The sequence below is a fragment of the Electrophorus electricus genome, chromosome 25 (assembly GCF_041902795.1).
Source record: "Electrophorus electricus isolate QZ-2024a chromosome 25, ASM4190279v1, whole genome shotgun sequence".
Taxonomy (NCBI): domain Eukaryota; kingdom Metazoa; phylum Chordata; class Actinopteri; order Gymnotiformes; family Gymnotidae; genus Electrophorus; species Electrophorus electricus.
Genome location: NC_137521.1, coordinates 5,837,676 through 6,123,080, shown reverse-complemented (window position 1 = coordinate 6,123,080; position 285,405 = coordinate 5,837,676). Strand labels below are relative to the sequence as shown.

At 41.3% G+C, this 285,405-nt stretch overlaps 16 protein-coding genes and 2 long non-coding RNA genes across 41 annotated transcripts in view; 9 read left to right on the top strand and 9 right to left on the bottom strand.

Annotated features, from left to right (window-relative positions):
- The window catches only part of znf608 (zinc finger protein 608), an 8,323-nt gene extending 3,347 nt beyond the window's left edge, over window positions 1-4,976 (top strand). Inside the window, exons 4-10 of the mRNA XM_026999708.3 lie at window positions 131-218; window positions 394-2,671; window positions 2,958-3,345; window positions 3,458-3,597; window positions 3,684-3,831; window positions 3,945-4,007; window positions 4,094-4,976. Of these exons, the coding sequence (XP_026855509.3) occupies window positions 131-218; window positions 394-2,671; window positions 2,958-3,345; window positions 3,458-3,597; window positions 3,684-3,831; window positions 3,945-4,007; window positions 4,094-4,113 (3,125 nt within the window). The 3' untranslated portion in view covers window positions 4,114-4,976. The remainder of the gene's footprint in view (window positions 1-130; window positions 219-393; window positions 2,672-2,957; window positions 3,346-3,457; window positions 3,598-3,683; window positions 3,832-3,944; window positions 4,008-4,093) is intronic.
- Window positions 4,977-5,805: 829 nt separating this feature from the next.
- On the top strand, window positions 5,806-19,295 carry cep120 (centrosomal protein 120). Of its 4 annotated transcripts, none has more exons than XR_014119943.1 (20): window positions 5,806-5,969; window positions 7,006-7,162; window positions 7,273-7,387; window positions 7,566-7,701; window positions 7,937-8,085; window positions 8,194-8,391; window positions 8,528-8,752; window positions 8,957-9,182; window positions 9,286-9,475; window positions 9,567-9,716; window positions 9,935-10,117; window positions 10,398-10,494; window positions 10,678-10,833; window positions 11,018-11,107; window positions 11,199-11,291; window positions 11,511-11,672; window positions 14,066-14,188; window positions 15,777-15,875; window positions 17,063-17,280; window positions 18,165-18,304. XR_014119943.1 is itself a non-coding variant. In XM_026999798.3 (20 exons), the coding sequence occupies exons 1-20, from the start codon at window positions 5,921-5,923 to the stop codon at window positions 18,801-18,803; spliced, it is 2,946 nt and encodes a 981-aa protein (XP_026855599.2). In that variant the 5' UTR covers window positions 5,808-5,920; the 3' UTR covers window positions 18,804-19,295. The 4 variants fall into 4 exon arrangements, 1 of the variants encoding a protein (XP_026855599.2); XR_014119944.1 differs by having other exon boundaries at window positions 17,063-17,275; window positions 18,165-18,300; XR_003409955.3 differs by having other exon boundaries at window positions 17,063-17,294; window positions 18,165-18,294.
- A 3,403-nt stretch (window positions 19,296-22,698) lies between these two features.
- On the bottom strand, window positions 22,699-45,803 carry prdm6 (PR domain containing 6). Of its 2 annotated transcripts, none has more exons than XM_081708008.1 (8): window positions 45,656-45,803; window positions 44,826-45,321; window positions 42,352-42,659; window positions 33,396-33,523; window positions 31,808-31,932; window positions 29,530-29,872; window positions 27,600-27,786; window positions 22,699-25,129 (listed from the first exon to the last, which is right to left on the bottom strand). In XM_081708008.1, the coding sequence occupies exons 2-7, from the start codon at window positions 45,307-45,309 to the stop codon at window positions 27,606-27,608; spliced, it is 1,569 nt and encodes a 522-aa protein (XP_081564134.1). In that variant the 5' UTR covers window positions 45,310-45,321; window positions 45,656-45,803; the 3' UTR covers window positions 22,699-25,129; window positions 27,600-27,605. The 2 variants fall into 2 exon arrangements, with proteins under 2 accessions (XP_081564134.1, XP_026855602.1); XM_026999801.3 differs by having other exon boundaries at window positions 27,610-27,786.
- Window positions 45,804-49,845: 4,042 nt separating this feature from the next.
- On the top strand, window positions 49,846-53,345 carry ppic (peptidylprolyl isomerase C). 2 transcript variants are annotated; one of them, XM_026999822.3, is made up of 5 exons: window positions 49,846-50,052; window positions 50,797-50,910; window positions 51,194-51,287; window positions 51,436-51,620; window positions 51,836-53,345. In XM_026999822.3, exons 1-5 carry the CDS (start codon window positions 49,948-49,950, stop codon window positions 51,962-51,964), a joined length of 627 nt encoding a protein of 208 aa, XP_026855623.1. In that variant the 5' UTR covers window positions 49,846-49,947; the 3' UTR covers window positions 51,965-53,345. The 2 variants fall into 2 exon arrangements, with proteins under 2 accessions (XP_026855623.1, XP_081563992.1); XM_081707866.1 differs by having other exon boundaries at window positions 49,997-50,122.
- An 18,873-nt stretch (window positions 53,346-72,218) lies between these two features.
- snx2 (sorting nexin 2) lies at window positions 72,219-82,670 on the bottom strand. Of its 3 annotated transcripts, XM_026999796.3 has the most exons (15): window positions 82,489-82,670; window positions 80,246-80,360; window positions 79,738-79,883; window positions 78,964-79,033; window positions 78,393-78,436; window positions 78,171-78,312; window positions 77,936-78,014; window positions 76,766-76,841; window positions 76,181-76,294; window positions 75,719-75,812; window positions 75,263-75,468; window positions 74,955-75,098; window positions 73,372-73,452; window positions 73,132-73,203; window positions 72,219-73,040 (listed from the first exon to the last, which is right to left on the bottom strand). In XM_026999796.3, the coding sequence occupies exons 1-15, from the start codon at window positions 82,663-82,665 to the stop codon at window positions 72,990-72,992; spliced, it is 1,611 nt and encodes a 536-aa protein (XP_026855597.3). In that variant the 5' UTR covers window positions 82,666-82,670; the 3' UTR covers window positions 72,219-72,989. The 3 variants fall into 3 exon arrangements, 2 of the variants coding, with proteins under 2 accessions (XP_026855597.3, XP_081563874.1); XM_081707748.1 differs by lacking the exon at window positions 74,955-75,098; XR_014119938.1 differs by lacking the exons at window positions 72,219-73,040; window positions 73,132-73,203 and having other exon boundaries at window positions 74,892-75,098.
- A 7,623-nt stretch (window positions 82,671-90,293) lies between these two features.
- sncaip (synuclein, alpha interacting protein) lies at window positions 90,294-97,590 on the bottom strand. Its single transcript, XM_026999821.3, has 10 exons — window positions 97,452-97,590; window positions 95,627-95,712; window positions 94,775-94,838; window positions 93,830-94,656; window positions 93,558-93,737; window positions 93,246-93,359; window positions 93,036-93,161; window positions 92,390-92,559; window positions 92,176-92,262; window positions 90,294-92,030 (listed from the first exon to the last, which is right to left on the bottom strand). The coding sequence occupies exons 2-10, from the start codon at window positions 95,681-95,683 to the stop codon at window positions 91,049-91,051; spliced, it is 2,607 nt and encodes an 868-aa protein (XP_026855622.2). The 5' UTR covers window positions 95,684-95,712; window positions 97,452-97,590; the 3' UTR covers window positions 90,294-91,048.
- Window positions 97,591-101,076: 3,486 nt separating this feature from the next.
- lox (lysyl oxidase) lies at window positions 101,077-103,445 on the bottom strand. Its single transcript, XM_026999713.3, has 6 exons — window positions 103,301-103,445; window positions 102,994-103,102; window positions 102,541-102,672; window positions 101,597-101,753; window positions 101,285-101,380; window positions 101,077-101,196 (listed from the first exon to the last, which is right to left on the bottom strand). The coding sequence occupies exons 1-6, from the start codon at window positions 103,443-103,445 to the stop codon at window positions 101,077-101,079; spliced, it is 759 nt and encodes a 252-aa protein (XP_026855514.3).
- Window positions 103,446-109,551: 6,106 nt separating this feature from the next.
- Window positions 109,552-119,220, bottom strand: prr16 (proline rich 16). Of its 2 annotated transcripts, XR_014119920.1 has the most exons (3): window positions 118,435-119,220; window positions 116,158-117,091; window positions 109,552-111,068 (listed from the first exon to the last, which is right to left on the bottom strand). XR_014119920.1 is itself a non-coding variant. In XM_081707708.1 (2 exons), exons 1-2 carry the CDS (start codon window positions 118,606-118,608, stop codon window positions 116,342-116,344), a joined length of 924 nt encoding a protein of 307 aa, XP_081563834.1. In that variant the 5' UTR covers window positions 118,609-119,220; the 3' UTR covers window positions 115,948-116,341. The 2 variants fall into 2 exon arrangements, 1 of the variants encoding a protein (XP_081563834.1); XM_081707708.1 differs by lacking the exon at window positions 109,552-111,068 and having other exon boundaries at window positions 115,948-117,091.
- A 905-nt stretch (window positions 119,221-120,125) lies between these two features.
- hsd17b4 (hydroxysteroid (17-beta) dehydrogenase 4) lies at window positions 120,126-128,412 on the top strand. 3 transcript variants are annotated; one of them, XM_026999807.3, is made up of 24 exons: window positions 120,126-120,260; window positions 120,882-120,935; window positions 121,029-121,136; window positions 121,292-121,351; window positions 121,880-121,901; window positions 122,072-122,118; window positions 122,213-122,297; window positions 122,442-122,629; window positions 123,146-123,237; window positions 123,314-123,338; window positions 123,435-123,563; window positions 123,982-124,088; window positions 124,273-124,509; window positions 125,155-125,206; window positions 125,286-125,357; window positions 125,472-125,575; window positions 125,659-125,724; window positions 126,191-126,260; window positions 126,365-126,471; window positions 126,584-126,670; window positions 126,770-126,853; window positions 126,973-127,111; window positions 127,413-127,540; window positions 127,691-128,412. In XM_026999807.3, exons 1-24 carry the CDS (start codon window positions 120,203-120,205, stop codon window positions 127,778-127,780), a joined length of 2,211 nt encoding a protein of 736 aa, XP_026855608.2. In that variant the 5' UTR covers window positions 120,126-120,202; the 3' UTR covers window positions 127,781-128,412. The 3 variants fall into 3 exon arrangements, with proteins under 3 accessions (XP_026855608.2, XP_081563426.1, XP_081563427.1); XM_081707300.1 differs by having other exon boundaries at window positions 127,659-128,412; XM_081707301.1 differs by lacking the exons at window positions 120,126-120,260; window positions 120,882-120,935; window positions 121,880-121,901 and having other exon boundaries at window positions 120,967-121,136.
- Window positions 128,413-128,483: 71 nt separating this feature from the next.
- On the bottom strand, window positions 128,484-154,733 carry dmxl1 (Dmx like 1). 5 transcript variants are annotated; one of them, XM_026999739.3, is made up of 45 exons: window positions 154,582-154,733; window positions 153,167-153,366; window positions 152,575-152,700; window positions 151,556-151,630; window positions 151,389-151,467; window positions 151,181-151,304; window positions 150,994-151,060; window positions 150,719-150,897; window positions 150,433-150,634; window positions 149,678-149,846; window positions 147,965-148,153; window positions 147,586-147,830; window positions 146,733-147,405; window positions 146,525-146,646; window positions 146,352-146,441; window positions 145,756-145,858; window positions 145,550-145,669; window positions 145,147-145,368; window positions 143,256-144,893; window positions 143,054-143,164; window positions 142,644-142,813; window positions 141,648-141,745; window positions 141,389-141,554; window positions 140,841-141,084; window positions 139,666-140,735; window positions 138,527-138,709; window positions 138,113-138,189; window positions 137,501-137,622; window positions 137,087-137,329; window positions 136,594-136,781; window positions 136,340-136,506; window positions 136,095-136,180; window positions 135,712-135,913; window positions 135,457-135,574; window positions 135,025-135,087; window positions 133,702-133,788; window positions 133,476-133,597; window positions 132,726-132,867; window positions 132,395-132,455; window positions 132,030-132,157; window positions 131,793-131,870; window positions 131,609-131,700; window positions 131,245-131,297; window positions 130,933-131,150; window positions 128,484-130,692 (listed from the first exon to the last, which is right to left on the bottom strand). In XM_026999739.3, exons 2-45 carry the CDS (start codon window positions 153,251-153,253, stop codon window positions 130,468-130,470), a joined length of 9,024 nt encoding a protein of 3,007 aa, XP_026855540.2. In that variant the 5' UTR covers window positions 153,254-153,366; window positions 154,582-154,733; the 3' UTR covers window positions 128,484-130,467. The 5 variants fall into 5 exon arrangements, with proteins under 5 accessions (XP_026855540.2, XP_081563423.1, XP_026855541.2 ...); XM_081707297.1 differs by lacking the exon at window positions 154,582-154,733 and adding an exon at window positions 153,669-154,014; XM_026999740.3 differs by lacking the exon at window positions 135,025-135,087.
- Window positions 154,734-161,735: 7,002 nt separating this feature from the next.
- On the top strand, window positions 161,736-217,871 carry sema6a (sema domain, transmembrane domain (TM), and cytoplasmic domain, (semaphorin) 6A). 4 transcript variants are annotated; one of them, XM_026999762.3, is made up of 19 exons: window positions 161,736-162,300; window positions 185,299-185,441; window positions 186,059-186,176; window positions 190,368-190,431; window positions 190,966-191,028; window positions 191,478-191,579; window positions 194,098-194,188; window positions 195,108-195,227; window positions 195,517-195,605; window positions 196,387-196,604; window positions 197,316-197,447; window positions 198,522-198,677; window positions 199,861-200,034; window positions 200,999-201,139; window positions 201,386-201,463; window positions 203,512-203,570; window positions 204,119-204,139; window positions 206,527-206,682; window positions 214,094-217,871. In XM_026999762.3, the coding sequence occupies exons 2-19, from the start codon at window positions 185,342-185,344 to the stop codon at window positions 215,185-215,187; spliced, it is 2,976 nt and encodes a 991-aa protein (XP_026855563.2). In that variant the 5' UTR covers window positions 161,736-162,300; window positions 185,299-185,341; the 3' UTR covers window positions 215,188-217,871. The 4 variants fall into 4 exon arrangements, with proteins under 4 accessions (XP_026855563.2, XP_081563822.1, XP_081563823.1 ...); XM_081707696.1 differs by lacking the exon at window positions 185,299-185,441 and having other exon boundaries at window positions 161,737-162,300; XM_026999763.3 differs by lacking the exon at window positions 206,527-206,682 and having other exon boundaries at window positions 161,738-162,300.
- A 9,202-nt stretch (window positions 217,872-227,073) lies between these two features.
- Window positions 227,074-252,235, bottom strand: commd10 (COMM domain containing 10). Of its 5 annotated transcripts, XR_003409949.3 has the most exons (8): window positions 250,165-252,231; window positions 249,776-249,866; window positions 249,463-249,573; window positions 249,056-249,211; window positions 244,491-244,604; window positions 228,118-228,177; window positions 227,889-228,018; window positions 227,074-227,772 (listed from the first exon to the last, which is right to left on the bottom strand). XR_003409949.3 is itself a non-coding variant. In XM_081707699.1 (7 exons), the coding sequence occupies exons 1-7, from the start codon at window positions 250,191-250,193 to the stop codon at window positions 227,980-227,982; spliced, it is 591 nt and encodes a 196-aa protein (XP_081563825.1). In that variant the 5' UTR covers window positions 250,194-252,235; the 3' UTR covers window positions 227,074-227,979. The 5 variants fall into 5 exon arrangements, 4 of the variants coding, with proteins under 4 accessions (XP_081563825.1, XP_026855552.1, XP_026855553.1 ...); XM_081707699.1 differs by having other exon boundaries at window positions 227,074-228,018; window positions 228,118-228,168; window positions 250,165-252,235; XM_026999751.3 differs by having other exon boundaries at window positions 227,074-228,018.
- Window positions 252,236-252,316: 81 nt separating this feature from the next.
- ap3s1 (adaptor related protein complex 3 subunit sigma 1) lies at window positions 252,317-261,614 on the bottom strand. 2 transcript variants are annotated; one of them, XM_081707698.1, is made up of 7 exons: window positions 261,475-261,614; window positions 258,163-258,320; window positions 257,964-258,055; window positions 257,745-257,856; window positions 257,535-257,606; window positions 257,238-257,345; window positions 252,317-252,945 (listed from the first exon to the last, which is right to left on the bottom strand). In XM_081707698.1, exons 2-7 carry the CDS (start codon window positions 258,163-258,165, stop codon window positions 252,781-252,783), a joined length of 552 nt encoding a protein of 183 aa, XP_081563824.1. In that variant the 5' UTR covers window positions 258,166-258,320; window positions 261,475-261,614; the 3' UTR covers window positions 252,317-252,780. The 2 variants fall into 2 exon arrangements, with proteins under 2 accessions (XP_081563824.1, XP_026855579.3); XM_026999778.3 differs by lacking the exon at window positions 258,163-258,320.
- Window positions 261,606-264,426, top strand: LOC113571028 (uncharacterized). 2 transcript variants are annotated; one of them, XR_003409953.3, is made up of 3 exons: window positions 261,606-261,736; window positions 262,522-262,604; window positions 262,795-264,426. It is a non-coding gene; the product is annotated as an uncharacterized LOC113571028 (long non-coding RNA). The 2 variants fall into 2 exon arrangements; XR_003409952.3 differs by having other exon boundaries at window positions 261,666-261,922.
- Window positions 264,427-270,142: 5,716 nt separating this feature from the next.
- cdo1 (cysteine dioxygenase, type I) lies at window positions 270,143-276,029 on the top strand. Its single transcript, XM_026999730.3, has 5 exons — window positions 270,143-270,363; window positions 271,405-271,482; window positions 271,970-272,127; window positions 272,923-273,092; window positions 275,196-276,029. The coding sequence occupies exons 1-5, from the start codon at window positions 270,194-270,196 to the stop codon at window positions 275,223-275,225; spliced, it is 606 nt and encodes a 201-aa protein (XP_026855531.3). The 5' UTR covers window positions 270,143-270,193; the 3' UTR covers window positions 275,226-276,029.
- A 1,812-nt stretch (window positions 276,030-277,841) lies between these two features.
- Window positions 277,842-280,993, bottom strand: LOC145653757 (uncharacterized). Its single transcript, XR_014119950.1, has 5 exons — window positions 280,420-280,993; window positions 279,853-280,226; window positions 279,702-279,765; window positions 279,442-279,544; window positions 277,842-279,296 (listed from the first exon to the last, which is right to left on the bottom strand). It is a non-coding gene; the product is annotated as an uncharacterized LOC145653757 (long non-coding RNA).
- A 1,556-nt stretch (window positions 280,994-282,549) lies between these two features.
- tmed7 (transmembrane p24 trafficking protein 7) lies at window positions 282,550-284,447 on the top strand. The gene is made up of 4 exons (XM_026999729.3): window positions 282,550-282,617; window positions 282,965-283,166; window positions 283,561-283,806; window positions 283,969-284,447. Exons 1-4 carry the CDS (start codon window positions 282,565-282,567, stop codon window positions 284,203-284,205), a joined length of 738 nt encoding a protein of 245 aa, XP_026855530.2. The 5' UTR covers window positions 282,550-282,564; the 3' UTR covers window positions 284,206-284,447.
- A 346-nt stretch (window positions 284,448-284,793) lies between these two features.
- The window catches only part of fem1c (fem-1 homolog c), a 5,959-nt gene continuing 5,347 nt past the window's right edge, over window positions 284,794-285,405 (top strand). The window contains exon 1 of the mRNA XM_026999813.3: window positions 284,794-285,405. This exon is cut by the window's right edge and continues 1,594 nt beyond it. The gene's annotated coding sequence lies outside the window, so the exon portion shown is untranslated.

The window sequence follows — 285,405 nt, the reverse complement described above, 5'->3', positions numbered from 1 at the left end:
AAAGTTGTATTAATGCATACTGCAGTGACAGCATTTCTGATTATTTATAACACAGAACTGTCTATTTTGGGGTTATTTTTGTTTTTATGACATAGCAAGTAATTATTTCTGTCTGACTGTGTGACTTCAGGAGTCCTTGTGGTGAATGTTACATGGAGAAAAAGGACTTATGTGGGAACCCTCTTAGACTGTACCAAGCATGATTGGGCCCCACCTCGGTAATGTTTCACATCTTTTTCATGTGCTTAACATTTCATGTAATCTCTAACATGATAACTACACAACTATCTGATTCTTTAGACTTAAAATAAGATTAAACATATTTTTAAATATGGTTTTACTGTTTAATGGTGTATGCCAATATACTCATGTATCATTGTTATCATTCACTAGGTTTTGTGAGTCCCCAATGAGTGATTCTGAAATGCCATGTGGGCGTGGACGTGGTAAACGGATGCGATTGGCAGTGTCAGATCAGCCTATCGTAGAACCTGGTCTCTCCAAGATAAGAGGGCTAACACATAAAAGGCGTGGTGTGGGCATAGGTAACAAAGGCAGACGAGGAAGTTTAAATCTTAGTACCTGCAGGACTCCTGCATACTATTCAGTGGAGGACATTAAGTCGAATCCACTCATATGTGGCAAAAGGAAAAGCAAAGGCCCGGCTGATCTAGATTTAAGTTTAGTTTCAGAGGATGTTAGAAATGGAAATGGGAAAAGAATACGCGCCAAGTCCAGGAGTGCTCCTTCAACTCCACAGGGGAAATCTGATCCTGCATTTCTGGACCAAGTATGCGCCTCTCCAATGCTAATTGACTGCCCACACCCTAATTGTAATAAGAAATACAAGCATATCAATGGACTCCGCTATCACCAATCACATGCACACTTGGACAGTGACAGCAAACAGGAGTTTGAGGCTGAGAGTGAGGACAGACTGTCTGATTATGAGGAATCACTCAACAATGTGGCCTTTGACTCCAGTGAGAATCTTGATATTATTTGCAAGAAGCCAAGGACCATTTATAAGCTTAATTCAGGTGGATCTCCAAAGAACAGAAAGCTATTGCTCAACATTGAGCACAGTCCCACAGTAAACTCTAAGCCACGGAGGAATGTGGTAGGCAAAGACGGGCCTATTGATGACCTTAGCAACCTGCCACTTATTTCAAACATGTCTGTGGTCCTTGAGAACTGCCTCATCACTGATCGTAACTCATCTGTAGAGATGCCTAAGCTTGAAGCCGAGGGTGTCATTGAAAAGAGAGAAGTTAAAAAAGAAAATGGAATTACTGAAAGGTGTTCAGCCAAAGCACGGACCAACAGAGTTATTGCTACTACTCCTACACCCCCAAAGCTTATTGCAATTCCCACAACATTTCCTGCCAAAGTCACAGATGTTAATTCATATCAACCTTCACCAACTGTTGCTCTCACAAAGGCTAAGAACCTTACGCTGAAACCTATCAAGCCAAAGTTGGACATTGCTGCTCAAGTAAATATGACAAATGCTACCATAGTTTTAAATAAAGAAAGTAAGAGAAAGGATAAGCACAGATTAAAGGATAGAAACTGTAAAGATCCAAGAAGTCCAAAAACTGACCCTGTATTCACTAAGGCAGATGACACAAAAAGTATAGGAAAAGACTTTCCTGTTAGTCTGTTGAAAGAACATTTGAGCAAACAAGATGTTGGCAATGGTCCAAGTGAAACTCAAGAAAGTCGAATGGCAAGTATCAGAGCTGAAGCTGACAAGGTGTACACATTCACTGACAATGCACCTAGTCCCTCCATTGGGAGCTCTGCAAGAATGGACTCTGGCACACTTTCAAATGGAGACAGTAATACTACTAAAACAAACAGTCCAGCGTACTCAGACATATCAGATGCAGCTGAGGATGGTGGATTAAATTCAAGATCCAGGAGAAACTCAGCTCCTGATTCCAGTCTAAATGGTAATATAAACCCCAAAATTCCCTGCACAGTAACTCCTGTCACTCCAGCCCTGGTTAAAGAAACTCAGTCATCAACTCACAACCATGGATATGAAACGTATGGTCTTCCAGGCTATATGCATTCTGGGCAAAGCAACCCTGCTGCTTACCTTAAGGTAGCTCCATCTTATAGTAGAACTAAGGAGGATCTAAGAGAGGTAAATGAGGACCTGAAAAACTCAGAGTCAAGTGCTGATTCCAGTTCCCAGTCACAGCTTCAGTTAGCTATGACCCAATCACAGACTGCTTTAGCTCAGTCATTGTATTATGGACAGTACACTCGAAATGTCAGCATAGACCAGAAGGTTCTGATAGTTCCAAACACCCACAGGCAGCAGAATGAAACATGCTGTGATGATTTGCAATACAGCAAACAGAACAGAAGTCAAGCTAGACGTGGACCTGAGCAGAAAGAGCGAATAAAAGAGGAATCAAAACAGATGATAACTTCATCAATGGCCATTCATAAGGGGGCAAACTCAGTAAAAATCAGCTGTGCAAAACCCGGTTTCATCTATGTAGAACTGGACAAGCAGTTATCACTTCAGCAGCCACAAGTGAAGTCTTCTCTCATATCAATGACAAAAGACCAGGGGCATAACCAGGAGTCTGAAGACTTCAACCCAGAAAGTCAAAATACAAAAACAAATGTGGACACAAATGTAACATATCTGAATGTAAGTCTTTGACATTCCTATGCATTTTCTGAAAATATGTATGTAAAAACACTATGTTTTAGACATGGCTGAGTTAGGGATAACAATCCAAAGACTTTTTACAATTTGTATGATTTATACAGTTCTGAGTAATATTGTATTCTTCTTTTTTTGATTATGTAACTAATGTTGATTTGAAGTTGTCAACCATTACTGTTGTATGACAATGGACCTCCCATGCAGATATATAATTATGTTGGTTGCAAGACCCTAAACTGTTTGACGTTAGATGTTCCTCTGGGTTTAGGCTTCAGAATCACAGTCCTGGAGCCACTCATTTCAGTCCAAATATGTGAAGCAGCAAAATCAAGAGGTAAACAAGGTCTCTCAGGAAATTTGCCCAGACAAGGTGAAAGACTGGCACATTCCTCCTGAGCCAGAGCCCAGACTGGAGGCTGAGATTCAAAATATTAAGTGTGATACACCTTCTGAGGACATGGAGGAGAGTACTAGAGCAGAAGTTGAGGAGATGCCCACTGAAATATCTGAAGACTCACAGAGTGCAAGAGTGGCAATATCATCTTCTCAACAATCATACATTCAGTACCAGCACACTTACCCATATCTACACCTGTGTGAGACAAACAATGCTTCCTTTAGAGTGATGTCGCCAGCACTGGTGCACAACTACCCAGGTAATACTCTTAAACAGCACAGCTAGGGGCAGTTTCCCAAAATATTCTATTTGCTTGTGGTTCTTTTATACTCTTCACAGCTAGATTATTCAGTCAGTTTCATGCTCTTCAGGTTTCCATTACCCTCTGTATGGGAAGACAGCTGGGAGAGAGGACCCAGATGGGAACCAGAACAGCAAACCAGTTACTGACACCACAGCCCTGGAGCTTCTGCCCCATCACAACCATTCATGCCATGGCAAATCTCCTGTGGTAAGGGTCTTCTGGCAGCTCCTAATCACACAACTTTATGCCTCAGGGAAATGAGGCTTCACCCAGAGTTTTTTTTTTCCTTTCAGCCTGGAGAGCGGGGATCTCCAGATGAGGACAGGGAGACAGAGAGAGAGAGAGAAGCTGTTCCATTCGCACACCACCTTCACACGCATCATCACACTCATCTGGGCATGAGTTACACTCTTGTGTCAGGGCAGTATGACCCATTTCAAGGTAAAAAGAAAAACTAAATGAACTTCACTGCCAGAAGAATAATAACTGGTTGCCACATATATAAAAAATAAGTCCTTCAACCTAATTCTTGGTTTCCCATATATTCTTTAAAGGTCTGAGTACAGCCGCACTGGTTGCCAGTCAGCAAGTGGCAACCACACAGACCACTTCCTGTGGTATGTATGGCCTTTATGCATGGAAATAGCCTCAAGCTGTTCAATAAAAGATTTGTGAATACTGATTATTTATTTTACAATTGCAGAGAATGATGGGAAGATGTGAGTCAAAACAAAATGTTCCTGGCTCACACACAGATTCATAGACATCAATTCCATGGTGTTATTCATTGCCTCCATGGGAGGCAGAAACTACTTTCATTTTTTTTTTAAATTAATGAATGTAATATTAAAGGAAACATGCAGCGCTAATAATATTATAGAACGATGTATAGGTATGTAATGGTAATGAGATGGTGAGAAAAGGCTTTGCAAAATAGGATATTTGCTTTTTGGGTGCCTGTAATAAAAGACATGTAAACCTTTCTGTAATAGGATTTCGCCTGTAAATGGCTGCATCTAGATAGTTGTATGCACATGTATTGTTGTGTACCATAATATTGAATGTATTTGATATTTCATGACCTCTATGTGGTAAAGGAAGATTTGCAGTAGATTACAAGTGACTGTATGGTGGATCTGTCTGCATTAACCTATTAACATGAATATACTGTTATTAGCCAGAGCCATTAATCAACTGTATCATATTAAGTAAAATGAATTAATCAACACACGTCAATTTCATATAGTATTATTGTGATGTACATTTTGTACATAGTTTAAAACATCTTAACAGCAGTTATTACTAGCTTATGTACAGTCATTTTCAGTGCAATGTATGGTTGTCTGTCTCACCTCACATACATGACAAAAGTAGTCTTTTTGGTTACTTGAGTAGTGCTGCATTAACTAAGTATGTTTACAAGTACATCTTTGAAAATACGAGTCAGTGCTGTAGTTTGGTTTGTCCTTACTGTCATAGTTTTTCTTGATGTCAACTATACAGTATCATGAAATTACAGTTGCTTTTTATACTGTTCTTGCCTTAACACATTTGTCAATCCAAATAAAAAGTAAAGGTTGTTTGTATATTTCTTTATTATTCATGTTGCCTTTACATGGAATTTAGACTCAGACAGGGATTTTATACATATTAGGTTATACCATTCATATACAAATATACAGCTAATTTGGGCATTACACAGATACAGTACAACATACAGAGAACAGTACAACATGAATACTACACAAGATACCATACTGAACTACACAGTTCCATCCAGCACCCACATTGGTAACTGCATGCTTTTGGACCATGAGAAATCCGAATGCATCAAATATGCGGTAAAACCCTAGGATGGCAGATTTAAAGGGAGGGAACCACACCCGCAAAAAAAGAGGACTTAAGGAGGACGGGATATTTTGTGACAAAATTAAAACCATAACCTAGCTGCCTGACTAACAGAGCCGACCAATTGTATCTAGAAATGTTTTTACTCACCAAACTGGCACCTACTTGCAGTAAGTCTGGCATAGTGTACAGAAGGCATGAAATTGATCGTTCCTACTCTTCGAAAGGAAAGGATTTTCTGAGAACTGAGAACATAAGTCGGTTTTCTTTGTGGTGTTTTCACACTGTTGCAGATATTCTAACTGAATATCATTTCGTGCGCGTACTTTCTGTCCTTAGCCGGTAGGTAAAGTAAATTGCACTGTCCACCCTTAAACTCTACTCTTCCCTGTACACATTACACCGTGTGAAGACCTAAAACACTGAAGCGCTCAGTACATGGGGAAGATCCGAATTACACCCCCACTTAAAGATGAGTTTTATTTTAGAATATTAAGACGACAAAGTTGTGACCCTGAGACGTAATCGCCTTTACCTGCAGGGGGCGCTTTTTCCGAACTACCACCTCACTTCAGAGTGAACTGAACTTCACTTTAAACAAAGCAGCAACGCTGTAGGCGTCGCAAGTGTAGTTATCAAATTATGAATCTAGCTAGCATTTATTGGCGCGTATAGGCATGCCATGGCTTCAAAGTCCGACCAGCTTCTTATTGTCGTTTCTATTCTGGAAGGTACGTTAGTTTAGTTCGCTAAGCTATCTAACTATCTTATCTGCAAATTGCCTGAAAGTTAGCATTGCTAGCTAGCGTTAGCTCATTTCGCAAACGCTAATTTATATTGCTAGTAACGGAATATGTTTAAGGGTTTGCAGAGAAATTGTGCCATGTGAGTGACCTACATTTCGCAGTTGTGTTCTTTTAAATTTCACAGTGCCATTATAATATGCACTAGAAAGAAGTGTTCGTTTAGCTGCCTAGCTAGCTAGCTAACGCTTGGTTACTCCTCAACGGACAAGTGACAGTTTGAACGGCAGCTGTTGTATCCAAGCAACCTTAAATTTAGTTATTAATATGTGATTTTGTGTGCTTTGAGAACGTCAGATGTAAAGACAAATGACAATGGAAATGTTTGTTTTTACTTTGTTTGGCGTCTAATTCTGATAAAGCTTATTACATGTAACGTTGTGGCGAATAATTGGCTAGCTAGCTATGCTAGCGTTCCCCCTGAGATCTACATGCTGGATTGCATTTTCTTCTTAGTGCACACATAGATAGCAAAGCGTTCATCACGAGAATAGTTATAAACGTAGACAGCAGACTATGCCTTGACATTTAAAGGGACATTTTCGAAAAGTTGGGTTCATTTGCTGACCTGAGTGCTCAATAATGATGATGACAATAATATAATAAACAGATTTTGTGCAGATCATTAGTAGTCTACAGGTTTAATGTTTCTATGACCAAAAAAAAAAAAATCATACATCATTACTCATTACAGGAAAATAAATATAGGCTAATGGCTTTATTCTGTATGGGGTGTGTATGTGTAAATGTGCTTTGGTTGTGCAGTGTATGTAGTTGCATCCATGTTTCTACTGTGATATGTTTATTAAGTGTGGGTTGTTTCTTTGTGAAGATTGCAAAAATGAATTTCCTTCCTGAGAATGATAAAGAAACCTGAGAACCAGATAATAATAGTAGCAGTGGTATTTTGTGATGGCTTTTTCATATTATTCCTTTATTACTGTTCCTTATGTTCTTCATTTAGGTCGTCAGTTCCCCAAGAGCCAGCAACACACTTTGGTTGTACAAGCTAAGTTTGATGGGGAGCAGCTAGAAACAGACCCTGTAGCACATAAGGAACAGCCGCAATTTTGTACAGAGTTGGCATGGGAGCTTGATCGCAGAACTCTTCACCAGCACAGGTTGGCACTTTTTAACTGTTTGTGTTTGACATTGTCTAGCTATGTTTGTTTTTTGTTTTTTTGCTTAAAATGATAAGTAATTGTTTAATTTCTGATTTAATGCTATGCAGACTCCAGCGGACACCCATCAAGTTGCAGTGCTTTGCAATAGATTCAAATACCTCTGCAAGGGAATGTGTTGGATATATTGTCTTGGATCTCAGATTGGTGCAGGAGGTTAAGCAAGTAAGCCCTGTGTAGAAGTATTTTGGATGAACTTGCCTAATTGTTGTATTTTCTGTATAGAAGGTTTGTAAAGGTATAGGAGCTACTTTTAATTCCTCAGTATGCACTTGATCAGAAAGTAAACATTTTGTTTTCCATGTTTACAAATTTCTGCATCTAACTGAATGCTGTTTTATAGCTTCCCAAATGGTATCCTTTGCTGAGCAGTAAGTACACCAAGCGAAAGCCAGCTCTGTTATTGAGCATGGTTTTGGAGAATGACAACAAAGAGCCACGTGACCAATTTAAGGCGAAGAAAGCTCCACCAAGAGCAGGTATTTCAGTACTTTGACTGTCAGTTTAGCCATGAGGCCATGATTTTGTCCATGTGATGTTTCATCCTTTGGTCTTAACATACATGTTACTTTTTTTCTGATTTATCAAGTCAGTTCATTAAAACTTGGTGATGGATATCCTATAAATATAAATAACTTTCTTACAGCATTTTTTTTTACAGTGTACATGTTTTGTAATACCACACCATCATTACTTTCCCACAATGTGCTGTAGGATCTCCTACATTGGCAAATCTGGAGTCAATTAAAGTAGAGGCCATTCTAAATGAAGATGAAGGATACCATCAGATTGGACCAGCAGATCTTGGCAAAGACATGTATGTTTTGTCGGTCACTGTTGCCTTTGCTACCAAACTGGAGCAGGTAAAGCTCAGTCATTTATATTTGGTCATGAGTTTTATTTTTCTTTGCTGCAGTGTTAAATGAAAAAATAAACTTTTTTTTTTTTTTTTTTTTTTATATATACTTTAGCTTATTTCTAGTTCAACAAAACTGGCCAGTGAAGGCTCAGAGTTCTTCTTCTTCTACTCTCTCCTGGGAAATGATGTCACCAGTGAACCCTTCCAGAACCTAATCAGCCCAAACTTTGAGCCAGAACGAGCCTCAGTCCGTATCCGCAGTAATGACAAGCTAGTACGGGTGTTTCTCAGCCAGCAGCAGAACCTTCTGGTAATACACCAGAGCCTTTACCATTGTTAGGATTTCCCATGTCACTGTTATAAAATGACTTACTCCTGTTTATGCGAGTAATATGTCTGTCTACTGTTGCTCCCATTTAAATTCCTGTATTTGCTTTATTGTTTAGCTCCATCTTTGCTGTGGATCCCAGTCCCTAGGCAGCACTGAGATTTCTCTCGCTGCACTGGCAAAGAACATCACAGACCTTGCCAAGCAGGCAGCCACCATAGAGGGAGCCTTTGTCCTGAGGCCCCCAAATCGTACCAAGCAGAGCCTTCAGTCCATCTCTGTGGATTTGCAGCCAACAGTCGGGGTGGCAGTAACTCTGAAAAGAGAGGGAGTTACTGATGAGGTATACAGAGGGCATAGGCCATAGATGTTTTCCAGGAGGTCATGGGTTAGCTAGTGAAGTGGGTCAGATTTGTCAGATTAAAGACTTGTTTTGTTTTGGGGTTTTTTTTGTTTGTTTGTTTGTTTGTTTTTGTTTTAAAATAATCTTGAAATTATAGTGCTTTTGGTAACTTCACCCCAGTATATGTCATCTCTTTCTCATAAGATTCCAGACCCTTCTCCTTCAAGGCTTAAGACTCCAGTAAAGAAAGGCCCTACCATGAATGCCCATCCTGAGCCTGCTTTGACTAAACCCAGTAGCCCAACCCTTCCACACAGACCACCTGGTCAGCCGCAGTGTTCCCGCTCCACCACACCTGACCACCAACACTCGGAGAGTGAGGCTGAGAGCTTGCCTGATGATGCAAGACCTGCCCAGCCAGAACAGCCAAGTAAGATGCTTACGGAACCTGATTTGACGAGACATTGTCCAATGAGACGTTTGAGCTTCTTATACCTTGGTTACAGTTTTAATATCTGTAGCTAATTTTGTAGTTGCAGAACTGCCTGTGGCTGCCTCTGCAAATGGGCCACTGGAGAGTGAAGCAGAAGTACCAGCATCCTCTCTCACCGTGTCTGCCCCAAAAGTGGCGATTCCAGCATCAGCACACCATTATTGCTTCTCCATGGAGCTGCGCAGCATCAGAGATCTAAACATGGGCTTTCCTGTGAACTGTATACTGAGGTGCAATCTGGCTTGAGCAGTATGGCAACTTATGTATGGGGTTGCTCCAATTATCAATGGTTAGTATTGTTTTTATATCTTCCAAAAATAGATATGCCTACCAGTTCTTTGGGAGTGCAGCCCCAATCATGACAAATCCTGCCGTGGAGGTAAAGAAAAACACTGAGGTGTTCCTGCCTCAGTCATACTGTGCCTTTGATTTTGCTGCACTGCCTAATCAACTCCAGGACACATTTCTGAGGTGAATTCCTACCTGCATATATTTCTAATTGTACACTATATTGTACAGAGTACCTAAAATTGCATTATAGACTTTAAAACTTCACAAATCAGTGTGCATTAATGGATGGGATAACCATCATGCCAGATCACTTGCTTTTTGCTTTGGTATGGCCTCAATAACTAATCTCTTAGGTTTTTTTCTTTCATCATTTCCTGTGTGTGTTGTGGTCCCACCAGAGTTCCTTTGGTAGTGGAGCTGTGGCATAGAGACCCCAGTTCCAAAGACTTCCTAATTGGCACAGCCAGCATTCAGCTTTCCAACCTGCTCACTTCCGAGAAGACCCGTTTCCTTGGCTCATCTGGCCAGCAGCACTGGAGACAGACTTGGTCAGGGAGGTTACCTGTTGTCAAAGCACAGGGGTTTGTACTATTTTAGCTTTATCCTTTTATTTATTTATTTATTTATTGTAAGAGCACATTATTCTCCAGGGTGTCTCAGATGCAGTGCCAAAAATATACCTCTAGATGGCAGGCAAACAGCACTATTGATTCATATTGAGCACTGGCATGCCTGGATTGTTTTTAGTTCCAGTATTCCTTGTGGAAATCATTCTTTAAAAGTTAAGAATAACTGGTGCACATATTACAGTCAGTTTTCAGGCACTGATAGCAACTTTCCTTTCATTTTATGTTTATGTAGATCAAATGAGAAGGTGGCTGAACTTAGCTATGTGACAGTTCTCGAAGATATGGGTCTAGTAAAATCACAAGATATCCTCCTTTCTGAATATTCTCAGGTAAAACTTGCCTAATGTTTGTGAATAAAACCCAATATTTAATGTGGATTTCCCTATGTGGAAGTCCTACACCTGATTGATTTGCAGTGGATACTGTACACAGACTAAGCAATCTTCTCCAAGACTTAAAGTAAAATAAGATAACCTAAGATAATAAGATGTTCTGATACGTGGTTGTGACAGAGTGGTGATCAGGTGCAGCAGAAGAAGTCAGCAGTTCATCCTCAAGCTCACACTGAGGTCAAGGTAACGACCAAGCCTCGGGAGACTCTGGAGTACAGGGCAGCACTGGAGCTTGAGATGTGGAAGGAGATGCAGGAGGATCTGTTTGATAACCAGGTCAGCACTTTTTTAAAAAAAAAATTTATTTTATTTTTTTTTGTCTCCTGCAGTTCAAAGCAACCTTTTTTATATTGAAGCCTCAGTCAAACTTAGTCCAGTCCTTTGGGGAATAAAAGTAAGCATGATGATAACGCTACATGTTTAAATGAGTAGGAGATTGAAGTGAGTTTGGTCTCTGTAGTTGAAACAGAAGGAACTGAACCACATGCAGGCTCTGGCAGAGGAGTGGAAGAAGAGGGACAGAGAACGTGAAGCACTTGTTAAGAAGAAGGTATTTCGGCATAGCTTGAAAAATAGCTACCAATTTTATATTTGCACGAACCTTTTGTATATTTGTACAAGTCTGGAATTTTTACCCCCAGGAGATGGAGTATAATCTTTTGGAAGAACAGCTCCAGAAGACTCTAGCTGATCTAGAAAAGAGAGAGAAGACTCTTGCTCATGCAGAAATGGAGGTTAGTTGCAGAGCATTGCCATTTTGACACTGAAGATAAAAATATTAATGTGAACAAGTGAGTTATGTGTATCCCCATGCTCTTCGACTTTTTGGACTTGTCATGACCCATCACCAAGTGTTGTATTAAAACCCAAGGCTTAATTTAATATAGATAGGCATATACTGTATATGCCTTAATAGCTTTTGTGTGTGTGTGTGTGTATGTGTGTGTGTGTAGACCCAGAGGTTGCAGAGGGAGATGCGCATGGAGCATGAGTTCAGCATGCGCGAGCTGCAGGATAGCGGCCGCCGCTTGAGGGAAGACTGTGCTCACCAGGTGGAGCTGGAGAGGTCCAAGGTCAGGCAGCTCGAGGAGGACCTTACTAGGCACCAACAGCAGGTAGGCGCGATGGAGGTTGTGCAGCAAGGTCAGTTTCTGCCTTAATAGAAAGAGCAGCATGGTTAGAGAATGCTGACCTTCAGGTCAATGGGGCATAAGATCACCCCTCCCCCTCTCCCTTCTGGCTGTTTTAAATGAAAGAAAAGTCAGAGCACTGCTGCGTTTCAGCCCGGCTTCTTAAAGGCTGCAGGATACAGTCCTACTGATAAGCATCAATAGTTGCTCTCTCATCCATACGTTAAGTAAAGAAGGGAATGAATTTACCGTAAGACTGATCGTTATCTCAGTTTGTTTCCCTTTTGTTTCTTTCTCTGGGATCTAAGGTGTTTGGTTGCTTTGGATTCTTTATCTTATAGAATTTGCATTGATAGATTATCTGCATGTAGTATTTGTTTAGAAAAATCCTAGCATGTGTTCTTTTTTTGAAAATAGAATATTTCCATTCACAACATATTTGATAGTGATTTACTGTCAAGCATACCACTGACAGCATTAGGTAAATTTTGACTCTCTGTGTTGGTATAGAATCTGTTAACTTGCACACACATCACTGACCTAATTAATTCCTAGGCCAATTATTTATTTCTTTATGCTTGACTGACTTACAAAACTTAGCATGTCAGACTTGTTGGATTTATTTCCCCTTATGACTATATTTCTCAGGGCTTTTTAATAGAAAGAAATGCCTCGGGTCTTGGCCAGTCTCTCCCATCATCCTTTGCGCAGACAGCCCACCTACTGAAATAGTTCAGTCTGCTGGCTCTTTTTTTTCCTAGAGAACATCTGGACCGGCCCTGGCTCTAACAAATCAAGCAAAGTAGGTTTCTGACATGCGAAAAAGAGAAGGGGCTTTTGCGATGAGAGATCCTCGGCTGAAGCTGCCACATGGCTTTATATCTTGTCTCCCCTCCCGTGTCAGGAACGTGTAAACATACATTTGTCCTGTGTCGGCACACTCTAACCAGTTTATCAGGCCACAGTGCTCCCCCGCCTTTTCTGCTGGACACTCCTTGCCTTGTCTCAGAATGCCAAGCTTTGTGTCTGTTGGGTTTCTTTTGGTGTCTGGTCTGTGTCAGAAAGGGAAGACGTAGGGTTTTAGTTACATTGGAAGCTGCCTTACACCCTTGAAGCCTTTCAGCTCTTGAGTGTTTGCTGGAACAGTACCTCGTTAGCGAAGAGGGGGGCGATTGCCTTGCAATGAGAAGTACTACCAGTCAGTGTGAGCAGTGACTCTGCTGCACATGTGTAGAAATAAGAATTTATACTGTATAATACCACGGTATTATGAGATGACTTATCATATTATGAGATGATTTTAAATCTGCCTGTGCACAAAATTCTCCATACTACTTTGCTGTTTGCAGGGATAGTAATTATCTATAATCATCTATTGGTTCGATGTGGTCAAGGATTTGACCAGTATTTAGTGCCAGTGTGATGGTGCATTGATTAGCCCAAATTCCACATGAGCTGGAGGCTCTGTTTAGAGACCTTTCTTTTACACTTCCACAAAATGTGTGGCAATTTGTAGATTCTTTTTTATTAGAATATATTTGATCTATTGTCATCCGTTTTATATTGACTTATAATTAGTGCAAATTATTGGTAGTCGAAGCATCATCAGTAGATTTTCCCATGAAAAAATGGATTATCATCATTTGGCTCTGGATTTGCATTCCTAGTTTAATTAGTTTAAGGTATGACTCTGTTCTGAGTTCTGGAATCTTTTAAATTGTTGTTAGTAAAGTCTAGGCACTGTGCGACCTAACGCTTTCATTTCTAAGTGTTATCTTATCACACTCTGCTGTAGTCTCGGACTTGCCACAGGGGACATGAGGGTTATCAGAGGCAGAAACTAGACTTGTTCTCAAAGCATTTCAGTTAAAACAGTCAGCAAACTCAGAAGTAAGATTCATAAGCATTGCTACTGTGAGAAAAGATGCAGTTTTTCAAACTCGGACATCAGTGTGCTTGTCTGAAATTGGCACTGTTCCAAAATTAATGCAGGGGAATTTTTGGCTCAAAATTGTTTTTATGTTTTCTAAAGCTTTTACATCCTTTGAAATGGCATGGAGAGGTTAAGTAAATGTATTCTTCCCACCGCCTTGGCCAATGCAAGAAAGTCATGAAGCATATTTGTCATGCATCAGAAAATTGGAATTTCACTTGGTCATATTAAATATTAACAAGAGGCTGATGTTAATGTCTCATCTTATTTTTATCATGATCCAAGCACAAGAAAATCATGTGTGATCCTGTAACTTTTTTTTATTGTTTATCCTTACTTACAGTATAACGTAAAGGATGTTGTATATAATGATATAATGTTTTAAATTGAAGCCAGTTATGTATAAAAATCTAAGTATTGCATGTTTGTCTGTTCCATTCAAAAGAAAACAGAGGCCGAAAAGAAATACAAGCAACTGGAAAAAGAATTTGAACAATATCGAGACCAGCAGAACACCCGGCCTGAAATCCGTTTACAATCTGAGATTAACCTGCTTCGACTCGAGAAGGTTAGCAAACAGGAATGAAACAAAACATTCGTCATTACTTTGTTTTAGACTTTTGTCAAATACATTTTTCTTCAATGTAAAGTAGAGATGGCACTGATCCAACACCACATACCCAAATCGGATCGATATCAGCAAAAAAGCTGTATTAGATTTCGAGAAAAAAATTTTATGGAGACCCATCTGATACCATCACCAATCCAGCCTGAAAATAGCACAGCAGTGTTTTGCAGCAGCGCAGGTCGTGTGATAACAGCCAGGTTCAAGCACAGCTGTAGAGTTTTTTTCACATTAACAGTTAACTTGCGTTCAGGTGCACATTCATGCACTCACATGCATGTGATGACTTGCACTGCTATCATGTAGTTTTGATAACCCATCAGTTTATCTGCCTTCTAGTGAGAGCATCTAAATGAGACAGAATATCACCTTAGTAATTCACCACCAAGGATCCGTGACCAACAGTGCTTTTATTTATTAATACATTCTGTCGGGAAAAAAGTTTGGCTGTGAAGTAAAGAAACTTCAGGGTCAGGGAGAAGAGAAAGACGGCAAAAACCTGAAGAAACGAGGAGAGAGAATAATGGGACTAGTATAGCATGCTCCTTCTCTGAATTCATGGAGTTAGTTACACTGTGGTTTTAGTATTCAAAAGGCATGAAAAACTGGAAAACTGCTGATTTTACCATTAGCATGCATTTTTTGAGATGGACTGGAAAATTTGAACAAGAAGGTAGAGAATAAGATTGAGGTAACTCCATATATAGAAAGAATACCCAGAGTATTTAAATGAATTAGTGCAAGTACTCGTCGCACAAGTAGCCCCTCTCTGCTGACTTAGTGCCTAGTGTGTATGGGGTGTATAACAGGTAGAAAAGCGACTTACAGCTAAAATTAACTAGAAGATGAATTACAAAGTTAATGGGAAGTTGAGGTTACAGTAATGAGGAAAAAATCGCCTAACTATAGTCTAAAGTTGTTGGAGTCAGAGTGAGGCAGGTAGCCGTACTAAGCAGAGTGAGTGCGTGAGTATGTTTGAAACCAAGCAAGTGATGACCAAGGCAATAAATGTCACCTCCCCAAGAGAGACATTGTATGGCATTGGAAGGAGAAAACTTAAATGCTTTAGTCTTGTAAACAAAGGTGTTTTTTTGGGGGGGGGGGGGGTTGTTTGTCTTTTTGTAATTTTATTTATTTATTTTAATCTGTCATTTTTCATGTATGATTTCTGTAGAAATATAGCATATATAATAAATCTCACACACAGAAAAAAATCCCCTGCAATCTGTTACACCCAGACAACTTGCCCACAGCTCAGATCGCTTTTGATATTAGGCAACATTCAAATGCGAGATGAAATTGGATGAAATTGAAATTGGATTTGTACAGAAAACATGGTATCATGCCATCTCTAGTAAACCCAATAAACACAATACCATGCTCCTTAATTTGTTAATACTTTTGTTTGGGATTTTAATAAAAAAAAATTGTAACATACAGTTTGAAATGTAAATTTTAGGGTGCAAATGCAAACTTAAACACTGTGAGAAGTGGTATAAAAACTGCTTGTTGGCACTTTATTAATTCCGAGGTGGAACTGGAACGGAAGCTGGAATCAACAACAAAATCTAAACTTCATTACAAACAGCAGTGGGGACGCGCTCTGAAGGAACTGGCAAAATTTAAACAGGTAAGGCATTGTAAATACTCATTCTAATACTTCAGTCTTCAGTTTCAAAGTAAGTTCAAATACTGATCGAATGGTTAATCTAAGTCACTAGGATTTTAAAGCATTAAGCAGTGAAAGCATAACTAGATATGGTTGAAGTTCCAGAAGATAGGTTGCAGTTGTATGTTGATATGCTTGGGCTTAGTTAGGCTGGTTTTTTATTTCAAGAAGCACCAGTTGTTTATACAGTCTAGTATTTTTATTTTTCCTCCTTATACATGAAATGTTTTGATGGTACACTGATTATGACATGCACACAATCCGGGAGAGCTACAATGTAAGAGACACTATACTGTCCCTCAACATAGCCATGGATCAAAAACAAAGGAAACTGGCGTATTTTGTATCCTGCATGAGTAGTCATGCATGATGGGCAAAACCAGCACAAGAAAAAATGTGACAGTTCTTATTGTGTGTAAACCAGATGTAAATCGTACTTTTCAAGAAGAAAACTTCCACCACGCACTCTGAATAACACTGAGCTTGTCACTAGTGTGTGGTATTTGCTTTGAAACACTGGACTCCTTCTGAAGTGAACCTTGTAAAGGACTAATACCAGTGTAAACAGAGCGGATGCAAAGAGCTTATCAAGCCTTGCTAATAACTGTTAAAGACAAAGTCCAGCTGGAAAGTCTGAGTGCTCTTTTTTTCCCCTTCTTTTTTCCGTTCTCTTTAAGTGCCAGATATATGTTAAGAAAACATTAGTTGATTTATGGTCCACAAAGGGGTCTATAACTTAATATGAAAAAGAGCTATAAATCAGGTTTCTATTATTGTAAGCATTAGCCTGCGCATTACCATTTGAACATCGTTCAGTTGTTGAAAGCTCGGTATATGAAAGTGTGAGGCTGATATTTTCTCTTAGGTTGAAATAATCTCTTTATTCGCATGCCAGTTTAGCAAGATCCATGTGTGAAATCATATTATTTTGAGTTAATGCTATACCATGGCTTACATTACTTCTGTTTGCTCATAACAGAAGATAGAAAATGTGAATCAAAGATACTTAGGACTTGGGGAAAAGAGCTATGGTAACCCAGCGCACAGTCCCGTCTCAGTCAGACCTTATCTTCTTAGTGGATAATGCACGAGACTTTTGCCTTTTCACTCCCTGCTTGTTTTGAACTACTTTGGCATTTCTTTTTCAGTTTGAAGACCTAGGAAAATTTAAACCATGAAATCCCCCAGGTGCTTGTCCTGTTCTTGTCAGATCAGTGCTCAGTAAAAAACTGAAGTTGAGCTGCAGTCTGGCAGCCTTCTCCTTTCCAACGGGTCCTCTGTCTGACCCTCTCTGGAGGAGAGCCACGGGTCATTCACTGGTCACTCAACTGCCTTCTACTCCTCAACCCCACCAAGTCAAGGCAAAGTGTGTGTGTTTGTGTATGTGTATGTGTCTGTGCGCACACAATTTGTTAAAGTCTTATAACCATTAGTTAAGGCCTGGTTAGTCCAGCATGGTGCTGCAAACCTCCTTTTTTGTACTGCCAGTTTAGGCCTCTGGAAATATTTAGTTCAGCCATCAACCACAGGTAGCAAAGGAAACACTTTAGCTCTAGGGACCTTAAGAAAATCTCCGAGATAATTGTTTCAGCGTTTTTCTTCGGCGTATGCTTGGCTATAAGGACTGTGGCAACATCTTCGTGGGTTTGTTTTTCTTGCAGTTTAGGTTACTGAAAATGTATTATTGGCCTCTAATGCTCCATAAAAACACAAAATTAAATTAGATTATATGTAAACATATCACTTCAGTGATAACATTAAGCCAAGTTGAGCTATTATGCAAGACCAGTGCTTAGGCTAAATTTTCACACAGGCCTTGTTCTGTCAGCACATGGTCTAGAATATTGATGTGTGGTTTCTTAATGGCACTGCAGAGCCATAACAGCAATTTCAGCGTCAGATTTCAGGAGTTTCGCATTTTATTGCCAGTTATAAAGGTCAAATTCAATTAAACTGCTATCTGTGGTCTATTTTTCCAAAGCATTTAGCAGAGACATAACATAGCTGTTATCATTAAAGAACTTGATATTATTGAATGCTGAATTTTTTAATTGAAAAGAAAACATTTAAAGTTGTATCGTCATTGCAGCACTATAGTGTTCATAAAGCAATTATAATAAAGTGCAGTTAAATCAGAACATCTGTTATCCTGACCCGTAGAATGTTGATGTTGAATATATCTCTCCTTCATTCTCTTTTTCTGTCCTTCTCTCTCTCCCCTCCCTTCCCCCGGCTTTGTTTGGTTTTCAGAGGGAGCAGGAGAGTGCAATGGCACGGCTGAAACAGCAGCAACAGGAGCTGGAGCACATGAGGCTGCGCTACCTGGCAGCCGAAGAGAAGGAAGCCGTCAAGGAGGAGAAACGGGAACTCCAGGACATCCGCAATGAGCTCAACCGGTACGGGCCACTGCCGGGAGTTGAGCAGAACCTGTTCATTGTCGTTGTTTGGGTTGGTGGTGTGTTTTTTTTTGTTTTTTTTTGGGGGGGGGGGTTATGGTGTGTGTGTGTGTGTGTGTGTGTGTATGTGTGTGTGTGTGTGTGTGTTTTGTTGTTTTTTGGTTTTTTTTAAACTAAGAGTAATATGCTTGAGATGATTCAGTCACTGGGGAGCTCTGTTTTGAAATCAGTTGAAATAATGGAGTTCATGTAAGCTTTGTAAGTCAATTTCATGTCACTCCTCCTGTCCAGGCTAAAACAACAGGAGGAAAAGAGGACATGGAAAGAACCAGCCTGCGTCTCTCTGAGCGAGAGCGCAGATGACCATCTAAGTCGCCTTCTGGAGGAGAGAGATACACTGCTGCGCACGGGTGTGTACACACACGAGGACCGCATCATCGCTGAACTCAACAGACAGATCCAGGAGATCATGGTCAACCGAGCACCTAACTAATGCATCTGCCAATGCATTTTACCTGCATCATCCTGATCAGATGCACCTCGTATCAAACCACAGTGATTTTGACTGTGAAAGATCAAGTGCATTCCAAATGACATAATACACATGTTGCACCAAATGTCATGTTAAATTTCTGTTTTCAGTTGTTTTTAATAACTTGTGAATTAATGATGTGGCATTGACAATAATTGAGATGTGTGAGTCTATTAGAGAGTGTGTGTGGGGGGCGGGGTACCCGTGTGCATGTATGTGTTCACCAAACCATTGCACAGATTTTCCACAGGGTTTCATGTGGTTTCAATGAGATTGTAATTTCACCAGGTTTGTCACTCTTTCAAAAATAGTGCATGAATAATGCACACTATTTTGTATTTCATTGAGGGTATGTCTTTCTTTTTATTTGTTGTATATTTTGACTAAAATCTGTGCTGTTACTTTTTATATTTACATGTGTGTGTCTAATAAATTATTTTTGTCATGATTGAACTTTTTTGTTTTATTCACAATGGCTGCTTAATATTGTTTTCACATTATCCTATCTACCTATGTTAAAGGCTTTTAGATTGCAGTACTCTTAAATGTAATGCAAGGTGTGTGGATAAGTTTCAGAATCTAAATGTATCAGTATTTATGTGACTATCAAATATGTTTTCAATTATTTTTGCAATGGTTAGAAGACAAACTAGTTATCTAAATTAGTTAAGTCTTAGTCAAATTTGCTGGAACACTTGACTGATGTAGCAAAAGTGGCAATGAGTACTGTTGCACTACAATAGTTAAATGTTAAAACTGGATTGTTAGGAAGCTCTTGAGGATGCTGAATGAGGCTAGTATGTATGTTTCAAGCTGAATAAGAGATATTTACCTTTGTTTTTAGCCCAAGAGAGAAGCAGATGATGTGTTACAATAGGTGCATTCTTCTGCAGCTACCTCATTCTTTGTAGAATGATACTGTCTTTGAAGATTAATTGAAGTTGTGACAGTTAGATAAAGACTGAGAAATGGCTAAGAAAATCTAACAAAACAATATTCTGCTAGTACAGAGGGTACTGGTGTACAAATGTGATCTTATGTCAACTTTGCGTTGACATCCGCTAGAATCATGTAGTCACATAGCAAGTGGTGAATAAATTGCACCTCCTACCTCAGTTTAAGATTCTAATGGTGTGTTATGCATGTAAGACTTTGCTCATTCTTCTCCTGCACAGCAGTATTTGTCCTTAACTTTATCAGGCTATGAAGAGCAACACTCAGGCATGCATCATGCAATCATGCATGCGGGTTTTAGCGGATAGCAAAATAGCATGTTCAAGGCACTCACAGTGGAGCCCCCCCCAACACCACTTACCACCACTACCACGGCACTTATGAGGACAGTCTGTCAGCAACAGCTTACGCAGCTGATAGAAAGGCAGCCATATCTACACATGTTTTGAGCCCTGCAGTCCAGACCATAGAAATAATACCTGTCTGTTCCATGAAGACCACAGTCAGCTCAGAGAGCCATGCTGCTGAGCTTTGATCTCAGCCTTTCCATTTTGCACATGCTGCTTGTTCATCCCGAATATGTCTTGGTGGTGTCCTGTAGGCTTGGCTCATCCGGTTCTATATTGCTCTGACAGAAAGTTGAAACAGGTTATAAATTTGTACCCCGAACAGCAGGGAAGCTAACACTTGGTGTGGCTATTCATCTAGTTTCATGGATGGTCTGACTCTACTGCCATGTCTTAAAGTATTTTGGCACCAAAGGAGTTAAAACAGTCGTTTGCTTGCATGTTCCCCCATCTGTGTGCCTGGCTGTTCAAATAAATGGTGTTCAAGTTTTTGTTTTTCATCACATTATTAAAACATTATCATTAATGCTTCACATTTGTACAAACTAATGTTATCGTAACTTTTTTCCTGATGAATTTCAGGGTTCATTTTTACTGAAAAACATAAAATGACATCTGAATGCTGACAGTATAAGTGCAATCAGCTGCCATATCTAGACTCAAAAATGTAAATACACAGACATTGTCAGCATTATTATCTTGTACTGTGGTTAGACTGTTGACTTTTGACTTGAATGATTTAATAGCTTTCATGCAGAACTTGCGACCTTGCATGATATATGTAGTACGGCAGCAAACCAGCAAAAACAATAGGAAGATTTGAAGGTGATTATGAATTTGGTTTCGCTCTTTGAATTCAGCACTGTACATGGTCTACTGAACATTCATACAGCTAGTTCTACAATATTTGGAACTGAAGTATGTTTCTGATAAAAAGTCATTCCTTACTTGCACAGCGTAAATGTAAAACATAGTGAATTGGCCTCTGGATACAGTTTTCATGTGAATAAGCTGGATGCAATCAAATAGTCAGAAGAGAACTAACATTTCTCAGACTTAGACATTGCATTGGATGGTTCCAATTAGATGTTTTTTGGGGTTTTTTTGCATTTAAGTTAGAAAAACTAGAGTTATATCACTAATTGCTTCTGAAAGTGTGACCTTTGTCTGTTCCTTTAAACATTAGGGAATTCCAAGGCAAGTGAACCATTGTAGTTGAAAGCCCAAGGGTCATGTTCACGTGTTTTCAAAATAATAATTTTCATCGAATCATTTGTTGAGCCCTTGGGAAATGTTGTTTTTCACAAGTCAGAGTTCCCATGGCAAAGAGCTGCTTCAAATGTTCACTATTTGTTTTAAAAATTCATGACATTCCTTGGAAGCAATTTTCCTACATCCTAAAATTGTGGCAAATATTAAGCAAGTAAAGCAGCCAGACTAAGTACTAAGTACAACTAGAATGAGTACATCTAGACTAAGACTATGTACTGTATATGTGTGTAAAAGTCTGGCCTGCCCAGCTTGAAATTTATGCAGTTTAATGGAACGTTTTCCAAGAACATTACTTCAGTCATTATATATATTCAGAATACCAATGACAATGGCATTCCCACTTATCTAATGTCGTGCCATTTCCTTGTAGCTGATTTTAAATGATAACTAAGATGTGACTGTTTTACGCTTTCTGCTGTCTTGTGTAGTTCTATACTCATTTTCCTGCAACTGATGAAATGATTTAAGAACAATTCCACCAATCCAGAAACCAATAAAAGGGCTGCACAAGTCCAACCTTTCGCACACACAAAAAAAAGGTCGCATTTGAATGTTGTTTTTTTTTCTTTTGTGTGATCTGGGCACGGCGTTTGGAGGGGAGGGAGAAGCCTCGCTTGAAAGGTGTGCATGGCGAGGCCTAATAAATCAGCGCGCAAGCGAGCAAGTGAGCAAGTGAGCAGCGCTGAGTTCATGTTCCGCAGGTCAGATCCATAACCCCTCGACAGCTGCCCGAGCGGCAGAAACAGAGCCGCTCTGGGACATGACCTTCCGCACACACACCGCAGGGGCCAGAGATGGAGCGCTAACCTCCGCTGCCACACTGATACATCATTGGTTCCTAAAGATGGATTTCATGCTTTGCGCAAGAAAAATAAAGGGTGAGGAAAAACCCTCACTGTTGAATTACATTACATTGTGCATCGCTGTGCATTGTTTCTAAGGAGTATCAAACGGGTAGGCCAGAGTAAGCAATGGAGAAGAAGACAGTACTCTCTATTGCTATAAGTATTCACGCAATTCCATCGCAGGTTGTGCTTCTAGAGAGCGCATCCTGGTTACGAGTAGTACGGAGCTGTATTGGATGGTCACAGTTCGGGCAGGACTTTGTGACGTAGATGCAGGTTTAACATTCGTCTGTCCTACTCAGTTGCACAGAGAACCAGATGTCTTAAAATGTCATCATGTACCAAATAAATAAATGGTTTACGTTTTTATCTGTTTTTGCTCGTGTAGCATTGAATGATTATCACAATATTCACAAGAATTACTTTTTAGTGGTAGCCTGTTGTTTATTTAAAAAGGCAAATGTTGAAATCATGCAAACAAGAGTCAAATGTGGATAAGTCTGAGCTCATCGCACTTTCCAGAACAAAGTATTCTGAGACACAGCACAGGTAATTATTATCATACACATGATATTGTTTTAAATACAACTTTTTGTTCATTCAACTTAAACGCTGAGTCCATGAAAAGCAAACAAAATGTCTGTAGAGATATAGAAAAGGTAGTACATCTCGACTGAGTTACTTTTTCAGAGGTAAATCAGTGTGATCTTTTTTAATCTTCTTGACACTTGGTCAAAACACTTTGTTAAATAATCTGAGACTGAGTCACTCAGCCTGTTGTGTTTTCGATTAGCAAAATGTACGTCAAAATAAGACTATGTACATTCTGAATTTGAAAAGATAAACCTTCTCAATGCAAACATAGAGACTGCAATGTTTGCCTTGTAATAAGAATGTTAAAGTTTTTTTTTTCTAACAAAATGTAACAATTAGTGGCTTGTACTCCAAATAAAAGGAGCACACCTGTAAAAGTGAGTTCTGTGATTGACACAACAGCTTCAATTCTGCAAATCTATATATCACTTTTATGTACTTTTCCTCTTCATTTCATATTTAGTAACTTCTTAGGTTTAATTTATTTCAATATGATTTTTTAAATTTTATTTCACATATATTTTAAAATAGTCTCCATTATTACATTATGGAGAATTATCCAACAGAAATATTAAATAATAACTGCTGTTAAAAGTGCCAAAAAGCATGATATGAGCGAAATATAATATAATTCAGAATTTACATTTTATACAAAGGATGTTCTTTTTTATTCTTTGTGTGTGTGTGTGTGTGTGTGTGTGTGTGTGTGTGTGTGTGTGAGAAAAGAAATGCTTCCGTCAAAAATCCTGGTTAACATTTCTGCAAATCTACAATTCATGATGAGCGTCACTAAAGGTTCATAATGCCTTGTGATAACTGGCAAGCCTCCATAACTAAATATTTATAATTGCATACATCATTTGTTAAAATGCTAGGTGTTAGAAAAGTTAGGTGTTCATAGCACAAAGCAACATAATACTATTACAATACAACCATTATCTATTCATAATTCTATTCATGCAACCGGTGTAGCTTTAGCTTTATACCATGTGTTGGTTCATAAAATATTCTATAAAGACATACTTTGTCGTAAGTATGGCTTTATACTACTCTTTGATGCTGTTTGCAGTCCTTTAAATGGATATGGTTTATTCTTTGTAAACAGTACATGGGATAAAGAGAATTATTTCCCAATAGCATATTTAGCTGATAGCCCTTTAAATATGAAAGTATATTTTACAAAGTAAAAGCACCAGTGTTCAAAGGACAGACTAGTGAATAATGAGATTATTTCTGTATGAAATTATTTTGTCAATCTCACCTTCATTAAGGTTTGTCCTTTAAACAAGAGAAAACAATTTACAGTGCTTTGCAAGGTTTGATATTAATGTTGTTATACATTTTGGTTTAAATACTTAAAGAAAATATCACTTAAAGTCTGTAAAGACAACCTGCAGCTCTTTTGATCAATTTAGATTAGTGATTAATTTAGAGGCTCATTTGTAAACTCTTTATATAATTTTGCGATTAATATTTGTCCTAAAGTTTTATGACACTGGTGCCATCAGTAGCAAATATTCTAGACAGTTGAAAATGTATTACAATGAATTGTTATTTTGAGCTATAAAGACTTATCCTGCAGCATTATAATGTATTATGTATGTAATTATGAACATTTGTATACAGTTATGAAGGTGTACATCAAGCATTATAAGGCATTATGAATACAATTTAACCTAATAATAATGTGTGGATACTTGATTGATAAAAAGTATAACCAAATCCTGCTATCTGAATGATGTGTTCATACAGATACTCTGTTTTTTATTTTGGGCCGTGTCCATCCCTGCACCCTTCTAGTCTTCTCCCTTTAGCTTCATTGTACAGAGTAGGAAATGAAGCAAAACGTTCTGGCTTATATGCTTTTTTTCTTCTTGCTTTGGTTTAAACATAACCATGATTCTCCCAGTCATGAATAAATGTTCTATCCTTCTAATACCCCCCTGCAATTTTCTGCTTGCCCCTCTCCTACCCCAAAACATCCAGCCCCCTATCTGTGTCAGGATCAATATCTCTTAACATCTTACTTATTTTATTACTGCTTTTGGTTTTCTAGGGCTGATTGAGAGTTTCTCAGAGGAAATCTTTGGTTTTGCTTAAGTGTCCGTGACATTTAATCATGATTTTCCCTTGCCGTTTAATTCCGGCCTGGTCAATCAGCTAATCCACCTCGATTGATTCACTGCTCTCGCTGATGGGCTTGCACTCGTTGGGCATCCGCTGGTGTCTGCTGAGTTGTGTTGCCTGCGTGAAGCTCCTTTCACACCGCTCACACCTGAACACACACACACACACACACGCACAGACGACACGTTCAGTGAAGACCATCAGACACCGCGTCTCATCCTAAGTTGACTTAATGACAAGTGACACTTGAAAGTGGCTGGAAATCTTACTGGGCCAGAAAGGTGTAATTGCCACCCACACCTAAGGGCCTTGATGCCGATGATGGGCGAAGACTGAGATGCCTCACAACACAGAGGCCCTGTCAATAATCTGAGAGGAAGGGGTGCCCCCAGAGAGGCCTGTCTAGATAAGACCCCGCATCATTGTCACTTACAATAGATAAAGAACAAAAAGATATTTTCAGGAGGCTGGCAATCAAAGGGGTCCATCTGCTGATGGCTTGTGCACGGCAGCCAGAAAGCCATGATAGCTTGTGCAGCATGTGAAGGACACAGTGCTTGTTTAACCAGTCTAGTCTATTCAGTACATTTTCACAATGGGACTGTGCAATATGGTCTAAATGCATGAAAAATGAATAAAATAATTAAGAATATATCTGTAAAAATGTGGAACTACTTACAACTCACTTTGGAGTCTGGGGTACTTAACCTATGCTATTTCAAAGACCCTTATGGCTAAAATATCAAGAACCTATGTTTAGCTAAAAATGAAAAATATTAACCTTAACAACCATGTCCTTGCAACCAGACTACAGCCTATCTAGAAACACCCTCCCCACTCAAATTTATATACTATGCAAAGCCATCAAAAACTGAACTAATCCGATAATAGTCATTGGCTCTAAAAAGCTCTTAAAAATGTAATATTCCAAACTTCAGGCGGAGAACAGCTGAGCTGGAACCCCCAATGTGCAGTTGATGTCTTGCAGTGCGCGAGCAGTTCTGCACTCCCCACAAAGAGAAGAGAAAACGGCAGGCTTATTCTATCAAGCACATCAGCTCAATGAGAATAACTCAGGCGTATTGATTGACTAAAGATTTCTGTGGTGTATTCATTAAAGTCTTTGTGCGCCCCTTCCTCTCTGGAGCTCCTGAAGTGCTGATGACACATTTGTGTATCACTGATTGCTTATTAGATAGCTGATTTGTTACAGGATTGCTCTGCTTTAAGCAGCCCACACCTCCTCACACCAGAAATACTGTGTAGTAAGATGACGCACAGAGGCTCCATATGATATCGTACAAATTCATGACCTATGTCATGTACAGGTCTGACCTATCACTTGACCTTTCTCAAGTGACCAGCAACGGCTTGCAAAAATAATTTCGTTCTTTATCCAAATGTCTTTCTAATGCTTAAGGTGTAGCTGTCATATGTAAAGAGTGGCAAAAGGCTTTGATTCACTACGTAAGTGATGTCACTACCAGACAAAGGCAACAAGTATCACACTGATATATTTCAAAAAAGTGGTTTAAAAATTTTAATAACAACTAAATATTGGCACACTAGCACAAAGAATAGTCAGAAGCCATTTCTTCTTGCGAGATATTTGTCATCTAAATATTTGACAAGGTTTTATTCAACATTGTGATGCTTGATTATATCAAAAAATCACATTGAGAGACAATGCATGATATATACTTAGCTTCAAAAAAAGGACTGGATTTAGTAAATACTGGCTTAAGTATATTTTTATTATTTAAATAATTTCTTGATAAATCTCTTGCTTCAGACAACCCTCTATTCCACCTCACACTCCAATGAATCCCAGCTCCTTGTTTCCTCTTGACACCAAAACAATCCCTAAACCTATTTAAGCATTTCAGCTCAAAATCCTGTGAAATGCCAGGCAATCTACGTGTGAGCGTTGCAATTTTCATTTAGGCCGCCCTATGTTATTTGGGTGGAGCTTTCAAGCCTACATTACAATATGTTTTGGAAATTATTTTAAAAGCTTTCAGTAGTAGTTATTAGCATTAGTATCGCCTGGTAGCTTTATTGAAAGCAAGACCTGAATACAGCAAGTAAGGGGAAAATAATTTGTATTCTGAAAGGTCATATGTAAGTAACATCCAATTGACTTAGAAGAAATCCATTACCCACTCTAGATGTTCAAATTGCTCTTTTTTTTTTCTTTTTGCAAGAAATCTATGTAGCTCACAAATCAGAATGCTTTAGCTAAAATGCTAACTCCAGACCTAGACAATAATATTTTCTTACCATAAGTTGTGGCCAAAGGAATGTCAGTGCTGAGAGCACCAGTAAGAGCCAACTGTAGCCGAACTGTTACCTAACCTTATGGTGGTTTAAATGCATGCAAAGTTTGTAGTAAGGACATTACTTGCCCAAACAAATGTTCAAACCTGGTCACTATCTATAGCTCCATAACACTGATCAATTCTGACATGGTGTTAAATATCCCAGAAACCTTCTTATGAAGTATTCCAGAACTTAATATTTACTGCTGCTGATATTGCCCTCCTGCCATTGTGATGTTTGGGTGTATTTCACATCAACAGAGTCACATTAAACATCAGCTAGGAAGCGGTGGTACTCACTGTTACTTACTTGAATGGCTTCTCCCCAGTGTGCGTGCGGATGTGGTTGTTGAGCGTGGTGGCCCCGGCAAAGGCTCGGCCACAGTAGCCACACTTGAAGGGCCTGTCACTGGAATGTGTGACCACGTGGTTACGCAGTTCTGAGGGCTGAGCGAAGGACTGGGAGCAGTGTCCGCACTGATACGGCCTAGGAAGAGCACACACGGGAGCAAATCAGTGACGTCCCACTGCCGTTACCATGGCAGCACGACCTCTCATCAACGCTGGGGCAAGGAACACAGTTTGGGCCATATATCAATATTTCGGTGGCTTGCGGGGCCGCTCGCAGGGTTACGGATTCCTCCTTTTTCAGTTTGGGAGCGCGAAGCCACAGCTGTAATGATTGGTGTTAATTATTAGCCCAGTTCTAGTTAATCATGGAAAGCTGATAACAAATCACAAATGTATTGACAATTAGGGACGACAAAGGAAAGCACTTACAGGCGTAATTAGATTAATTGACAATTCAACTGTGCCATCAATCACATTATTTATTTGTTTAGAAGAGAGGGGCAAAATTGTTCACCTGAATGTCGTGGGAAAAAAATTGATTACATAATTGGAGTAACAGGGCAAAATGTTGTACCTATTAGCACAAAGCTAGAATTACACAATTATTATTACTATTTTTATGTGTAGAATGTCTAAAAGTATGCATATGGCACACTTTTTACCAGCCTTTGTGACTGAAGTTTTTCTGTTGGGAGATGCATTGATTGTGAATATTTTATCATGATAAATGTTTGGGGAGTATTTACTACAGCAGCATTTGTGATTAATGTCAACATATTGTTTATTGCTGCACTGGGCCCTGGAGCAGCACAATATTAGAGATAAATAGCTCACTGAACTTGCATGACTGCATCTGTACCTAAACATGCTCAAACCTGAAATAAAGCTCCACACACTCTGTGTAATGTAAAAGCGTGAGCTATTTGTGTGGGTTTAGGGATGGGTGTCTACTTCTAGAATGCTGCAGAGAGTCTGAATTCATTTTGATAGTTGGATTTGGTAGCTTGCTGCTTATGGTGCATGGTAGTACTGTAAATTTTCACAGTACTCATTGATAGAAAGCAACAAAATCACAACACTGGTGATGACTAGTGTGAACAAACGAACAATATTAAAACCTTGCTTAGAGGTCAGCAAAATGAATAAGCAAAACCCTTTTTTTGTGATGATATACCAGAATAATTGATCTATTCTGAAGTGTACGTATAAAACAAACATCAATAAGTATGTACAGGCCAAAGGCCATAAAGTCTAGCTGAGAGCATTTTAAACAGATTCACAGGGTCATTTATGGCACTGGCTTCGACTCCAAATACCAACAGATCCAGATTCCCTTGTTCAGCTAAATTTTATCTGCACCCCATGGTCATAAAGTTTAATATTGACAACCCCTCACATTGACTTCAACTCCTAGGGTATCCCAGCAACATTTTTCTTCTGTATGAATATTAGTTTATTGAATAAGTGGCATCTGTTTTCCTCTGCATAACCATTGGAGTGGGTATTTCTACGTGACAGTAGCAACTGATTTATAGGTTTATATGCACCCAAGAAAAATAGTAAGCAAAAAATTTCCAATACATTCTTGGCCATATTTAATTAGGTTTAGAGATGTTACACACTGTATTTGCATTCAATGTTCTAAAGAGAAATACCATCACAGAGATGGTCTTGGCCATGCTGCCAATACTGTTTGGCTTTCAGTTGAATCTCCAGCAGTAGCAATAGCAAACCACAGGCACTCCTAAGACATCTGACTAAGCAATTGTGCAAAAGATCCAATAGATTCCATTGCAGGGGGTTCAAATGAACTATTCTTGCTATTCAACAGGCTTAGTTTATAGTCTGTCTGTTAATTGCCAGTTAAAGCCCAGGTTACCTGTCGGGGTTTTGTGTGCACACATGCATTTGGAGAAGGATGCGCTGAGTGAAGGTCTTGAAGCACTGGCCGCACTTCCACAGGTGCCAGTCGCTGAACTCGCTGTTGAGCTGGCTGGTGGAGGTGGGACTGGCCAGCACCCGCTGGTTCTTGGAGCTCAGCTGGTTGAAGCCTGACTCCACGCTGCCTGCCTTGTCCAACAGGGAGAAGCTCCGGGAGCAGGGCGAGTGCGGGAAAACCATGGAGCGCTGCAGGACGCCCGACGAGGATTTGGACGTCTTGCTGAAGGGTTGCAGGCTCTCCTGCCGGGACATGGCCTCGATTACAGTAGATGGCACATTCACTGTTCAGGGAAACGCAAGTGCAGGATAAGAATGTGTTGCCTACAAAACAGGCAATGTGGAAGACAGAAAAACAAGTAACTGCTTATCAGAAGGATCTAATTATTGTTCAGCATTCAACATTCAGCTATTGTCTTGTCTCACTCTACTTAACTTATTTTCTCCTTATTCTTTTCAGTCTAAAATAGACTAAATACATTCTTACAGTCTGGACAACTAACAGACCTGGCTTGACTTCACCTATTTAACATTTTTATTGGAGAACCACTTCTGTTACTGTGAATAGTAATACATGATTTTTTGGACAGTAGTTTCATATTAAACTTTACATTCGAGAAGGCAGAGCCAGTTTATCTCATCCTTAGGCAAACCACATTCCACATTCTTTGTAGTGCAGCATGCTGTGCACAAAAACATAACATTATCAAACTGTAAGATGAGACTTGTGGGAGAAGAGCTTGGCCTTTCTTATTTAATAAAGTCAACACATCCAGTACAATAAAACATGAATTATCATTGGGTCAAGATCTAATGTAAGATGCTGAACTCTGTTGAAGATCAAGCTAAAGAATTATGATTAGAGTTAGCACTGAAGCATAGACATTACCCAGAGGTCATTTAAAGAGTATCTGTAGCAGGGTACTGGAGGGTTTATTTCAAAATGCAGAAATCATTCAAGTTTCAGGCTATTTGATGGTTTCAGTAGCTTGTTTGGATTGGTTCTTCAGATTTAGGCCTTCCTGTACCTTCCTCTCTATTAGAAAGTAGTCAAGGGTGCAAGATTGGTTGTACATAAATAAAAATGCACACACCAAAAATAACTCCAACATAAGGAATTTCAGAAGTGACATAAGTGCATTCAGATTAAGCTGTCAAAAGCCCTGTTATAACACAATCCCAAAATAGGTCATATTTTTCTTTTCTTTTCTTTTTTAAATTTTTTTTTACACATTTTGTTTCCTCAGATAAATGCATTCAGGTACATGCAGTTATAGTTTATCTCATACCCTGTGTGCTATTTTCTAAGGTTATAGTCCAAACGTTTTCAAGAGCATACTGGTCTGGTCTTGTGGGGCTTTTTCTCTTGAATATAGTATTGTATCTATTAATTTGGCGAATGGTTCAGAGGGAAAGGGAGTTGTCTAAACAGAACAGAACCAGACTAAAGTCATAAAATGTCTCCTATGTAAACACTAAACTGTCAGACGCTGTCAGATGTCTAGGCGTTCCACTGGCCAATGGGCTCAACAAACATAAGCCCTAACTTGGGTAAATGCTCATTTATGCTGAGAAAATAATATATTAAAATAAAGTCCGTCCAAATATATTTCAGAGTATATCATGGATTCCCTGGAGACTAAAATACAGTTGAGCTAAATTGCCCTAGCATGACTCTAAATTTAATCTAAATCTAAATCTGCATCTTAATTTGAAGTACAAGATAAGATTTAGGTAGCAGGTCAAAAAACAGAGAATCTCAACTGTGGAACTGTAAACTGGACTACTGCAAAGTCTTATTTGGAAAAGAATGTGTGGAACTAGCACTACAGTTCTGTTTGGGTGAATTAAGTCTACAGTTATCATAAGAATGGCAAAATGAATGTTGAAAACAATGTGTGGATCAACTATTACTATAGGCCTTTGTGGGTGAATTAAGACTGTATTTATACTAAGAATAGCAAACATTAAAAAAAAAACTCTTGAATGTCACTGAAGTCACTTTGTGGGTCTAAGGAATTATGCAGAAAACATTTCCTAAAAAAACATCCCTTGTTATTGTAAGAGTAAGCGTTTTTGGCAATATCTTTGTTTCTCGACTGTTAAGATATAAAAATGTGTAAAATATTTGCTGTAACCACAAAATATACATTCAGTATTCCGACACTGGTAATTAAGTGAATGAGACACTGTCTGCTTGGGAGAGGGGCTAAACTTACAGTTTTCATCTTGTGCTATGCACTGCAGGGGAATACCGAAGAAGGAGGTGTAGCTGTCGTTGTACCAGACCAGAAGCTCAGTTCCTCGTGGAATGTCCAGACAAGTCCGGTAGAAAATACAAGATCTAAAAATATGATCACAGTGTTTGTGTCAAATTTAACTTTTTAATTATATTTTTACATCTTACATCTTTACACCACCAACACATGTCAAAAGATTTTTGTTGATGGTTACTCACTAATTAATAAAGATATTTAAAAAATTATGTTCAACATTTAAAAACAAACATTTATTAAATCTGTATTTCACACAAATTATTGTCATAATTTTAAACTTATAGATATTTGTAATTTGCACAGGATCTGTGTTCATGTTTTCTAAGTACACCAGAAGAGCCTTTGAGTTGCCTCTGTGTAAATATAGGGCATTGCAAATATTTGACAGTAAGCTTCTTTGGTCTCTGCTGAGGTCTGTGCATTTTATTAATTCTTTCCACCATGACACCAAAATAAAACAAGGGCTTTCCCATAAATTAAAAACATCTCATAACCCATGACAGAAAAAAAAAAGTATACCATGTACTTTATACTCTTGTAACAGTTCGTCTCTCAGTTTGGCTTCACTTAACATAAACACCGGAGTGCACAAATAAATGTACTTGGACTAAATGACTCAGTTGGCTGCTGAAAGAGGGCTGTTTTCGGAGCGATGGGTGGTCTTGCACACTTTCAGAGGGCAGCGAATGAGCGTAAACGAACGCCATCTCTTACAACGCTGCCGTCACTCCCAAAATGTGCACAGAACTCCACACTGGCCAAGCACATCAAAAGCCATTTTTTCCCCTCCGGCTTGGATAACATTTCCCGCGCTGACATGTATTTAGTATTGTGGTTGGATGAGTCATAAAGACAACGGCGGGGCGTCCCCCAGTGCAAGCGAAGTGAAGCACATGCCAATGGACATTATTGTCAGGGCAAAACAAAACAGCCAGCTCAGGCCCAATCAATCACCAGATGCTTTGAAGAATTCCATTTAGATACTGCAAATCATAACATGCGGAACTCAATCCAGCTGACGGAGGGTACATCCCACTGTACACCGTGCATAGGTTGGAAAAATTCCTCCTAGCTTGTTCCTAATGTATAATGCTTACACAGTACTGGATGAAAGAGCGGAAAGGCTGCTCTCTTAGGTGCCTGAACGCTACAATCCCTCTTGACTTCATACCAACTTAGAGTGCTAAGATGTTGCAGTGTCTTAACAATGAAACACCAGACACCAGACAAAGTACTATTGAAGCAGGCACTTGAAACACTTTAAGACACAAAGTGACACTGCATAAATCTTAATCCCTTTGATTTCTGTGATAACTAATATCAGACATCAGATCTTTAGGCACACTGCCATAGAAACAAAGAGTAGCAATCATGCATTGCCTGCTTGTGTTAATCTAAGTTACACCCATGTCTAATGGAGCATGGTGTCGATAGCACCCTGTAATAGAGCACCTATACAAGAAAAATGGAACTAATTGGTTGGATCGACATGACCAAAGATGAAGTCAGCTACTAAAAAAAATCACCTTACCTGTACTGAACCACTGTCATGTTCTGTTCCCCACAGTGTCTGGCACAACGGATATACCTCATCCAACTCGACTTGCTTGGTTCATTACCATCGATAAAATGTTGCAATGTGCCCTCTTGGTCATAGATCTAAGAGAAACAGAGTATAATAAATATGACCAACATTACAGCACACAAACACAAAAACACTTTGAATGCCTCATATGTTAATCACATCCCCCATTAATGTATGAAAAAGTACGGGACAAATGATTACTGACAGGTGTTTAGGGTTTGTTTTGACAGTTTGCCACTGCTGTTCCGCAAAAATACGGTGGGAGGTGGCGGTGGTGAGATTCGCTGATTATGCACCTGCATAAACTTCTGCCATGATGTTCATATTTCACCGCCAACGATTTAGCCAGAACTTTTGCCATGTCCTGGATAGCAATGAAGTAATGCATGGCATAGCATATGGTCTTAGTTTTTCTACATCAAAACAGTTCTAACCCACGAATATGCTAACATAATTCTCCTGAATGAATGTTGCATGTAAAAGCGCAATTTTGTCCCGCTGCTTAGACTTTTGAAGCAGCACGATGTCACATTGCCAGAGCATAAAAAATAATGTATTTCATCCCAATAAAAGGTGGCAGGTTTCATGTACATCAGATGAGATGGACCTTGCTTTCATCCTCCTAGATTAGCGGAACTTTTCGTTAAATCAACATAAAATCACATCTATAAACAAGTGTTTTCAGCCAATAGCCTGCCTCAGCATTTGCACCTAAACGGCTAGCCATCCATCTCTCAGTGCAGAAGTAAGTGATCCCTGGCCTTGTCACAGGAGCATGGCTGAATGAATGGGATTTGGAGACCCCTTTGACCCCACTGTGTCCCTGAAATCCAGTTTGTCTGCAGTCATTCTCCTGTCTTACCCACATGGCTTTTTAGTGAACCTCCACCACATTTGACAGCATGATCGAATGCTCAGACGATGCTTACAGCAAGGCAGTTTGTTACACAAAGCCGGACCTAACCTTCCAGCTGCTATATCAAAACAGTCAAAGAAGTACTTTATTTCTGGGTTGTTTAGCTCTTTTTAGATAAATATCAAAATAAAAATAAAAAGAGCAAACCTTTAGGGTGGTGCACACGTGCTGTTGTGGTGACAGGACTTTTACTTTTTTACTTTGCATATTAAATGTCCAGTATTTATGAAGTTTCTGTGGCAAACGAAGCTCTGTAATTTTGTTGATTTATGAATGAAACACACAGATTAAAGTTCTGTTTGTGGAGTCTGTATTAGAACAGGAGGTTCTGTGCTCACTAATTGAAAGCACACTACAGTCAAGCATGCTTTTCTCACTAAGACTTCTCAGGCCTTACGGCCTTGTGCAGTTTTTCTGCTTAACTCCTGTAGTCATTGTTTCACATTTGGAAGCTATTTGCAGCACATGTAGTTATATGTGGTCACAATGGCTACTGAAAAGTATGAAAATACTACAGGAAAAGCCAGATGACCCCACAGACATCTCAGCTTCCACAGAGTGTGAAAGAATGACTATGGCATTTCTGTGATCAGACAACGGCACTGAACCGTACATTGTCTCTCTTTGGCTCTCTCTCTCTCTCTCTTTGTCTGTGTCTCTCTCTCACACACACACACTCACACACAAACACACATACACACAGACGTGCACATGTGAGTATACATAACTTCTCACACGTTAAAAATGGGTCCACTTAAAAAACTCCTGACAGTCCATTCATTTCTCTGTGGAGGCTTTTGATGCTGGAGTTACTCCAAAAAAATCCCACTGAAGAGCTCTTCTCCTCATATTAAGAGATGATATAGGAGCCAGATAGAGTAATGAAAACATCAGATATATGTGTATCAGTAACATGGAGTTGGGTTTCCCTTTGTCTGCAGAGCAGATTCATTCCATATTTGAGTCCTGTTCTACACATTCTGGATAATTTCTAGTGGGGAATTAGACCATTCTTCGAGAGGTGCTATAATGTGCTACTCATGAGTGAGCAAATGGGGAAAACACTTCTTTTAGTCTTCAAATTAAACATTCAAAGACAGTGTTATACTTCTCAACTAGCGGTTTTCAGCTGGACCGCTCATAAATATGAGTTCTATAAAACTAATGATGTACAGTTTTTATTAGGTCATATTTTTGTATGTCTTGCTGCGTCATTCTTGTATTTTAGAGTTTTTCTTTGTTTTTATTAATGGTTTTGATTTTCTCTTTCTGTGTCTGGCATAATTTTCAATCCTTGTTATTCCTAAAAATCTTAAAATTGTAATTTCACTGTCGGTAGCCTCTAAAACACAGCATACATGTACATATTACATTTTAGCTAATGCCTTTTTAAAGTGATGTATCCATTATTTTTGCTTGACCCCTGTATATTCATTTCTCCTCCTGCCTGTCTCTGCACAGAAGCTGCATGATTTCCTGGGCCTATCTTTCCTCATGTAGTATTCAGCTGGACAGTGTAACCTGAACACACACATTGTTTCAATCCACAAAAAAACAAACAAACAAAAAAAAAACAGTTTGTAGAGTGGAATGTTTATGCTGTGTTCTTACTTCATTGCATTAAAAGATTATTTGCGAGAGGCATTGGATTTCACAATCAAATGTGATAGGTTCATCTGGGTTCCATCAGAATGTCAAAAAAGAGCCTGGCGTTTTTTAGAAGCCTGCTATTGCATCGTAAATATATGTGTATGTGACGGATGTCTTTTAATAAACTGCTTATAATCTCTAGATGTCAGGAAGGGAAGAGGTTTCCAAAGGTTCACACACTAGGCACAGCATCCGATCCAAAATACAGATCAGCGGCTTGCTCTTTGCATATTGACTCAAAGGAGGCATAATATATGGCAAACCGGGCTGGAAAACCCACTTTGATTGATAGGCGTCATTGTGCCCTAATGCACTGAGCGAGGCAGGTTTGTTACAGCCCTAAGTAAGAATTACAGTAAATGCCCTATAAAAGCGATTTATGTCATCTTAGCCCTGCCCCCACCTCTGACATTGCTCCAGCAGGGCCATACTCTAATTCCACATCAGAACATCTAGACCTTCACTTACAATCCAACAAACACAAATTGGTGATACCCATCTAAAAACAACAGAGTTTAACATTTTCACAGCATTTATAGTACTGTATAAAATGATGGTAAACAGAGGAAAAATTCAGTGAATTCAATTTTCTCAAAGCTCGGCCTGCAACAGTGCTCTTTAAACGATCCCCTCTTGTGCTGCCCTAGATGTCAATAGAAGGTGTCCGATACATTATTAATTTCTAAACATATCTGACCCTGGGATGGTTCTACATGCCAAACAACCTCTGGTGTACTGACATCTCACTTTATGGAGGAGGGTCGGTTTATTACAGAGGTGAACCATGTCAATAGCTTTGCTGGAATCTGTCTATAGCTCAGCAGAGCAATCAATTTTGTAAATAATTGCAATAATCAAGGAAATTGCCTAATTTATAAATCTCCTTATATGGGATTTTAGTGTCACTGAACAGTTAATGCTGATCTTTGGGAAGTTTAAATGAAATGTACTTTTAAGTGTAACATGGCTTATGATCAGTGGCTTACAGCGAGTTTTACACAAAGCATGCATTGGTGGGTTTTAATCAAAGCCCATATGGGTATTGCCCTGGGGACGGAGTAAGTAGCAGAAAAAGAATAATGACATACAGCTTGCTTCCGTCGCAACGAAGCAAGGAAAATTCGGGCAAGACTAAAGACAAGACAAAGCAGCCTAAAAATGAAACCCTTTGTACATTCTGTTGCATGCATCGTATCACGGACCAATGAGACATCTCCCCTTTTCCTCTAGGTCTTTGTGTTTACGTTTACTCCATGTGGTAAAATTGAGGACATTACAGGCATCGGGTGCCTCCTCCTCTAGCCATTGATCGCGGGTGGTGTCCTGTCACTGCCTTACTTACTACTCAATCTCTTCAGACCGACATTTACGGCACACTGATTGGACACTGTCACTGACCAAGCGCTTTAAATCGTACTTGAACAGCTGCTCGTCGATGACTGGACCACGGAGAGAAGGAAAGAGAGAGAGAGAGAGAGCGAGAGAGAGAGCGTCTGAGACTAAACCAGACCTAGCCGACAGTCGCTTGACCTCCTGCCCTTATTATGGCGAGTAAATCAGCGCCCTCCAGCCATTAGGCTTTGAGCTTAGAGAACCTGAATCCCAGTGGCACATGGAACACTGGAGAGGTCAGCATGAGTCACGAGCATGGAACACTTTGGCTAATGGAACCAGGACGGCCTTATCTAAGGAAACTCTTAGGGGCTTTCGTCTGATCGGGCCGGGGCATGTAAATGGTAAGGCTGCACGGGGGACGTGGTGCGATAGCTCTGCAGAAGGTGATAGCATGGCACTGTTATCTCCACATTAAAACACCTTCTGGTTGATGTTTTCTTTTCACCTAGTCCCAATGGCCCGGCTAGCCTAATAATGGCAAAAGCCAAAAAAAACCAAAAAACCCCAAAGCGCAGTGATGCTCGTGTCATTTGTGGCTTCAGCGTATGTGAGCCTACTCTAAATAGTGAACAAACGGTAAACATCAGCGCTTTACTTAAAAGCGTTGGAGTCTACTTTTCCCAAGTGAAAATCAGGGATGTCCCATAGAGATATAGTGATGCTGTATATCTTACTGCAGCCTGATACGTTTCTTCAGACATACTCATATTAACTCAAAAATGACAGACTATGTCCATTATGCAACTCATGGAGTTTAAGAAAAGTCTTATCAGTGTACTGCCAGAGCCGCCCTTGTTATGTTGCCAAAAATATCGATGAGTTCACTCTGCCCAGAAAAGCAGGTGTAAGGTTAATATAACATGGTGTAGCAAAATGGCAATAGAAAGCTTTTTTTTCTTGTGTGAAAGGCTGGGATCGCGTTCCTGATTTACGTTAAAAAGGACATACTTTTGATTTGTCCTTACTGAAGGCCCAAGAAGCATTGCACATTTCCTGTCTGTGTAACTGTATATAGTACAAATGACATCACTGCAAGTTTGCTGTCCATTGCAAATATGTTGATGTAATGACATTTTTCTAAATTACGTGTAAAAAGATATACTGAGACAACATTTTTTGGTTGGTCATGCTTCAAACTGTAATTGTTATGGCTGAACCATAGATAAAACCAGTTAAGGAACAGACTACACAAACATTAAATTAAAAACAACCGCCTAAGAAACAGCATTCAGATCCAAACACTGTAGGCAGTGCTGGTGATGCATAATCTCATCCCTGCGTTAGTCGGATTAAAGATAAAAGTGCAAAAAAATTGTGAGGGAAATTATAAACTTAATTAGGATAGGAATATGCTGCTATGTATACATACCAATGCATTTGACTTTGAAATTAAACTGTTTTCAGCACCTATTTTGCCACTATTGAATCTAATAGCAAGAAACAACATCCCTCTAAAAGCCCAGTGTTTACATTGTGGAGTCTGATACATTTCAAATAAAATTGTTCCTCCATCAAGATGCTTTCTCACACAACACAGCCTTGGATCAAGAGGGAAATGGAGCATAAAATAACTTAAATGACAAATTATGGAGCTTTCTGTGTCAGTGAACCAACGTTAAACAAGTCACCTCCATTCTGGCATGCAGAAAATAAAAATAATTATCCTGGCCTGTGGCCTAGTCACGTTATTATTACTCCAGAACACCCACCGATGCCTGCCTGAGGGATGATATCATTGTGGTCTGCCATGTTCACATGATGATAGCTCATATAAGGAAAATTCAAGTGACTTTCTGGCCACCGCGGACAAATATTATTCCTATTGGTTTGCCCCTCAGCACCTTACCTTATCAAGGTAATCTACACCAAATTTTCAGGATTTGTTAAATGTTCGTTTTAATTTGTTAAATTCGTTTTAATATGTTTGTGTGACTCCTTGTCGGTTGCATGGGCTTATATGAAGATTACAAGCATACCCAAAATGTGCTCAATGCTTTTCATTCATGTCTTATTCATGTTTATTTTAAACTTAATCAATTACTGACCATAAGTTTACAAGCCCTGTGTAAATATATGTGCTTGAATATGTTTCTTTCAAATTTAGTGGCAGGTTTGGTAATACTACTGTGTAATACTGGCTAATAACAGATAACGAATATAACTATTTCAAAAGATTAAGTGGTTTAGCAGGGAATCAGTAAAGTACAGGGAAATTTAGTAGAGTGCTTTCATTTTATGATAAACCTTTCTTTTGCACATAAATACAGTTGTCAACGTCTTATTGTTAACATCTTATTAAATATATGTCTTATTAAAAACAAAGCACTGGATTATAATTTTTCTAGACAGAATGAAACAGTTTACATCACTAGAAACGTGACACTTAAGAGCAAAAAAAGCAAAACTTCATGAGTGATGTTATAGTTCAAATGTGTCACACTGTGTATGAGGCATAATACTGCTTTCTCTGGGTAATAAAAACACAGGTATAGTATTTAGCTTTTAAATGAGAATGAATTGTTGCATCACTCTTCCAAAGCACCTTGCCATAACCCATCACACCATTGCAAATATGCTTGACAACATTGCTAACAGCCTTGTGTATTTAATGGATCAACCCTACTAGTACAACTAGTGTAAGTCAACACAAAGATATTTATATTGGAGACTCTGACCATAAAACAAGATGAAATAACAGTAGTAATGGTCTTAACAGATTATAAAGATTGCTGATTATGTGCAGTATCAGTGACAAGTTCCAAAAATACTGTGTATAATATTCTTTAGCCATAAGTATTTGTACCTTGAGGTGAAAATTCCAGAGACAAGTCTATGAGACGTGTCTACTAGGAGGCCTGGCAGACAACTAAGACTTGTGGGAAATATAATAGGCCTTACTGTTACCAAGTCTCAGAAGGCAGACATGCTACAAATAAAAACAATACAGCATGGTAAGAAACGGACATCAACCTGAAGTCTTATCATTCATGTACTGAAGTACAATGAAATCATTCACATCACAAAGTTAGTATGAACAACACTGTAAATTCAACTATGGATAGTGATGGTATAGCGCTAACACAAAGATACAGTTTAATTTATGTGCTCAAATCCCAGTAGCAAGTCATGTTAATGTTAGAAAAAGAATAAATAAGCATATGTTTTCAGTGCTTTTCATTTGTGTTTCAATCATGTTTATTTTAAACTTAATTAATTTCTGACCATAGGTTTACAAGTCCTGTGCAAATATATATGCTTGAAGAAGTTTATTACAAATCGTTTGAAAATTCCTTTTAAAGTGTTTTTTCAGAACATTCGGGTACTTTGATAAACCCTTGATGCCTTTAGAATATCAAAACGTTTTGACATAATTATATAATCTGAAACAAGATAATAACACTTTAAAATCGGCAAATAGTCATTACCCAATTACATATAACAGAGATATTGATTCTGGAATGCCCCCCACCTCCCCAGGCAAAGAGCACTTTTGCTACCAAGAAATAATAATAATAATAACAACAATAATAATAATAAATAATGGGGAAAAAATTTAATTACTCCAAAGAATTCTAACCTTTTAAACAATGAGTAATGTATAGTAAAAAGTAAATCATTGTTCCAACGGTTTATTGTGTATGGTTTCACCGATGAGAAAACCATAGCCGCTAGCCGAACATTACCATGGAAGCAAGCTTCAAAAAAGAAAGAAAGAAAACATTCCTCCCTCTTGGTGAAACATGAAATTTATGTCGTTTCACAGTGCAATGTTTTGATCTCATATTCAATAAATAGGTGACCTAACCCAAGAAATATTAGTGTAATGTGCTACTGAGAATAGGAACATCGCTGAGCATGACAGCGTCTTTCTTGATCATTTGCCAAGATTAGCTTGTGAATAATGTTTTTCACTAAAAGTGATCACTGAAACATTTCAGAAAATATTTTCGCAGTTACTCGCTGTACCCGCCAGAGCAGAAAACACACAGACAACGGACCTTCAGAACTCTCCTTAACAGGGAGTGATACTGGCCTAAATGATTGTAGTTTACACTTTATCAACACTGATAAGATTTAACACTTCAAATCCTCCCACAGCAGAAAGGTCTCCTTGTTTTGCATATCATGGAATATTGAGTCCACTTCTGTCCCTCACCCACCTCAGTTCTGTTTAAGCCTCCTGGAATTTTTACAGTCCTCTCTGGCTGAGCAAGTGTTTAAAGTGGCGTCATACAGAACATATATAACAAGTATTAGTGTTCTTTTCTGTCTGTGAGGGCCTCTACAACAGCAACCTGTATTTCTGGTGGATAAGGCCATAGCACACCAATAACAAACTTCTTTTTCTAAGCCAACAGTGCTCTGAGCAACTCAAAGTCAGACTATTTAGATCATGTCTTCAGTCTGCGAAGATTTATAGCCTTAGAAATCAGTTCATGTAAAATGACTGCTTGCCATCCAAATTTGTATTTGACAATGTCTATAATTAGGGAACCCAGAAAGGGGTAACATGTAAACATGTCTGAGTGAATATAATTTATGTCTTAGCTGGACCATATTTCTGGACTCTCAGCTGAATGGTAATAAACTCTGTCACGAGAGAGTATCTCTCTCTCTCTCTCTTGTCAGCTCAATGCATACTGTTGGTCATCTCTGAGAGCTATGACCTTTATAAATGTATGTTTGCATGGGATTTTCTCATCCATCATTTCCTCTCCTTACAATGGATACATATCATGCATTCAAATACAACTTAAGCATTCTACTAAGGTCCATGCAGTATGCCCTCATTGTTATTTTCCTACTCAAAAGCGACAGCAGTTGACCCCGTCTGATATTTAGCAAAAATCACCAATAATCACTCGTGTATCACTCAGATTTACCCAAAGCATCACAACATTGCGCAATTTAGGGGTCAAAGAAGGAAAACTGCACACTCACCTCCCATAGGTGTCTGGTGTTCCGCACTGCTCCAGACTGTAACTTATCCAGGAGCAGAGGGACACCCTGAAAGGGCCCGATCCAAGTACCCTGGGGGATGCGCTGGGCAGCGCAGATGCCGTAACCCAGACCAGGGACAGTGCTTGTGCAGAGGCAGACCTCACGGGGTAGGTCCCGCAGCCACTCCGGCACCTCCAGAGGGGGCACGGCGGTAGAGGCGCTGCTTGTCCCCACCAGCCGCCGCAGTGAGTGCAGGGGCCCATGCATGGGGCACTCCCCGTTCCGGTTGTCTGCACACATGTCACAGCCTGGAGGACAGCACAGCAAGAGAGGTTGTTATTTACCTCGCCAGCCAGATGGGACCCCTGTGTTCTACTGAGCACTGGTACTAACTCCTCCAAGTGAATCCGATAGGTTGTTCATTCTCTTTTTAAAGTACTTTAATAGACATCTTTAATAGACATACTAAATTTATGTGATGCTTGATGCTGTAAATGATGCACATTTATGACAAGTATCATGGAATAATAGTCATTTTCTGTACATCTTAGGTTACTCAGAACACATTTTTATAAGACTGAAAAAATGTGAAATGTAATTATATGTGTGTGTGTGTGTGTGTGTGTGTGTGTGTGTGTGTGTGTGTGTGTGTGTGTATATATATATATATATATATATATATATATATATATATATATATATGTATGTGTGTGTGTGTGTGTGTAAAATAAATTAATTCAATAAAATAAATTATAATTAGATTTTTGGTATTTTTGGTGTACCTTCTTCCGTGTTTACAAACATTTTGCCCATTGAAAGTTCAGAACATTAGACCAGCGTGGCAAAAAGCAGCTTTGAGTCAAGCACGCTCTCGTCCTTCCATTGCTAATTTGAAACCTGAATCTGTCGACAAAGTTTAATTCAGTTTCGAGCAATTGTACTCTTTTCCACTCTTTTTTTATCACAAACAATTAATGCGCCAATTCCATATAAAAGCTAATGTTTTCAAAAGCGGGAATGTTGAAACTAATGTATTATTCAATAATTTCGAATAAGCCCGTATTAATATTACAATCGCAGTTTGCCGCAATTAGACAGGTGCCTAGAATTCCAAAACCCCTCTCACATTAAGCATTGTTCCATATCAGAAATCTTGTATAATTTGGTCTACTACTTTGAACTTCCCAAGAAATCTCGTTCTAAAATGTACTGGCACAGATAAAAGCATGGTTTCAAATGTAACTTTCCTTTGTAATTTGCATTTATAAGACACTATATAAATGACCGCTACTGATGTGAAATATTGGAGAGAGAACAGCAAATGTGGATAAAGCAGTCTTACTGTCCCCGGGAGACTTCCATATACCATGTTCGGATGATGAATAGCGGCCGATGGAAAAGATCGATCTCTGATCCACACTCACTCCACTCTCTTCTACAAAACTATACAGCAATTAATTGTGGCTTGTCCCCTCATTCCTCATCTCCTTGTGGCATATATTGATGGAGATTACTGCTGATGGGCCGTTTTATCACCTTAAATAAACAGTCACCACCTTTTCAAACCAAGCTTTGATATAATATTTCACTTCATGCATTTTAAGATTTTATTCTGTTGATTACATAAATTAGACATTTATAATCAACGGTATAAAGACATCAAATTTAAATGAACAGATTATCCCGATGCTCTTGGTGCCATCGAATTCCTATTTAATTTTTTAAACAATCTAAATTTAGAGAAATTCGTTGCTCTATAAACAGGTTGCAGCTATAATCTGTGGCAATGATTGTCATTTTAATTACCAGGAACTGTTAGTTCCAGTCATTGCCTTTCATTTTTTATACTATTTAATTTAATCTGATTGAATATGAAGCTGAATATTTATATAGATAATTACATAGCCTAATGAAATCCAGTTATTTCATGTTGTTTAGTATATTGATTGATTGATTATTTGGTATACTATTACATTTTAAAGTAATTTTTAAAAACTAAATATAACTTGAATTAGTATGTTATTAGTAACTGAAACTTACATGCAGAGTGCCCATTTTAACAACTTTTATGATATACATAGTAAAATCATCAATATATCCGACATGGCGTGCGGGACCCATAGATACGCGTGCACCTGCCGATTATTAAAATTGATATCAAAAGTTTGGTTTTAACATTTGGCACGTCATCTGGCTTATGAAATGTACGATATCACAACATTTGTCGTCGAATTTTGCTGTTTCTTGTCATACGTTTTGTGTATTGAAATAATTTACTAAATGTATTTGTTACTATCTTAATTCTAGTTTACCTACTGGATTGCATATTGCAGATTGTTAAATGTTTCATTACAATACCATGACTATTTATGAAGAAATTGTCACGCTGGTTTCTTTACGTGTACAGTTTCAGTCATCATCAAAAGGCCTGTGAACCCCCGGAATATACTCCACGAAAATGAAGTCATACATACGGTTATTGAGGTCGCCGGTATGATTGTTTAAGGGGATAATCTCCATTCTCTGTTGTCCATACAAGTAGTAGTCTAACTCCTCAGAGGTCAGTTTCAACCTGGAGTCCTTGTCATTTTTAAAGTTTGATGGCAGGCAAAGTTCTTTCGCTTGGGATGTGCTGTTGTCTGCTGCTGTAATGTCGGAGCAAATAGTCTGGCCAAACAGCGCGATTTGCGGACCAGAGAGCTGAGTTAAACCCACTAAAGACGACACCGACGAGGACATTGAGGACGGTGTTAAAGCAACTGATGTAGACGCTGACGAGATTAAGTGAGGTCGCTGGCGAAGACTTTCCACCGGTATAGCCACTCTGTCGGCGGGCTGGAGCTGTGCGAGTGCCGCATTCTTGAGCTGGCTTTGTGGGAAGAGCTGCTGCCAGTGCTGGATGTAAGTTGGGTCCACTTTTAGAAAAGCAGATCCGCTGGGATCTCCGGGTTTCAGCATTTCCTACTACGACTATGGAGCAGAAAAGCAAAGACGAGCTATCAGTGATGTGTTTTGTTTGTCTGTTTTATTCACTTACGTGCCTGCTATAGGCCAGTGAGCAAAAAAACCTTTGAAGTTTCCACGAGAAGGAGGAGGATAATAAAGCTATAGCAAATCTATACACAGTGGTTTTCATACAAAAACATACAGTTTACGGGGTAGAAAACGAACACGAACCAGGTGTACTGGAGCTATTTGGAACCTAAGGGATTCTTATTTTCGACACTTCTCGTATCCTCTCAAAGTCATATTAAATCTTTCATTTCCTTCAAACAATGTTCCGAGCGCATAGTAGAAAACTTACCCTGTTAGCCCAAGCGAGTTTGTCAGGGCCGATGAGTCCAAACTGTAATTCCCAGACGCTCACACCATAACAGTATTGACCGTAGGACACTCTGTGCTCCGCTCCGCGGATTCTGTGGACTGGGAAAATAAGAAACGTTCTCTCCTTCTTCCTCGCCTGCCCTCTTCCTAGCGCTCCAGAGACCCTGGAGGAACACGTGGGTTGTGCGCCAGTAAGGGTAAGAGGGAAAGAGTGGGTAGGATGGAGCGCAACATTTGCTAATTAGTACAAGTTGGTATTGAGCTCATTAAGGCATGAACTCATTTAATCCAGTTTTAGCACATTTTGTGAAGGGGAATTTTATGTTGCTGCAATTAGCAAAACAAAAAAAAAACCAAAACAAAACAAAACTAACAAGCACCTGGTTTTAGGTTTGAGATATAGATTTTCATCACTTACAGCCCTCCGTTCCACACAGATCCTGAATAAATGTCATATGTTCTCAAATGCACCTTTGGAGAGTACTTTGGACATTTCAGTTTAGTATTTTATTAATGAATGCCCAGTAATTGGGCTATAACCTATGTAGCCTGTGAAATAAATGCACTTCAAGATAACGGACCTCATGGTATTGTACTGCAACTTGTTATCCAGCCGAAACGTTTCCCACCCTCTCTCAGACGCTTGAGAAAGTTAAAGCTGTTTGGATAGGGTCTGTATATCTAAACGTAGGGTATTTTACACAATTCCGTCCAGAGGGGTGGTAAAATGTTTTGACTGGCGTAATTTTGACAGGGCCATTCGTCTTCCAGAAGTCTCTGTAGATTGATAACGAACCAAAACACAAACATAATCGTCTAAAAATGAATTCTTGTCTACAAATGCAATTCACTGTAAAAGAATGCGGCTAATAACAAAACACATCAAACCTTTCTGTTTAAATTTATATTTAATGTGGTTTTTCTAAAAAGAATAACCGCCTATATTGTTAAAGACACAAAGTTTAAATATTTCATGACATGAAAAGTGTAGTATCATAATGAGTCGTGTTTGTAAATGACCTATCGACCCTACATTATTATTATTATTATTATTATTATTATTATTATTATTATTATTATTGCTCCTCGTTACTTCTGTTGTATTTTATACATTCTTGATGTAGACATAGCCTATTATGATAACATTTCGGGTGTTACAACATTCTACAGTAATCATGGTTTCTTTACATATGACAACGTATTGGGGGTTTTTTTATTCATTGATAAATGACTATTGAAATTAAGTGCACTCGTGAGAGTAGAGGATCAATACATTAACTGCTGAAATGTATCGTTTTCTTTTGCCAAATAACCATTTATCAAGACTAAGTGAAGCATATGGTTTATTTGTATATTTACATAAACTTTGATGCGAAAGCACCTAAACAAGTGTTGCGTTCATTTACATACCAGGGACCTCTGCTTGACATTCAATTAGAACGTTTGCATTTCCTGTTAATTAATTCGCCTGACGCCCGAAAGACAAATGAACGGCTCTCTTTGACAGGAGTCCGATAAAGAATTCAGCAACCTCTCCCCATGCCCCGAATGTCTCCTATTATGGTTTTAAGGTCACGGGTTGCTGAGTATATAATTCATTAATATAGACGTTTATTCAGAAGGGAGTTGGTGGTCATCCTGTTGTTTCAACTGATATTTGAACACCAGCGTATTGGGGAAAGAGCAATAAATTGCCCATTAAAAGCCTATTCAAAAGAAAACACGATTGTCACGAGTGCATTTTTACAGTCCAATCAACTTCTAACGACAATGCAAATATTACAGAATGTTCTTTTTTCTTTTTGGCTCTGCAGTTCATCATTGATCAGTAACTGTTATGATCTCTGTTAAGTGTGGGAGAAAAAGGCTGGGCGAATCTCTTGCTTTAGAGGGCTTTATTTGAATTTCTTTGAGTTAAGCAATATAACATGAACAAAATCGTTTGCTTTGTTTTGATGATGCAGTAGTTAAATGTACTTTATTATAATGTAATTTATTATCCTTTTAACCGTTTTGTGTGCAAACGTCTTGCATACCATAACGACATGTAGCTGATATAACTTATAATAAAGAAAAAATAGCTAGATAGCTAGCTAGATAACTAGATAACAAGACAGATAGATGTTAGCAAGATAGACAGATAAGCCAGGCCTGTGCTGGAATGGTGTGCTGCCCCAGGGATATTCCTTCCTTAGGCTGTTTGGTGCAGGGATAAGCTTGGATGCTCCGCAATCATGACCAGGACCGAGCAGTTATCACAGAATAAATAATGAATGCATGAGTGAATGCATATATATATATGAATGAATGAATGAATAGTAAATGTATTATGTGTATACATGTAGTGAATTATTTTTACTGCATAAGTAAAGTATGTATGTATGTTTTGGAATGCTTTCTTTGGCTGCCATGCTGTGAATGAAAGCACCAGAGACTGTGCCAGTACCAGAACTGTGCAGGATTTTGCACCTTTTTCATGGGTTCAGACCATGAACAATATCCTTTACTGTTACATCAAGACACCTTCAAAGTCATAAAGAAACAACTAAGGGCCTCTTTATGAAGTAGCATAGACTTGTCAACATTTTAATTGGCTCGTGTGACCTCTGTCTGGCTCTATGTGGGAAAAAAAAAGGCAACATCACAGGATGGAAGTCTCTTTTCTAACTTTTGTTTATGCACGGAATATACAGAAACATTTCATTTATATGTCTGTCTAATAAATGTCTTAGTCTATGTGACTCTCACGCTTATACAAACAGTGGATATTGCAAAAGAAATATGGAAAGGGTACTTGAATAATCACATTGAATTTATTTTCGATTCCAAGTAAAGTATATGGTGGGATCATAAAACCTAACTAGCATTTTACATACCACATTTATCAGTGTTTCTCTGCATGTAGCATTATCACAAGTTGAAAGAGACATGAATTGTCTGGCAGTGCATTGTTTTAAAATGTTTAACTCTAGAGTTACTATGTCTCCATGCAACAAAGTCAGCAGTCATAAGCAATAAATGAACCCTGCAGTGCTAGACTGGTCTCTGTTGCAGACTGTGCAGTTACACTGTTCATGTGCACTGTTGGCTACCTGTTGATCCTACACTAAGAAAGCATTTTTGTCACTGATGGAAGCCGATAAATAATGTCATCATTAAGTTCTTATAATGTTTTGAGGGCAAAGCTGCATGCTAGGTATCTAAAGCAAACCCCAGAATATAATGCAGGATTATGCTCTATCTTCAGTAGCCTTTAGGGGCAGTATTTTGGTTGGTGACAAACCAGCAATGAAATTAATGTGGTACAAAGCCCTAACATCTCTAATTACAGCCCTAATTTTAGACAGGGGCTGGATGGCAGCCAAGCACCAGGACATAGATTAAAGGTGTTCCTGGCTTTCTGCAACTTGCCATGCATGACAGAGATTTTTCAATATATATGCAAAATCATGAAACACACGTGGATGACAGTGGATGGGAGAATGGCCAAAAGTGAAGCACAAAAAAATAAATAAACTTTGGGGGGAAATGCAGCGGAGAAAGACTTCAAATGATAGTCTAAAAGGTAGCTTGCACCTCAGAATATAGTTTCATAACAATGACCTGATGTAACTCATTTTAAAAAAGAAAAAAGAGATTAAAGGGGGTATCACTTTTGAACACTTTCTTAGTAAGGCAATTCCCAAGGGAAAGGTGATTTTGGGATACTGAAACTCTTTCAGTTTATTCCCTCCTCCACAAATATCTACGATAGGCTTCAGACTTCAGGGTTATTTCTTTGCTTTTTTGTCTCCTGTGATCTGATTAAATCAATGGGCTTTTAATGCAAATCTGTGATGCTGAGACCTGGTTGAGACCTGGCAGGGTCAGCTGGTTCCGTGTTACATCCCGTAGGCAAATCAGTGGTGACAAATACATCAAGAGCCCTCTGTAAAGTGTTAACACGGCAATATAGGCCTATTAAGAAATGAACACACAATGAAAAGTATGTTTGGGTTTTCCAAAAAAAAAAAAAGAGAGTTTGGCATTTGATGTCATTCATCCATTCATCTTAATTTATATCCCATTATCCCATTAATCAAGTTAAATGAAATCGTCATATGTTTTTAAAGAACACAGTCCTTCGCAGAGATCTTTCCCCAGTATCCCAGTTATGACGTTTTTGTCCAGGAGGAGGAGCGTGGGTCAGGAAGGAAATGTGAAATCTCAGATTTACTCCGCAATAGCTTGCTAGCCACTTAGCTACGTCGTCGCTGCGATTAATATTCAGCCATGTACTGGTGTAATATTTGGGAAAAAATCCTTATTTTTTATTTGCCATTTTTAGGAAATGCAGTTTATTCCAAAGCAAAGGTCGGGCCGAAAGTAACGGATAAGGTGAGGAGCTCCCGTACTCGAGCTGACAGTGTGGCCGATGCTGAGGACACTAAAGGATAAAAAAATATTGGCAAGCAATCTTCTTCTTTGAAACATTTTGCGGAAATAGTATCTAATACATTTTGAGCTTGTCGCAGTTAAGACTTAAGTTGTCGTCTGACCATAATGGCTGAAAGCGTATGTCTTGCTGACTTTTATCTTGAAATGTTTCTAAGCATGCTTGTATGAAATGTGTATGAATCGCCTGCGATTTTCAAAAGGTAAAACAGCTGAGGTCGTCTACGTGTACAAATGTTCACATTAGACAGCTGCATTAGACAGCCTGCGCACGCTTGATTTGTTTTACCGAAGACCTAATAAACATGACACATAGCTGCACATTTGCTCTTCAAAGTTGCACAGAAATGCACTCTTTATGCGGTATAAACCTACTTACGATGGAGCGTAAATGCATCACGCAAGCTATTATTATTCATGGAAAAATAGCGCACTCTCGTCTTGGCAAAATTAGAATATTTTCAATAATACATTTCATACCTGGAATAAGAAAGACGCTGCTAAAAGTAGTAGCTAGTGCCTTTTAATTCAATGTAGGACCAATACATACAGTATTATCAACAAAGAGAGCAAACTAATCAATTTATGTAGAATTAAACTGGCGTGACGACCTTCCCTTTCATTTCACTTTGGTAAGTATTACAGACTTTCTCATATTTCTGTTGTCTTCCTTGCTGCTTGTTGCAGGTGTTTTTTGACATCACAGTGGGAGGACATGAGGTTGGCAGGATTGTGATTGGGCTGTTTGGAGAGGTTGTCCCTTTAACGGTGAAGAACTTTGTTGCGCTTGCCACTGGGGAGGTACGCTGTTGCTGCGTATTTTCAAATACACCAGTGAAAAACCTCAATATATTTCATTTAGTTATCTTCTAGTGTCATCAAGCATCACTCTTAAAAATGGTTTGCATAATTTTAAAGTACCACTTTATTGAGATGTCTGAGTCTTGATATTGGTATTGTATTGGTACCTTAGTGTGAAATCGTAACAGCACCGTAGTTTGAAATCATAGCAACATGCTTACATTCGTGTTTGCATCTCTCACTTTTAACTACTTGCAACTCACAAATAATTTTCTCATTCTAGAAAGGATATGGTTACAAGGACAGCAAGTTCCATCGTGTCATTAAAGATTTCATGATTCAAGGAGGTGACTTCACAGCCGGAGACGGAACAGGAGGTGACAGTTGGAGTTTCACTGGATTACATGATTACATGAATCCCAAATGACACTCCTAGTGACTGGAGGTCAAACCTTCCAAAAAAAAAAAGAGTAAAAGGTTTGTGCAAGCTGTAGTGATTCTCTTATTGTTTGTTTGTCTCTTCAGGCAAGAGCATCTATGGTAAGACGTTTGCAGATGAGAACTTTAAGCTGAAGCACCAGGGCACAGGCTGGGTCAGCATGGCTAATGCAGGTGCCGATACCAACAGCTCACAATTCTTCATCACTTTAGCGAGAGCTCCCTGGCTGGATGGCAAGCATGTTGTCTTCGGCAGGGTCTTGGAAGGCATGGTGAGTCTACGCAGTTTTCAGACAATAAGAACATGGAATGTGTCATGTGATGACTTGTTAATTACTTCTAATACTGGGGAAATAAAATTAAACAGTAATCAATTCTGACAAAAATAATTTTGCAAATGATACGTGCACATTATCATTTTTACAAAATCATCAACTGTTCTTTTTAGCTCATGAAATCTTTCTGTTGTCTTTCTTTTTCCCTGTAGGCTGTAGTTCACACCATTGAGCTCCAGGACACAAATGACAGGAATGTGCCCTACACAGAATGTGTGATAGTGAACAGTGGAAAGATTGAGGTCAAGGAGCCCTTTGTTGTAGAAGTGGAGGGTTGGTAGTCTGGCACACCAGGCCATCCGGGCTCTTCCTTTTATATGTCTCTTCTTTATACATCATAAAAAAAAGGTTGGATATGACCTCAGTAGGACAGGGAGCAGTGAGTGGTTTGTATATGATCGTGTCCAACACTAAACTGTTAGGATGAACTAGTGAGTTAGCATTATCCAAGCTCTTAAAGATAACACATGGTAAATTAGTAAGAGCATCATCATCCTAATACTGCAAAGTGCAACTTCATCATTGTGTTTATTTAATGTCAACAACTTGTTTGTCCCCAGACTTTATGTTCAGTATATCACATAATAGTCATTTAATTATAACGATAAGTAAGGATCATGTAATAGTCATATAATTTGATGTATTATCCAAATTACAAGTTGACAGAACTTACACTGATGCACTGATGCCTCTAAATTACTAAATTAGAGTTTTTGCTGAATAGATAGATGGTGGAAAGAAAAGGCTAAGTCATCACCCTAAAATCACTCTGGTCATTGCCTTTTTATGTACAAATTCAGTATTGTTTTAATGTGGATATATATCTCATTTTGGTTGGAATTTATAAATGTGTGCATATTTTCATCAGAATGAATATCCATGGTTGTAAAAATTTTTAAAATGATATCAAATAGTTCAAAGGTGAATGCTGGCTCACAACCTTTTAAGATACAGATGAAATATGTACTACATTTTACTCTAGTGCGTTTGTTGTTTACCCTATTGTTAAGGTTTATAACAAAGCACAGTGGTTGGTTGGGTTGCAACACTATATATTTATATGATGTTTGTTAATACATATAATTTGATCATTATCCTAGGAGACATATCACATACTATACAAAGGTGCCAAATATTTCTGCTGTAAAGTGAGTATGTTCTAAGTAGACGTCATTATGCAGGACATGGAATTAGCAGAGCAACTTTGAAAGGAATTTGTTCATTACAAGATGTTGTTAGATGTTAACTAGAACTTGTTAACTACGGTTTCTTGGAAGTGCCATAAACAGTTATACTTGAATGTCTTGAAAGTGATGTCAAATAGTTTAATACATAACAGTATTTTTAATACATTTGCAAGTTTATTGAACATGGCTAATGAAATACAAAATGCTATACTAAAAATGATTTGATTGTACAAAACATGGGCTCACAATTTGTTTTTCCATAACATCTTTTTTTCTTTTTCCTTTGATGATTAACATCGTGACTATTATTGACAGTGGAATTGCTTTATTTGTTACATTATTTTCTATAGATCTCATTTTAAAAATATTTTACAACCAAATTAAATTGTTTAAGATGACCTTTATTATTGCATGCTTTTTTTTTTACATGTTGAGTTGTATCAAGTTATTCAATTATTAAAAAACTTCTTCCATATGTGCTGTTTCCTTGACTATTTTTATATGAGGCACTTGATAAAATACTACACATCCAGTATATTTCACAAATAAACTTGTATGATGAAAATTAACACTGAAAAAATAATAATGTCTTTTTCCAACGTGTAAGACGGATGATGCTAAGCAGGTGGAATAATAAATAATTGAAATTATGCACTTTGATTAGAAGGGGAAAATAGACTCAAGAGGAAACATATGGTTGTAGTTGTAATTTTGTTGGAAAATACTATAGGGCCTGTTTCTCACTAATGGATTAAGCCTATTAAGCCTAGTCTTCAGTACTACACTAAACTGCAGATCCAGCAGGAAGGCAATGTTTCAAATCCTTTTTATTCCTGGCTAAGGCATAATCTACACCTGGGAAACTGGCCTAAACAGTACAACACATATTTCTAGTAATTATGCTGTTGTAAACTATTTAAAATGCACATTACTTAACTGTTCATTATACAAAACTGATACACCATTATTATAACTGATACAACATTATTCAAAACTAATACACCATTATTATAACTAATACAACATTATTCAAAACTGATACACCATTATTATAACTAATACAACATTATTCAAACCTAATACACCATTGCTCACATTAATTAATATGGATAGAGAAATCACAGAAACTGGTAAACGTGAATTAAGCCCCATAACAAGTTCTTTGAAGGGGAGGTTAAAAATCGACATATTTTGAGATTTCAGCTCTAAAGTCACATCAAATAACATGCACTTGTCTGTCAAAGAACCTCTCCACAGCAGGGGCTTTAATAAGTTAACATCTAAAGGGGTCCAGAAATGGCCGAGAGGTTGCTGGGGAGATATAGAGGCAGATCGGAGTACAGTGCTGAATCAATGGAGGGACTGTGCGGAGCTGGAGCTGTATCCTGGAGCAGGGGGACGTGAGGGGTACGACAGGCTTCATTACCAGCAGAGCTTGGCAGCATGGATGAGGTCCCTCGGGAGTCCCGCTGCTGGATGATGGGACAGTTTGTTGGAAAGGTCAAGAGCAGACAAATCAGCCTCACAGAAACCATCTTAAACTGCTGCTGATATAGCCGGGCCTGGAGCTTTCGTTGTCTACATGCCTGCCCATTATTTATGAGGAGAAATATATAGGTGCTTTAGTATCAATTTATACATTGTCTTTACATACATATACATTTCATTAGACATGCAGTAGAGGTTCTGAGGCCCTAATGGATATTATTGTAGAGTTCAAACATTTACTGAGATTTCAGTTTCCACTAATTAAGATGAATGAATGTAATCATGGATCTTGGTTGATGCAGTGTTGCTATCTGCAGTGTCTTAAGCGTTTCTATACTATCGGCTCACTGTTGATAGGCAATTGTAACAGTAACATTCTTCCACTGTAATATTCTCACCACTGACAAGGGAATCATTTGCGAAGCTCCTTTCAGTTTCTGCCATATTGACTACCCTGTAATGACAGTGTCTAACCCTGTTATACTCTGACAATTATCACTAAGTGCTCCCCAGTCCTTCACAATTAGACCCTGGATTATCATATTGACATGTCTGATGCTCTTTTGGCAGCCTTGTGAACATATGGTAAGAACAGTTACTGTTCAAGGCATGCAGCTCTGAAAAACTATAGTTTTTCTGCAATACTTTTTGGAAGTAAAAGTAATTATAAAGAAAATCTTTTGCTGGATGGATGAATACAGAGATTTGTTTTGTAAGGTACCAATAGATATGTAACTGGGGAGGTTTCTAAGCTCCACCTACACTCTGTATGTGGTTGGTGTAGTGTAGTGGGTAGCAACTCTGCTGCTCCCATGAACGACAGGGGGTTCAATCCCCTGTCTGCAGAAAACGCATCATGCGGAGGCAAGACTATCTTACATCAGTCTGACTAAAGTAAATGTCCATATGCTGAATTAACTAATGAAAGACTGTGATACTTGAGATGTTTTTTAAACATAAAAACAAGGCCATGATAAGGTTTTTTATATATATATATATATATATATATATATATATATATATATATATATATATATATATATATATATATATATATATAATTTTTTTTATTTATTTTTTTTCATTTATTCAATTATTCATTCATTTATTTATTTATTTATAATACTGTTTTCAGTAGCTGTAATGTGAACCTTTGATGTTTAAACCTGGGGAAAAGAAGTCATACTCCAGATTGTTTAGTACTAAGGTGGAGTTACACAATGCACAGTGCCAAAGGCTGAAACATTTCCACTCACACTCAAAATGTGTCTGAACAGGCTCCAGGAATCATTAGAGCTCCATCTCTTTACGCTGAGAAGAAGACACCAGGTGGACAGCATTGATCGTCCCTTCAATCTCTCTCGGTGGCTCCCTGCTACACGTCGCCAATTGTCGGGCTTTTTCTCTTTCTGCTGTTAAAATATGGTCACAAATTTACAAAAGGGACTTGTTCTCCCCTGACCCTGGCAAGGTACCATCACTCAGTGGAAAACATTGTGAAAATATCAAAGGGAAGCAGCCGTCGACAGGGGAGAAGTATAAACAGCATAATGATTTCCCCAGAGTTTCTGCCAAGAGCCGGTGTCACCCGAAAGCAGCATAAATGGTGACACATCCTCACTTAGGATTGCAGGGAAATCGAACGCTGACATTCTTTTTAGGGCCCGAGCCTCCTCATAAGCCAATTACTGTGGTAACAGGAGAGCGCACTTCTCCAAGCTCGGGCAGGAATGCCACGGACCTTCTGAGATTCGGACTGGGTACATTGCCAAAACAGCCTGAACTGCACAGACCTCAGTGCGCTCGTGCCCAAAGGAGCTATTTATAAACAAAGTGAAGCTTCTCCACGGCCGAGCTCCCGAACCACACTTCCTTTAAATAGTACTTTTTTGCAGACTGCCACCCAAAATAAATACCCCCACCCTCTCTTTTTTGATGGAAAGGTATACACTTACAAACAAGCAAAAAAAAAAAAAAAAGTTTGAAAAATGCTCTCGGTTAACAAAAACTTAAATACTGTGAAATGGTTTTGACAGGGTTTAGTCAGAGAGGATGGATGAAAGCAGTTAGGCTCGCAATTGTGGTAACATTTAATCATTAAGATATAGAGTTTACACTGGAGCCATTGTGTTAAATTTATGCATCGTAACCATTCATCATGGGCCATATACAGGGTCTCAGAAGCCAGAAAATAATGTGTTGCTTAATAAATCAGGTGATACCATGCAGGACGAGCTTTTCACCTAAGACAGTTCAGGGTACAGCCACTGCCAGCAGCTGTTCTCTGGTGTCTGTTTCATCTCCTGCACATCCCCGCTGACACAAATCATCCTAGAAGAAGAAAATATCCAAATCATAGGCCGCTATCAAATTTAGGTAGAGCAAGCACAAGTGGAATACTGCGTCCATCCATTAAGTCCAAGAGAGAGAGACATCTCAGACAAGGAATGGGATCTGACTCTCTGGCAGCCAGCATGGAAAAGTTTCACCTGGAGCAGATTAAAACGGATTGCCCATGTCTGAACACATTTTCCAAGAGGAGGATCTGATGCCACTCGATGTTGTACATACCCCATGAAATGCATCTCGACGACAACCGAGCTCAAGCAGTTTTACAGTGGGGGCTCAGCCTTGCCTGTATTCGTCTTACTAATGCGTCTCCTCCACACTCGGATGTTGTGCGTGAAGGGCTTGGTTTGGAGCCCCTTTTCCATTCCCTCCGAAACTAATTAGTGCAGAAGGCTGGAGCTGGGGGAGATGAGCAACGGTGAGACGTGGAACGGTTGGGTGGGCGACCGGGGTGGGATGGGGGGCGCGGGTTGGGGGCAGACTTGCTCTTTCTATTATATCCGCAAAGACCGCTCAGCCTTGAAGCAATGGCTCTCGAACTGCAGCTTCTGAGATCCCGGCGTCAAGGCCCGATTATCACAATAAAACCGCGTGATGATTTCCATGCAGCCACTTTTACCTCTGACTGGCTTTGGGTAATGAAGCCCTAAAATGTCTGTGTGACTCTGTGGATTCCACAGCTCAGTAAAAGTTCCTCAGTTCACCGTGACATAAACCGCCTGCCCCCGGATAATGAACTATTTTGCAGTTGACACATATTTGCCCAATATTCAAATGGAATTGAGCACACCCTCTCGTTGTGTCTCTCTTTGTTTTGAGGGATGGCTGGGGAGGTGGTTAGGATGGACAGGTTTGCTCTCTGTGCCCCGGCCAGGCCTACCCCCAGCTCGCCCGCAGGGGCCCGATCAATAGCAGCTGAATGCCATCTGCTTGGGGCAGCAGAACGCCACCAGAAGTGTGCGCCATGCATCTTCCTCTATTGAAAGGTTATTTTTATGCGAGTAAACAATTCATCCTCTAGCCTCTGCGCCTTTTGCTCGTTTACCCCCACCAGATCGATATGATATGCAAAACGGGACAGAAAAAAAAATTGAATCCTAAGAGTGAACCTGATGCCCAGGTGACAGCTAATCGATTGGCCTCCCCGCTAAACTCTGACGCGAGGCTGGAGTGTTTTATAGCCGCACATGCAAATCTCCCTGTGCTTTCCCCCCTAACAAAATTCAAATCTTTACTCTCTCCTAACACCGACTTAAACTCTTTAAGCACCTTGAAAAGAAGGTAAGAAGCTCAGCGCAAGGAGAATGTACTTTTTAGGCCCAATTACAGACATCCTCCTTCATCCCCTGAACACTGTGTTTGTTGCCATATTGTTTAATTCCACAAACTGTACATCTTTTGCACCTTGCCGCTCATGCTAGATCCCTGCCCAGATTGCATCAGCATCTGCCTTAAGGAGAGGAAGAAGGGATCCTGAGATGATGTGCGCATTTCAGGGGATCATCATTTGCCTGACCCCTCAGCAGTGGTGTCCAGGGAGACCCAGATATTTCCACCGCATGCTCTGCTGGCCATACCAAACCTGTTACAGCTCCAGGGGGATTGCTTCGCTCTTATTAGATTTTCTGCAGCTCGGCTATTAGTGATAAATGTACTGCTGCATTCACTGTCAAGTTAATCAATGCTGCCAAAGTTTTGTTGACCTAACAGCAATCTATAAAGCAAGGCCGTTTGCCCCCCTTCCACACACACACACACACACACACACACACACACACACAGAGCACCACCCACGCCCCAGCCCCTTCCATGACAACTCTGTCCACCACGGGGGCCCCTTGGAAATCTGATTCTCCTTCAAAGGGGGCTAGCGTGTGCTTGAGGGGTGTCCACAAATTGAAATACTGTCTTTAAAAGCAGGGCAATTGCTGTGACGCCTGGCCTGTCAAAGAAATTGTTTAAAAACCAGAGTCACTCAAATAGATCCAGTTTGATGGTTAAAACACTGGCAAATCGATAACTTCACAGATGATAGAACGTTGTCAAGTTTTTTTTTTTTTAAAGTGCAATTTTCTTGACAACAGACCCCTTATTTTCAACAGCTGTAGCTGTAAAAAGATGAAGGAAGTGAGAGCAAAAGATAGGAGGGACGAGGCCACGAAAAAGAAATAAGACCTCGCTCTCAAATGTATGGCAGTGTCATCAAGCAACTGCTGTGCAGTCCTCTAAAATAAATGACTACCACACACTTTCAAACGCAATTATGGGCTTATGAAATATGAATTTCCATTGATTTCTTTGCTTCTCTTTCGCATGATCATTCAGCTCCCTGTTTGAAACGCGTGCCTTATAAATTACAAGAGCGCTGGCATTTCTCTTTCTTCCCTTGTTTAGTCCCCATTCCTTCCCTTGTTATTTTCTAACTTTATATATATATATATATATATATATATATATATATATATATATATAAGTATAAGTGAGAATTAATATAATCTCTACACAATCGCCGATAGTACATTGTGGCTGTTTGGTAGCAAGGACCCATGTACTCTGTCCAAGGCGGTGAGGGGCTAGTTGATGAGGGTGCACTGAGGCACAATTACTGGCAAGAAGCAAGACACAAGCAATGTAACCTGGATGGAGAATACTGATTAACCTTTTTCACGCCGTTGACAAATGAATTGCATCAAGCGCATACGACAGCATTTATCAACGCCTGTCCACACTTATGGTCCCCGTTCAGCTAAAGAAAAATAACAAGTTTCTGCTAATAAAGCAAAACCACACGCTGCAGCACATTGTATTATCACACACAATATGGCATTAATCTTCTTCGTGTACTAAAAAGAGTAATCCTTGTTTGTTACTGTAATATAACATATTTATTTAGTGGGCGTTAGGCTTTCCTACAAAAAACCTATAAAAACGCTAAAAATAAATTGTTGTTATATGGCACTTCTCTGCTTATCCACTATGTGCCACATTTCCAATCACATCTAATATTTTATCTTAAGGTTATGCTCATAGAACTCCAAAATAAATAAGAGCCAAAATAAAATGAAATGACACGCGGTATAATCATATAGCTGAAGGGGACATATCTTCCAAGCTGTCACCGATCCATGAGAGTGCAATTATGGTGACACCATTCTATTAATTCACTGAAGTTACTCAATTTTTCAGTTTCAAAGGATAAATCCCTAAACATACTGAGCCATTTTTTAGTCATTACACTATGTTTATACTGCCTGGTTGGGAACATTTGGATAGGGGCATGGCTACCAGTGACCTGTCCAAAGGCTGTCCTTCTTTGTCCACAAAAGGTCACTTATCTGACATGTTACAGTGTCATTTGCATTTAAGTGTGCATTTTATTGACCCTTACTTTCAAGATCCTGACTGCTTGCCATTAATGTGTTTCTTGGCTTGATGTGTTCACTCAGCACATGTGGCAATGGTCAATTAACAGAGCTCTCTAATTGTGCCACCATTCGACGAGCTCTCACTAATATGCTTGCTTTACAATTAAAAAAACAATGGCCAGGCAGTTTAATATTGCCTTTTAATGAGGATCCGGAGAAGAACGAAACCACAACTGATGATGCAACTTGTAACCTAACTGGTGACAGCCTCATGAATTCTCTTTTATTTATTATTTGGTTTCTCATGTATTTCTCCAATTCCGAAGGTAATGGGCAAATCTGCTAACAAGAACAATGCTTCGTCCTCCACTTGTCCAACAGCATTTTGGGAAAATAAAGCAAATCAAGAGAAAGAAAGAATTATTTTTCTTTATTAAGTGACCCATGTCCCAGGGGAGACAAAACAAAGCAAACAATTAATCTTTTCCTATTGGTTCTGTAGAGGAAAGGGGCTCAGTCCGAGATGAAGGTGGGCTCTACCTGTAGCAGAGCAGAGCAGAATAATTAGGCCCATGCTGGGGAATAGACGGACTCCTGTGAGAGCCGCAGCTCTGCTGAGCTTTCTCCATCTGACAGTCCCGTTAACCTCCCCCCAAACACACACACACACACACAAATAACAACTCCTATGGAACCATTACTTAAAAGAGAGAGAAAGAAGGAGGGTGGGAGGGAGGGAAACCGAGAAACAGAAAGAATGAGAGAGAGAGAGAGAGAGAGAGAGAGAGAGAGAGAGAGAGAGAGAGAGAGAGAGAGCATAATTAACAAGATTCAGTATATTAATTGCGGGTAGCCATTAAAAAGTGGCGAGAGAAAGTACATTAGTTGCTATTCCTAACAAAGTGTTTAATCCAATTAAGCCAGGCTGCACTGTTCACAGTTGGCTAAGCAAGAAAAGCCTTCCCTAGCTTTCCCGATATCAATAACTGTGGGCTTGTCTATAGGCAAATTGTTACATTAGAGTTTCTTTTGTACAGTTTGAACAATTTAACAGTAAACTACAAGGTACTGAAATAAGTTTTTTGGTTGAACTCAGAGACTCATAAAGGATTAAGATCTCGGAGTTACGCAGCGAAAAAGGTGTTTTTAGATGAATCATGTATTTATGCGAGGTTTCCATGAAGGAAATCTAAGCAGGAAAAACATCAACATGCTAGCAGTTTACTTCGAAAAGGTTTTTAGCTTTATCAAACAAACACAAATGTAAGTAACATTAAGCAATGGTAGGAGCATTTTGTATTCTTTGTGGTTGTATCATTCAATGGAATGAACCTTTTATTTAAAAAAGAATCCACATCGTACTTTCAACTAACGTCAGACCAGCAGAGGACTGTGGTATCGGGTTTCGTAGTCCGCTGACAAATATCAGTGCAGTCGGTACTGTCCTACATTCCTCGGGAAGCTTCCCCAAAAACCTGTGGACTCGAGAGAGAGCCGAGCGGAGCAGGCGCCTGATAGAAACAGTGATGGATTCCAGTTATTAGCAGATCAAAAAGATGGATGGTGCTCTGCTCCACCCAATCAACATCATCATCTAGATCTATTTAAAGATAGTGCTTGTGCTAATCAACTTATTTAAGCTGCTGATAATATCAGAGGCCTAGAATTATCTGCTGTACAGGGCCTCATCACCTCCTTGCTGATCGATAAAATCGCTTGAGCCAGTGCAAACGGAGGTAAGTAATGACCATCCCGGTCATTAATATTATTTAACACTCTTCACACCGGACTTAATGAAGGGTGTGTTTTGTAAACCCCACCTCACCCCCACCTACCAGAATCGGGCTACTCTGAAACTTACTGCAATTCAAAATCTACGGGTTGGTATCGCAATAGTGGACCCAGAAAATTGGAAATACTGGATGGCCTGAACTGAGGCTCAGATGGCAGGCGATAATACACAATTATCAAGGTCTGTTTAGGTTTATTTGCACGGAGCTGTGACTTACATGCATGCTTAGGCTCTAAATCTTAACTCATGCAGAATTAAACAATAGTATTCGGGATAGCATGCAATACACCTCTAGTAAACATTATGGCCTATTTAGTTTGAACCTGGACATTCGAACATCTACAAACCTATTATGCGTATTTAAAGAAATACTGATTTAAAGGTAAGTTTTAAAGTTATAAGGTTTAAACGTAAGTGAAACTGGGCACTAAACGCATTTCTGATCGATAAAATCGTAAGACAATGGCAACAGAGGAAGTACATGCTACTGTCACAACAAAACCTTAGAAACGCACTCAGTACTTTCTAGCCAAGATGTTAATTATCCTCCCCATTTAGTCGTCCTGTACTACCATTACAAAAATGGTATAAGTAATAAATGGATTAGCTCTGGCTGCGTTCTGACTGTATTGATGAATTGTGAAGCAATTTTTAAATTTATAAACACGGTTGCCAAACTGTTACTGAATTATGGATCAGAGGCAAGTTATTTCAAGACAAATGGCTCAGGAGGCCATAAATTCAATATTTCAGACGAACATTTTACAAATCGTAAAACTGCTTTTCTTTTCTCTTTATTTTTTACCTCAGGCCCATCCCAAGATCTGGACGGCTCGGACAGGCAGCCAGGCTCAGTGGCTCAGTCATTAACAATGGCTCAGCCTGAATGAAGACAAACTGGAGACGAGACCAGTTTCCAGTAGAGCTAAGCTGCTTGCAAGATAAATACTCGAAGGGTGACCCTTCAGCCCATGATGAACAACCCCTCATGCTCCCAGCAGCCTCTGACTACCACCTCACCGCCACACTCTGTCTGAGAAGGGGGTAGGCGTCCCTAGCAGCCTGGAGCAATACAGTGGTCATAGTGCTGGAGACTGCAGGTTTCCTGATAAGGCTTATAAGATGTAAAATAATAATAATAATAATAATAATAATAATAATAATAATAATAATCAACTATCAGTAAAGAACACCATAAAGTTATATGAAAGGTATAAGACAAATGCATGGCATGTAAAAAAATTATGTTTGCTTTTATCCTGAGATATTTTTCCAAGTTTTTAACATACATTTGTAATAACAAAGTGTTAATGTAGTATAGACTAATGTTCTTCATGTCGCAACCAAGTCAAATCGAGATTAGATGGATGACTCCTGAATTCCTGGTACTGAAATGTGATCCTGTCTCAATGCTAATGTACTCTTCCATCATGTGGGGCTTCCTCTGTTACATATAATTTCTGAAACCAGACACAAATGAGGATTTTGTCTATATTTATTTACAAAATTATCATATGATACAGGCCTTCAGGTACTGTGGAATATGAAAAAAAAGATCAGTGTATGGACTTGGGGAAGACAGTATTTACCAACAAACATAAAGAATGCAATCCACTGACTGTTTTTTTTCTCCTTCTACACAAAAGGCCCATGACACTGTATGTAGGCTGTCCCAACAGTGGGACCAAGGTCAACATAGGGTCCATTGGCCATCCTAATTACAACCAAAAAACATGCAGCTCAAGCACCCTGGGGGTCAAGAGGCCAGAGGTCAAGCAAGGGGGGATGGGGAGGAGGAGATGCTAAAAAAACCCAGATTTTTGTGCCAACTTGGATCTAAGGGGATCACGGTGATGGATGTACATTCTAAAAGTTCACTTAGGTTGTGCCTTGATTCCTAGTGTTTTTAAAAAGTAATGAATACCTTACATATGCAAAAAAGACCTTGTGGTGCTAATGTGCTTATATATCACCAAAATGTTCACAATGCTATATGGTATATTACAATATGTTATATTACAAAGATTACAAAGATTTCTATATTACAAAGATTTTTAAAGACCTTCTCTGTCTATGGTTAAGTAAATATCTCTTGAATAATAACGTTAATGATAATATTAAGATAAATGTTAATGTTATATCTTGATTAATGTTTATCCTCTTTTGGAAATACCTATCTGTTGGCATTATTGTTGAAGGCATATTGTGTCCACTAAACAAAATACAGCATGACGCTCAAGTACTTACCAACACTGTCAAACATGTTGTGTTTCCTTCAGCTTCAAGACAGCAGACAGATGCAGCTTATAGAAATGGCAGTGGCCACTTCACCAGAATACATTTTATCATTTTTTTAAAAGAATCCTATCAGACACTCGTTAGGTAAGACTCTTGAAAAATCAACTTGTCTTCCCTTCCATTACATTTCGAGCATGAAATAAAAGAAAACAGTTTTTTAGTGTACTTCTGCACTACATCTAAAAATAAGTAGATGGTAAAGGTGTCTGCAGCTTGTAGCCTCCTAGCCCTTAACCTTTCCCAAAGTTGTAGATGAAATGTCAGTGCCAGACCCTCAGGTATAAGTTAGCGGCCTAACTGGACAGCACCATGGTATGAATCACTGTCATTCTAAATGTAGAATCAGCAATTCCAGAGCCATCCTATCTGGAAATGTAAAGGGGGAGAAATAGCTGCTCCAGGAGCTTTGCTATTGATTTTTTCCTCCAAACAAAGAGACTTTCTCGAATACATGATACATCATAATCATGCAATTTGTACCTTTGCGTCAACAGACGAGCAGTTCGGATTCAACAAAGAAACCGAACTGTAAAAGTAAGGGCAGCTTTTACTAGCGAATAAATAAATAAACAAGTGAAAAAACAGTTTCTTCTTGGTCTACAATGCTTTCAATATGTAGATAGTAAAATAAAAGGGAAGCTGAAACTTAATTTCTTCCATTATGCAGATATATGGCTATTACTGAATTCGAGTATTCAAATTACCATAATGCAAATTGTTGTATCTGTGACTGATGTAACTATCAAACAAAAACTAATGGTCAACACTTTCTAAACTGACATTATGCTGCAACACTTTAATGAAAGCTCTGCCAATGGCCGATGATGTATCCCTGTCACAGTACAGTACTTAAAGAGAGACAGAGAGAAAGAGCATTTCAATCTGCAGTGATAATGCTGGCTGTTATAAAGTCTGTCTGTAAGGAAAGAGACAGACAGACAGACAGACAGAGAGAGAGAGCGAGAACAAGACAGAGATCCACTCGGATGCTTCTACCTCTGTCTGGTTCTCTCTCTCTCTCTCTCTCTCCTCACCCAGTAGACCCAGTGGTGGGTGCCACACTGCATCACACCCAGTTTGCTTCCCTTTTCCTGGACAGTCTGAAACACTTTTCCTGGTCTCTTTCATCTTGATGTATTGTCAATATATGGATCGTCGTCCTCTCTAATTCAGTGAAAAAATCTAGTTTTCCATTAGTCTCTGCCTTTCTAATTTTCGCCACCGCTTTGCCACGTGTAATTATTAAAGGCAGATTCAAGAAAGCAATTACTGAACTACCGTTTGTATCTTTGAAATCTTAATAAGCAGCAAGAACTTGTGCTGGGAGACCTCAATACAATTCAAAAAGTCTCTCCATTTTCTCAAAAAGAGAGTAGGGAGAGTTTGTGTTTTTGTGTATGTGTGTGTGTGTGTGGATGCGTGTGTGTGTAGATGCGTGTGTTTGCAGGAGTGTGAGTCCTTATATTTAAAACTAGTTTAAGGAGCTCAAATAAATTTTAGATGTTAGAGAAATCTAAACAGTTGTACAAATTGTGAACAGCCAGCCTTACAAATGTAAAGTGACCTTAATATGTATCAATTATGTATATTGATTAGAAAACATGAAAAGATTTCATATTTCATATTTTAATAATTGTTTATAAAGTTGTTGTATATAGTTGTACATGCATGTAAAAGTATTGTTTTCAGTGTATACTTTAAAACATCAGAAATCAAGTTATAAGTGTTATGCATTTAAAAAGACAAATTGCTACTTACTTTTCATAATATTATCAGCCACATGAAAATTTGTGACAAATCATACGCTATAAAATAATAAACCTCACAAGTTCAGACCTTCTCACACTGCTAATACCATGCAGGTGTTGTGGTTTTGACAAAACCTGCATACCTTTGTCACTGTAAAAGTGTTATTGGGTACCTTTTTAAATGAAAGGATAAAATTATAAGAATGTCTGCAAGAACTGAACACACTCACGTAGCTTGCATAATTCATTAATACAACAAATACAGTTTATGAAATCTTTTAGTATATCACAATGTAAAGAAGTACTCCAAATCGCATTGCATTCTCTTACCTGTAATATTATTCAGGAGAAATGTCTTGAAGTGGCCATTATCTGCTTTACTGCCTATGGGCTTTTTCCCATATTCTAACGTTGCAAAGGGAAAACTGTCAGGCTAGTTTCTGACATGCATTTGCATTCTTCAATGACAAGTGACACCAGTGAAAGGCCACAGAAAACTGTTTATTGATCACTGCAAAACTATTCATTGGACCAGATAAGGTTACATCTAAAGGGGCCTGGTAACAAAGAGGCTGTGTGCGTCAGAGGTCTTCTTAAAGAACGCCATTTCATTATATCATGCCACGATCATGCCACTTGTAGTTATACTGCACTGAAGACCTCCTTGATCGGTTTGTGTGGGTGTTGATGGGAGCAGGGCTAGTGTTCATCAGGCCCATTAAGTGCTCAGTGCGGCCATTCTCAATCTCTTGCATGCTAAATGCCGGGGGTGTCACAGAGCATTTACAGGGTGAGGAGCTGGAAAATGGCTGCCTAATGAAATGGGAAGCACTTGCAGGCTATTTGACACTGCCAGCTGTCCCTACCCCTGCTCGCAATTACATCAATTCCCATTGCAATTCTGACCTTTCCCTTCGGAGAACAGAAGAAATAGGCAAGGATCTCTCCATTTAGGGTCTTGAGTGGGGGAAGTTAGAGGCTGGTGACTTTTTCCTTGACTTTTTGTCCCCACAGCAGGGGTTTAAATATGAGTGAGACTCGATGGGAATTTTGTGCACTTAAAAATCAATCTCTATGAGATCCTAGTGAGCAAATTCTCAAAATATGTGTCGCACATATGATAATTTGTCAATATTTAAATTGTCATTGGGATTGCTTTGCCTCATGGTTAATTTTGTGAAGAAAAATTCGCCCACTGAAAGATCACTTTTCAGTGAAGACCTGAGCCTACGTTTAGGATTTGGGTTCAAACTTCAGCTGTAATTCATGACATATGTGCATAAAAGTCTTGAATAAAATATCACCTTCTTTTTAAATTGGGTATTTGCATGACTACATGGTAGCTGCTTGCTTGCCTTAAATATTCAATGTACACGTTAGTTATTTTTACAGCTATCATGCAGTGTCTCATGTACATGGCTATTATCCAACTAATAGAAATGCCCTGGTTCTACCTACCTTGCAGGTTTCTTACTAAAATCCTGACTTCATTTGACAGGACATGCTGTCCACAACAAATCCCACAGTAAATTCAAATGGTGGCAGAGGAATTGAACAGAGGCATTTGCATACATAAATCTATTGGCAATGTGACATTAATCAATGATTCTCCGTTCCTGCACACCGGGCTGCTGACTCGTGATCAGTGCATTATCGGTTCTGATGGGCTTTTTATGAACTGTGACAGTTCTCTGTCACCTGTTTATGGCATTAAACGGCAGATAATCATTTGGCTTACTTCTTGCAAGTTCTGTCCTTGACTGTAATGTTCATTTGGAAATTTTAAAATGTGAGGGCTGGGTGCATGGTTAATTTATTTCACAGTGTTGTAAAAAAAAAAAAGTGGCAGATATGCCTTGCTATGTTAAGTAAATATAATTATTGGCCAGCCGTTCCTTTGGCAAAAAGTGTTTAAAAATATATCACAAATATAAAGAAAAAGGTTATGAAACATTTCAATTTGAGAAGGGAGGGCTATTTGCTTTAAACATTAAGATAAAATGTAAATTAAAATAAAAATATTTTTCAAATATCCACTAAGTTGCATTGAGACAAATGTACACATGGCAGAAGTGGGAATTTAAAGCCAGACCTGAAACTTTTTTGTGAAAAATTCTGCAGGATGTCTTGGAAAAGCCTGCTCTTCCAGATCTGCAACCAGAAAACGAAACCAAGGTTCCACTGTTCCCGTATTTTCTTCTTGCGCAGCGATGCGTGCAGACAGAGTGTTCTTTTGATCTTTGGGTAGATGTACATTAACAAGGCACATAAGAAGCCATGACCTTCTCATTTTCAAATGCACCATGAAAAGAGCGCAATAGTTACCCACAGGGATGGTATCAGACAGCCTGTGTTTAACCAGAAGCAGCGCGTTTTACCCTTATGAACACGGTGCCACTTATCACATCTGTTTCCTCCCGTCTTTACGATGCCCTTGACGTGAAAGGGCCACCACGAGAAGACCTGTGGTAGTGAACAGCATGGTCCAATAGAGTGCTGCGATGGCCACAGGATTTATTTCTCTTTAGGTGCACGAGATGAGCAGACATGGGATCATCTAGGAGCTCAGCAACTCCACCATCAACAGATAAGAGAAATGAATTAACACCATTCTGCAGTCTTCTTCTTCCTTATCTCCCAGGCCTCCAACATGGCTCTGAACTTCAAATTTGCTAAATCAGGAAATCGACCAATAATACTTTTCTGTGAAAACAAAGTTTGTATTTATGCAACACATTTCTGCAGCACATCCCTGTAGTACTGGGGAAAACTGTACAGGTCAGCCAACTGAAGAGAACAGAACCACTAACCAGAAGACAATAATGCGCAAGAATTAAACACACACACACACACACACACACACACACACACACACACACACACACAAACACACATATATATATATATATATATATATATATATATATATATATATATATATATATATATATAAAAACCCAATGTTATTATTAAGATTTATTATTAAAGCATTTTATAGTTGTATAAGCATTTGAATAGATTTATCCAGAAGCAGCACATTTTATTACAATGCTCTGAAACAACCATAAAAAAAGCTCATATTTGAAAAATTTCTTGTTTGATTACACATTCTTTCAGTACCAAAAAATTCCTGAAGCTTGGTAATTGCTCAATGGTGGTACTGGCACAGAAAGGAGAAATGCCCCTACAAATCCTCCCCACAGATCAGCAGGCTCACAACAAACAGAAGATCCACATTTGCAAACAAATTATATTTTTTTCCAGGGTGCTGGCAGTGGCGTGCATGACAAACTGATGCAATTTCAGCAATGTCGCGAAAGCAAAGCGAAATTTGTCTCATGTTGGCAAGCACTAGTTTCCAGTTGCACTCAGACTTCCCAGATTTGAATCACCAGGGGTCCAGAGGCCCTCGGGTTGACAGGGCACAAATAATTACAGCACACTCCCTTCATTGTAATCCATTATATTGCTCTTCTTATCTGTGAGGCCTGGGTTGCACTTGATCAAGTAAGGTCACTGTGTTTTGACCATAACACAACATAACACTGTTATTTGGAGATATGGTAAATAAACGCTGGCAGGGTTGGCAAGCCTGTATTTTATCAGGGTTTTTTTTTTTTCTTCCTTTTTCTTGTTTTCCAAGGAAGTCTACACAATCCAAAATGTAGCCCCGCCAAAAAGACTTAAAATTCACATGCAAAAGTGATTTGTGTAAAAGCAGGTTTCTATATTCCACTGAAGCAACTCACTGACACTAAATGTATCCAAATGTGGTTCAGCACACTGGAGATAAACTGATCAGCGCATGCAGAGTTTATCCTGTAGGGGGCATTTTGGTACATGATATGGAAGCATGCAAACATAATTAATCAGTAAAAAAAAATGCCTCCAAAATGCCTGCAAAAGTTATCATCAAATCTCATATTCAGAAGAATGAAATATCTATTGGCCTACTCCTCTTTGCTGTGGTCTCATTTTCAAAAGCATCAGTGTTAAGAATATTCAAATTGAAGTTAAAATTGATACTATCCCTCCCGTTTTGGGATAGCAATTCTGGAAAAATAAATCATTTATATGACCAGTTAATCTGCTTTGTATTAGACATATTAAATGACAAAACCAGTATGCTGCAACTGCACATAAATTGTACAACACTCACACACTAACCAAAGACGTTGCTACCTGTTTGTGGCCAAACATCAAAGACTGCACCATTTCATAGTACTGTATTGAACACAACACTTCTATTGAAAACACCTGCATTTAAAAACAGAATCTTGTCATCACAAATTTTCAGTTATGTCATTAGAGACATTTCCACCCAAGTCCTATTGGGAAGAGGGGGAAGACAGCACTCATGATATCCTGCACTGAGCGACTCACACAAAGATACTCTACGCTTATGCACCATCCAACTTTGACAGCTTGTCAATATGACAAAGACAATACAAAGGAACGTGGACTTGAGTTTTTGACAGCACTTTAGAGATGTATATGCAAAGCACTTGACAGGACTTGCTGGCCAGTTTCACTGCTCAGTTCACAAAATTAAGCTGTGATGTAATACCCTTCAAGATTTAAAGTGCAAATGAGCAAGAGATTCAATATTACAAAATTCACATATTCATTTAGTATTCATTTTGAGATAGAAGTATATTGCAGACATCTGTTGCATATATTACATACAGTTGTGTTCAAAATAATAGCAGTCCAACATGACTAACCAGATCAATCACTGTTTTTGGTAGAAATTATATTACTACATGGCAAATAACTTACCAGTAGGTGTAGTAGAGTCATAGAAAACCATCAGACCCAACATTCATGATATGCATGCGCCTGAGTTTATGTAATTGAATACATGCATTTCTCTCTGAAAACCTGAGGAAAATGGGTCATTCCAGAGATTATTCAGAAGAATGGTGTACTTTGATTAAAATGTTGATTGGAGAGGGGAAAACGTATAAAGAAGTGCAGAAATTGATAGGCTGCTCGGCTAAAATGATCTCCAGTGCTTTAAAATGGAAAGCAAAACCAGAGAAATGTGGAAGAAAACGGAAGACTACTATTCGAATGGATTGAAGAATAGCCAGAATGGCAGTGACTCAGCTAATGATCAGCTCCAGAATGATCAAAGACAGTCTGACGTTACCTGTGAGTACTGTGACAATTAAAGACGCCTGTGTGAAGCTAATCTATTGGCAAGAAACCTCCGCAAAGTCCCACTGTTAAAAAAAAGACGTGCTGAAGAGGTTACAATTTGCCAAAGAACACATGGACTGGCCTAAAGAGAAATGGAGAAACACTTTTGTGGACTGATTAAAGTAAGATTGTTCTTTTTGGATCCAAGGGCCACAGACAGTTTGTCAGACGACCCCCACTGAATTCAAGCCACAGTACACTCTGAAGACAGTGAAGCATGGTGGTGCAGGCATCATGATATGGGGATGTTGCTCTTACTATGGTGTCGGGCCTATTTATTGCATACCAGGGATCATGGATCAGCTTGTATATATCAAAATACTTGAAGAGGTCATGTTGCCTTATGCTGAAGAGGGAATGCCCTTGAAATGGGTGTTTCAGAAAGACAATGACCCAAAACACACCAGTAAGCGAGCAGCATCTTGGTTCCAGACCAACAAAAGTTATGGAGTGGGCAGCCCAATCCCTGGACCTTAATCCGATAGAAAACTTGTGGGGGAATATCAAAAATGCTGTTTCTGAGGCAAAACCAAGAAATGCAGAGGAATTGTGGAAAATTGTCAAATCATCTTTGGCTGGAATATCGGTTCACAGGTGCCAGAAGTTGGTCGACTCCATGCAACACAGATGTGAAGCAGTTCTCAGAGACAGTGGTTATACAACTAAATATTAGTTTAGTGATTCACAGCAATGTTAAATCCTAAAGATCTTTTAGTTTATACAGTAAATATTTGAGTTTGTGAAGATAAATGCAGACACTGCTATTTCGAACAACCCAATATTCATTTTTCTTCATTTTTTGTAAAGTAATTAAAAAAATTGATACATTTTTCATGTTTTGATTTAGAATATGCAGTGTTCCCAATGCATGGAAATAAAGACTATTATAAGGATTCTGAACTTTACTCACATTTTTAAACACACTGCTACTATTTTGAACCCAACTGTATATAGCAGTCTTTTCTTTTTGTAGAACAATCCAAGGTAATCTCATGTCTTAGCTATATTAAAAGCTTACCAGACCTAGTAAAACATTTCTTGGTGTCATTGTTTTGGATTTATATGAAAATGTAAAGACAGGAACAATAAAAGACTCTATACATATATAATACTGAAGTACATTCCTTTATTAGAATTTCAGCATTGTGGCATAGGAATGTAAAGTAAAAAATTCATGAATTAAAAAAATCTGTTATAACTTCGCTTTAAAACAAAAGAATCAACTAAGATTTTCCATATTCAAAAATTTCAGGCTAAGAGGCAAAATAAAAATATATATGTATGTGTATATAGCTGCAAGCATCGAGGCTGGGGACCAAGCAGTGTGTAGCAAACAAGAAACAATCAATGTGTTGAACAAAACATGCTCAGTCTGTTTAGCCGACAGAAATATCATATTAAAACTGTCAAAAGAAAAAAAAAAAAGAGAAAAAAAAAAGAAAAAAAAGAAAAAAAACCCAAAGGCTATCCCCTTTCGGATCATTGCCTGTGGATAGAAGAATGACAAATTTGCTTTCAAGTGCTGGCAAAAATTAAAACAATGAACAGAAGGCATTATAGACACAGTGGTGCTTGGACCCCTTATAAAGACAGAGCAGTAGTGCATCAATAAGCTGCAAGTGCAATACCTCTTACTACTGCCCAAATTTCTTTCATGAGAACAAACAAAAGACAGAAGTGCTCTTCTTAAGATACCAAAAAAGGTCAAAAGTAGGGACGGAACAATTAAAAGATTGATAGTGTTTTTATTCGAGTGGCAGGAGTTCTCATCAAGTCCGTGCATCTTGTTTTTTTGTTTTTTTTTTGCATGATTACGTTGTACATGACACAAAAATTGTGAACATCAGTCCCAGTCATTTCCACAGGAGTCTCTCAGCTTACGCTATAGCTTTGGCCTCAGGCAGGAATGCTTCCCAGTATTTTATCAGCTAGAAAACAAGGGAGGACAATTATTTTAAACTATCATATTGGAAAAGATTTCAAATTTCCATACATGCATAGTATACAAAGGATGCATACCTGCTGCTGTGTATGTACTAGTGACTCTAGATATTTAATGATGACAACTTTGAAGTCCTTCACTCTTTGTTTCTATAAGGTGAAACAAAGTCAGGCAAATTAAAATGGTGTCACATTAAAGCAAAGCACAGTTTCCTCAAAGTATGATTTAATTTTTTATTTTTTGAAGCAAAGCTGAAACCATTCCTAAGTAGACCGTCATGCTTTCACAAAAGCAGAAATTCCGACATGCCAACTCGCCTCGAATCTCCCCACTTCCTGACGAATGTTTTTAGATATCTGCTCGAAATCTCTCTCTCCTTGCTGTACTTTAGTCTCCCACTGAAACAAGAGTCAGACAGACAAGAGAACCATCACGCTGTCAGATATACTGGAGTGTGTATCTTAAGTGCACGTCTTTTAGTAGTGGATTCCTCTGTTTTCTTGGCAGGAGAACACGGGGAAAAAAATGACATGACATCACCCTTTTTGTACTGTGAAATAAAAGATTTAAACATGTACATTAAACACAATTTTCTATCAAAGCGTGACAAAATATTAAGAAAATAAAATATTTTAGTATTCACATATGAAATTTATGATTAAAAATAGATACTAGACAATGAATGATCTTTTATGTTTTTGTATGCAACAAGCCATGTGACTAGCATCGTGAAAGCAATACTACTTAGCAGTACATAATGGTCATTATTTAGCAGCATTACTTAGCTTAAAGAACATTTAGAAGAACATTAAAGAACATTACTTAAAGAATATTTAAGATACATAATCTGGCTAACACCATCAAAGAAAAAAGATCTAATTAAACTGAGGAAGGTGTATATTCTAGGATCTTACCATCGTCTGCAAGAAAACATTCAACCATGAAATTGGCCTAAAATGACTAGAGTAACAACATATGACATGGATACCTCAGCTATAACCAAACCTTAAAATCGCAGAGAAAACAAAATGCTATACATGTGCCCTGTATCACGTATCAACAAACAGGTGACGGTATAAAAACAGCAGACATTACTTTTTAGCTTTAATGCCTATTGTAATGAACAGGCCTACATTTGACTATATGCAACTGATCACACCTACATTTGAAGCCCCAAATAAGAAACATGAAACAAATTCAAATGAATCGAGCTGATTGGCCCACAGTCATTTCCGTTTGTTCGTTGATACTTGCTTACAATGCTTTTTTATTTTAAAGCACTTCGGCACATGTTTCATTTGAAACAAGCAAACCGTGTTAAGCAAACACGGAATAAGTCATCATCAGCATGGACATTTCCAACATACACTATGCCAATGGGACACAAACATAAAGACCATGTGTGACAGGAGAAAGGAAATAAATAGATTAATGAAATAAAATGGAAAAACACAAAATTTGAGCCAAAGGGTCCTACCTCCTCAATTTCCTTTGTAGGGCATGATGGGGAAAATGTCAAAATTAAAAGAGGCTGATAATGCTTTGTGGTTAAAGTAATCAATAACTTATGAACTCTTATCAACAGGAGTAGCAGTCCCTGAGGAGATATGAATGAACTAGAGCAAGAGAAAGCAAGCACACTTCATCAGCCCCCCCTTGCAGGGTCCTCATTAAAGAGTCTTGATTCTGGAAAACAACTGTACATTTGAGCCATGGCCCAAGGCTTAGTTTTCATGATCCAGAGAATCACAAGGATTTTTATGGGAAATTTAACAGGTAAATTGGCCAAACAATGTCTTCTCTGTTAAAACTAGAGATCTAATGAAGAGGTTCTTACATTTGAAAATTAGGAATTTGTTTGCTTGCTTGCTTTCAAATAAAGTGTCCACTAAAGACACACCTCTTTAATCTCATCCTTGGCTTGCTGGAGCTTGTCTGGCTTGTTGGCATACTGCAGCTTCGTCTCAGCTTCTCTCTTCCGCTGCAGAAGGAGCTGGGCGTCCTGCCATTTGGACCACGTTTTCATTCGCTGGTCAAACACGCCCTGGCAGCACAGTGAGCACAAAGCGTGAGCTTCACATGGGAGCCAGTGAGCTCCCTGGTTTGCCCTTTACTATATCTCGACACAGAGTAGGTTTCCTTGGTGACTCGTTCAGTGTGCTCTGGTTTGCCTAATTCACAAAGCCCAGAAGAACGAGCCTTACTCACCTTAACCGCGGCGATGAGGCGTACATAGTCGCCTAGCAACTCGGAGAACAGGTAGAAGTCGGCATAGGCCTGCTCCTGGTGCAGCTGGTCAATCTTCTCTTCCACCTCGGCCAGCTGGGACAGAGCCCGCGACAGAGCCGTGTGGTCCTCCGAGTTACCCAGCATTGCGGCACTCTTTGCAAATGACGCCGTGTTGACTGATAACTCTGGGGACAGGGGGAGGGGCTTTGCAAGCTAATTCTTTGGGACAATAAAAGTGCTGCTTTACAAGACAGTCAAATGTTCTGGTAGTTTGTTTGTACGGGTTGTTTATAATTGCTGTTTGCATATGAGTGCAATAGCTCTACTGTTAACCTTATTCTTTAGCACTTTGAGAAGAGTCTACTTTTACAACTGGTGTGTTGGTCTGTGTTACTACATGCAGATCAGGATGGGGAAAAAAATAACTACGTTTACCTTTCCTGTGACACACCAGCGACTCCACACTGGCGTGCAGCTTTCGGAGCTGGATGTCCAAGTTCTCAAACTGCTGCTGTTTCTCCTCAAACCACTTTGTATAGAGAAAAAGCACTTAAAAAACCTTTTTAAAACGTACAAGAAAGAAAATCACAAAATGCCTACTCTACAATTTAAAAAAAAGGGGTGGGGGGTGGAGGCAGTCAAAATCAAAGAACTCAAAGTCTCAAAGTCAAAGAACTATAAAAGTTACACATTATACCAAAAGCATCTAGAAGCAGAATATACAGAGGTCCAGCAGTATCACCCATGCCTACAGTGCACACTAAGAACACAGGAAGGGTGGGAGACACATGCTTCCATGGTTCTCTCTCTCACACTACAGCAGGGACCTTAGGATTCAAGCCAGAGTGCAGCTCATTAATTCGTCTCATTATTCAAGTCCAAAAATCAGCCCCTTACCGCATCCGATTCATTCATCTTGATTGTCATTTTGTTGACAGCTTCGGCCGCTTTGTTTACCATCCTCAATATTCCGGCCCCACTCAGTGCCTGGGTGCTAACCGCTCGCGGCAGCTGGAATAAAATGACAAATAAGGGCAAACAAACCGGTTAACAGGCCGGAGCCCGGACCCAATCCCACGGGGGGCTTCACTCCCTCCTTCCCCTCCACCAGTCCAGGCCTGTACCAAGAGAAGCCTGGGGTTTTCTCTACTCCCATACATTTCAATGCTGGATCCAATTTAATGCATTTTGCCCCCGGAAAATTCTCAAAGGGTCGACGGGCAAAAATAGCTTTCAATTGGCCTCGGTCCATTTAGCCTTGTACAATCACTGGAGTCTTGCATTACAATTGTATAATCCCCCAGAAATGACCTAAGAATTACTGACACCATGTATAGATATTTCATCTGATGAAGTAAAAGGAATAGTGTTAGGTGTGAAAATATTTATTTATAACACTTGCAAAACCCAGGAAAATGGGGAAACTAATTCAACAGAATTCACATTGTGGTGAACCATACAGATTTATTATGAATGTGGTACCTCCGTATTCTCCAGGAACTGGATGACGTCGGGATCTTTCAGAAGAGCAGGATGAGTCACTGTTCTTGTCAAGTATCTATTCATAGAACAAAAAATAAATATTTACTGTTGCACTTAAACTTCTAATGTAAATGCACTATACTGTGAAAGATTCTTCAACAAAGGATATGGTCAATAGGGGGGGAAAAAAGCATATTAAGCCCCCTCCAAAAAAAGAAATTTTACAAAAATATCATATCCCAATTATATTAGAATTAGAACATGCCTTACACAGCTGAACACATTCTGTGACATGGTTAAAACTGGCCAGGAGTATTTTGACCAACATTGGATTTGGATGTGATCATATTAATGGCTTGATTCCTCAACACAACCACAAAACCCTCATCAGGAAACCCGGAGGTTAATTAAGATTAATTAAGATTGCATGCTGTGAACCTCAGTGCAAAGGCCAATTACAACAACAGACAATATCACGTTAATAAGCTAATGGTATTAAGCTAATAATAATCAATTTTTCTTCACAATAAAAAAAAAAAATTCAGTGTGCAAAGCACAGTTCTAATTTTCTATGCCATATCCATCCAACGTGAACTGCTCAGAAATTAAAGGCAGCGGCCATCAAGATTCAGTTCTTTAACGGGTGAAGTGTATAAGCTGACATCCGAGGCCCCCCCCACCAGCCGGGCTGCTGACCTTCCCGTCAGTCAGCACGCTGATAAAAAGGGCAGAGAAATGTCAGCGCCTCACTTAAGTTTAATTTTTATTCGATTCATCAGGCGGCGCAAAACCAGAGACGGAGCAGCAAGCAGGCTGGCGTAGAACGGTGGGCACGTCAGAGCGTGCGAGCTGTGCAAGAGCTCGGGAGAAAAGTGCCAGAGTGAGGCTGCTCGCGCTGACAGCATGAACCCTCCCGAGCTTGCCCATGATTAGTTATCTAATACTTGTTGGTTAACCTTTCATCCACAAAAGACCAGAACAAGAATGCTCTTTCCACGTTTCCGTGTTAAATAAATACATTTTAAAAAAAATTAAAAGTTTCAAACTGGACAAGAACGTTGCCGCGTGACCAGAGGGGAGTGGGAAAATAGTACATTGAGGTTTTTTTTCATTTTTAATTGAATCCAGTCTCTGATTTAATAGTTTATTGTGTTTGTTTTTTAACATTACCTTTGCAAGGCAGATCTTCTTTTTTCTACGAACTCTGCGGATGACAAATCCTCTTTTCCAACCTTGACCTTTGTCATTCCTGGAGAAGTTTTAACAAATATTTCATCAAATATTACAATGGCCAACTAGAGCACATGACATGCTATATCAGGTTTGGCCTTTGTAGTCAAATCTCCTAGTCTGCCAATCTTTGCTTATAGGGAAAAAACATGTGCACCCTTCTTTTCAAACTCACCCACAATGCTTTTCTCTGGTGCCGGAGGGACTATGTATCCAATGTGCATGTATTTGGAGGCTAATTTGCTGTGCAAACCTAGGAAATCGCTAAATCTCCTTTTCACAGAAAACTCATTCCTGCTGAAAAGGTTCAGCGATGTCTAAAGAAAAAAAAAATGCATGTTGAGGTAAAGGTTCTTTACTATATTCTTTACTATACTCAGTCAAGCGTCCAACTCACCTTGGTTGTCACCTTGTATGCCATGTATGCATTCATTCCATCACCTTAAAAAGAGAAATAGTCTGAATTCACAGTTTTTTTGTTTGGAGCAACCTCGAACATTCTGTGGCTTCTCATAATGTAAAGAGGAAGGTAAAGCTCACTTTGTGAAACTGATTCTTTCACTTCATGGTGTGATGAGCAGAGGTATACTATGTGCTTCTGGTATTGGCAGAAAATATATTCATGCTTTTTCCTCTGCTTTTAAAGACGTTAGATGTTTGTCATATAGAATAACGATTCAAAATACTACATTTTCTCTAAGGCTCCAAGACTACAGCTATATAGTAAGTATATGAAGCCCTAACTGCTGAACCTCTGTTAGGAGAGCTGGAGATCAAATCCTACACCTGATAACATTTGAAAAGGTCTATTGATTTTACAATGTACAGCAACCTCCTACAATGGAGCTACCCCGCACAGACCGCTCTCAGGAGACAAAAAGACATAGTGGAGACCAAAGCACTCCCTGTAAAAACGTTCCAGTAGAACAACACAGATAAGGTTTCACCAAAAGCACAACCAAACCCACCCACTTTCTCTGGATCAGATACTGTTATCTGCATATCAAAGGTGTCCCCATTCTCTTCAGTGTCTTCATCCTGCAAAACATGAAGTTGTTTACTAGGAAATGAGTATGCAGCTCAGCAGGAATTAGACTCAGGAAACAAGCTGGCATGTAGGGATGAGCAATAGGACATGAGACTGCAAATTCAACACAAACGTTGGGAGAGTCTGACAGAACTATAAAAAAACCCCAAAAAACCTCTTCTGTTGGCTGATCATTAAAGCGCCTTGTTTATTTTGAAATAACCGCGATACAACAATTTGTAGCAATTCCTGTTCGTGTTTTTACTGCAGACAACACAACAGCAAACAGTCCTTTTCAGTCCAACTCAGAAAATGAAATAATTGTTCCTATTTTGTCCTTTTTCTCATGCTGCCATTTTCACAAAGTCACGAATTCAGTAATTCACATACATCACACAAACTATAAGATGAAAGCATTAAAATGCTACGTTAGGTTTCCCATGCAGCACTGTAAACGCAGGTTCTACTACATACAGTGTAAAACAGCACAAGAGATTAGAAACGCTTGTAGGTGTTTGGGACAGATAGTTTTCCTAAACCTGTGGAAACTACTACAGCATTACTTTTCTCCTAATCAGATGCCTGGCTATAGAACATTTCAAAGCCACTTTAAAACTATAGGCTTGAGCTCATACATGCTTGTCTTGTTTACACCTACTATATACATGTTTATGGCAAATCATAACATATTACAAACGCTAATAACCTGCTTTACCTCATCCAGAGATCTGTCAAACATGGAGGCTTCGGCTCTTGGGGTGATTATGACTGTAGGAGTGACTGGCGTGATGGCAGGAGATGGACCATCAGACAGGATGGGCTCCCTCTCGGGACTGTCCAGCGAGACCTCCTCTGTGGCTTCTTTAGAGAAAGGAGAATCAAATGGGTGAGGTACAACATGCAAGTAGATCAGATATACAACAGCATTTTATCTCCAACTGCAGATTAACAAACTGATGCTAAATGTAACAACAAAAAAAAAAAACACCCCACAGTTCTCATTTACTCCCCATTTTACAATTAGTGATGCACCAAGATTCAAGCATGCAAGTAATATGGTTTATGCAGTAGACAGTCCATAGCATACAAATCTGTGTTACCAGTATCTCTTACTTTACCATATCCATTACACTTTTTTCTGTGCTTATGCTGCATACTTTAAACAAACCTCAACCCTAACTACATCATTTCAAAAACTCTGTGCTTAACCACAAATTACATACCAGCAAAAAGGTCCTCTTGGTCATCATCTAATAATATTTCTTGTTTGGGTCCATTTGAGTTTGTGCTGATGTCTTCCGCAGGCAGGCAGGAAGGCTCTGGGGTTGTTGGGCTGAGCTGAAAACAGAAAGCAGAAATGTGACTGAATCTTCAGTATGAATATGTAAGTGAAACGAGCTTTTGGGTATTTCACTTTTTAGCTGTATATCTAAAGAGCGACGCCTAAGAATACCTTAGAATTAGCAAAACAGATTATCATTACAAATATTACAATTATTTTCACATGGGCATATCTGCGTTCCAGAAGCTGGCGCACTAAGCAGCAGCTGTAAAGCAGCTTCCAGCCATTCAGGACTGCATATTCATGAGGGTACCCAAAGTAATCAGCCACACACTCCTCAGGAGTACATTCTCTACTCCTCTACATATAAGACGTCATATCAAATGAGGCTATTTAGTTCCACTGGCTGAAAGATACGAGAGACTTTATATAAACCTATTCTGCATGTCATCTCATCATTAGCAAAACCATCACCACTATTACTAGTATTATTATTATTATTATTATTACTGTTATTGTTACTATTATTAAGGTTGTTGTTGTTGTTGTTGTTGTTAGTGTTATTATTGTTGCTGTTGCACAAATGCCTGAATCACTGACATTCTGTGTTGTAAAGAAAGTATTTTAGGTAAAATAAAAACATTGCAGAGGTAGAAAAGGAGAACATGCTGCTTCCTTGAAACGTACAGTACAAGTTCATATCATGGGATCTCAACAACCCTGATTTCATAAAAGCTTGAGCAAAAATCTAGTTGTTACTAAATATAACATGTCTTGAGAAGTACAACTCATGTATAGTTAGTATGTAGTTAAAGCCCTATATATGACTTATAAATAATTACAAGTAATAATATCACAGACCTAACTATATATAGTTTACACTTTTTTAAGAAGGCTTTCTCAAATGACCTTTAAATGTTAGGCTTGGACACTTTGTAGTGGTTCATTACATAGCACAGGGTCAGTGAATGTTTATACTCAATTTGCAGCGGTGTAAGAGAGAACATTTTGCAATAAACATTCCCAAAAATAAAATGTTAACAAGTATGACATACGAGTTTAACTACAGAATAAATCGGAAAGCATCACTCACACCTCTGAACCTCACTCCTTCCTTCCTTCCTTCCTCATTTTCCACATTAAAACTGCACAGGTAGCAAACTCAAAATGACTGGTAACCCAAATTACATCTAGTCCATCTTAACTGGAAGACAGTCACATGTTTTATGCTGCAGTCACCTGTCTGTTCCACTCTTAATAGAGAAACTACAGAACAGTGGGCTATGCAAAGTACTGACAGAAATTTATGGAAGGGCAAATGTATTACAGCATACCAGGCAACACAAAGAAAGGTCATGACAACAAAATACTTTTTTGAACCATAAGGGGTTAAAACTAGGATTAAGCATATTTTATTTATGACTAATAAGTCTTACTTTGTAATATTACTATTATAGTATTTTCCCATAAAAGGTGAGTTCATTTCTAAACATATTTATGGGCCATCCATTTAAAAATACATACTGATTTAATCTGCTAGAATTTACTTTTATGACATTCAGCTGACGCTTTTATCCAAAGCGACTTACAATTATGACTGAGTAGAACTTGAGCAATTGAGGGTTAAGGTCCTTGCTCAGGTGCCTAACAGTGTCAACTTGGCAGTAGTGAGGCTTGAACCAACAACCTTGCGAATACAAGTCAAGTACCTTAACCACTGAGCTACAGGAGCACTTTGCTTGTATATCTTATAAACGACCTCTGACCGAACTGTCCTGCCTCTGGAAAACCTGTGTACTTCGGTAAGGACAGAACACATAACTTTTAGAAGGCGGCCCGTCTGCATCCAAGCTGTCTGTCGACGTGACACCAGATTATTTTTCTGCGTTAATCGAGTGCAGGGGGGATGTTCAGTAATGAGGCCTACGCATGCGTACTAAAATATTAGTGGGCTATTACATTTCAATGAAACGTTATTGACTAAACTGTAATTACAAGAAATATGGTTGTGCGGATCAAAGGTCCGAGCAAATCAACAGTGAGACAGATCTACAGCTGCAGTGGAGAGTTTCCAAGCGGTCGACACTGTGCCGTTGACTTTTCTGAGGGCAGTGGCTAGGCTATTGGTTATAGTAGCGTTAGCTAACCAGCTAGCTAGCTAGAAAGCTCGTTGAACGCTCCTACCTGCTCTATTGTAGTGACGGTACTGACAAAAAGATCCTCTCCATCCTCCACTTCTACAAAGTCTGCCTGCCCAACATCTCCCAGCGGTGGAGGTTCTCTTTCTTCCGCCATTTTCGCCTGACAGTGATAACCGTGCAAACTCCGTCGTCGGGAGTCCGGTGGTTCCCAGGCTGTCATGTGACTCGGTCTTATGACAGTTGTGGCGCTTTCGTTGAAGCCCATGCTCCTCCCTGAATAACCTTCGTGGTGTGATAAACAAGAGAAACGTGATCAATCTAAGTTACTGTAGCATAGTTGGCCATAGACGTGGGAAATGTTGGTGATGCGGATGATTAGGAAATGGGAAAAGTGATCCAATCCCTTCCTGGTGGCCCTTAAAAGTAAAATGTTATTTTTGTAATGCGTGTCGCTGACAAAGGCAACCCCCTTCCCGTCCCATTTTTGCCATTTTTGAGAAGGATGATGGAGAGGACATTGTCTTTTTGTGTAATTTATATATTACGCTTCTTGTAATCACATTACGTTTTGATTAAAAATCAATAATGGAACATTTATGACAAAGCATGTTGGGGTCACACCATGACCAAAGCGGCTGACTAGATAACTAACCTAGGTTTGATAACTGTTTTTTCCAGGCTTCGCAATCGTCAGCGAAAGGCGTCAACTGTGGATAATACGGTCTGACTACACCTGTAGGTGTCTGTCTCGCTGGTTAGCATTATACGTTTAAAGCATCAAGCATGGCGAATTTAATAATTAGTGTCCGTAGTGTCTTTATTTGGTAAATTGGTGGCCTTGCTGCTCCACAAGTGGTTGGCTGAAAAACTAAAAACACTAAACGCATTCGTTGATTGTCCGACACCAAAGAGACTTGTGAATGCAACCATAAAATCCTCGTATCCCTGCCTTGCCAAAAAGGAAATACGTTTAAGGAAAAGAAAGCAGGACACTCAGTTCTGACTGCATTAAGAATATAGGTAAATATTATATAGGGTGGATAACTGTTGTATTTTGCAGTAAAAAGATAAAATATATATATATATATATATATATATATATATATATATATATATATATATATATATATATATATATATATATATATATATATATTTTATTGGGGCCCCCTTTGGGGCCCCAGAAATGCCAAATTTGTACCTGGTTATAAGTTAGCTAGCTCACTAACTTCGTAAAACAAAAGGCAAATACCTGCTTTACTCTGCCATCCATTAGTATCTATCTAGTTAACTTTGGACCGCACTTGTTGCAGAATGGAAAGGGTTGCATGCAGTCAGTATTTATTTTGGTTGAGCCAAACTTTTTGTCCTCTGTTTAAAGTGGCTAGCCTCACCTCAGCATAACCCGTGCTGAGGTATATATCAAACTGAAGCTTTGAAGCTTTTACATGAGATGAAAAGCTGTACTTTGGGTTTTAGTGGTGATGCTGTTCTTTTTGTTTGTTGTTATGCTTCAGTGTCCCTGGCACTTCTTAAAGATGTACATTCTGAAGCTATGTGAAGAGATACAGAATTCATACTATACTCTGTGTTTTTTCCACATTGAGACTGCTCACATGTATGCACCTCTGTCAACACCACCCATTTAATATTGTTAATTGGCAGGCACTGTTTGGCCCTGTGTGGCCCCTTGTGCATGGGGTGGTGATTCGGTTGTGTATCATGACCGGTTGCTGAGGTTTAAAAGCTCTTTCTATTGTGGCTGTAGATTCAGATAGTATTATTTTCACTGTGTGTGCAGGTGGAGACCTAACATATTTTACAGGACCACAATTGCTATCCGTCAGCTGTGCCGCAAAAAAAAAAAAAACAAGGCGAGACAAAGACTAGGTGAGTTGAGTTTGTACTTTATGGGTTACACGAAATGTAGGATGTTGGTCTGGTTTTCTCTTCCTATCTACCTAGATTGCCACATGTTTAGACAACTGCAGGCAATGATCTGATGATCTGATGATGTCATGCATCACAGAGCCCTTCCCAGTGATGTCATCCTTCTTATGCACCAGTCTGGTCATGTGTTGCACCAGTTGGCTGTGCTAGACTGACTGGCCCAACCGCATCCTCCCCCGTAAGTGCATCATCCAGTTACTATAGGTTTTCTATATTTGGCCGCTTTCTTTACTAGACTACTCTCTGTGTAGATGTGAGTGGAGCATGTAGTCCATCTGATCCCATATGTGCCACTCTCCTCCTTCTCTCTATTTCATGGAGCCTGGATATTGCAGAAAACATTGAGAAATGCAATAGGAGCTCAACACCGTGTAATACAGGGGCACAGTGTGATGCGGTATGTCTTTCTTTCTTGCGCTACATCTTTCCCTTTTAGCATGTCTCCAATCTGCAGCAAACAAAATGCTGGAGGACTGATGCTTTGACTTCACTGCTTTCACATGACTTCACATTACTTTCTCTACGTTAATTCTCAGTCTCAGCAGTGCATTTAATGGCCAGTAAGTACTGATTCTTTATTCTCTTTGCTGAGGCCCTTTTTATGTTCCTAAGGCACAGTGTTAAGGAACAGTTTTATTTTAGAAAAAACCCTTTTTTCTCAATTACACTGAGGAGACACACTTTTTTTGTGGTAATTAAGTCAAGCATATATTAAATCCTGTAGTCATTATAGAAAATGTAAATGTAATCTGTAATCCTGTTATATAATAGATGGTAATGGTATCTTGGCTCCTGCTCTGTGGAGTGTCCTACAGCGGTTCTCAAGGATAGGCACTACCCTCATGCATGCGTGAAACCACTATAGCATTTTTGAGCGCTGCACCTGACAAAGTGTGTAAAACAACAGCAACGGTCCCACTTAAATCTATTAAACTCTATTTTGCACACATCTAAATTTCATGCCCACCATACCACTGTTTTTTTGTTTGTTTGTTTTGGGAAGGCAGTCATTGCATTGTTCACCCATATAGTGATCGTAGTTGTCTTTTGAAGACTGAAGTAGCACATTAAGTAAGTGTTACTGTAAATGGTGCAGTCGTTAAGGTACTTAGCTAGTAATCAGAAGGTTGCCAGTTCAAACCCCACTGTAGGGCCCCTGAGCAATGCCCTTAACCCTCAGTTGCTCAAAAAAAAATTGTACTCACTCATAATTGTAAGTTGCTTTGGATAAATGTAATGTAAATAGAAATACTTAACTAAATATTTCTTGAGGAACACTACGTTGAAACTGTAGATTGACATGACATGAATATTATCTCTTTCTCCCTGTCGCATTTCATATACACAGCACACACACATGCACTTACCCAAAAATACCAACTACTGAGTATGTATATCATATGTAATTTATGGAATTCTATCAAATGGAATTTTTTTAAAACTGCATTGTGTTGTCCTCAGTGAATTGTCTTTCCTTAAAAGTGTAGTTATGTAGCTGTTATTTCAAGTATTATTTCCCACAGAGGTACTTTGTGCAAAAGTTGACGTCTTTATAAAAGACAGAATACACCATATTCAGCGCCAGACCTATAAACTAGTGTCATTTAACATAATCAAATAGATCTGTGCTGTATTTTCTAAAGTAATAAAGTGAGTGTTTTGTGCAGTAGCCCTTGTAATGTAGAGCATTCTCACCACCCTCAGCCTGCACGCAGGAGGAAAACTGTCAAGCCTAGTGAGTCCACACACATTACATCAGCCGTGTTGTCAATGGACATGATCGAGAGCCTCCTGAAAACAGCTTGTGTTTTCAGGCCTGTCACACTGAATACTGACCAAATTCTTTGCTTTTTGGAATGCAGTGGAGCTATATATACAGTCATTATGGATCGAGTGGACTGAGAAAACCCATATAATGTGGGCTATGTCTGCCCTGTTTGAAACCTGAGGTCAGCATTAAAAATCACTTGCAGAAGATGAAAGAGGACAAGGAAGGGAAGAAATGTTTGCGGTCCCCAAACTTGACCATCGCCTCGAGAGCTAACTGCTTGAGAACTCATGGCTAGGTCCCGAGGGACTTTCTCTTTCTCTCTCTCTCTCTCTCTCTCTCTCTCTCTCTCTCTCTCTCCCATCTGGCTGCCATCCCGCGAGAATGGAATTGCAAACGAGCTGAGCCATGCCACTGAGGCATGACGACGCACTACATGTCTGGCTTGCTGTAATGAATTGCTATTTACAGCAAATAAGGTGGCTGGAGGAACAGAGGCCTAAATGATGTGCTTCTGTTCCCGCCGATCTGTTCCGGCCCTTCTCCGGCAGAGTCCTTAGCGCCGTCCCCTTGGACGGAGCTCCCTGCCTTAATGGGAGATACTCAGGAGATCAATGGAATAGGTTAAAGGAGCCATTGCATTCCAGTGAATACACGACACAGTGCCAATGACAGCAACGCCTAAACAGACGAAGGGAGGGACATCTAACAACAAAAGGCACGATGAAACATGGAGTGTTTTATTGTACACACCGGTATAGTAAGTTTATTTGGAAGGAAAAGTATGTAGGAAATATTGCCTGTCACAAGTCTGATGATATCTGTGCAGATTTCTTTCCCTTTACAAGCATCTAATTGGACACTCAGTTTTGTTATTGCAGTGTGTGGTAAAGTGGGTGACAGTACAAAAATGAATCCTGTCACCGAAATTAAAGTTTGAACCCCAGCCGTGTTATGTAGTGTCAGGAAGGACAATTAATGTTCTCACTGGGAAGAAATAATGGCAGAGTACAGTGCAAGCCACTCATGTGTGCAAGGTTATGTGCCAGAGTTAAGTGGTTAGTGGTTAAAGTGTTCACTGAGGACTATACAGAGGTACTTAGCAGTGGTACAGAGTAGGTGGCAGGTTTTCTTTGCATTAGAGGAGTCATGGGCACCCTTTACACAACTGAAAACAAATGTATTTATACACTTGTTGTCAAATAGTTTTATAAGTTGGAGTCAGGGTTCTTTTTTTCTATTTCTTACATAATAATAATAATATGTTTTGATAATAAAGTGAAAATATGCAATGTCCTTTTGAAAGTATATAAATTTAGCAATTCAGCCAAAAAAAAAAAAAAACTGCGGTTGGCTGTCGTCCTTTTATTTCATAGCATAATAGTTTAAGAGAAGTAAAAGTAATGGCTCTTCTTAGTGCTTTAAGACTGGGAGTTCAACTTGCATTCTTCAGGCTTTTTCAATAATCAGATGTTTGGTTTGGAAGAAAGTCATTGTTTTCTCTCAAAGCATTTCTACAGTTCCAGTGTGACAGAGATTTATAGTGAAGGTAACCGTGGCACCAAGACACATCATGAGAAATAGTTTAGGTTCACCCTATTCATGCTCCACACCCTAATCTGCCTGTGTCTAGAGTAATAACTGTTAGACAGAAAGGAAGCTTTCACAGTTATTCGCATTGCCTGATTTTGATTAACTAAGCAGGAAGCAGTAGTTTCCCTTAATTACTTACACATGCAGCAATGATTTACGCAGAGAGTTTTATAGAATTTGAAGGCACAGAGTAAGCTTCTATTCAAAAGTTAATTTATTATTGGTCAATAATTTAACCAACAAATGACATAATTCAGAATAATCTCAAACATCAGCATAGGTTGCTTTGTTTCATTTTCACATTATATGCTGTAGCTGATTTTACAACAAATTACTGGAGGTTGTGATTTTAGCCTACATGGTTATAGCTGGAAAGCATGATTCAGTATTCTCCAACACACAGATGCACACTGTAAAAATTAATTTTTTACTTTTGCACCTGAAAATTCCCAGATTAGTATCTAGGTGGTAGGTTTTGGTAATACCGATTCATTTTGCATATATAAATATATTAAGTAAAGAAATATTACTACTGTTACTACAACTGCTACTATCAATGATCATAACATCAACAATGATAATAAAAGTAAAAGTTTAATTCAAACATAAACTATAAACATTTACTATAAACAGCACTTCAAGGCACAAATGTGAAGAACAGTGGTGAGGTGAAGAAGTCAATCATGATGAGCTACAACTTCGCCGTTTTAATTTCAGGACAAAATTAAGTTTAAAGTGTTTTTTAAAAATGCTTTGGATATATGCTAATGCTATTTGTTACAGGGAGCTGAAACTGAATTTAGGATAGTTTTATAATAGCTGGAATGATAGCTGTCATCTGTCTTTTCCTGAATTATTTCTCAGGGCAAGCAATTTGACAGCAGGTCGGAGGCCATCTTTCCACAGACAGGAACACCACACAACATGTGCACTCTGTGGATTGACTGACACAATGCTACAGAATTGAGATACTTTGTTTCTCTACAATACCTTACTGACAGAAGTTACACCCTCAGGATTGCAGAGTTTGGAAAATGGAATTATTTTTCACTTGCTTATAAGTCATCTAATGGATTTGGGGGGGGGGGGGGGATGTTGTGAAAGGACAAATATTGCATGCTATTTTAAGAGGTCCTCTGTGCATTGCTTCATTTGATTCATATCCACTGACCACACATAAGTTATATGTATCCTGTGAATGAGTAAATCAGGAAACTGGCATTCCAGCTTTGATATGAACATATCAAAATAAAATCAAACAAATACTCCCAGCCTGTTTTCACAGAAAATGAGAAGAACTATCTTTTTGACTGGTTCCAGTCATAATCCTTCTTTATTACTAATACAATAAGTTAAGTTTCAGTCACACTGTTTCATCTCAGTCATTTCTATACAGCAGTGCTTCCCTCTTCTGGCCTCACTGGTCATTAATTCAAAGACCACATCGTGGCATCACACACAATACATAGGAAGCAAAATTAAACATGAACAATCCAGCACTGATTTTCAGGTGTGTTACATATAAAATAGATTTTAGAAGAAATGGATGAGACATTATATTTCTGCTGTACTCTAGCTTCCTATTACATTAAGATTTTTTTTTTTTTTTAATATTATGTTACACAGTACATAATGAATGAAAATGCTCATTGAAAATGTTGGTACCATTTTATTTGCAACCTTATTGAATCTAGCAGGCAAGGGGGAAAAATGAAAGGGTGCGGTATAATTAGTTTTTTGGAAAGGTTGCATATATCAGTATCTATCATCACTGCCATTACATCAATTAATGCTGTTGAAGTGTGAAAAATTGTCACAGGTCTGGCAGAAACCTTTTCCCATCCTTCACTGGGAGAACTTTCTTCCCAGCATTTTTTTTTCCACTGGCATTAACTGCTGTCATCCCAGAAACAACAGAGCCCAGCGGTGTCAATTATATTTGATTGACTGAGTAAAGCGCACACAAATAAGCCAAAACAATGGACACAAAAATCTATATATGACTCCTCCTGTCAAATCAAGAGCTTGTCTCTTCCATTTTCATGCTGCACAACAGGCCGTCGGCACCATGCTTAAACGTTCCCCTCACAGCTCCACACCGTCCCCAATTAAACTGCCTGGTTCTTCAAAGGTGTGGGATGGCTCCCTTGGACATTGCCTCAAACTGTTGTCCAATAAACGAGGGCTAATTCATCAGCTTAACTTCACTTACAAAAACCCAGCCTCCCCAGGTATTGGTTTTTTTGTAAAAAATGAAATGCTCCTCTTGCTGGGGGGAAACATAAACCTGGTGTTTTATGGTGTGTGGTTTGTGAATGGAAACAAGGCAGTTCTGACATGCTTGTAGTATATGTTCCTAAAATAAGCAGAGCAAATTCTTGTGTATGTGTTGACCTTTTGTAAAAGTCAAGTTAATTATACAGTAAGTATTATGTAATAATGTTAACCATTCATATATTTCACATCAAAGTTGAAAAGGAAATTGCATGAAGCAAAAATATATATTTTGGAAATGACAATTTAATGCAGACAGAAAGTATCAACAAGTAAATGCATTTATTTTTATCTTTAGATGTTACAATGGTTGTCATTTTTTCCTCCATACATAATTAAATTATTACTCAAATGAATTTTAAAATGGAAAAAAAAAACCTACACATTACAGATACGTTTAATCATAAAAAGTGGAAAATATGATTTAATGGGGCAGAATTAGGAAAACAGGTACCCAGTACTGCCCATCTATACTTCTATGGTAGATGACTGTTTTCAGGAGAAATGGTAAAACATGCTTTTCCTCGTAGAAAGAGTTCAGCAAAGTGATGCAGTACTGTGGTGGTTATAAACATGCCATTCCTTAACACAGACCTACAGAAAAGTCACTAAACTAGTATGGTTTATTTATGGTTTCTATTGCATTCAGGTTTCTAAAACACATTTGTAAGCAAAGGTTGATCTTGCTTCTGAGTCACACCTAACTATATAATGAAATCATGATTGTATAAAATCACAGTGTTGTTACTTAAGTATTTTAACAGTTCCACTTATACTATGTAACACTGAAATTCTGACTGTGTGAAAATTAGTTGTCCTATATACAGTGGCTCCAAAAACTAGGATGCTAAAATGCTTTGAGTTTGCAAAGTGCCTGATTTCCAAATGTATGTTCAGATATTTGTCAATCATTGTCAAGAACATACAGTTAAATGCTTGGACAGTCTGTTTTTTTGCTAACCACTTTAAGTAAAAATGAGGGCACTGCTGTACTCTCAGCACCCTCAGAGCAAGGCACTTAAACAGCGCTTGTCTTGTTTTTGCATTTGGACAGACCACCTGGACTGGCTTTAGCATCATTTTTTTTCCCAGCCAGACCCTGTGCTGAACTAGAAGCAGAATGTTTGCCTGGAGATGTGGACTGACCATTGTTGTTGTTGCTGTTCTGATTCCCGCTCAGCGTCTCCATGATGGAGCGGAATGTTCCAAAGGGTCGCTTCCCTGATTCTGAAGTCTTTTCTTTGCTAGAAGCTCCTTTTACCTCTCCTGCTTGACCATCCTTGTGGACAACCGGTGCTTCATCAAACGTCACCCTGAGTTTAAGGCTCTGTGAAGTTTTCCTACGAGAGGAGGGCGATTTAAGAGCACTCTTTGGACTTGTGACTTTTTGCCCACTGTTAAATTCAGCAAACTCCCCCACCAATTCAGTCTTAGTTTCATGATCAAGGTCACTGTTGTCAGACGTCGGAGAAGGATTGTACCCATCCATAGATTTGGATGTCCGGAGTGCAAATGAGAACTTGCGCTCTGCAGCTGAGGCATGCTTCTTCATAAGTAGGTGCAGCCCAGACACTGACTCCTCATTCTCCGCTATGGGAAGCTGGGTTGGTCTCTCGGGCCTGGAGACACCCGAGGCCTGCTTGTGCTCATCCGGAGGGTAGGCATCCGTGTCTGACTCGCTGAGGGAACGCTGCATGATCTGTTTGAGACGGGCCAGTTTCAGTTCCCGCTTCTCCACCACACCCAGTCTCCTCGGTGGCCCTGCACCAGGCCCCATCCCCACGTCTATCCCGCTGGCATTATCTACTGCACCCTCTTGGAATTCCATAGTGAGCTTCTCCTTGGAGCTCACTCTCTCTGCGATGTCTTTTCCCAGAAGCCTGCGCAAGACTGCGTCTGAGTCCACATTCCTTTGCCTCAGAACCCACTGCCCATCACCCGGGGCAACCTCTGCAGTCAGGGTCATTTCTGGCCAAGCCTCAACTGAGGCAATAAGTGAACTAATTAAAAAAAGAGAAATTGCTGAGATTATAATCTGATTATTACCTGACATTTAAAATGTTCTACATGAATCTAAGGGCAGTACAATAGTAGTAAATTGCAGGATAACAATGTGTAAAAAGTCATCATAACAGAAGGGCAGACCTAGGTGACCGTGGTCTTCCATTAGGGTCTTGGCACTGTAACAGCATCTGAACTTGATTCTGGAGTGCTAATCTTGCTGTAGATTGTCTGCAGAAAAAGTTTCATTCTTTTTAAGATTTAGAACCTTAATCTCTGAGGTAAATTAAAGGGAAAAAATATAATTTGCAAAACTAGAAATTGCAACATTATTTAATTGCATTGCAAGTCTGCTTACTCATGGAGCTGTTTGGTAAGCTTCACCACCTGTGATGCCAGGGACATACAGGTCTCCACCACAACCAGGTAACGTGAGCAGGTCGTGTGACCCTGACGCTCGGCACACTGAGAGGGTCTCTCCCCCTGCTGGTTTTGCACTGTGACATTCGAGCCATACTCTACCAGTGTCTTAGATAAGAAAATAAGAATGAGAGCAACATTGATAAATAAAAAGCCAGAATGAAAATGAAAGGTTTGCATTAATAATAGACCCTGTCACTGCCAACATTTACCGGTTAGTCTACTCTGAGTACTTTCACACATTTAGCATTGACTGTATTCACTTAACTACTGCATGTTAATATACCGGATTGAACTTAGGGTATCTGCTCTGTATGTGGTTAAAAAAAAACATTTTCAAAAAGTCCACTGCTCAAAGTAATATTGTTCCTTACATCAACACACTTTCCCTGCCTGCTGACTAGTGTAAAGAGGAGGAAATGATTGTTGAGCCTACACTAACAGGAAGCAGGAGGGAGACTGGTATCCTGTTTCCAATTTCTTTCATTGTGCCTCAGAAAATAAAATGATACTTTCCCAAAAACTTTTTCTAAAGCTTTTGTAAAATCGGCACTGTAAAAAAAAAAAAGTAAATATACTTTTACCTGAAGGCAGCCTAGATGGCCATACTGGGCAGCAACATGTACTGCACTGTTTCCATTCTGATCCACTTCATCCAGTGAGATGGCTTGTTCTTGCATAAATTGCAGCAGCCACAACAAAATCCTTTCCTGAAGATAAGGACACCTTTCAATTCAGACATCTTCAATCTCGTAAACAAAATTAACTGGTGCTATTCATTATTTTATTGTCACCTGGCCATATCGTGCTGCATAATGGATAAGACTGGGGTGGTCACGTGTGCAGCTAAGCTCTGCGATGGCCTCTGTCTCACTCACCATCCAACGCACACACTCCAATTGTCCATTCTACAAAGACATAAAGAAAGCTCTAAATCTTAATATATATAACCGAGTCAAAGATTTCTATCTCCTATAAATTCAGTCTAAGACACTGATCTCCCTTGCCTGGTTTAAATGAACCAGATTAAGTCTTCTAAACTGAGGCAAGGATATGATCCATGTTAAAGCCCAGTCCAGTTTTCTGATTGAGAACATCCATCTTACCCTAACCCCCAGACCAGCAGGAGTGAGTTGTTGCTTGTTACGCTCGTTGAGACAGTCCTCCCCCATCAGGGAAGTGAGGTGTTGCAGGCATTCAGCGTGCCCCTGGGCAGCAGATATATGAAGAAGATTGTTCCCGTCCTCATCTCGAATAAGCTCCAGGCTCTCGGTTGCAAAGTGAGGCTGGGGAAGAACAAGGATTACATCTCATATATTATTTCTTATCTTATCACTAAAATCTTATGCAGATTGTAAGCTTTTTAGGGGGTTCTTACCAACAGCGAGATCTGCCCCTCCCGGACAATGTTGATAATATTTGGAGACTTCTTTGTTTCCTCATCGCATTCCCCAAATGCTCTTGAACTGCTCCAAGACTTTGCACTGTCAAGTCTTCCCACTGCACCTCCTTGTATAGGGAACAAAGGTTGGCTACCCAGATTATCTGTCCCAGCCTTGTGGGTTGGTGTATCTGGAAAAGATCTGCTTGATAACAGTTTATCTGCCTCGGATATGGAGCAGTGCAGTGAGCTTGGAGAGTGGTCATAGCCAACCGTCCTGAGATAGTCTGGATCCATTGACTTTGACTTTCTCATGTCCGGCCAGTTGATGGGCGAGAGCACGCAAAACTGCGTCCCGCCACCTACAGACTCAGCATGCGTATGGGATGACGCATGTACACCAAGACACCGATCACCAGCACTGCTCCCTGAAGGACGCTTCTCAGAGGTGACTCTCGGGAGGGTTGCCATTTGCTGGTTGGATTTAATGTAAGGCACATCCAGTATCTCATCCATGTCCAAGTCATAGTGTTCCAGTTCCCCCAAAAGTGCTCCATTAGCAATACTTTTGCACTTGAGCCCCTGAATGTCACCTGGAGTCATACTTGTTTGGAGCCCTTTAGAGGATGGTTCTTCCTTGTTTCCCTCTACACTTTGCCCAGGACTCTTATTGTCAGTCTCAGTGTCCAAAACTTCTGGCTGATGTTTAAGTGGTGAGACCCTTTTAACAGGTCTGAATTTACTGTACACATCAGCAATTCCTGTGGGTTTGATTCCACTTCCACTGTGCAGTGAGGCACTTCGACCCCAGTTGATTCCTGGAGCTGAAATAGTACAGTGAATTCCATGTTTCTACAGGCTTGAGCTAAATTACACAAATATGCAAAATACATCTTTAATATCTATAAAAAAAAGTGTTATTGCATGGGACAATGCACATACCTTGTCTCTCTTCAGCCTGTCCATCATTTCTCCGGCAAAGTTCTGGAATGCTCTTTGATGTGTACTATGACAGAGACCAAAGGAATCTTAAACATCACATTTTTTTTTGTCATTTGTACACAAACGTGAACATACATTATTGTACTGAGCCATATTCTAAAATTATTTTTACAGTCCCTATAAAATATATGTATGATCAAATACATAAATAGTGGCCATCCAGTAATCTTTACACAAATCTGGTGTTTTGTTATGAACATTAACTTATTGCAATTATACAACTTCTTTTCCTGGAGGCAAAATGGCATGCAGAAATTAAAGGGGGCCAAGAGACTGGGAGTTTTCATCAGGGAGTTTTAATAAAGCTACATACTAAACTAGCCTCTGTGCACTGCAAATAAAGGAACACCTCAGTTAATTGCCTAAGTAATTAGCTAAATCAATAAACAGATGCATATATGTATATTTCTGTAAATTGCATTTATTGTAAGCCTAGGGTACATCTCTATAAGAGTGTAGAGACCATGGCCAAACATCTGAATTAGCCCATTATAATTTTGGTCTTCCTATGCATTAAAAAACAAAATGTACTTTACAAAACAGTGACAAAGGGACTTGTGAGAAGAGCAGATCTTCACTGTATGCTTGCCTCAGCTGCTTTAAATAACAGTTTAAACACAGATCATTTTCTTTCACATGTCTAAATTCCACTTCCATATAAGGCTCTTGTACACTCATACAGCTCTTCACATCTGGCCAAATTACGCCCATCAATTTTAATTTGCTGTTAAAAAACAAGTGAATTACTGGTGTGCAAAAATATTCACTTGGTAACACAATTTATTTGCTTACAGCTAAGTCGTCAGTGAAATCAATCTCATCTAAGTCCAAATACTCAGGAGCCTCCATCTTCTGTGAGCATTATGTCCAAGGTAACCCTGGTGAGAAAGACAAGGATAATGGCACCTGGGTGACCTTGCAATGTTTAACAATACTTTTCATGAACACAAAAAATTTTCAGTTTGTCAGAATTTCCTGTTGTTATTTAGTACCATTATGTGTTCCATGCAGCATCACATTAGAGAAACAGGTTGTGTTTAAGATTCTGAAAGCTGGGGATTTCTGAAACATATGGGTGTTAATGGGGGATAATTATTTCTTGCCAACAAGTGATCTAAATCTTGCTCGTCTTAGCAAACTAATGCACTGAATAATTAAATATAATTATACTTCCTTCTTAGTTAAAGAGTATTCATAAATAAAACCAAATGATGTTAAGCAGGGTTGGAAAAAATAACCTGTAGGCACAATGCACCTCAGTGGCTAGTGGAGATTAAAGGAACTGAAATGTTTGGGAAATCGTGAAGACTGAGGCTAACAGGGTGACAATCCAATAACTGGATTTGGTCTAAACCATCTGGTGACCCTGTTCAGGACAACCACCCTACAAACCAGTTCAGGACAAATGCACTACAAACCAATTCAGGAGAACTGCCCTATAAACCTAGGAGGGTCTAATGCACCTGGCTGCTACTTTCTAGAAAACGCTCAACATATGTTTGGTACAAATATATCCAACAAAACCATCTAATCTAAAGGCTTTTAATAAATAATATCTACAAGAATCAAACACTTACTTTCCCTCCCAATACAAACTTACAAATGTGCAAAAAAAAAAAACCCCCAAAACAAAACAAAAAAAAACAAGAAGCAGGAAAACATAATTTAACAGTTCATATGAACAGCGACACAGACTATCCCTCAACAAAGTAGATGAGAGTTCAGTTTAGGCTTTAGGGCTACTAGGGTTTTAAATCAGATGAGAATTATGTTTCATTTATGGTTAATTTGTTTTTGTTTGTTTCTTTTGTTGAGAAACGTAACCAGCCTATGCTTTGTGTCAGTGTCAAATCTTTATAGGATTTACCTCAGATATCAAAATGTAGTTTGTTAGCTAGATTGCCTAAAACAGACTACGTAATCAACTACCATTGTTGTATGTATAATTCAGGTGTGCGTGTCATCTATGGCTGGCCAGGTCGTTACTGTTAAACTGAAAATGGCTTTATACATCATCAGCTCTAAGCCACTGCCAAGACTCGGATAATGGCAAGACAGATGCTCTATCAGAATGCAAAATGTTATGTTCAGCCCTATTCCCGGTTGTAAAAATGACGAGCTAGGCTAGCTAACCTAATTATATGGCTACGACCTTGTATTACCAGCATAGCTAACCTAGCTATCTAGTTCGGTGTGTGTGGCTAATTTATTTAAAAACCTCAACAAAGCTGATAAGCGCGAATGTTTACATGATATGACTCGGTTCACAAAAAGAAACGCGTTTAAGAGCAACGTCTTGCTTGCTTGGCGAACATCTGGTAAAATGGCAATACGACATTATCGAAGAAAACATCTGCCTGTTCCCATTGTTTGTGTGAACGACTGGCTGGGTAGCTAGCTAGCTATCTTAGCTTAGCTTATTTTAGTTTAGTTTAGCTTAGCTTATTTTAGCACAGGGCAGGTCCAGCCGAACCGACTGCTACCGAGCAGTGGCTGTTAAAATATTTCATTCACCAGTAGTGGCCTCATTAAACTTTGCTCATAATAATCATGATGATGATGATGATGATGATGATGATAATAATGATAATAATAATAATACATTTGCCAACAATACCTTCTGTTTTGCCCTCGCGTAGTCCTGGAGTACCTTTCGAGAGTTTGACATGGAGAACAGGAACACCGTTATTCCTGCTTATTCCTGCTCATTCCTGCTAATTCCAAGGAAACCGGATATACAGTGTGGATGCCGTTACTGGGCCAAACACCGTGGTGCAGCTGAGTAGAGCACATCACAGGATGACATGCACCTCTTCACGGATCTCCAAAACTGTGAACCACTGTTTAAATGCTTAGTTTTTTTAAAGGCCTGTCTAGCGCTGAAAAGAATTACTAGATTGATAAGAACCTAGTTTATCGAGAACCTGCCTTTATTCAGATCTTCAGCATATTTTTCTACTTTACTAGCTATAATTAAGCTGGGAGCTTGATTTAAGTAGTTAGACGGAAATTATAGCCTTACACATATCTCTCTCTGCAGATCGTCTAATCACCCTGCTCCTGGGGGACTTTTTAGTGCTGCAGGATTGCAATCACTGAGCTGCACAATAAACATTCAGCATATTTTAGTGTTGGCTGAAATAAGGTTGCTTCTGCTGGGTCTGTAAACAGGGTCCTTTGTGCTAGGGGACAGCTGGCTTGAAAAAGGTGTACAAAAACTTAGACTAAGTGAAAGATATTTGTATATGCAGGGAAAAAAAAGTATCCATTTATTGCGAAATGTGCATTTTCTTGTTATGTTTGATTATGTAACCAGTTGTGTTTTAAGAAGAGTGGGTAACAGTGGTGTAAAGTTCCAGTTATATGGTTATGTGACCTCAACATTCTGTGCTACCGCTTTAAAATCACTCAGCATTACGATGTAATTACATGGGAATGAATATGTTTAACACACTGCAGGAGAAATGTTTAAGAATGATTTCATTCCATATTCTGTACCACTGTTGAACCTGGATATATACACTAGGACATGAATAAAGACCTAGTTTGGTGAACAGGCATAACCATTTGCATTTTATATTGGTATGCTGTTAATATTGCTGATTTTATTTTTTTAAATAATTTTTTCAGCTTGATTTTTGAGACAAAGGTACATGGAAATGCTCAATAACGTATTATCCTATGCAGACCTGTGTGGTTTTCATACACAATACATAAGTTACACTTTGCTGGCAAATTGTATTAGAATTGACTGTACTGTAGACTATAATCAACTAATATTGTAGATTTTTAATGTTATCTTAAATTAATGCCTAATTGGGCAAAATCTGTCTTTGTTTTACAGTACTGCACTCTAGTGGATTTGTTTACGAAGTGCACTCTAGTTAAAGCTGCGGTTTAGCCTCTTCAAATCTGACGCGCACTGCAGCCCCTAAGTACGTGACAGAATTTTGCTGTTTTGTATCTCTTTGACTCAAAGTACACAAATTAAATAATAACTATGAAAGTAGATTTGGTTATTGCCTAATTTGCAGTTGTTTCATTTTTAGCTGAATCATTGTATGGTCCGTTCGTATACAAGAAGGCTAACGGAAGGTCCAGAGTTTATTCTAAATGGCATATACACCTGAAGTCTGTTGCTACTGTCACTCATTATGAAGTTTCATGATGTGGTAGGCTGAAAGATAAATAAATCAATCAGAGAAGTCAAAATCAATTGTTTGATACACTGCCTCCAAGTATACAGTTAGCATTAGTAAACCCCTAGCAGATAATTATTGGGAAGGACCATTATTTGGGAAGACTGAGTAACAGGCTACTTTCAGTAATGACGAAAATCTCCTTAAAATTGTTGAACAGGCCAGAAAAAATATGTACAGAATGTAGATTTGCCAAATTGCCATAAAAATAAGAATACTCCAGCTGTAAGAAAAATGTTCCTATTTTCCTTAACCCTGTCCCACTGGTCCCACTGTTTGTCGCGCCTGTGTCTGGTTGATCTTCCTTCAGGGTCTTGGGGTACGTTTCTCAGAATGAGTGACAGTCAGAGACACCAAGTAGTAGGTATACTTTATTCAGTGATACATGAGAAAATATAGATTGCAAAGCAGATGAGTAAGCAGAAATATGTAAACAACATAGCAAGTGTAATATGTTTCGGACATGACGTTCAGACATGAGATGATATGCGTTACATAGAATGAGACAGTAACTCCAGACCATTTGACATAGCCTTGTACCTATCTAAAAGTAAACAGCATAGAACAGCATGACATGAGAGCGAGAGAGCAAGAGAGCAAGAAAGAGAGAGAGAGAGAGAGAGAGAGAGAGAGAGAGAGAGAGAGAGAGAGATTCACATACAATTGAGTTGGATTGTAGAGAATTCTAACACCAGCATAACCTCAAATGGATCACCACAAGAAGCAAAAAAAGGTCAACTTAAGGACCAGATCACAGTTTGCAAAATGATCAAATAAACAATAAATGTTAAGATCTGGGAGATCTGTTTTTTGAGGGTCTTACAGGTAGATGAGACAAAAATTAAGCAGTGCTGTAAAATCTGATACAGGCATGTATACCTGGCTCACCTGTCTTTATTGATAAAAGGACTGATTACTGTATGGTTCACTCACACACAAATAGGTAAAAGATAAAGAAATTCTTTCTTTTAACCTCAGAGACATTGTTTTATTCCAATCCAGTAGACTGGAGTATAGTTTATTGTCTATTGTGCCAACACAAACTGTCACTGTCCAAGTACTGACAAACTGCTTTGTAAATTGTAGTTCTTCTGCAGACTCCCTGTAAATAAATAATGACTTCTTGCTATGTTCAAGAAAACCAAACTCCAAGTAACTGACTCTATACTAACACAGAAAAGGTATTGTTTATTTCAACATTCATCTGGGAAATATGCACAGGAAAGAAACTGGGTGATATTAACCATTAACTTTTAATCAAATAATATTGATACATACTTATGATGTTACTTATGAGCGTTCAAATAAGATAATCTGATGGCTGAAGATATAGAAGGGCATATATGTCCTTATCTGTGCAGATTATGAAAGAAGCAATTTATGGTGATAAATATCATACTAACACTAATAAGCCTATAATGTCTTTTCTTCTTTTTCATTCAAACCTACAACAATAAGATGGTATTAAATAACAAATACGAGAAAAATATTACTTTCTCAGCTATTTTCTAGCAGCAAAAACAATGGAAGTGTACTCAGAAGGGTTGACATTATTGCATATTCACTTAAACTTTGTTCCAGATTTAGCGTTTTTAGCGCTGACAGAATTGGACTGCGCTGAGAAGATCGTCACTGTTGTGCATAATTTCATTTTAAGGGACTTAAGGGATTCTTGCCTAGTGGTTATGATGTCTTGGGTTTGCTGGTATCTGCAATCAGTATCTGAAGAGGAAAAAAAAACAGTGCATGTTGTAGGAATGTTTAACTGTTTCAATATAGCTATTTGAAATATCCTACGCATTCTATTTACATATTAAAAGTTGTATTTCCAGTAGAATGCACAAGAGGGCGCTACAACGTCGTGTTTTTAAGAAATCATTCCTTTGTAATACAAAACACACACACACACACACACACACACACACACAAACAAATGCATGGCATGATTGTGGAAATAAGAGCATATTTAACACATTTAACACTTTTTAATATTTAGCACTTTCCAACATTTAAAAGTGTTGTACAAGTACGTACTGCAGCCACTTACTGAGACATACTGCACCCTGATGTGTGGACATAATTGCCTGTATACTGAATGTCGCAACGAACAATATTATTATTAAAGTCTGACTCTGGAACTTGGAAGCCTGGATTCACAGTTATCTGGAATGCAACCAAAAAAAAACAAAACATCAGACACAAATGGACAGAGTGCATACATTTCTCAAGAATAAATCATGTAAAATCTAACCTTGAGGACATATTTCCCAGGTTTAACATCAGTAATATCAATCCACTGGCAGTCAATGTCTGCACTGTAAGTATCATAACATCCTGGGCTCAGTCCCTGTTATGAAATCAAATTAAAGATTCAGAAAGAATAAAACATCCAAAAGGCACACGTAGCTGCTTATATAACATTTACGATAATTTCTCCTCTTTGGTTTTTAGGGTGGACCTACATTTTAAATGCATGTTTATGTAAAACCTGGCCTGATCAGACTGCTACTGTCACAGAGCTACCATTACTTTGTATTTTGAGATCAAGGGTGATATTGCACACCTGAGTGTGGGAGGTGCAGGCATAACGTCTGTAGTATCCAGGGTCACAGGAAGTGTCCTCCAGGCAGAAGCTAGCTTTGTGCCCTTCTGCTACTCTGCTCTGGGTGCTTGCATCCAGCAAATCATAATGGGAAAACTCAGCTATGCTGTGGAAGTGACTGAGCAGGGGGAAAAGTGACGTTGCATATCTAGTATTATCCAGTTTTAGTTTAGTTTAGTTGATAGTAATTGCAATCTTGCTTTCATTGTGGTCCTTAATATAACATATAGGAGTTCATGAGGATTTTCCAAAGCCATTGTAATCATTCATCTCTATGTTAAACCAAGAACAATATAAGATTTTGGGGGGCCAAGACAGGAAAGGTTTGTGGTTTACCATAATTAACTGACAGCTAGATGGGAAAATTGGCTGTGAATCAAGTACAGTGTTATTATGGTGACCAGTATGATAGTCTGGAGTTTTTACAAGCTAAAGTAGGTCTGCACAGGTCTGCATGTCTTTCATATATTCAAGTTAAATCTTTTGATTCTCATTATGTTAAAGTTAAAAACATTTTGCTGCTCAGTAGGAATGTTAGTGATATTAGAAAAATGCCACTACAGAAAAACAAGGCAGTCAAGGGAAGTCAATTTGTATGGCACTTTTCATATACAGTGGTAATTCAAAGTTCTTTATGCAGACATAGAAGAATTAAATAATAAAGCTTATTACATCATAAGATCTATCACCTCAGGAAGGTTTTGGGGGGAAAAGATCATCTCTAGAACAGTTTTACCGCCGACTTTAAAGATCTGCTTTGAACCTGTACCTGACACCTGGCGGTGAAACTAGGAATCCTTTGATGGTGAAATAGTGATGACAGAGAAGAAATTCTTACTGCACTATCAAATACAAAAGCTTCACAGTGCCAGCAAAACTGTAATTGGGAAGACATAATTACTCACTTATGACAACTGTGCCATTCCCAGGCATAACGTGGTCGGCTGGGAAGAAAGTCCGAAGTACCCTGATTCTTCACTCGTTGGGGAAACCTTAGCAACACTCTTGTATCATAGTCCCTTGCGTAAGCAGCTGAACTGTTGGCATATAAAGCAAGCTTTTTAAAAAAGATTTGATTAACTGCATTTAAAAGGGCAATGCCAGGGTGCGAAGTGCTTTTCATGCTTATCGAACATGAAACAAGGACTCTACCTATGTAACGCATAATTGGTATATATGAATGCAAAAAATCTAACACATGAGTTACAAACCTTATACAAAAGATGGTCTTCTTATATAGATAATTTTTTTTAAATCCAGATACATAATGTATTACATTTTGGAATGCACAATGCAAAGAACATTTGAAATCAAAGTAAAATGGCATGCACTTATTTAATGCTTAAAACAATACCAACCTTGACAAACAGTTTTCTTCAGCTGCACATCTAAGATTGTACATTGGCACCCTCTGTACATAAGTGGAAGATTGAATATAATAGGGCTCTGCAACCAGATCTGGGAGACCTGTTAGTAGTAGGTGTGTAGTTAGTACTATCTATCTATCTATCTATCTATCTATCTATCTATCTATCTATCTATCTATCTATCTATCTATCTATCTATCTATCTATCTTGATTTATATATATATATATATATATATATATATATATATAAATCAAAGGTTTTGCCATTATGATTTTAAATCAAAATAGAAATCTTACCATTTTGAAAGAAAAGCGTTCCATAACCAGGTCTTTGTCTGGTTCTATACCGAGGCGTATAATAAGAGTCGTAGTAATTGTAATATGGATTATATCGACTGTTACTGACGATTTTGTAAGGGTCATACGGATCGTCTGCGAGCATTACGTCCCCTTGCCTCAGATTGCTTAGTGGTGGCGAGTTTGTACTAGAGATTGCCTTGTGTGGTGGCTCTTCCTGCGTCTCTCCTTGGGCAGGACTTGTTCCCAATTCACGATGCCTTAACCTGGCTTGCATTCGGCGAGAGAGTGGGCCCTCCGATGCCCGAATTGATGGGTCTCCTGGAGACACCGTGTGCGTCCCAAGGCGCCTTGAAACGGTATCATTACTGTCCCTGATTACGACGACTGAGCTACCTGATTCCCTGTTCTCTTGTCGGCCCGGTGGAAGGAATTGAGACCAGGGGCTTAGTAAGCTAAAAATGCGGCCGTTGTTAGTCCACCGTAACCTTGTGCGCAAAGCACCTGCCTGTTGCGCGCCTGTTGCTCTCGATTCTGTGTGCCGCTGACAGTAAACGGTTTGCAAAACACATCCCAATAAGGAAAAGTACAAAAGCACAAAACCACTAACAAAATAACACGTCATTTTTTTTTTGCACCGATATTTCTTACAAAATGTTACTTGTTCAAATAATAGGAAAACACACGCGAACTGCAAATATGGTGTATCTTTTTAGATTTCGCATTGGGATACTTTAAGACCTTACATTTAAGGAGAGTCTGGTACCCCCAATGCAGCGTTTGAGAATGTGTCCTAGGTTTTGCAAGGAGGGGGTGGATTTTTAAAGTTTCTGGACCACTTTCAAAGTGAAGTGACACTGGCAGCGCGTGGGCTCTGTCGTAACGACTATTCATCTCTCAACGACAACTGGCTCCTCCACGGAGATTTGCAATTTCACGATCAATAATATGATACTGTACTACGCATTCGATTAATTTGCAGTAATAAGATCTTACACTGTAGGAGCCAACTCTTTCTTAATTTTCCTTCATTTTCTTCTGAAACTATGTGATTGGGAATCTATAATGTTTAATGTGATGGTGCTTCCAGTTATGTAGTCCAATCATGCACACATTTCTGTTTAAGTCTATCCAATAATACTGTGAGGAAAGTATAAAGTCTCTCTGCTCACACTGCACTACTTTACTACGAGCTACCTCTCTTTCTGATATTCAGATTATAGAGGATCGAATTCTTAAGCATGCCTCATTGTCATTTCCAATGCCTTATGGCAACCTGCTGTGTTATTATGGTGCAAGGCTCATTCTGTCTTCGTCAGCAGTCCTCGGTAAAGGACCTAGTCATATAATTTTAGAACTTTAGTTATGTTAAGCAGTGTAGACAGTTTCTCATTGCTTGAGATTCAAAGTAGTCCCCAGACACCAAATTTGTGTTGTACGGATACTATCTTTCTCTTCATCTATCCTGTACCCAGCTGCTGATAAAAGGAAACTAGAAACTATTAGGTTTTATGTCCAAGTGATTTCTTAAGATAGAATAGGTTTGAAAATGAGGGCGTTTGCACATTAAAATCATATAAATGGTCACCATGTACCATATGATGCATATTATTATTATTATTATTATTTTTATTATTTAATATATTAATAATATTATTATTGTTGTTGTCATTGTTGTTATCATTATATTATTATTTATTAATCAATGTGTTTTTTAAAGTTTCTAGCAGACCTAAATGGATATTTGTGTTTGCATTAATTGAAATGTACAAAAACATTTATGCAGATGTTTTGTAAAAACACATAATCTGTCTGATGTATGATTAATAGTTATTACATGTTTATGGGTACTGCAGAATGTGAGAATGCACTGCAACACATTGCTTTTTAATATTATGCACAGAGGCATTTTAATTGGCAGTGTGGTTCCTCTGCTGTCACAATAGAAGACACAGTGTCCCAATTAAGTCACTACGATTATATAAATGCAAGCATTTCCTGTGTCCTAATTTCATAAGCATCACCATATTTTAGCGTGAGATTGTATGAATGTGTAGCATTTTTCTGTTCTTTGCAAATATGTACTATCTTTCATTTTTCTTCTGCTATTTTGAAAAGTGGGCATACCATAATACTCTTTCTAGTACTATCTGACAGCATGCATTACGCTACTGTTGACAGCTGACACCTCACTGAACTTCAACATAAGTCTGTCTTCTTCGGGTATTGCTTGACGTTATGCTGTAATGAGCCTAAATAATAACCTCATTTCATTGAATATATATTCCATATATTCAGTAGGCCCACACATTAAATGGATTTAAAAGCTTTCTATGTAGCAAAAAGCAGGGAATCTACGACGGAAGAAAGAACGAACAAGACACGTTTTATACCCTGCGTAAAGATCAAAGTTAAACCATTTTACTATACTGAAGGTATTTCCTACTAAATATAATAGTGTGCATGTTGGGTTACAATGAGTTGCAGGTGTGTGACATTGACCCTACCACTTTAATCTCCATAATAACGAGGTGTCTCTCCACAGGCATACAGACTTGTAGGAAACCCCCACAGGATATATAAAATACAAGCAAACTAAAACACCATACCATCATTCATATCATCATATCATTGCTGACTATAAAATAACAAGTTGTTTCTGAGTCATCAAAAATTGTCACACTCTTTCTATATCATTAGACCTTTGGACTTTGCTAAGCCAGATTTTGAAATGAATGCACTGAAATACAATTATTGTTTCATCATGTGTGTTTTGAATTTAGAACTGCTCAACAATTACCTTCGGGATCAATACAGGTCTAGCTACCAAAGATCCTCTTGATACTGAGTGCCCGCTTTGAATGTCAACAATGCAGGGGAGACCAACAGAGAGTAATCTCACTTGTTGAATGGGATCTCATATGATAAACTCTCATGCTGACGACACAGCATCTGAGCTGGTTGCCTTTACACTGCTACATGGCGCACACACACACACAGATCTACTTTTCCGTGCTACAGAGAAGAGCGTCGTTGCTACAACAGAACAGCTACTCCTAAATAACATTGACGACACTCTAATGACAGACTTTAATCACATTTATCAAAAATGAAAGAAAGACACAACTGACAACATGGTAAATCCTTAGCTAACTCTATGTGTTAGGCACTAGAAATGCAATAAAATATTTAAAGAAGACACAGTAGCTGCAAGCAAATATATGCAACTAGAATTGTTTGCGGTGGGCCATGTGTCTCACTGAAGCAGATGTCTCCAACCTCCTGTTTACCAACTGACCCATAATCTGCCCCAGGAACTCGTTCCCTCATACCTGCTACAGGACACCTTTCATTATTTCTCCTCACTCTAACACACATAATCAGCCCATCATTCGTGACAGGTACAGTTTCCCAACATGTTCAAGGAACCTCAGGTAAACATTGATCAGAAAGACAACACTCAACTGATACATCATTGTCTAGCTTGGTTCTCCCTCAGAAAGACGACCCGATGTGTGCAGGTCCTGTAACGTCAGAAAGGTCAGACTGGCGAACATGCTTCTCAGTTCTTTGTCCAGGTCCTCATCCTGGCTCACCTGCAACTCCTTACTAGCTGTCAAACCAGCATGCACAACCACTACAGCCAGGCCAGAATGCAGTAGGCCATCTGGTCTTCGAACAACCATCCAGCGGTGCAGTGCCCACCTCACAAAAGTCTTTCATCAGGACATTTGTTTCATCCTAACTACTATCTTGGGCATATCACAACGCTCATGAGATAGAGGTTTATAATAAATACATTGTATTTTCTTATTGTATGTGTTATTTATTTGATGTTACTGACATTATATGACATTTTATTCACTAATATCAATTAAAAACTGTTTTGCATGTACTTTATTCAACTGCCTTACACCTATATCTGATATATTAATGGAAACTGGCTAATGATACATGCAGAATATTGGCTCTTGTCTCATTGGTATGCTTATGAATGAATATATGCTTATATTATTGGTATGCTTATGAATGAATGATATTTTCTAAAAAAAATGATGTAATTTAATAAAATCATATCCTAATTCATATTTAAACATTTTGCAATACAAACCAAGGTCAAGTGACTCAGTAATTTCAGTATAGACAGATCAGCCATATCATTAATACCACCTCCATTGCGTAAGTCCCCTTTGTGCTGTCAAAACAGCTCTGACCCATGGAGGCTTTCGCTCCACAAGATTTCTGAAGGTGCCCTCTGGTGTCTGGTATCAAAACATTAGCAGAAGTTCTTTTATGGCCTGTAAGTTGCGAGATGGAGCTTCCCACTGCTTCCACCAGCTTACCTTCTATCCACAGTGCATCCTGGTGCCATCTCTTCCTCATGTACATGCACGTGCACCTGGTTGTCCATACAATGTAAAAGAAAGCATGATTCATCATACCAGGCCACCTTCTTCCATTGCTCAATGGTAAATGCTAGGCCATTTTGGTGATGGACAGGGACCAGCTTGGGCACTCTTTCTGGTCTGCAGCTTTGCAGCCCCATACACGAGTGTTCTGATACCTTTCTGTCATGGCCAGCATTAACATTTTTCAACAATTTGTGCTGCTGTAGCTCTTCTGTGGGATTGTATCAAACTAGCCTTTGATCCTTATGCACGTCATTGAGCCTTGGACACCTATGACCCTGTCATCAGTTCACCGGTTCTCCTTCCTTCGACCATTTTTGGTAGGTACTAACCTCTGCATCCTGGGAACATGTCACAAGATTTGTTATTTTGGAGATGGTCTGACCCAGTTGTCTAGCCATCACTATTTGGCCCTTGTTAATGTAACTCAGATCTTTATATTCATACATTTTTCCTGCTTCCAACAGATCAACTTCAAGAACTGACTGCTCACTTTTTGTCTGGATAACATATCCCACTCCTCAACAGGTGTCTTTGTTATGTGATAATCACTGTTATTCACTTCACTTAAAGTTGTGGCAGATAAGTTTATATGGCCATTGTTTCTTGGTGGTGGTGATTTTTGTGTTTCTTATCTTTTCTTTTGGATTTAATTCATGAAATGGCCTCAAGATGTGTGAGTGAGAATCTTTGAACAGAGAGCACAGAACAAAGATACAAATATGCCCCAAACACCAAGATTTATGACTTATTTCTTACTCTTTACGAATTAGAACCGTTCTTTTGTTTGTATTGATGTTAGAACAGCGTATCCTGCTGTATTCACTTCACAATACTTCCCACTGCACTTTGTGTCCAATTCTATTGTTAATTGAATATTATATGCGCTAACACTGTTAACACTGTTTTTTCCTGTTATATTCAATATAATGACGTTTTCAAGATCCTTTACTTTTGTTCCCTTGCTGCTTGAATGGCGATTAAAGCCTGCAAGGTGAAAAACAAAACCCTCAAATGAAGGAAGTTGTTTCAGTCAGCCCTTTAGATTCCACTCATGCCTGGAAGCTGTGACTGTGTAAATGCAAATGGCTTCTGGGAACATGTCTATGGTTCTGTGCTGTACCTTAGACCTGATACCTCCTCTCACGCTGTCAAAGGCAAGCAAGGCTGTGAAATATTTGCTGAATAAGTTTTCAACTGTTTTTGTCTCACATCTTTTATTACCCTGCTGCGTAATGGCAGAATCAATGAGTCAACTCTGGCTGTTGCAACATTTCTGAGATACTGTTAGCAGAGAACACCCAAGCTACAGCCTTGACCAGGGCTAGACTCAGTGATTGCGTGGCGCAGTTTAGTAGTCTTTGATACACACAAGGTATATAGCCAGAATTTAGAAACTATAAATGGGAGACACCTTTATGATAAAGTGTAAATATTTCAAACTCAAATCATCAGTCCCGACTTCTTCAGTTTCTCCAGTCCTAGCTTCTCACAGGCATGCATGGTTGACATAATATTTTTGCAGCCCCGCCATTATGATATTTCCCCTCTGCTTGATGGACAAAGAGCAGAATATGTGTAGTTTCGCATCTCGTGCCATAATATCTCAGTACAATGGTCAAAACAGCTTGTTATTACAGCTTATTGCATTGCTACAGTATCCAGTTCATTAGGGGAAACCGCAGGTGTATATATTTAACTAAGATTGGTATATTTTGTTCTTTTAGCAAGGTCTGCATTGACAAACAATGCATACATGCTTATACACACATGCACACGCATATACAGACACAACATGGAGGCCAAATCAATTTGAAATTACTCTGTATTTCACACATCAAAGTGGACTTACCTTCCACAAAAGACTTTCATTTACAGTGCAAAGTGCTAAGACTGACAACATATTAAAAATTGAGTATTTTTGAGGTTGTCTAAGTCATATTTTTACAGTTGTCATTTGGTTCTGAAAAGAAGGGTGACAGTCTCAAAATAAAGAAACATGCCAAGAGAATGAATTCCCATTCCCAATGTGTTAACCAGCTCCAGACAATACAAAACAAACCGTGATCAATTATCAAGTATCATCAAGTATTCTCCTTGCCAGAATTTTCCTGCAGTAACAGGATAAAAGCTGTTAGGGTAAAATGGTTTCCATTGGGGCTTGCTGACTGCAACAATCCCAAAATTTTGAATATGGAATAGTGGTATAGGCATTAGATGCAGATGTGTGCTGTTGACATGACCTGTATCTTAAAATGTTTTAGGACATAGTACATGTATGTTCCTATTATGAACATGTAATACATGGCAGACCTTTCTAGAATTTTTTCAGAAATCGTACATAAAATAACTCATTTGGTTTTATAAACACAATCACATAATAACAATCACCTCCATAATATAAGAAAATTCCAGGCATCTTCTACATTTTCTGAAGCTGAATAATACATAAATAAATGATGTAAATGCTGTCTATGCCCTGCAGAGATTACAGTCCAGAAAAATGAAAGCAATCCTTAAAATCATCTCAAGAAATATCAAAAATATGCTCTTTTATGTATTTCAAAAATCCTCTTTAAAAAACATATACTGTATTTGAACACATAAATTTTCACTTTGTCTCATCCATAACTTTCAAAGGTGAATCATGTTGAGAGGTGAATCAAAAGCTAAAATTTGAAAGAAACTTTCTAGTCTCATATCTATTGCTTGCATCTATCACTATTACTGCCATGATATTTAATATCATGACAGTAATAGCGATAGATAATTCACTGTCATCAAGTCAAAGTGAATCCTATTATATGTTTTCATTGTCATAGCAGCAACAATATATCACTTTTTTCAATATGTATGACTTAGACTACAGTAAACTATAGCATTTGAGAATTATCCTTCCTGCTACGAAAATGGAATGATGAGTGAATGAATCAATCACACATGTATGACTGAAAAATATAGTACTCTGAAAGATAGTCCTAGGGTATATCCCCTCTTCTCTGATTTCAAAGACTTTTTTTTTTTGCAGTTCTACAAATATGCCACAACATCTTGTAGGATCACAAGAAGGCAAAGAAAAAGCATTTTTCCATCTCCGGTGTACGGTATGATTACACGTGCCTGCAACTGTGGATGGTTCAACTGGGTAACCTCAGCAACAGTGTCTTTTGGCCAGATTTCTATCTTTGTCATACATTTTTGTACATCTACAACGGTGCCTCTGGGACCTTTGGCTGTGAATGATTTGGTAGTGTTTCAGAGGGCTTTCTGTCATATATGATGAGCCCTCACTGCATCATGCGACTGAGGTGATCCATAGGTTATCTCTAAATGAAGTCTCTCCTGCCATGCAAACGAACCTGCAGGGAAACACAAGAGGTGCATTAGCCTGGGGGGCCATAAATAAAGCAAAATATAACCAAACTTGCAAAATAGAAGGGAATATGAGATTAGAAAATGCAAGATTAATATTAAATGGGAAACTTGGAGTATATGGTGCATGCTCGATATGACTGTGTCTTTGCTGTGTTCTGTGTTCTTGAAAGTATACAAAAAAAAAACAACTTTTATCCATTTGCACAATATAATTTTACAGTAAGCATATAACAGCTAACCACTTGTACATAATAACATCTGATTATCTCTGTGTAGAAAGTATAGTGGGTTTTTCTTGGTAAAAAAAAAAGAAAAGATGGTTGCATGTGGGATGGGAGTGGTATAGGATATCGATTTTGCCTCCCACACTTGTGAGAGTGCATCCAGAGAAGCATGCTGTCACAGAATGGGCATCTGAGAGCACAGAAATATTAAATCTGTTATCTCATTGAGATGAGAGTCATGCGGCGTGACCTTTTTTTTCCAAGCTATCAAGATGAAACTGTGAAATCGTGCCCATGTATCTTCTATCGCTCATGACAAAATCATTGCACAAATATTTAGCCATGAATGAATACTGAGGCCCTCCAAATATTCTACCTTCTCCCTAAGATTCCATGCTAAGAGTTAGGCCCTCCTATACAACAAGAATATCTTAAATTCAATTTTGCATACGTTTGCCATTTCTTACATTATTCTGACAATGATTTGGCACAATGTCTTGAGCAATGTATTTATCTGACCAAATGTTTTCTTCAGCTGTGTTAGCAAAGCACAGATTTTTTGTTGTTGTTGTTGTTTATCTCTGGAAGAATAGCTGAGGTCTCTGCTCTTCATAAGATTATTCTGTGCTTCATACTAAAATCCGATTTCAGATATCAGTAATAAGCTTTTGTTATAGGCAACACAAACAGAACTGTGTAAGGACAGTTATGATAACTGTGATATCATCACTTTTACTACACTCTTACCAAACATTTCAGTTAACATGGGCATCCCACTGTATAATCCTAGACTGTTAACTTTATGAGGTTCTATATTAGCACCCCTGGGCACTATGTAACACCTCTGGGTTCTTAGCTGTTTTGCACCCAAGAATCATTGAGGCCCTGACCTACTTCCAAAAGACTGCCAACCAACTAAAGCATAAGAAATGGTTATGAATAGGGTTATCAACACTGGAGAACTCTCTATCCTCACAACATTAAAAAATCAAATAAACACATTCACTTATAATATGTGTCACTGTGACAAAGGCTGAGGAAAGCAATCGCGCCGTTTGAAACCTGGCTCTTCCAGGTGGTAAACATGTGCACTGACCACCAGACCAAAGAGCCAGCCCTCTAGCCCAGAAGCCAGTCACAATCAATAATTCGTCAAGCAGAAAATTAAAGCAGAAAAAGAATACATACTCAAATGCTGTAATGGCTATTAACTGCCATTGACTCATCCATTTATAAATCACAAGCCACATTCTTTCACTCCATAATATCCTGACAAGCACTCAGCAACCTGCCAGAGATGAAGGCAGGCCATTCCATCTGTAGATGGCTCAACAGTCTCATGTTTGTATGTATGTCAGGTGTCCCTGCTTGTGAAATTGCATCACCCTCCGCACAAGACTGTGTGTTCTCTCTTTTGTTCTTCTCTAAGTACATCATTGTCTGTATTTCAAGACCTTCTGGTGAAAAAATACTTTAACAGTTTTCCAACACTTTCACTGGCATATGGTTAATTGCATATGGTTTCCAGACAATGAAAGGAGTTTATACCTTGATTTGTAACTACCTCACTAAAACAATAAACAATAACTAAACTCTTCAAATACCCCCTATGTTAGCCCAGCAAGCATAATTTCCAGAACAATGAAAGCAAATTAATAAATAAAATGTCTCTATAATCTGGGAAAGTTAAAGCATTACTTCGAACAGTTCAACACAAAGGTTATCACATTATTAGTCTTTGTCCATTTTGGCACTACTGACTACTGCGTATTGTCATGTATGCTAAGAAGACCCTTGTTACTATACTTCTGGGCTGTTGAATAAAACTAATTTTGATTCATATGCTGACAGTAGCTTCCCACCATCTTATGTCTATTGATGCCAGACAATAGTGCAATTTGGGAAATATTCTCATGCACATTGTTGCCACCTACAAGTGTTTTTGCCTATAAATGTGTCTCAGTTCTTGCAATGATCAGGGTCAGTGTAATTTAACTTGCTTGAGCTTCACATACACCTTTGCATCACCTTTGGCCAACATACTGTCATGAGAGTTTTAAACAAGATCTAGCTATGTTTAACTAGAGAAATCATGCATAGTTGTGTTTTTGTTGTTATTGTTGTGCAATACCTTTGATACATTTGTGTGAGCAGTAGGAAATGTACAAAAACAAACCATCTCTATTATAGTGGCCTAGGGGACAGTGTGCACGGCATTTTAGGAACTGTATTTCTGAAAACGACAAGTCTAGAATAAAGCCTTTGAAAGTTTTGTGCATTCTGGTGTCTTAATCATTTTTAAGAATATCAATAACATCCGTCTTATTTTGTTCTACGCTACACCAGGAAGACAGCCCTCCTAAACATTTGCAAAATAAGCTTACAAAATGTAGGAGGGTGTATGTTGAGGGTTTCTGTGGGACAACCTCATAGTACTGTCTGATCAACAGTAAATTTCTCTGTCAGTTTCAGCACAAGCTTCGCTTTAGTCAAATCTTTATCTTAAAAGTAATCAAAAGTGTGTGAAGCAATAATGGAACACATGGTTAACAGTTCAAATGTCAGGACTGTCCTTTAAGTGCTGTAAATGTCACCAGTGAACACTCTAGACTTCTGTGTCCTTTGCTGCCATAACGGCAGACGGCAGACAGCATATGCAAATACAAATTAGATATACTGATCTGTAAACCCTTCATGTTACCTTGTTACAACATTATCTCTACTCTTTAGAGATACAGTGCCGTAGAATTGTCACACCTCAGACACCAATCAGTCAACCATCCACTTGTTATCACCCACATTCACTCATCCATTCACAATCCCGATTATCAGTTATTCCCTTCATCTGTTTCACTTTTCCGTTTACCTACTTAAGTCCCACAGCTGCCTCACTCCAGTGCTTCACATCTGAGCTTGTGAGTCATCTGCCAAGCCCACTTATCAAGCATCCCTTTTCGTGCTTGCTCTTCTTAGTGTTAAATCTGTTCATTTTTTTTGAACACTCATGTCTCGCTCTGTGTCTACCAAAATGTCACAATTATATGTAAAATTAATATTTGGCGTTTTATTATAATTACTATTATTATAGTTGCAGTAACAACTATGAAATCTATAAAACCACAAGTGACTAAAATTTCAAAACATACTGAGAACATTAGTTTCATTTGAAGCCAGGAAATGCAATCGCCAGAAAGAAGATATTTTTGTGGGAGCAATTTATGAAGTGAGCCAATGAACCTTTTGAATTTCATATAGTATCATTTCTTGTAATGGTCTGCCATATCAAATGGAGTTATTTGATGTCAGATGTACTCTTAACCATTTTGTTATACAAATAGACATACATACTGATTAAATTGAATGAGTTTGTTATGAAACCATCACAGAGAGAGAGAGAGAGAGAGAGAGAGAGAGAGAGAGAGAGAGAGAGAGAGAGAGAGAGATTTTCAGTGTCCAGTATCGCACAATACAGATGTGACACACTAGATTATTTTATCAGTTCTTCAAGAACTTACAGCCACATCTTTACAGCCACATCTCAAGGCTGATAATTCACAGTGTTAAAGGCCTCCAGGTCGCTATGCTGAATTGAATAAACTGATACTTGAGTTGATATTTGGGTTGATGCAAAGCCAGAGTGAAATTCCGTAATCAGTGTTTGCTTAATTTCTCTAATTAGTGGAGGCTGCTATTTCCATCTCCCTCCAGGGGACACCTGCTTTCCTGAACTCCAAGCACTGGAGCTCTCTTCTCCCGCATCCTTTCTCAGCATTAGAATGGGGGAGGGGCATTTTCACGTTACTTGACTTGTTAAACATGCAATGTCATCAGAATGTAGTGGTAGTAGTGCATACATTTACATACGGATGACTACGCATGATTTTTCTATTTAAACATAGATGGGTCTCCTTAATAAAACTGTCATGACAGTGTGATGACCAAAGGTGATCCAAAGCTGTATATGAAGATTGTACAAGTTACATTATTACCGTGAGCACTGCAAGAATATCTGACATCTGCTTACCAAATATCAGTGTCTTGCATAAAATGAAATAAAAAAAGGCTACAGTTCTGAGACAGAACAATGGCTAATGAGCTATGCATTTAATACATTTCTTTGGATGCCTGCCTAAGATGTCAAAGCACCCTAATCAGATGTAAGGATTCAATGGGACACCAACGACAGATTTGCCAAGCCTCAAAAATAATATAATATGAGTCTACATAAATGTTTTATGATCATACTGTCTGACCTGAGGTCAGAATTATCCAGTGTATTATCTATTGTGTAGGTTACCTATACACCACACATCACCTAAAGCTTGATATACCATTCACAATATGAAGCAGCTGACATAATTCAAAATGACCCATAAGATGGTAACGGAAAACAGAGAGGCATGTGAATGGAGTAAGCCATGATTTGATTAAGCTATTATTTGATTTAGTGACCATTTTCACTTGAAATTAAATTCACCACATTCGTTTCCACTCTGCAGTATGTAGCATGTACCCACTGGTACGCATTCGACTCATACTACAGAGTGAATTTGCAAAACAATTAATGGCAAATACATGAATGGCATTTCATGTATTTGTCTTTACTCATTTCCCAATGTTTGCAATTCCCTAATAACTCTCTCTCTCTCTCTCTCTCTCTCTCTCTCTCTCTCTCTCTCTCTCTCTCTCTCTCTCTCTCTCTCTCTCTCTCTCTCTCTCTCTGTGTCTATTCCTTCTCTCGCTTTCATTTCCACAGATACTTTCTACATTAATGGATGACTTTCTGTGACTTAAGTGAATGGATTCTCTTCTAGGCTTACAGCATATGACCCTATTCAAAAGCACTCACCATTCACTCATTCTACTTCGATTTCCAGGGAAAAAAGCCAGACATCTCCCTGATCCTCTTTCCTTGCCCTATCTTTTTTATCAATCTTCAGATAATCCATTTTTACCGGAGTAGAAAGTGCTCATGACATTAAATAAAAAATATATAAAGATTATAAAATGTCACTTTAGCAGTGATTTATATCTCAAACAGTTGTCGTGGTGGACTTGCGTAGGATGGTTTTCTGTGGTTTTTGAGTCAGATGATGAGGCACACAAGGTGGAGTGGATGGGGGAAAGCTTTGGCTGAGACTCAGGCTGCCATTTTCCAGCAACACGTGGGTCGGGGACAAGGAGGAGCACTGGTGAACAGGGCTCAGCTTGGCACTGATTAATTCAGCGTGTAAGTGCACATCCGTGTTGCTCATATCATACTGCAGGTCGCAGTCCGGGCAGTAGCCGTGATACTGCACCGTCTCACTAAATCTCACGCGCTCTCGTGTCACTTGAGGACACCGGTTCTTCTCGTGCCTCAGGAGTGACATTGGTGGTGGCAACTTCTCCATCATGCTTTTAGGCCCACGAGCCAAGTCTCTGCCGGGCACATTTATGGGCTTCGTGGGAAAGCCGCCGTTGCGCATGAATGTCCCGTTAGCCTTGGTTAGGCTCCCTGAGGACAGACCTTTACTGTGGTCCTCAGATCTGGATGACATCAGGCGAAGAGGAGGAGGAAGAGGAAGATGGGGTCTTTTCAGGACTGTGAGCAAGCCAGGGTTGATGGCTGGAGGTCTGATTGAGGCGTCCTCGGGGTAGACCTTGATTTTGTCTATGCTGGAGGCTGTGGTGGTGGTTGTGGTACTGCTGGAGCTACTATTCAGGGTGTCAGTCTTAGAGCTGTCTGCCATCTCCTCCTCCAGCTGGAGGTCTGATGTTAGAGAATCGATTTCATGGACAACCTGTTAAAAAGCAGAAAGAACACAAGATATTGGATTTTGCAGGGATACGTCTAGATCTCACACCTGCGAGTTAATAGTAAGCAAGCAGCTTTTGAGTTTTTGTGTTCATATTATTCTTTCATACAGCTAGTGTATCCTGTCATTGCTCTGGATAAGTATTAATATACATATAGTAAAAAACATAGAGTAACCTACTAAATGTACAAATGTCTTTGTAAGATATAGGCTTATGATGGCTAGTCTTAGTACATGAACTTAACAATATTAGAGTCAAAGAACATTCTCAGGGGGTCCTGCTGGTGACATGGTGTAAAAATTGAAGCTACATATGAACATCTACATTTTGCATTTCCCTCCTACTACAATGTTCTGTACATTATCTTCCTACAGTCATTGAGATTGAAGTGGGCAGGCAATATTTGCATTACAAATCAGGACATAGTATGAATAAACACGATATTTGCCAGCAAAACAATATAAAGTCTATCTATTGTTTAATGTTGTTATATTACTGCTTTGGTCATGGCTGAGCTGGCCATTGTTCAGTCATTTACATCGTGACAATTTTCACTGTATTATAGAAAAAAAAGTCCCTACCTACCTATCCTACCTAAATGAACTGTGCTGCCATAATTAAAGGTCGGTCGGTGGATATCATCCTTCCGCGGTGTGAGTGTTGCAACCTAAACCATAGTAGCAAGAGTAAGAGCCTGCAGGCCGAGTGTTGCAGTTCATTTAGAGTCACCCTGGCCTAAGAACAAGGTTATACCGATAAACGAGTCCAAAGAGACATGATGACGACACGCAAACAGCAACATACGTTCGGCGCACATTAAGCTGATTTAAATAAATAAATAAATAAATAAATAAATGCCGCTATATATATTAATAATAACGTATCCCAAACCAATCCGTAACGACACCGACAGCTGTCCAGAGAGAATGCTGTTAAATATAAACGACAAAATAATCCGCATTTGACGTACCCCAAATAGAAGTAAATGGAATTGAATGATTAGATAAGAGTTTAAGTGATATTAAATTAGTTTAATGACAGTTAAACACAAGGGTCCATTCATTATTTATATCCACAGCGTTTAAATGAGTTATCTGAGATGTTTTACAACGAGGATAAAATTTTATTAGGGTATGAAGGCCTTGTTTAGTGGTTATATATGAAAGATCTCTAAATGTGGTCATTTAGAGAACCTTATTACAAGCCTTAATTAACATATGTTGTAAACTATGCAAATATTCTTGTCACTCTACCACCTAGGTATCTTAACACTGAACTAGAGTAATACTTTCATTCACTATTAAAGTCTGATCAGAATCCAACCAACCTCTTTGAGTTCTTTTGCCACCTCCTTCAAGTCCCCCAAGATGTTTTCTAAATCCTCCACGATTGTCTTGATCTGTCGTTTTACTTGAACTTTGGAGACTCCCTCCGATTCCACATGTGTTGTCCCTGACATTCTTTGAGCAAGCCCCAAATCAAGGAGTGCGAATATATCCATTCATCGCGATCGGCGCACTTTGTTCGTGCATTTTAATGTTTCCTTCTCTGTCCCCTTTATACATCGCAGAACAATCTGGAGACGAGCAGTGGAAGCGTCCCGGTACACACGCCTGCGCAATAGACCATTTCATTTGTAATAAGCAATAATCCCAATTATTTTAAATGTAGATTAAATTGTATTAAGGAACAGCAAATTGCATTCCTTTCATTTCCTTTAGCGAAAAATCCTTTTCACCTTATATCAGGAGCGGAAATCATCCAGTTATCCCCAGTTAAAATAAACTGTGCGTTTTAAAGTCTGTTGTTATGAACCGTGAATAAGTCTGACGTTCATGGGGAAAAAAATTTATTCACAGTCGATTCACTGGAACAGGAAAACGGTGCTTCTCTGCGCTTACTGGATCCCGCCTCCTGATTTGCTATATGCTGCGCTGTCAGTCGACTGGTCATCATTGCGGGTTATATGCCTACGTCTTCTTGTAGAGCAATACACGAGTAGAGCATTTGTTAGATTAAAATAACAGCGTTTTTTCGCCTTTGCAAGGCAACAGACAAATGTGTGCGAATGAGTCAGAAGGGCTCGTAAAGACATCTCGGTGTCATATCTACGTAAAAGACTGGATCACATGTTGTGGCCACTGGATTGTCCTGCCCTGCCTTTGTCTTCTCCTGCTGTTAAGTCTTAAATAACACCTTCGCAAATTCTGACATATGAGCGTGTCCATAGGGTATGCATAAAACGCCCTAATTTAAATTACATTGATGTGACCACTTTGACCGGGTTTGATTAAGATATAATCATATGTAATATATGTATAATGTATATGATTTAGTATAAATTGTATGGTTATCAAGTATATATATATAGTCGAAATAATATAATCCTTAATAATCTTTTGTGGTTTTGGATTTTTTTGTGTTTTTGAAAGGAAACTCGACTGCCGCTAGATCAACTGGTTGATATGCCGCGTCACAAATGTACTCCTTATCCATATCTGCATGGACAAGGCCCCCAAAATAGGCCCATTCAACCAGTAGCATGGGAACATGTGTAGAGCATTTCAATGTTGTGAACTTTATGTTCATGTAAACGCTTACTGCATCCTAAAAAAAATCTAAATAAATTTCGTTTCGTTGATTTGTCGTGGCAAATACGTGGAGACAAAGATGTGGAGAAGTATTTACGGTTAACAATTAAACGAGTTAAGAAATAATAAAAAATAATAAATGATGAAATAAAAGATTTTTAAATAGTTTTTTTTTTAAGTTTAAAAACAATTAAACGGTTTATCATATTGAAACTAGTGCAAAGTAAGTAACCAGCGACAGCTTACATGCAGGAGATCAATCATTAAGCCCCGGCCAGGAACTTGCAATAGCACAGTCTTCTGCATGCATGCAGCTGCTGGTACAGGTGCTGTGTGCAAGCAAAAGTAAGCGCAGGCGCTAATGCGCCGCGCGCGCACACTGTAACCCGTTGTACTCGAGCGTCTGATTGGCTGGTGATATGACGTGACGAAAGGGGAGTGGGTCAAGGGTCACGTTAAACTTCGCCGTCTGTGAAGCCGGACGGTATCAGGAGCCTTTTCGCCATGGCCGTGCCTCTGTCGTTTGCTGGAAAAGTCGTTCTTGTGACGGGAGCTGGTGGAGGTGAGTCGAGACGTTTTGACAACATTAGACAATATAACAGCTCGTTAGCTACGTAGAGATGAGGCAGCTAGCTAAACTAAGCTAAGCTAAGCTAATATCTTTTAGCAGTACAAACTGAAATACAGATCGAAATGTTCGCTGTGAGAACCTTGGCTAGCAAACCTAAAAGCTTCTAGCATGGTGCTCATTCGTCTTTAATAGAAATAGTATAGTATTTAATAATATGAACTTGTTATTAAATAAAATTCTGTTATAAACCTGCACCAATCGGTGACAAAGTTGCGACAGAAGCAGCTATCAGTTATGTGTACGGAGCAAAGGTCAGTTACAAGAAGTGGACTTGTGGGTTGGGTAATAGCACCAAAAAAGCTGTATTATGTCCCATCATTGGAAATTTGAATACCCCTAATATTACAGAAATGCAAATAAAGCAACAAATCTTTTGGAAACCTTACTGAGCATTACATTGGAAGCATGACTGTTTTATATATTTACACCAGTACCTCAGTAGTCGCATCCTGCTGTAGTGTTAAGCAAATGTTTTTCTCTTGTAAATAATACTTAGATTTTGGATTAACCTAATTACATGCAGTAAACGGTAATATCACATTGTCTTTCAAGGACTTGGGAGAGAATATGCATTGGCTTTTGGTGAAAGAGGAGCCTCTGTTGTTGGCAAGTTGTTTTCTGAAATTCACTGATTTATACTAAATTAAACCATCTAGCTCATCGTAGCCATTTGAGGATATTTGTTTTTCTTACTCTCAGTGAATGACCTTGGTGGAGACATTAAAGGAGGTGGAAAGAGCTCATCAGCTGCTGATAAAGTTGTAGAGGAGATTAAAGCTAAAGGTGGCAAAGCTGTGGCAAATTATGGTACGTACTCTTAGCTTGGCAGTTCCTGTGCACTGTGTTCTTGTGATTATACTGTTCCACAGGAAAAAAAAGTAAATCATCATACCTAATAATTTGGTTTGAAGAGGGGGAAAAAAATTCAGAGAATAAATTTTAATATAATTCTGTTTTCACAGATTCTGTAGAAGATGGTGAAAAGCTAATCAAAGCAGCCTTAGATGCATTTGGACGAATAGGTAAATTTGATATACAATATTTAGTGATTTTAATCATCTTAAATGGGTGGTTCAGGAAAAATAGTATGTACTCATTTACGTTTATGATCAACTTACAAAAGTGCTTTGTCATCTACACAATTTCACTTTCCTCCAATGTAGAAAAGACATGTTTGGTGCCTGACAATTGCTTTATATTATTTTTGCATTCAAGCTACAAGGCTAATGTATCTAGTAAGTATAGAAAGCTGTTGAAAATGAAAATGTACTGGATAGCATGCAGTTAAGGAGAAAATAAAAAAAAATTAGATTGCAAGTTAAAAATGGAACTCTGGGTATGCATTTACAAAACAATATTTTGGGTGAAATGGCATCCAATTAGCTCCTGTACAAAGCTAAGGAAGGATATCACCACATACCAAACATGTCAGGGCTAATGGACTACATTTGTGGTAAGGGGGGAAAAAACAACCTTTTACAAACCTGGGGGGGGGGGGGGGGGGGGGGGTTGTTATTTGATGTTTTAACATAATGGTTTTTTTCCTTTAGATATTTTGGTAAACAATGCTGGGTAAGTTATATTTTGGGGCCAGCACGGACTCATTTTTGTTTTTAACAAGACCAGTTTTTTTGGTTTTGTTTTTTTTGCTTATATACACTAAAACAGCTAATTTTATTCTTCCAAACCTATGGATATATTATATTATAACTGACTTGTTTTTCTGTGCTTTAATTTGAAAGGATCCTGCGTGATCGATCTTTTGCTAGAACAAGTGACCTGGACTGGGGTATGTGCTGATTATGATAGCAACCCAAAAAATCCTATCATCATGCATTCTCTCTTTTTGGCCAAACACTGCTTGAATGGGTTTTTCTTTTCAGACCTCATTCACCGAGTGCATTTAAGGGGCTCTTTCATTGTTACCCGGGCAGCATGGAATCATATGAAGAAGCAACAGTTTGGGAGGTAATATCCAGACTGTCCATGTATAATGTAATTGCTACTAAAATGAAGTAGTATACTACTAAATATATTATAGTAGTATAATATAATTGCTACTAAAATTAATGCTTTATTTGTACTGTGGCACTGCTGATCACCACCCTCCAGAATCATCATGACCTCATCAGCTGCTGGGATTTATGGGAACTTTGGCCAGGCAAACTACAGTGCTGCCAAGCTCGGCCTCCTGGGCCTGGCCAACACTTTGGCCATTGAAGGCCAGAAGTACAACATCCACTGCAATACCATTGCTCCCACGGCAGGCTCACGGCTCACGCAGACCGTCATGCCCCCAGGTTAGGCCCCCTTTATTCGAGTCAATCCAAGCTGCATTTTGTGGTTGCTAACAACTTTGCTGTTTAAAGAACATTATCGCATTGCGGCCATTTACATCTATGTTAATATTTGCTTGATAATCAGAGTTTATCATAGCAGTGAAATTAGTATTTTTCGGTGTTTGTGTGTGTGGTTTTTAATGGACATAAGGGCATAAACAAAATAAGAGCACTGAAAAAGGGTTGTGGGTTAAGAAGTAAAGGAATATAACAGTGTAAGGGACATTTGAATAGATAACCCTGTTTGCCTTGGATCGAGGATCTTTTGGTAAAAGAAAGTTCTTTTTTTTAGTTATGTTTTTTGTTCCCCAGCTGTATTTGCTTTGCTCACCTGCCCATGCTTGTTTTCTGTCTTGACTCCTCCCTAAGCAGCTCTAAGAGTGCTTTGACTTGCTATTGAGCAGTGTAATGTGCTACTGAGTTGCCTGTTCTTTCCTGATCGTTAGTAACAGTACATGGTGCTCCTTCCTTTCTCAGATCTCTTGAAGTCTTTGAAAGCAGAGTATGTTGCTCCGCTTGTTCTCTGGCTGTGCCACGAGCAGTGTCAGGAGAATGGAGGTCTTTTTGAGGTCTGTGATTTTATTTTGTTAATACACTGTATTTGCTGTGCCAGTTCCAACAACTTCTGGTTGTGGTTCTCCTTAGGTTGGAGCTGGCTGGATTGGCAAATGTAAGCGGGATTTTACCCATCTGTAATTAGAACTTGGTTTAAATATTAAGTGTAAAATCCAATATAAAGACGATGTAATTTGATATATGCATGCAGTGCGGTGGGAGAGGACCTTGGGTAGTATTGTCCGGCATAAGGACCAGCACATGACCCCAGAAGAGGTACGGGACAAGTGGGACCAAATCTGTGACTTTACCAGTGCCACTAAGCCAGCTACTATTCAAGGTAAACACTAGAGCAAGTTACTGGTACTTTTCTGTATAATCATTAGGCAATGCTGTGTTCATGATTTCTGCCTATAGCTCACATTACTGTGTAACAAACACGGTACTCTGAAATCCAAACACGATTTCCATCAGCAGTGATCTTTTGAGGGGGAAAAAAAAAAATGAAGCAAAAGAACAAACTTTAGCAAAGTCAGAAAATAAGATGGTCGGGGGTAAGGGCGCCTATCTTCCTCCCTGCTTCCGCTGACAGCAACTGCCCCTAGGGTGTGCTGCACGAAGCAGAAGAGTTAAGAGGAAGCTTTGTAGCTTTGTAGTGCTCACCATCCGTGTCTTATTGGAAGAGCGTGTTCTTTTTGTCTTGTGAGAAGTGTGGAGGAGTTGATTGCCACCCGTTCCTTGTGCACTTTGCCATTAAGAGTCGTTGCACACACTGGTGGAGGTGCTGTCAAAAGTGGAGGCTGGAGAAGGGCTGAGAGCCAATCCAGCCCATGCCTTGGCCTCATCAACATCTGGCATCAACCCCGTGAGTATCACAGATGAACTTCACGCTTACCGTGTGGTTTTTACTTGCCCGTATTTGTCTACGCATGCTGTTTACCAGCCCCCTACCTTCACTTAACCAAATAAGTCTTTGTGCGTTTCACTTGCAACTGAACAATTGTTACACGGCTGTTTTAGTTCTGCATGTTTCGTCCTTGTTTCCACAGTCAGATGCCATAGGGAAGATGCTCGGAGAGATGACCTTTAGCTACACCCACATGCACTGTGTCCTCTATGCTCTGGGAGTGGGCTTGTCCACCAGGGAACCCGATCACCTCAAGTTCCTCTACGAAGGCCATGAGGACTTCAGTTGTCTCCCTACCTTTGGGGTCATCCCAGCCCAGGCCTCCATGCTGGAGGGAGGTCTCGGCTCTCTTCCTGGTCTCAATTTTGACCCCACCAAGGTAAGCAATCTGCAGACTGCCTGATAGTCTTCCCAGCTATGGTTTATAACATGCACAATTTAGCTTTATCTGATGAGCACTAGGGCTGGCTTATTTATTGTCTCATTTCTTTTCTCTTACTAATTTTTGTACTTAAAAAATAAAGAATGGAACAGCAGATTGGGCCTCAACACTTTCATAACGTCAAACATCATATTTTTGTCAATTTTTACGTCTGTCACCTCAGATTTACTGAACGCTCATAAATTTACGTTCATAAACAGCTCTGTTCACACAATTACCATGAATTACCATGAATTACCATATCTGATGCACCAAATGGTTGCTCTAGACACCAACTGTCAGTATCAACACCACAAATTAAATAACTTGAATTAATTTTAATTGAAGGCTATTAGTCACGAAGTCAACAGGAAGGTTTCGGCAGAATGAATGAATGGCCATTGTCACGATTTAGATTGCTGTGGGAGAATAGCAGAGTGGAATTAAATATTAGTGTCGCACGATAATCACAAAATGACTATTCATCAAATTATTCGCATGAGCGATATAAGAACGAATCTGTTCATACTACTGGTTCCTGTATTAGGCTCGTTGTCTTCAGTCTTAATCCTTACCCTGCATACCCTTCCTTTTCTCATCTAGCTTCTGCATGGAGAGCAGTACTTAGAGCTGTACAAACCTCTGCCTACCTCAGGTAAGCATGCTCTCCTTTAGACAATAATAAACTATTTTATTGTTTATAACTGGCTGTGTAAATAATGTCTGCTTTTCAGGTACACTGACATCTAAGGCATCAGTAGCAGACATTCTTGACAAAGGGTCTGGCGCACTCATACTCTTGGATAGTAAGTATCTTTCCCGCTGCTCTGCACTCGATTGTGCAGTACGTCAACATTTAATTCAGCTGAGGCAGCCAGTGTTTAAGAGGCTTAAGAATGGATTCTTTTCTTTTTCTGCAGTTCACACATACAGCAACCATGAGCTGGTGTGCTACAATCAGTTCTCCTTGTTCATTGTTGGTGCTGGAGGTTTTGGGGGAAAGAGGTCCTCAGAACGAGCTGTGGTATTGGACGTCTTGTGTTGCAGCCTTGCAAAATAATGTTGGTTGGTTTGTTCAAAGGAACACTTGCTCTTCCTCTCTCTTAGGCCACAGTTCCCCCTCCAAACAGGGCACCTGATGCAGTGGTGACAGATGAAACCACCAGAGACCAGGTAGGAGTTTTATGAGGAAGAGAATAGCAGCAGATGACGGTAGTTCATAAAGGCAGATGCTGAATGGATGACTATATATTTCATGTATAGGAGGATTGGGGTTTTTTTGGCTGGAGCTAGACTCTCAATAATGGGGGGAAAAAAGCAGTATAAAATCATTCACTAAGAGTGACGTCTCTAAAGGGTGATGGTGGGCCGCAGCTCCTATACCACCATCCCATAAAGATGAAATGGGGTTGGAGCTTCAGCTGACAGCAAACATGATCCAGACTGACAGATGCATATGAAAGTGCCACTATATTGATGCTTTTGACATGTTCATCTAGGAACATTGTGGGGTTTTTTTTTTGTTTTTGTTTTGTTTTTTTCCACTTCAGTAATAGTCACTTGGTAAACCAAAAAAAAGAAAAAGTTTGCAGTATCTCTCTTTTGTGACAGTAAACAGCAATATTATGTTATGTTTCAGGCTGCTCTGTACAGGCTGAGTGGTGACTGGAACCCTCTTCACATAGATCCAAACTTTGCAGCATTAGGAGGTAAGCTGTTTGCAATGGGTTCATCTTCAGAACAAATCATAGTAATAACATTTTGAACTGCAAGTGCTGAATAGGCAGTGGTTAAGTCATCTATAATTTTTTAGGTTTCAAATCTCCCATTCTGCATGGGCTGTGCTCTTTTGGGTTCGCTGCTCGCCATGTCTTGAGGCAGTATGCTGACAATGATGTTTCTAGATTCAAATCCATCAAGGTAAAGCAAACATAGTTGATGCTTGAGGTTTCAGCATTGTAGCGTGCGCACACACACTGTGCATTAATATCGTTGCTTTTATTTCTGGTTCCTGTTCATTCCATTTGGCTAGGTGCGATTTGTAAAGCCAGTGCTACCAGGACAGGCTATACAGACATTGATGTGGAAAGAGGGCAACAGAATTCACTTTGAGTGCAAAGTGAGTAGAAGTGCATGTTTGTGATCCGTCACAGCCTGTCTTGAACTAAATGTGCTATTTTAGCTGTCAGACATTTACTTATTTGCTTGGGTTGCCCAGGTCAAGGAGACAGGAGCTGTCGTGTTGGCTGGAGCATATATAGACTTACATACAGCCTCAGGTGCTCCAACTGCTTCAGCAAAGGTACAGCCATCATTTCCCTGTTAAACATGACAGACAGTTGTTTTTTTTTGAAGATAAGAGTAGGTAAGAGCCACAGATTGTGTTTAGAGATGAAAAAGATGATGGTTATGACTTCACAGACAGAGGGACTTCAGAGTGATTTGGTGTTTGCTGAGATTGGCCGCCGAATTAAAGACCTTGGTGGTGAACTTGTGAAGAAAGTTAATGCAATTTTTGGATGGGAAATTACCAAAGGAGGAAAGACTGCTGCACAATGGAGTAAGTTTGAGCTATTAATCATTTCAAAGGGTTTGTCAGGTTTTAAGGTTTATTTACATTAATCAATGCAATACAAAGAAATTCTTTACCAGAGGTCCCATCACTATATTCAATGTAAACAATATGCATGACAACAGCCAAACAAACATGCACTACACAATGACTCCAGAGGACAAAATAAGACACAGATATATCTCAAACGTAATAGCACACATGTAGTTTCTTTAAGCCCCTTCATGTATGATCAGTTTTTTGTGTTTTACCCACTGCTGAGATTATTTTCCAATCTATTTATATATAGCCATTGATCTGAAGACAGGAAACGGTGCCCTCCATAAAGGTCTATACAATGGCAAAACTGATGTGACTTTTACCGTATCTGATGAGGACTTCATGGATGTGGTGGTGGGGAAGCTCAACCCTCAGAAGGTAACTCCCTCCCCCTCACACTCTAAAAGGGTGACACAAATTGTGGAAAATAACACTGAATTTGCCCAGATGTGCAAATGTCAGGCTTCATCTACTGCATTAACCCCGTTGTTTGAAGATGAATGGAGGTATGATTTGTTTCCCCCATAGGCATTTTTTGCTGGCAAACTGAAAGTCAGAGGAAATATCATGTTGAGCCAGAAGCTGGAGACAATACTGAAGGATTATGCCAAGCTGTAGGCTTCCAAGCCACCCAGCACCAGAGAGCCATGCAGCTGCAAACAGAACGGCACTTTACTGAGTGTGTACCAGTGAGCATGATATTGCTAGTCTTTGTGTCCAGTGACATTTAAGATCTAATGAGTGTGATGTTTTCCACAAGGTATGCTTGTAAGAGAATTCAAACACTACTAATAAAAAATTAGTGAGGAAAAATCTACTAATTAATTACATTTGTCCTTTGAATCACTTAGCACTATTGTTTAGTACCTTTGCACATTTTGTGTATTCCCCTTCCAAATCAAAGTTATACTCTGTAGGTTTGAGGTCTTGGTTTACATATGACAGTTTGTCAACCTTAGCGTTTCAGTTGCCTAAGATGGTACGAACCTTTACTCAAAGTTGTTCTAATCACATCATTGTGTCTTTAGTCATTTAAAGTATGAAGTCAATTCAAATGCATCTTTTTACTTTTATTTTAACATAAGCCCAATGTTGATTTCTCAGTTTCAAAATTAAACCTTGTATAATTAATATAGACTTTTATTAATTTACAAAGTTTATGAAGTTGTAACATCTAGTAATGAGACTGGTTGTGATCTGCTTAATATGTACTTCTAATTTGTAATAAAGTTCACTTTTGAGTAACAAAACTGACTCAAGGATCTTACTCATTGAAATAAATGTGACAAAGAAAAGAAATCACTTTCTATGCACACACATAAATGTTGCATCAACTTGATTTATTATACCATTACATTAGGTGTATTTTACATAGTTCAATTTACAATAATCTTTATACCTATTATAAAATTAGATTTGTGTATATTCACATTTCATAGGTTAAAGGGAGAACGCTCGAGAAGCTATGCAATACAGCTGCAGTTGATTCCTTCTTTCCACTTCATTAAGCAAGTTACAGATTTCATCCTAAATGTTTTTCATTTAAATAACAAAAAAATCTTAATGGTGATAAATATGTCTAGATTTTAAGGTTTAAAAATGTACCTTTAACATGAAGTGACACTGGTGTGTGAAGTTTGTGCATGGTGGGGTCACTTTCATGACAATAACTAAAAACATGGGGTGGTGGTACCATAAAGGCATTTCTAAAACAATGCTATGCCCAGCATTAAATTCTAATTTAAATTATACACTATAAATATTCCTTGTGTTAAATTAAATGGTTTTCATATGGTCTGCAGTTAAATTAGGTGTTCCATCAACACCCTGATTCTGTATTTACATAGGAAATAAAACTCTGTTTTATGCTCTTCAGTTGCTTCCCCCTAAATAAAGATAATATACATTTTTACATCCATTGAATTTGATTCTTGTGCAAATGCTGACCACACCCAGCCCTCACAAGCCATAGGGCTGGCAAAAGAACACCAGTCTGCATTAATTTACCATGGGCCAATACTATGCACCCATTACCTTTGATTCAAAGAAGTCATAAAATGATAAGCAAAAAGGCATAGAAGTGATGAGTTTGACTTTGGCAGCATGACAGGGGCAGGACATTACCCAGAACAGCCTAGTACAGCATTCTCCTCGCTACAACACAACTCACGAAGGCCTTGTTAATTAGCCATTGGGGGGGGGCTAATTTAAAAAAAACAAAAAACAACACTGCAGTGTTGAACCCCTCCAGGACAGACTGATGAACACTTTCAGCAAGTCTAGAGACAATTAGATGTCAACCAAATACCAATGGACCAAAATCTGCAAAATATATTTGTTGGAGATAACATCATTTATTATAACGTATTATGTAATGCTGCTTCCAGTTTAGCACGTGTAAATGCAGAGGGGAAAAAAAATCTATGGCTTGAATGAAGCAAAGTGCTTTGTATTAAGGATTTTAGCCTTCCACTAGTTTGTTGACTACAGATACTTTTTTTTTTTTTATCTTATCTTAATTTGGGGGAAAAAACCTTCAAAATCCCAAAACCTATGATTGCCTGTGTTGAAATACATGACTGTACATGCCCAGAATGTACCCAATTACAACCAGGCAGCTAACTAAATACTGTTTATCTGCTAGTAATACACAATACCTGGTTTATACATATTTAGGAATACAGGTATAAACTAGCAAACCTAGTTAAATGTAAGAAGGGTCACAAAGTCCTAAGCACAGTATGTAAATGAGACCATGAACCTAACTTGAACCAATAAGTATCCAGGTCCAGGTCTGATGCATTTTAGGTATAAATATAAGGACACTTCTCACTATTTAGTCTAAACCACAATCACAACACTGCTTAGCAATAATTTGATTATTCAAGGCTTACTTCATGAATATGAATATATATATATATATATATATATATATATATATATATATATATATATATATATATATATATATATATATATATATATATATATATATTATATATAGCGAGAGAGACCCATGTATTTGAATAAGGGATGAGAAATGTATCCTATAGTGTGCTTACATATATTGATCAGTCTAATTTTGATCCTGATACAGGTTGTACAATGCGGCTTATCTTCTAAATTCACATCCAATACATACATCATTGTATTACTCAGTCTATCAGATGTCTGAAACAGGCCTTGCTCACTGCTCAGTCGAAGAGCGGAGCTCCATCAGGTCTTCAAACTCTGCCCCTCCGCAGGTGCTTCATATTGCTCAGCATCTTACCATGTGCAAAAGTGGCTCCGTGCTTGACAGCTTGCTACATGATGAACCTAACGTCGCTCTTGATGTTGTTGCCGTGGGCGCTGAAGCAGTCGGGGAGGACTCGCATCTTCATGGTCCCATCAGCACCGCACGAGAACACGTGGTTGCCCGGTGCCATCTCCACCTGCATGACGCCCGTACCCAGGTTGCGGAAGATGGACTGCCGCGCGTGCTCGTTTGGGAAGGTGTGCAGCAAACACTGGGTGGACATGCTCCATACCTGTGCCAACAGCCCACCAGTCCAGTTACTACACCCACCGTGGTAGCAGTCAGAAGCCTTTGATTAACAGTTTAGTACCAGTTCAGCAGCAACACCCGAATAGCCATGTGCTTGATAGTAATAATGAACAATTGTTTACAAACTCTGGAATAAAACAGCTAGCACCTAACATATTGCATCAGTCCCGAGCTAAACCAAATATAGCTTCATAGTGGGGCCACAAATCCTCCCGCCATCTACCTTGATATTTCCCTCAGCCGAGCCGCTGACAAAGCGGCCCTCGGTGGCATCCACTGCCAGGGCTTTGACGGGCGAGTCGTGGGCCTGGAAGCACTGCCTCTGGAGCTTCTGCGTGAGATCCAGCACGCTGATCCAGCCCTTCCTCCCACCGCTGATCAGCAGCTGCTGTCTGGGTGCCAGAACGAGCACTGTGGCGCCGGACTCGTGGCAGCTGAAGCCTGCGATCACACAGTCCCCCACACCGAGTTTGGTTTATGCTGGACAAACGGGACTTGGAGTGCTGCATGTGTGTGTGGGGTGCGGTGTGCTTACCATGAACCAAACTGCTGGATGGGGCCACCAGAGTATCCCACAAACACACATTTCTGTAGGAAGAGAGAAAATGGGGTGGGAGAAAAGAGAGAGAGAGAGAGAGAGAGGCAGAGACAGAGAGAGACAGACACACACACACACACACACACACACACACACACACACACACACACACACACACACACACACACACACACACACACACACACAGACGAGGTAAGGACACACGTTCACTAGCTGGGGCTTTGCTTGAGTGAAAAAGCAGTGATGAGGGATGTTTCTTTAGTTGGTCGGTGTGTAAAGGAAAGAGTGAACTGGGAACATACGAACAAATAAGGCTCAGTGCCTGTTATGTCTGGTGTACCTGTTGTCAGTGGACAGGCCTGCAGTGGCAATGAGAGAGGAGGAACTCACGAACACGAAGTCATGAGCCGTTTTGTTATGGCACTGCAATGTCTGTGCGGGAAGTAAAACAGTCAGCGCTACTTCAAAAGAAAGGACAAAAAGTACACCAACACCTTACCACAATCACGAATGACTCAACTTACCAGGTACGGTTTTGGTGCCGTGCCTGAAGTATTTGTTTGCCAGAGACTAAGTGCCCCGTCTGCATCAACAATACCAAACTGAGGAAAATGTCAAATAAGGAATGAAGGAATGAATGAATGAAATGACAGAAAAAAATCCCATTAAACTAATTTTTGTATTGTATCCAATAAAAATAATCTGAATGCAGATTTTAGGGCATTCCAACACCACCAACACATAGCAGGACACTTCCTCACCTTGTTCCCTTGGTAGTTAAATCTGATCCTTGTTACCCTAGAGTTGCCAGGGCTCCTGAAGCAGATGATCTGTTGGGAATGGCCCCATTCGAACATCCTCACGCTGCCATCCTGAGCTCCGGTTAGGTCTGTGGTCAGAGAACAGCCCACCCAGCTCACATGCTGATGCAGCCTATGCAAGCTCTCCCAAAGACTCTTGGACCCGTAAAGGGTGTGTGTTTACACAGACGCTAACAAGGCCATTTAAGCAGATTTGTCTTTCACACTGGAAAAGTAACGTTAGCTCATACGCGGCACGTGAGGGGAACTCGAGTCTGTGAGCTGCTCTCATCCCATTGTAGGAGGAAAGGCCTGGCGTTACTTACAGTACGGCAGAGTGGGGTGGGATGTCATCCTCCTCACGTTGTTAATGTTCCGTTTTATTAGCTACATAAGGGGGCAAAGGAGCGCGTGAATTCAAAATGGAATCTTCAATGTCCCGAGACACATTTCAGGAATTCAGACTTCATATATACTTCATGCTCAGCATTTGCCACATCAGCAAACGCAAATGCATTACTGCATACATGAATCCGTAACTCTCCATAAGGAGACACCTTATGACATGCCAAAGCACAGAAAATCAGGGATTTATGACAAATCCCTTATGTAGGCAGGAGCAAACGAGCCGGCAGTGGAAAGGCAGGATCTTCTCACCATGGCAGCTCCTCTGCCCGTCTGGTGGCTGCCCAGCCAGGGCATGTTGATGGGCGTGCCGGGGCTGCTGTGGGTGTAGGGCGTGGTGCCATGCAGAGTGCTGTAGTCGTCCCGAGCATGGACCACCAGGAAGTCGTCGCTGCTAAAAATCCATCACGAGACACAATGCTCATCAAAATGAGACACGCAGGACTGGATGATATTACACCACTCTCATCCTACCGTTGAATCGATCTGGAGCAACATTTTTAACAACACCTGACCAAATCCCTACTATTGCTCATGGTAAAATAAAACTGCATGGGGGGGGGGGGGGGGGGGGGGGGGAAAGCACCTCATTTACCAAAGAAAATCTAACAATTTAAGTATCTAGTGCAAAGCAGGAATAAAGTACACCGGGGCCTCCTTTTTAAAAAATTTTAAAGCTCCTTCACAGTCAGAACTCATTTTCTTGGGCAGTTAAACAAGACGGCACCTTGCATCCTGCAGCCCCCTGAGAAACACAAAGCCCATGGCCCTGTTCCAGAACATAACAGACGTAGTCAAGGGAAACGCAGATTTGGATCAGCGTCTGAGCTCTTGCTGGGGAGCTCACTCACTGCACCCCAGCCACCTACGTTATACATTTGTACATTCCTTGCGCTTGGGTAGTTTTGACAACCCAAGAGGCAGCTGCCAAAACCAAACGTGCTCCCTCTTGGAAAAAAATGCCTCCAGAGAAGTGAAAGGAACAACGTCGGCTCAGCTCACCCTTTCACCTCCGTCTCCGCCTCATCGTCGACCCACGTCAGGATCTGCGTGGCCAGGATGGAGGACACGTCCAGCTCTTGGATGTCGTGGGTGGAGGCAATTGCCAGGCAGTTACGATTGGCCTGTTAAGGCAAAACGGAATTTGTTAGGACTTTTCCTTATTCTGTCAAGCTTCGCCGGAAAACGCCGGCACTCCTCTCGCCGCACCACAGACAACCCAGCTCACCTTGTTGATGGCGAAGGCTGTGATGATGTCGGACTCCTTGTGGATGATGCGTGCTTTTCCCCCGGGGTAACCCAGATCTGCCTCGACCTGTGGGAGACACAGGCATCAACTCCATGCCTTGCTGGGACACCAAAATTTAACTTGTCTACGGCGATTTTCGCATGCAACCCACAATGAACCACTGTTACGAGAGCTGGCGTCACTGAACGTGGCTCACAGGGGCAGGACAAAGTGTTAGTTATCTGAATTAGTAAGTGTTAGCGTGGAGCATGATGGTCCTGGGACATTAATGCAAAAAATACCAAATACAAAAGGAAAGATAAACATCATTTAAATTTTGTAAAATTGCATAAATAAAATACATGCATTTTAGATAAATCCATCTTATTCTGCACTGTGCTCATGTCCACCCACACAAACTGACACATTCACTATTGTCACATTTTTTAAGCATCATCAGCATCATCTTTTAACGCAGGACACCCTGAAAGCCAGGGGAGCTAAACGTGATGGTTTTTTAATGTCTTTTCAGGGAGTGTGGTTTGCTCAAGGACCAAGACGAGCAACATATAATTAACCAGAAGTTCGGTTTTCACATTTGACTTGCTATAGCACTAAACACTTGGTCAACATTCAATTATAACAAATTACAGATGTTATATTCTTACTGTAAGACAGACTGTATTATTCTTGTTTAAATGTCAGATTTTGGTTTGTAACATTGTATAAGGATCCTGCAAAAGCATCCATATACAATATCCATACTAGTCATTACATACATGTTCAAAATGTGTTGATTTTTAATACTCTAGCAATGTCTTTTAACAGTGGGAAGACCTGATGCACTCTGATATGAAAGTTATATAATGAGATAGAAATCAAGGTGCTATTAGCCAAATAATGCACAAATGTCATTAATTATTAAGGCTTATATGATTAACAGTATAATTACAAAGACAGTAACAGGAGGAACTGTAAATGCAGTTGGATTTTGCACTGTGAAAATACACTTATTAGACGCTGGTTATGCACACCATCATCAACTTTAAAGATGACCTTAAGACTTTTTTTTTTTTTTTTTATTAAACAACAATTACCTCGGTAACTAGCTAGCACCCATTACCTAGCTAGGAGTAACCTTGCCAGCCTTGAAACACTATTCTGAACCTTGACCTCATCATAGTGAGAAAAATACCCCAAAGTCATAACATGGAACTGCATACAACTTAAAACAAATAAGTAGCATATATTGATTTATCAAAACAGCATAACAAAGCTTAAATGTTAACCTCCCCTTCCCCAAAAGGTTTCGGCTAGCAGTACCTGATTGAGGCCAGGTTCCTCCATCCCTGAATATCTCATACTGCCAGTGCAGTCCTCAACCGACTTAATCATTCAAAAAAAAGTCACGGAAAAAGTCAAACGAAGAAATGTGATCAAACATGCAAATCATTGGGATTCATAAAAATGCAGAATTAGACTGTTAATTCCAAAGAAACATGTTAAGCAGACTACAAAATTAGCAATAAATTGCAGGGGTGTTGGTTACAAAAACAGCTGACAACACAATCAAAAGTGACTGCACACGAAGGGATACTTTTCTTGAAGCACTGTGCATTTAAAAAAAAATGCTAAAACGCCACTAACAATCAACAACTGATCTAATCTCCAGCTTTCCGAATACTGACAATACGGAAAGAGCAGTGCCATCACTCTTGGCTGAGTGAACGGGAAAGCCCGTGGACGAGCGAGTACCTCGTTCGGGTCCTGCTTCTTGGTGAAGATGTTGCGGATGAAGGTGTCCTGCACCTCCTCCCGTTTGACCAAAAACTGCCACAGTCTCTTCACAGGAAGGGCTGAGCGATGTCGGGACCTGGAGAGTACACGTTCAAGACACTGTTTCACGTGGTTGATGAATTTAATCGTTTTGAATTTTTTTAGGCCACAGGAACAAGTTCGAGGCTGTTTGCTTTTGAAAACAAAGCCAGACCTTCTTACATCACAGCATACCTAAAAGGCGTGTTAGTGGGTTCCAATAAGGACTTGTGCCTGAGAAGAGCCGGTCCTGACGCCACGGCCTCGTCCGTGGCGTGCGTGGAGATGTAGTTCGACGGAGGGCCTCCAAAGATCTCCAGCCTCTTCAGGAGCACCTGCTCCCAGCGCTGAAGGGTCTTCAGTACAGCATGGCACAGCGGGGAGGAGACGGGCAGGTCTGGAACGCACACGTCCGATTGGGCAGACATGCGGTCAGTGTGACAGCGCCACAGCAGCGAAAACGGCGTGACTAGAACCCAACCCGCCTGAACAAAACTAAAGCCCTAGCCATGAACGGCCATGTGTGGCGGAAGAATGTTCTGATGAACCTGAGTGGTGCAAACGATTCCAGACCTTACCCAATAGGTCGTGGCCAGCTATGGGATAGAACGATTTCAGGTTCACCAGCACCAGCTGCACCATGGCCAAGCGCATCAAACACCAGCTGAAGTAGGCAGAAAAAAACGAGAATTTAATTAACATTCTTGTTAATTTTATTCATTAATTACCATTTAATTAAATCAGGCATGTTGATTGGAAAGTGCAGTAAAAGGAGTTGACTGGCCGTGTAGAGCTTTTTAACAAAACGGGCATGCCAAAGCACCTGTATGAGTTGTTGTTGGAATGCTCTTGAAGAGGAGAAATGGCATCAAAAGACTCTCCAATCTCATCTTCTTCCTTGTCCTCCTCTTCCTCCTCTTCCTCCTCCTCACTCCCCTGGCTTTCCTCTGAATCATACTCACCCTGGCTGGCAGACAGTGGCAGGAAGGGCTTTGGGAGATCAGAACAGTGAGTTTGTGCAGCATGTCAATCAGTGGACCCCCCCAAAAGAAAAGACGAACATGAATCTTCCTGTACCTTTGCAATGAAGTAGTCCCAGATGCTGAGCTCGGGGGGCACAAAGCGCTCTTTAAGGACGGACACGTCCTGCTCAAGCACGGGGCCACGGCTGGCAGGGCTGTCCTGTGCCTCTCTGGAGCTGCTTCTGGAAGAACGCAACTTGAAGCGCTTCTGCTTCCGTTCCTGCTCCTCCAGAGTGGCTGGCACTAAGGCACAGGAGACCGTCGTTTGCATTAGCAAGTGGTCTTACTGGACAAGTGCCTTTTTAATGCAGAGAAGTTAGAAACCGACTCAAAAAAAGGAAACCGTCGTTAGGGGCATAAGGCACATTACAGCTGAACCATAAAAACACAACTGCAAGAAGCATTATACGTGCCACAATCGCAGGCTGCAAAAAAAAACAAAAACAACAAAAACCTAAAATCATGAATGACTGCATTTATCTTAGCATAGGTTTAGTGGCAACACCCATTATATTAGCAGTTTGTCTCTTCACAAGGCTCCAACCAACCTGAGGATGAGCTTGGCTTGTCCACCACAGGAAGGTGGGCTCCCCCACCGAACACCGCCACCCACAGCTTGCTGTTGAGTGAGTGGGCTGCAATACGGAAGAGTTCGAGGCTGGAGTGGGTGGCCAGGCCGTGCACGAAGAGGCTGAGGAAGACAGCGGTCAGGATCTCGCACAGCAGCACGCCCAGGCCCGGCTGGTTCTCTTCGCCGGCGTTGCTCAGGAGGTGCATTAAAGCACTGATACCTGCAGGGGGCGATGTGAATCACAGAAACGGTAGTAAGAACAGGGCGACGGGTGGAGTGCTCACCAACTCTAAACGGCAACGTGCTGGTGACGCTGATTTAAATAAGGAGCAGGACTGCCCTGGCACTACAGAGGACATAAATCCAAATATAGGAGATTGAAGTAGTTCACCAGGCCACTGAGCTGGAGAGGTGTTGGGAAGGACAGCCTCGTCCATGCTGAGGGTTCGCAGAGGGTGCTGATGGGAAAGCAGAATGCTCTGGTACACGGTGCCTGTGAACTGGTTGATGTGGCTGGAAAAAGCAACATTTTCAGGTGTAAGGTCTGACGTAATTCAAAAGACCCAATATACCAAACACATTTTAGGGGTACAGCTACAAGTGTTCAAATATGACAAGAAGCACAATGTTAACAGACATAATTGCATTAATAAATCTAATCGTGCATGTGGGGTGATCCACACAAAGGCTGCGTGTCAAAGGCTGCCAAAAAATGGCACAAGCCAGCCAAAGGGGATACTCTGATGCGTCATATTCTAAGGGCATTCAATCACCATCAGCAAAATTGACCTGGGAGTCAGACACATGTCTGACAGGTTTATAAAATCTTCTTAACTGAGAGGTCAAAAATGGTTCAAAAAGAAGAAAAGGGGGGGGGGGGGGAAACAGGCTTGACCAAAAGTGCTGTTAACATTTTCAAGTTCTTTTGAAATACTGTATGATGTCCGTTCCAAGCGGCGGTTTTTGTGAGAACAATGAGAACGGCCCGCGGCATCTGACCCACCTGTAATCGTGGCCGTCGCACAGGCACTGATAGATGCAGGCGGACAAGGAGGCGGCCAGGGTGTGCATCACATAGATCTGAGAGCAAAGCAGCCAATCGGAATGGAGGATTAGGAGCCAGAGATGGAACAGAGTGAGTCTGAAGAGAGGTCTTAACTCATCACGACAGCGGCAGTAAAAACATTTCATCGGCAACCACAACCACCAAATATTCCGCTTATACTCCATTTGGAAATTTCCAAAGTATAAACACTGTTAGGATCACTAAATATGTAGGGGTTTTTTTTGTAAACGTACTATTGCCAAATATAAGCAAATCTAAGCAATTAGGGTAGAATTTCAAAATGAAACATTTTTTTTCAGGCATTTGTCTCCAGTCTATGTACCACCAGCGCTGTGCCAACTACCTGCTTACCTCGTTGTTAATAACATCTGGATGGGGAGGGGAGTCCAGAGTGTTAATGGTGTGCAGTATGTCGTGCGTCAAGTTGGTGAGGTGAACTATGGGATTGGCCACCACTGTTTTGGAGCTCGCCGTGCAGGCCAGCAGTAGAGGAACCGAGGCTTGCTGCTGAACAGAAACTTGAGGGCTGTCATCCTTATTTATAAAAGAAAAATGTACAGTTCATTACAGACAACACCACCACTGAAGAACACCCACACACACAAAAAACATACATCATTCATTTTCAAAAAATGTAACACCGCCGACATCTTAAATTCCATTAGAAGTGGAGCTCAAATGGAGTTTTAACAAGCCCCACTGTCAGTGCCAGGAGACAGAAACCCAAAGTCAATTAGGATTAGTCAAAGGAGGCTGCTGATTTGTGCGACAGCCGGGGCATCACGCTGCGCCTTCTCAGACGAAGCCGGTGTCTGGCTGCTTGTCTGAAGCATAGCAGGAAGGAGCACAAGGCTCTGGAGAGCCCCGGGCTTCAGCTCCATCTGTCAGCTGCTGCTGGAACTGTCTCACTTCTGCTGGCTACCCACTCTCTTTCATAAGACTTTTTCTAGTGCTGAAACTCTACAGTTTGCCTTTCCGAAATAAACTGAGTGAGGATGACCGAGACTGATCTAATTTTTCCATGCTGCAGGTACCTGGTTCCAGTCAAACAATGGTGTTTAAGAAGGTGCCAAAACTGTGCAAACAACACATGAATAACAGAAAAAGGATCCGTAACTGTAAACCGGCATTTGTAAATATTAACATTGCATTTTGTAAACATATGTAAAATGTAAATGTGAGGGAGCAACTGTGCACGACTAATCACTTAACAACAAATTAAGCTACACTCACATCATCAAACCCAGGACTTTGGCGTTGCTAGCACCTTGTTCGACCTACCCACCGTCCTTACCTTAAAATATGAGATCCCATTTGCAAACTTTGCATTAAACAGGCAAATGCGAATGCTGCCTAAATGTCAGTTACAGTTCGAGATCATCTTTCTATGACTTGTTAATTTCTACTGGTTAGGAAAAACGTTCACTGGGCCTGTCTCAGAATGAAACTGGGAGGTTTAACCTTGCATAGTTTGTGATGATTTAAGTTACCTGCTGGGACTGCTGCAGCAGTAAGATGAGCTCCATCCTGACCGAGGCCAGCCCTCCACCGTGCGAGCCGTGCAGGCTGCAGTAGCTGAGGAAGATGCGCAACAGAGGCTGGTTCCTCTGCAGCCAGAGCCTGCGCCAGTGCTGCACCTTCCTGGCCTGCTCGGCAGTACCCTCAGCCCTTTGCTCCTCTCCCACGTCCTGGCCGAGATCAGCAGAGATGCCCCCGGGCAGCTGCTGGAGGTTGGGGTTGTAACCGCAGCACCTTTGGAGGGCCATAACCTCACGCTCGAGCCAGTGACACAGCTGGCTTCGTAGCTTGCCCCCATCGAGCTCGTAGCCTGTGGAGAGCGTCCGCAGCTCCGCCGTCAGGATCTTCAGGCAGGAGATGAACTTGAGGCGGGCGGCAAGGATATCAACAGACAGTATGGGGGGGTCGTCAAGCTCGGCGTCTAGGGAAGCAGAAGTGGAGTTGGGAGCACTGAGGGAGACAGCAGCGATCTCCGGTTGGATGTTCTTCATCGCGAGGCCGGCTTCTTCATCTTCAGAGTCTTCTTTGTCGCTGTCCCACTTCAGCTCAAGTGGCTCATCTTGCAGGGTCATGGAGGGTTGGCTCCAGTCAAAGCTAAGCACAGAGTCTGAGTGGCTGTGGTCTTCTCGCGATGAAGACAGGGTATCCGAGACTGACTCGAAACCATTAAGATCAGGCTGGGACCAGTCAAGAGCAGAGCCCTGCTCTTTCCTGCTCTTGCTGGGAGGGCTGCAAGAACCAGTGAGAGAGGGTGAGGGCTTCTCTTGTTTGCGGAGCAGCTTAGATCGCTTGACAACTTTGGGCATTTTGGAGAGGACTTCCAGAGCCAACATGGGGCAACCAGCTTGTAAGTGAGCATTAGCAGCAGTGAAGAAGAGTCTCCTCTCTACGAGGCTAATGGAGTCCGCCATGCGGCCTTCTGCCGTCAGCCCCACTTTAGCTTTATCTGATGACACAAAATGGCGGCGAAGCAGGAGCGGATGAGTTCTGAGATAGGTGTAGAAATTGAAAACTGCTGGGTTACATGGAGACGTTGTAGATCCTGGAAGAGATGCTTTGGTTACAATCACAAAACCGAAAAAGGCCAAAAATACATCACAGCTAATTATAAAAAAGGAAATTTGTCCTGCGTAGCATAATTTCCCACCTTGGTGTGACGCATCAAGTTTGGGTTGTTCAAGCAAAGTATCCAAAGCCCTGCTGTAATCCTCTAGGACCCAGTATGCCATACTTCGTAAAAAGGGATCCTGGTGCATTGGAATCTGACGGTCTTCTCCCAGAACATATCTCTGGAGGATCTTCTTATAAGTGGAGGATGTCTCAAATTCAGACTCATATAATCTGCTAATGACCAAAGCCAGCTGCAGGTCCTGTATCTTCTCCAGGCAAACCTAAGAGAGTACAGCAGTTTAGCTGAAATTAGATTTGCTGTTTACACGTATAAGGACGTAGCGGTCGTATAAGGTGGCGGTCGTAAAACTGTGCAGACACCTCAGCACTTTCGCTTTGGAATGGGCAAACACATATAAAGCACATCTTAGAAAAGAACAGAAAGTTGAACTGAAATCAACTGGTTCTCAGCTATAGCCCTGTTAAAATATCCATCAAATATTTTAAAAATATCCATCAAATTTCTACTGTCATTTAAAAAGTAGATGGTATTTTATAACAATGACAGCTCTAAAAACATTTTACCTCAACTGCATCCTTTAGGGAGCCTGCTAGTAGGAAAAAGGCTGCCGAGTGCTGGAACCGCTGCTTTCCAAGTAAGGAGAATGCATTCTTCAAAGCAGCCTTCCTCCACCGGTCTTCACTAAAGTTGTTACTGAAGAAAGCAGTCATCTTCGTATTCTTATGGGACCTTCACAGAACAGAGATCATCATCAAGTTTAAGTCATGCTGGCAGAATACTGCTTCTCATCGTACATGGCTTTCAACTGTGTGCTGGGCGTACCTGTATAGCCCCCAGACCACTGCTTTCTTCTTCATGGCTAAATAGAACAGGGCAGCATCCAAGGGATCATTGTTCCTTTGAAAAGATGCTTTTGCAACCTGTTGAGAATTAAGATACTGGTCATTAAATGACTAGCAGCAATGAAAACAGAAAGAAAAGCAAGACGAGCAGGCTAGTCTAGATTTACCATACTGCTTTTCACAGCAAGACATTAGAACCACTTGCAAAACTCCAAAGGAAACTGAATTTGAGGGCTCCTGTGTGTCTGAGGGCTCTCGTGATGTGCAGTGTGCCAAAATATGAATCCACTCTGTACTTTGCAATTATTAGTTATAGCCACAAGTAACAATAAATATTAAACATGAAGTCACTTTGGATCCCTTATACGCATTCCAGCTCATACAAAAATATCCTAACCTTATCGTAAAATTATCTTTTAGATGTAACCCACCCATATAACTAGCTACTTTCACAATAGGAAAACAATGATCAATTTTCGTTAATACAGTCTTACATTCCTTCTTGTAAAACATAGCTATGAGCATTAAAATAATTAAATACTTTACCCACACAAAACTATATTATTTTAGCAAATCATATATGTAACTGACAGATATTGGCCACTTGAGAACCACCACAGCAGATACCAATACATCACTCTGCTTGCTAGCTAATGTTAGATACACTGAAATGTGAGCAATATTAGACAGTTAGATGCATAACATATTGTTATGAAAATAAAGGACACAACACTCAAAGTAAAGTAAAAATGGCCAATAGTGTATTCCTTGTACAAGCACTGGGACTATGTGACTCAGTCAGCTAGCCAGAGACCAAAAATATCTCAAGGCCAGCCCATCAGATGGTCCGACATATTCCTACCCATAAAATCCAGTTTATACAAAATAAGGAACCGGAGATAAAATCAGCCAATTAGAGGGAAACAATTCCTACATTTCCTATTTATCCTGCATTTTTATCTTCGTCTTTACTAACCTTTTCAATGCACCTGCGAAGTTTATTGGTGCTCCGCAGCCACCAGCCCACACCCATAGCTCTGAGCTCTGGCCAGGTGGGCTCTCCTTTCTGAAGGGCAGGCAGCATGTTGAGCAGTTCCTCCTCAGCCTCAGAGTGAAATGCCCAAGCATAGTGGCAGGTAGACAGTCCTGCAGGCCCAAAAGCAGTTACTGACGTGTGCACAGCTTCAGGTCCTCAAACTGGCACATGGCACCAAGTGACACAACATCTGAAGTGATGGTGTGTCCAATTCTCAGGCGGGCGATCAAACCAGGACAAGAATAACAATGTCTTCCGAAATGTCCATCTTGCCTCTTTGACAGTGAGATATAATACTGGAAAAGGAAATTATTTGAATGCTGGTAGAGGTATTTGCTTTGTTAATGTACCTTGACAGAGGAGCTGTGCACGATGTGCCAGAGGTAATGAAGTCAGCAGGAAGGTATGCAAACGAACAGCCAGCAAGAACTTCAGCCCACATTCATCCAGCGTCTCTCCACCTGATTTAGCATATGATGTGGTTAAGCCTCCATAGCAATAATGCAGTTAGTTTTAAAAAAAAGCAGACACACAGTATGCCAAGGTACCGACCTTGACTTTTTTCCTGACTTTCCCCAATGTCAGTGCTGGTGGAGGCAACGGTGTCAGCCAAGGCCATGAGGGACATCTGCTCCATTCGTGTCAGGCCTGGCAGGCTGGAATGAAGCAGGTGGCTGGACAGAACCTGGGCATGTTCCAAGCCGAAGAAAGTGGGACTGTACTGGGACAGATCAATGACTTTAGCACTGGCATCCTCATCCTCGCCATCTAAAGGGTCCATATCATCCATGCTCAAGGTGGTGGCCTGGAAAAGCTCGTCGTAGGTGTCCGTGCGGCTGGAGCCATGGCCGCTGTCCCCACTGACGCTGGACGTTTTGTCTTTGGCTTTGGGGGTTATCTCCTCATCTGCAGCAAGCAGAGCATACAGGGGTAACGGTGGGACAGAGTCGATCTCCGTGTAATCTGCGTTTTCAGCCTTGTTAAACATCTTTGGATCCCTGGCAGTGCTTCCGCTGGCACTGATGCTGAGGGATCGCAAACGTCGCTCCTGGTTGTCGGTGGCGTCTTTCAGAGCCACTATCTCTCCTGCTATGCACTTCACCAGGTGGGACAAGATGGCTTTGGCTCGTCGCACTTTGCCAAGGTCCATTAGCTCCAAAAGCTGCACCGGGTGATACTGAGGGAGGGTGGGGAACAGGTGGTGTGCTGCTTCAAATAAGCCATAGTCTTCCATTTCAGCCGGAAGGTCATACATTGTTCTTTTACCACTCAGCTTCTGAGCCAGGCTGGTCATAGACCTCATGAGAGTCTTTTTAGGAGGTTGAAGATTTGACCCCTCTTGCTTCACTGCTCCAGTGATGGAGTTCACACTGCCCACATTTGTGTCGCATGTGGTCAGTCCCGATTTGGCTGGAGCTGGTGGTTGCCATTGTGAATAGACATGCATCTCACAATCCATGCCCACCACCAGGATACCATCTCTAACCCAGGACAGTGACACTGGGATGGGCAAAGAGCCCTCTACAGAAGAAACCAAGTCCACTATCCGTAATAGAACAAGCCGAGAAGAGGAACACTCTCTGCTACTGTCCGACAGACCCAGCTCGGGAGGTTTTCCTGACAGTGTCCCATACATGTACAGTTTAGAGCCAAGACCTACTGTCAATATATGAGAACCATCCTCTCTAGAAACCCAGTCCAGATGGACCAAACCTTTGCCACTACTGCCCATACACTCTCCAGTAACCACCAAATTTTCCTGTAGGCTTGGCAAAGTCAGGTGATCAGAACTATTACCAGTGAGACTACTTGAACCATCCAGTTTAAGAGTCTGCTCCAGCATCCACTGGGACCCTCCTGTGGACTCACACTGGAATATACTCACATGAAGGAGGGGCTCCCTAGCAGCAAGTCCGAGAGATTTTGCGCCCCTATAGGCCACCGCTACTCGACTTGTATGGCAGCAGCTGATGCCCACTGGCCGGCCAGGAATGCTCACTGCGCTGCTATTGGGTAAGCCTTCTTCCACCAGCAAAGGCCATTCTTCCCATGCATAAGTAAGTGTGTCAGGAATATAATCGTCACAGGCTGTGCTACAAGTCCAGAACCTCATGGTGCCATCTGAACAAGACGTGGCAAGAAGATATGGGGCCCGCCCAGCTGGCTGCAATGATGATGAGCTCAAGTGGCCTGTAATGAAATCAGAAAGATGCCACTGTGCTCGCATACAGTGATAAAAAAACAAATCACAAGAAGAAAAAAAATTAAATTTAGGTAATTGAAGCACATTTGACAGAAGAATAATTTAATCAGCTAATCAAACTGGCTTGTGATCAAGTGATAGGCATGCTTATGCATGACAAAAAGAAGTAAGAAAACAATTAAGTAATTTATTGTTGTAACTTGTTGCCCTGGCCAGAGTCAGTAAGGATAGGGTGGACACCTGCAGCTGGCGTTACACGTATGACCTCAACCCCCTCTGGAAGGTTCAGTTCCTGACTGAACACCCTCTCGCTGGTCAGCATGAGACGACAAGCGCTTCGCAGATTGGACCTGCTAAGCTTAGATATTTGGATTGATGGCGAGGCAGACTCTAAGTTAAATTTTGAGCTGTTGACAGGTGACAGAGCTGCTGTATCTTTATTAGCAGGGCTTGAGGTGTCGTCTGGGTAGGGGGGAAAATTCAAATAGGTTAAATCCCTGAAATTTCAACCAACAAATAAACAGAACACCCTGTGAAAGGCACTGCAAAAAAAAAAAAAACTGTCAGAAGTTTGTGTATTAACTTTGGATATGTATGCCACTAGATAAAATACACAGAGAAAAAAAAAAAACTGGACACATACCCATAGCAACAGGAATTGCTGCCAGCTGCAGATGCCACATATGCAGAAGTGATCTTCCACTTTGGGTAAACTCCATCACCACCAAAAAGAAGCGGGCCGAGAAGAGCGTGGATGTGGAGGCTAAGCGAAGGACAAGGGCCAATTACATTTCACAGGTGAAAACCCGACGGCTGTAAAGATCAGACAATTTCAGAGAGGCTCCCTACCAGACTGAGTGGTTGGGAGCTCCTGTGAGCCATCATCCCTTTTCTCGTTTCCCAAAATGAGGTTCTCCTCGAACACATGCAACAACTGGGTCTGCTTCCCCTGCTGTGGAGGCAGTAAGTAGCACTGTAAAGAGCAAGCACTGCCAAAAAAGGACCAGAAGGAGGCCAAAATGGTTCCATGATCTATTAATAAAAGAAAAAGGACTGAAAATGTTATAGGGCTATATAATGCACTGTGTTAATCAAAATATATCGCAATATTGGCCTGTGTAACATCATGAGACATACATATTCAGTATTTTTTTTTGTGTGCCGTGAGTGTCCTGACTCACACCAGTCTCACACACTCCCAATGCTGCAATGAATTACAGCATTTACAAGCTCCAACAAGTGTACATAATTTTGTTAAAGGAAACATACAGAGGAGTTTTTATTCATATCACATCAAGGAATCACCACTGTATTTTTAATATATGGCAAAAAACACACTATAATATGTAGCTAAATAACTGCAATATAGTATCTTATCCATATCATGCAGTCCTAGTATATCGTATTATATTTTTAGTGATTGGCATGTGAAATCATGTACATACAAAGTCTGTGATGGCATCGAGCTCAATGATGCATCCTGGCCTTGCAGTAGATTGTTGACTTATGATGTTGAAAACTTCTCCAACATATTTCTGAGCAGCATAAAACAAATAAAGGGTTAGTTAGCTAATTACAGCTGATAAAAGCTCAAATCATGCATGTGGTCGTCTCTTACCGATATTTCAGGATTTGAAAGTTCACTCAGCAGTTTCTTGGCCTCGATAACCGCCTGATACAATCTCAGGGAGTGGCCGTCGCTTGCCACAAAGCAGGCACTTGGCGAATCACCGTACAACCCTATGAGACGGTATGAAAGACAGTCCACTACATACGGCAATACTCCGATACATCTGAACAGAAAACGAAGCAAGACACAACCTTACCAAGGCAGGAGCTGGGGATGAGTGAAGGGAGCCAAGCCACATTGGAGAAGGCCGAGGCATGGAGCGAGTTGATCCTGGCCAGTTCGGACACGCCCCCTGAAAAGGAGAGTGGTCCGACCGGGTCGACTCTCCACAGGATCAGCTCACTGTAAATGGCATTCGGGTCCTGGGACACGGTTCCCAGTGACACCCGACTCCTACGGCTCGCAGGAAGGGGACCAGGCAAAGACTGGACGCTGTCCACCTCAGGTGTGCGCAAGGCGTTGTGATGCGAGGTGGTGAGCAGCAGGGGCAGCAGCGAGTGGCAGGCCAGGTCATTGAGGTGGAAGCGATGGCCGCAGTAGCGCGACTTGTGCGACACGCTGAGCACAGTGGAGAAGGCCGAGCCCTCGGCGAAGCTGACCGCCCACTGGTTGAGCGAGCCGTCGGCGTGCTTGGAGATCATCAGCACGTTGGGGGTGAAGATGCTCAGGCGCAGGCTGTTTGAGCACGCCTTGCCCTGGCCCAGGCCAACGAGGACGGAGGAGGAACGGGGCAGGGCCGTGGGCCGCTGTCGTCCATGCTGGATGGCCAGGTCCACGTTTCTGTTGCAGGCGTACATCACCACGCTGCGGCTGAGGGAGTTGGCGTCGCCGGTGGGGAAGGCGACGGGGATCCGGGACGCAAAAGACACCTACCACACAAACGCGTGCCACTGATCATCAGATTAAAGTCTGCAACTACGCTAGCAGCCATAGTGTGAGCAGCCATAGTGTAAACATAAGCAAATTCATGACCAAACAACCATAACAAGCCTGCTTTGCATACACGTTCATAATATACAGAAGAAAAAGAAGAGGTCCATTGCTCCTACCTGCACCTGACGAAACATCCCAGGTTGATACTCATCCAGCCAGTCTACGTGCCACACCAGCAGAGAGCCATCCATGGGGTGGATGCTGTAGAGCATGTCCGCTGCCTTATTCCAGTCGCCCAGTAAAACGTCTACCTGGTGCTCCACAGCAGCTGCAGGGAGAGGGCCGGAAGCTGCATCCGCGCTCTGCTCTCCTTTGCTCCCTTCGGGGCTTGCCACGTTACCCTCCTCATCATACTCCGTCGCTGCAAACGGGAAACGTACAATTGATTTTGTTTAAAAACAGTGAGTCTAGTTCTCCAATGCATGCAAGGTTGGTCTAAAACATTTTAAATCGTCCCCCAACGAAGGGAGAAGGCACAGTGCTAAAAATACTGACCCCCATTGGCTTGGGCAGTGTGCGGTGGGTTGTGCTGCTCCAACGTGCCCCTGAGCTGCTGGAGGAACACCTCCATGGTGAGAGTCAGGTGCAGCTCTTTGTTGTTGAGCCAGTGCACGGTGAAGGGTCCGCCAGGCTCCTCCTCGTCGGAGCCACTCAGAGACGAGATGGAGGGCAGCAGCGGGATATCTGGCACAAGAGCGCGTTGACTGCTTCAACGGATTTCTCACTCCACTTGAAAATGATACAGTTTTTAAAACCGGCCCTTGCCACGTGAAACACGTACGGCTCCGGTTTCTGGGACGTGGTACTAACGTTGCACCATGCGGTGCTAATGTTGCGAGGGTGCACGCACGTTCATTGCCATGTGCTAATGGAGAACAAAAATGAGTGCACGTGCGACTAGGTGGGTGGAGTGGTGCAAAAGGGGATGTGGCATTTAAAATCCGCCAGTGCGACACTGGTTCTGAACGCTTTCTGGCTTAAAAAAGTGCTTGTGCTACCGCCTCCTCTGACCTGCTCTCATCGCAAACAGAAGTGCAGCGTGGTACCTCAATCCAAGCAGGCGCAATTTCTCACAACAGGATTTTGACTACAAACATCACCCCACTAAACAAAGATCCCAAATACTAACTAAACACAACTTGTATAATTGTTTATTTCTTTAGGAAAAACAATTCTATTGTGACTATTAAATGTGAATCAGACAGTTGGTGGCATCACATACAGGAAATAATATAAATTTATATCATTTAAATAATTAGTCATATCAGTCACAAATCTTTTTCTTCATAAAAGTGAGCAACAATAACAATATTAATAAGTATTATCACAGTTATTTTTGATATTGTTAATTATCATTACTGTATTAACATTGCCCTCTGAATGCCACCGAAAGAGGTTTCTTTTATGATTTGGGCCACCTCTTCCCATGCCAGTTTAATCTGCTCCCTCTTGTGCAATATATATTTCTGTGTGGCACCTCTGCTATTCCCTGACAAGCATGTCCGTTCCCTCATCTGCGAATGTTTTTCGCTCTGCCACTCACTGCATGCTCCCTGCCGTGACAAAGGTGTCGCCATCAAGCGGCGCCAGCTCACATGCGGCTTTGAAAGGAATGAGGGTTTAATCTGACTGCGGCAGGAGGCCTAACCACATCTGTTGATCATGTATTTAGTCTAACCCAATGCAACATAACTGCCTCGCCCACACGTGCCTATGACACAGTCTTGTGCCTTATTTCTGCATTTGCACTGTGTCCACAATAAAGCCTTTAGAGTGTTTAAAATATTGGTGAGGTTATATGGGTTAAGAATCTGACTGACCTAATAGCTTTTTCCAGTCTTACCAACAGTTCGGCATTACAAAGCAATAATTCTTATTCATGACAGTCAGCAGAGACCAAACTCGTTTGGTCATTGTGGTAACACTACATCCTATTTACGATGAGCATACCTCCACCCACATGCGGATATAATCTTTGGTCATTTCAACCTTGGCTTGCCACAGTGAAATATCTGAGTTGAAGGCAGTTGATTTCACAAGAACCCTGACTAGTAATTATTTATTAACTTGGAGACTGCCACGATGAAGAGACACCTCTCTGTGTTGCCACCCTCTCTCATTGCTTATGTAATGTCATCAAGTAACTAATAAATGGACTGCATCCATAACTGACAGAGAAGTTAACTTTAGATGACAACCCGTGATTACCTGTGGCCGGGTTGATGCTAGCTGCGATGTGGAAGTGGCACAGGGCGTTGGCATGGGGGGCGCTGGCCCTGTGGGCGTAATGCTTGTTCTGCTGCTGGGGGAGCGGCCCCGTGTGGGCCAGCTGGGCTGTGCACCTGACTGAGACCCCCCACGGCTCTGCCAGGTTCAGCTAGAGGCAAACGCAGAATGAGTCAGAACTTTTAAACTGAGCTAAAAAGACTCCAGTCTGTTGCTGCTTAAATGTGCTAGCAGGAAAATCGAGAGCAAAAAAAAAAAAAAAGTGCCTGTTCTTTAACCGATGCATATTAATATATGCTAATTTAATAATCTATATATTATTTCAACTGTATTCAATTTTAACAAGTTTGTGTTACAGAATTCCTCCTTTCTAAAACCAAATATGAGTCCACCCTTTAAGTGCAGTTTCTAAAACTAGCTCTCCCACTGACTGTTTAGACACTGCACTCCACATTAAAGTTAGACCTCAGCAACGGCAGACACAAAGATCAGACCTTTGCTATAAATCAGTTTCTCTGTAGAACACTACATTCATGAAAAACATAAAAGACACTGTGCTATGCTTCAGAATGTCCCCTGCACAATTCAGCCTGTTCCGCTCAGAAAGAAAAGCAAACTGTAAATAAAAGCTGTGATCAAAGCTGTTTTGCATTTCTCTGGAAAGGTTTCTGTATAACTAACCCAAAGTGTGGGGAGATTTCCTCAGCTTTTTGATCTGGCGAGGAAAGGTGACTCACCTCCAGCGGTTTCGGACTCTGGCCTTTGTTGTTACATTGGGCCTTCTTCACGCTGGCAGATTTCAGCGTGTTGCCGGTGTTGTTGCTGCCGGGACTGTAGCGGAGTCCGGACAGTAGGCAGTCGCTGGGGAGAAGCGTCTCGGCCCACAATCGACACACGCTGTCCTTGCAGCAGGTCAGCAGCACGTTGCCCACGGCGCCCCTGGAGGCAGAGAGGGCGCTTAAGCGTGACAAGCTGGCAGGCGCGCTGCTCAGCGCGTCAGAGCTTTTGGGTGCAGCCGCTCACCTGGGCATGAACTTGCTGGTTTTCCTCCAGGAGAAGCCGGTGACGGAGCGTGGGTGGGCCAGGTAGATGAAGGAGAAGTTGACCTCGCCCTGGGAGGTGAGCTCGGGGGGAGTGAACAGCTTCGGGGAATCCCACTGCCACTTGCTCGTGCTGTACCATACCTTCACTAAACAGTCGTCCTGAAGGTGAGACAACGCTCCCATTTCAAAATGCACAAGTGAAAAACAAGCCATTGGTGTGAACGATAACAGAACTGTGCGGTGCTAGATACGAACCTGCCCTGCCGTAGCAAAGAATTCTCCCCCTGGAGAAAACTTCAATAGGTGAATAGGTGAGGCAGTCCTATAACAAAGAAGAGGATCAAAGACACGATTATTAGTCCATAACCACAAGCTAGAGAGCAATTTAACCAATGGAAATCAAATGCATATTTCAAGCACTTTCATGCACAACTAGACTTACTTGCACTGCCATATACACCTCCAGGAACACAGAGGATCACTGCTACATTTCCACTCAGCATCAAAGCAGAAATTCACATTGGACCACAACTGCAGGCAGGTTGACCCAGTCAAAAGACTAGTACCTACAAGCAGACAACAAAAAGAGACAAAAAGGTGCAGCACTGACCAGAGACATCGATCTGTGTGATACATAGATATTCATATACCTGTGGGACTCCAGGCCAGGTTGTGTGCTATTGACTGCAAAACAAACTGGCCAGTTTTTTGCCAGTGGTAGTTCAGCTTCTGTTAAGAGTCAGAATACAGGACACATCAACATGACAAGAACGGTCAGGAGAGAGACAATTCTGATTCTGAAAATAAGATCACTCACCGTTTGTGTCTTTTCCTTTGGGCTAATCTGCACAGGCTCAAATATGCAAATAATGTTACCATAGGATGCAGCAATCTGTTGGTGATGACACAAAAAAGATTGTTCACAGCTAAACGGTTACGCAAACTTTACCTTTGCTACCTCTTCATTAAAACAATTTTGAAAGGCTTATACATCATATGCCTTAATCTTTCACTTAATCATAAATGGAAATAAATCAACACAAGTACAGCAACAAGTACAATATAGCAACAACAACAAAAAAAAAAACCCTTGAAATAAAAGACTCCTTTCATTGCGGAAAAGTGGGTGGTGGTAAGAGCTTATATATTGTATTGTGCAACTCATCACAATGGCTGCTCATAGGAGATAAATAATCCCCTTACTTCATCCCCTGTGGGTTATTTACTGTAATTTCACACGACATTTAGCTCTTTCTGTAGCTGATGGATAGGAAGGTAAGAAAGCATGAGAAAGACCCTAATGTGGAGACCACACTGCTTGCATCCAGAAAAGGACACATGCAAGAATGAGTCACCTCTAAGCCACTTATCTTAAAGGCACAGTCACAGTATTGGATAGTCTGTTCTAAGCAATGGCAGAGCATCAGTGAAAGGGTTAAGCTCAGCCCACCTCTCCCAACTTTCCGATTAGGTCTGCAATCTGGACTGGGTATTTGCAAGTGAGGATAAAACACATGCACGTGAAGCTATTTTTTTTTTTTTTAAATATATAGTGGAGACGTCTGCTTCCTGTTTTAATGACATACAGGCATGTGATCTGCAGCCATAAAACCCCAAGCCAAAACTGCTGTGTACTTTTGTATTTGGAGCCCATTACTCACATTTATATTAATAGACATTTATGGATTCAAGCTCTACATGAGTTAGTTCGTGTGCACTATGCTTTAAATGAAATCAACAGCTGGACCACTGACAATAGGTTAAGAACTACTGGGACTTGGGATAAAATTACACAGATCTTTTCTGACATGAGTAGGAAGAGCCTGTCACTCTTACTTGTCCTCCTTGCTGAGAGCAGTCCACACATCCAACTTGGATGTTCCCATGTTTGGCACCTGGGATGATCTGAAGCCTTTCAAAGTCACTCCCCAAGATTACAATGTCACATCCAGAGGCATAAGCCTTGTGCACAAGGGAAGGGGACACAAGATGGTACTCAGAACACGCAAACACGGCACCTGGTAAAAGCTGCAGCTGCCCTCAGGTCACACATATTCATTACAGAAATACAAATACGGTACAGCAAAAAGCTCTTCAGCAGATTGGAATGTTTGCCCTCTGATAGCATGGGCAGCTCTGTAATCACCCACCATTACTTAAATGAAAATGCTTGTTAAAAACAAATCTTCCTTTTACATAATATAGGGGTCGTTGAAAGGATACATGTCATGACCTGGTACCATCACCTAGGAACTGGCGCAAAATCACCTAGGTAACAGGCTGGAGCAGAGTCACACAAACAGCTGGATACTGATTTTCACCATGCAACAGTGTGAAACCAGCAGAATAATTTATGGGAATGGTGCTATAAAAAATTAGTCTGGAATCATAGACACATTTTGTGTACTTTGCAAGGCACAGGGTTTACCGTGAAGGGTACGTTGTTTATGCTTCCAACAGAGAAACAATTGTCCCCGGGGTTGACAGCCCCAGTAAGTACTTGGTGTAGATTCATTGTCTTCGGCACACCTAAATTTCAAATTGCATCCTTAGAGCGACTGATATCAGAGAGAAACCGATGCAATGTCATGGTTGTTATGATTTTCTCAACTGTTCACTGATATCCACCTAAGAAAAATAAAAGAATAAGTAAACGTTAGGCCAGTAAATAACATTACAATTACAATTTATGGCTAAATCTATTTTCCTGCGTTCGATTATTATAATTAAATCTATCTACTGGCTTTTACTGGGCTAAAGAGAACACGCTGGTGAAACCTTAAAACCTTTAGTAAAGGTTTAAAACTCGACAACCTTGACCAGAGGCCATATTCGCAGCCTTAGTGTTACTAGATACTTTAGCATTACAAAGTAAACCAAATGACCTAATAGATAGGATATGACTTTAGGTGTAGACAGGCAAAGGTAACCTGCACGGAGAAAGACAGGAGTGCGCGAGGTCTCTCACGTGATGCCGGGCAACGCTCGAGGTTCAAAACGGGTTTAACCAACATGCTAACCTAGCTAGCGTTAATGCTCGAAACAAGACCCATAGTGCTATTAGTCAAGAATCCAAGGTCACCATGAATCAAAGCGAATTTAAGGAATTCGTTTTGGGCAGCTGAAATACATCTCGTCCCACTAATAGTCACTGAACGGTTGGCCAGAAGGCAAGTAAGCCGTCTGTCAGGAGCTAAAGCAGGCTAGGCTAGCTACCTCAGCTACCTCCAGCTCTCCTAGCTAGGTTAGCGTGTTATCTTAGCTATCAGAGCTAACGTTACAAGCTATCGACACAACATTCAGACTTGGCAGGTCGTTGTGTTCAGCCAGCCGAATAATCACCTATTAGCTTGTAGGTAACGCCCCATCATCACTACAAACTACGCCTGACTCGATCTGACTTAACGGAGACAAGTTAAGGCTATGCGTGTAGCTAGTCAGCTAGGACAGCTACGTGGCCGTCTGTGTATATAATAACAGGTCAAACAATCCTAGCTAGCCGACATTACTGCTTCAGAAATGTGTCAACATAAAATATTTAGCTTTTCTGACGTATCCTGCATGCATCTAGTTCATGTAGTTAGCAAGACAGCTAACTAGAAACACAGCTAATCCAAGTTATCTTAAAAAGCAAGCTAGTTAACTCTTGTATACTATTAGCAGCAGCATGGTCCAATGTTGGCTAAAGTTGCCCATATTCTGTCATGGATTTTGCTAAAGTGATAACGTTAGAATACTACAGAAAATGCAGCTGGTTCGCTAAGATTAGCGAGCTCATCACAGATTCCATTATAAAAAATGTATACATGGGGATTTGAGTAAATTATTCCACAGAAGTCTTACCTCAGGAGTTCATTCAGTAGCAGGCTATGTTTAACAGTAATGCGTATTCCCCCATTATGGGAGATGACTAGCACACACATCGCTTGTTCACATTTGTGTGCAGAAAGATAGCTAGTTAGCCGGGTGGCTAAAGCTAGGCAGTGATGTGGACAAGATGTTTGGTAAGGTGTTTCCACCGCAATGCATTTTGGTTATTGTAGTTCCTAGTTGTTAAACCTTTAGCGTTAAATGTCAAGCATGAAGAATACCAAACGAATTACCGTTGCACAGTAATGTGGGCGATTAATATACGTTGCAATTTAATTGTTAAGAAACGTGTTAGTGTGTCTAATCTTTTTTATCTTTGCTAAGAAAAAAGGGGCGAAAGTGGAGGCCTATCAGTACATACAGTAACCTCAGACATCACAAAGCTGGCTAAGGTCAATTAGATTCATATTTTCTAAAATAATTGACCAATTTGAAATCTGTGGTGAAGTCACTCTGGATCGTTGCAGCTAGTGCATGACGACCTTGCTACCAGTTTTGTCAGTTATTGTCAGTTAGCTTTCAAGGCAAATAGTTTAGAATTGATAATCAACTAACCAAGACCCTACCTGTCTAAAGTCATTATGCAATATACTGAGTAATTGCAGAAAAGTAGGTCAAATTATTCTGCTACCAAGCTATGCTGACCCCAATTGTTTTCAACTAACCATTGCTAGAATTTCACTCTGATTGAAATTTTGCAACAGAGGTTTGACTGAGAGATCCAATATCCAGGACTATGACAGATGTGCAGCCTGGGCTTTTATTAAAGAATTTAGTTCCTGATTTTAAAAAGGCTCTGTTCCTCATTGTAACTAGCAAAGAGAATCCATCTTTGAAACTAAAGTTTCTTCTTGTGATCTTTTTTCCTGGTCTGCAGTTGAGCTCACTGTAGAAGCAAAATATGTGGCTAATAGAACATATTTAGAAATTTGTAAAAATGTAAGTATGTGTAAATGTAACTCAAATACCAGCCCACAGTTTACGATATTTTCCTAGTGTCTTTAAAGGTTGTAGAGTTACCACAGAAAAGTGTTATCAAAAGTTTGGAGTGTCTTTACCAGGTTAATTCAAGTAGCATGTTGTGCTTTAGAACATTTCCCAGTTAAAATAGTTTATTCTGTGACATCTCAACACAGAGAATGTTGCTCCCAACAACCTTTTCCTGAAGAAAGATCTTGAAAACACATTTAAGTAAATTTGTATTTGTTTGTTTTTTGTGCATATTAACTACTATTACAATATTTGACAGATTTAACCAAAATATATTATCTTATGTGATCATGAGCATAAATCATACACATGCCAGTGATACTCTAAGACAACTGCATCATTAAATTAAAGTTACTAACTACTAAGAGGTATATATAAAATAATGGATTTATTATTTAGTATTTCAAGTAAAAACGAGCATAACTTCACAATAGCTCTGGTGTTGGCTATGACTGCTAGGAACCTCCAGTTACTATCCTGCTTCCTAAGTGTTGTATATTGCCTGACATTGCTTGCACACCCATTGACACAGAAGATATGGAAAGGGAATTTCATCCTCAATTAAAAGGTGCGAAGATAAGTGGAACAGACAGCCTTCCCATGAATAAAGAAGGACCTGACATGCCACTGACATTAAAATGCTTTAAGGACATTTTTACTGTGGCAGTTGGTGTAACAGTTGTCTGATAGGAAGTAGGTCATTTAGCTATTAAGCATGCGGTTTATGAGCCAAACAAAATACTACATTGCATTCACACACTCGCTCACATACACAGAGTGATACAGTCTTATGTGCAATACAATATACTTGTACAAGATTAATATTTTACCCCTACATTATGTGATAAAGACTTGAGTTGGTATAGATAATAATATAGAGTATTGCTTATCAGATGTGTGAGCTGTTTGTAAGAACAGTGTTAACTGGTAGCAGGGAGTTGTTTTTCAGAGTGAACTAGAAATTATATATCTACTCAGTGTTTACTTACACATTTATGATGAATAGTTTATTTTCATATGTTTGGAATAAACCCAAAAGCATGCTGGACAGCCATATCTGCAAGCCAGTAATACATTAATTATATATGTCAGTATGGCTTTACACTTGACACTTGACACTTTACACTTGAATCTTATCTGTCTGTCTTTGATTTATGAGTTTCTCTATTTTACACCAACACAATCTCAAAATCAGATGTTTGTTCTCAGGTATCCACTCAGACAGTAATAAAATGGGTTGCCAGGTTATGTCACTTGATATCAGCATTCGATGTTTGCTGAAGTTTAGACCTGAACAGGCACACAAGGGGGCAGTATTGAAACATGTAAAGAATCGCATGGGAACTTGTCCACTGGTACCATATGACAAATGATACCTTAGCATGGGGCTTACAAAAACATATTTCCCCAGTAACTGAATGAGTTATAGGAAAAATTGATTGTGTCATGAGACTCCTCTCAGTAAAAACACATTTAGCTCTTCCACTTGCACAGCTTCATTACAAAAAAAAAGAAAATATCTATATCCACATAGCGCACAGTTTTAAAGGATGAAACAATTTTTCATGCAATTATACCTAAAATTTGTATTCATTTGCCTGTGAAATGTGAGCTCCCCATGAAGCATGTTTGTGATGTTATTGTATCCTGCCCTGATGACTTATTACTTTAATGTCTCTGGCGAGCCATAATTACAGGATTGGAGGCAGGAGGGCAGTTCCAGAAAGCTGTTGAAGCTCGAGTGAGGCCATCTCTCTGATGTTTGTCAGAGGAAAAAAAAACCCCACCTCACTCAGCCGAAGCCGCACAATCTTTGTGAGAGACGCATGCTGCACCAAACCACAATGACACATAATAACACACAAATCATCCTGAGGGGAGGTAACGCCAGTGTTAGGATACAAAAAATGTCGTAGGACTGCACATGGTGCCACTTAGTTGAACTCATGCACTAATATACCCTCTGCACGCCTTGAGCTACAGCACCCTTTTTTAACTCCACTGTCTTAGATATCATCACCACACACAGAACCCCACATCACAGTGAGATCCTGGCCATGCACCAGCTCACAGCGGCCTGCGACAGCATGTGATGCCTTTGCCTTTGTCTGCGCTGACATGACTTTCAATCCATGTGGTTGATTCCACTCTTTCTTTTCTCACGCCCACGTCCCGGGTTTGTCCACGTCCATCCCAGAGCGGTTCGCTCTCACCTCACGTCCACAGCGCCGCACCCAGGACCCAGGACCTGCGCAAAGCGTCGGCCGCGCAGCATCCTGGAGCTGTGGGAACAATAGGTCCGCGGGGGGAAAAGGAGTGGCAGTGTCAGGAAATCCCATCCCCGTTAACTGCGCCCTCTTCCTGAAGAGCTTTGCAGCAGCATCCAGGAAGGGGGTGGGGGTGGGGGGGTCGTGTGGATGAAGAGGTCAGGCCGCCTCCTCCCGCCAACCATTATCCCTCCATCACCTGTGCCAGAGCACGCCATACGTGACAGGCCAAAGCTCCACCGAGCTCCGGCCCCAACCACAGCTGCAGGGCTTTACATAATGAGGGAAGCCATGAGGCCATGATGATAGGGTAGAGAGAAATCAAAGAGAATGCAATGAAAACAGTTCATGTGCTGCATGTGCACTCCTATCTTAATCTGGGGCCCTACACATCAATATACATGCAGAACTAACATATGGGTTTTTTCCACGTCCCTAATTTTCTATAATGCAGTTATTTCTCTTTTTTAAAAATAATATTTGGCATACCTTTTTTGGCTCTGTATGTTGTGTACAGAAGAACCGTTTTGAAGATACTTCCCTGTTAATACTTCCTTAATATTAATACATACTCATTTCATTATTTATAATGCTGTATATCAAGTATTTCCTCAAGACAGTTGTTGAGCTTGACATGCTGATACCACTCAATCCTATTCCTACCTGCTGTATATATAGTTTTTACATAATAAACATCACTGTGAAGCATGCACCTTATAAACTGGATTTCCATCACTCATTTTGAAAACCTTTGAGAATGTATTCTTTTATCGCTTTGTAAGATCTGTATCTGTGTTTTGCTATTAGATGTGGCTGTAGGTTGCTTTAGTTATGGCTTTTTATGGCTTGCTACTGAATGAGTAAAATCTCACCTCTAGCTCTCATCTGTGACAACACCATGTACTGAGTCTGACAAACAGGTTTAATGAGGAGAGGTGAATCTTTTTACATCATTTAGCTTATTCTGATACACAGCTAATCATTTAACCGCCAGCCGCACAAGGCTGACTCTATTTCAATAAAACATCTGAAAACTTCTAAGTCTATTTTCTTTGCTTTATGACCGTATACAACAATTTCCAGATGGGCTAGGTGAACAACATTAGAATTGTGACATACTCCACACTAACATAACAATAGTTTCAAGTTTATTCGTCATGTGCACAGAAAGTCAGACAGTTTTACATTGCAATGCTTAACATACCTAGATTGATATGCATCTTAATAACGGAGTATTTTTTAAATGTAAACCTGATAATTATTTTTAGATTTTGTTCTATTTTGATAGGATAAACCAATTTGTATTGTCACTGTATGTATGTTAACTACAAAATCCCAGAAATGCACAGCATTATTGCTAAACTTAAATTTCAATGTTTTAATAGTTACATTGCATACATCATATAATGATGACAAATTGATCTTTTGATCCCAAAAATATGGCCATGATATTAAATGATTTCTGTGTAATTTATGGACTTAGCAGTCTATTTCTTGAGTGGCCCAAATTGGTTTTATTTGACACATCAACCAAGGAATGTTTAAACAGTCCATAAATAGTCCAAAAGGAGAGTTACTGTTTAGGAGAGATACTGTTCCTGACCAGAGGACTTAGAACGACAATAAATTTGCTTATCTTGACTTTCTACCTAGGAGGAGGAAGGACACATGTTCCCTCTGATGCCTTTGCCAGCTGCCTTGCTGGGGCTTTTTTCAGACCCCCTTGGGGGTTTCCTTGGGAAATCTGTGCTGAGAGAAGTTTTGGCCTCAACACTCTTCTGATGCATGTTTTTGTCCTGTACAATGAAGCAAATGCCTTTCCAATTAGTCAATGTGTTTGTGCTTGAATGGTGCTGTAATGCTGATATTGCCATGCGTTTTTGCTAAAGAAGATATTCGTATAACCACATATAACCTCCACGTTTTCAGAGTCACTTAGTTAGAAAGTTAGAAGGCAGCTTAGGGTTCTTTTTCTTGTCCCTGTGGTCAGGAGAAATCATATTACATAGATTCTGTGAAGAAGCATAAAGTAGTTTGCTTGACATAGCACCAACATAGCACAGAACCGACCTTTGTAAATCCTGGTTACCACCATCACTGCGTTTTTCAAGGTTGCAACGAACAAGAGAAATGTGTTCGTTTGTGTCCATGATGGCCTCATCCAGAAACCCATGTATAATTAAAGTATTTCTCAAAAAGTCTCGCCCTTGATGAAAAGGTTACAATCCACAGTTTTGGAATGCATCGTATCCACATGCCACTGCCACAGCAAGTTGGATAAAGTGAGTTCATACAGTTCACATTTGATATGGAATTCGCCGTGCGCTGATTTGAGGGTCATCAAGCTGTCTCCGTAAGAGAAGCCCAGCACAAGAGGATCAGTGACTCAACCCTGCTGTTGGAGCTATGGGAAATGTACGCTTTGAGAAGGTACATAACGCTCCACATGTACATAGGAGCACACAGGTGTACCGCAATCTACTTTTGCGACCTCAGAAGGAACAGACTGAAATGCGTGCACTGAAATAAAATCGATGCGTACTTCTGTGTGCTGGTGCTGCCAGGATTATTTATTCAACACGAAGTGGGCATAGTTGTTAAAATCCACAGGTTTACCTTTACCTGACCATTTGGACTGAACTGTAAGGGCAAAATGAGACTCTGCAGAATCTCATCTGCAATCCATTCATGGAGGAGACCTTCTCCAGGACGTTTCTGAATGGTCAGCACTCCAGCTGTCACTACCTACTCCTGGCATTACAGTGAAGAGTCCCTGACTTATTCATAGCTTGGAGCGAATCTTCCATGAAGATGCAAGGCTTGAGTTTAAAATGATCTTCAAACCACTCCAAGCTGGCCTAAAGCATTTCCCAATTACTGGCTGTTGGCCTGTCTCTCATTAATGAAACTAATGTATCCACAGCGTTCAGCTGTAACTAGTTTAGGATACTGTGCACATTGACTGCAGTAGTACAGACAAGAACTTGCTTGTGAAATTATTAAATTAAATAAGGTAAAGTAAATCATTACATCACAACAACAATAATAATAGTATAAGAAAAAGATGAATACTAGTAGTATTATTGTATAATAACAATAGTAGTAGTAGTAGCATACCAACCCTTTATATTATTGTATAATAATAATAATAATAATAATAATAATAATAGTATACCCAACACCTTATTTATACTGATGATGCAACTCAAAGGACTTGTTTCCTGGACATGGGTTAAGACTAGTTTTGGACCAAATTGCAATGCCAATGGCTTTGGCATCAGCAATCAGTGGAAAATCTTTTAAATCTATACTTTGACTTAATCTGGATCTGGAAACCTGGAACAGAGTGTGGCTTTGTGGCTAAACTGATGACCATCTAAATTAGCTCTTTTCTGTGGGGTCAAAGTAGAATGCACCTCACATATGGTGAGGCGGACCCTTTCATCATTACATGGAGGGCTATTGGAAATTGATGATGCAACCTCTGAAATACGTAAAACGCGCTGATATACTTGCAGTTTGTTCTGACAGTAAATGTCCACTTGCACGTTTCTGTAAAATATAGCTACAGTGTAATTTAGCTAATCGCCACAATGTGCAAGTTGAGGTGTGAGCTACTGCTTAATTGCGTGGACCCTTACTAACTGGTTTTTTTTTTTTTCCATAAAATGCTTTCCAACTTTGACCAAAGCAAGTGAGTAGTAGCAATTCTGAATGGATATGGTGCTGTTTGTTCTTTGAACTGATTGGCTAGTTTGGAGATTAGCCTGAAGGGCGATTATAAAGCCTGTGCCTGGAGATGACGGGACCACCGGAGTGGTTTTTCCCATAGACAAAGGCAGGGAGGCCTCGCCTTAAGTCGCTCCGTCTTCGTCTCGTTGGGGGTTGAAATTGCATGATGATGGGGTTAGACGGATAGCCTCTCATTCATAATGGGGCGCGCTTGTCTGCCGCTATTGTTCCGTGAAATCCCATAGTTTTGTCTAATTAACTGAAAAGCAAACACCAGAAAAAAAAACAGACACTTTAGATGCGCATTATAACTTGACAGTTTTGTGGGGGGTTAGGCTACAAAAACGATGCGCGAAACACAGCCTCGCCGGTGGAGACGCTGGACAGCGCGTTCCGTTGACAGCACCGCTATTAGACAAAAGATCCCGATCCATCCGCCAGGCTCCAGTCTTCGGTTTAGCTCCTCCCGGTATGTAGTGACAGCTGAGATAGCTGTGTACTAGTAAGGAGGCTTCATCTCCAAATAGGATGACCAGCCGCTTTTGTGGAGGTTTCGCGCTTTGGAGCTGCGCATGGTTCGCCGTTAGTTCTTGGACCTCACTTTTATTCTTTTACAGTCGTGTCCACGGATTGCTTTGATACTGTCGGATCTCGACTGGATTTCCAATGGATATTCCGATTTAAAGAGGGGCGCGCTAACACGGTATGTAATGATGAAACAGCGACGGTCTGGAAAAGTAGCACATATATTACCGATTGTTCTTTATGAATTTAAACGCGCTCGGTTGGAATTACTGCACTATCCGATCAGCGATAAGACAAACGACACGTCCCGTTCATTTTCAAATAAACAGCGTTTGTTTTGGATTAGTTTGCTCAGTGTGTGCCGTAGAGGTGTGAGGCTATGGCCACATTATACACAAGTGCGCTTCGACGCGATGGTCCAAACTGACGTCACTCGTGCAAAACTTCTATAGCGATGTTTTGCAGTGTAAGAGTTCAATTTACGTAAAATCTGAGCTTTAAAGTCTAACTCAAATACCTACAACTACAACGTGTGGAGGGATATTAATGCCGCAAACGGAATGTGGATGTCGCCTTGAAATTCAGCTGCTCAGATGTAAATGGTTTGGAGATCTCTTGAGTATAAATTCGTCTTACTGAATTACTCTTAAATCATATTTTATTGTTTTGTTCTACAAATAGCACACAGAAAGACGTATTTAATTACTTTTTAAAACAAAACAACGTTTAACATGACGCATGAAAATGTTACTAAAACATTGTGCGCCTTTGATTTATTCTTATGAATGACTTTTGTTAATGTAAGCGCGATGCATCTTTGATAGCCACGGCGACGTGAAATTAGTGAAACGCTACAAGAGCTATGCGCTTTCAAAGTTATTTTCTCCGTTTCTTTGGAGTTTTACGTACATGTTTTTAACGTTATTAGAGTCGAAAGGTATCCAAAGGTATCCGTTTTGTGGGCTCGATCCACTTATACAGCTACAGTACAGTTCAGAGGTTCTTAAGCAGTATCCATTTTGTGTTGGTTAATATTGCAGTTCGGTACATTTGCTAATCTTAAAAAGGAAGACAAAGCAAATGGGTTTGTAGTTCTCCCTATCCCCAAAACGGGACATCGCCGTTTTTAAAGTTACAGGTGCGGGAGTGCTGTTACGTGGCGTAGACGACGTGATGCAGAAGGGTCGAGCACCAGCTGAAGTTGGCCTTTGGCCCCTGAGGTCACATTAGGGTGTGACCGTGTCTGCCCCGTCTCTACCAAGAGCCAGACTTCTGCCTGGCCACAACAATACAGGGCATGTGTTTCTGCACAGGGAACAGCATGACAAAGCCCAGCCCAAACCCACCGAGTCTCTGTGATAGGACGGTAATGTATTTGATGGCGAATCGTTAGATGGTGGTCGTTGGGTTCATTGTCCACATCTCTCGCAGCTATTCTTCCCCCTGATGGCAAACTGCCATGCCATGATTCCAAAACTATCTATTGCTTTATATTCACATAACTCGAAGAGACTTTTATAATGCTATTTTTGGGGGGGGCGAAAGGATTTTAAGCTCTGATTTTAAATTGTTATAGATTTTCTTTTTTTTTTTTAAGTCAGTTTCATTTGTCCAGCAATTTCTGGGCTTTCTTTTGATAAGGCGCCAGGCTGACAATGGTTGGGAAGTTCCTGTGTCTAGTCTGTTGTAAATCAGACAGACATGAGATTAGCCTACATGTGCTGTATTACAAAATGTATAGCACCAAATGTTCAGTGCTGTTAACAGGCAAATTAGTGTAATACATTCCTGCTTATTTATACATTTCAAATGCTACTGGTACAATTTGGCACAGTGATTGTAGCGGGGCTGTTCCGAATGAAGTTCCTTAATTATTAGATATTAGATTTTTTTGCTGATTGTTTCACCCTGCGCCTTGTACTGATGACAATGTATTTCATGCAACACAGCATCCCAAGTTCTCTCATATTGATTCAGTTGGGGGCTTGGAATCAATTGTTGGGGGGGGGGGGGGGGGGGGGGCAGGTTGCTGATCATAGCCAGCAGTGATGATGCATCCCACCTATCAGCTTGCCAGATGGCTTGCAGCATCCACACAAATACAGTTATATTGCAAGCATGAAAAGGGCAGACTGTGCACTCAGAATCTGGTGATGCTCTGTGATCATTTGGTACATTTGACCATGTTGTAGTGTCTGCGTGTCGTAAGTAGCTCTTGCTTTGTGGTAGTTGAAAAAGAAGTATGTGTGTGTGTGTGTGTGTGTGTGTGTGTGTGTGTGTGTGTGTGTGTGTGTGTGTGTGTGTGAAACAAATCACACGGAAGAATAAAAGCACTATAATATAAACCCAGGCCAAACGTTTCTGCTCTTTTCAACAGCACAGAAAGTACTAATAACACAGAATGGCTGACTGGGTGTTTGATCCATTTTATTTTCTTCCAAATCTCAGCAATCTGAAAATGCAATAAATTTTCCTGTTGATACAGTAACACTCAGCATCAAGTGAACTTGCAAGGCAGTGCAAGAAATAATGTGTTTTTATGCGGAGCCGTGCTCGATGTGGCAGTCGATCTTCCCTCCCCAACAATGGCAGCGTGGTCGCCATTCTGTGTGACTGATCTGGATTGGTCACCCTGGTGGTCTTGAATTGCACTTTGCAGGGGCGCGTTTATATTTTCTCTGTCAAGGGCAGGCAGATTTGCTCAACCTGAATAATTGATGCAGGCTTACGAATTACACTTAGTTACGATGCACTGTCGATATATCGCATGGATTTTGGGCTTCATGTGAATTCCATGGTCATGTATTATTTATAAGTGTATGGGCCGGGTAGCAGGCAGCCTGATAATTGGAGCAGTTTTAGGTGATTTTTTATGCTGTTTGTGTAAAGTCTTATATGGCAAAATAAAACATAACGGCTTCAGTCCAATTCGCAACTAAGCTATTATAATGCCATTATTTTACTGTGAATGCCCACCGGTTAGGAACGATGCTCTGTACAGAAAGAATCGTTTCTTTTCCATCAGCATGCAGATGGAGAGAACTAGTGTCAACTTGCTATCTTGTCATTATGTTGTGCTAGCCCACACACTCATAATCCTGGCTGTGGATTAAAACAACAGTCTTCCGGTGGCGTTGATGTCTTTGGCTTCTCTTGCTCATTAAGGGCCAGATTATAATGTAAATGATATTTGAAATGCAGCTGGTATAAACAATATGAAGCAAAACCAGATCCTAAGTCATGTTTGAAATTGGGATTTCTTCCTTAATTCATTACAGCAGAGAGCTGGACAAGGATTTTGTCTTTTATGATTGGTTATGATTTTCATATGATGATTCATATGAAGTTGTTCTATAAAGATGTCCAGTCCTTTTAATAATACTATTGTTGCCTCAGTTGATGGATATCAGTATCCCTTTGACACTGGGTATAATCCTTTTTGTTAAGATATGCATTTAACAGAGGTGCAACTGATACTTATGATACTGAACTAAGTCATCGTCCATACAAAACGGTTCAAGTGTTTGATAACATGTGAGCACAATGCAAAAGGTAAGTGTTGTTGTTGACTTGCTGTGTTGATTCATGGTCGCTCAATTTACTTGTTAGCTTGGCAAGGTGTCACTTGGTAAGCAAATATCCCTATATTAAGTCACTCTGCAGTATCATGTGGTCATGCAGGACCTGTGTATTCCCCTCTTTACATGGGGATGCTTCTCCAGACTCGCTTCACTGCTGTGACCCGTGAGTCACTGTGCAGGTCCTTTGTTTTTTCAGCCTCTGGGAGTTTTCCACGGTGTCCTTGTGGGCACGTACGCTCGTGCCTGTGTGACCTGCCCGGGTTCATGCACGCCGCGTTCCGCCGCGGGTCCTGGGTCCACGCGAGGCACAGAGAGGCGTGGTGCAGGGTTGCCAAAGATGGAGAACGCAGCAGCCCTGTCCACAGCGCAGCCAGCCTCTCTCCTCTGTTAGCCATGGCGAGTACTTTCCTATTCCGTTGCCATAGTTTCGGGCCCCAAGACAGCGCCACGGTGTCTGTGGGAAGGGGCAGGCAGGGAGCGTGCAGGGCCGGAGATTCCAAACAGGCTCTCCGGCAGGGCGGCACTTAAAGGGGCCACTCTGGCCTCCGCTGGCATTTGCTCGAGTGCCTTTACTGCCCACGATGGAGATGGGCTCGTGAGATATAGAAGATATGATGGGGAAGCAGAGGGTGCTCATCTTCGGGATCGGACCAAGGCCCTTTCGATGGAGGATTGCTCAAAGGTGTTGATTAGTGTGAGCAAAGCCATGTCTCCGCTCTCCAGAAAGCAGCTAGGAGGCTGACGAAAGGGTAATTCTGTCACATGTTGGCAGTTCGATCTAGATAGTGTCGAGATGATACGCCCCAAGAGATCCTGCCTGACAATGAGTGCACGGCTGTCATTAGTATGATTGGATCGCTGTTTCGGAGATGCCAAAAATATGTGAAATAGGAAATATCTTCTTTTTTCCAATAGATAGAATGAAACTGCTGTGTTGATTCAGTGGCAGATAGGCTTTTCAGTATCACACTGATAGGGAGATGAGTTTTCTATTGCCTGGGTGGTGACACAGCGTACATTGGTGGTTGGCAGCGATCTCGTAAGACGTGCTGAACTGAGCCTACTCATCGGATATGAGAGCCTGAAGTGTAAATGATGCTCTGCAGTGCGAGGTCTGGACCTGAGAATGTGTATCATTTTACATCAGTGCTTTCCAAGTGGATGAGGTTGGCATAGGCTGATCGCCCGCCACAAGTCGAACAGGAAATGTGGCAAAGCCTCTTGGGACGAATGCTTGTTAAGCACTCCGTTAGCCATTATTCCATTACTCCCCTCATCCTCATATAAGAATAGACAGAATTGCTAGTTATAAGCCCTGAACGCATCTGTCTTGTTTTAACAGCCCTGCTGCCGCTGTAACTCCTCATCTCTTTGGTTTTCTAGAGGATATTTTTAGGGCACAGAACAAGGAGAGACTTTCTCCTGTGCCTTTCATGTGGCTTCAGTTCTAAAGAACCTTGTCATTGTCAGCGCTGTCGGGCTGGAGTCCAAGCCGACGTGATTTGCCCTCTGTTTCTCTTATATCGCTAACCTTTCCTGCATGGGCCACCCGTTAAGAGTTACAAAATTAGGGTGGTGGTGGTGCCCTTTTTTTTTTTTTTTTCATCCAGGGCTGTCAGAGGGCTCCAGGTGGCTTTTAGGTTATACGGTTGCAGGTTCCATTGCATCATTCTTTCCTTTCTGCAGGTGGGATTGCTGAGGACGATGCAGATTGTCAGATTTTTTTAAGGGATTGCGTCACTGCCAGAGGCATCCGCTGTAAGGCTTGAAGAAGACTAGATTATCTCGAGCTATACTGAAGTTCCTCCTTTGCATATCATTTTTCTCAAGTGTTAGCAAATTTACATAAGGCCGTGCTAAGATATTCATCTGAAATGAAAGGCTTTTGTCAGATGGATTACTGCAAGTAAATCGCGCTCCAAATAATCTTCCAAATTCCTAGATGTGCCCCTCCGTGAGTGTGCATATTTGTTGCTTGACTTCAGACATTGCGTCGTCCAAATTTTTATTCTTAAGCTGTTCCAGAGGATCTCTGCATCGCCTAGATGACTGAGCCCATGCTGATGGCTGCCCCGGGGAGGTTTTAACTCTCTGAGCCTCGTCAGTGAAAGTTTAACAATAATAGTCCTTTGTGTACATTTATTACATATCTAATGAACAAATTGCAGCCATGTGGCGTCGTGTGCCGCGTAATATAAGCTCGACCACAAGGCCCCCAGTGTTCTGCCCCTGCTTGTCCGTCTGCCTGGCGCACAAAGACGAGACAGGGGCACTTATCGTCACTCTCAGAGGACCTGTTCAACAGCCTGACTTTGTCTCCTTCCTCTGCCACAAGAGGAACCACACGTGGGGTAGAGCTAAAACAAACAAAGCTCTGTCAGACATATTTATTCTATAAGCCAGTTTATTCAGGGTTTTTTTTTTTCTGTAATCTTGGGGATCTGTTTCATGCAAATCTTTTTTTTTCTCAAAATGGCATTTTCAGAGCTAAATGGCAGAGAAAATATAGATTATTCTTTTTAAACATGCAATTCCTCACTATTTCTTAAAAGGTAAATGAATTTAAAGAGTGTATTACATTCGTTGAATGCCATATATGGAAATTTAATATTCCAAGTTCATTTTTCATTTCTAAGTGCTATTGATAAATTACACATTGATCTGTGCCATTGGGATAGTTGCTGTCTCGTACTGTGTAAACGAATATGCCTTTTTAGACTTGCGAATTCTGGTTGCCTCACTCCATTTCATAATATTCAACTCATAATATTCAACTGTTTTGCCAAGAAGACAATTTAGAACACTACCATGCATTTCAGCAACAAACACCACCGTCAGCGGACGGCTCTACCGTGTTGAGTTTCTCCAGGCTAACACAAGGCAACTGGATAGGGAGGAATGAAACGCAAACCAGCCGCACAGCTCCTGTGCAACAATTGACCTACATATGAGAGTGCGGGAGATCCAGCCATTATTATTGCAGAAACATTTCCTCCCCACCTGACTTTGATCTTTCCCCCTTAGGGCCCCCGGGATGCATGTTCCTTTCTGTACTACTCGTTTGAGGAATACTCGTCCAGGGCCAGCTGCGCGTCCTAATGACAGGGAGCGTATGTAAAACAAACCGCTTCATATCGCTTCCGAGCCGATAAGGTGGCTCGTTTGCGTCCAACGCCTTCCTTCGCTTTGTCGCCAGACACATTTTCGACTAACACGTTAATTAATTAATTAATTAATTAAATAGATAGATAGATAGATAGATAGATAGATAGATAGATAGATAGATAGATAGATAGATAGATAGATAGATAGATAGATAGATAGATAGATAGATAGATAGGCATCTTTTGCGCAGCTGGGCAGATTTTTTGGTGGGCTAAATTAAATGTAGCCGCACAAATTACGCATCTGGAGGAGGTTAGAATAATTTCGAGCAATACACTACCTTATTGTGTTATATACTTTGAATTGGCACAACGGTCTCTTTCATTTGTGAGCTTCTCCATCTGTCTCCCCTGGCTGATCAGTCTGGGCTCCGTTTATCTTTTAGCTTGGTTCAAATATCAAACTACTGAATATCATCCACAGGCAAAAGCACACAAGCACTATTACAGGGCTTCGTTCAAATTAGGAGTAAGAGTCATAGCACCCCATTAGAGCAAACTGATGTGAGACTATGAGAGGCTTTATTGCTGGTTTGGTAGTGTAAGTGAAATTATGCGTGAAGCCTCAGTTTTTCATTGCTGGTTTGTTAAACTTTGCTGACAGTTATAGTTGTCCTTAATATTGTAACTGCTGTGTCCATCCACTCATGCTGATGTTGTTGTTTTTTCCAGCATTTATAACACACCTTTCTCTCTGAAGACATTTATCCTCTGCAGTTTGTCAACCCTTAGACTGATCTTTCACGATCATACTAAGACAGAAACTGTGGTTTGGCCCTATTGATTTTATGAGGCCCACTACATAGGGCTATTTAAAGCCATTGGTGATTTTTTATTTACTCGCACAGATGCATTGTATTATGTTTTGGAGGTTATCGAATGGTAACTTAGATTCTGATCAATCAAACCACTTAATACTTTGTTTGTCCTAATATTCGCAAACAACTGCTGCATATTCCCACAAGTGCCAGAATCTTCTATAGGAACATGTAGGGCATTTTGATTCACTCAGCAGAATATTCCCCACCTGAAATAATCACTGCTCCCTTAAAAAGTTTTTTCATTCCTTTCCAATATCTCAGTGCAGCAGGTGTGAATGAAGAAACCCAAGCAAAGCCAAAAACCTCGGTTCGTTTCTGTAAAGGAAATGCAGATCAAAGTGGAATCTCATTAAGGAACCCCCTAGAGATGTTCACGAAATCTCAGAAAAGGCAAGACTTCCACCACAGGCAAGGACCGGGTGACTTGCGCTTGTCCATCGGGCGTCAGCTTTATTCGGTGGTGACACAAAGCTTTTGGAACTTGACTATGCCAGAAACTCAAGACACACACAGCGGGCGGACAGCTGCCTAGCTGTACGCATGTGCGCCACCGAGCCGGGTGTGGCATCAGCTGCAGGTCTGGTATCTTAATGGGTTCCGCTTTTAACAGATCAGATGACGCCTGGCCATGTGTGCTGGGTCCAGTGTCCCCCTCGGACCGATGGGTGTCTGATTCGGGGATATCGAAACGATCAGGTTTCTTGGGTTTTTCTGGTCAGATATCATGAAGGCTTCATTAAAGCGCATACTGGTTAAAGAGTTAAGCAACGGCCTTGTACATTTTACTTTGAATGATGCGCAGTATTCCACTGTGTGCAATATTCTATTATCACCTTTGTTAGATTAGATTAGATTCCAGACATGCTACTGTAAATGAGATGAACAAGATGAGTCACAAGAAAACGCTCTTAAGCCTTCCTTTTACCAAGTTAGAAGTGATTTTCAAAGGTTCGCCTCAGCAGAAAGAACTACAGAACGTGTCAAGTGAGCAGCTATGACACATCCTCCATCAGTAAAAGAGAGGGTGTAGTGTGGAGTGTTTTCACTGTGCTGAAGAAGCTATTGAGTGAGATCCTTCATAAAATCCCAAACCACCATATTAATAAAGCCAGGAACAAGCCAGATGCCTTTCAGAAAGAGGTAGCACGAATGTATCCATAAAATAACCCATGGTTGTCTCGGCATAAAAGAGATAGACAGCAGAATCTCTCTGAAGATACCAACGCACTTTGCCCCATTCACTGGGTACCAGTGGAAGCGTTTAGTGTAGTCTTCCCACTAATGGGGTTCGAATGAAGGCAGTTCAAGACCAGGGGAAATCTGTTGAGCTTGTGAATTATTCCACTTTTTTTTCATATGGTAATTGTTCCCGAACTTGTTTCTCCCAGTTGCTTTAATGAAAGTAGTCATTCACTTGGCGACCCCCCCCCCCACCCCCCCGTATGGAATGTGACAGTGTGTAGTGTTTAGGTGGCTTAATTGACCCTGCTCAGAAAGACGAGGGAACCGAGAGGCAGCAGGATGAGAGGGGTGCAGGGCTGTCCGCTTCCCTAGTTAATATAAAAGCCATTGTGTAATGGTTAAACGCCTAACAAGAGTAGGATTCATTCTGAACTTATGTTTTGTTTTGTTTTTAATGGATGGCAAGTCAAGAACAGTAGCGACATGGTAGCAGAATGTGATTTCCAAGCGGACAGTGGGAAAAGTGTCAGGAGGAAAAAAAGAAAAGAAAAACCTATTCTAGAGTTCTAGGAGAATTCAAAAACTATATAGCTGAGGTGACTGTTTTTGGTGTTCAGATTATGTTCATCTGAAATGGTTAATGGTGCTTGGTTGAAATAAATAAATGGCCAGGACAGCTGAAGAGCATGAGAACGTGAAAACAGAACTGCAAAACAGAATTAACCAGTTGCATGCCCCATTTGTTTTATGTTGGCTACAGAACATCTTATCATTTGTTAGATAAGATATGTAAGATAAGAGGTGTGTGTGTGCGTGCGTGCGTGGAGGCCATAGAAAATTAAGACTCTAATCAACTTATATTGAGAGCAGCAAAGCATGGCCTAGTGTTTATCAAAAGCAAGACCTTCACAAACCTTGCTGGCTAAAATAATTTCCTGTTGTTTAGGCTAGAACTCAGTCTCTTTGCCTTTGGGGCACAGTCCTGAACTTCCTTTGCGGTGGTAACCTGGAGTCATTAATCTATGGCAGACAGCATAGACGGGAAAGAGTGAACAGGCTAGCTCTGTCTGGAAATTGGACAACAGCGTGTTTGAAGTTTAATTGAATGATAATGGACACTTGCTGAGCAGCACCCGCAAATTCTACGCTGAAGCACCGCTGTAGTATTCAATTACTAAAAGTCAGACAGAAAAAATTGGGAGTTTTCATGTGCATAGCCAACAGAGGACTGCTGAACCTCAAACAGACATTAGCTACTACATCCATTACTTTAAAACATCCAGAAAGCCAAACTGCTATTCACTGCATTCATATTTATCAAAGACTTAAGCAAAGTCAGTATCATCCATCTACTGGATGCCTGTTGTTAATGGATATCTTACTACAGGGTGGAATTGTAGCCTGTTTTGATGTACTTACCTAGCAACCATGTTGACGGAGAGGCCAAACCTGACTATGGACCAGTAATTCATTGAGTAGGTGAGGCAAAGAGATCAAGGACAGGATGCAATAGTTTCTGTATGTTGGAGAGTGTGTGTGTGGGTGGGTCGGTGTGTGGGTGGGTCGGTGTGTATGTGTGCATGTTTAGACCTCTAAAGTATTAGGATTGAGGGATAGAGAATGAGAATAACAGTAATTAAAGGTGTATGTGAAGCCTCTATGCCAGCAAGTGGATTCTGAAGAAAACTGACTATACGGGAAGCCACATAGTCACACCAAAGCATTTTGACTTGACTGCAGTATGACCACTAAACTGTATCACAGAAAGGTGACTTGCAAACTTGCAAAGACTATACACAGATCTAGGTCAAGTGCAAATCTGGTCGAATAATTCCAGATGCTGTGTGAGATGTTGCTGGCAGAAAGTTGCAGTTTCCTATGAGACTCTGAGAAGCGCAGTAGCACACATCCAAATGATGTAACCAAGAGGAATAGCCCCCGTGGAGGTGTTTTCCTCCAGCTGCTGTGAGAGAATGGGGATACATTTGGCAAATAGGGAGTTTTCAATCCCAAACACATCTACTATTTATCATAGAAAAGAACCACATGAAAGCCAGGTGAGCATCTAGACAGTATGATTTCCTGTGCCATACACAAACACTAGCGTTTGACTCAGATCTATTCCTTGGGCAGTTTTCATGGTTGTTCCTGTTTGCTGTCAATGATTTAACATGGTATCAAAGATGCATTTTATATTTGGCTGAGATTATTTATCTGGCTTCTTTTACAGTGCATTGGAAAATGCAAGAATGCCAGGAAAATAAGTTGTTTAGTGGCAGCGGAAACTGATTGCCATTGCATGCATCATGGTGCACCTGTAATATAAGACTATGTAACTGGATACGGCCATTGACATTCCCCGTGCTTAAAAGGTATGTAAAATTTGGAAGTGATGGCAACACATTGTGGTGACTATTCCCTGCTTCTGTTATACAATGCTTACAAGCTTTTGTTGTTGCTGCTTGGTGGTTAATGAGCAAGTTCACCCTGGTGTTGTGAGTGAAGGAGGTGACCACGCGAGACCTCAACACAGGGGTCATCATAGAGGCCTCACCCACTGCACCGCGGCGTAAGCAGTGCACGGTTCCTATGTCTGGATCCAGGCCCTCTTGGTGGGCCTCGCATGCGTTGCTTTCAGGGGCACGTAGCCCCATTTGCACGACACCTACAAAGAAGAAACAATATTGTAAAACTCACCTTGCCACACTCCAATCAACAGGTCATCGCGAACTTCCAAGGCAGGGGTCGCCTGTGCTGTTTCTTTCGCGGGCCAAACAGAGCCTGGAGGAAGTTGTAGGTGCGGGGCGGCTCTATTCATGCCCCATGTCACCCCATGGGGCTCAGCTAATTGGTGGCCCCGGCTAGGGCCATTTTTCCCCCTAAGGCTTTCTCACAAAAGAAGGGGGGGGGGGGGGGCGTCACGTGGTGGTAGCCCTGAAAGGGGGTTGGGGAAGGTTCTACCAAACAATGCCAGTGTGGGAAGAGCCTGGGAGCCCTACTGCCGACCACGGGAGCGAATCCTCCCAGTCGTTGGCCTCAACAAGTTATCGCTGACCTACTTGTCCACCCGTGTGTGAAGACCTCCTTTATTCCCTCGTGCCCTTTTCTCTTCTGGCTTGCAACACTTCGTCTCTGTTGCGTCTTTCCCTCCGGCGCGCCGTTGTTCGTGTTGGAACAGGAAGATGAGCTACCCCTGCACATGCTACATTCTCACCTCCATACAAGGACAGTGACGTTGTCGGAACTGCTCCAGGAGCTCAATATTGATTCACGGCCTGCAAGTGCCTTTGGCTTTGCTTAGAGACAGCAAAAAGAGAGGTCATTATTTCTCATGTATCATGGCCTCTTGGGCATTAGTGGGTCTTTAACATACTGGCTATTGATTTGACCATGATTAGGCTCCTGTCTTAGCTGAATGATAATGCTTTTTAAAGTAATTAACACTTGCCATCTGAAAGTGCAGCAAGGGAGATGGAAGTACAGTAAGCAGGATAATGGTGATAGAAGAGGAATGGCTTTTAAACAGGTTCATTTCAGCAAGCATCTTCACTCATTTTGTGGTTAAAAGCTAAAGCTGCTTTAAAGTAGACTCCATCAAAAGCTGCTATGACTTCTAATTATCGGAATTTGGGGATCAACCTGCCCATGTAATATTTCATATGCTCTACATCTGTTAGTAAATATAAATTACAAGGTTTAAAACCATTTTCTCTTGCTGATCTGATCTATTTTTATGTTGAATTCATTCATAATTTATATTAAATTTGTATTTTTAAAAAAAAGGACAAAAGAATTGCTGTTATTATCTATTATTTGAGATATGTAATGGCTTTCTGAGAAGCAGGTTGTTCATTTCACTCGCTGTCCTTTTTTTTAATCACATTTTCTTTATTTAAGATTATGAGTTGTCCAGAATCTTATTATCAATATCTAACTCAGAGGGAGTTCCCACCAGTGTGTTCTAAAATATCAAATGCAATCCAGTACATAGGCAGACCAAGGGAGTCCTCAGCCAGATGTTAGGTAGCCATTATATATCAGCACTGGCAGAGTGCATTTTATCCTGTGTTGGTCCGCTGGACGTAAAAATGCTCATTTGTTCAAGGAAGCCCATGAGAGGGATTCAATTTTCCTAATGGACTGACACCAGTGTTGAGTCTGAACACAGGGAACTCTCAGTGGACATTATTCTCAAGTCCCAGTCTGACAGTAGTGCACTTTAAAACCCTGTAATAGAGTTTATTCAAATGGTTTATGGGTGATGATTGGCTTTCCTCTTCGAGTTGCCATAAGTTCATTAGGGAGTGTAGCTTGGGGAGGCATTTCTGTAAACCAATACACTTAATAGTCGAGGTACATTAACCTAACGTGGGACATTCAAAAAGAAGTGCCCCCATGCTTTGGATAGCCTTCAAAACGTGTGTATTATTTCAGAGGCACTGCTGTTGAGGTTTTACCACTTTTTGGTGCATAAACCTTTTTTTTTCCCAGTACAATGCAGCTTCAGTCCAAAGGGTTAAGAAAGGTCACCATGCAGCGAATGTTGTTTAACTGTGGCTGAGGAGGTAGATATTCAATTATTGGTAGGCACAGCATTCACCTAAACCATGTAAAATATTGAACACAAACCATGGAAAATAATGAACAACAATAGGGCATCCTACCTCCTAGTACCAAGCTGTGCTTTGTAAACAATAACCCTTTAACAAGCATGATTTTCATGCTTTTTAACGTGGTTATTTTCAACTATGCGGCTCGTAGGAACTGGCGTCACTGATGCTGGTCTGCGTAGGGGTTTAAAGGAAGGCTTTGTGAACTCAACAGGCTCCCCCCTCCCCCGGCTACCGGCTACCGCGCACCGGAGAGCTACAGACCCGGCGAGGGCCTCCTCCTCAGTACCGCTGCACCCGTTTCTGCGGAGGAGTCAAGTGGGATGCGAGCGCCGCATTTCACAGGGATGGAGATGGTTTGAGAGAAGGACATCGGCATGTCGGAGAGAACGAATGAATTCATTTCGTTTAGAATTAGTTCATTTAGCTTTTAAATGCTTGCTCTCCGTGTCGCACGTAAACGTTTGCGGAGGATTGCACGGCGGCGATACCTCCATCCAGCAATATTCGGTGTTTTTGGGGGCCTTGAAGAGCGATTACACATAGGCATGATATCAAATACATGTCCCCAGCCCTCGCGCTCGTTGCGCCGGGTGGCGTAATGCGCGTGGTGTTCCGTTACCGCTTGGCTCGCGCGTAGCGCAACGAGCTTAAGTCGGACCTTGATTACAGCGGGAGCTCGTGCAGGGAGCGGACCACGTCTCCTCGTTTAAAATAATAATAATTTAAAAAGCCTCAATCTTGAACTGAGGACAATGCTGGCTTCAAATTTTCCCTCTCCTGCGCATAGACCGGCTGCTAAAACCGCTGCTCCTTTGCTTTTTTGTGCACGCAAACCAAATCGGTTGCGGTTTCGGCTTGAGACGGGTGGGCTTCCTCCACCCCACGGACTCGGTCACCTCTCCTTTACTTTACGCAGTCAGCTCGCACGCTCGCGTGTAGGATCTCCTTGCGTGCGAGGCTTCTGCGTGGCAACCGGTTTCCGAGCGAGAGGAGAGCGAGGACTCTCCAAAACAGAGCGCTATATGACTAAACTTTTGAGACTGGTCCAAATGCAAAATGTTAATGGATTCAGCTGTTATGGAGGTGGCCCTAATCGCGTCAGAAGTAAAGAAGGCGTACTTTGATTTGTAGTGCTGGCTGGAGGGGGGGGGGGGGGGGGGGGGGGGCTCTGTTCTCGGCAGATAGGCCTGTCTGAAGGCCCTCCCTGCAAAGCTGTTAATCCTTTCATTGAGCCACTCCATTGGGGATTTACCTGAAATACTCCATACTGTACCCTACAGTCATTTTAAGTTTAGAAATGCACTTGCAATTTTTCCCAATTTCAGTTGGCTTAGAAATGCATTGTTATATGAGACTGTGTTATGGATGATGGTGTTCAGTTGTCCGTATATCCTTTTTCAGATGCAAAGCTATATATCTTATGTTCTTTGTATAAAACATTCATGTTCTTATTTGAGTTCTTGGTCCATCTGCTTTGTAATATCAATTAATAAAAATATTGTACTCTCGCCTAAATGTTAAGGCTTCAAATATCTGCCTTGTTCAGCCTCACTCTAAATATTTAAGGTTGTAATCTTTAATAATATACTGAGAGAGCATGTTTCCAATAAATATGGCTGGCATCCATGCTTGCAATTGGCATTCTTCCTTTACAAACCTTTCGAATACTTTATAGTCAAATTTATGTAAAACATTTGCGCTTGACCTCTCTGTTTTATAGATTTTGTCAATTCAGCTATGCCTCTTAAATATGCTTGGATCATAAAGAACCATTTTTAGTAGACATTTATTAGAAGATTTCCATTCACCTGACACTTTTATCCAAAGCAACTTACAACTGAGTACAACTTGAGGGTCAAGGACCTTGCATAGGGGCCCAACAGTGGCAATTTGGCAGTGGTGGGACTTGAACCAGCAACCTTCCGATTACAAGTTAAGTAACTGAACAGGTTAATGAGACCCTTTCAACTGGTCATGACATTCATGTGCAGAAAAGTCTTAATTAGATATTTACAAAGGTGCTATAATAACACCCCCTTTGGATTCTCTCAATTATTTGTGCTTTAGCATATTTTGAAATGCCTCTAGTTAAAGGCTCTAGGCAGTAAAGGAACAGACTTATCTACTTAAGTCTAAGGGTCTGACACCAGTGATAGTGTGGATCTCACTCCTATTGTTGCATCGAGTGTACACTAATTGTCAGACACGAGACAGTGGATTTATCTTTCGTGGCTATGCCCGTTTTACGTGTGGACCATTACTCAGAATGTGAGAGAAAAGAGTTTTTCTCCCATAGGCTAGCATGGGAGCAGACAACAGCTGATGCTCCCTGCCTGGGCTCATTAGTTGAGTGGATATTGGAACCTAAGCACTCTCTAAGAGATAGTAGCTCTTCAATTCCATTAGGGCATTGTAGGTTATTCAGCTCATTAATCACATTTTCTTGTGGATTTGAGGCACTTGACAACCTAAAATATACAAAAAAGGGGCCAAAGAAAAGCAGATAGATAGCTTTCCATCAGGCTGTCTTTGGGATACTGACAGAGGGCACTGCAGTTCACTGCAGTTCAGCATGTCTTCATGGTTATTGTGTCTGCTCAAGCAGACTTAAATATCTACTTATCTCAAGGCTGAGTCAGAGAGTCCAGCGTTCAGTCAACAATGATAAATTGCATTGGCAGAAGGAACAGAAGTTAAATGATAATGGACATGGGTGGTACTTATGACCCTAGTTCATGTACCACTCAGTCATCATGGGTGGGAAAACAAAATGCTTCTGGAAACTAAATGTATGTTTTTTTATTGCATACTACTTTACTGAATGTAAAATTTGGGTGTAAAATGGATTGTGGGCTTTTAAAGTTTGTTTTCTGGATTTTTAGGGATGTTTGCTGTAATGCATTGCAACTGTGACTAAAACTTTCTGCCCCTGCTGTCTTTCCAACATTTTGGACACTTGAGTAGGGAATAAGATTAAATATTCACATGAGTAGCAGTAGCAGGTTTTCTGCTCTGAGACACGGTGTGTGGCAGTTAATCGGAGCTACATTCTGTTAATAATAAAGGTAAGCTGTCATCACTTATCTGAGAATAGCTTTCTGCCCTGTTTAGGTGGAAAAAAAGTTAGACGTTTGAATCTTCTTATTTGGTGCAAAGCGTCTTCAAGGTTCTTCGGGCCTTTTTCATGGTGAGTTCTTTAAAGGGACTTGTTTTGCCATCAGGGATCCTTTAGGGCTGCTACCTACCCCCCCCCCCCCCCCTGCCTGAAGTGTAAACTTCCACTTTGCAATACCCCAGTCAGTGGAGTCTGGGGTATAAGCTCCTTTAGTTATACTGTTTATTTTGCGCCTGGTGAGGGTTTTAACTGAAAGGATCCGTAATCCTCACGCCAGGCAATCTACACTCGGTTGTTGCTGACAGGTCTGAGTTTCCTTTGTGTCAGAGCAGTCGTGCCTGCGAGAGATAGGTTCTCTCTCTCACATGCAGCCTCAATCAGCTTCGTTTTCATGCCTTTTGGGCTTTTTGTACTTCTGAGCCTTGAAGTAGCAGCTGCTGTAAGTGCTCCAAAAATGTTTGCATGGGCAAATTCTAATAATACGACCAATCATTTGCACACTGCAAATGTCCAGACCAATGTCTGGCCGTGCGACTGAACGCCACTAAGCAAGCAGTTTAGTGCATGCTTAGCACTGCCTAACTCTAGACCTTAATTCATAAAGAACATTCACTGATAGCTTTTTATTGGTTCTGCATTCCTTGGGCAGAGGAGAATGGAAATGAGTCTCCGTGCGACATTTATTTACATTTCTTCGCAGTGAGCACAAGGTTTCAAATTAGCACCAATTATACAGAGCCTGAAATTGAATTACAGTGTCTAACAAATGGACTGCAGCAGCTTCCTTTTACTTTTGGATTTCTGCTCACGTAATCCCCCCCCCCGCCCACAATTCAATTTATGTGCTTGTTTTTGCTTTGTGTTTTACCTCCCAGCTAGACAATAGCTCTCCGCTTAACCTTTGAAAGAAATAGATACCAGTGATATATGGCTCTGCTAAATTAATGAGAAATTTCCATTAGAAAAATTGCATGAGAGCACTGATATAAGGCCTAGGTAATCAAAAATGTCTTCTGACACAGCAATGAGAATTAGATATTGAAGAGCCGTCATCTGGCCTTAATGCGAGTGTGCACCGAGTGTGCATCATTTTAGGTCTGATTTTTGTGGATAAATGTAACAAAAACTTCAGATCGGAGTCAAATCGGTGTCTGTCACTAAATGAGCATTGCAGAGAAACGTTCTGACCTAGGCTTTGATTCTTCCTCAGGTGCGAGATCTCCAGAGAGAGAAAGATATATTGGAACTCCCAAGAGAGAGGGAGGTTGCAGTGGGAACGTGATGTTGTAGAGCAGGCTTGCATGTAGATGGTGCTTTCAGCTACCACTGCTGAGATGAAAATTTGCTTTTGAGCTTCCCATGTTCTTGCTTTGCGGTCGAAGACCTTTGGTTCCATGGAGATATGCCACATGCGTGTTATTTGTCAACAGCATGCATAATTAGTGTCATGGGTGGGTACAGTTGCAATTATCCTGTGTAGTAAGTTCTTACAATGCGAGCAAGTTTGCATCATTGTTACTGTAGGATATAGAAGAGAGAGTCTCCTCCTATCAGTGTGAAGGCCTGGTGTGTGTCACTGACTTAACTCATAATGTTAACCTATGGCATCCTCCGTGCTAAGATGAATGCATAATTAATACTCAGATGCTCCAAAACAGTGCACTTATCCTAGCCTTTGGGACTATACTGTGTTGTGCATTTTAAATTTCCCCTTGCTATTTGCGACCAGTGGTACATGAAAACAACTAAGCGATGCCATTGATCAGGAAGTAGAAAAAAAAAAGGGGTGTCCTTGTGCGAGGACAGAAAATCTCATGAGGTTGAGATCAGCAGTGATCAGCATGCCGATCTGCTTCATTCTAAAGTGTGAATTATAACAATCGCCAACGAGTTAAAATAATGACCAATTGATTCCTTCTTCGTTGGCTACTCATATAATAAATTGTTTACCTCTGGTGGATCTGGTTGGATGCAGCTGAGGACAGAGGTAGAGCTCTTAGGGCTCCCAATCATATTAGGAGAAACTGTTTAAGTGCACATCAAAGGTCTGATCCAGGTTTCTGCTGTGATCTTTATACCTTTTAATAGAGTGCCTGCAAATGAGCTGCTTGCATCCAAACGGCACCATGCAGGTCATTTCTGGTTTTTGAACAGGTGAGTAGAGGTCAGTAGCTGGATTTGGCTGTGGACCGTTGCAGTAAGCCATCACTGTCGAACTGTTTGGAATGGTCGTGTGAAAGTAGTGAATTTCCTTTGGATTGAAGGACTGGAATGCATTTGAATTCCCATCAATATCCATCTGAGAGTAGTGACACTAGGGTTGTCTTACTCACCCACAGCCCATCAAAGCATTAGTATTCTGCTCCGCCTTGGCTAGCATGCGAGTTAGCAACGGAGTGGAGAGTGCCGCTCTCCAGAGCCGAGAAACGGACCTAAAGCCAAAACCACAAGCATTTGAAATCCAACAAGTCCAGGAGGTTTAATGGGGGGAAAAAGGGCTTATAGTGCATTGAAACATATGAGGCTAAACTAAATCTTGGATTCAGATGAAATCACAGCAAGGAAAGACACTTTATGCATCTAAAGCTAGAGCAACAGTAGCTTTAGTTTCTTCGTGGTTCTGTCTTTTTTTTTTTTTTGCTGGATTATTTTTTTTTGGATTTGGATTTTTTTTCCACGGATTGATTTTTGCTTGTAGCATTGCTCCTTGGCTAAAGGCAAATACAATTTCAAGTGTCAGAAATGCTTGGAGCGTTTTGGCGGAAAGTGGCACTAGAACAGAGAAAGGTACATAGGGGGCTCCAGCTCTGCAGAGTTTTACGATGGGTGGTTATCGAGACCCTCTTAGCAAATGCAGCAAAATGCAATGCTTGGACCCCATTTAAGTTCATCTTTAAATCAAATTTTAACTAGGGCTAGACCATATCTTGTAGTTGTTTGTATTATTATTATTAACACTATTGACCCTTGCATAGGTTTGCACTACAGTGCTTTTAGGAAATTCTAAGTGCACACACAATGTCTCTGAACTCCATAAACAACAACCTGTCACATTCAAGTTACTGAAATTATGAAATTATATAATTTTTCAGAATCACACAGGCCTATTTGCATTCATTTCATATAGTTATGTGGTCAAATATATCGTGCTATCAGAACGTATTTCGTCCACATTACGTCCTAACCTAAACCATATCCTTTTGCTCTTTCTTTCCATGTATGGCTCCTTTCTGTGTTTATGTGTCTGGAGCCTACAGTTTATATACTGGGGCAGTGCAGTCTGCCTCTTCCTCCTTATTTTAGCAGGAAATTGAATGCATAAGCGTCATTCTGTCCGCCATGTCTGCACACGCGTTGTAATATTTCATATTGTCATCCATTGCTTTTTGAGTGAAGAACTGAAAGCAGATGAATAGCACAAGCATGAATGGAGAGCAAGATACCATAAACGGATCAGAGAGGCAGGACGTGATTGCCATCCATTCTCTTATCTTTAATAAATTTCTCTTCTGCGCTCCTTCCCTGATGCAGTCGGCTCTGGGCTGATTGGACTGGGTTGTCTGCACCCTTACTGATTGGAATGGAAAAGGTTCTCGTATTTAAATACATAACCTGATTCTTCCATCAGACTACTGTTAGAAGCAGCAGTTGGGGGCCTGTGCAATTTTCACACAAAAGGACAGAAGGTACAAAGCTCCTCCTCCCACCTCCCGCTAAAAGTTTCTTTTCCAGAAGTCGCTTCAGCCTAACTGACTGCGCATTTATGTGAGCTCGACTGCTTTGTTGTTACATTTTCTCTACTCCTCCAAAATCACCTTCAGCAGCTTCTGACGTTATTAACGATTGTAACCTCATTTAGCAAGATGAGAAAGCTTCATTTACCCAGCATTTCAATTACAGGCTACATTGTCAAGAGCTGGTTTAATTAATTCTGGGCACTGCTGCTCTGGAGGAGGCCCGCCCACCTGTCGTAAGCCTTTGAAGTGCTGTGATTGATTGTAAATCAGATCATCAGGCTGCTGTGACATTTGTCTGGAGGTATTCACATGAAGCCACTAGCTACTGCAATGAACGTGCACGCTCTGCTTTCTCCAAACACCGCATGTTTGCCTGCGTGATGTGACGCTCTTCCTACAATGGTACCGGCTGCGTGCTAAATTATTCCTCTGTCACTCAACAGCAGGTTGTTTATCTACCTGGCCCTCGATACTCTGTGTGCAAAAGCAGATTGCGAGCCCGTGTTTATTCAATTAAATCTTAGCGGTCTGAGTCTATAGAGTGGCTAGCTTGATTATGGGTCAGAGCTCAGTAATTTGGTGGTTGGCCCTAATTGTGATATTGCTGAACGTTCAGATTGCTCTGTTACTGGGGTGGTATGAACTTATACTAGCATACAGTCAGTGGAGTATTAAGAGTTATTTAGAGGTGTGAAGTGTGTGTGTGTGTGTGTGTGTGTGTGTGTGTGTGTGTGTGTGTGTGTGTGTGTGTGTGTGTGTGTGTGTGTGTGTGTGTGTGTGTGAGAGAGAGAGTGTGTGGGTGTGGATGTCCTAGACTCATTTCCGCTAAGCTTTATTACCTGCCACACATTTCCTTTTGGCATCTGGAGTAATAAAAATTACCTGCTGTATTTCCAGCAGAAACAATGAGGTTTCTGTTTCTGGCTCTTTGTCTAGTGATTAAATACTAACATATAAGTTCAAGGATCCAAAGCCAAAGATTTGAAATTGGATATGAAAACACTACAGATTTATACTGAAATACTACTTCAAGGAAACATCTATTTCCCCATTCTCCTTCAACCACGTCTCCCCCCCACCCCAACTCCATACACATGCTTATATATAGAACCGATGTGGATTCAGTCTGAGGGGTTGCCATAGTTTAGTCATTTATCTACCGACTGGACAATGCACAGAATGATGACAGCATGCAATTCACATGTTTACAGCAGTTTGTGTACCACAGCTTCAGTAGTTAGTACACTAAACTTCACACAGCTAGTTAGTACTCAGCTTCTGTAGTTAGTACACTATAGTTCACTAAAGTTAGAACGCTAAAGATCAGCTATGTTGTGTAATTACTGCTTCCTGGGCAGAAAATAATAAGGCGCTTGTCGAGTTTTTGCTCCACCTTAGTGCAGAAAATGTTCCATAGCCGTAAATGAGGCTCTTTCGGGTGTACCTCGGGGGCTATTCAATTACCTTGGAATAATTATTTTGTGCACGTAGTAATTACTTTCTAAGAGGCATGGCTATGCGGTTGGCACTGTGTGGCTGTAAACAGCATCTTCATAAGGTGTCCTTTTCAAACAGTATCACCATTCCATTGTGCCTTAATGAGATAGACTCAGCCACAACCGCCACTGTGTGTATTTGAGCTTGCTCCGTTAAATTGGCACCGTCCGTGGCACGGAGGGGGGAAAAAATGTCATTCGCAAAAGAAAAAAAAAAGAGCAAGAGAAAAAAAACCGCCATAATTGGTTAAGGAATAATGTGACGGACCATCGCTTCAAATTAGGACCATATTTGACACCCATCGCCTGCTCTCAGGACACTCTATGCGATCACTTTTACAGTGGACCGTCCTCTGCCTGAGCCCTGACACTTGCTCTGTCATCAGGGGCATCGATCTCACAGTCGCGCAGTGCCACTGCAGACAAGGTAGGCACAAATAAGGTACAGCTACCAAGCTGTTGTTTACTGAACGGTGTATAAAGTGCCATAATCACTCCCGGGTTCGTCATAGGCATAGAGCACGGGGCTGTGGCCCTTTCTCGGTCGTCTGACATTAGATAGTCTTTGATGCACACACTTGGAGGTAAAGTGCACAGAGAGTGTGTTTGGAGAGCCACCCTCTCTTTTATCAAGGTTGTTTCCTAGGATTTCAGTTGCATGCCCTTTGCTATTAAGGGAATCTGAGCAGTGAATAGTGTTTTCACTTAGCAGTTTGAATGGGATTCTCAGGCACATGCAAAGAGCTCTCTCTCCTTCTATCTCTCTGTCACCCATCGCTCCCTCCTCCCCGCCTCTTCTCTTCCCACTTTGTCTTTCTTCTTGCTCCTTCTGTTTTCTGGCACCGCTCTGCTGTGGAGATGGCTCACAAGCGGGATGGAGAGTTGGGAGTTGTACCGGGTCCAAACAACACTAACAACAAAAAGAAAATCCCCAGCTCTCCGCCCAGTGCGCCGGGTTTAGGAGAATTAAGCGGTCAGTTCTGATTCCACTCTGGACCTGGAGTAATTATCTGCCACAATTTGCGGGGGTGATTTGTTGCTACAGTGCACAGGAAAAATTGAGGAGGAGTAAAAACATCAGCAGGGCCATAGGTTGCCATAAATCCGCTCAACGGAACAGGGCCCAGGTTTCAGCCCTGTGGAAGTAATTCACGGCGGACTGCTTTGCAAACCATTCTGGCTCCTGATCCAATCATATGAGCATCCCCTGTTAATTCCTCCTATTGGCTGGGATCCAAAATGGTATGAAAAAAAAAAGCAACTCAACACAACAGGTCCACCCCAATCTCAGCCATCGATCTATGACGCATATTACTCAGCTAATCCAATTAATTTGTTTCGCCGGTAAGGCAGGCTCGTGAAGTCACCGCCCGCCCGTGTGTGTATTCGGCATCAGCCGGTGGTCGTTAGGTGAGGCTATCTGAGGACCTGAAGAATGAAGTGGGTCTCTCTCCACCTCTCTTGCAGGCTGAAGTAAAGAAGTAATCAAGAGCCAGTAGGCAGTGCAACAATGAGATCGGAGGCCTTGGTGCTGTATTTCACCCTGCTGCAGCTCGCTGGGGCCGGCTTCCCAGAGGACTCCGAGCCAATCAGCATTTCACATGGCAACTGTGAGTAGCCAGGAGCTGCCGAAGAACGTCTGCGTCTCTTCACTCTCCGTTCCTCCCTCCATTGCTTTCTCTCTCTTTCTCTCCCTCATTTTCTCTCCTATTCTCTCTCTTTCTCTCTAATTCTCTCCATCTCTGTCCCATTCCCTCTCATTCTCACTCACTTACACATTCCTCCTGTCTTTACTCTGTCATTCTCTTTTCTCTTATTCGCACACATGGTTCCTCTTGCTATTCCTCTTTCGCTCTCTCTCTCTCTCTCTCTGTCTCTCTCTCTCTCCCACATTCTCTCTCTCACTCACACCTGCTATCCTCTCTCCCCTTGTGCTGTTTGAATGTGAGATATGATTCAGTGCCCAGGGAAGCACACAAGAAAATGTGAACTTAAAATGGTATTTGAAATGGAGTCTTTCTGACATCAAAAGATAATCCTTTATTTTCCCCATCAAAGCTTAAAGCCTCATGTAGAAGCCAACGTTGGACAGAGATACAGAATACATTTTGTTTATCCATTTTTTTTTCTCTCACTTACCATATGAATATATGATGATGTGCTGCTATTTATGTACTATGGAATGATTGCCAATATTTTCCAGCTTTTAATTTCTGCCTAATTTCAGATACAAAGCATTACCCCGTATTCGTTGGACACAAACCAGCAAGGAACAATACACAACGGCACAAACTGGACATCCAACTAATCGCCATAACGAACCGGACTCTGTACGTGGCCGCCAGGTCAGTGTTTGCTCACCGTCCGGGGGTCCGTGCAGGGGATCTTAGTGCCATAAACTCCGAACCACAAACCTGAACCATGAAGCAGCGCGTCGCCAAAACGCGCCAGCATCGGATCCTAGTAATGATAGGGAAACCGCATGGGGTTGGTGGGGTTGGTGGGGGTGGGGTGGGGGGGGGGGTAAACGAATAGATGAGTCTTGAGAGCGTGCAGCCGAAGTGCCCCATAGTTGGCACGCGCGGGCAATCTTTTTGCCGTGTAAACGTAAAGAAATCACGCGCTCCGTTTTTGGGACTCGCGAGAGGCTCGCACACCCAAAGAAATAGAGACGGCATCGCCAGCCGGTGCCGCCACTGCGTCGTCTGTCCCTGTCGGTGGGGGGGTTCGATGAGAGATGAGCCGTGCGCGCCGCCGGCGCACCCCGACGCCTGGAAGGCACGCGCTCGAGAAGAGAGACGCATCGCTAGTTGCATGCACGTTTGTTGCATGGCCACGCATGCTTGCTTTTGCACATGAGAATTTTTTGTTGTAAATCGAGTTCATTGTGTCTCACCCACAGATGGCCAGCAGAGATGCGGTCCAAAAGCAGACGCTATTTGTGAATGGCTTCAAATCATTTGGCTCGTTATGAGGTCCAGTGATTAAAACGCAAGCCAGCTCGACAGTGGGGCACGCAGACATAGCCACGACCAAAATTCAACAAAACTGGATTTGGTTTTGAAAAAAACAAACTGTGAATATTGGCAGTAACGAAGCGCCAGCAGATGCCGTAAATAGGTCTAGTATTTAGTGGGAGGGAAAAATATTTACGCACAGGAGAGTTGACTTAAGGAAAGCTATTTCTAAACAAAAAGAATTATGATTTAGCTTTATATCATCAGCGAATTGCTTTGAAATACCTTAAAGCTTGGTATAATGTATCTACCTGAATTAGTCCTTGATCTTGAAAACAACTTTGTTTTTATTCAAATGAGAGTTTAAAGAACTTGTTTAATGTGGAACAGCATGGTTGCATTACAGGTTTGAGAGGAGCGTCTCATCTGCAAGTTGCCTTCTAAACAGTAGCGGACATGTCGTGGGTAGCTGTGGCTCACTGGTATTTGGTTGAAAATAAGGCCATGGTCTTATGGTGCGGATGTCCTAGACAGCGTACTTTGCCCCATGTTTATGCGAACTGGCTGGTAAAGGCCAGACAAGGTTATGAGAGGCGGAAATCAAGCATACGATGCGGCTTAGCCCAGTTAAGCTCCTTGCCGGTGTCTGGCCGCGGGGCCACTCTCCCGTCCTCTGCCACGGCTGGCAGCAGATAGCGATCAGCGATAACGCCCCTGCCTAGGCCGCCGCGCAAGCAGGGCATTGTCCACATTCCCTCCGCCCTGTTCACGGTTCACCATGGCAACCTTTCTCACCCTCCTTCGGGAGCTCTCCTCAGCAGGCTATGGGAATAGGCAAGAGCGCAGGTCCGTTCCCGTGGGCCCGCCCCTCTTCGTCGGGGCCGTGGCAGCTGTCTAGGCGCGGGAGTCTTCGATTCACCCGCGCCAGCGTCAAATCCTGTTTAAGCTCAGCTAATGATGTGGATTACACTTCCTCCGCTCTCACGGAGGCGTGCGCCGCTCTCGCCCACGGCGGCTCCTTCAGCGAGGCCGTCGTCGCGCGGAAACGAGACCGGTGACCAGGCCGGCACTGCAGGCGGCCCCATTACCGCAGTCAGTGGAACGGCGCCCAGACCGCCTCAGCCTTATCGGTGCTGCCACCTGCCCAGCATGAGTGGGTGTGTGTGTATGTGTGTGTGTGTGTGTGTAAGCATGCATGTGAGCATGTGTAGTTTATAAGGTTGAACCAGACAACATGTGACGTCACCCTGTTCGGCCACGGCCTGGTAATTAAGGCAGTGGGTGGGGAATGGCGGTGTGTGTGTGTGTGTGTGTGTGTGTGTGTGTTTTTTGTGACCAATAAATAGGTGTTGGGCGCATACTAACGAAGACCACAACCACCCCTCCACCGTTAGAGAGGGAGATTGTTTTACAAAAGGCCACCAGATGGACCACACTGCCCCATAGTCGCCCCCGAAAGAAGTGGGGTGTTATGAAAACGACATTCCTCAGCACAAAGCCTCTCTGTTCTGCTGGGGGATGGCCAAGACCCCCCTCCCCCCCAACACACAGATACGCATCGTGCACCAGTCCATTGCACCTCAATGCCACATCTCTCTGAGTGAGCCGACACGCTCGTAACACCCCTATGCACGAGGCTTCGTTTGTTTACTTGCGCCAAGCTCCCTGAGCCTTTGCTTTGCCTGGCCAGCCCAGAGCCTCTCCGGCTCAGCTTGAACGGAGCCCATGACACTCCACAGCTGGTGGAGGAACCCGACTTCTGCGGGGTGCGGCAGTCCTTGGCCCCTCTTAGCGGGAGGCGGTGGGGATGCCTGGAGCTGGCAGGAGGTGAGCACAGAGCCAGCACAGACGTGGCCACAGGTGCGGCCACTGATGGAAGAGGTCGTGTTTGCGCAATGATGCAAGGCCGGACATTCACCTGACACTTCGCTGACCATTTGCCTTATCACATCCTCGTTGCAGGACTGGTTGAACGGAGAGGGCACCGTGATTCATGGGAGAGTATGGAGAGGATGGGGATCAGAAGCCAATCAGAGCCGGAACATTTTAAACGCATGATTTAATAAAGCAGTGTATTAGTATGACTTTTAGACACTATTCAGTTTCTCCAGTAGGTAATTTTCAACATAAAAATTACAGCAAGTGTACAGAATATTTGCTCACTCATATTTAACATTGCGTAATGTATTAAGAGTGATTTATGTACTTCATTTAATGATTAATAGCATCATGCTTGCTCAGTCGGTGATGTCAGAGTGGATCCTCAGCAGCTGTAATTATTCGGTAGAATGGAATTTCATTAATGAACGGGAAGACAGTCAGCTGAGATGACACCTTACCTGTACTAATTGAAATTCATTAGGAACAGAGCTCAATTACTCCACAGAAATGTGATCTAGGATCAGCTGGGGTTTAGCTTTCTGTAATCTAGAAGTGATGTGTCAGTGATCTTAACAACTGCTTTTTTTTTTTTTTTAGCAAGGAATAGGAGCCCAACTGCATGCATTTAAAACTGGCTATAATATTGGGAGTTTGCTTTTTTCTTTTTTTTTTTTCTTTTGTGAGTGTAGGAGCAATTATTCTTCATTAGTTTTAGAATTACTTATCTAGCCACTGGGGCAAAGTGCATAACTGGATATTAGGTGCTAGCATTACCACTGACTACCATGGCTATATCTGCATGACTGGTTCGAATCATTTTGAGCACCGTGTAATGAAACCATTTATAACAAGACAATTTGTTGGCTTGAGTCTATGCAGGACTTGCCACTTAACCAAGGCAACTAAGAGTGAGAATATCTACCTTTTCTCAGCAGACTTCTGTGCCATTCAGTAGAGACTATGGACTGTTTGAAATTTGACACATGTATGATTAATTACTGGGCTCTGACTGAGAATTTGGACAACATAATTCGGAAGAGTTTTATCCAGCTGGATTCTTCCTAGGCCCAGGAAACTTGCATAAATGGATTCATTTCAGAAATGGCTTCTCTTCCAGACTTTATTACATTTGGGTAATGAGAATGCAAGCCACTGCGCAGGTTGTTAGATATAATTAAACTGAACTCTGAAGATGTCGGCAAGGCACTCTGATTAAAAACACATTTGCAAGAAATTTCAAACAAATTAACCAATTTACAGCAACAGTCCCCGTTCCACAAGATCTCCCGTTTGATACATGCGAAACTTGCTGTGTATACACCGAGTGCAAGTTTTGGCAAGGGTCATTTAAGCTCTGGGTTTATGTATACCATATGCTGGTAGTGATGGCAGCATAAACATCTGAAATACATAACCCTTGTCTCGTGTTTTAATGAGTGTTGGTATTGATTTCCTGTGGTTGAGCACCAAACTTAATTGACCTGAACCACACTGAATGACTTGCCCCCCCCCGGAGATCAACCTTCCCCCAGGAACAAGAGCGGCTTTGTGGGGCTGGAGTACTTTGAAACCCTCCTTCCCTGCGTCTGCCAGAGGGGACGTGTAGTCTTTTGTAACCGAAAGTGCGCTGTAATTAAAAAATTACCGGACTCTCATCAGTGTCATCCTCAGAATGAATTACGTATGTCCTCTTCCCAGGGATCACATATATACTGTGGACATCGAAATAACCGGTGCAGCAGAGGAGATCTTTTTCAGCAAGGTGAGTGTTCCCTGTCGAACTGTCCTCTAGGACATGATCTGTCACTCCCCTGCAATTACCTGGCAGCAGTGTAACCTGAGCTGCGCTCTGATGGGACCCATTCCAGCACCACGGCCCTGCTAAGCACATTATCCTATCAGCAGTCAGTGCCATGCGTCATCCTTCCTAAAAAGAGGTAGCCAGAGATTTACAGGCGTCTGTAGCCGCTCTTGCTTAGCCTGTGCACTCCTCCACTGCCAGACAACAATAAAACAACAAGATTGATCCAGAGCTCGGAGGAGAGAGAGCACGGGATTGATTAATCAAGGCGAACAGTTTAGCATCAGTGTTTAATCAATTAGCGGTTTGTAAATGCACTTTGAGGCTCACGAAGCCCTCTGGAAAGTGGGCCAGTTTGACCCGGAAGCTGACGGGAGAAATAATAATCTAGTATAATGTGCTAGGTGTGTTGCCTGTACGAGCTCTGCCTGCAGCATCCTCGGTGTAAAGCCTAAGTTGATCACTACTGATTCCCCATCGATTTCCTCTCAACAGAAACTGACGTGGAAATCGAGGCAAGGTGACGTGGACACCTGCAGAATGAAAGGGAAACATAAGGTACACTGACATCGACATGTCCCTGCGTGCATGACTCCACGTGCAGGTGTTTTATGTTTATCCAAAATTTGTTTGGATAACTTAATGCTCTCAAATCTAATAAATGCTTTTAGGTCCAGGCTAACGTGATTTTGTAACTCGATCCAAGGGAGAAGTCTTGTTTCTATAGTTCTATAGGAACGTGTAATGGCATAACCTGTAATGGATTGTGGCCTAATGCACTAAAATAAAAGGTGATAAAGAGGTGAAATTTAAAACGAGCCTTTTATAGTCTACAAAAGATGGAGGCAAGCAAATGTTCCCCATAAAAGTAAGATGTGATAAATAAATAATAGCCATTTTAAATTAGCCAGACATACAAAACGTTGCCTTCCGCTTCCACTAAGATCTTTCCGTGAAAGCGTCGTAAGTGGCCTGAGCTTCTCTTTCTCCCATTTTCTTCTCTATAGGATGAATGCCACAATTTCATTAAGGTCCTTCTCCAGCAGAACGACGACACCTTGTTTGTGTGTGGGACCAACGCGTTTAACCCTTCCTGTCGAACCTACAAGGTACTGTTCCATTTTCTCACCACCTTTTTCTGCAGACGCGGTATGCAAACAGCTCAATAAGCCTGTGACATACTGTAGCGGACAAAACCAAGGAACCAGCGAACTGTGTTGGATTACCGCCGCATGAGTGATTTGCAGGTGTGGGCCAGTGGTGCCAGCTTGGGCACGGGTGGTTCACGTTAGCTGCTATCGCGTCGACGCCACGTCTGGTCAGACATGAATGTGTTCGTCGTTTGTTTTGACATATTTATCGAGGGAGAAATGACTCAAGCGAGGGTAACGTGCAAGAGCTTGCACTCGCTTTGACAAAAAAAATTGGGAATTCACCAGTTCACCAGCTAGTGGAGTGTGAGAGGCCTTCAGAAGAGATGTTCTCCATGACGTTCCTCTGTGCTTGGTTTTCACAGTTTGACGCGCATGCATTAGCCGGCGACACTAATGAATGTGGGTTTTTTTAATGCTGATTTTTTTAGTCGACATGCTCGTAGTTGTCGCCGAGATGTTCTCACCAGCCTCTCTCCTTTTTGTGAGTGCTGAATGGTCTTTTTTTAGGCTTTGGGCCCTTTCACTGCCTGGTGTCTGGTAGACTTGCCCTTTGAACCCTGCTTTCTTTCTCATTGCATTTATATTAGTGGAATTTGTAGGCATGAAGTCTTTTGATAGGGCTTCATTGAGGAAAACGCACATAGGAACAATTGTTTATTGGAATGTGACTTAGTAATTTGAATAATGGAGAATTTTCTTCAAATGTATCAAAGGCTATATAATATCCCCCCTCAAAAAAAAACCAACAGAAAAACAAACTTGTTCAAAAGAGTGTGAAGACCTTTTGCCAAGAGCTGCAGAAGCTGCCCACAGATTTTCTCCCTGCAGATCTTTGGCTCTCGCCAGGCCCTGGGTGTGCCCGACTGAGATGCCGTAGTCGGATGGCGCATGTGCGTCCACCTTGGCCGGCGTCCTGCCTTTCCATCCTCCCGGTGTGACGGCTCTGAAAAGGGTTTCTGTTTCAAGGCCAAACTCGTCCCACATTAATCAGAACCTCTGAGAGAGAGAGAGCAGAGGAGGGAGGTCCACTGGACAAATGTTCTGCTGAATGGCAGTGCTGCTCCGTAGCCCCTCCCACCTGTCCCACAAACCCCCTCCACACAGTCAACCCTCCCCCCCTCCCGAGGGCCCATCTGCGACCCACTTGCGCGTCGGTGCGCCCTCGGGAATGCTCAGACAGACACCTTGGCAGCCGCAGCCTGAGCTCAGAACAGACGAGTGGGTCTTTGTGTATTAAAGCGTCTCTCAACTGCCTGATATATGGCTGGTGTCGATTACATCACCTGTTGCCGGGCGGAGCTGAGGGAGAGAAGTGCGGCAGGATGCAGGTGATGTTGCTGTCTTCACCTAATGACTGGCAAAGGGACCAAAAAAATTTTCATTGCTATTTCAAAGGAGGGGTTTTCCTAATATATTCCGGAAATGTCTATATGTGACTGATGGCCCTATGGGTGTAATATGATGCACTTCCCACCATTTTCTACTGAAGTATCCACAAGTCAGTGTGAGGCTGTGCTCAGATTTCTGGCAAAATTCCTTCTTTTGATGGAATTACTGTGGTTATCAGTCCTCCTTCAAGAGAAGTAAGTAGAATGTTAATGTAGAAGGGCAGGACAACAGGGTATTTTTATGTTCCCCTTTGCTGTAAGACACAAGGTTGGACTTATATACATGGGCACTGTCTATGAGCCTCTTCCTCCCATTGAAAAGGCAAGAATAGCTCCTTGGCTTGTGAGAGTGCCTTAAAAACAGGAGAGGTTAGTGCCACAGTCTGATCCAAAAGATACCCGTGGCCCTCATGTACACAGCTCCAGGCAATCCTGTAGGTTTTAAAGTCTGGGGACTTTAAAACAACAACAAACAAACAAAGAGTATTTTTTAAAATAAGCACTTTGGGTTTTTTTGCTGGTAACAACATGGTTCTCTACCCAGTGTGCCTAAGTGCTGAATTTCTACTCACCTTTTGCTTAACACCCTTGTAAGAAATGTTAATTAGGCTCTGGGTGTCACCTACTGATATTTCATATTCCCCAGCAGTAATTCTGCATGTGGTGCGACTTAGGGGTGACCTTTTTTCCCCAGTGGCTAGATGATGGCTCTTTCCACCAAAATAGAAAGCAAAATGACCTGTTTAGAAGCCAAAAAGTGTGGCACAAACAGTTATTCTCTGGCAAGCTTCGGCCTTTGTCAAGAAAAGTTTTCCAAAATAAAACCGCCCTGTACAGTAATGGGCTTGGGATCACATCTCTAGACACTTGTTAATGCAGAGATCTTTTTCTTCCCACAGCTGACTGGTGTTCTTTGACTCACATTTATTATTGGCTTCTTACATCCAGTAAGGCTGTAGACAGTGATCAGAACAGCGTGGATATAGAGAGTGTAGGTGTAAATGTGCTCGCTACATGCCACGTGGGCGGAGCTGACCTTTGACTCCTGCTTCCCTCCCCCCTCTCCTCCCCTCCCCCCCCTCTAGACGGACAGCCTGGAAGCCGATGGAGAGGAGATCAGCGGAATGGCCCGATGTCCTTATGACGCCAAACATGCCAATGTGGCCTTGTTTGCTGGTGAGCCAATAGTACAGGATCATGTTTTGTTTTTTTTTTAAATGGAATATTTCTTGCAGCGTTTTATTTCAAGAATGTTGCTGGTGACTGCAAGACACGCCACAGTCGTTAAACAGCAGCGCGGATTATTATAAGGGCCTGTAGTCAAATGCAGAAGCATGCCAGGAACTCACAAGGACCTCGCAGGCTGTCGGACCCAGCAGGCCAGAGGAGCTGGGAGGCAGATGGGGCTGGTAGGCCCTCGTTCTACCACAGTCACTCTCTGTTTCTGGGAAGAGCCTTCTGCCAGGCAGCCTTCGCCTGTGGCTGCTTTGGAAACACATGAAACTATTGTGGTATTGTGGGGGAGGTGGGGGGGATCCTCCCCAAAATATGGGAATTAAAAATATCTCCCAAGATGGAAAACCCAGATGAGTCATCGCTCTATTAGTGGCTTAAGAAAGGGTTCCAGTCTGAGGCCTGTGAAAGTGATTCACTCCCAATGATAGACAGTTATGCTAATTGCTTTTCTGCTATCATATTGTTTTGTTTTGCCAGAGCAGAGCACACGATCAGTGATGATTCATTAGGCTTTCCTTTAATTGCAAGTCTCATCTGCAGCTTTCTCCCTTGAACTTTTGACTGTGTGTGTGTGTGTGTGTGTGTGTGTGTGTGTGTGTGTGTGTGAGAGGGAGAGAGAGAGAGAGAGAGAGAGAGAGAGAGAGAGAGAGAGAGAGAGAGAGAGAGAGAATATGTTTATGGTTACTAGGTTTGTGGACACTGGGAGTTTGTCACTGTGATGTTTCACCAGGCTGTCTTTTGGTTTTGGGCTCTGCAGCCCTGCATGCGTTCGAGTGGTGTGAAAGCTTTCGCCTGTGTTTGCCGACTTACCGCGACTGATGGGAACTCTGCTCCCCGGCTCTTTTGGTTTCTTTCGCAGATGGAAAGTTGTACTCGGCCACGGTCACGGACTTTCTGGCCATCGACGCTGTCATCTACCGCAGCCTGGGAGACAGCCCGACGCTGCGCACCGTCAAACATGATTCAAAGTGGCTGAAAGGTACGGAGGGAACAGAGCATGGCTACGTTTCCAGACGCCACATCCTTAGGGCGTCATGTTTGTTTTGGCTGGGTTAAGGACTATTTCCTCTCCTTTGTCTTGCTTGCTGATACAATGATGGCCTTGCATTAGCTGATGGAGGACTTTATATCAAGTTTAGTCTTTTGTTTTTCCTGTTTGGGACTGTGCTATTAGTGCAGGGGAAGGTAAGCAAATCAGGGTCAAGGTGTGTGCGTGCTCGTGTGTGTGTGTGTGTGTGTTTTATCCAGTCTTTATTTGTATATTGCAGAGCCTTACTTTGTCCAGGCAGTGGACTATGAGGACTTCATTTACTTCTTCTTTCGGGAAATTGCCATGGAATACAACAGCATGGGAAAGGTGAGGAGATGGTGTGTGTGTGTGTGTGTGTGTGTGTATGTGACACGGCGTTAATACGAGAAAGGCCACAGCATTTCCTACTTCAGCAGCAAACACGGGAAGTGCCATAGGAAGCAAACAGGAAGTGGCCGTCTCAAATATTCAGGAAAGGTTGGGTCATTTTCAAAAGACAAAACACAGGATGAGGGAGATAAAAATAAATAGCAGAACTGCCAGCCACTGTGTGAACTCTAGGGCTGAAGTCCCAAAATAACTCCCTTTTCCCACAACTGTACCTAATGCTTATTGACAATTAAATAAGGAACTGGGCAAAATGCAGAAAGAATTACAGGGAATTAACATCCTGAATGTCATGTGGCAGTTTTTGTAATTCCTCATTCATGGCCTTGTGCTACGTTCTGTTTTCACGCTGGGTGATCTATGGCTGGAAACTAATTGTAGTGTGTGCACCTACTGTAAATACAGCTTTCAGCACTTAAAGTACAGATGGATTTGAAAGATTACTGTAATTACAGCTATCTTGCTCTGCTAGTGCGAGGTCTTAAGTGCTATGCATGTGGACTGTTAAGGTCCAAAATGATGGAAAAATATTTGTCCAGACATTCATGGTAATACACATTATATGCATCACTTTCAGATGCATTAGAGTTAGGTTTAGTGTCAAATATATTTAATGTTATTATTAGTTCAGCACAGGATGCATTTTTTGGGAACTGCTATGGCCTGAACTTTTGAGGGCGTGAGAATACCACAACAGCAGGTGTGCTGGGCGCTTTGTCAGGTGGTGTTCCCGCGGGTGGCGCGTGTCTGCAAGAACGACCGGGGCGGCTCTCAGCGTGTGCTGGAGAAGCAGTGGACGTCCTTCCTGAAGGCGCGCCTCAACTGCTCCATCCCGGGAGACTCGCACTTCTACTTTAACATCCTGCAGGCTGTCACCGGCGTCATCCACGTCGATGGCCACCACATCGTCATGGCTACCTTCTCCACGCCGTACAACAGGTGCGCTCACCTTTTGGCCACGACCTTCCTACGCTGCCCCCCACCCTCAACCCCCCCCCCCCCCCCCCAACGCCCCCCAAAATCCCACACTACTCCAGCCACAATATTTGGAAGAAGCATCTTTGGGTTTATTATTAATAATGAATGAAGGTCTAAGGCTCTGCATTCAACTCTTTTATCTAAATTAGAATCGCGGTGCTGGTGAAGAGCTTACCGCACTCCGCAGCTCCCATGTTGTGGCGGTTTAAGGAGATAAACCAATTGCTTGTGACAGCGCAATTGAGCTTGCCTAATGGGCATTAAAATCTGCCACGCAACTAAGAAATTTCAATGAGGGTTTTGGTTAGGGCCATATTCAAAGTTAATCAAAGCGTAGAGAATGAACTCCTATTGACTGGAAGTTTCAGCAGTACAATGGGGAGCCATTAGTCATCGCTTGTGAGCGGCTGCTCCGACATGACGCCAGCTCTGCCTCGCGGGCCACGAGTTTCTGCCTTATTACCGAGATTTACAGTTTTGGCCACTGACGTTAACAGAATCCCATCTCTGAAGCTATCACAAACCCGGTCTTTTTACAACGCGCTCCTCCAAACGCGGGCTCGTTGAGGAGGGGGAGGGTGAAAGAGAAGGGGGGGGGTGTGATGCGGAGTTCTGCGACTGGCGCGGAGTCTGCTGCCTGCGGGTGAATCGCTGTGCGTCTTCCCATCCCAGCATTCCAGGCTCGGCTGTGTGCGCCTATGACATGGCCGACATCGCCGCGGCATTCACGGGACGCTTCAAGGAGCAGAAGTCACCCGACTCCACCTGGACGCCCGTGCCTGAGGAGAGGGTGCCCAGACCCAGGTATCCACCATCTTCTTTCCCTCCCACATGCTCTCCCTGGGCCCGCCCCCTTCCCTCAGCCGAGATGCTTAAATGAGGTTGCACGGGGCCAGCATGTTGGTGAGCACATGGGTTTCATCAGCAGCACAATAGTGGCCCAGGCCGCCAGTGGCGCTTTTGCAGACGTAATCGCCATCGATGTTTGGGTGCCCCGCGACACGGTGCCGGCCGCTGTTATGAATATCTACAGATGACTTAGGGAGGCATTATATGGGACTTATAAATGAGTCATGACCACCTTGGGTTATGTTCTTTGAATAACATGTTAGCGTGCCGAGTGAAGAAGAGAGATATATATAGAGAGAGAGAGAGAGACAGAGAGAGAGAGAGAGAGAGAGAGAGAGAGAGAGAGCATAACAGCAAATGAGGCATGAGCTCATTTTCCAGATGGCTGACCAATTTTCCAAAAGCACCAGCAAGCCTGGTCAATCTTTGTCCCCCATACCCCTAATTATCACACCACCAGCTAGCTGCATTCCCTCTGAAATAGCACTTTAAGAGCATCGAACCGGCCAAGAGGAACCAGAGATGTCCTTAGCCTCCATATGGTTTACCGTCATGTGAAACAACAGGGGTATCGGCGGCACTCATTAGCATAAAATTATGTGTTTGCGGGAAAACAAGGTCGGGTGTTAATGAGAATGAAGGCAAGAGCTTTTTTATGCAATTTTTATTTTCCTCTCAATGGCACATGTGTGCTAACACGTGTACTCTGCTTCTGAACCATGCTTGCTCTTCAAGAGGAAAGACCATATGTCGCCTGTGTGTTCAGAGCAATGCTTAGTCAGCCAGTACATGAAAGGCATCCAAACAGCTAGGACTGCAGTAAAACTATACGTTTCCTATGTAACTCCTATGTTGTGATTTGACAGAAACCACACTGGAAATCTGGAACTAGCAGTGTTTCATATTGTAATGTTTTTAAGTGTAATTCATATAATTCAAGTACTGAGCGTAATCAGTTCAAGTGATCGTTCCACTCTCTCTCTCTCTCTCTCTCTCTCTCTCCCCCTCCCTCTCTCTCTCTCTTTTTAGGCCTGGCTGCTGCGCTGGAACATCATCAGCAGAGAGGTACAAAGTGTCCAATGAATTCCCAGACGACACTCTGAACTTCATCAAGATGCACCCCCTGATGGACGAGGCAGTGCCCTCCATTGCCCACCGGCCCTGGTTCCTCAAGACCATGGTCCGGTGAGCATCTGGCCCGCTTCAGGTTCAGCCCTCTGGTCGAGCCCCAGCGGACCTGCCCCTCACGGCATGGTCAGATACGCGAGCCCTAACGCTGGTCCGTCCGAGCAAGTCTTTCTGCATGTAGCCCATAGGTTCTGAACGAGGAGACGGTCAGACCATCCTGAAATAACTCCATATAATGAATCATTTCTAACGTTATGTGCGGATTAATGCCTCTTCCCTTCTGTATGATAATCGCTGCTCATTTTTGGCAATGGATCCTGTCATTTGCAATGCAGAACTGTGGCCCAGTCAAATTCAGACACTAAGCATCCCTCAAATAGATTCATTTAATATCTGGGGCGGGGGGGTGGTGGGAATATCTATTTCACCAGTATGGTGCTACCTATTCTGCAGCTGTAGGAAGTGAGCTGGAAACAGAATCTGGAATAAGACTTTATCTCAACTCTGCCCTGAAGGGAAGATGGTTGAATTCACGGCTTTTCTTTTTCGAGCAAATTAGAACAATGGCGTCGATTTCCCAAGCAGGATTTTCCTGTCAGGCAGATGTTATAAAGAAGGATAAGGCACTCAGGTCAGACCACAAAACTTGACCTTATATTTAAAGAAGGAATCAAAGCTGTCCAGAGATGGAAAAGCTGTTAGGTTAGAGGGGAGCCCCATGCATAACTTCCCTGATATCTTTTACAGTAACACCGTTTAATGAGGTCTGTGTAAATTTGCTGAACCATTCAATCACTGGAAAAACATTTCTGCAGTGTGTCTCGCATCGTTTCCCTCACCGTGTTTTAATATATCCCACTGTAGACTCAAGAGATTTGCAAAGATGAATGAAAAATCTTGGATAAATTATTTGTCTTACCATTTTCGTCTCACCAGTTTTAATTACCTTGAAAGTGTATTTGCATACTGATTTAAAAATTATACATACATTTGATTAACATGGAGATAAGCGTGGTAATTGGAGCAATGGCCACTAGATAACAGTCTAATTTCTCTGCAAGAGCAGAGCCGAACGTTTTTAAGTCAAGAGAATTGTCGGGCAATTTTATCATATCTCTGCCACCTCACGCTGTTCTCGTTCTCTCTCTCTCTCTCTCTCTCTCTCTCTCTCTCTCTCTCTCTCTCTCTCTCTCTCTCTCTCTCTCTCTCTCTCTCTCTCTCTCTCCCCTTGTTTCTCCAGATATCGGCTCACTCGCATAGCGGTGGATAATGCCGCCGGGCCGCATGGCAACTACACCGTCGTCTTCCTGGGCTCAGAGAGGGGCATCATCCTCAAGTTCCTGGCCAAAATGAAGAGCGGCTTCCTGAACGACAGTCTCTTCCTGGAGGAGCTGAGCGTCTACAACCCGGAGAAGTGCGTATTCCGTCAGAGCCGCCCCGGCCCAGCCACGGAGAGCACCGCTCTGTCATTTAAAAGCGTTTTATCAGGTTACGGCCCCTGGAGTGTGGTGGGCAGATTAAAGAGCTCAGTGGAACTTCTGCTCCTGGGATGATGCCTAGAGCGCCCGGACTAACGAATGGTGAATGATTAAAAAATGTGGAGCGGTTTGGGGGGAGGTGAGGGGATGCGGGGGATGGAGGGAGGGTCAGTGGGGGTGGTGGATTAGATGAGTGTCTCGAAGCGCAGCTGAGCCCCCCCCACCTCTTTTGAAGCCGTGGCCAGTAGGTTTGGACCACATCGCCGCAGGATAAACAGAGCAGCGCCGGCCAAAGCAAATACACATAGGAAAGCTGGAGCTAGATTCGGTTGGGCGCCCGGGGATGGGGACGGGGGGCTTTTAAGGAGGCCGCCGGCGTCAGCCGCTGAGCCGCCCTGTGCGACACAGCGCGGAGGGAGCGGGCGAACCCGAACCTCCCCTGCACCTCCTGCTCCCACACACGAGGCGGGGAATGGGCCGAGATCTGTCTGGCTGACCGCCACGTGGCTTAGTTGTAGCGGTTAGTGCGACTGACATTACAGGGAAGGATTTTAACGAAGATGTTCACTGCACATTACATAGGGTAGATGGGCTGTAAGCCTTAACGAAGAGCTCCGCCGCACGGGGGGGGCAAGCCTCATGAAGTAGGAATTAAATCTCCCCTCCCCCCTTTATATGTGTGGAGCAGGGGATTAGAGCTCTATACCCTTCCAGACAACCACCATGCCACGAGAGAGGGTGAAAAAGAGAGAGAGAGAAAGAGTGAGAGAAAGAGTGAGAGATGTTATGTAGGTTTATCAAAGACACTCACCTCCGTGCTAAACATATCCATATCAAAACGCTGTTTTCACGCCGTTGAGGAAACGACTTTGCGACGAACGCTCTCTGCCGCCCCCTCAGGTGCAGCGTGGACGGCGTGGAAGACAAGCGCATCGTTAGCATGCAGATCGACAGCAGGAGCCACTCCCTCTTCGTGGCGTTCACTTCCTGCGTGGTCAAGGTGCCGCTGTCGCGCTGCGAGCGACACGGGAAGTGCAAGAAGTGAGTCCCACAGGCCGCCGCCCGGTTCCCAGCATGCTCCCCGCTTCGTGTTATAGCCGAGAACGGACCTGAGACACGTACTCTGTCAGCAGACTCCGGCGATGATTGCCGACAGATTGCATAATCCCCTTGAAAGGCAGCCTGACAGACCAGGCGTGTGTGTGTGTGTGTGTGTGTGTGTGTGTGTGTGTGTGTGTGTGTGTGTGTGTGCGTGCGCGTGCGTGTGTGTGTGTTCTCCTCCCACAGGTCTTGCATCGCTGCCAGGGACCCGTACTGCGGCTGGGTGTCGGATGGGGCCTGTCGGGAAGTCGTCTCCAGTTCAAAGTACGTGGGCCAGGCCCCGACGCGTACATCGCAGGCTCGGGGCTCACTGACCCACGCCTACCCCCTCTGGTGTATCGGCCACATCCGCTTGTGCTCCTCTGTGGCTTCGACTAATAATGGTCTTGCTGCTCCCCCCATCCTTATGAATGGTTGTAAAGGAAAACCCAGTGGAAAGAACCGGGGAGCCAGTGAGATATATTGACCTTCTTTAGTACCGTATTTGCCACGCCGGGGCCGAGCGCTCGCTGAACAAACGTCACGCGGCATTTCAGGGGGAGCGTTTCGCATGCCGTCCGAATTAGAGCTCGAGCCCTTTTCCTGACGCTAAGCGACTCCGAAGCCGTGCAAAGTGACGGCAGGCTATTTTTTCTCCCCGCTCTGCCTATCCTGTTATTACGTCCGGGGCCTCGCCCGGCTCTGACCGAGCTTTCCACTTTGGAAACCGAGTAAACAGAGGCATCAGGAGGCAAGATGACCTCAGTCCTGCCCCGCAGGGTTGCCAGAGCACCGGCGAGCAGCGGCGCGCACGGTCAGGGGGGCCCGGCCTTCGCGGAGAGCGACAGGAAGGCGCTCTGGCTCGCCGCGTTTTACGCCGGCTACCAGAAAGCACAAGCTCCAAACAGGCCCTGGGGAGGAAAAGGCGCGAGTTGCCACTTTCGTTTCCACAGACGTAAAGAGCTTATAAGAACAGAATAGGACGTTTCTTATTGCTTGGGGGTGTTTAGTTCAGAGTTGAAATGAATGGAACCTTAATGACGTGACTTTTTTTGAACTTTTTTTTTTTTTTCACAGTGGCGCAGCATCTTATAACAAGTGAGGTTGGATTTACTTGAAGATATTAAGCCTTTAATCTACTGGGCCAGATTCATAAAACCCACCATCAGATTTAATGTGATGTTAACAGCAAATAGCACCTGGGTAATACGTTTGCTCTTTCATAAATAGGGACTGCCAGCATATTTTACAGTTTGCATGATGTATTGTGCTACTGCATTTTCTCCTCATTCATAGTAGCGAAAAATGAACCTTTCTGACAGTAAAGATCCCGGTAAGAAGTTGATGTGGATTACATTATTTTGTGGATTATCTGCTTGGTCACACATGCAAGTTATTAACAAAAATCTGCACGCGCACCCGTTTAGCTAGTCGATACCTTTATTTAGAAGACACAGTTTTGATATGTTTGGAGTGAGCTTGATGGGAAATCATAACTGTAATAGTGAAAGTACACACAGAAGAATATGACTTACCTGGGAAGGATCCCAGAATGTCACAAACTTTGGCCATGCGCCAGCAGATATGAGGAGAGGTACAATTTGGTTTCAATTTGGCGTTAGCATGGTCACCGTCACGTCTCATGAACGTGCCCACTGTGTCTTCAGAGTATGACGTGCCGATGACGTGAACAGCCCTGTATGTGAAAATGCCCGTACGTCTGCTGCAGCGTGCAAAACGGCTTCACTCCACTTGAGTGTATCATTTCTTTTTTTTTGCCGATAAGTTTGGAAACTTTTTTCCTCTTATACTTTTGGCCCCGCTGGGAGCTGTGAGATGTGGATGTGTCTGCTGTGACAGCCCAGCATGTAATCTCTTTGACGGCTGGCCTGTCTTCTCTGATTGCACGGCTGAATGTCTGTCAGGAGAAGTATGCCCAAGCTGACACAGACAGTGGAGTCCTGTATGATAACACAGAACTCAGTTCCAGCGCACCTCAATGTCTCCATGTGCTCGTCTACTCGCGATTGCATTGGGGCTTCTAGGAGACACTTATTCGCGGTGCCTTTTTAAAATGAAGAAGTCGCCCAAGTTTCATTCCGTTTCTGTCACAATAACAGACACCGGTCAGTTAAACTTATGTGCCTAACCATATCGTGAGAGCTTATAACGCTTGCACATAGCAGCCCTGATGACTCAGGACTTCATCGCCAGCGGTTGAAAGCTGTCGAGCTCCATGTCGAAACAGAGGCGACTCACAGAGGGGCCGAGCCCCATGTCCCAGGGCCCCCAGCCACTCACCGCCGTGTGTCTTGTCTCTGTTGCTTACGCAGATGGTCGTTCGAGCAGGACGTGGAGCACGGCAACACAGATGGACTGGGAGACTGCCAAAGTAAGCAAGGACTGCTTCCCTGTCTCTCTCTCTCTCTCACTCTCTCTCTCTCTCTCTCTCTCTCTCTCTCTCTCTCTCTCTGCCTTCTCCCTTCCTCTCTCCTGTTTATCTGGGCTCAGTCTCGACCCTGTCCTTCAGCTGTAGCAACACACTGGACACAGGGCACGGCCCTGCTTTAGCCACCGCTCCTCACACACACACACACACCACTGACAGAGCCTTTCATTGTGACCTATTCACTAGGCTACACTAAGCCCTATAGAACCTGTTTTCAATTGACTGCATTCATTTATTGCATCATTTTATCTGCCGTGAATAGTGAAAAGCTGAAAACTACGCACACTTTAGTGGGTGGCTATTTACTGCACAGTGTGATAAAATGTTTGTTTACTGTAATGAGACACTAATATTAATTATAAATACCTCCCAGCTTAATATTAGAAACAAGTGTTAACATTATAGCATGCATATTTTATGGAACTGAATCGGAAATGAAGAGTGAATCTCGTTTTATTACATTAACACGTCTCCTCATTTGCTTTTTTCAGACTCCTTCGTGGCTTTAAACGGTAAGTGACATAAGTCAACCTGGACAAGCCAGACTTCATTCCTCCTTTTCAAGCATTTTATCTGTCCTCTCTTCATTTGTTCTTTCATTTCAAAGCCTCTCCTTTCTCTCCCAGGATAGTAAAAGAATTAGAAAGGGTTTCATTCCTTTGATGGTTTCCCCCACCCCCCAAAACCTTCAGGCCACTCATCAAGTTCTTGGCATTCCTCAAAATTCGTCAAGTGGTCAGTTTTGCCCAGTTCCTCCAACCTCTTCCTCTGTGCGTTCCGTAGTCAGGTGTCGCTGAACTCACTTGATTTGTGTCCAGTTCGATGAACTGGTGGGTGCCCCCTCAACTCCACCCGCTGTCCAACACTGGCCCCACCCCTCACCATAACTCTCTCCCTCTCTCTCTCCTCTGTATTCTCTGCGAGCCTTCACTGGTCCTATTGATTCACCCTGACCTTTGGTTTCCTAATTGGATGGATCTAGCCGCTTAATAGAAGGCGGCTTTGTGGCTTGGAGATGTAGCCAAATGCAAATTATGGGAGCTGTTTACAGAGGCTAAACAGCAACTCATTCTCCAAGGCTCCCCTAGAAATGATTCATGAAACGCAGTCCAACCAAAGCAGAGCGTGCAGGGCCACACATGGGCGTACACACACACACACACACACACATGCACACGCATGACCCAAACCAGCGCGTGCATGTACACGCTCATTGGTGCTGCCTGATTGAAGCTGTTCCCTCTGGCACGTAAAGGAATGCTAAGCAGTGCTGATTGGCAGGGGAGTGTCTGCTTCTGTGACCTACATATCGCATTAGAAATCCTCACATTTGGAAAAGGTCTGATTATCATTCACTTCTGATAAAAATAGGAATCCCCGCCCTCGGCCGTGGCTCTTCCGTTGCTCTTCCCTGCTTGTCCCTTACATCAGTCTGCTCAAATGCAGCAGATAGCGTATCGATTCCAAATGTGGTCTCCCCCACTTTGCCTGTAACGTCTGTGCATTCAGGCTGGATTCGACTTCACTCGGGTATTTGAAATGTCATAAATCATACAACCCAGCGAAAAATGTCTCTGATGGGGTATTAATGTACTGCCGGTGGAGTGCCATCACGTGCTGCTGCTTCACTCTTTCTAAACAGCTCCATTTCACCCACGCCAAATAGTCAACTCTGATTTAGCGCTTTAGATATATAGTTCTCTGTGAGGCATATTTTTATTTTATTTAACTAGGCAAAAAAAGGGTTGCAAGTTGGCATTTCAGAGATTTCTTCTCCCCGCTATGTTCCAGGGAGTCTGAGACCGCGCTCCTGTATGTGTGTCATGGGTCTTGGTGGCACCTCCCCTGGCCGTGGAGAATGAATTATAAAATAGCTCTGTCACACTAATCGCTCAGCCTCTGGCGCGTTCTTAAATAAATCATTTTAATGATCGCTGCTGGGAGATCACGAGGCTGTTGTGTGCGCAGGGCCAGTGGAGAAGATCGGTGGTGGCCCAACGCCCCACGCATGCACAGGAGAGGGAGTTCAGTTTATCGCTTAATTAAGATACGAAGTGATTACAGTATTGCGGGGTGGGCTCGGCGCGATGAGCTGGCAGCTTACTAGGAAGCCGGTTTTGATTTTCAGGACGGGGTTCTAGGCGACAATTGATCAACCTGTCGAATCCCCGAGAAGGTTTGAGAGTCAGGTGTCCGTGTTTCAGGGGAAGGAGATGTGAAGGAGCATTTATCAGCGCTTACCTTTCTGGTGGTTGTTTAGTGTGCAACGTTTATGAACGCCTTCATGAAATAACAGATTTTGTTGTGATGTGCTGGGGAGAAAAAAGGTGAAACAATTCATCCAGAAAGTTCAGAAAGATTAACGAGTTACATCACCTTAATGGCCCATCATCCGATTTGTTGTACACATTGTCACAAAAAAAGTAGAAAAAAGACAGCTTACAGAATGTGGGTGAATGTGGGCAGCCTTCGGAGGCTGGCCAGGACCAGAGATATGCAGCCAATCATGTCTCTATGGCCTGCATGATAAGGTAAGCTCACCCCAGGTGACTCTCACAGGGCGAGTGTATCTGTCAAGTCCCAAATTGGAAAATGTGGCCACAGTGAAGGGTCCCTCCGAGGCAGCTGCCCTCACCGTCGGAGACGGAGAGGTCACGGCCCTTGCGGGGCCCTGCCTGGAGTCGTGCCGGGGCAACACATGGGCAGGACTCAGGCCCCGCCGTTCCAGGCCAAGCACTGGTTGACTGCGACAGCGCCAAATGGGCCGGCGCTTCATTCGCAGGAAGCCGCCAAGGCCACATCCGCATCCTGTTTGCGCATGCGACAGTGCAGACCACGCCCGTTGGGCGGACCCCGCAGGGCCGACCACAGTCCACTAACCTGCGCTGTGCTCTGGCAGGCCGTTCCACGTCCGCCTCCCACAGCACCACGCAGCCTCCCGCCAACGGGCCGCTGGGAAGGGGCCACACGCTGGAGCCCAAGGAGCCCCCGCTAACCGTCGATAAGAGGGACCCTTATATCGCGGTTCCCCCTCTAACCCAGCAGGAGTCCACAGGTAAGCCTTGGAATGGGAGAGTCCATTTTTGTCCTTTGGGGGGAGGAGATTTACAGTACTTCGCTGCCTCCAGCTGACCAATGCACAAATTACAAATCACAGTGTTGCTGGAAGAGAGAGATTTATTAAACAAAGACTGTAATATCCCCCGAAGGGGGTTGCAATATCCAGGCTATGGCTAGTGAAAGGAAAAGACCGCACTGTTTTTCCCCTTGGAAAATGATGGCCTCTTCTTTATCAAGGCTTCATGACATGACATTGGAACGCCCTATCTGAGCAATATCAGCACACAGACTGTTTCAAGGTCAGCCTGCAACTGCCATTTGCAGTGAAGGCAGCGACGAGAACAGCACAGATTAAATATTTGCCCAATCAATACCATGTTACTCAGCAAGGATAATTATGAACTGTATTACCTTGTATTACTCTAAATGGCTTTGGTAGACTTATTACAGACTTATTACAGACTTTGGTAGACTTATTACAGATTTATTACAGACTTTGCTAGACTTATTACAGACTTTGCTAGACTTATTACAAACTTATTATAGACTTTGCTAGACTTATTACAGACTTTGGTAGACTTATTACAGACTTATTACAGACTGCTAGACTTAACCTGCTTAATTTGGCCATTTATGATCCCTGCTTCCTTCCTGAGGTATGGTCACTTCGTATTTGTATGCAGGTGGGGCTGTTGTGTTCAATATCTCTCTCTCTTTTCGGATTCTTCCCACTGTGAGAGTATGCACTGGGAGAACATGCACGACTACGCTAAAATCTAGGTGTTGACTTTCATCAAAAATAAGAAAAAAAGAAAACACTGTGTTGCCTCATTTAATTTACATAATGCACTTGCACAGTGTTCATAGTAAAGGGCATATGTGGATTACTGTACGTGATGCAAACTCATGTTACTTTTCATGAGGCACTTATATTATATGGATAGTGCTATTTACTCTTTTTTTCATTCCAGTGCATTCACATTGAAACCCTTAGGCGAAACATTCACAGTTTGAAATTAAGTGAGGAAATTGGCCAATTTACGCATGAAATGTGATGGTAAGAACACAATTTTTTTTTTTTTTCCGTGAACAGAATCTACATTAGGTGAAAAGGCACTTCCTCCATTTGCATGGTCACTGGCAGCAGCGCACCTGTTGAACCTACACAATGGTGGCAGCTAAAGGCATGCTTATTTGGCATCACTGCAGTGTGGCAGCCTCCACTGCCAATACCCAGTGCTGACATCCAGTGCACTGTGGCACTAGGGTATAGGCAAGAGGCCATATTTTAATAGAGCTTCTTGTTGCTATTCTTATTGCCTTTTCTTTGATTATTATCATTGATTTGTTTATTTGTTTGTTTTGTTGTTGTTGTTATTATCTTTAATGCCATTTTTTATGTCAGTTAGGCATAAGCTATATTAATCAGAGTGGGTAATTAGGACGTCGTTCTGTTGATTCAGTTTCTGACTCTTGCATGGTTGTGCTTTTCCACTTTCTTTTGCGATAAGGGTTGTCTCCTCCACTGCAGTATTATTTCTGCTTAACCTAATAACTGCACCCTGATGAATATTCATGCAGTGTCCTATCCGCCCTCGTTGACATCCCTGTGTCGTGTTGTGCTGCTAACAGTTTCAAAGTGACCAATGTACTCTGAAAACAAAAAAAATTAGGACCCCTGTGATATGATGCTAGAGTCTAAAATGATCATTAGAAGAGTGTTCATTATAGAGAGCACTGTGAGCTTAATTCATTAGGAAAATATATGCATATATTTCATAACAAATATGTATTTTATCAGTATGGAACCATGAGTTAATCAGTCCAGTATTGTCATTTCTGCCTTTTTATACGCCTGTAATATCACTGCACCATGGTGCATTAGTGTAACACTGGCAAAATTTGAATTTAATGAATATTCAAAAAGGAATATTTATGAGTTCACTTCAGTCCCAACACACCAAAGCTGGCTGGTGGCAACATTTTTTCTCAGTACATTTGAGCACTGTGTGTCTGGTCTCATCTATTTGTCTGTGCGTGTGTGAGATCCCACTGCTCCTGCTCCCCACACACACACACACACAGTGACTCACACACACACACACACCACCCTCCCCACCCTATCTGTACCTCCGCCATCTGCTGCCATTGTGAGTAGTCTCCCTTCCACAGGACCTTTCATCTCCCAAGATGGAATGTTCCAAGGCTGTACCTTAATGTAGCCACAACCTATTACTAACCTTAATCTGCTCTGCAGCGCATCATCTTCCTCACCAAATGGAGTCGTACCTCTCTCCCTCCCCTCGTCTGGGGAATGGACTTTGTGAGCCTCTCCCCCAGTGCTCCCTCGCTCCCTCCATGCCCCTCTCTGTCTGCCCCCGCCCCCAGCCAACCTGTGGCTGTCTTTGTGCACTTCTCAAATTTATAGGTCAATTAAAAAGGCAATATAGACAGAGAGAGTGAGCGAGAGAGTGAAGGAGAGAGAGAGAGTGAGCGAGAGAGTGAACGAGAGAGAGAGAGAGTGAGCGAGAGAGTGAACGAGAGAGAGAGAGAGAGGGAGAGGGAGAGAGAGTGAGCGAGAGAGTGAACGAGAGAGAGAGAGAGAGAGAGAGAGAGAGAGAGAAAGGAGTCTGTCTGTATTACATGTAGAGTAATGTTGTCATAACTGCCTGGTATATATGTTCACTGTCAGTGCTAAACCACCGTACTGCTCTTCAACCGGGTGCGACTCGGGAGCTGTGAAACAAGGGCTGATACATGATAGCTCAGTGCGGATCAGGTGCGAAAGCAATGGAAGGTTCCACCTTCCCGATAATGACGCGAGTAGATAAGCATCTGCCTCTAAATCGCTTTCTTTGTTTTGTAGCTCAAACCACTTTTTCTTTCCTCCAGGGGTTGGATTTCAGCCCATGTGTACATTTGCTAATGGTATTTCCCAGGGGTGGTAGAGGCAGGCGCTTAAGTCCAAAGAGTGATCTACTGTTGTGGAATGCTTAGCATTTTATAGCACATGTGACACAACTTTACAACAGGTCATGCAGTTATGGAGTTAAACCTGATTACTATTTTTTAGACTATTTTATAACTACCTGTGCCTTGATCTGAATGTCAAGATTAGTGTGCTGCACTTCAGTCTTATTTCAAGTTTATTCAGTGCAAAATTGGTTTTGGATTTAACCCAGTACACGGTATGACAGCTTAACTCCATCTTATGAAACTAGGGATTTCCCCTTGTAACACTGACCTCCTGGTTTCTTTCTATTTTCAGTATGTCATACCAACGGATCTCATATGTCAGAGGCAGCTTTAAAAATTAAAAGCATAAATCACATTTTATATGTGTTATATTTATAAACTAGAAACATCTAACAATATTTTCTTGAGACAGGGTTCTGCATGCTTGTAAACAGTGTCGCGTGTACATCACAGATTTAAATTATAGATCCCTCACTGTGGTATATTCCAGGCTTAAATCTTAAATATTATCTACACCTCGTCCCTGCAACCACCTCCACCCACCCCGTACTGAACATGGATATGATGACCTCAATTAGGATTCAGTAGAGAAATCCTTTTAACACTCCATATATTTCATGCATATGCATAATCATAACCCCGACCAAAAAAAAATGCAGTTAAAGTTTTGAAAAGAGTTCTCTCGCAGTTTAAGAACATAACTTTATGGCTGAAACATAATGTAACGACGAAGTCACTAAGATAGAAAGTGACTACAACTAGTGGACCGAAAAAAAGAAGGGACGCCACTAAAAGCAATGAGGTGTCGTTAGTGAGTTGCTCCTACTAAAATGGTCGATAAATAAAGAGCACCGGTGGACTTATTAAAAAGGCAGTAGGACGTTAATGAAGTGTTGCAGATATGGGGCGGAAAAAAATAAATGCATTTGAGGGTGCCTAATGATAGTGGAGATGAGGCATCGCATATTCGTATTGTAACACTGTAACACTGAAACATTCAGACCATGCTGCTAGCATGTGTTGTGCAGTAGCGCACCAGTTTCATATGACCTTCTTAAAAATATTGTACAACAAATGTTTATTTATTTCATTCAGAGAGAGTACAATCTATGTAAAGAAAAGAGATTTAGGGAGAATTGTGGCTCCTTCGCGAAGAAGTGTCATCTCATAGGCACCAAACATTCAGCATGTAATGAGCAGACTGTTGGCTGTGCCGACACATTTGAGACAGAGAGTTTAGAGAGGGTATTTGAATATGTCGCCACAAAGCGAACATATCAGAGATGCAGTGGCAGTGCTGGAATCAGCTGCCCTGGTCGCTTGGCTGGGACGTTTTCTCAAGTGGGAGAGACCGAACAAAACCAACAGGAACATTTGGCACTTGAACTGGAGCCCTCGAAGGAGCCCCCCCGCCAACACACACACACAAACACACACATCGTCAATCAGCATATGGGCGTTTGTGCTTCAGCAAGCCATTGAAAACTTTTAAGGCTTGTATTCACACGTGTATGTGTCTGACTGTAAGGCTTAATTGTTGTCTACCCCCTTTTAGATATTACCATTTCATTTACTGTCTTGGAATTGTTTCATTTTATGCCCAGCCCCCTCGGAAAGAGAGAGAGAGAGAGAGAGAGAGAGAAAGAGAGAGAGAGAGAGAGAGAGAGAGAGAGCGAGAGCTGCTCGGCCCTAATAATGGATCGTGCTGCACGTATTGCCCGGGTGCCTGTGTGAATATTCACACATCACTTCTTCACACAGGGTGGAGTGTATTGACAAGCAGGGCTCGGAATTTGCTTTAGCGCAGCTGAGTGCAAGAAACCATTTTCCAGGATGCCTAACTTGTCTGGGTCTGGAGCCTCATGAAATTCAGAGGAATAATGCTCATCTCCAGTTCTGTTCCTCTGACTCCTTCTCCATCAACCGACGGGTGCAGGAAGGGTTACATCAGGGAGTTTTATTTGGTGTGCATGAATTTTATGAGACCATTTGACAAGGCTGTATAAGCAGCATATGTAATTAGTTTTGGATTTAAAGCCCGTTGGAGCTCCAAGAATCAGTCAAACCTCCCTAAAAACAGCTTGTTAAAAGAGAGTGACTCTTAAAGTAAAAGCAAAACAAACAAACAAACAAAAAAGAAATACAGCCGTGTGCCCCCAACTAATAGCCTCCTACTTGTTTGAGACCTGGTCTTCTTTATGGCTGTGGACCCCTTTGAAGTTGACTCAAAAAACAATCGACTTCATACATGAAAGTTAAAAATCTTCAAAGGTCTAGTGAAGCCCGGAGGCTCCGTTTAAGTGGCCCCTCCATATCCCAGGAGCCCTGTGTCAAGGTCAAAGAGAGTGGCCTGTGGTGCCAGAGGAAGAGCACTTTAACTCCTTGTCCTGGGTTGGAGTGGGCCCGTGCTCCTGAGCCTGATCTCCAGTGGGTCTGATCCCTCTCCCCCCCCAACTTCAAACAAAGTCCATCGGCTAAACAAGAGCTGATTTAAAAACTCAGGTCTGTTCCTGTGGCCAACCAACAGCAATTCACGTTCCCCTTCATGTTATCTGTGAAGCCACCAAGAATTATCTTTACCATTGTCGTGTTATGTAACACTTCCGTACCCATAAAGAGATGGTATTCTGAAGCCAAATTAAGCCAGATCCTAAACTAAAACATTTTTGCTGGAGAATCCATTTATTATGTATCTTAGCCCAAAGCAAACATACTAGCGTGGCTAACAATGAATGGAATTAGCATGATGGCAGTTGCATAATGCGTAGTGAGTTATTTCTCCTCCTATCATCGTTAAGAACATAAGCATTTTAGGCTGAGCTCTTCCTTCAGAAGTTGAGCACAGACAAGTCCTAATATGGCTAATGGGGAAGATGGCGAAGGAATATAGCAGAGAACAAAAGTCAGCAGTTAGTGTGACCACCTGCTGGGATTCATACTATGATAGCTTCCTTTGATTCCTAAACACGTTAGCACTTTTGGACAAACTCTCTCTTTTATCACCTCCCAGAAATCCACCCCATTAGATGATCACAATCAGGCATATTGTATTTTAACAAAAGCCAGTGTTATTCAATAGGTATTTTGCCGAGCTATTAGGCACAGATCACTGGCTATGCTGATAGCCTTACCATATGAACCGCCATTTTGCCTAAACACGGGCTTAAAGCCTTACTAAACGAGGACGTCTTCTGTCCTAATCTTAATTAGTGCCCTTCTTTAAAACAATATCGCTTTTATGCAGCTATACATGCAGGAGGCTTTTATCTCTGCTGTTGCGTTGATATATGGAGTTAGGAATGAGGAACCCATCAAAACATGGGAAAAGATGTGAGAAAAACAGCATTCACGTGGAAAAAAACATGGAGTTGAAAGGCAAACCTTCTCAGATCTCTCTATTAGCAGAGAAGGAGCAGATGTGAGGCATGTACATGGGTCACTTTGTCTCCCAGGGCCTCATAGAAAACATGTCACCCATTTATCTGCTTGTCATGAGATAAAACCTCGTGATCCCAAGCAGACAGTAAAAAGGAGACACTTGCTCCGCTAAGTGAGATGCGTAGCCAGCGATGGCAGAGGGTTATAAACGAATACTGTAAGGAGTCTTCACGCTGCCGTGACAGAGGAATTCTCTATAAAGGATTCTCGCGTGCGGCGAATCGGGGCAGCAGCGCCAAATGTTGTCTAAACACGACCCCGTGGATTTCACGAGGCCTGTTCGGCTCCGATCTCAATCTGTGCTGGCCATGACTTATTGCACCTTGCAGTCTGCCTGTGTATGATGGAAACCACTCGCCTTAATCCCTTCAGAAAACAGATGAATCTTTGCTGAGCCTTGTTAGTGTTAACATACTGTTCTATTCTCATGAGAATTTATTCTCCTCTGAAGAGATAATACAAAGCTTTTTTTCCCCCTCTTCTGCTCATAACGAAGTCTATCTTTTATGCAGTTATCATTATGAACTACTGTCTGGGGAATTTTCTTTTGTGTAGCTTCAGTCCTTGGCTTGCTTGTGATTCTCACTAGTTGCAATGCAGCACATAAAACCGCTCTCTTTGTTTTCAACAAAACCTCCCTCCTAAACTGTCTGTAGTGCAGTGGGTCATTTCTTAGGTGGTTTACATTCAGCTGTGAAGAACAGTGAGGTCAGAAGTTTGTTTTGCTGGGAGTTTTATGTTACTTTTGAACAAACTGAAGATGTGTGTTAGATAAACTTTTTTTTACTTCTTTGAATCTTCATGCTACTTCTAGCACAGACACATTTATGATCCTTGTATATTGTGGATAATTCATTTCCAGAGTCAGTCAATCTTATAAATATCTTATAAAATATATTTGTCACTGCTTTTCACTAGCAGTGGTCCACTTGTCCAAATGTTTGGGTTTTTTTTGGGTTGTGATGTATAGCATTTCTAAACTCTCTCCGCAGGAGTGATTCGTGAGAGTTTCCAGAAAGGCCGGGATCAGATGGTTCCCATCACTCTGCTGGCCATTGCTGTCATTCTGGCTTTCGTCATGGGTGCCATCTTCTCAGGCATCATTGTATACTGCGTTTGCGATCACCGGCGGCGGGACTTCGAGCTCTCCGGCCGCAAAGACAAAGAGTCAACAAACTCCAGGCGAGGCTCGATGAACAGTGTCACCAAACTGACAGGGCTCTTCGAGACGCAGGCCAAAGACGGCCGGCCCGAGGCCATCCTCACGCCCCTTATGCACAACGGCCGGCTGACTAGCAGCAAGATGCTCATCAAAGCCGACCAGCACCAGGTGGACCTGACGGCGCTGCCCACGCCTGAGTCCACGCCCATGCAACCACGTCGCAAGCCCAGCCGGGGCAGCCGCGACTGGGAGAGGAACCAGAACCTGATCAACGCCTGCACCAAAGACATGCCCCCTATGGGCTCACCGGTCATCCCCACGGACCTGCCGCTGAGGGCCTCGCCGGGACACATCCCCAGCGTGGTGGTGCTTCCCTTGCCTCAGCACCAGCAAGCCTACCAGCACGAGTATGTGGAGCAGCTGCACCGCAGCGAGCCACCCGACGACCCCGCCGCCACTCTGGAGTACAAAACCGTGAAGAGTCCCTGCCACGGCTTGAGCACGGCCGACAGTGAGGGCATGCCGCCCCGCGTGCCCCAGCGGGAGGCCTCGCTGGCCGCCGTGTTGCCACCTGCCGTGCCCCAGATGGGCAAGCGGCTGGACGTGTACGGCCGCGCCTACTCCGCGGGCTCCAGCAAGGCCCTTGGCCTGAAGAAGCAGCACAACACCAACTCCTCCAACTCCTCCCACCTAGCGAGGAGCCACGGCTACGGCCGTGCCGAGACGCCGCCGCCGGCTCCACAGAGGGTGGACTCCATACACGTCACTGGCCCTCCGGCGGTGGGCCTCGCGCGGCACCCCAGCCTGACCTCATACAGTTCGCTGCCACGCTGCAGCTCCAGGCACCTCAAACCCGACGTCCCACCCAAACCCTCGCAGGTCTCCCTCTCCACGAAAGTCAAGTCCGGCGAGTCTTACACATAATAGGCACGAAGAAAACGGAGGACACACAAAAGTGCATCTGCATTGTACAGCTGTGTACAGGAAATGCAACTCACTGTTGTTGTTTTTTTTTTTAAGAAAAAAGAAAACAAGAAAACAACATTTTTCATGTATGTACGTGTTGAGCTCAGGCTGTTGACTTCCTGTTCCTGGATGGTGAAAGATGGAACACCTGCTACTGAGAAGAGAAGAACTCTCTTGAATCTTTCATCAATGAGCCACATGTCACTCCGTAGCGTTCTTTTTTTTTTTCGAATCCTTTTCTCTTTCTTTTTCTTCCCGAGATGATAGTATGTCAGGCTGAGGACACAGCCACGACGCAGCTCATGTTTTGTTTTCTTAACAGACTGCCAAAAGCACATCGCGGAGAGGAGAGTAATTGTATAGTTCTGAAGCTGGGATATGCCCCAGTTAAAAAAGCACTTGGACAGAAGCTCAGACTGGTTTACAACAGCTGGTTTACAATGGAAAACTGTGAAATTAAGAATAAGAAAAAAAAAAAGATTAAATGCCTCCCTTAGTGTTGCAGCTACTGGACACAGCAATCAAGTAATGCCTTTAGCGAGGTCTGCAAAATCGTCTACTGTAACTGGTGACTGAATAACCCGTGACTGTTAGTACTAATAGCTGGTTGTATTTATTTTTTAATAAAGTGCTTTCAAAGAAAGACGGACTCTTTTTAGGCTCAGAGAGAGAGAGACAGAAAGATCTTTTTAATTTTAATTAATCATGTGTGAAATTATTTAAAGTCATTCAACTGGAGCCAGTACAACCTTTTCTCGTTAGAAAAGAAAAAAAAACAAAACTATCCTCTAACTTTTTTTGAACATTGCTAGGTGAACATGGAGGGTATTAAAGCCTTTGCATGGAAGAGATATTTACTGAACAGTGCCGGGAGAGCTCGGGAAGGGTTTGGACCGAGCGGTATCCCAGGAAGAAATGGATAGAAAAGGAAAAGCAGGAAAAGGGGGAAACATATCCTCAAACTGGAACTCCTGACTCGATAACCTCAGCTCTCTGCTGGCATCTACATTCAGCACTGTGGATCATGTCAGTACCCTCTGTTCTGAATGCCCATAGCTCCGTCGAGTGCCATTCCGGTTCACGTTCGTGCATGAAAGTGCGCAAAGACTGAGGAGAAGGAGAACGACGAACAGCAACCTACTACCCACCCCGATAATCCGCGCGGTGAGACAAACGTGTGGTTGCCGATGCTCAGCCAGCATGTGGGAAGCGTTTTGGGTTAGGGGTTTTGTTTTTTTTCGTTTGTTTGTTTGTATGTTTTTGTTTATTTTTTTCCCCTCCATTTGGCCTGTATCAAAACGTATGATTTTTTTTTTGCCCCATCTTCACATGGGCCCTTTTATGGAACTACAACTGTTTGGTAGCCTTTGTTTTTCTTCCACGTGTAAATTTGTGCCTTACACCCCTCAGTAGTGACGAGTTTGTTAGCTGTTAACTGTTACCTAGTGGTTCTTATGATTACATATTTCCCTCATTTGATGAGAAGCAATTAAAGAATGTAGGTGTTCTTGTTGTTAATTCGGGTCCCTTTGGAAACATTGGGTGGGAGGGGAGGGGCTAACCACAAACTCTTTTGTGATGATTTCTGATTGTGCCAATGAAACGCTTCGAAACAGCCCTTTTGTTGTGCTGGCAGTGTCGTCAGTAGTGTTGTTGTTGTTGTTGTTTTTGCTTTGGCTTTTTCTGTTTGTTTGTTTGTTTGGGTTTAGTTTCTCGCAGTGCTCATCATTTTCCGCAGCCCTGATGACATTTTTACTTTCATTTTGATAGATGAACTGGTGTATATTCTTGAGAAGGCCTCCACGATTCTGACTGATAAAATACAATGAGATAATGGCTCCCAATTCAGCTATGAAACGTCTCCCTACACTACATGATGATGCCCAATTTCTATCAGCAAATACAGGCTGGCTCCTGTGAAACACTTGAATAATTTTAGGAAACATATTAATGCTTTCAATGTTTATGATTGATGCCAACTAAATAACTTCCTAACTATGTCATTATTATGTAAGGGGGGGGGGGTTAATTGTCTGATTTGGGTATTTAACTCCCTTGACCCATATTTTATCACTTGCCTCTTCCCCAAATAAACCACACACTCCTCTAGTCGACTGGTGCGGTTCTTCATTTTGGTCAGTGCTTCATACCAAAATGTAAGCCTTTCATCAATCAGAGCGCAAAAAGACCGGTAGGACACACCCACCTGTCCTGCATGGGTCTCCAGGCATGTTTTACTTGGACTAATGTGTACATAGATGCTTGTAGGGTCAGACTGCATCAACTGTCTCAGACCAGATAAAGCGAACAGGGAAGAAGGGTCACGCTCACGCGTCTGTTCGTTTGTCTGGAGTCGTGCGCGTCACTCACAGTCTGGATGACCTCTGTGGACAGTAGGGCCCTTTTTCAGTGTGCCTTTTCTCTTTCCCCACTTTTGCTACACACTACTAGAGGCAAACCGAGTTGGAAATTTCAAAAGTCGTCGGGACGTTTGCAGGCCTGTAAGATATTGTTCTGTCACAAGGTTTTATTTTCTTGCCCTTCTCCAACCTCCTTAACATCAGTAAGTGTATGTTGTAAAGAAATTCTCTTTAATAAATGAAAAAAAAACATAATAAAAACATTTAAAATTGTTGTCACAATTAGTTTTTCATCCATTATTTTCATCTTCTAAGTCAATATTGAAACTGAAACTCAGACCATACTGACACAGGTATTTCTATTTATCTATAATTGTTGTGCCAACTTAATGAAATATAGCCTTGCACTAAATTGTAACCAGAATCAGAAATGTGATTTTCAAACAGGCCATTGGCCAAGAAACATCTCTGGGGAACACTTAGGTAAACTGCCAGCTGAAACTTGTCTTGGCAGGTTTCCTGTCAAGATAAAGACTTGAAGCGTGGTGTAGATAAGCAGTCACACAGCGGCCGAACACGTGCATGAACACACCTCTATTCAAAGGCTGGTTTCAAAACATTCATTTCTGAATTGTTTGATGCCTTCTACCGTGCATAAACCATGATGATAAGGATCGGTCTGGAGCCTTCTGCAGACGCTCACGAGTGAGTCACCAGATGTGGTGCTAACAGAGGTGAGTAGAGTGTGGATATAGTGTTTCACGTACAATGAGGAATTTAAGATCTTCACTTCTCTCCTCACATGAACTGATTTTTTTTTTTTTTTTTGGGCGGGGGGGGTTCTCCCAGTGGTTGAACTTTAATGCGAACATAAAAAGACAGCAATCAAGCATTAAAAAAATGTACTGTTGGGGAAATTCCAGTGGATTTGACTGAAACGGATCTAGATGTAGGCTTTGCTGTTGACATTGATAGGACCCTACAGAATACCAGTGGTACCAATGGTTTTATACTAGTGTTTTCAATGGAATGCATTTGTGCACTTGGAATAGGTATGGATATGATTTGAGCCCTAAAACACTGTTTCCTTTTAAATCCCAAGCAGCGGATTTAGGTTGTTCGCAGGCAGTATCATTCAATTTTATGTTCTTTACCAAATAAATGCCACAGAGTGACTCGCTGCATTTTTTAATCTCCTAGCTGGCTTTCATTCTGGGTGCCCCATGCAATCTGCAGTAAAAAAAAAAAAAAAAAAAAAGAGCCCTGTAATCCCAGTAATTCCAGTGCCCTTACTCCAGCTATCCAATCTAGCATCTGATATGTGGTAATGACTGGCAGCTTTTTAACGCATGTCTTGTCTAGCTAGTAGATGGTTCAAGGTTGAGAAAAAGTGAGAAGGAGAGAATGGTGATGATTCAAACATGCACTTCAGCACTACAGACCACAGCAGAGGAAAGTGTAAGGACATGAAATAATAACAGCCAGCCTTTGGGGAAAAAAACAGAAACAAGCAAGTCTGGTTTTAAAGAGTCGGAGAACTGAAATTTTCTAAATAGGATTAGGCACAATCCTCCCCTGCATAATAACATATTGTCATAGCAAATAGTATACAGACTATTAATGATGACCTTCATCATATTCTTTTATAGAACTGCATTATGCAGCCCAAAAAAATGACAAGACCACCAGCATTGTTTAAATCCCATGCCAGCAATAGCAGGGTGGGGGGGAATTGAGAAAAGTAGCAAAAACTGCCAAGGCTGGTGCTTGAAGATAGAGAGGTTAGACCAAGGCTGGTGCTTGAAGATAGAGAGGTTACACAAAGGCTGGTGCTTGAAGATAGAGAGGTTAGACCAAGGCTGGAGCTTGAAGATAGAGAGGTTAGACCAAGGCTGGTGCTTGAAGATAGAGAGGTTAGACCAAGGCTGGTGCTTGAAGATAGAGAGGTTAGACCAAGGCTGGTGCTTGAAGATAGAGAGGTTAGACCAAGGCTGGTGCTTGAAGATAGAGAGGTTAGACCAAGGCTGGTGCTTGAAGATAGAGAGGTTAGACCAAGGCTGGAGCTTGAAAATATAGAGGTTACACAAAGGCTGGTGCTTGAAGATAGAGAGGTTAGACCAAGGCTGGAGCTTGAAAATATAGAGGTTACACCAAGCCTGGTGCTTGCCTGAGCTTGTAAACTAGAATAAGTATGAAGTGTGGCTGTCTTGCTGTATAGATAATGTGTTGGATACATTATTACAAATGTGTGGTGTATAAAAAGTGGAGGCAAACGTTTCTCCCAGCGCCAGTAGTGAACAGCAAATAATAACAATACCTAACCACTGGAGTCAACTGGGAATTGTAGACTTTGAGGAGCCAGATTCGAACTGACAGATGCTTGGAAAGGCTTCAGTGGAGGATGATGACATCAGGTACACACTGACAGTTGGAAGCTTGAACAGGATAATTAATTGTTTATATGATCTGCTTTAATCCACAGGTGTGATCCCTTCTCCAATTACATATAGCAGATGCAGCACTCACATTTCCCAACCATATAAAAAAAAAAAAATAGAAACCGTAATGTGATATGCACGCAGTCCTTTGTGAATCACCTTTTTTCGGCGCTGTAAAAATGATAGAAAGCTCTTTGAACTTATCCGGCACGGATAGCCGGATCGAGATCCAGGCCCTCTTTGACAGACAGGCCTGCAGTGTTGTAGCATCACCGCACATGATGATGAAACGGTTCGGCTGTTGCTTTGGTGTGAGGTCCACTGAGGCACCCTCCTCCAAGATTGCAGTGTGGAGAGTGAGACAGAGTGACAGAGCGCGAGCGAGTGAGTGCATGAGTGCTTGTTGTTTGTGTGCGTGTTGTGTGTGTTGTGGCTGACCCTGGTCTCGCTCTAATGCTCTGCGGGTCATGTTGTAGCTCTCACGCAAGCCAAGCTGAGAGCTCTCGCTGTCTGTCCCCAAGGTCGTGCGCTCATCTCCAGGGAGACAGCGAAGAAAGCCTTTGTTTTCGGTCGGGTATGTTTTAGCACCCGAAACAGCCACCCCCGTGACAGAGCTATCTTTTATCTTACCTGGTGCAGCCCATCTTTGTGCTAAAGTTCGAAATCGATTCTTCTGCGTCTTTTCCTCCAGCAGCGTAACATGGGTACATAAAAACAGGTCTGGAGGTTTGCTTTCACACTCCCATTTTCTATTGTCAATAGTTGGCCTGTTTTTTGTCAGTCTTCTCAAACCAATCACTAAATATTTTCCTGCTTCGGCGGCCGTCAGCTGGTTAGCGAGATACACGGTCAGGCGGCAAGATGGCTTGAACCCATAAATTATTTGCCACATCACCAACGCTGACGAGGGAGGCATAGTTTTTACAGGATAAATATAATTCACAGGGCCCCTGGTGAGCGGTCCATTGTGTCCGCTGATCCCAAGGCTGTGTCTGGCTGTGTCATCTCTCTCTGTCTGAAATGAGCCGAGCCCAGGTGGCTCCAGCCCAGCAGGGCAGGAAAGACGGCCTCCGCTAAATGACAATTTCGCCGCAGTGTTGAAGGTCAGCTTTTTCCAGGCCAGCTGCCTGATAGTATGGCCAAGGCGTGGTCCTGCCTGATTGATTTTTCTGTCTGCCCACAAATTATTTTCACTGCTGATGGCATATAGTGTATCAGGGTAATAATAGCAGTTCACCATGAGTAATATTGTCATTGAAGATGGCAGAGGACAGAAATTTAATGACCTAAAGGTGATAAATTCCTTCTTCTTAGTGTAATGCCTGGGGCAATGATATTCAAAACTTACTTTATATATATGAGACATTTTTTAACTAAAATAGTTGTTAAAATGAAACAGTATACACCATACAACTGTGAAGGCCGTTCACAGTGCAAATTAATATTACAGAATTAAAATACAAGTTTCGTCATGCCCTGCACGATTGGTAAATATGGACGTCTGTTTATCTTTTTGCCAGTAGCGCTCAGGCTACTTTTCCAGATGTGGCTGACCAGTTTGTGTTTTATTTCACCCCATTATGTCAAAGGTCAAGAGCCCAGACAGATATCCGCCAATTCATCAATCAATCACAGTTCAGCACTGAAGCTCTCTAGAGACCGGAGACGGATGGAAGAGGAGGCTGCACTTGTCTTGGTTGATGTTCGCTAAGCCATATAAGATTTCTTTGCTCAGCTGTACACTTCTGTAGTATTCTACAGATCTGGCAACCACGCTCGTACATGTCGTCTATGACTTTTCTCATTTTATGAACTTTAAAAATTTTTTAAAAACACTGCACGGAAAATGTCAAGCTCAGTCTTTTGGCTCGACCGGTGATGAGGAGGACAGACCGCGTTTCCAATTAGACAGGCAAAGCGAACATGGGTGTTTATTTCTCCTGTTTCTGCAGGTCCTTCCTGTCTTGGACCAGGACTAAAGCTCAAGGCCAGGTACATTCCCAGCTGCAGGTCCTCTCAACCCCAGAGCTGCCTCATCCATTATAGATGAGAGGGAGGGGTGAAGCCATCTCAGGGGACCTCCCCCAGCTGTATGCCAGCAGTATCCCACCCACTATTCATAATCATGCTGACAATGCAAGCGGGCTTTGACCGGCCACGTACATCACCTGCCCACCCCACCCCCACAACCCCCAAAATATACACACAGGCCTGGCTTTCGCTTCAACAGTCCGAGCACCTCTTTTCCAGGGGGCGGTCATTTCTTAATGGAGCTGCCACCATCCGTTTTGAGCTACTCTTTAAGCGTCTCTCCAGACGTGTTTTTTTTCTTTTCTTTTCTTTTCTTCCCCCATTACCGGGCCAGCTTGCGTCACTCCCATGTCTAACAAAGCAGCATGTCTGAACCTCAACCCGGGCATAATCCGAAGGAGGAAACGGTGGACTATCATTAATGTAATGTCTGCACCCTGGTGCCGTGTGAATTTTGGGGGAAAAAATGAAAACACAAAAAATGAAGGGGGGGGGGGGGGGACCCACCATGTTGAGATCTGGCAGACTCTCGCTCAGAGGGAACTTGTGGATTCCGGCCCACGTGGGGTTCTGAAGGAAGTACGCAGGCAGACGAGACTGGGTCAGAGGTCCCTCGAGCAGTGGGCTGCTCCCACAGATGGCAGTGCCGAAGATGCACCCCCGAAAACGGTTAAACGAATGAAAACAACTTCAGTTTAGGAATTAATAATGCATGCACACATCAGTGCATTTCATTCCAGCCCCTTATCTGAGTCTGCAGATGCTTTCTGGGAGTAATTAAAGGCTATCTAGATTATCATAATTCATCATTATCCACCGTACAATCTTTATACAGACCGTATTCTCCCTTTTCTAGTCCACATTGTTTGCAACTTTTTTTATTGAACATAACTAAAACAAACCCATTCGGTATCTTGGGACAATGTTTTTTTTTTAAATATTCATCTGATATGAAGCATTGTGTCTACAGAGTGTGGACCACAATTCCCATATGTCTGACTCCTGCTACGTCTGACTCAAACAGGATTTTCTAAACTGACAAAAAAAAAATTCTTCCCATTCCCCAAGACTGCATCTCTATTACTTAGCCCACATATCCTGAAGCCATAGTAGAGCCATAAAAGCAGAGATTAAGGCCATGTCACAGTCTTACAGTTTTATTCAGGATGTTAAGTTTGATGCGTTTTAATATAACTATTTCATACCTGATGCAATTCAAGTGCATAGCCACACGACTGTGACAGCTCTCTCTCCAACGTCAGGGTTAGTTGCGTGCTTAGCCGTGAATGCACCTTGCAAGTCTCCAACTGGGGCAGCAGCCCCAGCGTATCGAACGTCTGAACACACAAGCAGTTCAGTTAGAGAGAGCATGAAAACAAACAGCATCTGGAAACGTCTCATCTTGCACGACAGCTGAGCCCAATGCCTTTCCCTCATCTCCGGCAACGAGACAGATCCACTACCTTGTGTCATGTTTAGACAGCATGTGGAAAAATAACAGCACGGACCCACTTCAGTCAACAATGGAACGGAACTAAACATGCTGTGAGAAACCCATTAGAATGCCCTTACACCAGATAAATGTAATACAACGATCACATCTCCACGCACACTACACAGCACTTATGCTACACCTTTTTAATGAGAGATGATTAACAGATCTCATAGTTGTGTGGGTGGCAACTGATACTGAGCTACATAAATGAATATGAAAACGATGTATACAATGTGCTAGATAGAAATCTAATTATTGGTGCAGAATGGCTGAGACTGAGGTAAGGTTACTGCCGTGGGAGAGGGCTAGTTAAGTCCACCGCTCGGGGAGGCTGCCATGTGTGGCGTGGAGAGGAAGCAGCATGACTCTTAACCAATTTCATTATCACGCACATGCTCATGCACACACGGACGGACATGCGCACACACACACACACACACACAATCTCTCCTACTTGGAAGCAATGACACACCTCTTTTAATCTGTTCTTCATCCTTCTTTGCTCAATCCACATACCTACACACACACACACACACACACACACACACACACACACACACACACACACACACACACACACACACACACACACACACAAACCCCACCTCCACCCTCATCCTCAAACAGTAATGCTCTCCTCCAACTGCCGTCTCCACCCCTGATAAACGCAGTATCATCTGCCTAGAACAATCTGTTCTTGGATAGCTCTAGTAAGGAAAATTCAGTGAAGGAAGCATCAACCTCTTTATCAACGCACACACTTCTGATATCCAAAAAAGTGACTGACAAATAAAAGGAACACATTTTAAACAGTTATTAAACAAGGAATTCATATGTATATGTAGCACTGTACCGCAGTGTCAACGGGTGCATGCGTTGTCAGTGTGTTTTACACTCTGGCTTAAGACAAAGAAAAGGCTTGAATAAAAACCAGACTATGCTAAGCAGATGGGGAGTGCGCAGCAGCAATGGGATTTTCTCCTGGATTTGGGGAACAGGATTAGCTAGTGTGTAATTATATGGGTGCTGCAGGGGTATGCTTGCCATGCAACGTGTGTGGAGAAAAGAAGAGGGGATGGTGCAGATTGTGTGTGTGTCAAAACAACAGTTCTCTCTATCTTACTTCGGAGAACTTAAAGAAACTCTTGGCCACACTGAAAGACGAATGGCGTCCGTCTCTCTGGGCCGTGTCGAGCACTGGACAGCGGTGCAGCCCAAAGCCAGACAGGCTTAGCTGCAGCAGCTGACAGCAGGGGAATCCCCTTTCTAACCCGTGGCCATTTCTTACAGCTTTCAACACAGAAGACGGCTTCATACTGGGAGCCGGGGTGTGGAGCCGCCCGACGTAGCTTGGAACGCACATACACAGCACAGAATGAAAATAACTAACAAATAACGCAAGCCCACTTGATTGACAGACCAGAGGATAAATAGTTAAAGAGTGTGAGGCTGCTGGTGACAAGCTGGAAACAAAGTCTAGCCTGGAAATATAAATATATATGTGTGTGTGTGTGTGTGTGTGTGTGTGCGTGCCTGTGTGCTTGTGTATTTCAGAGTAGTACATAACATTTCTAAAGAAACGTGCTGTTTTGGAGGTCCTTCATCAGCTGTGCAAACAAAGTGCTTCATCCTGTTTCTTTGTAGTTACTTTGTACTACTTTCTTTGTAGTTAATGCTACATCTCCTATAGTACACACACATCATTCATATATATATATATATATATATATAAAAAATGTATTTAGCTGTCCATATGGACATCATCTATGGTCACAGAGCGTAATGACCCGAGCCAGTGTGGTACCACGGCGAGGTCATCAACTTGCTAAAACAATATAACAACACAAGCTTCGCTGCAAGAATATTTATCTCTTGAACGTGGTCCCAGAACAGACTTGTCTTGGGGGCAACGAATGCAAAAGGCAAAACAGAGTGAGAGCAGAGACGTGCGAGCCAGAAGAGAAAAGAGACAGTGTTTCACTAAGTATAGTGTAATACCCGCGTGAGCTTCCAAGAAGCCAGAGACGTCCTCTGTAGACACAGGCCAGACTTAAAGAGTCCTTGTCGAGAGGACACTGGCGAGCAATGTGGCCTCAACAATGCTCTTTCTTCGGCGTTCGTTTTGCTGGATTTGGAGAGCCACGGGGATAGTAGGCGGGATTGTGTTTAGCAATCCCAAGGCAGTGCGATTTGAAAAGGCATGCGACGTGGCTGCAAAAGACAGGCTGAAATGGTGTGTGTGTGTGTGTGTGTGTGTGTGTGTGTGTGTGTGTGTGTGTGTGTTTGTGTCTGGAGGCAGCCTGAGGAGCACAGCTCCCATCAGGGGTCGAGATCGCCGCCCTTCAGGTCAATACCGCCGCCCTTCAGGTCAATACCTCTCTCACAGGAGCCTTGGGCAGCTCCTCTCTCTGCACCCTATTCACTCTCCATCAGTCACATACTCTCACATCTTTGTGGGGGCACGTTGGGGGGGTTGTTCCGAACTTTCAAATTCCTGAAATCCTTAAAATGATCCCCCTGCTGTGCAAGCGGCACTTAAGGCTGGTCTGTGGTGCTGCGGGAGTTGGGGAAATGGCTTGCTGTACAGTTAAACCACAGACTTTCTGTCACATTCTGCTCTTAGTCATTAGTTGCTCTGATGCCCTGTGCCTATCAGTAACAGCAAACGTCATAAATGGGTAGCAAAATAACACAGAAAACATTTATACCCCGTACCATTTCCACACGACAATCTTCCATATTTGCCCGTTTTGTCCCAGCCAAGTGGACAGAACTCCGGTGCAGCGTTTATAGAGTCCGCTGTCTTTTCTTGCCTAATTTTCCACTAACTGAACTAGAACTATAGCGATTCTCCGCCCAGCTCCTCAGGAGGCCCTGCAAGCCCGCCGAAGGTTAATCTGCTTTAGGTGGGCAGCCTGCAGGTGAGATCCTCTACTGGAACGCCTCATCTGCTCAGAGTGCCTCATGTCAGTGTGTACAGTGCAGAAGGCCTCCAGAGCTCATCTCCATTACAGAACTCTCTGTTCTGTGTTTTGCTCCCTCTCTGCTGGAGTCATTCAGCACCAACCACTCTCACCATCGCGAGGCTCCGAGCTGCCATCTGTTCGCCATGCTGTGGGACACTCTTTCTCCTGCAGGCACCAGCTTCAGTGGGTTTTGCATTTTTTATTTATTTATTTATTTTTATTTTTTTACAGAGAAATCTGTAAACTGGGGAAAAGCAACAGCGAGTGCAGACCACATGAATGGACATTGCTCAAGCAACTCTAAAGGCACCTCCCTTTATTCAGCATTTCGCACGGGGAACGGGACAGCTTGTGAACGGCCTTTGGTCTGTGGCGGGCTCCGTTAAGGTAATCCTAAATGAGGCAGTAACTCATCCATTTTACTGCATCTCTCATTATCCCGTTAGCCCTGGTCCAAAGCGATGGGCTGCACATACATCATTACTTAAGTAGCATGAGGAGGAGCTGGATGTTTGGACTCCAACCTGAAGAAAACACAAGTATGTAACTTCTAATAAACTAAGGGTTCCTTTTTTATTGTATTGTTTTTTGTTTTGTTTTTTACAATGACAACAATTAATTATTACTTAGGAATTATAAAGAATTCATTACTTCATCCCAAGACGAAAATAAGACAGGACAGGAGTGAACTGAAAATTGTGAGGAAGACCTCTGGTAACAATTAACCAGAGTTAGATTCTTACATCATTACACATTCATTAGCACCATTGTTAGCACTTCCACTAACTATTTAACGTCAGATCAGTTCATTACTACTGCTATGCGTGCAGCATGGAAACTGTTAATTGTACAATGGCATGGTACAGCTCACAGGAGATCAATGTATGAGAATATTCATACACTCCATAGTAAAAATATTACATGCTTCATCACTGACACAATGGGCTTTGTTACACATTCATTACAAGAAATCCCAATATTGAATGCACTGCCACATGACAATTTCTAACAATTTTATTTAAATAGTTAAATCTGTAAAGCCATCTGATGCAGGCACTAGGGTACAGTTAGTAACCAATCAAGAGTGTGACTTCACACCATCACACTTAAGTGGTGAAACCATGTGATGAGGAGGAGCTTAAGGCGAGCGATGGTGCTCACGATTTCCCTTGCTTTACGTCATGATGGGGCAGAGACGAAGCGGAGGAACTCAATCGGGGCTTCGAGACAGAATGACTTTGGGCAGGGTTGTGCTTTGATTCAGGCATGGCACCAGGCAGATACAAAAGAGAATTACACACAAGGTGATTTACATAGATGGCGTGTGCACAAAGTGGTGTTTATCCAAAAAGAAAGGAACTGAGGAAACCTTTTATTTTTGACTGGAATGGCGCCACACTTTATGCTGAAAATGTAGACGATTCACCGGCCAGTTGCCCTCATTAAGGATGACACTGGCATCAAGTGAGGGAATCCAACTGTGCTTGAATCATCTCTAGCTGCAAAAAAAAAAAGGGGGGGGAGATATGTATGACAGTTTAAATAGAGTCACCGAGTCTGCAGTCATGTCAAAAAAAACTAATTTAATCTGCTCTGACCTTGTTGTAGAACTCCAGCAATTCCTGGTGGCTGAACTCCACAAAAATGTTCTGCTGGCACTAGAGGAAAAGGGAAAAAGAGCAAGAAAACAAGAAGTGAGTAGTGCAGGCAGACCCGTCAGCTCTCCATATAAAAGCTTCTCATAAATTATTAGAGCACATCTGTGCACATCAAGTCAGTTTCCATCAAAGCGACACTGACCTGTTTTTTTTTTTTTGCTTGAAAAATGGGTACATTAATAAAAACAGACCTAAAACAAAAAGGTTCACTCGTTCAGATATAGGCTCTGTTGTAAAGCAGACAACAAGAGAACATGAAAGACAGCATACGAATTACCAAACTGTGACTTTGAACAAATGCCACGTGGAAGCTGCAGTACGCATAATAAAAGAAAAATCACCACCTGTGCTAGCAGTTAGCTGTGAAACTTCATAAACTACACAGTAGTGGATTTAGTTGTGGGGTTGAAGTCTCTTAGGGGAAAGGAATTTGTCAGCCCACATTAATGGCAGGGACATTAATTAGACGCAACATTATCATCCATAATTAAGAGTAAAAGGGGAAATGTTATCTTTAGCAGAAGCCACTGGAGACATGGAGCATATGTAGGTCAGACTCCTCTTGGACAAAGGCAGTACAACGTCATATAGAATACGCTCATCCAAAAACAGTGCAGCTTTGCAGAAAATCTGCAGACAACTGCAGCATGTAATAACACTTGGAAAACAAACAGTGGACTAATTTCTAGCATTATAGTCTTTTGGGGCTGTACCATTTAAGCTCTGATTATATCTTAACGATGTCATCATGCTGTTTGTCTGGTGTACACAACACCTACCTAGAACGTGATGTGGAAGAAGCTGTTTGCTGGAGTCATAGACTTCCCAGACTTAGAATCCCCAAATCTGTGAGAAGCAAAGCATCTGCACACCCTGGCAAGATTTCTCAGTATACCCACACAAAAACATTCTTATCTTCAAGTCTGACACAAGTGTGTCGCAACACACTCCCCTATCTTGTAACGTGGGAGGTTTCTGTCACAAAACCGGGACCTGCGCTGCGTGCACATGTGATGCGCCTTTGACACACCAGGGGATGAAAGCAAATGTGTGTCAGAAATCGAGGGTTAAACCCACCAAAGCACAAAAGAGACCCGTTTGACATATCTAGGTTGAACACTAATGGGTGCGCTTTCCTGCACACCTTAAAAAAATAAAAAAAAAACACCACAGAGGTGATCCTCTGGACTCTGGAGATAAGGCCTGAAAGAGAGGTGTCTGAGCCCTCTCGCCTCAAAGCCTGCATGGAGATGCCGTGTTGAAACGTACGGCGGTGCTGACACTGTGAAAGATGACGTTTTCCCTGGCAGCCATTGCACGGTTCTGCGCTCGACTTCTAAATGGGACGTCACTGACCAACACTTCTTGGGACGGGAGTGCATGACGCTTCCTCCTGACTGAGCAAGTGAGGGACGGCTGACGGGGGGGGGGGGAAAGGGGGGACTTCTCATTTGGCCTTTTTTGTTTGTCAGTGAAATTCAATACTGTTCCAAAAGGAGAAGAGATTAAATGGCTGAGCGCAAGTTTTGTAAACAACAAACAAACAAACAAACAAACAAAAAATCCACAACACATGGTAGGAGGCATGCACATACGCCTCCGCAATCTTTTCTCCTCAAATGCATAACAATGAGAAATGTATTATATAAAAGTGGTACATGAGACGCTTAGTCATGGGTAACATTGTCTTGAGTATTTTTAGGTCTGGTATTCCAAAAGCTCTTCATAAATAAATAAATAAATAAATAAATAAATAGTATAACATATGGCAACCAGGGTTGCCAGATGCAGTGGCGGCTTAAGACCAAAAAATATCTAAAAATATCGTTAGAGAGCATTGGGTCTTTAACCATGTTAAAACCTGAAAACCGACTACACACTCCTCATACGGTCGAAGAGACTGGAAATAGATCTGATGCATGATGCACGTGTGCTGTATCCGTTCATTCTGAGGACTTAAAATACATTCAAAAAAAGTATTGAATTCTGGATGTTAAAAATACGCCATGCCTGAATGTGAAATCTAATTAGACCAATTCCTCATTCATCCTTTAACTGGCATTAAGGCCTACGTAACAGACCGATATGCCCCCATGCTAAGCAGGTGGGAAAATAAATAAACGAGGGTGGGTAGGTGGGTGGGTATAAACTGAAACTATACATTTCTGTCTTTGATTTGAAGGACAAGTGTTGACCCTGTGAATCTTCAACCAAAATGTTGTCTAAAGCAGAGCTCCCCCAGACATCCTTAATTATGAACAGTGCCCCCCCACCCCCAGGCAATTCCTAGGTTAACTGGTTGCCATGGCCACCGAGCTCTTGGAAAGCCTTTCTGCTGTACTACGCTGTCTGTCTCTGTACAAAATGTCAGTCTCCCTTTGTGTAATTGCCCTGTTGCTCTGAGGAATACATTGTAAACTTTTGTTTCCATGTCAGTCACTGCTAGGTAGTGGGAGTTTCTTGGGGATAATGGTGAAAATTGGGAAATCGTGACAAAAAATAGAACCTGTAAATAACTAAGCTTAAAAGCAATTTTGCAGTACGCATGGTTTGACATTTGAAATATTAATAAAGATGTCTCACGAAAATTGTTTACTTCCCTTCATTTCCGACTGAAAATAGTCAAACATTTTCCCGCTTCTATCTTAATTGAATGGTATGGTTCTCATCAACGAAGAAATGCTAATGAAACATGCTGCACAAATGTGATGAGCATATTGCCTCGGTTTAGTGAAACGCTAATATCTACACGATAAAATATGTTCCACATCCTGTCGAAGAATAGCTCCCAAATATTTGGCCACACACCCTGACGCTTACAAAAGGACAAACACCACAAGAATGCCGACTCCGGCCCAGGAGCGATAAACAAGAAGTCGATCAAGCACGGCAGCCATTCGCCGTCCGCTGAAGCCAACGCCAGCGGGAGAGCCGCGTCAAGCAGCGGTCCGAGGGGCGGCAACGCCCACCCCATAAACACGCTGAGGGCGCCAAGCCAGAAGGTGGGTGATCAAAGACTGCAAAGCCTTGGAGGAACTGGGATCTGTTGCAAAACAGGCGACGGGAGGCCGGCAGGACGCGGACAGGAAACCTGCACGCATTCACGGACACGCTGAGTGGCTGCTCCAGCTATGAGAATAAACAGGAACAGGGATGGGTGGCTTATCTATATGGTTCATTTCCTGTTGATTTCATACAGGACCCCGGGTCCACAGTTCCTTTATTATCAGTCTCGCAGACTGCAAACGCATTTATTTGAAGGAAAGCGCGCGGTACAGAAAATCAAGCTTGGTTGTCGCGCTCGCAGCAGGCGCTCTCTGGAGCAACGGAGACCAGATGTGACGGCAAAAAAATATCTAATAGTTCATGTAGCAGCAGGAGTGCAACCCACCCCCTGCGATTTTCACACCTCTTCCTCCACCGCTGTGGCGGCCTGCAGGCAGTCGGAGTGTGTTTTCATGCGTTCTCGCGCGTTTTTCGGCGCAGGGAGAAAGGAGAAGCCCAAATGCGGACAGCCTGTCGGGGAGGCATCCATCCACCGCAACACTGGATTGGCATTTATTGAAAGCAAGACGGAGTCAGTCCCCAGATGAATAGCATGATCCAATTAGATGGAAGAGGAGTGCATGTCGACATGCCTGGCCAGACGTTCATATTGCCAAAGACAGAAAACAAAATGGCAGCCGTAATTGGGAGGGGGGGGGGGGGGCCTGAGGTAATGTCAGACTGCTGCGGCAGGGGGGGACGCATGGCGGGGGGTTTCAATTTCAGTTATGCGTTCTTGTATGGCTCGCTGTAGGATGTCGCCCCCATAAATCAGGCATCTTCTTGTTTAGAAGCAGTGCTAATTTCTTGTTTATAATTAGATTTTATGCTGTGTTTATATCCAATTTGATCCTAATCATCACAGGACAAAAAGTCAGCGTTTATCTATAGGTACACACGAGGCAAATGCGGTTCTATGAACACGCAAATGAGAAAGCAGCCTGTATCATTTGATTTGGTTAATAAAGATGAGGTCACTTAGGACAGGAACAGGCTCGTCGTTATCCCAGCATTACAATGGACCACATCCTGTGTTGTGGTTTTGGATGGCGGGAAAAAATATGGCGCTTCGCTCCGACAGAAACAAGCAGTGTGCACATCCAACCCACATAATATGCATCCACCACCCACCAGTGACGACACGAAACATCTCCCGAACTTCATATTAGTCTGGGCTCCACGCCTTTAGGGCATTTGTCTGGATATTGTGTTTGTGAACGTCTAGAACAAAAAAAAAAAAAGCCTTATTGTTCCACTGAGGTCCTGCTGCCCCCCTTACCAAAAGCTGCCCGAATTCATGTGGGCCAGGGGCGGATTTTCACACGGTTTTCACGCTGCCATTCAGTACAGTACACAGTCAGAGTGCAATAACGGCCCAGTACAAAGGAGGGGATTGTCCCCAATGGCCCCGCGCTCAAAAGCACGTAATGGCAGGCCAGGCCATACAGAGCGCTCTTCATTGCCGGGCACTGGGTAGGCCTCACCTTCCCCACTGGTTCCCCACAAACCAGCTTAGCAGAGAAAAATGAGGAGTGACAAAGGCCTCTTCCTTGACTCTAATAAGCCTAAATAATATGCAGAGAAGCTCCCTCAGTGGAGCTGTGATGAATAGCATGAATAGAGTGCTAAGCACTGGTTTAGCATATGATAACAGTTCAAACAACAGGCCAAAACTATACTACCAGTCATGCATTTCATATCTCTGGATATATGCCGCGATACCTAATAGTATGTTGAAAAATGAGGTGTTCGTTTTTGAACGGCTTAAGGTTGTGTGGTCGTTCTTTTCGAAGCCCCACAAACCATAAAATTCTCTAATAAATCCAGCTACATGATCAAATACTACTATTGATACAAAGTCTAGTGAAGAGCATCATTGCAGCACCATCATGAATACTCATCAAATTGAATTTAACCACGCCAACATTAATCAGCTAACGCAATGTTTTTGCACATTAAACAGTTTACTGCAATATTCCATCTCATTTACAGTGCTTATCTGCTAGTGCCTGCTGGGTTCCAGACGAAAATGAAAAGTTCTCGTCCAAGTTACATCTGCAAGGACTCATGAGCGCTGAATGAGCTGCTTCCATCCTGGAATAGATTATACGGCTAAAAGAGTTTCACAGCTGCTCTGTCTGAAAATGAATAGTCCGTGAGTGATGAGGTTTTTCTGTACTCTCCCCTTTAATGAAGACCATGAGCTTTCACCACGCTTAGCCCCATGCCTTCCTATGGACCATGCCTTCACAGAATGAGCCACCCCCAATTCCCATAGCCACTGTGGTCAGGACTCATTTTCAACAGTTTTCTCATAAGAGCAGTCACTGGTCCACCACATCACAGCCTATCCGAGCCGGGCTGTAATGGTCTCGGGCTGCTTTTCATTTGCCGAGCTTTATGGCCTTTTTAAACAGGTCCCGAAGGGAGCAGAAAGCCTTGCCATATTCATATGGACATGGCTCCCCAACCAGCAAGTTTTCCAGAAGCTTCCTCACTACTTTGCAAATTCGCGCACAGACATAACTGGATAATTACATCTCACACATCGGGTTCAATTTGTAGACATTTTGACATTTATTCTCATATCTCCAGTGGTAAAGAAGGCACGAGACACAAATTAAAGCATTTGAAAATGGGGTCTGATAACAGAGTTTGGAATTAAACTCTCAATTTCTGCCAATAGTTTTGTTCAATGTGACTTTTTTTTTGCATCTATATGATTTGGTTAATACAAATAATATATGATGAAATATTTTCACTGAAATCAGCTGTATATAAAATCTATAAATTATATAAATTACTAGGGAACAACCTATAATTGGGGATAACTGTGCTCCTCCGTGTCCCTTAGAACAAGACAAGGCTTTGAATGAACTCAGAATTTCAGTGGTTTTGAAATTGAGCTCCATGTATCCCACTGTATTTCCATAAATTGGCTGGCACTTAAGACATGCACCTTATTTACTCACAGCCACTTTTCCACAACATTTCTGCTTGGAAGGAGATTTCTGAGGTACCCCTATTATATGCAGAATACTCTGTCATTAACTGTGTTCCATTTCTTTCATCCAGTGGTTTAAGGATGCCGACTTCACAAGTGAAGATTCTTTCCAGCAATTCATTACTGTTTGTTTACTTTCCGATAGCGGCCTCGGAGGACAACCGGCCTGGTTTGTGAGACTTCAAAATATGCAAAGGCGCTCACTTCTTCCAATGCCGTGATGCAGCCGATTTCCATACCGTTGCTCTCGTTGAGGATAAGTCGCCCTCATTAAGCACCGCTCTCATGAGAAGATTAGCAACTCAAGCCTAATTCCAAATCAAAAAGGAGCACTGTGAAAATATGAGGTTGGCAGTAGCGTTGGGAGCCAGGGAAGGGTATGCCGGTTTTTGAGCTTGCAGATGTTCTGATGTCTCAAGCTTGGTCTGGAGTTTTGCATTAATCAGGGTATAAACTCTCTTGTAGTTTCGGTGTGGATATTATGCCAAGACCTGCTGCTGTGTGCTGTAGTGAGGGGAGGGAAAAAATCCTTGTCCTAATTAGAGGGTAGCTAAGAATGTATATCTTAACAGGGCTGAAATAACAAAACAGCGACATTTTAAAAAGCATGATCTTGTTTACATCATATACTGAAGTAAGCTTCTGACACATGCTGTGAGCATGGCACTTTACAGCCAATGCTGGTCTCAGTCTTGTGTCCCCTAGAATCACAGGGTCATGTTTGAGACCAACAACTGTCGAAAGGGTCAAACATTGGTCATACCAAAACACACACCATGATCACACCTACCTGGCTTGCCGCTGCGGGTTTACAAAGCCAATTCCAGAAAGCATGAAACCTTTCTGCTGACCGACTGAGTGCAGATGACGGTTTTTTGCAAGTAGGCCACCGTGTGCCTTGAGATCTGTATGTAATGCCCTATAGCTTGGCAAATGAAACACGGTGTAAATAATTTAGCTTGGACTGCCGTGCGACACACTTTCAGTAAACATGTCTGAAGTCAGGTGCATTAAAACCAGCTGCCGAATGACTGAGCCCCATTGGACTGTCATGAATTATAGAGTCTGCTGACAGTCCAATGCTGTGCGCCCGTCGCAAAGAGCCCCCGTCCTCTTACCAAGCCGCAAGCATTTTTTACTGTTCCTAGCTAATTTATTTAATGCTTGCAGAAGAGCGTCTGACTCCAAATGGAGGCACACCATCGAACCAAAGCTCACAGCAAAGTAAATACTCAAAATGTGGGGGACAGACAGCCTCCAATAAGGTGCTTTTGCACACAAAACTGTAACTAAAAGGATTGCGGCGGCTTTCAATAACACTTAGAGGACTTCCTCTCTGGGTAATTACCAGCAGCTGTTTTTTTTTTCTTTAAACAGTGAATCTTATCTTTTCATTTTGCCCCACACCAGTAGCTGTTTTTTAGGGTTTGAGAGCTTGGCATCTTATCAAGAATTCACACGTTTGCTGCTATCCAGAGTTGACAAGCCCTGTCAAATTTCTGCCCAGCTCATTCCTGCAGCATCACAATAGAGATGACGTATGCATGCTGCCTACATAAAACAGCATGCCCAACAAAGACATCTCTCCACGGTGAGGAATACATTTATATAGGCTTGAGGAAAGGCAACGTGAGCAAGCAATGCAACCTACAGTTAAATGGTAAGCTTCCATTCAATATATATTCATTTCTACAAGTTAATACTGAAACTATACCAATAATTACATTATTAGAGAAGGTGTGTAAATGCAAACACAGATCAATGTAATCTGCGCGGCAACAACAGCGTAAGGAACCGGCAGAAATAACCCTACGCATAAGAACACGTCGATGCTATTGGAAATACTGCAGGTTTACATTTGCAAAGCCACAGTCAAATTGCTGTTTAGTAGGGGGTCTGTAGAAGAGGAGTGGAGGAAGCCGTCACGCTGTAATCCCCAACTGCCATACCCATATAACTTTGAATCAAGCTCAGGATATGCAACAACAACTTTCTGCTCAGGGTTACCTTCTTAAACATATTTACAAGCCACAAAAATATTATGCGGGTCTCTCATTTTTTTCTCTTTTTCAAGCATAACATTAATTTACTATAGGCATGTGAAATATGTACAAAGGAAATGTACAATATGAGTATGAAGTGAAACATTTACAAAAGAAATGCATTAGCTGGAAAGGTAAATAAGAAATGTTTCTGTGACACTTCACCATGTTTGTTTATAGTGTGTACTTCTCAGCTTGCCTGAAAGGTGCTTACAAAAAGATACGGGGGGGAAGAAAAATAATAGCATCCCTAGAAACACATATACAGAAATCACAACGTGGCTGTGTAATGCTTAGAACTCAGCTCAGTTCTGAAAATTGAAAGCATCATTGGGGTGATAAGAGAGTAAAAGACAGGGTGAAAACATTTTTCCAGCTGTCTGACATAACAGTTGTATGCTATATTTTCATTTGAGAGAGGAATAAAGTCCACAGCCTGCTATGAATAGAATAAAAGTCATGACTGAAACGATTCATGCAATTAAAACAGTGAATACCCCCTCCCATCAGCTGTCTGAGAATTACTAAGTCCCAGCCAGTATTTCGGTGATAGTCCCTCAAGATATATAATTGTGTTTATAACTCAGGTTTACTATATATCTCTCTTCAGTAACTAGTTTTAACTAACTTTTTTCCCCTCTTGGCATAAATTATATAACAGTGAGGCTTGTGAACCCTAACCCTAAATCTTCCTAAACAACTGACAAGCGCCAAGTATCGTATCTTGATGAGGGCGACATAGCTGTCTGGATCAGCTGATAAATAGTAAACCTTAAAATCAAGCTACAAACAACACTGCTGCTACAGACCAACATGCCTTTGTCTAGATCAATCAAAGGGATAACTGGAAACTCAAGAGCCCTCGGCAGGTAAAATAATGATATGAAAATGCCAAACAAAACAAAATATGCCGTCCTGATGCTCTACTGGTGTATGACCAAATGTTAAATTAATTTTCATTCCGTAAATGGGACAAATCTAACAGCCTTATTGTGCATTTGTCAGTGGTCTCCAGGTCTTCTGAGGTTGGAATCTTAAAGGAGCACCTGCACAGATGTGGCCTCTAATCCCTGCTTATGTTCTGCACTTCTCGCGTGAGGAGATCAGTCGTGGGCTTTGTCTGCAACCTCACCATCGCCCTAAAGAATGTCTGGGAACTTTAGACTCCGATGCACCCCCCCCCCCCCCCCCGGCAGGTGCAAAGACGGTATCTGGCCTCGTTTATTGTCTTTCAAAATCTCCGCTCTGCCAAGCTTAAGAGATCAGAGCCGATCTGCAGGCCAGGCGTGTGCTTATGTTTTGATAGACCTAATAATGCATGGAAACCTGCAGTAAAAATAATAATGGCGGTACGTCGTGAAACGTTTACGGAGTCATTCTGCTATGCACTGTTTTTCAGAGGCACGGCAGAGTTCAACAAAAATAATAATAAATAAATAACCCACTTAAGGCTTTTATCCTCATAGTGCTATGGTAAGCATCAAAGCCATTACACAGCATTGATTATAATGGAGAGCAACAGCAGCATGTTAAGCACAGAAGCAGAGCAGAGCAAATTCACTACAATCATACAGTAGCGAGTCCCAGACTGCACGCTGTACCAAGGGACGAAGGCGAGAAGATAAAATGCAGCAGGCTGAACAGCAAACCAAAGCAGAATTTTTAGGTGCTGCTACGCAGAAACATGGGGGATGAAGAATGCTTTTCTTGTTAGGTGTCCCCTCCCCAAGAATGATGTCCGGGTACCCATCAAAGCTCATCAGGAGTGCCAAGGCGCAGTTGGCAATTTGTGTCTGATTTGTGCGCTCAATATAGTAACTTTTTTTTCTGACGCTGTACCAGGAGAAGACTGTTTGGACGTGACCGAGTTAAACCTGCAGTAAATGAGATATCTGATCATTCCTGTCGGACCCGTTTTGGTTTGATGTGACACTTCTAAAGCGAAGCATCCAAGAGGACACACCATGCCAATGTGGCAGAAACCCCTTCCCCATGGTGCAACTTCCTATAGATGAACTACAGTGGGGAGTGACACTCTCCGTCTAAGATTCATCCAGCCGCATCAAGACCGAGGCTCGAGCTCCGGTCCTGATCGCACATGCAGAAGAGAGCAGACACAGGCAAATCTTTGCTTTAACTATGGCCGTGGCAGCGTGACGGTGCATCTGACTGCACGGGTGCGCCCTTTTCTATCCATCAGGACACCTGATTTTAGTCACAAACGGTGGGTTTTGTTAACTAACAGTAAACCCAAGGTTAGCGGTTCACAAAAGACCACTGATTGAATCGTGAGGAGATTACACATCTCTTCAGTATTTCTGAACTCAACCCTGCCCAAATATACAACACTTGAAATAATCAAATGATTATTAAAAAAAAAAAAAGCATGAATACAAAGAAAATACTAAAATGTATCAAACAAAATTAGCTAGCAGTTAAAAGTGATTGATTTCAGGGCTGCAATGAATTCAGTTTAATTCAAATGTGTTTGCACAACATTTCTTAGTCACAAAGCGGATTTACAGAAATCATCTTTACAGACAATCCGGCCCCCGGCCCCTAAGGAGCAAGCCAAGGCAACATGAGCAAGGAAAAACTCCCTGAGAGCAAGATAATAAAAACCTTGAGAGGAACCAAGGTTCACAAGGACAGCCCATCCTCCTCCAATCCACACCAGACAGTAGTAAATTAACAACACAGAACTTTTTCCAGAACCTTAAACTTAAAATGCCAATATTACTGCACTAAACATTTTTAGCCCATGGCTAAGGTTAATTGATGCCCATGAAAATGCCACTTGGAAGTAAACATATCCTAAGATGAATAAATGCAATAATATATGAAATATATTAAATACAATTAAGTTATTAATGCATTAGGCAGTTTAAATTTAAGATTCTGCCAATGTGTGGAACTTAGTTTTTGTGCCTCGAATATTTAACACTAAAGCCATTACTACACAGTGAAACACACAGCCCTGTACCTCACCGCATAAAAAATGATCTAGTGTACCTTGTATTCAACTTAATTGAGATCATATTCTGAAGAGACCTAGAGGAAGGAAGATCACCAAAATGAAGCTCATTGTGAACGTGCAATCAGCTATCCGTCTACTGATTGGCTAACTCAGTATTATGTAGGTACCATTTGTAGAACTTTTCTGGTGAACATTCAATAGCAGAAACCTGTTTTATGAGAGGTGGAACACTGCCTCAAAATAGAAACACGGAAGCCTGGCCAGATTTTTTTTTTTTTTTTTTAATCCACCCGCGACGTGCCGTAGAAGGCCGCCCCATGAAAACGTCCCATGAGAACGCCACATCTGCTACCAGTACGAGAACAAGTGAATGCAAGAAAGCTTATGATTATACCCTCATAAGCACTGCATGCCATTCATGGTATCTATTTATACACACACCGACTCATGCTGCGATAAAAAGACATAAAGGAGAATATACAAGACGCCTCACTTGTGCGTGCACGCGCGTGTGTGTGCACGCGTGCGTTTCATTGTTGGTTTGGTTTTTTTCCTCAGCTAGTAAGTAAATGTTGACAAGAGAAAAACGGCTGGCAGAAATACGATGGGTCTCGGGGAGTGGACGGACTGGGAGAGAACAGTAGTGCAACCTTCTGTACGTTTGGAGGGAAAACATTCAGGGGATAAACAAGACCAGACAGTAACGGGAAATGTGGCGCCTTTGCGCAGTCCTGGCAAACAGCGAAGCAAAATTAACATTTTTGTGCATCTCTGGGGCAACTCCATGAAAGTCAAAAGAACAACTGGTGCAGGGGGTGGGTGGGTGACATTTAAAAGCCAACCCGATCAAATGTTTATAAATATTTTAGTGTAGAATATGAATATTCTATAATAATTCATATAAATATACATTAATTAAAATCTCCAGAAGTGCCTGCAGAATATGATAGCAACAGCTCATACAATAGCAACAGCATTCTGACTGACATGTTTAGGCTGTTTTAAAAGGAGCGAAATAAAAGCTTCAGCCAAACCTGTGAGAAGAATATGTTCGCATTTCAGACATGCATATTTAAAAGATTTTGTCTACCCAGATACGCAGCCATTACATCTTCCTAAAATGCATGGTATAAATGAAAAATCTGTGCAGAAAGGCATCTTAACCTAGGCACTTGTTTTAACATTGATTAAAACTGAAAACTCCCAAATCGCCTTCTCCGATAGTGGCAATAAATTAGTGAATAAATGAATGAATGAATAAAGCAACAACAACAAAAAAAACAAAAAAAAAAAACAAAGACCACTGCAAAAACAAAAGAATAAGCTAAGATTGCTGGAAAGCTTCTTTTGACAGCCTGAAATTCACGGAAGCCGAGTGTCTCATCGGCTCTGCTGCCATCAGAAGGCATGCTGTACATAACAGTGGCACGCCAAATTCCTCCTCTGATAAAACCAGTCCTGTTGTCCATTCTGAAACACTATAGCTGCGCAGAGAGAGAGGCTCATGGGCTGCTATTCATAGCAACAGAAACCTCTCTTGTGTGGCAACTTCAGCGATCGCCTAGACACCCTTTTAGATCCCTCTGGTATGTCGATGCTGCAGCCCCCCAAGAACTAGAGGGCCTCGTCCATTATACTGTACGGCTTGTGGGAAAGAAGAGGCTTCGAATGGTCAGGCTGCCTACAGCCATATCCAAATCCAACGCAATTAGCCAGCACAAGGGTTCAAACGGATTGGCAGGCGAAAACAAACGGTCTCCCCGTCCACCTGCGCAGATGCCGATCAAATGCATCATCAGCAGCAGGAAACAAAGCTGTGGCTCACTGCCAAGAAACTTTTAAAGCACCGGGATGACCGGCTTGCATGGACGCTGAAGATACTGCTGGGTTTGGGGAAAATGCATCAGCAAAAAAACAGGAAAACAAAATCCCAAATCACGTCAAATACTAGGTGGAGAAAATTGATCTAATTCACTAGTTTCCAGCAAAAATTTGGATCTTGCAACCAGGCCGGATGCAGCCGTACATGAATCGAGAAATGAAAGAGTATCGAAATGCTCTTTCATCAAAATTACGTGGTTCAGCACTGCACTGATTTATCTGTGAAACAAGAACAGCAGTACAAGTGGATTAGAGCCTGCACTGATTGAGACAGTCAGTGTACAGCCAAATTCTGTTTTGTGGCCAAAATCTGATTTGCTTGCACGCTGATCAGTATGCAGACAAAATATGCAATAGATTTGAGTTTAATTCACAACTACTGAGCCTTTCTACACTAGGTCTTCTCACAGTGAACTGTGGCCACCCCCAAAAGAATGGAATTCAATTTTTTTTTTTTTTTTTTTTTTTAAAGAAAGAAGTATTGAGCGTTGCCACGAATAAAGATGTGACATCATGCACGGATGCTTGCCACTAGACTATGGTGGCAAATAGAAGGATAAAGGACGCTACAAAAGGCCCCGGCTGCAGGAGCCCTGCGGAGAACGCCATTCGGTCTCCCTGGCAAATGGACATACAGAATTCTTGCAAGGAGCATCCTTAAACAAACAGAGCGAGACCCAATGAAACAGGGGCTCTACTGTTCCACATCCTAGTTTTTCTACAGCCCCCTGTCCCTTTTTGGGTTTGATTCAGGCACTAGATGATAGAGTTATTTTTATGTTAAAGTGGTGCCAATTAGAACTTCATTGCTTGGTTTCTCATGTACAAAGAGGGTTCTTTTTTTGTTTTGTTATTGTTTTAGGGTTTTTTGAGGTTTCCCCAAATGTTACCACATCGGTTCTGTCTATTGCTGTGACGTGTGAAATGCTTTGAAGAGGTTCTCAAATGAGATCACGGTTTTTATTCGCAAGTTAAAATATGAAGTTTAATTACATTCTATAACTCTAGGTGGTAATCAATGGGGTCACCGCCTTTACCAGTGAGACTTTCAACAAAGGGTTTAGGCTCCTTCGTGGCGGAACCCAGAAAAACAAGCAAGAACGGCTTTCAAGTCAGATGCTTTGATGGAAGCCGTGCAGGTTTGATGGCAGAATTAGTTAACGCCTTGACGTTAGCAAGGCGGATAACAGCAGCAATGCAGATGGTGACCTAGGCCATCACAACTCAGTATTAGACACAAGGAGCCTGCGAGCAGCAAAAACGAGTGTGAAGAAAACTTAAACCCTCGTCACTTCTCTGATTATTCTTGGTCATCCAAAGCATCTTTACGATGAGGGGAGCATTTTGCAGACCCTACCCATGTTCTGTTTGGTGGACAGAGATTAACGAAGCCTCATCTCCGAGGAAAAGGAAACGGGAGGAAAGCTCGGAAGTTCAGGGCAATATCAAAGAGCCTGCCACTTTATTCCTTAAGGAGCAGCCCACGGTGAACTGGCTATGACGAGAGTGAGCCCATGATGAGATGAGAAGGAGGAGGCACCATGCTGATGAAGCACCTCTGCCCATCTAAGGTGAATTCTCCAGAGTTGGTTGGGTTTCAGATCAATGCCATACAGATGTCCTGTGTCACCTCTCCTGCTTCTGTTTCATTTCACAAACGTGACTGTTGGCCATGGTTGTTACATTTTCCATGCAATACATAATACTTATAGTGGGGCACAGAATTGCTGTGGCGAGCGATACTCCAGCTATTTAAAATACAAGCACGCAGTCCAGTTACGAATTATCCAAACATTGAAACAGAGTGTTAATTTAAATGGGAACAAAATGGGCAACTTGGCACTGCAATGACATAACGGTGAGTGTCAGAGAATACGAGGGTGTCTAATAACCATTTTCACCCATACCAGAGTGCCGTCACATGCTGCCCCTGAAAAGACACAAAATCACCAGGTATAACAACTTTGCTGCAAAAGGCATCACACTGAATACACAAAGGAAAAAGGTATTCTAACTCTGTGAATATCCGTTTGCACAGGCAAAGAAGCAACATGCGTTCCGCTTCACTTCACTCGGAAACAAATCGGTGTCCACTTTTTTTCTTTTTTGAATTAAGAGTTTAACAGATTGTTAATTTCTACATGAATGCTTACGATCATCCATCATCTGAACAGCTGTCACTGAAGCAATTCTCCCCAAAGTGACACACAAACTTTCTTGTAATTCAGTTCCGAGCTCTGAGCTTTTTACAGACACACTGAAAAGGCTGGCTTCACTTATGATGGAGAACAAAATATTTTAGTTTATCTCTGTAACTCATAAACTTAGTTCAACTCACTAGTATAATGTAATGCATGCAAAATATAATAATAATAATAATAATAGTCATGATGAATCTGAGCTTTAAAATTGCGATTGAAACTTCAATTTGCAAGGGAAACATTTTTAGTTTAAAGCAATTAAGAATCAGGTAGGACATTCCTTACCGAGTTTAAACTCAAGAAGTAGTTCAGCCCACAAGAGCCACATGACCACCATGTGACATGTCAACTGTCCTCTTTTCACTTTGGTTGAGAATTTTGAGGAAAAAACCAAAACCAAAACAAAAAAAACCCAAACACTGATTTGAGAGAGCACCTATACTGCCTAGACTCCATTTAAACTGCACACATTTCCACTTCTGACATGTGGCAACAGTGCCCCCATTTGAGACAATGAGGAAAAGGCCAAGTCCCTCCCATTTGCTTGGCTTGCTCGGGGTCTTAGAGCTGCTCTTATCCAACAGAGGCCTGTGTGGATTTACTGTAAGAGGAAAAATGTTTTCTGCATATTCTCTTAGAACTGAAAAAAGGCAACATATAAAACATGTTTGACTCACTGTGAATACATTCAAATATGTTGCTGTCCAAAAACACAGCAAAAAGGTTACATATTATACTTGAAAGGAAGGAAGGGGGAAACTGCAAATACCTCATGCAAATACCATGCTACCTAGGAGAGGAGAAAGATTATGTTTTTGTTGTTGTTTTTTTTTCCCCCTTTAGATTTTTGGTTGATTTGCAAGCTAGGATTATTCCTGGTTCCTGGCTATTCAGACCACCGAGGGTAAACAAAGCTCCCTCAAACTGTGCAATAATACCCAGAGCGGCTAATCATAGCAGCCGGGGCCCTGAGGGCAACTTTAACAAGCTCTCCCCTTCCACGGCTTCTGCCGTCACGCCGGGATGGTGAACCGGGCCCGGATTTGCATCAGCTTCACAGCTGGCGCCGATCCTGGGAGATCGTGGCTAAGCAAACATCTCCTCGGTGTGAAGAGGGGCCGGCACGCTGGACGGACAGGAATAAGGAGCGGGAAGGGTTTCACCTCCAGCTTGTCCTCGTCTTGGACTCCCAGGTCCAGCACCGCGTGAGGAGCCTTTAGCTTGGCCTGCGAGGATCGAGCCATCTGAAGGTTAAACTGCCAGCCTATGTGCTCCAGCTAACAGGGGAAAAGAACACATGGTATTACACAGAGGAACGACGCACCCGGCCACCCGTCATCAAAAAGAAAACTCTGAAATCGGCAGCAACAGAGCACCTGCCTTTGAACATATCCGTAATATAAAACCGGAACTCAAGTATCATTTTAGCAGAGAAAATGTCACATTCTGATTACGCTGCTACATGCAATTATTGTGATTTAAGGCTCTGTTTTCATGATGCAAAACGCAATGTCCTATCGAATGCCACCACATTACAAAATGTAAAGGGTATGTACAAATGACAAGCAGTATTTTTATGCAAGTGCAAGTGTGTTATGCACAAAACTGTTGTATAACGTGGAATACATGCCACTCTACACTACCAGGGTGAATGGGGTGAATAATCAGTGTTACTCATCTTGTACAATTCATGCATTAAACACGATGGCTAAACACAAAAAACATTAAGGAAGTGCCATGAAGAGTTTACAAAAGACAAGACAGGTGCTTGCATGCCAAGTGAAAATATTTGAAACCGCATTAAAGGTAGAGAGAGACCATGCACCCGAATTTAGCCCTGAAAAACTGAGTAAACGCAATACGATGAAAGAAAACAGTGCATCTATGTTGTATGTTTTCAAGCAGTCTGTAAATGCTACAGAGCATTAAGTGTTATGAGGTTTACATCTCTCATATCCTCTTCTTATATACGCCATATAATGGTGAAGCCAGTTATGACTCATTCCATACAAGTCTTTATTTTAATACGCTGTCTCAATATAATATTATAATCCTGTGATAATCCTATTAATTTAGGATCTTAACTACATATCCCATCACCCACTGGGGCAACCATGCATTTTGAGCATGCCTTTTGATTTTGCCTGATGCTATGATGAGTAAACCAGATTACGCTGGGCTTTAGTTACTACAATGAAAATAGACATGGTCCACGGAAGTCTAGTCACAAAGTGAAAAATTGCCTTTGGCTTTCTCCAAAATACAGATTGCAAATTTTTTTTGGATGCAACCTCTCATCCTTGAATCACAAATACACAAAAGGAATGAAACTACCAAAATGCACTTGGCACCATTAAAGCACCAATATGGTGCAGCGCTAGGCTTAAGATATAGAGACAGGTTTTGTGCACTCGTGAAATTACAGTTCAAGGTATTGTGACATTAAAAGGCACAGTGATGAGGCCCGAGTGAAATGTCATCTATAAGACGAGACCTCAACATTACATTTCTTTGTGGAGCTACTTGCAACTGCCAAAGCATATCCTAACTGTAATCGTCTGCACAGAGAAATTCAATAAAACCCAATAGACAGCAAGGTTTTTTTCTGTCCTTGGTAGAACGTGGTAGGCACATGTGAAGGTACTGTGAATTTCACAATTTCAAAAGGGAGATTCATCAGCCACTTGAAGGATTAAAAAAATGCCCCACATGTCTAAGTCATATTTTTATTTTTATTATATATATATATATATATATATATATATATATATATATATATATATATATATAGCAAACTTATCTACACAAGACACACACCAACAATTATTTAAATCTAAAAAACATTTCAATAGCTATTATAAACTGTTAGCTTTGATGTTGCAAGCCCCTGACTGGCATAAACCCAAATCAGACTGAATCCTTTGATGTAACAGCCAAAGACTGTGACAGGATAATATGCTGTGAGGTTTGAAATCATCTCGCCTACGAAGCTCTTAGAAGTTCTAAGAAAATTGAGCATTGTTAAAAGGATTTCTTGAGCGGGATAAAACATCATGTGTCAACCGCTTGTGTTTGGTCTTTGTGTTTTGTCTATTTGTCACAAATTAATCCTTCTATTAAACTGAATGATGCTCAATGTCCTGCACATCGTGGGCAAAATGTATGCTTACACACAAATGCAAAAGGTGCTGAGCTATGTAATTTTTAAAGAATCACTACAGCACAAATGACATTTAGCAGCTGAACACATATTCAAACTTGCTTATACTAAGAATGGTATGGATGTAGAATAAGAACAAACTGGCATCGTAGATCAACTGACCAACATTTCAATCAACATAAATAATGTCTACAAAAATTAATTTTAAAAATAATAATTCAATATTCAATAATATTCATTCAATAATAATGAAAAATCAACAAGTCTTCAGTAAATTGTGAGTATTTTGTTATATATTCTTCATACTCATAGAAATAAGTGCAGAATAAAGGACTGTTGGAATGCTACTACACAATCAACCCCAGACCAAGGGGGTATATGGAGAGGATGTGGGAACTGTAGAAGCTTCAAAAAGCTCAAGGACCGCTCCAGGTCCTGACATCATCCATGCCTACTGGCTGAAGAAGCTAACTGCACTTCCTGCGCATGGCAGCACAAATGAACCAGCTGCTAACAGATGGAATCCGCTCTGGCCTTCAGTTAACCATTCAGACAGTCCTGACCTAGAAGGACCCCCAGAACAGGCTAATAACCTGCCTCTACAAAACATGGAAGATCCTGTCGAGTGTTACTGTGGATAAGCTGAGTAGGCACATCGCTCAGTACATGAGTAGGGTCTAGAAAGGCATTAAGAACACCAGAGGAGCCAAGCACCACCTACTGGTGGATAAAAGTCGCTCAAGGCTATAAGATCATAAGATCAGACAGACCAACCTGTGCAGCACCTGGATAGACTACAAGAAAGCCTATGATTCAATGCCCCACACATTCATAATGGAATGCTTGAGGCCATATAACATCAATAGGACAATAAGAGTCTTCATCAGGAACTCAAGTGGACCTGTGGAAGACAACCCTTCAGGGTAACAGCACGAGTCTAAATCAAGCAGGCGATTTACCAAGGAGATGCCCTGTCCCTACTGCGGCTCTTTAAAAGGTCTGACCCCCTCAGTGAGATCATTACCACTGATACCGGCTATGGAGTGGAACAACCATCAGCCACTTCCTCTTCATGGATGACATCAAGCTGTATAAAAGAAGTGAACAAGATATAGACTCACTAATCCATCTCACCAGGATATACCGCAATGACACCGGAATATCATTCGGACTGGATAATTGTGGTTGGTGGTTACAAGGAAAGGCAAGGAACTGATGCAACCGTACTACCAGAAGGTGATTTAACAGACATTTAAGACAGCAACAAGTAACTTGGAATCCCACAGGCAAATGGGAATACCTATAAGGAGTGAGGGAAGTCCTGAGAAGTCAGCTGAATGGGAAGAACAAGATCCGGGCTGTCAACACCTACATCTATGCTCTACCAGTCATCAGATACATCACTGACATAATAAGCTGGCCAAAGGAGGAGACAGAATCCATTGAAAAGACAAGGAAACTCCACACAATACATGGAGGATTTTATCCCAAATCGAGCACTCCAAGACTGTAAACTAAGGAGAAGGAGGGGGCCGAGGATTTGTAAGCCAGGATGAAACAACCAACCTCCAGGAGTACGCCAGAAAAATAGCCCCAAGTGATGAAGTGCTTAGTGAGTACCTCAGACAGCAGAAACACGAGGAGGATGGAAATAAGGAGGAACAGGGACCATCATAGGAGGATAAACCTCTGCACGTTATGGTGTGTACCACCAGCAAATAGTTGAAGTGGCAGATGTGGGGAGGGGGGAGGAAAGGGTGGACTGAAAGACAGCAAGAAGGCATTAATCATGGCAGCACAGGAACAAGCTCTGAATACAAGATCAATAGAGACGGGGATCTACCACACCAGGAAGGACTCCAGATGCAGGCTGTGCAAAGATGCCCCTGAGACAATCCAGCACATAACAGCAGGATGAAAGATGCTAGCAGTCAAGAGTGTACATGGAACAGCATAACCCAGTGGCTGGCATAGTACACAGTAACATCTGTGCCAAGTTCAGGCTTAAAGTTCCAAGGTCAAAGTAGGATACACCCTCCTAAATAAATAAACAAACAAACAAACAAACAAACAAATAAACGGACATCCTGCATCTGGGGTCCTGCTTGGTGTGGTAGAGCTCAACTTCTACTGATCTCATGATTAGAGCTTGTTCTTGTGCTGCCATGATTAGTGCCTCTGTGCTGTCTTTCAATCCAGCCTTTTTCAGCCATTGGTAGGATTTCTCCATATCGGCCAATTCTACTATCTGCCAGTGGTACATACATGATGGCCCATTTCTCCTCATTTCCATCCATCCATATGGATATACACACACACAAACACAAATTTAAAATATTTTTTGATCAGCATCCTAAATGTGGCATTTCAAACCCTCTCCCCTTCTAGTTGATTCTAATTATCTCTTGCTTCTATAACAAACATGGAAATATGATGACTGCTGTTGCAATTTTCATTTATGTTCTTAGAGTACTGATCAATACGTTTTCACTGGTTTGAAAATGGGAACACATTTAAAGTTACTCTCATATAATTTCAGGTAAAATAACCTAAGTATCAAGAACTCACCTTCTTGGGGGCAAATATTCTTTGTCTAATCTTCTCTACCATGTCAGGGCCAGCCGAGGCCCAAGCCTGACAGAACGCCTCCGCTTTGTCTGGGGAAACATGTATGTTTTCAAGCTGCTGCTTCAGTGATGGAAGCTTAACATTGTGATACACAGCCTGCATAAACACAAACAAGGGCACAACGAAGTGTTTTCACCCATCAGTCACCTTACACATTCAGTAATTATGCCTTCTAATTAGAGGAACATATGAGGTTAACATTACATAACAATATTGCTAGGAGAACTAGGTCCTTCTTACGATACTGAATGCCTTAAATGTGAAAATGCTAAATGAGTAGACAATGTGCTTTACATCTATCACAACACACAGCTACAGAAGAGATCATGATCTAGTATAATACCAACCTGTTCTAATAAGAATGACGTGGTTTCCAGGACAAGGTGAAGGGCTTGTTTCTCCAGAGCCAAGGCAGTCTGCAATTTCTGCTCTTCATCTTCACTAAAGGAGCGCTCTCCCTAAACGTAAAGAATTCACAAATGCAATTTAGGCATAAAAATAGCATGTAGGTACCAATAGTCAGTCTAAATACAGCCCATGTACGTTACATTACAGCTTCATGTCACAATATTAAGTAGCAAAAATGTAAGCATACACCTAATTTGTCTACAAATAAAAGCACTGCTGTTTAGAGGAATTGTGCAGTTTTGCTGCTCATACCTTGAGATGCAGTTTCTGAAGAATGCGACTGAGAAGTCTGGAGAACTTACTGGAGTCAACGGCATTGATGTAAGTTACTGCCTCTCTGATGCTGTGAAGATAAATAAGGTTCGCTAGTTAGGGGTCAGACCGATTCAAACTCAACTCACCTATCAGCAGGGAAGCATATTTTATGTCTAAATGCTTCTATGTATAGATTTTTTACATAGTAATCAGGAGGTTTGGATTGCTTTTGGGGGTGAAAACACAACCTAATTGCACACCCGCTGTTCAAGCCACCAGACGCCGAGCGAGCTAACTTTAAGCTAGCTAAACAACTAACAAGCAAACGCAATTAAAGTGATCAATGACGGTTCGCTGCATTTTTTTTATCCTTAAACTTCGGTTACCTCTGTGTGTCTTTGACGATTGAAGCCATGGTGGCGTGTCGGTTAGCCGTAACCTGGCAATCTTAAAACCGAGGCCCCGTCGTGTTTGGCTAACAGACGTATTTCCTGTTTAGCAGTCTGGCGTCCGGTCGTGTGACGCCACTTCCGAATATAGGCCGCAGTTCTTGAATTATTCTTAAAATATACAAAAGCTAAAACCCGTCTTATGAAATTAAAACAAAATGTGGATACAGCCAGTATATTATGTAGTAAATATTCTGAGACCTTTTTATTAACAATACTGTTGATAATTATATTTTAGCATGAAAAAATATTATTTCGTATTTTGGAAATTATAGATAAGCAAGCTCATGTCTTTATAATAAATCTTATATTTAAATGTATAGCATTTATCATTCGGTTTATGCAAGCTTTTAAGATAAATATTTTTTTATAGAGTGGAAGAGATTTAACTTTAAACTTTAAAAACTAAAAGCAATTAAAACTAGGCTAACATTTTTATGTAGTATTTTATTTCCCCTTAGCGATATTTACATGTTCGGGTATGTGTTTGTATTGTTGTTTGCATTACATAGCCAATGTATCGCTTTGAGTAATAAACAAAATAAAATACATATACAAATAGAAATCTTCCCGTTCCAAACGTTTCTCCTAAATATCTATTTCTTTAAGTCGTAATGGTACTCAAACCACTATAATAATGGGTTACATAAGGAAAGGTTTTTAACTAAAATCAAGCCGTTATGTACGCCAGAGATAGAAACACGGGATAATGTCTCCCTCTGGTGGTTTCCACGGAAACCATATGTCATCTTTTTATTTGCACTTGAGATTATAGTTGTAAATCGCTTAAAGGTAGAACAGTTGAATGAAGGTCGTTTGAGACACATATCTTAGGACACACACAGTAAAACCTCCAGTACTGAATTAACACCTGCTCTGCTGTTATAACCATTACGGAGTTCGTTTACGTTCAGGTGACATTACGTGAACGCTGGAGGTGTTAATTCAACATTGGGGATTTTGCTCTGCACTCAGGATAAGGATAACCACCTATGAAGACACGAATGGACTATTCATGGATTTTTCTCTTAGAGGTACCTGCTCAACTAGAACTACCCTAATGGGAAAAGCTGCAAAAATCTCAGAAAATCCTGTAGGCACCAAGAGACGTCGTCTAGCGCTAATTCACGTAAACACAAATTGTTTTACTCCTATTAATAAACAGCATCATAACTTTCAAAATGTGGGTGTCCTTCTGTTTTTTGAGAATTGTCCATTTCACAAACAATGCTCAGATAAATAAGTGGACAGATTTTAGAAGTTGGCTTAAAACGGTGAGCCTGTAAAGTTGGTATAACCTAAAATAAGAATATTAACAAATAAATCAATGTACAGATGAAGATTGTATGTAGTGTGCATTTTCAATTGGAAATATTTTTGTAAATAATTGAATAATATTAGTCATTTAACGAATTCGAGTGAAATAACTACCTTAACAAAATCATGCAATATAACAAAAGCCATTTATGAAGTAATACGTTTGTGGAGATGAGAAAGGCAAAAATTGTGTACAAAAAAATAGTAATCCTACATAATGTCCCATTTAAACTGCTTTAAAGCAGTTTAAATAAATGAATGTACACCATGTTGTCAAGGGAACAACGCAGTGCAAAACATAAAAGTGATTAAAATGTGCAATACCAGATCTACACTCACCCAGCAGTGCGGTTTATTACTTATGTGAAGTAGGTCACATACTAAAATTTTGATCTTGGTTACAGCCCTCAGTCAAGGTCCTGTCATCTTCCTCCTTATGGCCATGGTCTTTAAATAGAGCTTGATTATTTAAAAATCCACTTTAATATAGTAGAATAATTTAATACTTTCTGCCACCAGCCAACAAGGTCAAAAATAACCATCTAAATCCTTCTCAGTTGTGGCTTTGGAAAATATTTTTGCTTTTACATTCTTTTTGTTATACACCAAATGATTTTTAAAAAAATATGCCCTACACCTGAACTTATTGGCATTCTGCTTCCTTTAAATGTAGTAATGTGAAATACTATTTTTATATATATATATATATATATATATATATATATATATATATATATATATATATATATAAATAAAAATAGTTACAAACAAAAATGATGCATTACTTTATTTTGCTGTGAAAAGGAAGGAAAAAAAATCACATGCACTAGCTAAAATAAAATCATTGAGTAAGAAAAGATAAATTATATATAAAATATTCTGATTAGATACAATATAATACCAGTAATATCATTTGAGCTTATACAGTATTATTTAGATATTTCCATACTGAATTATATTTTTAAGTCTGATGTACAAAGTACTATAAAGACATGATCTTCGAATACTGTAGCAGCCAATTTGTACGGGCACACCATCGTAAGAGGTGAAGGAATGTAATAAATAAATACTGCATTTTCATAGAGTAAAAAAAGAGGACACTCCACAACCAAGAGCAATACAATCGGAATCACACGGTACCTTCATAGCCGCTGAAGTAACAAGTTACTTGCTTTGAGTTCGGTAAACACATTTCAACCTACACACTTGTCCAGACCGGCAGTGGGCTGCCTTCTGTTATTTGAAAGAGGGCAAGTTTGGCAAGTTTGGCAAGTTTGGTAAGTTTGGTAAGTTTGGCACTTTTATGCTGATGTCTCCAATGTTGATGTTCTTGGGCATTTCTGGAAGGTTCATGTTTTTTACTGCAGACACAGCACGTGCAGGAGCTCCTGCAATGCCAGCCTGCGCACACACAAACACACAAAAACACTTAGTCATGCTTAAATCTTGTTGAGATGTTTTTCATATAAATGACAGGCAATACAGACACTCAATCCTTCACACTGCACAGACACATTCGACATCACACAAAATGCGAAGCACATTACATGTGTGCGAGTTGGCATTCTTGTTCCCATAGCTCAATATGCACATGCATCACCCAGGTCATTTAAGACATATCTTAATCAGAGGAAGACAGAGTAAACTTTAACTACGGAAATACAAAACATGAGAACGATCAAAGGATTTGGGGATTTTTTTAAATGAAAAGACATCCTAGAGGGAGAGTTTTCTGGGACTACATTGAGGAACTGGTATGCAAAAGATAGGACAGGGCAATGCAGAGAGATGGAAAGTGATGAAGAAAAAATGAGGCACTGTAAACTTAAGATGAATCTTGACATTTACATTTTGATTGTATGTGTAACCTGGTGCCAAGCACATTTCCAGGACTATTTTAGCTAATCTCCAAGACCATGTAAAATATTTTCAATATATAATAGAAGATAAAATGAATTTAATGCACCCAATAACACCAAAAGAAGAAGAAGTGGGGGAAAAGGGGGAAGAAAAGTGACTGCACTAATCGTGACTTGACAAGGTGAGCCTACTGAAGAAATTAAACGAGCCATTCCCCCACGATGGCATGTGGCTACAGATCCTACCTATTGCCCAAAATCAGGCTACAGATCCTACCTATTGCCCAAAATCAGGCTACAGATCCTACCTATTGCCCAAAATCAGGCATCTGCTCAGTAACATTAAAAAGATAAAAATATTACAGTATGTTTTTGCTTGCAGCAGAATAATCCCTTTATGTTCAGTGCAGCTATTCTAAGAGACCACACATTTGAAACGGCTAATGTGTTAAATTGTGAAATGCCTTGAATGCTGGGTGTTGAGTCATTATGTTTATTCTATGATGCAAGCCTACATACGAACCAGTTCAAATACCGAATTACTAATCCTCACAGTCCTAATCCTCACAGAGGAGTCAAGATGGGGCACTCCAACAACAGGATATTTTTAGCCCATAAAAATACAGACAAGTCTCTTGCACATGACAGAATACATGGTGGTGGAATACACTGGTAGATAGAAGAACCACCACTGTGAGACCTTTACAATGGTCATGGGCTGCTCCTGCATGAATAATAAGATCTTGGGTAACATTTTTCAGTTCATGCAAGGGTCAGTGTATGTGTTGCTAAAAGTAAACCTTTAAAATTAGCATTAGTGTGTGAACAATTGTGCATTTTCATGCATCAGTGAATACTGAGAGTGTCAGCTGACAGACAATTACTAACAAAAGATTAATTGAAATTCCTTGTCATTTTACCAAGCATAGCTCATCAGAACACATTTGGTCAAAACCCTTTTTGTTTCAATGAAAAATACAACTCAAAATACTGTATACCGCAATATTTGTCCTTTACACTTACGACTTAGTTTGGACAGGAATGCATTAAAAGTCTCAACAAATGTAGAAAGACAAAACTAAAATTGTCAAACTAAAATGGAGCTACAACTACTAACAAAGATACAGACACAACGAAGACTGGTAAGAACTGACGGACTGTAATATCTATGAAGTTTGTCGGTAGGACTGATTAGAGCTGATTAGAGCCAGGAATGGTACAACTAGAGCTGTGACTGGAAGGATGCAAGACCAGTTTTAGAATTCCATTCTTTACAATTATTTAGTAAGACTGGTGGCATGTTATCTTACAATGATGAACAAAGTGAAAATTAGACAAACATGGATGTTTCTACAAGTCAGTCAGTCATTACCAGATATTACTACAAATTGATATCTTCACAAGTATTGTCAACAATCAGCCTGGGTGGTAATCAACGTAACAGATGTGCATAGTACTTACCAATTACGATGAATCAATTAAGAAGTGTATTTAGCTTCTAATCTAACTATGCTATGGTGACATCTACTTACAAATGGATGAGAGGTATTCTCAGTAATTGCTAGGAGGTTTCAGATGAAAATTAAAGGCAAACCTGCTGCATTCTACCATGTAAACCTGAGAACGAACACCATTTAAAAAACCACTGATGCTTCAAACAGAAAAGAAATCCAGAGTCTTTGGGCACCATTTTACAATTTTTCAGTTCTATAGTTATAGTGAGAAGAACAGTGCTCCTAGATTGTAAATTAGCACCAAAGTATCATAGCACAGAAAAATTACTCTAGGTTTTCTGAGAGTGAGAAAAAAAGATCACTAGGCATAATATCAGCATGACTTCAGCATCTAAAGCTTACAGTGAACACACACAAAATCATTGTGAGCATACTGAAACATTGCCTACATTATTACACTGCTGTACAAATCACAGCTACAGTAATGAATGCCCTCATTCAAATATCATGAATAAAGTATTGTAACCTTCGTCTGATTTTTTAACTTATTCATAGCAGGCATCCCTGAATGCAGGATTTCCAAGAAGCAAACTACTTGCCCTTTATCACCAATCAGACACACCAACAACATAAAAATGGAGCCCCAAGTCTACAGAAATGCAGTTTGTGCCTTTGGAGAATCTAAATGTTCGCCCTTAGGATGACTTGTGTACAATTACTTGGTTCAGAATTCAGCGCAGTACCTGGGTCTACCTGTCCTGCCTGGGGGACTGAAAGATAAACGTCTGCAAAAAGAGAATGGAAAGAACTAGAGAAAGTCAGAAAAGAGGAATGAGGAATGGTAGTTAAAGCAGACAAGTAATTACAGTTTGTAGCACCTAAAGAGTGACATAACCTATCTTAGACCGCAGAAAAAAGTAAACAAACAGATCAGTTAATACTCATTAAACAAGTAGTTTGTAAAGAGTTAGTCAACCAAAATGTTAGAAAAAGCAACTGTAGGTCTCTAGTGACTTAACAACCTTGCCATATAACAATTGTTGTTTTGTTTTGTTTTTTGAGAAACTGCAGGGAGAGTTGCCTAATTTATTAAAAATATCCCACTGCATTTGGCAATTTGATCTCAATTACAAGAGATAAATGCATTTCAAGTAATTTTCACTGTTAGCGGTCTAGGCTAGGTCATCAAAAGAGAGCAAGATCAAGTAGATTTGATGTTTATGATACAGTCAAAGATGCTGAGAATGATTCAGTTGTCAACAAAATTGGCCACTTCGTATAATAAACCTATACTACAGGTTAGACTACTACATATTTCCAACATGCAATCACAAAAATAAAATCTAAGCTTAATGAAACCATCAGACCATCAATTTTTTTTTTGTTCATTTGAAACCAATGGGAAGTAACAAACAGCCTATAAAATTACACAAAGCTTTATTTATGAAAGGTACACACATTACTTTTCAAGCTAGTCATATCAGGAGAAAACTTGATTAGACAAAATATTGAGGAACTTTGCTATGGTTATTTGTGGTTATTAACTGAAGCTATAATTGTATATACTGATCAACACCTCAACACATTAAAAGATAAAACATCACATCAGGATATCACTTAACACCTTAGGGGCAAGTTTCCCAGACCAAGCCGAAATCTAGACTAAGAAGAATTTTCAATGGGGATTCACTGAAATTTAGACCAAGACCAGGCTTAATCCGTGTCCGGGAAACCGGCCCTATAAAATACATTATAAGCCAAAAGCAAAATCATAACTTCAAGGGAAAAAAATAAAATGCCAATATTACAATTAAGCATATTTGGAACCAAAATTTTAGACAAGAAGAGTTCTGCATTTCCTGTTAAGCAACAGCAGAGAGCTAAGTTTTTAAGTGCTTGTTTGTCAGACCAGCTTTAAAATGATGAATCATTCTAACAACTGAAAAAAGTCTGACTTTAACCATCAAATCTTGTCACGTTTCCTTATATCATCCCATCAACCCCAAACCACAGCTTTCCTAAATATTCTCTCTGTGGAGACTAACAGGAAATCTAATTTAAATGCATGTTTTATTGATGGTGCAGCTCTGTTCCATATAGATGAAACACTATCAGTGAGAAACGATGTGGTACTCATGTAGGTGTTTGCATGGAATCAGAATTCTATACCAGTCATGGACATTGTGATCGAATCCTTTTTACAGACTGTCTATCAGTTGAGAAGAGCTTACACGGTGCGGCATAGCAACAGCAGTGGGCCATAGAGCCACAGACACAGAGAACAGAAGGCATCACAAAAGGGCATTCTCACACATGCAGTCCACACACAGACATGCCTGCACATACCTAGAGTGGAGCTGCACAGCCACATCACTCTTACCTCAGACCGCTCCATCTTGACTTGAGCATCCACTTGTGTGATGATCTCATTCATGTTGGTCTCTAGAACCATACCACCCATCACCATCTCAGCCAGAATGTGGTGGACCTGGGAAAAATTAAGACAAAGACAAACCCTGAAAACTGCATACAGGGAGTTTCAAATATATATTTTTTTAAAGTTCTATGTCTACCAACAATTAAAACTGTGGACATTGTATTCAATCAGCGTAGGTATGCAATATTACTGTGTACCAGAGTCTGTCTAGAGGAGCCTATCTTCTCCAGCACAGTTTACCTTGTCTACGTGGAAAATTAAGTCAAGCTCACAGACATTCTCAAAACACTTGTCCAGCGTTTCCACAAACACCTGTAAAGAAAAAGAGAGTTTATTCTGAAATTAGATCCAATGCAATGATGAGCATAAACAAAGTGAAACTGTTTAAGCAAGGAAAGTCGTTAATGTTCACATAATTAATTTAAATTTAAAATGTAAAAACAAAAGGACCTGGATTAAATCTAGAATGCCGAGTTCACTCTCCGCTGAGTCCACACAGAAGACGAAGTACAGTGTGGCATAGTGCCTGTAGATCAGTTTGTTGTCTGATCCACCTATCAACCTGAGTGGACACAAGGAGAAGTTATTTAATAGCTGCTGCATTGCAGCCAATAACATCACTAACATAAAAAGTTGTTTTTTCCATGCTCAAAACGTTGCAATCCTTACAGTCCACCCTCAAGGAAATTGCAGACATTTTCATCCCTCTTCGACACCAGGTGGAACGTTTCTCTGATGATCTGCTGTTCTATGTCTTCATTCTGGGTTAGGAGGCAAAAACAATTTAACATCTGAACATGTCTTGAATGTTTTTGCAGGTTTGATAGAAAGTTTGAATGAATAAAACATTAATGCTACACAAACAAACCATCAGTAAAAGACCAGTATGAAGTGCCTATTTCTGCTCTTGTCCAGACCCTGGAGGCACATGCCAGGCCCAGAGCTCTAATCCAGCCAGCAGGTGGACCTGTTTGCACTCGTCCACAAGTCCTCCCAAAGGAGGTGAGGGCTGCTCAAGTTTGAAGCCTACATGTTGTGTATACAAGGGACATATTTAGCCCTCATCTGTCATCGACATTAGAGTTGCTTACATGCAAATTAATTACAAGTCCAGAATGTACACATTTAATGTAAACAGGGAAAATCCACAAATGGCCTGTTCTAATGACATACTTTAAAACAGCACTTGCTTTGGCATGTTAATTGCATGTTTTACAACAAGATGATTAAGATATATTTATTTAGCATTCAAAACTTTAGCAAGATGATTACATATACAGGATCATTAGGGGCAACTTAATCCAGTGAGTTATACATATTTCTGTGCAACTCTGCAATGTGCATTTTAAAATCCAAAGTAAAAAGAAAACGAGCCATAAATTTTAATTAAATGCAAAGTAGTAGTATTATATTTACAGGAGAGTCTGAGGATGGGCACAAAACACTAGGCTACAGTGCATGTACAGTGTCTTGTGTAATATCATACTAATACACAGATGAAAAACCCTCTGTATAAAATGTCTCTACAGTTAGCCTGAATTCCTGTAGCCCATAATTTAACATCCATCTTATGCCACTGGACTTGTATGTCACATATAAACCTCTTTACAAAAAAAAAAACAAAAAACAAAAAACAAAAAAAAAAACAGAAATCAAATCGTAGCAAATGGTCTACTTGTTACAGCATTGCTTAATTTCTAAAGGTATACTGATTGACAGGGTAGGTAACAATTAAGATAAATTTAAACTATAATCAATCTTTTCTTATAGCAGCCTGTGAGTGTGGTATAGTAGTAAAGTTTCACTGACGCTTCTGGCTTTATATACTAATGTAAAGGTGATCTGTAACTTTAGTTATGTTACAGTCTGATCAAAATTAAATTAGTATATCAAATTATAACTAATTATCAACATATTTATATCATATATACTGCTATGCAGGCACTGGTTAACCTGAAGATCATGCAAGTTTATCTATTCCTTTGAGCAATATGGCTTAATATGTCAATTTTCTTTTTAAATGGTCAAGTGTAGCAATATAAAGTGTGAGCCCAGGTGGCCAGCAAAAGGTTAAAACTTTCTTACACTTTTTCAGTGGAAAAAAAGTAATTCCATTCCATCTAGATTCACCCGCATATATAGTCGGCTACTTTATTAACTATTTCAGGTTTGGCCCTCAGACAAAAACGTTTAGCTATACAACTCTGATATAAAAACTCCTCTCCCTGAAAGTAGAGCAAGCAGCTACAGACCCAGCCGCTCCTTGCTGCCCCATGTACCCCAATGACCTGTCATCATGTCTCCATATCAGACGTTAAAATAATATCATGCCAATAGTGTCAACAGTATAGTCGTTTATTTAGTAATTAGTAATTAGACTCCATTACTCAGCAGGGTTATTAGTCTGTTTCTAAGAAGGTCATGCATCAAGCTGTGATACAAAAACATTAACAGTAGCCTACTACAAGCTTTCAAATGTCATGTGGAACCTACATGACAGACATGTTTGCGCCTCTCCAAACCTTAAGGACTGGGCATGTGTGTTTTTGTTTAATGTTACCCTCCATCATGCCCAAAACCATAACCAAAACAGCTCAGTTATGACAAAGGATGATTTTATTCATGTAAACTTCACTGAACAGAACATGCCAGTGCACCTCCTTAAGAGTGTAATTGCTAACTCCCATATTTAGCTTTCTCCCCCCCCCCCCCTTTATATTGGCTAAGCCAAATACTTGATTTGATTTATGGTAAATCACATTTACTATTCAGCAGTTTGTAGCAGTACAAGACCATAAGGTCCAAAAGAATTTGTGAAGGCATGTGAAAGAAAAAAAAAACACCCTGGTAATTTATGAGTCTAAATAGAAATATTCAAGTTTATATCAGTGAGAAGACCTGATAGGAACACAATCTCTCTAGGAGAGTGATAACTGCAGCTGAAGAAAGAGCATATACAAATAAGATGACGAACATATATAGTATAATCACAATCAAAACACAACTGACATGAAATGCTGAAGGACATTGTGTTGGGAAATACAGGATAACTTATTTTACCTTAGTCAACTGAAAATCAATAAATATTTACTGTCTTTTTAAAACACAGACCTGGCTGGATATTCCTGTTTGATTTTAAAAATGAGGCTACATAAGAAGCTGAAGGGAATACTTCACTGAACTAAGCACAAGTGAATCACAAGGCTAAATCCCACATCACTCAGTGCAGTGCAGGCGTATTCTGAGTACAAGATCACCCTAGCTACCAAACAGTAAAACGACAGTCTTCCTTAATATTTTATCAGGATAATGTAACACGCAAATATAAATTATTCAGTTAAAAGTTAGCAATGCCTACCACCAATGACTATCTAGTTACAACTGTTTGTTCAACGCAGCTTTGAAGCCTGGTATGCTGACTTATCCGCGTAACTGACTTGTCACAGCTGCAAGTCAAGGTTAGACAGATTAAAGAAGTAGCTAGTTCACAGACATTTATACAAAACAAGCATACGAATGGCCTTCCATGTAATAGCACTTATCAAATAAAGTACTTAGTAAGAGTGATTCGGTTACTCTAACAAATACTCACCGTGTTTTATAAGCAAAAGCGAGCTGACAACTGTAGCCAGTTAGCTGTAGCGTGTGGTCATTACACACTCACATGATAAGTTACATCACAGCTATATAGCTACGTGGCTAGAGTTTTAGACAGACAAAACTAATGATACGGAGATGGACAAATCTTTTCATATAAAGGTTCGAACATAATCTTTATTTTGCTTAGCTAACCTAACTAGCTAGGTAGCGTTAAGGTGACAGTTAGTTTTAGAGACAGCTAGCTAGCTATCTTAGCAAAGTCCACTCACACAAGTTGCCTATTTATTATGCATATTAGCTAGGTTAGCTAACGTTATAGTTCAAAGGTGGCTAACTAGCCACCTAGCAAATTGAGCACCATCTAAAACCAGCGAGCTACGGTAGATATTTTGATTTTATTAACATTACCTCACTATGAAATAAGTGAAATGAGGCTTTCACATCACGGGTATAACAGTTAGCTGGTTAGCTTGGAAGCACAGCTAATAGCCAGATAACCCTAGCTAGCTAACCAGCTAACGTGAATATTCAATAGTTTGCTGGAGAAGGCAAGTTAGTTTCTGTGTTAATTAATACTCACGTAATGTTCGTAAAATTTCGAAAGTCTGGGTTTCCCATGATTGTTGAATATCAGTATGGCCTTTATCATGTTACCACTTTGTCAACAAGTACAGCTACTAAACTGTAAAGATGTTGAGGCAGACGAGATACTGACGACCTGTCTGCACGCGCACCTGAGCCACACTCAACAACACAAGCGGAAGACTACACAGATGACGCTTGTGACGCCGGCTTTAAAGATCCTTCCGCAGGAAACTAGTTTTTAAAAACAAAACATTCGGGTAATTCGCTTTTACGTTTACATGATTTAGCAAACGCTTATCCAGAGCTGCTTGGCTACAAACGTGATTTGACATCTACGCAAAGAATGCATCCTAGCAAAGTAGGCTAGAGTCCAATATAGTAGGGAACTAGGTTACTGCTGGATGCATGGGAATGTTGATACCGAACAAGTACAATACCAAACAGTAAGTGCTAAAAGGTTTCAGTTCATCAGTAGTGGTGCAATATTTCCATAAGTGCAAGCTCTTAATACATGGCAAAGCAATCAATATGAATCATTTTGAATGTGAATATAAATCAGTATGTTTCATTTTGTGATTAATCATTATGAGTTTTTAGCTAGGAATATGTATTAAGTAACATAAGATAAGCTTAATGCAAAACACAAGTTAATTTTAAAATGTGATATTTCTGTTTAAAGATTGACTACAGTAAAGAGTCAACTATTTTTTTTTTAATGTTCTGACACCTAGCTAGCTAATTTTTATTAACATAGCATTTAGCTGACACTTTCATCCAAACTGACTTACAATTATGACTGAATACAACTTGAGCAGGGAGGGTTAAGGGTTTTGCTCAGGGACCCAACAATGGCAACTTCATAGGCGTGGGACTTGAACTAGCAACCTTCTGAGTACAAGTCAAGTATCATAACCACTGAGCTAAAATATTTGATCTTGAGACTAGCCTCAATAAAGAACTTCAAACTGATAAAGATAGAAATATCTGTGTATAAAAAAATACTTGCGTCAAGTCAAATGTCAAGAGGCTTTTGTCATTCCAGCTATATAAGTGTACATGAATCGAAATGACATCACTCCAGGACCATGGTGCAACACAAAAGAGAAGCACAAGTGCAAACACTAAGTATGAAATACACCACCCAGTACAAAGCTTTGTGCAATGTGAATGGATGTAACATGCTGTGACATTTTAACAGATATGCTTATAACATATAGTAGTCATTGAGGGAACAACCGGAACAACAGTACAAGAACACAATATTTGTTAAACAGAATATGAAACCTGTTTAATATTTGTTTTCACTCTCTGGTAGTTGAAGAGCCTGATGCAATGGGGGAGGAAACTGTTGCACGGTCTGTTCATGAGGGCCCAAATGCTTCAATACATCTACCCAGACAGTGGGAGAGAGACATGTTTGTGTGTAGGATCATCCACAAGGCTGACAGCTTTGTGAACACAGCGTGTGGTGTAAGTGTCCATGATGGAGGGGAGAGACACCCCAATATTCAGCTGTCCTCAGTATCCTCTGCAGCGTCTTGCGGTCTGAGACGGAGAAATTCCAGGCAGGAACACAGCTGCTGTGGATGCTTGCTGTTGTTCCTCTGAAGAACATGGTGAGGATGCAGGCAGAGCGCTTTCTTCAGCCTTCTCAGGAAATAGTCGCTGCTGGGCTTTCTTGACTATGGAGCTAGTATTGAGAATACAGGTGAGGTACTCTGCTAGGTGGACACCAAGGAACTCGGTGCTTGTGAAGATTTCCACAGAGTATCTGTTGGAGAGGGATCAGCTCCATACTTTCCTGGTCAACTATCATCTATCTTTTTTGTCTGCATACAGAGACATATTTTTACATTTGCACCAGTCCGTTAGCCATTGCACCTCCTCTCCATATGATGACTTGTCATCCCAGCTAATGAAACCCACCACAGTCACGTCATCAGTAAATTTGATGCTTGCTCTGAGCTCTGCATCGATGCACAGTCATGGTCAGCTGAGTGAACATCGACTGTGACATTAGACGTCAACAGGAACCCTGCATTTCCCCAAGCTTCTGCAATGTCACATTTATTTCTGTCCAGAGTTGCATTAATTTCCCCCCCCCCCCCCCAAGATCTTGTATTCATGATGGGAGATTTGGACCACTGTGCAAAGTCTTCTCCAGCACATCCCAAAGATTCTCAATGGGGTTCAGGTCTGGACTATGTGGTGGCCAATCCATGTGTGAAAATCCATGTCTCATGCTCCCTGAACCACTCTTTCACAATTTGAGCCCGATGAATCCTGGCATTGTCATCTTGGAATATGCCCGTGCCATAAGGGAAGAAAAAATCCATTGATGGAATAACCTGGTCATTCAGTATATTCAGGTAGTCAACTGACCTCATTTTTGAGCACATAACATTGTTGAACCTAGACCTAACCGACTGCAGCAACCCCAGATCATAGCACTGCCCCCACAGGATGTACGGTAGGCACTAGGCATGATGGGTGCATCACTTCAGCCGCCTCTCTTCTTACCCTGATGCACCCATCACTCTGGAACAGGGTCAATCTGGACTCATCAGACCACATGACCTTCTTCCATTGCTCCAGAGTACAATCTTTATGCTCCCTAGCAAATCGAAGCCGTTTTTGCAGGTTAGCCTCACTGACGAGTGGTTTTCTTAAGGCTACACAGCAGTTTAGTCCCAATCCCTTGAGTTCCCTTCGCAATGTGCGTGTGGAAATGCTCTTACTTTCACTATTAAACATATCCCTGAGTTCTACTGTTTTTTGTCTACGATTTGATTTCACCACACAAGTGATCGCCGATCACGATCATTCAAGATTTTTATCCGACCACTCTCCTTCCACTTTGTAATAATGCGTTGGACAGTTTTTAACCCGATTTTAGTAGTTTCAGCAATCTCCTTAGATGTTTTCTCTGATGGATGCAATAAGTCATTTAGTCATTTAGTTATTTAACAACCATCTAGACCTAAAACTATATCTACTAATAGAAAGGTTTAAAAACATTCATACTGAAGAATTGGCATTGGTTTTTACGTTTACATTCTTGGCATTTAGCAGATGCCAGAGCAACTTATAAACGTGCTTAGTCATTTACTCATAGAATGAATCCTAGCCAGTACACTAAATTTGAGTTCAGATACCATTGAACTAGAGTAACTAGTAACAAGTTGTCCATGTCACTTTCACATGGATCTCTGGCTCTAATCAAAGCAGTGAACCAAAACACCAACAAACTGAATTGTATATGTCGCATGTGATTATTCAACAGACTTTAGGTTGATGACTCAGTCTCGGCTGCATGGGTGACATTTAAAAGTTGTTTGATCAAAGTCTGTATAAACCTTATATTCAGCATTGCTCAGAAGTATCATCACTCGCATAATAACGTAAGTATGATCATTTACATTACTATACTAATAATTTACATGACAGCCTGCACAAATAATTTCCAGGGAATTTCAAAGCCTAGCGATAAACGACAGCGGATAACAGCGTCAGCATTTTCAAGCCATTTGAAAAAGCAAACCAAGTTGCCTGGCTTTTTTAAAACTTCTCAACCTGATCGTATACGGCACGCATGCATGAGTTACTAGCGCTACCATTTTGTCGGTTTTTAATACCAGTCGTCTCACAAATATGACGTCTTTGACGTTCATGACTCGTGCACAAAGTCATTAATATGCAGAACGTTCCCGTTACAGGCGGATGCGGGGCACGTGCGATCAGGAGCGCGATCTCGGTAAATCTGAGCTGAGCCAAAAGAGCACGAAGAGGAGTCGTGCTCTTGCTGAGCGCTGTGCTTTCAGTGTTTCCAAATCAGTAGTGTGGTATCTCACGTTCTTTTTAGATACTGAAAAGAATCTGAGCAAATCTGTTAAACAAGTAAAAAATCCTGCTGGCCACATCATACCACTTGATCAGAAACAGCCCCCTTGTGTGTACATTTACATTTACATTTACAGCATTTAGCTGATGCTTTTATCCAAAGCAACTTACAATTATGACTGAGTTTGAGCAATTGAAGGTTAAAGGTCTTGCTCAGGGGCCCAACAGTGGCAACTTGGCAGCAGTGGCACTTGAACCAGCAACCTTCCGATTACAAGCCAAGTACCTTAACCACTGAAAATAAATATCCAGCTAGCTGCAGTCTGGTGGTCAGAAACTGGCCATTGGTGAAGAGGTAGAGAATAGCTAACAGATAGTGTATATTTTGTACACAAATTGGCTACATTTCACAGTTTCTAATAAATGATTGTTTTTAATAAAGTGGTGTATATGTCTAAGCCATTTGAGCTGGGCTATTAACTTATGTGCATACATTTGTTTGTCTGAGTAAAATTAATGTAAAATATTTTCTGCTTTTGAGTTAAGTGGATTAATGCTTAAATATGGGAGTACCGGTTTATGCAAATTTAACCTTATTCTCCCTCTTGGGGTAAAGGACATGACAGGTTACTGATTATTACAAACTGCTGTTGTGTTTTTGTGGTCTAAAATTTCTGTAACTGTTTTGTTATTTTATTCATTTTCATTAAAAAAAAACAAAAAAAAAACATGCTCTAAAATACAATATTTTTATCTGGAATTTCGAGGAAATGCTGCCAGTAGTTTATAGAATAAAAATAAAATATTGCTCAGCCTGGTCAAGCACACACCCATCAATTGTAAAACTAGAGAAACGGATCATTTGGTAGTAGTATCTTATTTTGCTTCCACCTTTGCCAGAAGGTGTATCTCCCAGCCTGCATGTACATAGGTCGCATTAGTCACATCAGCGCAACTACCTGAAGAATGCACGGCTGTGCCATCCTGCAGGAGGAATGCAGCGGGCAACGCAGCACCCAGAGCCCAGGGCACAGCAAGCAACATGCAACCCCAAGGCACCAAGACAAAATCCTCTTGCTCCAGAGCAAAGCATATGTCCATGACTGATTCTTCTAGACCTTTCAGCAGCCTTTGACCCAGTGTACCACAACATTCTTCTCTCTGTTCTCTCCAGGCTTGGTGTGACTGGCTCTGCTTGGAGATGGTTTCAGTCCTATCTGGATGGACGGTCCTATCAGGTGACATGGAGTGGATCCACATCCAAATCATGTAGACTCTCCACTGGTGTTCCACAAGGCCCCCTTCTCTTCTCTTTGTATACTCGTTCTCTTGGTGATGTAATATCTTCTCATGGTTTCTCCTACCACTGCTATGCTGATGACACTCAATTATTTCTTTCTTTTCCACCCACTGACACGCAGGTCTCCAGACGTATCTCAGCATGCTTGACTGATATCGTGTCATGGATGACAGCCCACCACTTGAAGCTCAACCCCAGTAAAATTGAGCTTCTGTTCATCCCAGGTACTCCCAGCCCTAACCATGACCTCACAGTTTCCTTCGCGAACTCCCTGGTATCACCATCTGAAGCTACCCGTAGCCTGGGCGTAACTTTGGACAACCATTTGTCATTCTCAGCTCATGTTTCTAATCTAACCTGGTCTTGCAGATTCCTCCTTTGTAACATAAGAAGGATTCGACCCTTTCTTTCGCAGGAAGCTACCCAGGTTCTTGTGCAGTCTCTTGTGATCTCAAAGCTAGACTACTGCAACTCGCTACTTGCTAGTCTTCCTCTAAGAGCCATCAAACCTCTACAGCTTGTCCAGAATGCAGCAGCACGACTGGTCTTCAATCTTCCGAAGTTCACACGTTACTCCACTGCTGCGCTCCCTTCATTGGCTCCCTGTAGCTGCACGCATCAGATTTAAAACCTTGATGCTTGCTTACAAAGCTAAAAATGGACCAGCCCCTTCATACATGAGGTCAATGGTCAAAGTCCGATCGGTACCTCGAATACTTCAAACCTCATGTACGGCTCGGCTTGAAATACCTTGCTTCAGGTCTCATGGACAATAAGCATTGAGACTATTTTCTGTCCTGGCTCCAAAATGGTGGAATGAACTCCCACTTGCTGTCCTGACAGCAGAGTCCCTTGCAGTCTTCAAACACAGACTGAAGACACATCTATTTGCAGAATATTTAAAGGACAACTGACACTGCTCCCATATTGACTAACTTATTTAGTACTTACTGTAGGGTATTGTTTATGTTGTTTAACAAAGTCTAGCACTTATTGTTTATAGCACTTACCATTATTTAAGATAGACCTTATGTATGTTGCACTTCTAGGTATCAGCATTCATTCCTGTATTCTACAGTATTTTAGTTCACTGGTATGTTTGATTCTAACCTGCTGTACTGTACTAGGATATATTCTATGAGTAAGTGAAAAGCACTTTTGTAAGTCGCTCTGGATAATAGCATCTGCTAAATGCCGTAAATGTAAATGTAATGCCCACAATGAACTCTGGGGAAGAACTCCCTACACACCCTAAAAATAGTCCAATGACGAGAAAGTTAAAAAAAAATGGAATGGTTTAGGAATGCCTCTGTGCCTCTTGGCTTTACTGAGTCATTGGATGGACAGTATTTCTGTTGTTTGTGTTTGATGGATAAAGCATATGTGCAGAATGTGTCTTGTAAGGATGACCTTGTAATGCATAATAACAAAAGTTTTGAAATCCATTGTGAGACTTTTCAATCGTACTTACAGCTTCATCCTGTATATGGGACCAAGAAAAATTTCACTCTAAACACACTGCAGTTTTTTCAGGTGTGCATTAATTATTCCTTTGATATTATGGACTGTTTTCTTGAGATCAGGTTGTTTGGGTATTTACTGAGAATTTTATCTCAATGTCAGACCTACTTTCATAAATCTTTTAATTTGACTATGGATACTTCTAAAGTAAAAATCACCCCAAAATGTGAACTTGGAGTACACTGCTACAAATATTCACCCTAGATGATTTTGAGCAATGTATTTATGTATGTTTTATTACATATAATATATTAATATTTAATAAATATTATGTGAGTTAAAATATTTTAAATGAAGGATAAGTAAATTATCCTGATAAGTCTGATGGTTTCATGTTATATTTTATCCAGAATAAAGAATTATGGAATGAATCTGTGGACAAGTGGTTTAATTCACATGACATACTGAAAGTAAAAACAACACCATCCAGAATTTTGTTTGTTTTTTCATATGCTTTAAGAAAATTTGGTTTACCTCTATTAAAAAGAGCCCATATCCTAGATGTCTTTTATTTTATATTTTTCTTTACTGTCCACTTACAAATGTTTAAGTTTCAACAACAGAACACCTACTTATTCTGGCAGTTCATTGATAAGTTGAATCAGTTGTGTTTACGTATGCAATCACCAAATCACGCTGGTCTCTGGACCTCCTGGAACAGGGTTTGTCACAGTGCTATATTAATATTAGTTAAAATACACCTGATTCAGGTCATCAATTCTTTAGCTCAACCGAGTGAGGGAAATTCAGTTGTCCGTGATAGGGGCCCTTTAAGTGTCTGAAGCTATACTAGTCAGACTCTTATTCACACTCTTAGTACGGTAGCTGGGAAGACCCATCGCGCTGCAGTCATATAAAACATATTGATCAAAATGACCACGCAGGCGCTACATGTCAGAAATGTGATACAGATTCATAAACACTATATAAATTCAGAAAATACGTTATTTTAAATGACAACACGTGTGAAGTGTTATTTCCAGGGGACACCGGACGGGGATGGACCACAGCTAAGGAATCTTAATTTAGATTTGCGATTACCACGGTTGTGTAATTGGGATTATGGAGCAGAATGAACAACTGGCCTTATTCGTGGTTCGCATTGTTGCTCCTGTCGCTTTTTTTTTAATAAAACACAGACTTAAAGTACGCTGATAAAACACAACCTCATTTAACACAAATATAAGCCTGACCCAGTAAAAAGCTATAAATATAATTATTCTCAGAGGAATCAAAACTATTTGTTTCCTCTTTATTCAATGTTTATACAACACTGTTCAGAATTCCTTAATTAACTGTAAATCGATAAAAGTTAAAACACAATTATATAAACAATTTTAATGTGTTAAAATGAACAGAGTTGATTAAACTGGTGATTTTGCTGTGCATATAATGTTATTATCTTGACGTTGCGTCAACTATCATGTTACTTAAAAAAGGAATTTGGCATAAGGAACTTGATTTGTTGGGACGTTCCTTACGTACTTTGCATCTGCAATTTAACATTCATCTAGCATTCACCCAGTCAGTGCAGTAAAATAGGTTTATTGCTATAATTCCCCTAAGGAAATAACTACCTTTTTTGTACAAGTAAAAAATAAATACATTCAGAAAATAACCCTCTAGGGATTGTTGCAGTCGGTCCTCTCCAAAGGTAAAAATATTTTAGAAACTTGTAAAGGAAAACAGAAAACTATTTGTAATCTGCAGTTATAAACTTTTTAAAACCAGATTTCGGTCAACGAGCACTTGAATTGCAGCCAATAAAATGAGAATGCAGATTAACCCAACTGATAGGGGTGATACATTGTTTAAGAATGAGCTCTAACTTGCTTCAGTTTCCATTTTAAACTAACAAGTAGGTCACTGCAGACATCTAACTCAAACCTTAAATAGTTTGTTTTTGTTTTTTTTCCCCGTCGTGATATCGTTTTACAGACAGACTACATCTTGCAGCACAGTGGTACAGTCCTTTAAAGTTTGGCCAAAGTCTATAAAAACGTGAGTATTGCTCATTCACTCCAGCCTGGAAGGACGGACGTCTGAGTGGAGCATGGAGCAGGCCGGTTTAGTGAAACCAGAGACGTTGGACGGGCTTATTAAAATTCTACACAAAATCTTCGAAAATGACATTATCAACGTGGAAGAAGTGCAGAACATTATGGAGGCATATGCAAGTAAGCCTCAGGAATGGATGAAATTTGCAAAATTTGACCAATACAGGTAAGATGAAAAAGATGACTATTATTATTATTATTACTACTACTATTATTTCGTTTTCCATAAATGATGTTGAAGAGTAGATCTGTCGTTCACGAAAAGTAGGTTAAACCACTATTGTAAGTCCGAGCTATGCATGAGTAAAAAGGTTTCTTAAAAGCAGTTAAATTATTTTTTCAACTGGGGCACTGCACTGTAAGATAAGCTAGCTTTATCTGACAATCCTAGCCAACTGTTTGCACAAATGTGTTGTTATTGGAGCGGAAATGTTCCGAGATTGCCAGGCTGCGCTGTCAACGTCATACCGATCACTTCAGTAAAACCCTTCACAGAGGAGGAATTTAAAGGGCGGGTATGGGGGCGCCAATCACAGCCCGGGGAGTAGCGACCACACCCGCTGTTTGCTGCGTTCCGGACCGGAATGTTCCAGTCAAAACTCAGCTTTCATGTTTATAAACCGAGGACCGTTTAGTTGTTATTCACTCTATTCCATTTTCGGAAATTAGCATAGACATCGAGCCATCAGTGCAATTTATGCAATCCCTTCACGTGGGACTCTCCAGGGCAGTCTGCAGAATGGGTCCTACACACTCCTGGGAATGTCCAGTTTAATGACAGATATTTACAGAACTGCACCAACAAGTGCACAAGTCTTACTGAGAAGCAATCAACCTTTAACATGAATTAAATATCCCACGTCACAAAATATAATTTGCGTAGGCTTTTGCGCGTAATTGCTTTAATTTACAGAGGATGTCAAGTGCCTCATTTGTGAGCTATGATTCATTTGGCCAAGTTTTTGTACTGGCCGGATAAATTTTCAGTTTCTTTCACAGTTGTTGAAAAATTAACCAAATCTCTAAGTCATTACCTATTCATTTCTTATTTATTTATTTATTTATTTATTTTTGTTTATTTTTTAAAGTGTTTTCTGCTTTTGGCTTTTTGGCCAACATTCATGAATATGAGTGGCAGCTAACTTTTGGCAACTTAAAGAGTGAGAAAATAGATGTATGTTATGAGATATTTAATGTGTTCCTTCAGGTATACCAGGAATCTTGTCGATGAGGGAAATGGCAAATTCAACCTTATGATTCTCTGTTGGGGTGAAGGGCATGGCAGGTAAGGAGCTGTTGACATCATTAAAATACTATGACTTACTGTTGTGTTCTATGCATAGATTAGCATATATAAAATTATTTTATGACATGATTTTGCATCAAACTGGTCTTCATTTTTTATCATTTGAAACATTTTAAAACTTCAGAAATACTTGCTTACCAAAGCATAAACCTTATATGCTTCATTGGGCTAGACCACTAAGATACTTGGTGAGCATGAAATGATAGGTTTCCATAAAAATATCATGCCATTAACCCGGAATGCTGCAATTTCTAACTCAGCATTCAGTTAGCAATTCCAGCCAATTCTGTGCTTTTTGTTTTTTCTCACAGAGGCTATTTTCATGTAAGGTTAAATAACTTTCTTTAATGCAACAGCAATTGCAGCACATGTTTTGGATGGAGTCAGATGCTGAGGGCACTTTGTATTTGCCACGACCCAAACGTTCTCTCTTTCTAACTGTGCCTGTGCTGTGCACGATTTGCAGTAGTATCCATGACCACACAGACTCTCACTGCTTCCTGAAGCTGCTCCAGGGTCAGTTGAAGGAAACGCTGTTCGAATGGCCTGATCGTAAAGCCCATGGCGACATGGTCCAGAAATCTCAGCGAATCTTAAAGGAAAACCAGTGTGCTTACATCAATGGTAATGTTGCCTAATATGGCTTTCTGCAGTATGACACAAAATGGTATATCCAGCCAAAATGCCTTTTTGTGTAATAATTTAGATAGTCCTAATAATCCATTTATAACATTTTGTTATATTTTTCTAAGGTTAAGGTAATTGGTGTTCAGTTATACATACTTATACATACTGTATAGTAAAATATGAGTATATCTCTGCTCCTAAGAAGGTCCAGTCATTTGATACACTACTAATTCTAGTCAATGCCAACCCTTCTTCTAGCGTTAAATGTTGCACAAAAATTTCATTACATGACTAAGACTATAAATATGAAGTGAAGTATTTAAATAGAACTTGGAGCACTTGCAGTACAAGTCAAAAGTTTGAACACACCTGATCTTAAGGACATCTTTATCTAAAGATTTCTACGTTTGTTTAAAACGTTTCTTAGCAAAAAGTGCTCTCCATACCACTGGAAAAGCATCTAATGAGCTGTCGTCCTTTTAAAAACCTGAAATATAAGGTATAAAGATTTATTTGTTTACTTATTTTTGTCCACTGGCTTTACTATTATTGTAAGACGTAAATAAGAAAAATAAAAAGTTGCATTTGAACTTTTGACTTGTTCTGTAAAATATAATGAACAAATAAAATCAATTGGTTAATTTAAATGATTTTCATTTCAATATCCATATCAGCTAAAGCTGCAACTCATTGCAGGATTCTATTGCTTGAGTGTGAAATATGACAATAGTACCAAGTGAAATCAATATGTCTTCTCTTGGATTCTTCCAATGGAATTCGTGTGTGTTGCAGATTCCATAGGCCTGCACCGGGTAGAGAACGTCAGTCACACAGAATGTGCAGTCAGCTTGCACCTGTATAGCCCTCCCTTCTCACACTGCCAGACCTTTGACCAGCGAACGGGCCACAGGAATACTGTCAGAATGACATTCTGGAGCAAATTTGGGGAGAGGACGCCATTTGTAAGTCTATTTGTTAGCTACATCTCATTAAAAACACACACACACACACTTCACATAACCATATAAAGCATTCAGATAAAACTCTAAAGGAATTGAATCAATGTTAACAGTAAATTATTTGAGAAAACCCAGATGAAATGGTGAAAAAGGCAAAAGGCATAAAAAAGCAGACAGGGCATGCATTACAGCAAGAGATGATGAACTACTCGTGCATTTAATCATGTACTACATACATTTATTCTAATACAGGTATGATAAAATAGCTGTACCTTTTTCCCTGAAACACAGTGTCACAGTTATTGTGACCTGCAAAGATTTGTAAAGATGGTTTTAGATGAAATATTGCACTGCAGAGTTTTGCCCTTGTGTTATCACCAAAGTAAACTTTTTAATAGCTTTGTAATTAGGGAAAACAGGCACAGTGCTTAGCTTGTTAGTGCCTTATCTGTATCTGACCTTTCTGTTCTAGTCAATGGCCTCATTTCCATACACATAAAGGTAAGCGGGATCTTAATGATTGCCAACATCACCCTGCAAAATGAGCGCTGTATCATGGCAATTTAAACCTTATGGTCTTATTGGTGGAGAGGTACACCCAGGATTTGGAAAGAGCATTATCAAACAAAAAATGACGGGGCAGTAGATAAAAACTAAATTAGCCGTGATGGAACCTCTCCCTTGAATGGTGTTGCACATGTCTTTTTACCTGTTATTCATATAGATATATAAAGAGGTTTAGCAATTGTTAAAACTAATTGACCCATGAACCTATGCGGCATCAGGCTTTGGGGATTTATGTGTATCTGTCTAGAACATTATCACCACATCGACAACATGAATCATTGCAGTTTGGTTCTGTTTTGTATGTTTGAAAGAATTGTGGAACATTGTGGAGTAAGTGGTGGTTATATTTTTATTCCAAACATCTCCCTTATTAGGGAAACTAAAAAAAACTTGTGAAAAACATTCTTGACAGAATCTTTTTTGCAGTGTTGGGTTCCTTTGTCTGAAATGGACTGGTCATAGATGTCCTAATGCATCAGTAGTCTCTTATACCCGGTGCTGAAGACCTCAAACAGGGATCAGTTTCAGCTCATCAGACAAATATGAGGTCTACCCTGAGCTAAGGCATTTGCCTCCTAGCAGTGTCATGCAGGGGGACTTCGGGACCCCCACCGAGATGTCATGTATAGTGCGCATACAATAAAGTGGATGCATCGGCTCAAAAGCCTCACAAAAATGAGCTACAGAGCTTTTGATCACTTTAAAAGGGTGCTTTTTTTGCACAGCCAGTCCTTTGAAATTCCACTGTAGTCTCAGATGAACATTACCTTTTTTACGCTTACCATTTGTATGGTTGCTTACTTTCCTCAATACAGAGCAAATAATCAAAACGATTGTCTGGTAAAGGTTAACTAAAAATTCCACACAATTCATTTAATGTCTGTAAGATATTATAGATTATGTAAATATCACCTGTCTTAGCAAGACTACATTTTAGGCTAGATAAGTGACAGAATTTTCAGCAAACTACTGCAAAATCCTTCATAAGAAAATAGTAAAATTGCAAAGTTTTGCATTTCCCATCACTGAAACAAATTACTTGTGTTGCATCTAAAACTGACCAATGCAAAAATGATTATGGATTTTGCTCTATTTTCTTTTAACACAAAATCTCCACTGTGTACATTGGAATTCTAGGAATTCATCTTAAAAACTACCAGATGTGTAATGACACAGCTGCTTCCTCTGCAGGCTGCAATCTGATTAATGCCTTCATCATGTGAGCGCTTGCTCTCAGTGTTCTGGCTGCCAGCTAATGAGGAACAGATCCGTGGACGATCCACTGCAGCCTTTGCGAATACAGTGCTCTTATCTTCCATTCAGAAGTTGCATAAGCTCGCCTTGACCAAACTACTGTCTGGCAGGAGCGTTGCAACATCAAACCTTTGATAAGATATGGAAGAACGGATCTGAACAGACTATTCTTGCCTCACATGTTTTTTCTTGTTGTTTCTGCATCTTGGTCATAAAAAGTACCTATGTTTTGCCATGCCAAGATTTGAACACCTGTACTCACTATTTCTTCAATGTCTTTTGCAGGAAACTATAGTCTCACAAGAAAACAACTGAGATGTGAGAGGACAACACATGGAATTCTCAAATTTGGAAATTGAATCATTAATGACATGGCAATATTGGGTAATAAAAAATATATTGAGTCAACACTTTTTTTTTGTTGCTAAGGACATTGAATTTGGACAGTGCTAATTCAAAAAGTGTTTAATTACCCAGTGTTATCTTGACAAAAGAAAAATAAATACTGCTGAACACGAATGGTATTAGGTAGCACTGAGCCATGACTCTGTTCTCTGTTTAACAGGCTTAAACAGCCCGTTCTCCTTACAGCATTCCTAAGTGTCTGTGGCCTGTGTAATCATTTTTGTACTGTAATGAGGCTGAAAGATGTTTTGATAAATCATGTAATGTATATGAAGGTGTTTTCATTTGTTTTGCTTTGTGGTCCCATCAAAGTAAAGATGCCCTTGATCAATACGATGCGTGAACACACATTAGATCACTTTTTATTTTGGCAGATGTGTTGACTTTCCAGGTCAGCTTACATGTCAGAAAATTTTAACATAATGTTATGACTTTCATATTCAGAGATATGCCCTTTATTTAAAAGTCAAGTTCAGTCTTATATTAGAAATGTGTTTCTTTCTTAGTTTTTTTTAAACAGCAGATAAAGTAGTGAATGGTACCATGAATAACACTTGTTTTTCATCACAATATTTCAAGCTGTAACTGTAGAGGTATTTATAAGTTTGCGTGAACAGCCTTTTCTGTAATAATGCTTATTCTATCAGCAGAGCGGCTGTGATCTACAAAATTCTTGCTCTGACTGTACACCAATAAAATATTATTTCTATAAAAGTTGTCCATATTTATTACTAAATTATGAAAGTGTTTCCCATCTATAAGGAATAAAAACACAGCACTTTTGATTAGAAAGAGGTGTTTAAAATGATTACTTAGCTTTGAACATAAAGTTGTAAATATGGACTATCCCGACTATTTTAAAGTCCTTTACTGAAATATTAGATTAGTTAGATTTACTATGTTATTTAGCTTAATTATCTCATGATGATTTGAGCGCAGATAAGATTCTCAAAATAGATTTTCATTAGGTTACATTTTAGTAATATTAGCGTAATAGCTCAGTACAAAACAAAAGAAAAATTAATATTTTTAAGCCTATACCAGACATGTCTTGCATGGCTCACCTACACTCACCTTTTTTTGCCTAACCATTTTTAAAATTTACAGCACACATCACAATAGATCAATCAACCTTAGCAACCAACCCAAGCATTCCCTTATGAAACACATAAATCTCTGCACCTGGAGCTTAATATTGTTTGAACTTCAGGAAGGTATGAAATAGCACAGACCAGAACACTTAAGCTCTTTATGTGTTATTCTGTGTTACCACAATTGGTGAAAGCCAAAGTTGTGTAAGAGTCTGGTCTGGAGAGTATGGATTGTACAAGCTTGCTTTTATCGGAAGCAGCATAAATATTTTACTAGCTAAGTCAATATTCCCAAGAACCTTGAGCCCAGGAAGAGGGAGTAGTTGGTCACGTATCAAACTCCGTTATCGCACGTCAAATGAAAACACTGCTTTTAGCTTCAGCCTACCATAGTCTACATTTTCAGCTGTGTCCCAGAAAGACACTGTGAGGAGCAATCTCTGTCAGCAGAGTTCGTTCTGAGACCTTATTTTGGTATATGCTAGGGCTAGATTAATAAAGCAAAGGTAATGTGCAACCTGACAGTTTTGATACTTTCAGAAGCTATGAGTTTGTCATAGAGCCTGTGTGTGAATCTGTAAGTGTTGCTGGGCAGGGTATTTCTCACTCTCCAGTATCATAACTTTTTTTTTTAGCTCTTTTAGACAGAAACAATGTTCTTTTCCCTCCTTTATTTTGAAATATTGCCCAATTGTTCATCGCACTTTCTACTGTTCAATACTGATTTAAAAGATAACTTAAAAATACACTCATAAAACCCTATTGCAATGTTTATCTACCACGACATGATTTCCATGATTTTTCTCCCTGGTAGTGAACGATTAAAGGAGTAACTCAGTGAACGCTTGTAACAAAGACACTAAATCCTGCCTCAATCTCATTGCATCAAAATATGCAGTTAATTTGCAAAGCTATTTGCCTAGAATTTGTTTCCCTGCAACCACAATGTAACTTTGATTCAATTGGTGTTTACTGATATGTAATAGATACCCAATTTTTCATAAATCCATAGTCAGCGGCACTTTTGAATATACAGAAATTTAAATCAATTGTGGTCAATTGTGGTAGTTAATTTTAAGAAGAAAGCAACATAAAATGTTGTGCACAATGTAACATGTCTAGACAAGGAGTACATGATAAAGTGTCCAATATTAACTGACATGACAAATCTTGTACCCGGAGTGCCGAAAGCAGAGATATCACCAATATAGCCAATAGCTCACCATGGCAATTGTGTATTAATTACTGTAATCAATAAGCAGACAATAACCAGACAAACTTTGTGTCTCCATCAGTTATCATTGTTATTATCAAGGTCTTACAAAGTGCCATAAAACATATCACATGAGGGTTTCAATGAGTAAGATTAAGCAGATGAATTCAAATTCAAATCATGGGCCTTAAAAATCCAGGGAATACAAAATTGTATTCTATTGCCCCATGACAAGGATTTTAAAAGAGCTACTGGTGATTATTAGGAAATATTTTGATAAATAGTCAAAAAACAGTAATGAACTAAATACTGAAAGTGTGAAGGCTCGTCTAAAACCCACAAATGCTCATCCGAGACTGCAACATGTGCTGATTTGCAGCCGGGACATTTTAAGGATACACAAGTGTGCATGTATGATGGTGTATTTGATTCATACTGCAGACTGCCCTATAAAACCTACATTTTCATGTAAGCTCAGCAGCACCAAACTCCTGTGGCATGGATTTCAGCAGGTAACCTGTATGTTCATCAGACCTCTATAGACATTACCGCAGGAACACCCGAAATGGTATGTGTGTTAATATGTTTGCACATGCTCCATCTACAAACAATGTCAAAGGACAAACATGCAAAACGGTCTGAAGACTACATAAACAAAAGTGAAATAACTGCTTCTAAATGTGGAAACCCCCAAATCATGCAAATCAGTCAAGTGTGAGGTCCTTTTTAAAACGTAAATGTTACAGAATTGATCATTATGCCATAATTCAACTTTGATTTTATCAAATGTTACAGTGGAAAATATGATGTATGTGAAAATACTGGCAGCCAAAATCTAATGCACGGGATATTACATTTACATTTACATTTACAGCATTTAGCAGACACTCTTATCCAGAGCGACTTACAAAAGTGCTTTTCACTTACTCATAGAATATACTAGTACTGTACAGTAGGTTAGAGTCCAACATACCAATGAACTAGAATACTGTAGAATACAGGGATCAATGCTGATACCTAGAAGTACAAAATACATCAGCTCTAACTTAGACAATGATAAGTGCAATAAACAATAAGTGCTAGAGTTTGTTAAACAACATAAACAGTACCCTACTATAAGTACTAATTTAGTCAGTCAGTATGGGAGCAGGGTCAGTTGTGCTTTAAATATTCTGCAAATAGATGGGTCTTCAGTCTGCATTTGAAGACTGCAAGGAACTCTGCTCTCCGGACAGCAAGTGGGAGGTCATTCCACCATCTTGGAGCCAGGACAGAAAATAGTCTCGATGCTTGTCGTCCATGATTTCAAGCCGAGCCGTACTTGAGATTCGAAGTACTTGAGGTACGGAATGGGCTTTGACCATTGACCTCATGTATGAAGGGGCTGGTCCATTTTTGGCTTTGGAGGCAAGCATCAAGGTTTTAAATCTGATGCGTGCAGCTACAGGGAGCCAATGAAGGGAGCACAGCAGCGGAGTAACGTGTGAACTTCGGAAGATTGAAGACCATTCATGCTGCTGCATTGTGGACAAGTTGTAGAGGTTTGATGACTCTTAGAGGAAGACTAGCAAGTAGCAAGATGCAGTAGTCTAGTTTTGAGATCTAGACTGCACAAGCATCTGGGTAACTTCCTGCGAGAGTAAGGGCCGAATCCCTTGTATGTTACAAAGGAGGAATCTGCAAGACCGGGATAGATTAGAAACATGAGTTGAGAACGACAATTGGTTGTCCAAAGTTGCGCCCAGGCTACGGGCATCTTCGGATGGTGATACCAGGGAGTTCTCAAAGGAAACCGTGAGGTCATGGTAAGGGTTGGGAATACCTGGGATGAACAGAAGCTCAATTTTACTGGGGTTGATCTTCAAGTGGTGGGCTGTCATCCATGACGCAATGCAAGTTAAGCATACCGTTATACATCTGGAGACCTGCGTGTCAGTGGGTGGAAAAGAAAGAAATAATTGAGTGTCATCAGCATAGCAGTGGTAGGAGAAGCCATGAGAAGATATTACATCACCAAGAGAACAAGTATACAAAGAGAAGAGAAGGGGGCCTAATACTGAGCCTTGTGGAACTCCATGTCACCTGATAGGACCCTCCATCCAGATAGGCCTGAACCCATCTTCAAGCAGAGCCAGTCACACCAAGCCTGGAGAGAACAGAGAGAAGAATGTTGTGGTTCATTGTGTCAAAGGCTGCTGAAAGGTCTAGAAGAATCAACACAGATGACAATTACTGCTATGAGGGCTGTTTCTGTAGAATGTGCCAGTTTGTAGCCAGACTGATTGGGATCATGCAGCTGGTTCTAGGTGAGAAAAAGAGACAATTGATTATAAACTGCTTGTTTGAGGGTTTTTGAGAGGAAAGAGAGAAGTGATATCATTCTGTAGTTGGCAACGCTGGAGCTGTCAAGTGTGGCCTTCTTGAGGATTGGTACCACCCTGGCAGTTTTGAATGCAGTAGGCACGTATCCAGAAGATAAGGAATTGTTGATGATGACAGAGATGAAAGGAAGCAGATCTCTTGCGATTGTCTGGAACAGAGTGGAAGGAATTGGATCCAGCGGACATGTAGTTGGATTGCTGGAAGTCAGGAGTTGAAGAATTTCATCTGAGAAGTGAGGAGAAAAAGAAGTCAGAGAGTTGGATGTTGGGGAATGCATGTTGATTGGAGGGGTGGGAACAGAGGAAAAGGACTGGTGGATTGCTGCAACCTTCTCCTCAAAGAAGGTGATAAAATCCTCCAGAGTAAGAGATGAGGAAGGAGAGGGAGGATTAAGGAGAGAAGAAAAAATAGTGTAGACCTTGAGTGGATCGGATGCTGATGATTCGAATTTCTCTCTGTAGTTGGATGATTTTGCACATATTACTTCCAGTGAGAACTTGGAAAGGAGAGACTTGTATGAGCTGAGATCTGAATCTAGGTGAGATTTCCTCCACCGCCTCGCTGCAGTCCTTAGTTCTCTCCTGTGGCAGTGAAATATTTCTGTTAGCCAGGGGGCAGTTGACAAGGACTTAGCAGGTCTAGAGGAGAGAGAGCACAGAAGATTCATTGATGAGGAGAGTGTAGAAATTAAAGAATTTGTAACTGCATCCAAAAAGAGAGAAGACAGAGAGTCAGGGTGAGGAAGCATGGACAAAATAGTAGAAGTAAGGGAAGAAGGAGATATGGAGTGCAGATTGCGATGGAAGGAGGAGGAACATTTTGGAGAGAACTGGATGGAAAGAGAAGGAAGGGAGAGAGAGAAGAATAGAAAGTGATGGTCCGAGAGGTGGAGGGGGGTGACTGCGATGTCCGATGTTGTGGTGGTGTGGGTGAAGATCGGGTCTAGAACATTGCCCGCTTTGTGAGTCAGAGGAGAGTGGTTGAGGGTGAGGTCAAATGCTGTCAACAGCAGAAGGATGCAGGAGGAATGCAGCTTGTCTGATGGAGGGTTGAAGTCTCCAAGGAGAATGAGTGGAATTCCTTCAATGGTGAATTGACTCAGGAGGATGTCGAGCTCATCAATGAAGAGATCTAGGGAACCTGGAGGGCAGTAGATGACAATGATAAAAAGTTTGGTGGGGAAAGACACCGTAATGGCATGAAATTCAAAAGAGGAGATGGAAAGAGTAGAAAAGGAAAGTGGAGTGAAACACCACTCTGGAGGCATTAGTAAACCTGTGCCACCACCCCTGTTGAGACGCCTCGGAGAATGGGTGAATGAAAAGGCAGAGGACAGGGCAGCCGGAGTCGCCGAGTTCTCAGGGGTGATCCATGATTTTGTTAAAGCCAGGAAGTGGAGGGAGTGAACGGATGCTAATGCTGAGGTGAAGTCAGCCTTCTGGACAGAAGATAGGCAGTTCCAGAGCCCTCCTGCCACCACGATATGTGATGGTGCCGAAAATTGTGAGTAAGTTAGGTTGCTGAGATTGCGACGTCTATGATGATAGCGTCGAGGAGATCTGTGGGATATGTGGACAGGAATTGTGAAACACATTTCAGATGCTTGATTTGTGGATGTATGAGATAAAAGATTGAGATAATATGAGAAGATACTTAGATGAGTTTGTGAAGTCTGGTAGATGAGATGTAGATGAACTGATTGAGAGCATCACAAAGCCTTCTCCAGATGTTGATTACCGCTACGGTAATCAACATCTTTAGAAGGCTAAATTAGGAGTCGCCCTAATTTAACTCAGTTCAATAAGTGCTGAGCCTGCCCCTCAGTTCACACCTAAGGCCAGGGCGAAACTACACCCGTAGTGAGTAATTACAGCTAACAAGCAACTAACAACTAATTTTCTCAAGTCTTGAATTTCACAGAATCCAAGGCAAAAGTAAGTAAACTCAGAGCCTACCTTAACCAACCAGATGATAATCTAATGAGAAAAACCAAAGCACACTTTTCTGTTGTGACATAAAGAAAACATACCGATATAAAAAGCAAAACCTTAATTTTCATTTTTATGTCACTTGATCTCTTTAATGAAAAACAATGTGTTGGGATTTGATATGGGATATGAAAGAATGATATTCAAAATGAAAACCAACCAATACCGCAACAGCGCTTAACGTGTTTTACATAGTTGCTAAATGCTGCACCCTTGTGGTCAGAATGTAAAATGCAATACTGGCTAGAGTGTAACAACGCAACAGAAAAAAGAAAAAAAAACTGATTGAAAGACTTTTACCTAAATTACAGTTCCTTAAAATTCCATCATAACGTCATGAGACTAACCCTTTTTAAGATTATGGTATCCTCTGAGCAAATCTGGCTAATTGGCAGGCCAATTAACGCCTGTGGTTTTGAAGACAGACTACATGTAACTCTAGATTTATAAATGCAGGCGTTTCATTGCTTCGGCCGATTTAGCTCATAGCGAACACAGCAGGCCGACCTACGTTACCCGGACACGAAAGAGTTAAGGATGACGCCCTTCCTTACTGCCCGCTTACGTCGCTACATATGTACGTGTTCCGTCACCGGTGCACTTCCTTCATCCGGGTAGGGGAGTTTGGGTAAGCGAAGCTTCACTTTCTAAGTTTTGCTCTTTTTAATCGCTAAATTTGATTATCTGTTGTGCACTCTTTTAATTCAGTGCCATTAGCGTAAATATTCGTCATTCATTGGTAACTGACACGCCTATATTGCATCTAAGCGTATGTTGTATCCGCCGTCAGCTCTCTATTAGCCTGGCCGAAGGGTCCGTTTAGCAGAATGCTAACGCTAGGTTTACTAGCTAGCGTCTAAGCTAGCTGACTTCAAACTCGCTGTCTGGCTCATTTGTTCATATTTCCTACAGAACCATTATGTGAGGGTCGGCTGGTCTGTGTCTAAGGCCGTTTCCGTTGTCTCGTTGTTTTAGGCCTGTCCGTTCGTCCCCCGTTGCGCAGCGCTTGTCCGTGATGTTGGCCCGCCGTCGTGCCGTGAGGCTGCTGGCGCAGGTTCTGTGTGTCCACCTGCTCAGGGTCTGCGGCTCCGAGCTCACCTTCGAGTTGCCGGACAACGCCAAGCAGTGCTTCTATGAAGACATTACTACAGGGACGAAATGCACCCTCGAGTTCCAGGTAAACTGTGCTATTGCGATCAGGTCCAGAATTTGCACGGCCTGAAGATTACAGCTCGACGAACACGAAGCAAAGGTCTTGTCTGTCAGCATTTAAACTTTCCGGATGCAGGACAATGCGACTACCAACTAATCGCCAAAAGGATGCTGCTGAAATCATGTAAAGCCGTGAAAGCTGATGTTCATAGAGAGAACCCATCGTCTAGCTCTGTCCCAAAAATAAATAAACGAACTGATGAACTACAACGCTCATTTTACGATATTGTTTGCCCTACTACCTGTACATGTGCATCAGTGTGTGACAGTAAAAATATGTTTCAACCTAAAGAAATAATACATTCTTCCCTATGAGAATATTTAAGAAGTATGTGTGTTTTTATTTTTGTTCTGTGCAGGTAGTGACTGGGGGCCATTATGATGTTGACTGTCGTCTGGAGGATCCGGATGGTGCTGTTCTCTACAAAGAAATGAAGAAGCAGTACGACAGCTTCACATTCACAGCTGCCAAAAATGGAACCTTTAAGTTCTGTTTCAGCAACGAATTCTCCACTTTCACCCACAAGACTGTGTACTTCGACTTTCAAGTTGGCGAAGACCCTCCACTCTTCCCCAATGAAAACAGAGTGACCGCACTAACTCAGGTGTGTACATGACAAATTGAACAAACATCCTTATTCATTTAAGCAGAGCATCCACCAATTTTAATTGCATTTGATGATAAACTGAATGTGAAATCTTTTCTGACTAGATTGCTGAAAACATCCTGACTGTTTTTCTTTTTCTTTTTCCCTCCTTGGACTCAGATGGAATCGGCATGCGTCTCCATCCACGAAGCCCTGAAGTCTGTCATCGACTACCAGACGCACTTCCGACTGAGGGAGGCCCAGGGTCGCAGCAGAGCTGAAGACCTCAATACCAGAGTGGCATTCTGGTCCATTGGGGAGGCTTTCATCCTGCTGGTGGTCAGTATCAGTCAAGTCGTGCTGCTAAGGAGCTTCTTTTCAGACAAGAAAACCACCACAACCCGTGTGGGATCCTAACGTCCTGTGGTCATCTCCAATTCCTGTCTTGCATACATGTGTGCGGACACACACAGATGCACAAGGGACTTAAAGCAGTGATGCTTCATGGTTTAATGCTTCATTTTTAAGACTCCATGCACAATATGATTATTTAAAGATGTTTTTGTTTGGCCTCACATCTTTTAGACACGTGTGTGGTTTTCGGTTTCATATCCTCCAAGTTATATTTTCATTGTTAAGAAGTAAAAAATCTTAATTTATTATGTGGGTATGTGTTTAATTGGTACTCTAAGATGACATGTATATGTGTGTTTTCTTGATGGGGTAATTGGAGACCTACTTAACACAAATAATGCATCTGAATTTTAAAAACTGGTCCTGTGATTTGCATTGTGCTCATCTAGATGTCTGTGATTGTTTCCCAGTGTCAGATATGAGTCAAATAAAACCACGGATTGTTCAGGAAACGCAGTAAAAACATGGAGGAAAAACAGGGACTTTCACTTTTTAAATGCATTTTGACAAAATCAAAGCCTGTGTTCCCTCAGTATAGGCACACATTCAGTTTTATTAGATTAAAAAACAATTTTTGCTAGTGCTCTGCTGTTAGTGTAGAATGAGAAATTTTCTCCTATTGTTATGTAGCTAAAACCTGAAGGTGACCAGAGCTTCTGTTTCCTTAAAATCATTTCTTTGTATTTTTATTGCATCACAAAGGTTTAGTAGTGAGAACTGTATACCATTACTTTGATAGGAGGCTACTATGTGCTTACTACCTGGTTACAAATTCAAGTTGGTATCTTCAACCATGTTCCAGGAGACCCATCTTCCTACTCTATAAGAGTTATGCTTCAGTATATATTTAACATACTTGGATACTGAGCATTCACCTACTTGATGAAAGGTGTGAACACTAGCAGAGAGGTAGACCTTAGCCATCAGGAACTCGAGCACAGAGTAATTCCAGTTCAGATTACATGGGCTAAACACCACTTGTTCAAACTTGGGAGCCTTTGTGTAGCAAGAACCAACATGACACCAGAAGCAGTTTAAACCTTTTTTCCCCTTGGTGTCAAATTAATGAACAAATAAATCGCAGCCAAATGTCTTAATTAGCCTTTGTTAACTCATTTTGCAAACCCTAGCCAGAAATTGCCTCAAACACAGCAGTGCAGTATATGAAGCAGTGGTTTGCTGAGGTAAGGAAATCAGTTGAAA

Excerpts from the sequence above, each read along its gene's own strand:
- cep120 (XM_026999798.3), top strand. The coding sequence starts at position 5,921 with ATGGCTTCAAAGTCCGACCAGCTTCTTATTGTCGTTTCTATTCTGGAA. Across the intron at positions 8,753-8,956 it reads GAGAGGGAGTTACTGATGAG|ATTCCAGACCCTTCTCCTTC; the intron begins GTATACAGAGGG and ends CTTTCTCATAAG. Across the intron at positions 9,717-9,934 it reads CTCCAGGACACATTTCTGAG|AGTTCCTTTGGTAGTGGAGC; the intron begins GTGAATTCCTAC and ends TGGTCCCACCAG.
- prdm6 (XM_026999801.3), bottom strand. The coding sequence starts at position 45,309 with ATGCTGAAACCCGGAGATCCCAGCGGATCTGCTTTTCTAAAAGTGGAC. Across the intron at positions 29,873-31,807 it reads CATAGCACAAGATGAAAACT|TGAATGTGCCATCTACTGTA; the intron begins GTAAGTTTAGCC and ends TTCCCTGAACAG. Across the intron at positions 25,130-27,609 it reads ACTGGGGAGAAGCCATTCAA|GTGTGAGCGGTGTGAAAGGA; the intron begins GTAAGTAACAGT and ends GTGTGTGTTCAG.
- ppic (XM_026999822.3), top strand. The coding sequence starts at position 49,948 with ATGTACTGGTGTAATATTTGGGAAAAAATCCTTATTTTTTATTTGCCA. Across the intron at positions 50,053-50,796 it reads GGCCGAAAGTAACGGATAAG|GTGTTTTTTGACATCACAGT; the intron begins GTGAGGAGCTCC and ends TGCTTGTTGCAG. Across the intron at positions 50,911-51,193 it reads TTGCGCTTGCCACTGGGGAG|AAAGGATATGGTTACAAGGA; the intron begins GTACGCTGTTGC and ends TTCTCATTCTAG.
- snx2 (XM_026999796.3), bottom strand. The coding sequence starts at position 82,665 with ATGACAGCCTGGGAACCACCGGACTCCCGACGACGGAGTTTGCACGGT. Across the intron at positions 76,295-76,765 it reads AGTTCCTGGAGAATACGGAG|CTGCCGCGAGCGGTTAGCAC; the intron begins GTACCACATTCA and ends ATTTTATTCCAG. Across the intron at positions 73,453-74,954 it reads CCAAGGATGAGATTAAAGAG|TGGGAGACTAAAGTACAGCA; the intron begins GTGTGTCTTTAG and ends CTCTTGTTTCAG.
- sncaip (XM_026999821.3), bottom strand. The coding sequence starts at position 95,683 with ATGGAGGCTCCTGAGTATTTGGACTTAGATGAGATTGATTTCACTGAC. Across the intron at positions 93,738-93,829 it reads AGGGGCAGATCTCGCTGTTG|CCTCACTTTGCAACCGAGAG; the intron begins GTAAGAACCCCC and ends GTTCTTCCCCAG. Across the intron at positions 92,560-93,035 it reads GCCATCTAGGCTGCCTTCAG|ACACTGGTAGAGTATGGCTC; the intron begins GTAAAAGTATAT and ends TTCTTATCTAAG.
- lox (XM_026999713.3), bottom strand. The coding sequence starts at position 103,445 with ATGCTCGCAGACGATCCGTATGACCCTTACAAAATCGTCAGTAACAGT. Across the intron at positions 102,673-102,993 it reads GAAGAAAACTGTTTGTCAAG|TTCAGCTGCTTACGCAAGGG; the intron begins GTTGGTATTGTT and ends ATATGCCAACAG. Across the intron at positions 101,381-101,596 it reads CCTGCACCTCCCACACTCAG|GGACTGAGCCCAGGATGTTA; the intron begins GTGTGCAATATC and ends ATTTCATAACAG.
- prr16 (XM_081707708.1), bottom strand. The coding sequence starts at position 118,608 with ATGGATATATTCGCACTCCTTGATTTGGGGCTTGCTCAAAGAATGTCA. Across the intron at positions 117,092-118,434 it reads TGGCAAAAGAACTCAAAGAG|GTTGTCCATGAAATCGATTC; the intron begins GTTGGTTGGATT and ends GCTTTTTAACAG.
- hsd17b4 (XM_026999807.3), top strand. The coding sequence starts at position 120,203 with ATGGCCGTGCCTCTGTCGTTTGCTGGAAAAGTCGTTCTTGTGACGGGA. Across the intron at positions 125,576-125,658 it reads GGTCCTCAGAACGAGCTGTG|GCCACAGTTCCCCCTCCAAA; the intron begins GTATTGGACGTC and ends CCTCTCTCTTAG. Across the intron at positions 125,725-126,190 it reads ATGAAACCACCAGAGACCAG|GCTGCTCTGTACAGGCTGAG; the intron begins GTAGGAGTTTTA and ends GTTATGTTTCAG.
- dmxl1 (XM_026999739.3), bottom strand. The coding sequence starts at position 153,253 with ATGAATCTACACCAAGTACTTACTGGGGCTGTCAACCCCGGGGACAAT. Across the intron at positions 142,814-143,053 it reads TGCACAGCTCCTCTGTCAAG|GACTGTCTACCTGCCACTAT; the intron begins GTACATTAACAA and ends TTGGGCCTGCAG. Across the intron at positions 141,085-141,388 it reads CCCTAAAGGATGCAGTTGAG|GTTTGCCTGGAGAAGATACA; the intron begins GTAAAATGTTTT and ends GTACTCTCTTAG.
- sema6a (XM_026999762.3), top strand. The coding sequence starts at position 185,342 with ATGAGATCGGAGGCCTTGGTGCTGTATTTCACCCTGCTGCAGCTCGCT. Across the intron at positions 191,029-191,477 it reads GAATGAAAGGGAAACATAAG|GATGAATGCCACAATTTCAT; the intron begins GTACACTGACAT and ends TCTTCTCTATAG. Across the intron at positions 201,464-203,511 it reads GAAGTCGTCTCCAGTTCAAA|ATGGTCGTTCGAGCAGGACG; the intron begins GTACGTGGGCCA and ends TTGCTTACGCAG.
- commd10 (XM_026999751.3), bottom strand. The coding sequence starts at position 250,193 with ATGGCTTCAATCGTCAAAGACACACAGAG. Across the intron at positions 228,178-244,490 it reads AAGACGAGGACAAGCTGGAG|TGCCAGCAGAACATTTTTGT; the intron begins GTGAAACCCTTC and ends CTTTTCCTCTAG. Across the intron at positions 228,019-228,117 it reads TGCTGGAGTTCTACAACAAG|CTAGAGATGATTCAAGCACA; the intron begins GTCAGAGCAGAT and ends TTTTTTTTGCAG.
- ap3s1 (XM_026999778.3), bottom strand. The coding sequence starts at position 261,543 with ATGATAAAGGCCATACTGATATTCAACAATCATGGGAAACCCAGACTT. Across the intron at positions 257,346-257,534 it reads TAATTTTCCACGTAGACAAG|GTCCACCACATTCTGGCTGA; the intron begins GTAAACTGTGCT and ends AATTTTTCCCAG. Across the intron at positions 252,946-257,237 it reads TCAAGATGGAGCGGTCTGAG|GCTGGCATTGCAGGAGCTCC; the intron begins GTAAGAGTGATG and ends GTGTGTGCGCAG.
- cdo1 (XM_026999730.3), top strand. The coding sequence starts at position 270,194 with ATGGAGCAGGCCGGTTTAGTGAAACCAGAGACGTTGGACGGGCTTATT. Across the intron at positions 271,483-271,969 it reads TGGGGTGAAGGGCATGGCAG|TAGTATCCATGACCACACAG; the intron begins GTAAGGAGCTGT and ends CACGATTTGCAG. Across the intron at positions 273,093-275,195 it reads TTGGGGAGAGGACGCCATTT|GAAACTATAGTCTCACAAGA; the intron begins GTAAGTCTATTT and ends TGTCTTTTGCAG.
- tmed7 (XM_026999729.3), top strand. The coding sequence starts at position 282,565 with ATGTACGTGTTCCGTCACCGGTGCACTTCCTTCATCCGGGTAGGGGAG. Across the intron at positions 282,618-282,964 it reads ATCCGGGTAGGGGAGTTTGG|GCCTGTCCGTTCGTCCCCCG; the intron begins GTAAGCGAAGCT and ends TCGTTGTTTTAG. Across the intron at positions 283,807-283,968 it reads GAGTGACCGCACTAACTCAG|ATGGAATCGGCATGCGTCTC; the intron begins GTGTGTACATGA and ends CCTTGGACTCAG.